The sequence below is a fragment of the Heteronotia binoei genome, chromosome 6 (genome assembly GCF_032191835.1).
Source record: "Heteronotia binoei isolate CCM8104 ecotype False Entrance Well chromosome 6, APGP_CSIRO_Hbin_v1, whole genome shotgun sequence".
Taxonomy (NCBI): domain Eukaryota; kingdom Metazoa; phylum Chordata; class Lepidosauria; order Squamata; family Gekkonidae; genus Heteronotia; species Heteronotia binoei.
This window is the reverse complement of record NC_083228.1, coordinates 89,469,849-89,706,973: the sequence shown is the minus strand read 5'-3', so window position 1 is coordinate 89,706,973 and position 237,125 is coordinate 89,469,849. Positions and strand designations below refer to the sequence as shown.

Below are 237,125 nucleotides of genomic sequence, written 5' to 3'. Positions count from 1 at the left end.
AGCTGCCTTATACTGAATCAGACCCTCGGTCCATCAAAGTCAGTATTGTCTACTCAGACTGGCAGCGGCTCTCCAGGGTCTCAAGCTGAGGTTTTTCACACCTTTTTGCCTGGACCCTTTTTTGGAGATGCCAGGGATTGAACCTGGGACCTTCTGCTTACCAAGCAGATGCTCTACCACTAAGCCACCGTCCCTCCCCGAAGTTGGCCCTGTAAGAAAGGAGGTAAAGGAATTCCTGCTACAAAAAAGCCCTGATTCTTAGGGCTGCAGCCTGTTAGCCGCCCTGAGTCCTTTGGAATGGGCGGGATATAAATCGAAAGTAAATAAATAAATAGAAGACTAATGTGTAATCGATGGGCAGAACATTAATCTTACTGCACACATTGTGGGATTTATTACTACCGCTTGAGTGCCAAAATCCATCTTTCCGCAAAAAAAAAAAGAGCAGAAAAAGCGAACGTTAGTGTGATGTCGCATCTATAATCCCAGTGAAGGTGACTCCGGAGCTTCCTAGACTCCTTGCCTACTTTGACGGGGAGAGAAATCCTCCCGCTTCCTCCTCAGTCAGGCCCGGTGCAATAGTTTGGCTTGCCTTGTCTCCACGGAAACCCCGGGTCCGCCTTGCATCCCCACGGCAACTGCTGTAGCTCAGCGTCCCCGTCGCCTCGGCAACCACCGCCGGGCCCCGCCACGCGCCTCTGCTACTTTCGAAGGCAGTCGAGGAGGATCCGGAGCGGTGCACGGGGACGCTCCAGGCCTGGGATTTCCTTGCCTCGGGAGGGTCGCTCGTGGGCTTCAGATAGAAGCCTGCAATCTGGCCGCGTGTGCAGGCACTCGAGAGAGAAAGAGGCTCCGTTTGCGCTGGGTTTTCTTTGCCCCGGCTTTTGAGCGATGAGCGAGGGGAGTGAGGAGAAGCCGAGACTGAGACTGGAGGCCGCAATCCAGGTCAGTCTGCAGATGTCATAGTATGCGGAGTCACTCCAGTATAAAAAAGCATTTTGAGTTCAATGACGTGGCTCTGTAGAATGGGTGGTGCCGTGCGTAGCTTTCTTTCCCAGTTTCAGAGTAAGTGATGAACACCCCCCCCCCCCCCCCAAGATTTTGTGCTGTAGAGCGTGGGATGACAAATGTTTAAATGCATACTAATAACGGCGAGCGTTGTGAAAGTGTTACGTTTCCCTCAACACAGCGGAGCCGAGGTTTAGGGATGCTAAAAGAAAGAAATCTCTTTCGTGGCCGTTTCCCCTTTCCTGCGTTAGATCACGGTTCGATTTCCTAGAAAAATGTGCAAATTTGGAGACGTACTAATATATTTGGCGACAGGACGTGTCAATGAGAAAAGTTGATAAATTAAAGCGGTCTGGTAAGTTTGTGATGTTGTGCTAAACCTGTGGCCAGCTGATTAGACTGATCTTTTTCTCTTCCTTCCTATCCTTTGCAATCCTGGAAGACCAGATGTCAGTTGTGTGTATAGGCATTCTACTGTGACTAAGGATCCCACGGGAAAATTGGCAAGAGATGGCCTGTTAAACTCCATATTTCGAGCCTTTTTTGTGTCCATTGGTTGGTTTCTGCGCTATTTGTGGTCCTCAGAACAAACTCAAGATGCTGTGAATGGCGTGCAACGTCTGAGTAGTAGTGAGTAGCTATTACCGGGGGTGGGGGGGGGGGGGGTGAGTATAAGAAGTTTTCCTTCTGGAGGTTTTGGCATTTTTAGATGACGCTAGAGGGCAGTAAAGTGTCAGAAATGGACGTGTGGGACAAAAGAGGCTACATAAAGGAGACCGAAGAGGGAAATAGATTTTCTGCTCTCCTCTAAACATCTTGCCTAGAAGTCCCGCTGAGTTTAATGCCTCTTACTAGCAAATCAGTGTGCATAGGCGCACAACTTTAGGATTGGATTGCCCACACTGTCAAGTCAAGTTGAATTCCAATGGGAACACACACAGAGATGTGGGGTGGAAAATTTTCAATTTCTATAAATTCATTGTTTCATAAAATTAACAATGAATACATGCTATTGACAGTACATTATTGAGTAAAGCTGGTAGTTTCAAAATTGTAAACAAATAGGGGACCTGAAAGATTTGTGGGGGCATCTCCTTTTCCCCTCCCTACTGTACCCTCTTTCCTTTTCATGAACGCCCCTAGAGCTTCTTCTCCTTTCCTGCTTCTTTTTCTCCTTCCCACCCATCTACAGCATATACAGATCCTGTCATCAGTTTTCTATCTTTGGCTCAATACATGCACACATCTTACTGTAGGTTTTCAGAGCAGTAAGCCTTTAATCTTGGCTTTGGATTCTGTGCCCACCTTACGCACCATTATTTTTCCTCCAGTGTATTTATTCTGCAGCTACAATTTTTAAACCTCCACACTTTTCTAAATTGTGGTGGAACATCCAGGGGTCGTTTTGTAGAAAAATAGGTGGTGGAGCTCATCCAGGGATTGTTATGCAGCTGCACCTACTATTCAATGGACAAGGTGGGGAGGAGGAAGGGAAACCCTCAGAAAAGTTCAGGAGCTGCGCTCCTGTGAGCTCCTACTGAATCCGAGGCCTGGAAACATCACTTGTGACATGTGGAGGTGGCATCCAAAGGTTTTTTCAAAATGTACAGTTGCCCCATTGCAGTTTGACAGTAGTGTCCAGCAAGTGTCTTCCATTAAAGCCTCAAGGCTCAGGTTTTGCACATGCATTTTAGTGTTAGTTGATTGAATTAAAGGGAACAGAAAGGAATGCAGACAAGGGAGGGGAGGAATCCACTATTGAAACTGAAACTGATCTGAAACTGACAAGCAGTTGTGAAGCCCTGTTTTCCAGATTGCTGAGCACTAGGGGATTCTCTGCAGTGTTATTGGCCACCGTGAGCAGTGGGAAAGAGTCACACAATCTCATAGAGAAAGCCTATAAAAACTACAAAGAAAAATGCTGCAAATGTCAAGACATAGATGGAACCTTCTTTCATCTGTGTTGGAATTGTGAAAAAGCAAAAAGATATTGGAAAGAAATATACCAAAAATGCAGAATATAGTAAAGTTAAATTTCCAGTGGAATTTATGCTACTAGGTGTTCTGCCTAACAAATTACCAAAATTTTTAGAAGAGCTATTCAAACATACGGAGACAGCAGCTAGAACTATTTACATAGGAAAATGCAAACTAGACATCTGTCCACATTTAGAAGAATGGGAAAATAAACGTGCTGAATATGCAGTACTGGCAAAATTAACAACCTATTTGAGAAACAGATCTTTTACAAAATCTGAGGAAAGATGGAGTGTGTTTTATGTGTATTATGCTAGCAGAAGACAAACAAATTATCTGCAGGTTTTAGACAAAAACCAACTGTTGTGAAGGAGTCTCTGAGGAAGATCCTCCTCTTGCATTGCCAGATCTGATCCAAAGATGAGTCATGTTAGAAACAGAATTGCCTAAGGTTCAGAGTCAGAAGTGGGGGAGCCGCCTTCAACTAAAGGATCCCTAGCAGCCAGCTCTGGCAAAGAGGAAGGAGATTGGTCAGGCAAGGACTCTGTTTCAAAGGACAGTTCATCCAGGCTTTATCAACCTGAGAATTACCAGCATTTACTTTAAAATGTGATATCTCCCTGAAATTACTAATTAGCTACTCCAGAGAAACCCAGATCAATGTCTTCAGCTAAGCTAGATGGCAGGGTATTTAAAATACATTCTAAAGGGGCTTTCTTTTTGCCCTTTTTCAGACTTTTCTGTTGAAGCCAGAGTAGCTTCAATGGCTGAGTAGGCTGTCCTGGGCAACAGCTCATCATTAACTAGTACAGCCAAAAAAATTATTGAGTTATGTTTTTTTAATTGAATATTATTAAGCTATTGCTGTATTTTAATTGTTTTATTCTGACTGTAATCTGCCCTGAGTGCATATGGGAAAGGGTGGAATATAAATTTACCAAATAAATAAATAAAATTATGCTCTTCTGACAGACTCTGAGGAAGACCTTAAGGTTCTACCTGTGGAAGCATTGGAAGGCAGACCCACTGTTAAAATCCAGTTTATCTGCAGAAAAGTTTTCAAGCAGACAGTTTTTTTGAGAGGGAGCAATGGATAAAGTCTTAGTGAAAACTAAGGAGAAGTTTTGTTTCCTCACAGGAGATCAGTTTGTACTTCTGCAAAGCATTATGTTAATTGGTGGGCAGTTTGTTGCTTTCCTAGCCTTTCTCACAAGTTGTCACTGTCAACTGACTTGCATGTACCTCTCCAATGTTGCTCTTTCTGCAGCTGCCCCAGCTGTGCTGACATCATCAGCTGCAGAGGGAGTAGCTATCTCCATGGGTCCTATTCACAGTCTTCATGTTACAGCTGAAACCTATTAGCCAGCCAAAGTGTTTTAGTCAATGCCTTTGCTGATAGGTGGCCCTGACTATTACAGTTACACCACTGGAATTTTTGCAGATCTTGCAGTTTTCTAGCTCACATGTGGCATCTGTTGTTTTGAAAGGGAGGGGGATATTTAAATGGTTTAAAGGGGATGGATGAGTTGTTAAAGGGATGTGATCACGTTATAAAACCACATTTCCTTCAGGATATTTTTACCCATCTACTATTAGGACCTGTTTTAATGGAAGTTTACACACACACACACACACACACACCCCTTTTGGAAATGCTATGGAAAATATGACACTAAAATTAAAAGATTGGCATGGATTTTTCAGATATTATCTTGGAGCCTCTGTGAATCTAATGTCATGCTCATACATCTTTCTTGTTATTCTTCAGAAAACATTCCAAAGCTCTCCTGTGGGATAAGAATATTACTTCAGAAACAGCTTTTCAAGGGCTAAACAATACTTTTGAATAATGAAAGATCTTGTTTTTTTCAAATTAACGGTCTAGCTTTTTAACAATAACATATTTACATATTACAACACCATAATATACTTATTTTAGAAATGGAAATAAATCTGTCAGTTGATTTTAGGGGTCTCCCTTTTTTCTGGCAGTAGCTCTGTGCTTTTTTTGTGGTGGACAGAAACTGTACAAATACGTCCTGGGATTTGCAGTGTTGAGAATGTAGCCTTATATGCAGTTGCTAGAGGCATGGTGTGTGTCAGAAAACTTAGTAGTGAACAATCTAGTTTATTCCTAAGTGTGAGATACTTCACGTGGTTTATTGCATATCAAAAATTGCTTTTGGAATTTAAAAAAATCTTATCAACTGGGGCTGCCATTGAAGACACAGAAGTGTACTGCCCCCTTGGGGGCACAGAACTAGTTTAAGTTGGCAGTGGGACATCTAAGGTTGCCAACTAGACAGGGGGAAATACTATCACTTTGTGTGTGCGTGTGTTAAGTGCTGTCAAGTCACTTTCAATTTATGAAGGCCCTGTGAACTAATGTCCTGTTGTTAACAGCCATTCTCAGGTCTTGCGTAATGAGGGCCGTGGCAACCTTCATTGAGTCAATCCATCTCATGTTAGTAGAGGTTTAATGAGTGGAAATAGGCAGTTGCAGGCCTCATTTTGGGCAGGAGCTCACAGGAGCAGAGCACTGGAACCTCTAAATTTTATTGTGCTCTTTCTTTTTTTCTTACCCTGCCTCCAAAATACTTGCTTCTTGCTCTTTCTTTCTTACTCCCCCCCCCCCCAAAAAAATTACTTGCTTCGGGGCTCCATTGTTCAAACCCTTGGTGAGAATTTTGCTGAACTCTAAGATTTGACAAACTTTCTAATATTTTTTCCCACAAAAAAACGGGAAAATAACCAAAACATATAAAGCAGGCAGATGGAAATCTTCATCATGCTACTGTGACCACATAGGAGAAAATAATTCAAAAAGTATGATGGTAGTAAGGTTTTAGGATGACCACTATAATTCAAGAAGCATTTTAAGAGAGATGCTGAGTTGATATAATTTAGTACAGCAGTCCCCACCTTTTTGGCACCAGGGACCGGTTTTGTGGAAGACAATTTTTCCAGGGACTTTGCGGAGGGCACAGTTTTGGGATGATACTTTCTATCTATTAGTTTGGCATGGTGGTTAAGTGTGCAGACTCTTTTCTGGGAGAACTGGGTTTAATTCCCCACTCCTCCACTTGCAGCTGCTGGAATGGCCTTGGGCCAGCCATAGCTCTCGCAGAGTTGTCCATGAAAGGGCAGCTTCTGGGGAGAGCTCTCTCAGCCCATCCACCTCAAAGGGTCTCTGTTGTGGAAGAGGAAGGTAAAGGAGATTGTGAGCCATTCTGAGACTCTGAGATTTGGAGTGGAGGGCAGGATATAAATCCAATGTATTATTATTATTATTATTATTATTACTACTACTACATTGTAATATATAATGAAATAATTATACAACTTAAGGCCTGGTTGCTAACAGGCCACGGACCGGTACTGGTCCATGGCCCGGGGGTTGGAGACCCCTGATTTAGTACACCTTCCGCTGATGTCAGGGGTGTGTAGCATATGCAAATGAGTTATGCTAATGAGCTCTGGCACCTCTTTTTCTACAAAATGACTCCTGGGCAGTTAGGCTTCCCAACCCTCCCACCCTGGCGGGGGACCCCAGAATTTCCAGCCTCTTCCCCCGCTCCCCAAAAAAACGGAAGCGGGGGGAGAGGGGGGAAATGGCGCCAAGCAGCGTGGCGAGCCGCCCCATCTCGCAGCGGCCATGCCGCTGCGCTGCTACCTCTTCTCTGAGGACCCCAGCTCAAGCCAGTTCTGGGGGCCCGAGAGGCCGCGCTCTTTGCTTGGTGTGGCCTGCTTGGTGTGCCCCCCTGGCTGTGGAGCGGCCGGCGGCCTTGGGTGGGGCCGGGCGAGGGCGTGGGGCGGACAGCCCACCGCAGCTGCAAGTTTTAAAAGCAGGGCTGCGCTGCCTCTTCTCCAAGGACCCCAGCTCAAGCCAGTTCTGGGGGCCTGAGAGGCCGTGCTCTTCGCCGGCCCCGGGGAACTCAAGCCGCCGCTGCCGCCCGGAGCCAGAGGAGGCGGGGGAGGAGAGCGCCTGCCCACAGAGGAGATGGTGCAGTTAAGAGCCCTTCGGGCGCGCAGCTCGTCCTGGGAGAGCCTGCTTGGTGTGCCCCCCCTTGGGTGGGTCCGGGCGAGGGCGTGGGGCAGACAGCCCGCTGCAGCTGCAAGTTTTAGAAGCAGGGCAGGTAAGAGGATCCCCCGGGGAAAGGACGCGTGGCTGCACCCAGGGCGCAAGGTTGGGTGATCCTGGGCGCATTTTCGGGGTTTCCTCCCAGTGGGGTGTCCCTCCCAAGCCGCACAACCTGGGGGGGGGGGTTGAAGCGGAGGCGCCGGTCCTCACGTGCGCTTGGCAACCCAGTACTGAATTGCAAAACCACTCAAAATTCTGTTCATTTTGAATTGTGAAAAAACAATCAATGTGAACATACAGGATGCTTGAAAGAAAGCAGACATTGAGTGAATGGTAAGCTTCACTCCCAAACATGTTCTTTGCAAAAACAGGAGCATAATTAGTGGTTGGCTAGTTAGTTAACTATGGGCCTATATACTAGTCAATTTGCCCACTTCTTACCCAAATAGGGCTCCTGTGCTGTAAACTATCACTTTCATTGAATAATCCCTCAATCCAGTAATAGGGGGGGGGGGAGAAATAAATCACATTATTTGCTCTCTAACCATCATTCATAATGTTAATAATATTTCTCATCTTTTTCTTCCTAAGTTAAAAAGCACCAGCCTTTTTAGCTTTTCCTTGCATGAAAAAAAACACACAAACACATCTCTCTCTCTCTCTCTCTCTCTCTCTCTCTCTCTCTCTCTCTCTCTCTCTCTCTTGCATTCAAATTTATATTCCATTCTCCCCACTAGCAGGTTTAGGGTGGATCACTGTACCTTTTCTAATAAAAACACTGACTCCGTCCTTTTCAGTGTCAAGATGATATTTTTTTTTTAGTTTTGTACTATGACCCCAAGATCTCTTTTTTGGATAGTCAAAGCTAATTTACTCTCCTTGACCTCAATGTACAGTATTTCACCCCTTGGGGACCCTATTTTGGGTGGAAAGATAGCATAGAAATGTTTTAAAAATAAAATAAATCAAATTTACAGATTAAATTCAAAGTATCATCATTCCAAAACCTCCTTAAATCTAATCTCAATTTAGGAAAGACGGAATTGAAAAGGTGTGCTGTCCCTTTAAATGTGATGGCCAGAACTCCCTTTGGAGTTCAGTTATGCTTGTCACACCCTTGTTCCTGGCTCCGCCCCTAATGTCTCCTGGCTCCACCCCCCAAAGTCTCCTGGCTCCACCCCCAAAGTCCCCAGATATTTCTTAAATTGGACTTGGCAACCCTATGGGCAGTTGACACTTTTTATGACATGAAGGCAAATAACATTACCTGCTAATTACTGCAGATCAGACTGATAGTAAAATGACAGAGGGATCAGTGTAAAAACAGGCAATCTTAGAGACACCCAGGGATATATTAGGGTGTTGGAAATGTTGGGCTGGATTTTAAATTAAAATTAGTTTATTAGAGAAAGGAAGTACCATCTTTACTTTTTTAAAATCAAGTTTGTAACTTGGCCTTTTTAGATTTGCAAGTCTGAGTGATGTTTTTGAGCAGCGGTAACTATCAGGGTTATCATGCTGTTACCAAGATCAGTTAGTATTCATCGGGTATGATTGTAAATATACTCTAAAGGAACCCAGGTGTCAGTTTTTAGATCTTTCTGTACAATTTCTCCTGGGTTTTGTTGGACTAATGCCATGCACAACCGTTACAATTATTTGCATTTTACTCGGAGAGAGGGCAGCACAATGAGTTAAACAAAATAAGGAAATTGTGACAGTAAGTTTGCTTGGGAACCTCAGACAAAAATACAGTGGTATTTTTTAAAACTGAGTTGATCTTTAAAAATTATCATAGTATCCTCATGCTTGAGAATATTTTAGTATACCCATGGCATACCCTGGGATGAGTATTTAAAAAGCAGGATAACCATAATCTCTCCTTAAGGTTGGATGTATTGCTTCAGATGTGTGAAAACTGAAAATTTAAATATTAATGCAAGATATTTCCTTTTATGTTTCCCTTCCTCTCACTATAATTTTATTTTTTAAAAGTATATTGTTCTACTCCTCCCCTGAGGCTCAAAGTACTGAACGGAATGAGTACAGGTACTACTTAACCAACATGGTTTAAAAAATGACAGTCTTGATGGTATGCAATAATAAAAGTCAGTTAATCAGTAAAACTGTGTATGCTGCCATTCATTTCCATCAAATATTCCTCTAAACAATTTACTGATGACACCAAGCTCTATCTGTTAATGGACGGCAGACCGTATTCCGCCCCTGATTAGCTGTCCAAGGCATTTGGAGCCGTGGCTGGATGGCTACAGCAGAGCCGACTAAAGTTAAATCCAACCAAGGCAGAAGTCCTATACCTGAGTTGAGGGGGGATGGGTTCATGCATCCAGCTCCCAGTCTTGGATGGTGCTGTTTTGGTGCCGGCCCAACAGGTGAAGAGTCTGGGAGTGATTCTGGATGCCTCCTTTTCTGTGGAGGCCCAGGTCACAGCGGCTGCTGGGTCTGCCTTCTACCATCTACGGCAGATCAGGCAACTAGCACCATATCTGTCCCTCCAAGACCTGGCTACAGTGACCCATGCAGTGATTACTTCCAGGTTGGACTACTGTAACTTGCTTTGTGCTGGCTTGCCCTTGAAACTGATCTGGAAACTGCAACAGGTGCAGAATGTGGCAGCTTACCTGCTGACTGCATCACCAGTACAGGTGAGCATATGGCCGGTGCACCACGGCCTGCACTGACTGCCGAGACAGTACCGGGTCCAGTTCAAGATGTTAGTTCTGACTTTCAAAGCCTTACGCGGTCTGGGACCAACATACCTGTGGGACCATCTCTTCCCATATATGCCCTGGAGGTCGCTTCGTTGGGCCTCCCAGGATCTTCTGACAGTCCCCGGCCCAAGAGATGCCTGTCTTGCCTATACTAGGGCCAGGACTGGTAGAATCAGCTCCTTATGGAGATCCGGGCCCTGCCTGGCTTGTTAGAATCTCTTAGCACCTGTAAAATTAAGCTGTTCTGACAGGTTTTTGGGTAAGGCAACGGGTATCCATCTATTAGATCGGTTGTCCTCCCCTACTATACTGTGCTGCTGTACGGCTCTGCTACTCTTTTGTGCTATTAGTGCCATCCTGCTATGGTATTCTGTTATGTCATCTTGCTGGACTATCCTGTTGTACTTTACTAAAGGTTGTAACTGGTTTTTTATTATGATTGTAATATGATTGTGATTTTATTGCTATCTATGTTGTATTCCGCTCTGAGCCCCCAAATGGGGGAATGGGCAGAATATAAATAAACTAATAGTAATAATAATAGTCATAATAAAAACAACAACAACCCAGTTCCTATGAGACGATTCACTGTAATGATTCGTATAGGCTATAATGGAGAATGGGAAAACATCGAAAATTTGCCCCCATCAAGAGTATACCTTTCAGTATAGATATGTCTTACCCAAAAGATTCTTCTTACCCAAACCTAAAGATTATTCTTACCCAAACCTAAACCTAACCCTATCTGTAACCCAGTCCTAGCTGTGACTGGAACCGTAACCCTGACCTGTCGGGCATTTCACTGTAATGAATCCCATTATCTATAATGGAGAATGGAAATAGATCCAAAATTTTCCTCCCACAACAGTATACTTTTCAGTATGATAACCTTTGAAACGACAGATTTTTGGAGATTACTGGATTCCTTTGGTCGTTTGGTGCACAGGAGGGCCTTCATTCCCACAAGGGTGGGTTTGCTTTCCCAGCAGTGCCAAAAGCACGCTCAGCAGGGGATTCCAATGTTCTCCTAAAATCAAATGTTTTAAGGGTTAAGGAACCCCATCAAGAGTATACCTTTCAGTATGATATGAAAGATACATTTACCCAACCCTAAACCAAACTCTAATTTTAACCCGAACATAAGTGTGTCCCGATCCGTAACCCTAACACTATCCCCAGGGCTCTTTTTGTAGTCGGAGCTCCTCTGCATATTACGCCACGCCCCCCTGATGTAACCAATCCTCCCAAGAGCTTAGAGGGTTGTTAGTACAAGGCCTACTGTAAGCTCCAGGAGGATTGGCTACATCAGGGGGGCATGGCCTAATATGCAGAGGAGCTCCTGCTAGAAAAAGAGCCCTACCTATCCCTATGGGCCGATTCACTGTAATGATTCCCATAGGCTATAATGGAGAATGGAAAAACATCAAAGAGTATAGCTTTCAGTATGATATGAAAGATAAATTTTCTTTTTTTTTTTTTTTTTTTTTAGTCTAGATGGCGCTGTGAAGCAGGGTCTGTTCACGGAGCTCCGTTGAACACCCTGTTTTGGCAGGCTCCCTGGGGGATACCTCGTTGTATACCCCCTAATAGAAGCGTCTGGGGACGCTTCTCAGTCTGAGGAGCTGGCAGAGAATCTGGGGGGAAGCGGAGGCTTCCCTCGAGAGCTCAGCCTTTCCCGCTGACAGGAGCCTTCCAACGCCGGTGCGACTAACTGGGCCGCCGGGAAGGAGCAGACAGGACTCGGAATTCCAACTTCTCTTTTTACCCAATTGGATAACGAAACAGATATTGAAGAAGTAAGAATTTAAGCCTTTTCGTTGAATTGGAGTTTAAAACTTTCAAGTCTTGCAGCCAGTCTGAACGGAGGCGAAGAACCGAGACGCGGCGGGCGAAAAAAAAGCCGGGTGTCATCAGCGGACGGCTGCCGAGGCGGAGACAGTGAGACTTGGTACGTTTGATACAGAAGGGAGAGATCTGGCGGCTCCCCTTATTTGTTCTATAATTTCTAATAACTTTGACAGAGAAGCTTGAACAGATAAGAGGGGGTTGGAAACGAAGGTGGTAGCTTTAGTGACTGTGAGGTCGTTTGAGAAGCGAAACAGAAAGTTCCGGAGAAAACTTCTTGATTCGCCATTTCGTGGGAAACCGCGCGGCTTAGCAGGGACTTTAAGAAAAGAAGGGGGGCTAGTAAATAAAACCAAGAACAGAACTTTGCCTATAATATTGCCAAGTGTGTCAGAAACTTTAAAACAAAGTATAGGAGACTGTTAGCCGACAACTGAGCTGACAAATGGACTTTTGACACGACAGATTGGAACGGTAGAGAACCCCCCCCCCGGCACCTTCTCAGAGTTAAGATGGCGACGGTCGGCAGAGAGAGAACTATGTAAGAAGGCACTTAGAAGGGCATAGCAGACAGCGGAATACGAAAAACTGGACCAAGGCTGTATAAGTAAGAGAACTGACTGGAGAAGGTCGGCTGGAGAGTTTAGATGGAGTAAAGGGGGAAGGGACAGTTTTTAGCTGTATCCAGCGGCTGTACCTTCCCTGAAGAGTGGTTAAAGACGGTTTACACAAAAGGAAGATTTAAGGAGATCAGAAGAAAAGAAGATTTGTAGGAAGAAGGAAGAAGAAAAGGGATTGTAAAATTAGACTATTGGTGATTATCTGGACTAAGGCTGTATAAGTAAGAGAACTGACTGGAAAAGGTCGGCTGGAGAGTTTAGATGGTGTAAAGGGGGAAGGGACAGTTTTTAGCTGTATCCAGCGGCTGTACCTTCCCTGAAGAGTGGTTAAAGACGGTTTACACAAAAGAAAGATTTAAGAAGATCAGAAGAAAAGAAGATTTGTAGGAAGAAGGAAGAAGAAAGAAGAAAAGGGATTGTAAAATTAGACTATTGGTGATTATTGGCTACTGGGCATTCTATTAGGATACATATTGTAGAATATATATAATTTGTTTATTTAAGGTAATCAAGAATATAAGTTAAGAGGGGGATTGCCCATTTTATATTAAGTGTATACTGAGCAATAAGGTTGTGGGAACTGTTTGGGCTGAATAATTAGGGTTCTGTAGCTGATTAATTGGGCTAAATTAGACTAAATCAATTTACCGACTAATTAATAATTGGATGAGTTGATTGATTAATTAATTGATTGATTTACTGATTTATTGATTTATGTTATGACCAATATCTACTGATTATTGATTATTGACTACTGATTATTGCTGCTGAGACTGGTATTAGTGATATTAATTTGCTCTGTCTTAGTTGCTTGAAATTGAAGCTTGAGGAGTAACTACTGGTAATTACTGGTGTCAGAGCAGACTCAGGCGTTCAAAACCTAATAGATTCAGACTAAGTGTGCAGAAGATAGAGTCCATACCATCCTAGAGGTTTCAGGTGCTTTGTTTAGACTTATCCCTAAGTAGCTCACTGGGAGAGATATTAAGAAAGAAGACTAGAAATGGAAGCCAAAATTAAAAAACTCGGTCAAGCCACCCCCCCTGGGGGGAGTAAAGTTGGAACATTTATAGGTAACCAAGATCCAATAGAAAAGCTCCAAAATATAATGACGGCTGGATTCAAACAGAATCAAGAAGCGTTGGAAGAAGTCAGGACACAATTGTTAACCGAGATCAAGAAAACTAATGAGCAGGTTGTGGAATTTCAGAAACAGTTACTAGTTAACACCCAACAAATGCATGAACTTTCAGCTAAAGTCAGGGATCTCCAAGATCAAGAAGAAATCACCTCTGCAGACATACAAGAAAATAAGGCCAGTGTGTCCGAGTTAGAAAACAGAGTCGCCAGACTCGAAATGGAAAAATCTGCGTATATTCTAAGATTCCTAAACTTTCCTGAAGAAAAAGATGAGAATGTAGAGAACAAGATTGTTGATTTGTTAAACTCAGAAGAGGAACAAGAATTTTTGAAGCAAGGCAGATCAGAAATCGAGTGGGCCAGAAGAGTCTCTTCGGCATACACTAGAAAATTAAACATTCCCAGAGAAATTCAAGTTAAATTCATTCGTACTGCGACATGTGAAAACATTTTGAGTACAATTAAAAGAAAACCCTTGATTTGGGAGGGAAAAGAAATTAAAGTCTTAAGAGACATCCCTTGGTCCATAAGAAAAAGAAGATTTGGATATAAAAAACTGACCAGCTGGCTCATGAAACAGTCAATACAATACAAATGGTTAATTCCAGAAGGACTCTTCTTCATGTATCAATCCAATAGATATAACATATCATCAGTCGAAAAAGCGGAAGACTTCTGGAGGAAACAGATAGAGGGACAATCCCAAGACTCTGACTCAACAGAAGATAGAGAAGAAGAAGAAGAGGAGCATAAAGGACAGGAAGGAAGAGTTCAGCGGGAGAAGGAAAAAGAAAGAATAAAGACAAGATCACAAACCCAAAAAAGACACAAAAAACCGGTAGATGACTATTCAACGGTGAAATGATGACAAAACCTGGAATTCAGATTTTCTCAGTGAATATAAATGGCCTTAACGAACCCAAGAAGAGGAAAAGACTGTTCCTACAACTACAGAAGACTGGAGCTCAAATAATATGCCTACAAGAGACTCATATAAAAGAGGGCGATACAAAATATCTACAGAACAAAAAACTAGGCCAACTCTATTATTCATGTGACTCAAAGAAGAAAAGAGGAGTAGCCATTTACGTCAAAGAATCAATACCAGCTAAATTGTTATTTAAAGACGAAATCGGAAGAATTATAATGATCGAATTGGAATTAAACGGGAAAAAAATAACTTTGGTTAACATTTATGCCCCGAACAATAATCAAGAACAATTCTTTGCAAAGCTCCATGAAAGACTAATAAACTGCAATTTACAGAACTTGTGTATTGTGGGCGACTACAATGCCATATTAGACATTGATAAAGATAAGAAATATGTGAACACCAAGGGGAGGAAAACTCGAACTCAACTCCCGAAATCTTTTTTTAAGCTTGCTGATGAATATAACCTGATTGATGTATGGAGGATGAAAAATCCCCAAACAACTGACTTTACTTACTTCTCCCATGTACATAACAGTTGGTCCAGGCTGGATATGTGTTGGCTATCAGCTTCATTAGGATGGTCGGTTATCGCAGCGAACATCAATCCCAGATCTTATGCCGACCATAACCCTATACAGATTATCCTGAAAGACTCAGTAAATAAACCCCGCTGGACTCTTAATACACAAATCTTAAAAGAAGAAGCATTCTTAGAGAAAGCAAAAAAGGACATCAAAATGTTTTTTGATTGCAACTTAAAAAAGGACACCTCAATACAAATAGTCTGGGATACGTTCAAGGCCTTCTTCAGAGGGATCGCGATCAGCTATACAATCAAAAGGAAAAAAGAACGGATGAAAGCGTACAAGGATTTAGTGGCTGAGCTGGGAAATCTGGAAAAACAACAAAAAAATAAAAGTTCTAAAGAAGTATTAGTTAAAATATATAAGACCCAACATGAAATAAACTTGCTATTAATGGAGGAACTTGAGAAGAAAATAACATGGGCCAGACAAAACTATTTTGAGAACGCCAACAAACCGAGCAGATGGTTGGCATACAAATTAAGAAAAGAAAGGGAGAAGAAGGCCATAAGAGTGCTTAGAAATGAAGACAACGAAGAAGTAACCGAAAAAGACCAAATAAATGGAATTGTTCAAAGATTTTATCAAAACTTATATAAAAGACAAGAAATCGCACCTCAGACCCAGGAAGAATTTATTAGCAAGCTCCGGACCAAGAGTATATCAGAAGAACATCGTAAGGACTTGGAAAGTAATATCACAATGCATGAAATAACTGAGGCATTGAAAATGCAGAAACCGAACAAAGCCCCCGGGCCAGATGGTATACCCATTGAAGCTTTCAAAACTTTTGAAGAGAACTTACTCGTCCCCTATAAATACTTGATAGAGGAGATCCAGGAATCTGCCAAACTTCCCCCCTCATGGAATGAGGCTGTGATATCATTAATTTATAAGAGAGATCTGGACCCGATGGATATACGTAATTATAGACCCATTTCACTTTTGAACTCAGATTACAAGATTTTCGCAACAATCCTGGCTAACAGGATGAAGAAGATTGTCCACACAGTAATCAATGAAGACCAAACGGGATTTGTCCCCGACAGAGCAATACGGCAAAATACAAGATTTTTTATAGACATATTAGAATACTATCGACTACACCCAGGAAAGCAGTTTGCCGGAATTGCACTTGACGCTGAAAAAGCGTTCGATAATGTAAACTGGAACTTCATCGTAAAGTCTGCCCAGACCATCGGTTGTGGTCCGAACTTTATCAAATTAATTCGAGCTATCTATTCTAACCAAAGTGCGAGAGTTAATATTAATGGAAATTTGTCAGACTCGATCAAAATAGAACGGGGGACAAGGCAGGGATGCCCACTATCCCCCTTATTATTTATACTCACCCTGGAACCATTACTAATAAGAATAAGAGAGGAAGATGCACTCCAAGGGGCCAACATCAAGGGAGAAAGGTACAAGGTTCGGGCATACGCAGATGATTTACTCCTTACACTTGAAGAACCAATGACTTCAATTGAATTTCTGATGAAAGTTTTGGAAGAGTATGGGAAAATCTCCGGATTTAAAGTTAATTTTCATAAATCGAAATTCTTAGTACAGAACATGACCAAGGAAGAGATTGAACTGCTGGAAAAGAAGTCAGGATTTTGTTATGAGAAGAAAATTAAATATTTGGGAATCCACTTTTCTAATGACTTAAAAACCCTCCAAAGGGATAACTACGATAAAACCCTTACAGAAATCAAAACGGATTTAAATAGATGGAAAGACCTACAGATTTCATTGCTTGGGAGAATAGCCACGATTAAAATGACCATCTTACCAAAAGTTCTATACCTCTTCCAAACAATACCGATTATACTGTCGCAATCCTTTTTCGTCCAACTGAACAAGCTCATAACTGGATATATATGGCAAAATAAAAAGCCCAGAATAAAATTAAAAATACTGCAAGATAGCGTCTCCAGGGGAGGCTTCGGCCTGCCCGATTGGAATTTATATTACAAGGCATGTTGCCTGACATGGATAGTAGATTGGTTTACATTAGAAAACAAGAGATTATTAATATTAGAGGGCACCGGACTAAGCAGAGGCTGGCACCATTATTTGTGGTATACTCCTCCCAATAGAGAGAATATATTCCATAGACATGAAATCAGAAAATCATTATATAAAGTCTGGATAGAGTATAAAAACATGATTTATCCTAAGACGCCTTTATGGCTATCCCCAGTAGAGGCCTCTTCTCATCCAAACTTATATGACTGGGGTGCCAGTTCCAACTACAGAAACTTACTAGATGTGGACTGTAATTTGATATTGAATGAAAATGTCAAACTGGACTGGTGGCTCGAAAACCAAACTAAATCGAAATATGGGCGAGACAAAGAAAAGGGTTTTATTAAAACAAACACAGAATTCGATAACATAATAGAGGACAGACAAAAGCTCATCTCCAGACTATATAAGTGGCTATTAGAAATTAAACTAATGGGAGAAGTGGTAAAGGAAAGTTGGATCAAGTGGCTGCGAGACTTTGGATATAGTGTTGAATTGGAATATTGGGAGAAAATTTGGTCTCAAAACTTAAAGTTGACAAGATCGGCCCTCTTTAAAGAAAACATCTATAAGATGGCACATAGGTGGTATTTAACACCAGAAAGACTAAGCAAGATATATCCCAATTACTCTAATGCTTGTTGGAAATGTAAAAAGGTCAAGGGATCGTTATACCACATATGGTGGAACTGTGAAATAGCAAAAAAATACTGGGCTTTAGTAAATACCTGGGCACAGAAAATATTAAAAGTTAACATTTGCCATACACCAGAGTTGTACCTACTAAATGTATGTAAAGGAAATTTAACCAAATATGATAAAAAACTTCTACTACATATAATCACTACCGCCAGAATTCTTTACGCTAAGTACTGGAAAAATTCCCAAATACCAACCAGGGATGAATTTGTACAGAGGATGTTAGAGGCTGCAGAAATGGATAACCTTACGGTTAGATTAAGAGGAGGCAATATGCAAGAATTAAGAAAGACTTGGAATAAGTTATACCAATGGATAAATATATTAGAAAGATAAGGAATAAAAATTTTGTTAGATATTACCTAGACGCTCCTTGGGGGTGGGGGTGGGGGGATAGGGGGAAGAAATGGCAGGACAAGAATCTGCTGTGTGAATTATCTGTAAATGGAACTATGAAATGTCTAATAAAACCTGTTTTTAAAAAAAAAAAAGAAAGATAAATTTTCAAACCCTAAACCATACGCTAATTTTAACCCAAACATAAGTGTGTCTCATTCCGTAACCCTAACCCTATCCCTATGGGTTCATTCACTGTAATGATTCCCATAGACTATGATGGAGAATGGAAAAAATCGAATTTTTTCCTCCATCAAGAGTATACCTTTCAGTATGATATGAAAGATACTTCTTACCCAAACCTAAACCTAACCCTTCAGGATTACTTAACCCTTAAAATAACAGATTTTTGGAGACTGTTGGATTGCTTCAGCACAGGAGAGCCTCCATCCCCACAGGGGTAGGCTGCCATTCACTGTAATGATTCCCATTCACTGTAATGATTCCCATTGGCTATAATGGAGAATGGGGAAACATTGAAGTATTTTCCCCATCAAGAGTATACCTTTCAGTATTATATGAAAGATACATTTACCCAACCCTAAACCAAACCCTAATTTTATCTCAAACATAAGGGTGTCTTGATCTGTAACCCTAACCCTATGAAGATGGACTCATCTTCAGCTTGCTGGCCCCCCAGTGAGACTTCCAGCATTCTGGAATATTCAGGGTATATCTAAACTGCCATCCTGAGTTGCATGGTTTTTTGTGTCATTTTGTACCCCCATGATCTCATCACTGATGTTCATGTGTTTGCCAAACGTATAAACTACCTTATCATGTGATTGTGATCTTGGGTACTTAAAAGCAAAATAAGTTGCTGTTTCATTCATGCAGCTTTGCATATACAAAACAGTTTAGATGTAATATGAGGCTGTTTTGTGTGGAAGCCCTTTCCTTCAAAAGTTATTGCTTTGTCTGTCAATGCAGTTCAGTGGCAACATAGCTTTAAGAAAGTGCATTTCCCTAGATTTTTGTCTCCCCAGCCATTTCCCCTTCCTGCAATATAGAAATATGACTTTTTTTAAAAAAGATTTTTTTAAAAAAGCAGTATGTGAAATACTGATATACTACTACATCGATATGCCAATTGGCAATTTTTTAAAAAAAACTCAGGAAGCCCAGCATCCTGCATGAAAATCCAGAGTTTCCCACCCACATGGCAATGAGCCTGGCTTTGCTGCAAACTTTTCTAAAACATCACAGCCAGGCAGGTTTGGGAAAGACTGCAGAAAAGTTAAGGAAAACCTGGGTGATGCACAAAAACACCACAATGCTGTGTTTCCCAAATTGTACTTGTGGCAAATAAACCTGTGTGAAAACAGCATGCAATAAGAGGCTGAAAGACTATGATGTCTGTTGGACCATGAGGTACTAGGTCAGAATCATTCAGTGGAGTAAATTACTGAGATTTGTACATTGAATAGCTTTTTAAAACGTATAGGAAAAGGCTTCCGTAATGATCATGTGATAAATGACATTGTGAGAAAATTGCCCAAACATTAACAATATATTTTGGATGAAGACATCTTTTTAGTGGTCTTAATAACTTTCATAGTGGATAAATAGGAAGTAGAAGGTGATTCAGAGAATATCAGAAATAGGACCAGAGAAGAGTAGCATGCTGCATCAGTCTCTTGTAGCATTTTGAGTGAGAGATTATTCCCTTTCTTACCCCATAAAACGGGCAGGGAACCTTTTTTCTGCCAAGGGCCACTTAGAAACTTATAGCATCATTCACGGGCGAGCAGGCACTCGTTAGCACTTTAGGCCACACTCCCTTATCTTAGCATATTAGGCCCAACCATCTGGGATAATCAAGTGGAAGTTGAATTGGTGGAAACTGGCTCCCACCCCCCACCCCTGCTACCTCTCCTTCCCTCCCTTCATGCAGAAACTGCAGCTGCTCTCACCAGACCCAAGGCACCCAAATACCCCACCAACCGTCCTTCACAACACCCACCACTCAGGCTCCAGAGACAGAGAGAGAGACAGAGAGAGAGGAATAAAGGGAGATAAAGAAATGAGAGGGAAGAAAAGAAAATAAAGAAAGGGGGAGGAAGAAATGGAAATAAAGGGAAATAAAGAATTGGGGGGGGAGAAAAGAAAATAAAGAAAGAGAAAGAAGAAAGGAAAACAGAAACAGGGAACAAAAGCATGAAAAGGAAACTAAAACATGACCATCACCACCACCACCACCACCCCCCCGCCAGCCAACCACCCTGGGGAGGCTGCTATGCAGCGTGGTCCACCCAGCTCAGTGACCCCCGGGAAGGGTAGACCAGCACGCAGCTTGGAGGTCACCACCAGCTGGGCGGGGAGGTCAGCGTGCAGCCCAGCCTGGAGATCACCACCAGCTGGGCAGGGAGGCTAGCGTGTAGCTTGGAAATCGCTGCCGGCTGGGCAGGGAGGCTGGCGCGCAGCCCAGAAATCGCCGCTGGTTGGGCAGGGAAGCTGGCGCGCAGACTGGCTCAGAGATCGCCACCGGCCAGTTGGGAATGGGGAGGCTGGTGCACAGCCCCATGATTGCCGGCAGCCACCTGGGCCCGGGAGGCCGGTGCACAGCACGGCCTAGAGATCCCCGCAGGCCAGCTGGGCCTGGGGAGGCCGCTGGGGGCCAGTCTGTGGAGTCTCACGGGCCATAAACAGCCCGTGGACCAGAGGTTCCCCACCCCTGCCATAAAAGGTAGCCCATGAGCTTCTAGGCCCAAAGACTGAAATCACATATGTAAGAAAATGTAAAATGTAAGAAAAAATCATAAATCAGCATTCCTACATGAACATAGTTTGAGTACGTGTTAAGAACTGCCTTTCTTCTTTTTTTCACTCATGCACACTAACTGCTGGAAAGGAATGAAAAAGTACTTTATTCCGGAAATTGTGTGCATGTCTCCCAAAACTTCCTTGAGGCAGTTCACAGTCAAAACAATAAAAAACCAACACAGCAATAAAAGCATCACACATCAATAAAGCATCAAATTAGCATAAAAGAAACACAGCAGTCTAAAATGAAATTGATAAGACAGTCTTCAGGATGGGAGATGACCATAAAACAGGTTAAAAAGATGAATTTTCACCTTTCAGTGGTCTCTGAATTCCATTGCAGGCCTTTGTTCCCTGCAGCCAAAGCATCCAGAAATCTATAGAGGGCAGTCTTGCTGCATTGTAACTCATGTACCTTTAGTTCTGTCAGTATGGCAGCAACTGCTTTTTCCTTTGTCATTATGCGTAGCATTATAGCAGCAAAATGCATCTTTCATTTTCTGCCTCTTGCTCTAAAAGCCTGAGAGAGCTACAGTGAAATGCATCAAATCCCTATCAACAAAAATACTGAAAAAAAGTCAAAAGCCAAACAAATTAGACACCTGTTTGAGTTTGAAAACTGGATATGGATACCCCAGAAGTAAACACTCGCCTGCTATAGTAAACTTAAAAACAAACTTCATCTAACCATGAGATAGGACTGAGTTTTAAAAACAAACATGCCAGAATCTGAAGGATAAACCCAGTTATAAAGTCCATAAACTAACAGAAGCTGTGGGGATTATCTAATGTTTTATAATGAATACCCCTATGCATGACAGGAGAAGTGTAGGGATGTGCTCAGTGTATTGAACACCTGGATTTCAGAGAGCAAATTCATCTGAAGAGGCCAAGGAAGCTGAGTTGGTAAAGCTAAATAAAACAGAGTTACTTATTTTACTGCAAGTATTTATCTACTGTTCTTTCCAGAACTTTTGCTTGAGAAGATTTACAATAAACTCACAGAATATGCTGAAACTTGTAATACAGTAAAGCAAGATGGAACAATAAAACTAGGAAAACAACCTGAAAAGCTAAAAAGGAATAAAACAGCACAGCACCACCAAAACTGTAAAAAAAAGTCTGAACCAGTATTAAGCAGCATCAAACACATGTACCTTAAAATAGCGTGAAACACAGTCAAAACAGCAAATGCAAGTCAGCATAAATTAAAACAGATTTTTAAAGTCCACCAACAAAAGTTAAGTAAGCAAGTGACATAAGACCTCAACATCAAAAATTGACAAAAGTCCTGGAGAATAGTGAAGTGTTTGTTCGATGCTAGGTGATTAACAGGTTTGATGCCAAGACAACATTGGAACAGTGGCTAGTCACACACTTTCAAAAGGCTTATAACTTTCTCTAATATTATGGAGAATAGTGGTCTTGGGGTAGAACCATATCAGGCAGGGAAAGGGGCGTAATTTATTGTCATATTGTACATTCCAGCATTAAGCCTTGGCATTGGAAGCTTGCAGGGGCTGAGTCCTCATGAATTCCTGACACAGCCCTGTTCTTTGACTCTCCCATAATTTTTACTGAACTTTGTACATGCAAGCAGTATTTTTAAAAGGACCAATGACCAAATTTGGGAAAGGTGGTACCCCTTCTCAGTTTTTCTCACTAGTGGTACTACATTAAAGTGATGCTAGCAGTCCAAATCATAGGCAGCAACAACATAAACAAAAGTCCAGGGAATACCAAGAGAGACAGTGGGAATGGAAACTCTTTGAAGGGGGATATGAATTCCTGATTTGTTTTGTTTGTTTAAAGGTTGACTGCACCCTACCTTTTTGCCTACCTTGAAGCTTTCAGAACAACCTTATGAATAACTCTTTATTTCTACCCATACTGAATTTCCTGCTTCAGTGCTAGAGTTACATGGTTTTAAAGTGACAGATTACTTTAAAATAGTATCATGGATTCTTCTATACCAGGACAGTATAGAATTTTATTTCTCATGATAGTTTTTACATGGCTTTTGAGGAAATGTCTTAAACTTGAAAATGTGGGTAAAATTGTTATTACACCACAGATTTGTTTTCTGTTAAGTTGAATTAGCAATCCCTGGTTTCCCAATGGTGCCTCCTCTATTTGCTGTGGCTAAAGAGGGAGGGCCAGCCTGATGCAGATCCATAAATGTCCCATCCTTAGGCCAGCCAAACAGCCTTTTTCAGACCACTGTTGTGAGTATTGGTTCACTCTCCCTTCCACCACTGGCCAATGACCCTGGCCAATGACCACCTCCTCCTCATTTTGTTCAAAGGGCAAGGGGATGGAGTAGCTTTGCATGGAAAAAAATGTAATATCTTATTTGTGCCCAAAGATACCAAATACAGCTTTAACACTACAGCCCTGTTGAAGGCCTACTTTGTGATTGGCTTTAGACTTTGCTATTTAGCTCAGTTGACATTTTTAGCATGTATTTGTGACAATTATACATAGCATAACAATATACAAGTCTTATCTTGTGCAGCTATGAACCCAACCTGACACACTGGTGGGTTAGGGGCACCTTTAAAATTGGGCTGACAACTTCATATTTATAGGGAGCCCTGAATATTCCAGAAATCTGTCAGCAATCAGCAATAACTAAACTGGTCTTTCAATTAGGCTGTGATTTCTGGCTTTGTTTCAGAAACTGGAGGATACAGTGCTGCATCCGAGAGCTAGCAGGGACGACAAAGCGTTGACTGTGCGAGGTGAAGGAGAAAGAGCTACACCCACTACTGTTCCAGCCAGGATTCGGCAGATCATCACACAGAGCTTGTCTGAACCATCATCCCAAGGTACTGTCTTTGCTGGAGGGAAAAAGGAATTTTAAAAGTGCCATCAAGTCATAGCAAACTTATGGCAACCCCTTTTCAAGGCAAGAGATGTTCAGAGGTGGTTTGCCATTGCTTGCCTCTGCACAGTGACCTTGGTATTCCTTGGTGGTCTCCCATCCAAATACTAACTAGGACCAACCCTGCTTGGCTTCTGAGATCTGATGAGACTGGAAGGGTGTGGGCCACCCAGAGAGGCACTTCCCTGGGGACAGAGCAAGAAGACAAGAATGAATGCAAAGAAACAAAGAAATATCCTAAGCTGCCAACATGTACTTGGTTTTATGCCTCCTCCTGTTTGGGCAATGAGTGGATTTATGCTCACCTATGGAGCCAACTAGACCCTGAGTGGCTTTGGGAAGCTCTGTGGGATCTGATGCCCCTCAGGTCACTAGATGAGCAAGTGGAGGACTGATATTCCCAGCTCACTATAGCCATTGACATTGCTCCCTGGTGCCCTCTTCACTGCCATGCCAAAGCAGCTCCATAGTATACCCTGGAGCTACAGAGGATGAAGCAGCAACTTAGACGACTAGAGCTAGTGCGGCGGTGTTCTTATGACGAGGAGTCAAGAACTTCTTATAGAAAGTTTATGAAGGTCTATGAGAAGGCAGTGAAGTTTGCTAAGAGGAAATTCTATACAGCCTCCATTGCATCTGTGAAATTGAGCCCAGCCCAATTATTTAGAATAATTTGATCGTTAACTATTGTGCCGACAGGCAACCAAAAGATAAGGGAATTGGACATTGTCTGCAAGGCTTTTGCAACTTATTTCTCAGATAAAGTCCTGACTCTCCGTCAGGATCTCCCATCCACAATTGATACAGGATGAGAACTGGAAGCCTGTTGTCTGTCTTCTGGCCCTTTTTTTGACCACTTCAGTCAACTTTCTCTGGAAGATGTGGACAGGATCTTGGCTGCAGTGAAGCCTACCACCTGTCCTCTGGACCCCTGCCCATCTTGGCTTGTTAAAGCAGGTGGTGCTGATGTCTGGAGCCCTCTGGTTGACATTATTAATATGTCCCTGTCATCAGGGACTTTCCCAGTTAGGCTCAAAGAGGCAGTGGTGCATCCACTTTTAAAGAAGTCATCTCTGAACCTTATGGTCCTAGCCAATTACTGCCCAGTCTCAAATCTTCCGTTTCTGGGCAAGGTAATTGAGAAAGTGGTGGCAGAGCAGTTTCAAGCTTTCCTGGAGAATACTTCAATCCTTGACCCTTTCCAGTCCAGCTTTTGCCCTGGTCATGGGTTGGAAACTGTTTTGGTTGCCCTCACAGATGACCTCAGAAGGCATCTGGATCAAGGCAGGTCAGTGCTGCTGTTACTGTTAGATTTTTCAGCAGCATCTGACATGGTCGATTATGATGTAATGACCCACCACCTTACTGACATTGGAGTTCAGGGGGTTGCCTTACAGTGATTTTCCTCCTTTCTCCGTGGGTGGGACAAAGGGTGGCTCTTGGTGAGCAGATCTCCATGCACCACCAGCTTGAATGTAGTGTACTGCATGGCCCAATTTCATGGCCCAATTGGTGCGGCTGACTGACACTCTACCGTAGAGAGAAAAAAGAGAAAGCTGATCCCCACCAATAGTTTTCAAGAACACAGAATCTCACAAACACACTTCAGAAGGATTTTTCAGGGTCTTTTCTCTAAGTCTGTAAATTTAGGTTCTGAGGCTTGGCTCACAGCTCCCAAAAGTACAGGACATGCCCGCATTCTCCACCACTCCTGTTACACCTCAAACATCTTTTTATTGGGGAATATTAATATTTCTTAGCTCAAAATGGTAGGCCTACAAGAGGTGAGGTGAATGGGATCTATGTCTGTGTCTACGGAGATAGACCACTGAAAATCCTTTGGTTAATAATGGATTTTATTATAGCATAAGTTTTCAAATATTACATCCCAATCAAACAATTTCAAGTATACAAGAGGAATACAAGAGTTTAGCTGAATAAGCAGGATGGGGGAAGGTGATACAATACCTATATCTTGCAGGGTACACTCAGAGGAAATGCAAGGCCTCTGGAGGGAGATTTCTCTTGAGAGGAAGGGGGGTGAGGGTAGGAAGCGGGTGGAGGAAGGAGAGGATGAAGGGATTCCCTTTTTCCTTTTTTTCTTCTGCTCTCAGGACCCTCTGAACCTGCTCCTAAACCTGACAGGTTGGGTTGTCTGTTTTCTAGGGTAAATTACGTCACATCACTCAATTAACCTACCCAATGAGGGGGCATAGTGTCACACCAATGGAAAATTGGGGTGTCATATATGTAATATCCAATCAGAGACCATTTGTATCATAGATCCATACCCCAACATAGGAATTTTAGTTACACTGGCCAAATGACTTTATGGCCTTGTTTTCCCCAAAACTGGTTCCTTTGAAGCTCCCCAAAAGTGATAGATTTCTCTCTTAGTGTCAAACATGGATAGGCATCCATCAAGTGGTCAGGGGACTGGTTGACTTTGATGGCCTTAGCAATTAATTAAAGAAAAATAGAAACTCTGTTAAAAGTCAAAATTGCGATATCAGTTTACAGGTTATACCACACATTCACAACAAGAGGAGTGCTTAGCCTCTAACCTTTGTGTTCCTGCTGTCTTGCCCTGAAGAATACCAAACACAAGCCATTTATTTGTGTTGGAGGTTTCTTGGGTCATTCTTATTTCCTTATGCTTTGATAACAGGACTTTTAAAGGTTGCCAAAAGAGTGAAGAAATTTTTATGGCACTGCCCACCAGTCTCTCTGGGCCCGGAACATTTTCATTCCCAGGAGCAAGATGGATGCTTCTCAACCTTTCAGCTGGCATCATGTTTGTCTGGTTTGTGGACCAGAACCACATTACAGACCTGCTTTGGGTCAAGAAGGAACTGGATTTGTCTCCCTTATGTGCAAGAAAGACCATTCCAATTCAAATGGGCATTGCTGTATCCAATTAATATTCTAGGGTTACATTGCAATATCACATTCCAGGGGTGTATGGCTTGGGAATAAGTACAGGGGTGTCTTCCTGGATATCACACTGGCTACCAATTGAGTACCGGATCCACTTCAAGGTTTTGGTACTGATGTTTAAAGCCTTACACATCCTGGGTCCGACATACTTGAGGGACTGCCTTTCCTCATACACTCCCCAGAGGTCATTGCTGTCTGCTACACAACACAGCCTGACCACCCCTGGCCCAAATGACGTCCATTTTGCCTTGACCAGGGTCAGCTCTGGCTCCTGCCTGGTGGAATCAGCTCCCTATGAAGATCCAGGCCCTACCTGAATTACTGTCATTTCGTAGGGCCTGTAAGATGGAGCTGTTCTGCCAGGCCTTTGGTTGAGGCAGCAGGTGTCCTATTCCAGCAACTATTCCATCAGTTGGCCTCCCTTATTGGAACATCATCCTTTACAGACTATGGTGCTATCCTATTTATTATCACCATCATTTCATCTTGGGCCAAAACCTGCTGTATCCTGTGAAATGTGCCTCTCCTGCTTAACAATGCACCTTATTTGTTTTATTGTTCTATTGTTTTGATTTGCTAATTTTATTGTATTTTTTAAAAAAAATAAATGGTAGTTTTTTAATTGTTGTTCAGTTCATGTTGTGATCCGCCCTGAACCCATTATAATACAGTTAGCATATAAAATTATATTAATTGGTATATTCATGGAATTGAAAATTATAAATGCCTTAGTCTTCTACAAGCAAAATTGAAAATGTGCCCAATGCTATAATAGGAGAGACTTGCAGACTGCTGCATCCTATATTATTTTAGCATTTTTCTCATCTCCAAAGAGAAAAATCTATTCCACAGAATTTTTTTTCCATCACCCTCCAAAATTTCCCAGTTTTTCCAGTGGAGAATTAGATTACTGCAATGTGTTCTAGATAGGGTTGCCAAGTCCAACTCAATAAATATCTGGAGACTTTGGGGTGGAGCCAGGAGATTGTAGGGGTGGAACCAGGATACTTTAGGGGTGGAGCCAGGGGCAAAAATGTGACAAGCATGACTGAACACTGAAGAGAATTCTGGCAATCACATTTAAAGGGGCCACATGCTTTTTAAATGCCTTCCCTCCATTTGGAAATAATGAAGGATAGGGGCACCTTCTTTGGGGGTTCATAGAGTTGGACTCCCTGGTCCAATCTTTTTGAAACTTGGTGGGTGTTTTGAGGAGAGGCATCAGATGCTATACTGAAAATTTGGTGCCTCTACATAAATAAAAACCAGCCCCTCCAGAGCCCCATATACTCACAGATCAATTCTCCATTATACCCTATGGGAATCAGTCTCCATAGGGAATAATTGAGTGCCCAGCAGATATCCCCCCCCCTGCTTTCTGGTAACTTTGAAGCAGGGGGAAGACCTCCAAACTGGGGGATCCCCCGCCCCCAGCTGGGGATTGGCAACTCTAGAAGGAAATTAAAAGGGAGAAATAGGATATTCATATCCCTCCACTACGCTTGGAAACAATTTAAAACTATATTAATTGAGGCTCAGATAGAAAGCATGTCTCAAGTCAAGAGGCATACCTAAAAGGATGCCTGCATGGTTAACACCCCAAGTCAAGGAAGTCAAGGTTCTTTTAAATGTAGAAGGTTTGTTCAAATGAGAAGAATGGAAAGGACCACAGGTCCTTGGGAAACAAATGTAAGTTGACAGTAAGGCAAACAAAAAGAGAATTTTATCAGCAAAATTTGAGTAGCAAATTGCTGAAAACATTAAGATAAACAATAAGTATTTGCATATTAGGTCACACTCCCTGGCACGAAGGAACTCATTTGCATATTAGGTCACACTCCCTGGCACAAAGCCAGCTAGAACTATGTTCCTGTGTGTTCCTGCTCAAAATAAGCCCTGACAAGGTTTTTTTTTTAAGAAAAGGCCCAGCAAGAACTCATTTACATATTAGGCCACACCCCCTGATGCCAGGCCAGTCGGAACTGTGTTTCTGTGTGCTCCTGCTCAAAAAAGGCCCTGCTTACGGAATTATGTGACATTTTTGTTCTACTAACCAATATATGTTAGTTATTGCTAAAATAACTCTGTATCTGAACACTGGAAACTGGTGGATTTTATACTAATTTTTAAAAAAGGGGTTCAGATGGGATCTAGGGAATTACAGGCAGTTAGCTTAACATCTGTTCCATGTAATTTAGTAGCAATGGTAATTAGACTATTAAGCATACAGAAGAACAACACCTGTATGAGAAAATCAGCATGGTGTCTGCAAAGGGAACTCTTGTAACCCACTTCTGCATTGGGGTATGTCATGTCTTGAGGGGTTTTTTACATTATTCTTTAAGCATAGTCCTATTGCATTGTTTATTGGAGGTCTTTGTTGAATTGCTTCTGCAGTCTGAGTCCCATTAAATGATAGCTATCATCACATAGCTCTATACCAGAATAAATAGTAGAATCTGTTTCCTACAAACTGATGCATTGCTGCTGTCATGCCCAGAATCTGGGTCTGCCAAATATCTTATTAGCTGAGATCATTTGTCCAAACCTAGAAATTTTTTGAAGGGGAGAGTGTCTCCACACATGTACAAGCTTGCATCTCCTTGACTAGAGAGTTAGTATAGTACAGGTGCTCGCTTTTAGTCAAACTGGAGCATTGGCACATCCATTCTGACCATTTCACTACTGATGTTTTGGAGTCACATTCAGTTATATTTAAACCTGATGGGATAGAAGGATAATCCATGTGTCTGGTTTATACAAAGGACAAATCAGTCGCTAGTTTGAATTGGTTCACTCAACTAACCTATCCCTTTTCCCCTCTTCTCAGGTTTGTCAGAAATAACCTTTCCAGTGAACATGCAAGAAGAAAACTGCCTGCTGCAAAAGGAACTCTCACGTCTTGAAGACCTGCTGGCACAAACCCGTGCTGAGAAAGATGAGCTAGCTAGCAAATACCAGGCCATTAATAATAGGGTAAGATCAAGGTTAGAAATCCATCAAAATATTTCTTTTGTGCATTAACCATATTAGACAATGCTTTTCTTTTTTAAAGTGAAGGGCATACTGATGAATTAGCCCTATACTAGTTTCCCTGTGCTTGGAATTTGACAAGTCAATATGGACATGCGTTCAGTTTTATATAATGTGGGTCTTCTGTCACAAGGCCTAGTCTTGGCAGCTCTTGAACATCATAAATGTCTTCTGCCATCTAGTAAAAGCTGTTTTAAAGGAGAAAAGGCATTTAGGATCAGTGGTACAACTTTCAAAAATCAAGTTTTCTATAAGGTTGTCACAGCACCAGACTGCATTCTTTCAAAGTGGCAGTCAGCCTTGCTCCATTCAAAGACTGCATCAAACAGGAATACTTTCTCAAATAAAAATAAAACAAACAGAACATACTTATATATTCTCAGCTACCACCACTTTAACTTTAATTCTAAGTGAATAATTTTTTTTTGGGGGGGGGGACCAACAGCTGGGAATAATGTGGGATGATGGGCTTTGTACCTCTTTTCCACTTTAATGCAGCAATGGGCCCATGGCTTGAAGCGCATGTGTTAATCTCTCTCTTAGCCACAGATGCATTGGTCTTCATCATGGATCACACTGCATAATTGGGTTGCACCCCACCTGAAGGTGGGTCAAACCATTGTTTTGGGGTTTTGTACATTTTAAGGGGAGGAGAAAAGGAGAAAGAGAGATGTAAAGAGAGAAGAAGAAAGAGTAAAGCAGACAAAAAACTGAATACATTTACCGTAATATAGTAGCCTATAGCTTTGTGGGGGTTTGGGCATGTGTAAAGTTAGGATCACCTAGGCAGAGTGAATATTATAACTGAAGCAGGAGAAACCTGCCCTGAAAGACCTCTGATATCACTGGAATTTTGCAGATTTGGATGGCTATATGTCATCCTGGGAAGAAAGGGAGTAATCCTAGGCAGGTATACTCAGACGTAAGTCCGATTTTATTTCGTAAGGCTTACTACCAATGACAAATTCTTAGGAGTGCAGCTGAAAGGTGTTTGGTATTTTTGACTGGCTTCTCAGCATGGGAGCAGGGAACAGTAAGGACTAGAAGGAATGAACTATTTGGCCTTGTTCATTAACTATGAACTATGTTAAACTATGTTGGGTTTGTAGAGTCTTTCGGGATCAAGTGCCGTGTTCTACTGGAGAAAGTTTTCCTTCCAGACGTTTCGTTCTCAGCTGCGGAGAACATCCTCAGTGGCGTTGCAGCCGGAGCAGGCGCTCAGACCTTCTTGGCTGCTGTGCATTGAGTGGGGCCAGGGCTGCTGGAGAGCTGCTATTTCTAGGCTGGAGAGTGTGTGATGAAAGGGCAATTGGTTTGTGGATGTGCCCATTGTGTGGATGTGCTATTGAGATTTACAAACACCAGCACAATTTTAACAGAAAGGAAGAAGGCATTTTCATCCACCAATCTTGGTACCCAGCTCTGCAAAACACCCTACAGACTATAAATTGCAGAAAGTCTCAGAACAACCAGCAAATTCCACAGAACAATCAGCACAGTCAACAACCATCTTCCTTATCTTCAAACCCCTTCCAACCCTCCCAGCAATTAACACAGAACAATGGTCACATTCAACAGCCAGTTTCCTTATCACTACCCTTCCAGGAAACCCCACCAAACAATGGGCACATCCACAAACCAATTGCCCTTTCATCACACACCCTCCAGCCTAGAAATAGCAGCTCTCCAGCAGCCCTGGCCCCACTCAATGCACAGCAGCCAAGAAGGTCTGAGCGCCTGCTCCGGCTGCAACACCACTGAGGATGTTCTCCGCAGCTGAGAACGAAACGTCTGGAAGGAAAACTTTCTCCAGTAGAACACGGCACTTGATCCCGAAAGACTCTACAAACCCTAATGATGTTACCAGCCGTGAAAACCTGAAATCTTTGTTAAACTATGTTGGCCTTTGCTTGGCAGAAAGATTTTTTTTCAATAACAGAAAACAAATGATATTCAGTCAAAATGGTCCCTGAAACTGCTACTGGCAGAGGACAAAACAATTTTTTAAAGAAGCATTTCTGATAGAAGTAACCTTGGAAATAGAATGGTTAGAGCAGCTGCATTTTAAACCCAACCAGCTTTCTGGCATTGTGCTGCAGCAATGACCCTTTGATGGGGAACTGCCAGGAATCACATTCTGATGTACAAATGTTGGGAGATTATGGTGTGCAAACATAGCCCATTGATAACTTCTCAGGCGTGCTCAAGCAGACAGGAAGTTAGCTCCTGTTTTCACACACTGCTACTTTTTGGAGCCTGCAGATACAGCTGGTCATGGTGTTTAACTCTGTTGCTCCCTTCCTCAGGAGAAGCATGCTTGATTTGATGCCTGGAGAGTACAAGGATGCAGCACATTCTTGGCCCAACAAAGATTCCCATCCAGAGAAGCATAAATAATTACAAATCCAAACAATCCCTCACTCCAGCCCTCATGACAGGCACAAAGTTCCAGGCCTGACTCAGCACCAAACCTTCCCAAAAGCCAATAGGCCTGGGACCGCTGCCCTACTCCCAGCTGCTTATGTTAGGGTGTTGTTGTTACTGTTGAATGGAATGTGCACTGAATGGGAATGCAGAAGCGGAAAGAATGAATGGGAGACTTCTTGATGCAATGTTTAAATCAGATTTCCTTTTATCTGTTGTAAGATGCCACTAGTACTAGTAAGAACAAGTCTGTCTTTATCCTTTTGCTGTCCCGTCCTGAAACAGCCTCAAGGATGTTTGCTCTATTGGGGAAACCTCTGGGTACCCCATTGGGACAAAGGGAGTCCCCAAAAGGGCAAAGAGTGCCCCTAGGACTGTTTAATGTCAGGAAAATGGTGAAGGGAAGAAGCATGCTGTGGATCCTGATCCTGCACATGGGAATTGAATGCACAATGGGGAACTCACAAAAACATGTCGTATGGCAAGTCCTTCTGGTGAACCCAAGGACTTGCTAAAAAGTACCTAGTTAGGCCCTCAGAGGGGGAATTTGAGCCAAGGTCTCCCAGATCCCAATGTTCTAAACATTACGCCATACACTAGGAACAATCCTGAACAGGTTTACTTAAAAGTGGGGCTTGTTCCCAGGAAAAAATTTGCAGGATTGCAGCCTGCCTCCCTTTACTGGCATAGAATATTTTAGTTGTATATATTTTAATATATTATATTTAATTATGCCATTTTTATGCAAGTTTCTGCGGTTGGATATATTGCAGTGTCTAAGTATCATTTGCAACTCAGGTTTCATATTGTTATAGCCCTTGCAGCTGTTGTATTAGAAAATAAGCAGGCAGTGTCAGGGGAAGACCCACACTCCACACAGTACTAGTTTTCCTTTTAGTTATGTTCTGTTGAGTGTACTAATCTAGTCTTTTTCACTTGTCCATAACTCACCTCTCTTTCCTGCCTAAATTGTATGTTTTGAACAAAACATTATGTGCCCTGTGCTTTTGTGGATTTCAGAGAAGGCGGCGTTACAAATCTGAAAGAAAAAAAATGCAAATCTAGCTCATACAAAATGAGTAGTTCTGCATTAATTTAGCACGCATGTAGATTTTGAGTGTTTGAGATTTTGCATACTGATTTCAAAGCCTTCAGTATGGAAGAGCTAGAAGAAAAACTGAATTTATGAACTGTTAGCGGCTGCTTTGGGAGCTTTGGAGTTCACTGGAGTTGTAGTTCGTTTGTTCACTTGCATAGCTGTATCTTGCTTTGTTGGGCTTGCCTTGTATTTCAGGAGCTAGCCCTGGGGCTCCTGGCTATTGCTTTGCCATTTGGATATGGGAGGGTCTTTGCTTTTGTAGCTGGAACAAGCACTGCAAGGAGAGGAGGAAGAAAACACACTTTTCCTGCAGATGAGGCAGCAGTTCAAAGAGGATGAGAAGACATACAAGCACAAGCTGCAGGCCTATCAGGACGGGCAGCAGCGCCAAGCTCAGCTAGTTCAGAAGATGCAGAACAAGGTGGGTGGTGGCACCTTGGCCAGATTTCTTGAGCAGGAAATGGATGAGGTCTCTTTAGGAGGATCCTATGTAGGAATTCCTCAAGAGGATTCAGGAGGACAGGTCACTTGAACTTTGTACAGAAGTTCTCTGAGAATTAATGGATTTATCTCATGGATTCAGAAAAAATGCAGCCTTTTTCTGTTTCGCTGTTCATCTGATGACTATGTGTGGCTGGTCATTTTTTGTTCTGTACAGATTGTTCCCCATATGTAGCACATGGGTTGTCCAAATTATTTTTCTTGGCTACGAGCTACAATTTTCCATGACCTTGAGGCATGCCCTTTGGGGCAGGTTGGGTTGTACCATTTGGCCTGACTATAATAAAGTCCTGTTTGTGGGCAGGGGGAGGGGAGAGTATCCTTAATGGTGCCATAGACTGGTGCTAAGAGCTGTGTGAGAGCCACCCCCTCGTGTGGCACTTTTGATTAGATTATAGACTGAAACATGGAGGCGGGATCACAGGGGAAACTGGGAGGGAATGAAAGAAAAAGAAAGACCTACCAATCAGCAAGTTGCAGCAATTCCCATTAAAGCTGCAGGAATCAACACAGCCTTTTGTATTGTCTTTAGGATCCATTAACTACCTGGCAAACCATGTCAGATAATTTTCTAGATTCCTGAGAAATCCCTCTATCTACATCTTTCCTGGAGGAACTGAGAAGCTTTTGGGTTGTTTAAAGTGGATGATGGTCCTCATACTAAGAAGGACATGTTACATTCTTTGTAAAAGTCTAAGAGAGCCCTTCCATTATCTCTCATCTGATGCTTCTCATTCCCAACTGCATTGGCAGCAACAGTTTCTCTTGGTTTCTGATTAATCAGCCGGAACTTTCCTTTGCTTTGGCTTCTATTCACCAGTGCTAGTAGCCAGGACTGCATCAAGTTAATTTCTTCATGACAATTACTTTAATATTGTCATTCTCCACCTCTTGCAGTTTTTTTGCAGGTTTATATTCTCACTGGATGCTGCAGGGAAGGCAGCTTCCATTTCCTCAGCTATCATTCTCTCCAAACATAACATAATACTTGGTATGTTTATATGGCCCAACCCAAAAACTCCAGTTTTAGCAGCTGCATGGGCTTCCCTTCTCTCTGGCTTCTGGGATAGTAATGGATTTAAACTTATGATAGCTTCAACTCCCCAGTAGTTCTGGCTGTAGGCTTGGCCTAGCATATCACAAATTAAAACATCAGCCACTCTGGCAATTGTTCCTCCATCTTTGACAAGCAGGATTCAGGCAGGGTGAATATGATTAATTAGTTACTCCAATGTATGACACTCATCCGAACAAATTGAGGAGAATCAGCATGTTCTAGGACAGCCACCTGTTGGCTTCACTTTGCATAAGGAACATGTGCCAAAGAAGTTTATTGCAATATACAAACAATTGTAGTGTATCACCAGGACAAGATCATAATGAGAAATAGAAGACAAGCTGGCTGGAACTGGGTGTGGGGACAGGAAGTGAAGCACATGGAACATCCTAAATTAAACTACACCCTCAAAGAACAGACAGTTCCTGATTTCCTTTTGTCTTTACATGTATGAATTTTACATTTTCTGGGGCTAAAGGGCTTGGATTAGGAAAAGTTTCTGGCAGATGGTATATTCACTGTAGGTACCAGTTTCAGCCTTGGTAAAATATATATGGAAAATCCCTGAATTTTCAAGGAAGTGGTCTACCTATAACATTTAATGTTCTGTGATATGAAATTTGCATGGGATGAGGTGGACATTAGGATATAAATTGACTCTAGATTTGGCAGTACATTTCCAATTCTGTTCATCTGATTCCCATTCCTAGTTTATTTTTATTACATTGTGACCACCCACATCCCATCCAATATCTTGGTAGTAATCCAAGGACTCTCTCATGCTTCTCTTTAGCATTGATTGAAAACCCTTTGAAACGACTGGTCTAGATTTCAGTTCTTGGGAGGACTAAAGATCAAACTTAATCTGGGTCCCTCTTACCTGGACTACTTATTCTTGTTCTCTCTTTTCATTCTCTCTGCCTGAACCCTTTGTCCTTTCTGCTCCTTGGTCTAGATGCTGCAATACAAGAAAAGATGTGGGGAGCTGGAGCAGCACCTGCTGGAGAAAACCTCTGAGTGCGAGCATCAGAAACAGATGGTCTGTGTGGCTTTTTTCATGCTGTAAATGATAATGATGAAGCATGTGACTGTTTGACTCTTAACACCATGGGCAATTTGTATATCACTATCCCATCATGCCATGCACATTTAATTGGAACGAGTGCTTGGCAGACAGCCTGGCCTAATGGCATATCTGGTACAAACACTCCTTTGTATAGTCCATATCATTTAAAGGCTTCCCCCAGGTTTTAGACATGTCCAGTGTTTTACTAATACATGGGTCACATAGCCAGCCAGTGAGGAACTTTATTTTATGAAAGGGTTATTGAGCACAAGAGCCTTTTTCACAGTAGGATACAAACTATCTCTGACAAATATGTAAAGCACTTGAGTTCAATTTACAGACTGCGCAAGGTTTAGAGGTAGGATTGTCATTCCTAAAGAGAAGCCTGTACAGGAGTATAATATACATGTGAATCCTAAGCACATGACTGTTGTGGTCATTCAGTACCACTATTAATTAAGCTAGTGACTGAAACTGTAAGGTCTTGTTGATAGGCATTAAGATCAAGGGAGCCAGAGTGGGAAGAACCATCTTATAATGTGGTGGCAGTACTGGCAATACTCTTTTATATATTTAAGGGCTGAGGCCCAGAAAAACCAAGTTAATATCCATGTCTGGGACATTGCAGTCCTATGGTAACTGGCTAAGGGTGGTTGTCTACTATCAAAAGACCTGCTGAAATTTTGGGGAACCAGTAATTTTGCAATGGCTCTAGGGCCTTTGGTCACTCACCACCAGATCTGTACACTATATGAGGCTATCAACTAGCCTGCCTCCCATCCAACTCTATCCACCTGTGACTGATTCTTCACTAGCAGTTGCTCCACCTCCAGGCTTCTGCTTTCCCCGGCTCGAGCAATCGATTCCCTACCAGTTGCTGCATGGGTGCATTTTGACCCGTGGCTCCCTTCAATTTCCCCACAGCTCCCTCCAATTTCCCCACAGCTTCCTGGTCTTGAAACCAGGAAGTCATACATTGAGTCATACATTGAAATGAAGTTGTATGAAATAAGTACTGATTGTTCTTTCTTCTGGATTCTCTCTTAACCTTCTGCAGCCAGCTAGTCAGGTGTTGCTGTTGGAGTCAAAAGATCACAAAGGAAAAGACATTATCATGTCAGTTCAGTGGTGATGATGTAAATGAAGGTTTTTTACTTCTTGGCCACTATTGTATTTGTTGCAAAAGGCAATGTTCAAAGAAGAGAAGATGACCCTGCAGGGGGCAGCAAGAAGACATTTAGATAGGATAGTGAGGTCAGCACCTTCTCTCCTGTTAAGTGTCATTCCTTGTCTATCTCCAGATTGCAACTTTCAGGGCAATTTCCCTCTCAGAAGTATCACACAATTGCCCTGTCTCTGAGATAGAGCTGTAGTAGCAACCTATCTCTGTCTTTCCTATTTCCTATCAAGTATATTAATTCCTAAATAAACCTTTATCTATTCTTTAATCAGGTTGTGCACTGTTGCTGTGTTAACTACTCTGCCAACAGTATTGCAGGTAGCCATCCAACTGAGCTGTTCTGAATAGTGAGAGGCTTCTGAGTGTCATCCAAAGATAATGTTCCCTTGGAAGAGTCAGTAACTCATTATGGCAAGCTTGTGAGGCTTTTTGCAGATAAAATTACTTGCTCTGCAGTTGTGACAACCAAATCTCAGGAGGTTTCTAGATTTGATCACATTTTGTTGGATGCCTTTCTGTTATTGCAGCTCAAGGATATTGGCAAGCTGTCTGGAGAAGTGTGACCTACCACTTCCTCACTTGATCTTTGCTATTCATGGTTTATTACAAAATGTTAGAGTATCTCCAGGTGGATCCTGGAAGTGATCAATGCCTCCTGGAAAGAGAAAGTGGTGCTTAAATAAGATAATGTTTCAGACTGAATTGAAAAAAAGCCTGTTTAGGTCCCAAGAATCAAAATAATTTGAGGCTTACTGCTGACCTTCTCCAAGAATGGGACAGGGGAGTGCATCTCTATTAGTTTTGTTGGTCTGCTCCACAGTTATTGATACTATAAACCAATGTATCTTTATGGAGCTGGAATGGGAATTGGGGACACAATGGAATGGGAATTGGGGACACAATGCTCCAGTTGTCTGAGTTATACACGACTCCATATTTTCAGTAAGTGCAGCTGGGTAAATTTTGTTCAACACCTGTAGAATCTGACTTCTTTCCTCTTCCCTAGCTCCAAACACGTTTAGACTCAACAGAGTTGCGTTTACGTCATTTTGAGCATGACCACAATATGGAGTTGGAGAGCTCCCTCATCCGCTTGGAGGAGGAACGACAGAGGTAAGGGTACAGTTTGCTGAGACTAATTAATGCCCAAGGTGAAATATATGGGAGAAAGCATTTCTTTAGGTTCCGAAGGCTGAGGTCATATATAGTTTTAAAGACAAGCTCCTTCAGTTGGGCCTGGATACCACATAGGTAGATGTTTCATGACTGAGTAGTACAGTCTTTGCAGCCTGTATGAGGTAGAAAGGTACCCAGAATGGTGGGCACTGTATTTTATGCAAACTGCTGTTTTTGAACTTTTTTCAAGGGCAGTTCCCATCTAGATCCATTCTATTTAACAAATGCTCTCTAAAGGGTGAAAGGTTGATCAAGGTCATGGCATGAGTTATAATAAATGACTCAGTGTTCTAGATCATGTTGTAGTGTAGATTAACAAAGCATGGATCATTCAGGTGAGATTGCAGTAATCAAAGAGAGGGTCAGCTGAGGTGCCAGGCACACTGAAATAGGTGCTTCTGGTCACAGCTGTTACTGAGGATCTGGGAACAAAACAATGCCATGATGCGTTCTAAACAGAGGTGTTCTATCTAGTCTGTTGTTTGAGTGATTATACTTCAGAGAAGATTGAATCTAGATAATACAGGAGAAATTTGGAGCATAGAAATGTTAACTTGGCAAGTATAGTCAAATAACGTTCTTGTGCTCCCTCTATTCATGAATAAATGTTTTGGTAGTGATGAGATTAAGCCTGGTTTGATCTATGGCTCATGCAGCCCCTCCTCTCTTGGTGTGTGGGGGCAAGAATACTTACTTATTTGAGAAGGTGTTAATATAGACCGTTTTCGCACACAGCTTACCTTGCAGTCACAATCCTGTTCCCTCCGCAGCGTCTGTCGGATTTCCCACCATCTGCGCTGGAGTTACAGGAAGTGCCGCAGCTTTTGCATAGCAAACATAAACTGGGTTTTAGCGGTTTACGTTTGCTACGCAAAAGCTGCGGCACTTCCTGTAACTTCGGCGCAGATGGAGGGAAATCCGACCAGACACTGCGAAGGGAACAGGATTGTGACTGCGAGGTGAGCTGAGTGCGAAAATGGTCCTTGTCTCTTTTTATTGTGAAGCACAAATTGGAACAATTTAACAAATTTCAGTTTGTTTCCTCTTTCCAAATCCGGGGGGGAAACCCAGTTTGTTAAAATGTCCAGTTCAGATTTTACAACAAATTTTCTTTAGACTGAGAAATTCCTAAACTAGGAAGTCTTCATTCTTGGCTCTGTATGTGAGGGGAAAGGTGGAGACTGAGTAGGCAGTAAACCAGCCTCTATCTTGACACAGGGATGGAAGCCAGGATGGTGTAGTCTAATCTCATTAGATCTCAGAAGCTAAATAGGGTCAGTGCTTGGAAGGGAGACCACAAAGGAGGGCTCTTTGGTGAAAGGAAATGGCAGATCAACTCTGCATGTCATTTGCCTTGAAAGCCCCTTGCTGGGGTTGCCATGTCAGCTGTGATTTATACACACAACTTGTCAAACTCAGCTTGTTCGTGATGTCTGAATGCAGTCACTGTTATAAAGTGTGGATGGCATACTAGCAATTATGGCTCATGCAGAGCCTTAATGCAGTGGGAACCTTGACTTTACAACAAGGAGTTGGTATGAATAATGCAGGCAGAAGCCCCCAACACTTTGCCCATTATGTCAGTAGTGCTGGCCAGATCAATGAAGTGCCCATTGAGAATGACCTCAGAACCTTGGATCTATTTTGTTCCATAAACAAATTATTTGGCAGTGTTGGTGAGTTGGCAAGGTAGTATATGCCAAGAGGATGAGTACCTTTTCCAAATTTCCCTGTAAAAGAAAATGTTCCATCTGGATAATTACTGAAATGTTTTTCTGAATGGGCATGGAGATGTACAGGAATTCAAGAATATAATAGAACTCTACTACCCTGTGATGGTCAGGAAGGAAATTATTGTCTGTAGTTTGCTTTTATTGTAGAAGTACCAACCTTTCCCAGATGAATACTCTGCTGCGGGAACAACTGGATCAAATGAAGTCTTCAAATCAGAGACTAGCAGGAGAGCTTGAGAAGGCAACTATGGATTTGCAAATTCTGAGAAGAGAAATGGAACAGAAAGAATCACAGTTGCACAAGGGCAGAGAGGTAAATCCTATTAACTTCATAACTGCCTTGCAAAAGCACACTTAATCATACATTCATTCTTCAGTTACCACAGAGTATCCTGTGGGATAAGGCAAGGGAATATGGGGAAGGAGTTGTTTGACCTTGATTTCAGAGAGCATGAAAAGCAACCCACTGAAAGGATCTGCACTCCAGGACCAGGGCATTCCATGAACATGAGCTATCCCTGCTCCATCGTTTTTCCTTTCCTGGATCAGTTCAATATGGATTTAAAAAAACAAAACAAAAAACTTTTAGATCCAGATGAAGACATTGCCAGGTTCAGTGCTAGCTGGTAAAAAGTTGGAACTCTCTACCATTTTCCTCCCCCCTCCTTCTTCCTGCTATTGGTACAGTTGGAAAGGAGACAATGGAATAAACTATTTGGTTCTCTCTCAGCCTTCCTGGTGTCCCTGAAATCAGCAGAAATCATGTAGGACTTTTTTTTAGTGTCGCTATATCCAGGGATACAAATGTGGAGGCAATTTCCAGCTGGTGTCAGAATTAAATATTAAATTGCTGTTTTTTCCAGATTCAATCTTTTGAGAATGCCATAGCTCATAAGTTTCTTTTTGTTGTTGTTACAGTTTTATGACCCTATTATCTCCCCTTTTCTTTTGTATGGGTGACTTGGGGTCTATTTCCTTGAAGTCTCTTTTTTTAAATTCATTATGGAAGGGAAAAACCCAAATTGGAGTTAACTTTCTGGAAAATTAATGTAGGTATGAGTGCTATAGTCTGAAATCAGTACAAATCCAATTTATTTGAGATTGATTTTTATTTTGAACAATTAATACACAATCACAAAACATAAGGGTTGCTATTTAGAAAGTATAGGGTGTACACAGTTTAACTCTATGAACCATTATTTTTGAATCAGTAAAATCAGGCGTACAATTCCCAATTAATATGGATTTGTTTCTATGTGCATAGAATTCAGGCATTGTAGCCCTGCACCATTGTTTACTACCTGTGGTCCATCCTACTTATTAAGTGTTTTCAGCAGTTTATCCAATGGATATTATTTATTTGTATTTATTATTTATTTATATACTACTGTATAGCCATAAGACTCTTAGGTACACCTGTTGGATAAAAAAGATGGGAATGCTGTCCGTAAAGATAACCATTATATATAATTTTTTTCCTATGTCAGTCCTCTGTTATCTTTGTCCTCACATATTTTACTCTGTTATATCAATGGCTAATTGATTAATAGCCCTATTAATGTTATTGATTAATAGCCCTATCCCAGCCCACACCAGGTTCTGGGTGATGTACAGCAAACTTTAGAAACAACAATCAAAGAGTCAGATACACAGTAAATGAAGAATACAAAACAAAAACTGTGCACAGTATTATACAACCAATACAGTATAAATAGGATTCTTTACTCCAAAATAGGTAACTACAGGGAGAAATAGCAATGACTTAAAGTTCGAACATTTAATACATAACAATCACCAAGAGTCTAATGTCCCAAATCAGCAGTTCACCAAATTCTAATCCATTCATAAAGGGACACAAGTCCATATACCATATCATATAAAGTTCAATATCTTTATAGATGCTTAAGTCAGCTTCACCATATAGTTGAGGATGGGCTTGTTAGCTTTAATAAAGCCACATTTCTCTGAAGGCTTGATCACCAGACCAAATCTCTCATGTGAATTTTGTTGTGCTTCTAGCCTTGAATAAACATTTCTATGAGGACACACTGTCACACATTTTTACTAACAAGAAATGCAGTTGTTGATGGTAAACAAGGTGTGACAGTTTGTCCTCAGAGAAATGTTTGTTCAGGGCTAGCAGACTTAAATGAGCATAACTTAATGAGAGATTTAGATGCATAGGTTTCAGGTGGGGAGCCATGTTGGTCTGATTTCTTAACGTAGCATTGCATAGGCTTGTTAGTTATTGCTAGCTTTCAGAATATTCTAGTTTCACTTAGTTTTTGACATTTTTGTAATACTTTAACTCAGATGTATCATCAACATGATATATTAGGTGAACCATGGAAAATGAGTTCAAATCTCCACCTAGTCATCAAAACTTCCTACTAGGGGATCTCAAGGAACTAATTTTATATCAGCCTAACCTATCACATGGCAGTTATAATGATAAAATGAGATAACTTGATGTATGCTATGATGAGATCCTTGGAGGAAGGGTGGGATACAAAAGTTAATAATAATGCCATTTTTGTCATTGCTATAGCATTTCCAACTGCTACTAACCTGCTGTAGTAGTGCCTCATTTAAAACTAAAAGTTGTATTATACTTCCACAGATCTTAAGACCATCAAGGTACTACTGGAACTCTAAAAATCATTGTAAATGACTCCTCTGTGAGAAGGAACCTAGATCCAATGAGAAACTTTGAAACCTTCTGCTCTAAACTGGAAAGTTTATATTTGTTTATTTATTGTGCTGCATAAGAATAATCTATACATATGGATTTACAAGCACTGAGACATGCTCATTTATGCAGTGAAATATTAGCTCATTCTGTATCCTGGCCAAGTTCTGAGCTCAGAATTTTATTTGCTTAGCCAGAGTTGATGCCAGCCGCAGTACAATGTTGGAAGGGGATGCATTTCTTTGAGTCCCTGGTTTGTATTTTGGCTGTGCAGTGTTGTTGTGTGTATTTGGGGATGGCGCAATGTCCCTGCCTGCTTGGAAAGTACAGTGTATTGGAAACTAAAGATTAGTTTATATGTTATTTATTCATTTTAGAATGTTCTTTCCTATTTTAAGAAAAATCATTACAGCTTGCAGAACAACAAATGTCCTAAAATCAATTCAGTTATATGAGAATAAGGTTTTCTGTAATCTTTCTGCTTCCCTGTGCCAGTGGTACTAAGGGCTTTACATAATGTCCTGTTACTCATACAGGAGACTTTGGAAGATGCTTTTGAACAGTAAGTATTACAAATGCAAGAGAATGCTTTCTGCAACTGCCTTCAACAAAGTTATGATGTGTCAGAACTGCATTGTGCCAATCATGCTCTTGTGATTGTTCTTCCCAGAGTTATGGTTCGTATTTAAGCAGCGAGCACAGTGGAATCCTCTTGCTATGGCGGCAAGCTGCAACGCTTCGTGGCACCTTTGCAGAGCTCCGCACCACAGTGGAGAGGTGGGTGCAACATAAAGGTGATCGAAGCAGTGTTGGATTTCTGAGCTGTCAATTATTATGGAGAGAAATATGCTAAAGATCTGACAATCCTGCCACTGCCAGGCCTTGATTTTTCAGAAGCATTCAGCCCCATCAGCTTCAAAACTAGTCAGGGCTAGTCAATGAAATTTCTATAGCCTCCAAGAATGTTAGGTTCAATAACCATTCAGTTTAGATAACATTAATTTTAATTAGTACTGTTTTGGCCTGCCTTCCTCCAAGGAACTAGGGTGACATACATGGTTCTCTATTTCTTCATTTTATTTCTTGAAACAATCCTTTGACATGGGTCAGACTGAAAGATCATGACTGGTCCCAAGTCAGTCATTAAGTTTCATGGCAAGCAGGAATTTAAAGAACCTGGGTCTCCCTAGGCATACACCAAAACTACACCAAATGACTGCTGTACTACACTGTTGAAAATATAAAGGAAGATCAGAGGACAGGGATTTTTGCATTATTGTGATTCAGATATATGCTGACAGAAATAAAATCCCACTTGCAGGGAAAGGCTTTTTTTAAATTTTGGCTCCTAAATTGCAAGCAGCCATGAGAAAAATGACACTCTGGTCTCTGCTACAAAGGCTACACTGTAGTTTTTGTTTGGGGTTGTGTGAGATTTATATTGAATTTAACCTATTGTTTGTAAGCCCCCCTGAGAACTAGTTGCTCAAAAGGCAGGGTATATGTCTTTAAAATCAATAAACATGAATATCTGAAAGGTACCAGCACAATTTTGGACACAACAATAGGGGGGAACCATAAGGGGGAAAACAGCCAAGATATTTTTTACTATGGTATACCTGATCTTTGATTTTTTTGTGCATGCACGCAAACAGTCAGACAATGGAGCTAGTGTCATCCATGGCGACACTAGGACTCTCTCAGTTTGTTACATCCCCCACTCACCAGGCAGGGCACATGTTAGACTTGATCTTTGCGGCCGGGGTTATGGTGGACGATATAACTGCAGAAGCGGTGCCATGGTCAGACCACTTTGCCCTCAAGGCTCGTGTGGATGCTCCACTCCAAACCCGTTTAGGCGACGAGCTGCTTATGGCTCGCCCGTGGAGTCAGATGGATCCGGAGCAGTTCCAAATGGCTCTACGGGATCCCTGGCCCCCTGGCAATTCTCTCGATGATCTGGTTGATACCTGGCATGGCCGGCTCTCCAGAGCCATCAACGAGATCGCACCTCGACGCCCTCTGCGCCCCCGTGTTAAGCTGGCCCCGTGGTACACCCTGGAGCTGCGCCAGCTGAAGCGAGGACTCAGACGGCTGGATAGGCAATGGCAGCGTACTCGGGACGAAGCGACTAGAACATCAACGTACTGGTGGCAACCCAGCCCATATCTCCGGGCAATCTGCGTTCGATACGGTCGACCACCAGTTACTGACCTGCTACCTTGCCAATGCAGGGATCCAGGGGCTGGCCTTGCAGTGGCTTTCCTCTTTCCTTGATGGTCGGGAACAAAGGGTGGCGATTGGGGGAGAACATTCCCAGAGACACCTACTTAATTGTAGGGGTGCCTCAGGGGGCAGTCCTCTCCCTGATGTTGTTTAACATCTATATGCGCCCCCTTGCCCAGATTGCCCGGAGATATGGGCTGGGTTGCCACCAGTACGTTGATGACACCCAGCTCTATCTATTGATGGACGGCCGGACTAACGATGTTCCTGAAAATCTGGACCTGGTGTTGCAAGCCATGGCAGGTTGGCTTAGGCTGAGTGGGTTGAAATTGAATCCAGCGAAGACAGAGGTCCTTTGCCTGGGCCATGGCGGTCTGGGAGGGAAAATTCCCCTACCGGTTTTTGATGGTGCGCCACAGAAAGCAGTGCGCAGGGTCAAGAGTCTGGGGGTGCTACTGGAGTCTTCTTTGACAATGGAAGACTTTTTTCATCTTAGCTGGCTCCCTTCCTGGAGTGTGATGATCTGGCAACAGTGATCTATGCAATGGTCACCTCGAGGTTAGACTACTGTAATGCCCTCTACACGGGGCTGCCCCTGTGCCGAACCCAGAAACTGCAACTAGTGCAGAACACAGCAGCCAGGCTGTTAATGGGACTCCCTAGGTGGGAACATATACAGCTTAGGCTGCGGGAACTGCCAATTGTGTACCGAGTTCATTACAAGTTGCTGGTTATTACCTTTAAAGCCCTATATGGCTGAGGACCTGCCTACCTTAGGGACCGGCTCTCCCCATATGTTCCCCAGAGAGTACTGAGATCTAGCTCACAAAATCTGCTGAAAATACCTGAGCCAAAGGAGGCCAAACTAAAAGCGACAAGGGAGTGGGCCTTCTCAATTACAGCACCCCACTGGTGGAATCAGCTACCAGAAGAGGTGTGGGCCCTGCGGAGCCTTAATCAGTTCCACCGGGCCTGCAAGACTATGCTCTTCCAGCTGGCCTTTTAAGGTGGAACCATTGTATCATCGCCATGAAAACTATGTTTATATGCATATACCAAGACTGTAGCACCATATCATACTGTGGTTTTAAATTATTAGTTTAAATGCTGTTTTAAATGTAATTGTACTTTTAATTGCTATCAATTTTATTGCTGTACTACTGTAATAATGTATTTATGTCATGTGAGCCGCCCTGTGCCTGCTTCGGCGAGGAGGGTGGGATATAAATTAAAAATTATTATTATATAAACACAAATAGAGCAGTAATATATGTTCCTAGTGGTTGCTGATGTCCTAGTTATATGACAGCATGGTGGATAACAGTACATGTTAGGCTTGGAGATGTGAGATCACAATATGCAGATTCTGATTTTATTTTATTTTTAGAAAAAGCTTTTAACCCTTTCATTACAGAGGTTTTGCTGAAACAGGAACTGACATGGCAAGAGTGGCCCGCCGCCTCCAGACTGCCTGTCTCAATTTGGATTCCAACCTGCGTCTCTCTGAAAGCAGCTCTGTTTGTTTGCTGGAGAAGCAGCTCCATGATAAAGTTCGGGAGATGATGCAGCAGCAGAGTCTCTGGGATGGAGAAAAAGCTGATCTAAACTCCAGGTGAGAAAAGTGCCTGTGAATCAGAACATTAGAGTGCCTTAAAGGGCGTACAGACCGACTCCTTGTTTGTTTTGTTACCATAGAGAAACAGCCCTCCATCCACATCAGCAGATCCCAGGTAATAAAGAATAATAAAACAAAAGGCCCTTTCAAAGAAGGGGATCACTTCTAAGAACATAAAAGAAGCCATGTTGGATCAGGCCAATGGCCCATTCAGTCCAACACTCTGTGTCACACAGTGGCAAAAAAACCCAAGTGCCATCAGGAGGTCCACCAGTGAGGCTAGAAGCCCTCCCACTGCCCCCCCCCCCCAAGCACCAAGAATACAAAGCATCACTGCCGCAGACTGAGAGCTCCAACAATAGGCTGTGGCTAATAGCCACTGATGGACCTCTGCTCTATATGGTTATCCAATCCCCTTTTGAAGCTGTCTATGCTTGTAGCTGCCACCACCTACTGTGGCAGTGAATTCCTTGTGTTAATCACCCTTTGGGTGAAGAAGTACTTTCTTTTATCAGTTCTAACCCGACTGCTCAATAATTTCATTGAATGCCCACAAATTCTCATATTGTGAGAGAACTTCTTTCTCTACCTTCTCTACCCCATGCATAATCTTGTAAACCTCTATCATGTCACCCCGCAGTCAACGTTTCTCCAAGCTAAAGAGCCCCAAGCGTCTTAACCTTCCTTCATAGGGAAAGTGTTTCAACCGCTTAATCATTCTAGTTGCCCTTTTCTTCACTTTTCCAATGCTATAATATCTTTTTTGAGGTGCGGTGAGCAGAATTGTACACAGTACTCCAAATAAGGCTGCACCATTGATTTATACAGGGGCATTATGATACTGGCTGATTTGTTTTCAATTCCCTTCCTACTACTTCTAGTAGTTCGAACATTTATCCCACTGGTATTTGTCATCAGCAGGTTTTGCAAGTTTTTATGTTCATTCTGTTTGACTAGAGGCAGCGTGTGTACTATAGAAGTGAGGTCATTTTCACCTCCCTGAAAAATCTTTCTGTAGTCCTATGGTTTCAAGATGATGTGTGAATTTGTATTTTCTCTGTCCTTTAATGGACCCAAGAAAATTGAACTCTTTGAATTACTTTTTCTCCCTTGTGATCAGTTCACCTATGTCTGGTTGTGTCTTCCAGGATTATAGAACTAGCAGCTTTAGGAGATAAACTTAAAGAACAGAACACAAAGAAGGAGAAGACCATCTCTGCCTTAAAAATGGACATTCAGAAATTGGTACACATATCCACAAATCCCTCTTTCTGTTGCTTTCATACAACATAGATACCCTTACCAACACTCATGTTCTCACAGAGACACACGCTCACTCATAAACATGTGTTCATACTGCCACACATACATGCCTTCTCATACTTTCTTTAATCTTCCCCCCATGCCCATATCTGAGAGACTGCTTATCTTTGAACACTAGGAGGCCGGTAAGGTTGGAGATCTAGAGGAGATGAAGAACCTAAAGGAAGAAATTGACTTTTTGCAGCGTACCTTGAGCAGCATCACACAGGTTTGTGCAATTTCACCCTATGTCCATCCAATTAAAGGAGAAGGGAATTACAGAAGGCCCATTTTACAAGGTCCATTTATAGTACAGCTATCATTTGATGATAGTAATCTAAATCATAATTTTTAAGAAACAATGGGACACAATTCCTCAGGAAGTAATCAGTTGCTTAAGGCTCTTTCATGGGTACTGCTGAGTTCTGAATTTAGATGGGTGGTTACTGGAGAAACAACCTTTTCTGTTGTGGCACTCCAGTTTTGGAACTTTCTCCTTGGTGAAATTGTTTGACATCATCATTACTATCCAAATTAAGTCTGATTCTGTCCACTGAAGCTTTTACTTCAGTGTCTTCTACTGCTACTAATTTTTAAGATGTAGTATTTTTATTGCTGATAGCATTTAATTTTTTATTGATGTGTTTTAAAGAGTTCTAGACCACCTTGATAATTCTGCAATGATTGTGTTTAAATAAATAGAAATAAATCCCAGTAGTAGACAAGTGCACCTTTAAGACCAGCTAAGTTTTATTTAGAATGCAAGCTTTCTAAATATGAAAGCTTACATTCTAAATAAAACTTAGTTGTTCTTAAAGGTGCATTTGTCTACTGCTTTGTTAATTAGAAATAAGTTCACCTGTACAAGACCCATTTGAAATGAACCACATTGTGCAAGAGCATTATCAGCTGGCCTAGCTTCCATTTATTCCAGTGGGGCTTAAAATGGAGGCTACTTAGTAGGTTGTGTCCTGATCTTATACTTGTTTATGTGTTAGTGTGTAGGAAGCATTAGGCTTCTCTTGAGCACAGTTTACTGGTTTCTTGTTGGATCATAAGACTTAAATTGGCATTATTATTGACAGCAAGTAAAAAAAAAAAACTATGCAAATACAGATAGAAATCCTGAAAGGATCTTTGCTATGCCCTGTGGGTATGGATTTTACATTGCGCTTTGTCCAGCTCTTTATGTGTGGAGACATTACTTGCCTGTGATTAAACAGTCTTAAGGAGAGGTGTTCCTCCTCAGAGCCTACTCTACCTTTAGGCATTTTTAATACATAATTAATAATAACTAACATTTTAAAGATTTCCATGGCTGCAAAGGTGAGGGCTACTTGCCTCTTGCAAGGAACCATTCAGTGAAGGTATGGTATCAACATTTTCTTTTGAGGAAATGAATATTGTTCCATATCTTCACAAAGGACATTTGTTTGCAGATGGACCTTTTTACTTGTGTAGCATGCATTTGGCAACAGAAAGACAGCTCAGATAAATCTTGTATCCAAACAGCTATTTTTAATGTAAAGGACAGGACCCACACCTCCTCAGTATTGAGCTGATATTTCAACTATGCTCATAAGAGTCAATCAAGATGTGAATCTATAAAGCAAGCAACCCAAGTAACTAAATACAACTTTAAAGGACTATTCTTGTTGCTGCTATTTTATTCTAATGATAGAAAACTAAAGCAGTCATTTGAAATACCGAAAAATATACCAATATTACCAAATTATATTGTTTAAAGTGTTGTGCTGACCTTGTTCACAACCACAAATCACTTTTATTAGGTATGGCACCATTTCTGTTCTCAGTAAAGCCATGTGAAATTGGCATCTGAACTAACAAATGAGATGTTTAGAATCTCAGTTTCAAGCCCCACTTTTAAAATCTTTGCCTAACAGATCAGCTTTAGTAGGATTCACTTCCCCTCTTTTCTCATTATAGTTGGCTCTTGCAGAATCTAAGAGCACAGGACTCACCTCCTTGGAAACTGCAAAGGCTACAGCAGAGGAGGAGACTCTATGGCATACCTCCCCTCTGCGCTCCAGCTCTCCTCATCGTCGGTGGACATCGCCATCCCGAACACGTTCTCCCGGTCCAAATGTAGCATTGCAGTCAGTGCAGGCGGTTATCCAGCATTCACAGCAGCGTGAACAGGTTGGCTTGATTTTAATGTACACTGCATTTGTGGTTAAAATAAATATAACATGTAATATATAATGAAGAATGTTGCTTACAATGTTATTTTAAAATAGTTTTACAAGTTGTACACTTCTTAGTCCTAAAAATAGACTGTATATAATGTTATTAGTTTGAATGTCCTGATTACAGTTAATGTTCTGTAACTGTGGTTTTATGTGAAGGTTCTTGCTGATAATTGGTTTAATTGGTGAAAATTTGACAAAATACAATTTGGAAATAGCTATAGTTTCATATTTGAAGATGGAAAAAACTGTGAGTTGGCTGAAGGTACAAGGGTATAAGCTGTATTACAGATTTGCTGTCTGCTGAAGAAGTGCCTACTTGCTTCAAGTATGCTCTTCTTGTATCAGACAAATATTGGAAAGACACCATAAGTCTTCAGGGCTTTTTCATCCAAAGGACATATAACTTTGTCAAACTCCCTTTGGACTTTGGACACTGATATATATAATCTATGATTTTATTACTGTTATTTTTCACATGTGAATCTAATTAGTTACAGCTATAACACAAGATCCCACCCACCCCTCATTTCACTGTTGATATGAATTATAATCTATCTCTGTGCAAAGTCTACCTCCATTCTGTATAGTTTCTTGCACACTGATATGTCTATACCTACATTAAATAATAAAAGTAGTCATTTCTTTAACATTATGTGTTTATTTTGTCACTAGCACAATACAAATCATTATGGGAAAGGAAAGACTGTGAATTGTAGAGAACTTTGTGGGAGGGACTGGAAATACATCCAAAGGCAAGGCTTCACTAAAAGGCACCCTTAAGAACAGGGCATTGAGACAATCTCCATGGAAGGTGGGGGCAGGCTTTCCATCTTCATCAGAGAGCCAGTTTGGTGTAGTGGTTAAGTGTGTGGACTCTTATCTGGGAGACTCGGGTTTGATTCCCCACTCCTCCACTTGCACCTGCTGGAATGGCCTTGGGTTAGCCATAGCTATCGCAGGAGCTGTCCTTGAAAGGGCAGCTGCTGTGAGAGCCCTCTCAGCCCCACCCACCTCACAGGGTGTCTGTTGTGGGGGGAGAAGACATAGAAAACTGTAAGCTGCTCTGAGTCTCTGATTCAGGGAGAAGGGCAGGGTATAAATCTGCAGTTCTTCATCTTCTTCCTCTTCATCACCATTTTCACATGATAGGCCAGTTGCTTCCATGACATCTTGTGCTGGCTCTTGCAGTGTGTTCATTTCTTAGATCACAGGAAGATGGACAGGCAGTCCTCATCAATAGGGTACCATGACTAAACACTGAAAACTACAGGAAGGTGCATAGAGTGTTTACTTCAAAAGGTTCCAGAATGAATTCTCAGCATCTCCAATGTAGGTGATGTGAAGGACCACTGCCTGAAAACTTGGATAGCCATTGTCAATAACAGTAGACAGCACTAAACCTTGATAGACCAATGGTCTAACTCAGTATAAAGTATCTTCAGGGGTGGAATTCCAGCAGGAGCTCCTTTGCATATTAGGCCACACACCCCTGATGTAGCCAATCCTCCAAGAGCTTACAAGGCTCTTTTTTGTAAGCTCTTGGAGGATTGGCTACATCAGGGATGTGTGGTTTAATATGCAAAGGAGCTCCTGCTAGAATTCCACCCCTATCTTCATGTATTCCTCTGACCTAGTTTTTATTTGTTTATATTTGCTACCTCTTCCATGCAGTTTTAGATTTATCCCAAACATGTATTTTGATGTTTATCATTTAAAATTTAGCTTTCTTTGCTATAAGGCTTTCATAGTGGAGGGAAGTGATAATCACAGCACTTGGTCCATCTGTTAAATGGGGTGTCTGATCCCCTGTGTATATTATGTTATATGACAGAAGGAGCCTCATGTTTGATCCCTCTTTTTTATGAAAAGGAGTTGCATGTGCAGCTGGAGTCTTGCCAGGATGCACTGGGATCTGTCAAGAAGCAGCTTTCTGACTACCAGCAGGAAACACAGGCAGCAAACAGGCGGCTGCAGGAACAGAGAGAGGAATGTGAAGCACTTACTGGGGCCTTAGAAGACTGCAGGCAGGAACTGCAACGCTGGAAAGCCTCCATGGAAAATCTAGGAAGGTGAAGGCAGACAGGAGAAAAGGGAGGTTCAAGATCTGTTTGTGTTCTCATATGATATGGCTGCAACTTTTGAATCTGAATTCCAGAAAGGAAGCTGTGTTATATATCTGTGAGACTGCAAAATCTCCATGTGGTGCACCATTCTTTTACACACCTTTTTCAGTTGTTACGATTTTGGTTCTCCTACCACTTGTGCCAGGAAAGTGCATGATCCTCTCAATGCGTATTTGCCATTTAGTATAAGTAGGGCCAACATGCATGTTTTCCAGTTTCAGTACATGTGACTGAAAACCAGATTATTGACAATACAGTACATTTGTGTTTATTGAAGCTGGAAAATACATGTTCTAGTCACAGAAAATGGCAAGTGCATTTATTGAAAGGATCATATGTAACATTCTCTCCAGATACAATTGAATACCAAGTAAGTTCAAGGTGTTAGATTTATGCTCTTTGTGGGACCAACATATCTTCAGGACCATCTCTCCTAGTATTTCCCCCAAAGAGCATTATGCTCTACAGACCAACATCTACTAGTGATCCCCAGCCTGAAAGAAGTCTGCCCAGCCTTGACCAGGACCACAGCCTTTTCAGCTCTGGCCCTGGTCTGGTAGAACTGTCTCCCGAGTGAGATCTGGGCCTCATGGGACTTAATGCCATTCTGCAGGGCCTGTAAAGTGAAGATGTTCCGCCAGACTGTGGTTGAGGTGATAGGAACCCAAACTGTATTGGTCTCCCTCTGCTCTGCTCTGTTCCATCTGGCACTGATCTCATCTGTCCTCCCCCTCTCAGTAAATGAATGAATGAAAATAACAGCATTTGGCACTGGCAAGTGGATAGGGGAAAATAGAGCACAATTCTCTTTGAGGCTGGGAAAGATTTTTTTTTTAACTGGGTTAAATTGATTCGAAAATCTTAAGGTTGTTTTACCTTGTGCTTGTTTCTTTTTGCTTGAATAATCTGGAGGTACTTATGTTGCAAATATCCTTAGGAATTTGATTTATTCTACAATGGCACGCTTGGGCCTGAGCTGCATGTGGTGGTTCTTCCTTGATTGTTTGACTGGATGGCTTCTTAGCACTTCCTTCTAGGATACCATCCCATGTTGTCAAAATAGGTTTTGCACTTTCTGTCCAAGAATTTTCTGCCTTTGATATGAGTACCAATTTCATTTTTTGAAAACCAACTCTAAAGAAGAAGGCATTAATATTGGCAACTCAAAAACAAGCCAAATTGGTATACTCACTTTTGGACAAAAAATATTCAGCAGCTGCTTACATGCCTTGTTCAGATAAAAAATATTCTACCTGCTATGAGAGGGAAGCAAGCTCATGTGTATATCCCATTGTGCTCCCTACATAAAATGTAATGGATGGATCATTGAAGTAGTGGGTTCATCTCTATCTGGTCTGCTCCTGTGATGAACTCTCTGTCTGTATCCTTCTTTCTGCTGGGAGACAGAGAGCAGGTGCAGAGAGATCCAACATACAGGTAAACCATTTATGTTGTACCACTTGTATATTACTTTCTACCCATGGAAGGCTGAGTGACAGCAAGGTGTGTTCATGAATCTGATACCTATTCTTTAGCATGGCTTTTAAGCAGGAAAGCACAGGAATGCACTTCCCGCTGGCGCGGCATCAGGGGCTGTGGGTTAATATGCAAATGAGTTCCTGCTGGGCTTTTTCTGCAATAAAATCCCTGCTCTTTAGATAACTTTTTTTCTCAAATAAAAGGCCATCGTTTTGCTAGCATGCCACTGCAAATTATTCCTCTCAAGTTTTTTTGGTCAGCTAGCTGGATTTCTTTCTTTCTACCCCAAGTCCTTCTCACACGAGACTTTCCATGCATCCAACATCCTGCTAGTATTCTTAAAGGTCGTGCTCAAACTCCACTCCCTTCTTTCTCTCCCCCCAGATAATAAATACTGGAAGGACTGGGAACAGGACTACTTATTTCTCCAAGAAGTCATGAAAGCCCACTCACCCCTTCTCCTTTGCAAAACAGAACCAGGAGGGTTCAGTTTTCAGTGGAGAAGGTGCCTAACCTTATTTATTTATTGAATTATTTATATCCAGCTTTACTGAATAACTTATATCCAGTGGAGACACAAAGTGGCTTGTAATAGGAAGACTATATGACAAGCAAACAAATAAAGCAGGGGAAGGGCTTCTGAATATAGAGCAGATCTTCCTCTTCTCTTTCTCCCTAGCACATCCTCCTCCCTGCTCTAAGCTTTCACACTAAGAGCCCTTTTTCTGACTCTCACTCAGGCCCATAGCCAGAAAATTTTAGGTGGGGGGGGGGGGCCCTGCCTGCCTGCCATCCATTAGCCATGACCATGGCAAAGTGTCTGTCCAGGATGGTCTGCGAGGGCTCCTGCGACTCAAAATGGGCGCAGAAGGGGGGGGCTCCATCCGTCCATCTCTCAGCTGCATCAGGGCTGCTGGGGGAGTGGCAGGGGCGGGCAGGAGCAACCAAGCGAGGGCAGGAGGGAGTGACTGAGCAATCTGTGGAGCATACGAGCCTGCCTGCCTCCCCCTCCTCTCTCCAGCTAGTCCAACCATAAGGCCCCTGGCTCCTGCCCACCTCCTCCTTCTGCCCCGCTACCACCAGGCAAGTCTCGCCACTGCCAGGCAAGCCTCACTGCCACTGCGGGGCAATTGCGTATGTGGTCGCCAGGAGAGGGGGGACTGATGGGGGGGCCTTAAAGCTCATGAAGGGGTTTGATTTGAGGGGCCTGGTCCCCCAGGCCTCTCTCTCTGTAGCTACAGGCCTGCTCTCACTGCTTTTTACCTTCTGCTCTCCCTCATATATACAGGTGTCACTCCCCCACCCCAGGATTCCAGACCAGTGATTCCTTTGTTGTTAAAAAATGTGGGCCTTTGGATTAAGAAGCAGAGCAGGGAGAAAGAAAATGTTAAGAACCGCTTGGTGCTTCCTTGTTGGAAGCCAAGCTGTCCTGATCTTAGTTTACAAAACAGAAGCAATAGCCAATTTTTGAAGACATATGGAGGACACAAAACATATAGTTCTGTCCTGAGATAAGCCAGGGCTGAGCCTATTTCCAAGGGCTGCGTTCTCTCACCGACCGACCCACCCACCAGTTCTTATAATTTTGTTTCTCATCCCCTCAGGGAGAAGCAAACCTTGGAGTTGACCATGGAAAGCCTGACTCAGCAGCTTGATTCCTCCCAATTGGAGGGGGAGAGGCTGAAGATTGCGAATGGAGATCTGCAGAGACAGAGGAAACTCCTGCAGGAGCAGAAGGAGGATGTGATTAAGGAAAGGGAAAGAACAAGGAAGGAACTAGAGCGGGGGTGAGGTGCTGCAGCTGTCCCCAAAGCATTGTGATGCACAAGGCAGTCCTGCTCTCTACATCATGCTGGTGATGGACAGTAATATTCTTGGTTAAGGAGACAGTCTGACCAGTACAAGGTTTCAGTGAATGTGGCGCATCCATGCACAGTGGCCAGTCAGACATGTTATACAGTGTAACTAAAGCACTGGCAGTGCTTTCTTGTGTGCATGATGGAAAATTGGCATTTTAAGGGCAGATCAGCACCATAGTCCATAGTAAATCAAAAACCCAAAATTCTGCAACCAGGGCCCCCTAGGTCTGCCAGTAAAGTATGCAAAGTGAATTGGTATCTAATCAAGTGCATTTGATCATTGCTCACAAATTGTAAAGACAGCAGCAACAAAAAAACCCAGCTGTGAAGGGGGAGGAAGGAATAGGATCTATGTACAGTTGGCAGAAGCAGGCGACCTGCCCTCCAGTGCAAGAGCAAAGCAGCCAGGAGACTCATTAGAACACTCCAACACTTTAGCAGCAAGTATTGCTCAATTGTCATGATGCACCTCACCTCTTCAAAGGTAGTCTCACTGCCCAAATGTGTTCAGTGCTATTGTTATTCTTGCAGTCGCATGGATTAAGAATGCCCCATATGAAAACAGTTGTGAACTGCAAATAAAATTAACATTCTGTCTTGTTCAGTGCATGTGAAAATATGGAGTTTGACTCATTTGTATTAATAATACTTACTAGCTATATAGCATTTCTTAGTTTTCAGAGTGCTTCACATACAATGTCCTTGCATCCTCCCTATCGAGTATTAAGTAGATGAAAAACTGTGAGAGAATGTTGCCTTTGGCTCAGTCTTTTACAGCATCCTCCTAAGAAGCATTATATTTACATTGACAGTCTCAGAGCCAAACTAGAAGTTTTAAAGCATAGGGTCTAGGTTCCCTGAACCCAACTTGTGTTCCTTGCAGCCACACAGCAGCTGCGCGGAATGGGTGTTAAAAAAATAAAGGAGAGCCCTATTGGGCTGAAAATGCTGCCATGGGGGAGCCTCCTGCCTCCCCCCCACAACTCTATGCCAAAGTGGCACTGAAGGAAGTTATTTCCTCATTTTTGCTGGTCCATGTGGTGTATTCTGTGCATGGACCCAACTCTTTAAAATTTCACACATCTAGTTTGGTCCTTAGAAGAGTGTGACACTGTTTAGGATGGAACTATTATACTCTCTGCCCTACTGCAGTAGTGGGCGGGGTTGTGGCATGCAGAAGGTCCTAGCTTCAATCCCCAGCATCGCAAGTTACAAGGATCTAGCAGCAGGTGGTGTGAAAAACCATTGCCTGAGACCCTGGAGAACCACTGCTAGTCTGAGTAGATAATACTGACTGTGATGGACCAATGGTCTGATTCAGTATAAGGCAGCTTCATGTGTATGTGTGTTCCATAATAATAGATGGATTTAGCAGAACAGCAGATGGGTTTGCTTTGTTATCCACTCTGGTTTTCTGAAAAGTAGTCTTAAAATTAGATCTTGTCCCTTTTTTGGTAAGCAACCCTCCCAACTAAATTAGTTGTAGTAGTGTGGTGGGGAGGACTGAACATGAGGCACATTAACTGATTATAGTCACAAGAAGCTGTGAAAACCATTTAAGTCAGAAATGTGGTAAATGTAATGTGCCCTGGTTAAATAAGGTGTAGAGGTGCTAGATTTTGGTCTTTCTCCTCAGGCAAAGGTCCCTGGAACAGCTTGAAGAAAAGATGTCAACCCTGAAGAAGGAGCTGGTGACCATCAAGGAGTCTTTGAACCAGGCCAGGTTGGAAAAGGATGTGCTAGAGAGCGCTAAGGAAGGCTTGAGTGGAGCACTTTCAAAAGTAAGGATAGTAACGGGAGTAATTTTCTTTCCAAAGGGTTCTGCACTCCTTTCTGTTGTCGTTACTGCAGGTGTTCTAATCTTGCACCTCTACAGCATCCATTTGTTTGAAGTGGGAGGCAATAGGCTGTCTTATTCAGTAAAGCTTTTAATGGAGTATAGGTTGCAGAGTATTTGATTAGATGTTATTAGGTTATATTAAGATGAGGGGGAAGTTGGGGTTTTATTGTTGTTTGAGGGTAGATAGGTAGAGGGTAGATATAAATGTTTTAACAAATAAATAAAATGTATTCAAGCTTTTTCATCTCTATAGGAGTTTTGAAGTTATGAAGGAATTTTATCTGACATACTGCTGGTGCTTGGTCTGACTCATAACATTACTTGCCCATGCCAGTGATGGAACATAATATCCTGTTCCATTCCATTGGGGGAAAATAAAACAGGTGAAAGCCTTAAGAAACAAGTGCAGAAATGGGAAGAGATCAGAACTAAGTGATTATAAAAGACCGAAACTGGACCTGTGGCAGGTGGAGGAAAGCAGGCATCCTAAGCAAAGACATACTGGAGGGTAGCAGTGAAATGTGGTGGTTTATGTTGCATTCCTAGATAATGGGATCAGATGAGAGTGATGATAAAATTCCTGGGAGCAACCATTTATTCCAGCACTCTAATTGTTACACTACATTGGTTCTGTTTTGAAATCCCAATGGGAAGCCAGATATACATCCCTAGACCATTACTGGGAAATCAACTGTTTGCCTGTAATAGTGCCAGATTAGTAGAGAAGGTGAAGTTATTGGCAAAGTGATGTTTTCCACCTCCTTTGTAAGGAAGGATTGTGACTAGCTTTCCAGTATTGGCTTAGGCCAGGCGCAGATCGGGGGTTTTGATTTCAAACAATTTTTATTAGTAACATATGGCAATATATTAAATTTCTTATATCATTAATAACTACTTTTTTTCTCTATCCCATATATTACTTTCTACCTACCCCTCCCCCCATTACTTGACCCCCGCCAGTGTACTATATTCAAAACATCATTATAAAAGGTACCCCTAATTAATAAGAACCAAAATTCATATCCTCCTCCCACTTATACTTAATCATTATCAAAAACTGTCAATGTCCTTTTCTACATATCTTCTGAACTTCTTCCACTTCATCTTAAATAATTCTAAATCATAGTCTCTTAAAGTTCTTGTTAACTTATCAATTTCACTCCATGTCATAACTTATCCAATCCCATTTCTCTGGTATTTTTTCTTGTTTCCGCAACTGCGCATACAATGTCCTAGCAGCTGAGAGCAAGTACCAGATTAAAGTTCTATCTTCTTTTGGAAATTTTTCCATTTGTAATCCCAACAGAAAAGTCTCTGCAACTTTGTTAAAGTCATATCTTTCACAAGTCCACCACATATGGTAGAAAGAACCTTCATGCTTTTTGCATTTTCAACACCTGTCCGGCATCTTATTATTCATCTTTGACAACTTTTTAGGAGTCATATACCATCTATACATCATCTTAAAACAGTTTTCTTTAATACTCTGACATGTTGAAAGTTTCATGGAGTTCTTCCACAAATATCCCCAAATTTCAATCTGTATTTCTTTATTTACATTAATTGCCCATTTAATCATTTGAGATTTCACTACTTCATCTTCTGTAGACCATTGTAGAAGTAATTTATATACTTTTGAAATTAATTTATCATTGTCTCCAAGCAGAACTTTTTCCATTTCTGTTTGCTCTTTTCTTATTCCTTCAGTTTTAATATCATTCTCCACCAAGCTCTTTATTTGCTGCATTTGAAACCAATCATATTTATTATTCAACTCTTCAGCAGTTTTCAGTTCTGTCTTGCCACTTTGTATTTTTAATAGTTGATTATATGACAACCACTTTTCTTCACCTATCTCAGCTGTTGTTTTTATTACTTCAGCTGGTACTATCCATAACGGTCTTCTCTCATCTCCATATTTCTTATATTTCATCCACGTACTTAACAAATTATTTCTTATGTAATGGTGAGAGAAAAAACCATCCATCTTCTTTTTCCCGTAATACAAATACGCGTGCCAGCCACATTTATTTCCATGACCTTCCAGCACTAAAAGTTTTTTGTTTAACAGCATAATCCATTTTTTTTATCCACACTAAACAAACTGCTTCATGATATAGTTTTAAATCTGGTAATTGGAATCCTCCTCTCTCTTTTGCATCTGTCAAAATTTTCATTTTAATCCTTGGTTTCTTCCCAGCCCACACAAATTCCGAATTTTTTTTTCACCATTTATCAAATTGTTTACTATCCTTCACAATAGGAATAGTTTGAAAAAAATACATTATTCTTGGTAAGATATTCATTTTAATTGCAGCTATTCTACCCAACAATGACAAATTAAGCTTGTTCCATTTTAGCATGTCTTCATCCATTTTACGCCATAACTTCTCATAATTATTTTTAAACAGATCAATATTCTTCATTGTTATCTCCACCCCCAGATATTTTACCTTGGAGGTGACTTCACAGCCCGTTAGTCTCTGTAATTCTTGTTGCTTGTTTATCTGCATATTTTTACACAGAATTTTTGATTTTTCTCTATTAATACAAAGTCCCGCCAACTCCCCATATGCTTGTATTTTAGCTAACAGCAAAGGTGTAACTTGTTTGGGGTTTTCATTTATAAACATTATATCATCAGCAAAAGCTCTGTATTTGTAAGTAAATCCTTTTATTCTTAATCCTTCTATATCTTTTTCTTCTTGGATCTGCATCAATAATATTTCAAGAGTCATTATAAACAACAATGGTGAAAGCGGACAACCTTGTCTAATACCTTTGCTAATTTTCATATCTTCTATAAGATCTGCATTTATACATAACCTTGCACTTTGTTCAGAGTATATTGCTTTTATCATTCTTATAAAGCTTTCTCCCAGCTCCATTTTTTCCATTACTGAAAACATAAAGTCCCAGTATAAATTGTCAAATGCTTTCTCTACATATGCAAAGAATAATGCTACTTCTTTTTCTGGATGTCTTTCATAATATTCTACAATATTTACAACAGTTCTAATATTGTCTCTTATTTGCCTTTTGGGAAGAAACCCTGCTTGATCTTCCTTTATAAAATTTATCAAATGTTGTTTAAGCCGTTCTGCCAAGATTCTTGTATATATTTTATAGTAATTATTTAATAGTGAAATTGGTCTATAATTTTTTTACATTCGTGACATCTCTATCTTCCTTAGGCATCAACGAAATAACAGCTTCCTTCCATGTGTTTGGTATTTTCCCTTTTATTCTTATCGTATTCATCAACTTCTGCAATTTTGGTATTAACTCGTCTTTAAAGGTTTTAAAATATATAGTTGTATATCCATCTGGCCGAGGTGCTTTTCCATTTTTCATTGCATTGATTGCTGCTTCAACTTCTATTTTTTCAATTGGATCATTCAAAACTTTTCACATATTTTCAGTTAAGGGCTCTATTTTTAACTTTTGTAAATACTCATCCATCTTCTCTTTCTTTACTTTAACACCTTTAAACAATTTGGCATAATACTTTAAAAAATTCTCTTTTTATTCCCTCTTGGGTAACCACTTCTCTGCCATCGACCACAATTTTGTTAATAATTTTATTTTCCCTCTTTTTCTTCAATTGCCAAGCCAAATACTTTCCCGGTTTATTTGCTCCCTCAAAGGATTTCTGCTGCAGTCTTTTCAAACTCCATTCCAATTCTTTATTTAACAAATGTCTCATTTGAGTTTGCAATATTGTAATTTCCCTTATAATTTTCTTTTTCCCTGGTGTTTTTCTCAACTCTCCTTTTTTCTTTATTTCATTTTGAATGTCCAACAACTGCTTTCTTTTACTCTCTTATCCTTGTTATTAAAAGTAATCAACATTCCTCTCATTACTGCTTTATAAGCAGCCCAGACCATCTGAAAATCTATATCCTCTTTGTCATTCATTTGGAAGAAAGCTTTAATTTCATTTTTTAGGTATGTCACTGTTTCTTTATTCTGTAGCAAATCTTCATTCAATCTCCATCTTCTCAACTTCTTAGACAATTTTGTAATCCACATTATTGGTTATGATCAGCCCCAATTTTAGGTAAAATTTCTATTTTCCTTGTTATAAGACCTAAATCTTTAGTTCCCCAGAACATGGCAATTCTAAAAAAAGTTTTGTGTCTTACTGAAAAAAAGTATAGTCCCGAACTTCAGGGTTAAATTTCTTCCATATATCTTCCAAGTTTTCTTGTTTGACCAATTCAAAAAAAGACTTTGGCAATTTTCCTTCTTTGCTATTGTTTTTTTTCCCTCCAGACCTGTCCAATGAGTTCTTAACTGTTCCATTAAAATCTCCCATTATCAACACTTGGTCATAAGTCAGTTCATCAAGCTGTTGTATAATGTCTTTTTAAAAAGCATCCTTTGCACCATTAGGCGCATACAATCCCAATAACAACTTTTTTTCCCATTTAATATTGTTTCTACTGCTACAAATCTTCCATCTTTATCTTTAAACACTAACTTTGGCTCCAATTCTTCTTTAATATAAAAAATCACTCCCCTTTTCTTCTGTTCAGCCAATGAAAAAAATTCTACTCCCAATTGTTTATTCCATAAAAATTTATAACCCTTATGTTTAATATGCACTTCTTGTAAACAAATTATAGTACAGTTTTGTTTCTTAATCCAATGAAATGTTGCCCTTCTTTTTTGTGGTGAATTTAGTCCATTTACATTCCAAGACAATAATTTGTAATCCATCATGGTGCAAATTCTTTATTTTCCTCATAAAATCTACGCATTTGTAATTGTGATTCTTTTCCCCTGAAGTTCAAAACTCAAACCTTCAGGTATTATCCATCTAAACCTCATTCCATTGTTCCTTAATTTTTCTGTCAATTTTTTATATGTTCTTCTATCATTTATCACTTGCCTTGGCAACTCCTTCATGATTCTTACTCTGCTGCCTCCCACTATCAATGTCTTTTCAAAGTTTTTATTCATGATCCTTCCCACCATTTCCTTTGTCATATATCTTATGACAACATCTCTTGGTAAGTTATTTTTCTTGGCATAGAGTGAGTTCACTCTATACATATAGTCATACATGTTTTTAGTCTCTTCAGGATCTTCCTCTAAAAATTCTGCATTTATATATTCTTTTAAATCACTATCTTCCTTTTCAGGTACTCCTCTCAGACGTATCTGAGTCTCCATCAATTTGCAGTCATGGATTGTCACTTTTTCTTGCATTTTCAACAAGGTGGAATCATATGCTTTCATTCTCCCTTCTACCTCCTGCACTTTCTTAGATGTTTCCTCTGTTTCCTTTCTGAGATCTTCCATATCTTTTTTAATCTCTTCAATAATTTCTTTTTTTGATGCAGTTATCATCTCTCTCATGCCTTTCATCATTCTGGCCTCCATTGCCTCTAATTGGTCCTGCATTTTTTCCAATGAAGTAGCCCTTGTACGGGGTTGCTTGTGTTCTGACATTTAAAAACACCAAAAATTTGCACCTCACCAATTTCAAATTCAACTATCAGATTCAAAAGAATAAAACTTGCCTTTTATAACAAGCCTAATTTCGCCGTCCTCAGAGCTCCCAAAGTCAAGATATTAATTGTTAAAGTTTTTAAATATTTCAAAATGGCGGTCACAACTTTTTGCTGCTCTTTGCAATTTTTCCCCTTTTAAAAACTTCTGAAATCCACACAAATAATATGTCCAATAGTACTTATCTTCTTATCCTCTTCTCAATTAATTTCAACAGTTTTTAATGTCCCCAATACTCTAAAAACATTATTTTAATTTTGACCTCCCAGCAATGGCCACCGATGTTTCTCAGTGGTGTTATATTCCTAGAGTAGGTTTTCCATCCGCTGCTTCCTGCTTTACTTGCCACCAAGTCTCATTCTCACTGGTAAGGCGATCTCACGATACTTGACGTACTTCCTGCATTGCTTAAATGTGCTGCAGGCCTGTGACGATGGTGCTCTTTTTTCAAAACCGCAAGTAGACCAAATAATAAATTCCTTTCCACTTTTTAGCACTGTCCTTTATATTTACAAAGTCCAAATTTCACCTCTTCCTCCCTTCTTCTTCCAAACTTTCTAGATTTTCAATTCCCACCTTTTAAATTTATTCAATTAAGCTGTAAATAGTCCTGGAATGAAAGATAGTAATCTGTACCTTCTCTTCCAATTCCCACCGGTCTTGCTTTAGATGTTTAGCATTGTCCAAGAAGGTTAGGATTCTGTCGAGCTTATGTCAAATAAATGACTCTGAGAACTTCTGCAGATGATGAAAATGCAACTCTTCCCGGAGACCCCTCAAAGGAGCCCCCCCCCCCCCCAGAATCCTTTTTAGCCAAGGTAAATCTCAAAGTTTCTTGTGCATATCTTGGACTAATCTCTGACTGAGAAAAGTAAGCAGTAGGCATTAATTTTCCTTCCACTACCCGGAACAGAACTTCCAGCCTGCTCCCATTATGAAAAGCAGCTTAGCTCGACATTTTCCTCCCCCAGAAGTCCCCCCAGGCACAGATCAGGGTTTTTGATTAACTCAGTTCTAGACTTGCAGGGCCCCACAGAAATGCATTACTGGCTAAATATTCTGGAAGAAAACTCCTCAGCAAAGGACTTCAGCAACATGCTTTACTGCAAAACTATGCCAGACTGAATGGCAGAATGCCCTTCTACTCTAGAAAACATCACTAAATGTTTGCTTTCTGTGTGGGTCACCCTGTTTGGGGTGGGCTAGGGCAGAGAGAGAATGTAAGATCCTAAAAGTCAGTGCTAAGCATTAATTTCAGCTCTGACTATAAATGGAGAGATGTAGCCAGGAGGTCAGAGTAACAGTGTTTGAGACATCTTGACACTTTAGAATCTCTGAATTCTTTCCTAACAGCTTTCAGCCCTGATGTATAAATATCAGGAGGGGGAAAGAAACTATGGGTGAGGTACCACCACTTGCTATAACATCATCAGCGTTTGATATTTCCAAACAGTAACTGTGTGCTAAATTAATCTCTTTTCTGGGAAATAATATGCCCACCAAGGCCTTGATCCAACAGGGTGTTTGGGAAGGTCCTGAATGAGTAAGTATTTTGGTAAAACATTCCTCTGAAAACTGCACAAGTGTTCAGATTGGCTCTGCTGAAATGAGTAGCAGATCTCTTTGCCACCCACACTTTGGCCAGGATGAAAATGCCAGCAAACTATATTTTCCTCACATAATGTTACTTGCCTGATACATAATGAATTTATCTTTTTTTTAAAATGTGGGTTTTTTAAAACATTTGCCTATTATGTTCACATCTGCAAACATGAATGGTTTCTTCCCTTCCTTGCTTCTATAATTAAATACGAGGAGTGACCTGGGATTGAGTTGAGTGGAATGAGAAAATAATGTTGTTAGTTTGTTTTTAGAACCTATTATTTAAATCCCAGCCCTTGGTAATTCATATGTGCAATACCATTGTAGAACTTCTATTTGTTTATTTTTATTTTAAAAATTCTTACCTCATCTTTCCACTATAAAAACTCTCAAAGTGGCTGGCAAAAACAATGTCAAATACAAAAAAAATTGAAATACACAAAAACAAAGCAAAAAGCTATATAAACCAATAATACAGAGCTTTAAAACTGAATGTTGTTAAAAGCTCAGGCCAACAGAATGTATTTAGCCTAACAGAACATAAAAGGGCTTATGGTCTTTAAAAATAGTTACAAAAAACTATGACCATTTGAATAATCTAAGTGCAAAATCGAATCCCTCTTCTTCAATGTGAACATATCCCCCTTCTTTCCATTTCAGGTTGAAGCCACTAATGCTGAGCTTCAGCTTTCCATCCACAAGATGAAATCAGAGGATGCTGAACTGAGAGACTCACTGGCCAAGATGGGAGCTCTGAATGAAGGGTTGGCTCAGGACAAAATCAACCTCAGTCACATAATCCTGCAGGTAACAAGACACTAGGATAGCTTGCTAGAGCAGAGCTCAGTGTATACAGCCAACAAACATGTAGTTTTGTAAGCCTGGAGGGACCAGGCATGACAAAATAACCATCTCAACCAGTGTATTTTGAGCACCTTGAAATGTTAAGGAGTAGGAGATGCATGTCTGACACAAGGGCACAATCGCCTTAAAGACTACATGTGGCAGAGAAGTTGATACAGCTGATGTTGTTCAAAACTGTCATTTTAAATTGTTCCTAGAAGGCAATATGTAGCCAGTACTAATCAACTCTGGTTTATAACTGTAATGTTCTCTCTGACAGCCTCATCACTGAATGACCAGAAATGAAAACTAAACGTGGTTCTCCTGAGTCTTAATCTAGTATTTTAGCCTTCTCTAATCTAGTGTTTTAGCCTTCTAGAGCCATGATAGCCATGCATTGCAAGCGTATGCCCTGGATTCTGGGTCTCCTGCCAGCTGCTGAGTGTCCACTGCTGAGAGCAAACAGAGCTCTCATCAGTAGTTTCTACAGCTGCCAAATCACACATTTTCCTTGAGCCTCTTTACACCCATGATGTGCCAAAAAGCTTTCAGCCTCACGAGCACCATCCCTGCAGGGCTCGTAACTGCCAAGAGCTTGTAACTTGCAGTGAGGCCTGAAATGGGGGGGACTTATAATGCTCACACACTCCACAGCTTATGCCAACAGCAGTTATAACTTCCGGAAGTCTTCAAGCTTGGTCTTACTGCCTAATGGAACCTTGTAACCTGCCTACATAGTACATGGGAAAATCTACTCAGACCCTACTGACATAGCCTTTAGGACTGGTTCTAAATGAAGCAGCTGCTGGGTGATGAAATGCAGATTTGGGGGGGTGACTCTCTTCAGCTAGCATGGAAAATAAGCCAAAGGAACACAGAAGCTCAGAATTATATGAAATCTCAGCCATGAATGAGATTGGATATTACAAACTGATATGATGCAAGGATGTCTCCCTATCTAAATACGCCCACTAGATATCAGTATGTTGGCAAAACCAGGCATTTTACTCTAGCAGAGGGAGACAGAATAAAAAGACATCAGAGGCTTCTGTTTCATGACTACTAGATTTTTGCACACAAGTTTTAAGCTGACTAAATCATGTTTTTAAAGGGGATTGGAAAGCCTGCACTGTCCATTTGAACAACAAATGCAGTACACTGGACAACATGGGGGGCACATAAAGGCAATTTAAATCACATACAACTAAGTTCTATGCTGCTGAGGGCTCAGCAGTGATCCACCAACCACCCCCCTTCAGGTGGCAGAACTCCAGGGTTTCTCTGCCTTCCACATTCCTGTACCATCCTACCGATCTAGACCTTGTAAGCCCAAATGTCGCTCTCTTGCGTTGTAGCTTGAAGAGGAGAAGAGCCGACTGCTGAGCAGGAAGCGGGAACTAGAACAAGAGCAAGGCAGTTGGCATGACCAGCTGGCCCACTTAGAACAGGAGCTGCTGCGCACAAGGGCAGAGAAGCAAAGTCTGCAGCACAGCTGCCAGGCCTCAGAAGAGAAGCAGGAGAGACTGGATGAGGAGATATCCTTGTTGCGTAGGGAGAGAATCCAACTTCAGGACCAAATAATGCAGGTAGGGGAAAGACATCGGAAGAGAACACAAGCCTTCCTTTTTCACAAAATACCACTAAGGATATGTATAAGAACAACAAAAAAAACTGGTTTAGATCTCATGCCCTTTTGTTTAGTGCTTGGCCTCCATCTGGATGCCTCTGGAAGCTGATGCTAGACCAGTAAAATTCCACATTCTGCAACCAGGAAAAACTGCAATTTGGAATGAAATATACAAACGGTTTTATTTCTTCCTAGTTGTGGGGGGGGGGGAGCTAGAAGAGGGTCTGCATAACTTACCTCGGAATAATTTCTCCAACTTTTTGCTTAGATCTTGGCAAAGCAGGTTTGACTTCATTTACAATGCAGTCCTGTGCAGTTACATCCTCCTAAGCCCACTGGGTTCAGTGGACTTGGACTTAGAAGAATGTAACTCTGTTTACGATTGCACTGTTAAACTTGGGATGAGAGGTATATGGACCATGAAGAAGACTGTGACAAGGAATTTTCAAGTTATAAGGAACCACAGAAAGCATAACTTGGATTTTGTTTGTTTGGTTGATTGATTGATTGATTGATTGATTCTATTTATAGCTCACTCTTCTCGTGAACGGGCTCAGGGTGGGGTACAACATAGCCATAACAATAAAACGAGATTAAAACTATCCACATTAAAACCACAATCTAATATACAAAGATGATGACCAAAATATATTTCATATGTTCAGTCCAGTGAAGCATAATTTACCAGCAACTCTTGAGGGGCCAAGTCTACATCCGCTCAATTGCGGAAGGAGCAACAGAGAGCAACAGGAGGGGCCTGATGAATAGATGGGAAGGTGATGCCCACTGCCTCATATAAAAGCCTAAAACAGAAACTATTCCAAGGGGAAAATATGAGAATTCTTGGAAAGATATCTAAAGCTATATTAGAGGACCAACAGTGCCATCCTAAGCAGAGTTAGACACCTCTAAGTACACTGAAGTCAATGAGCTTAGAAAGCTGTAGCTCTGCATAGGATGGCACTGCTACACTATCATTTGTCCATGCAAATTTGCTGAACAGAGTAGGACTGAATGCTCACATTTGGGAGGGTTATGGCATTTAAAGATTCTTGGCATCTTAGAAATGCAACTAGGCAAGGCCAGCCCTAGACTATTTGGCACCCTAGGCAAGGCTAACTTCTGGCACCCCTCCCTGCACTGATAATGTTACCGAGTCACATGGGGGGCACCCAATTCAGTGCCCCCAGAAGGCTAGCATCCTAGGCAATTACCTAGTTTGCCTACTGGCAGGGCCAGCTCTGCAACTAGGAAATGTTGAAGCCACTGCACTGAGTGCAGTATACCCAGAGTGGACAGAGCACAGTTCTATACAACAGGATTTATAACATTATATCTCTTTCATACTTTTGGTGCTGAAACATAGTGTGGACTCTTGTTTCTCTGTGAAGAGTAGTGACTTATCCCAAATCTCTTATTGGCCCCAGAAAGATTTGGGTCACAGCACTGAGTTACCTAATCCAGTATATTCTGCTAAGATTGACATAGTACTTCAACATTTCAGGCAAAATCTGAACATGTGTGTCCTGTAATGGAGCTCTCTACATATATTTTGCTAAGAGGATCCACTACTGATATATTCCCATTTGTTGATTGTATAAAGATACAACTTTACCTGATTCAGCTCTGAGATGGAGGCATAGTTTGCCCACACATGTTTTCAACATGGAGTGTTTACAGTGTTGTGTAGCCATAATCGGGAGCTTCTGTACCTGCCCTTGCCTCTGTTTCCACTATTTTTCTCTGCTTTGTACCAGCTGAGCAGCCAGAAACAAACTCTTAGTGAGCAACTGACACACAGCCACCAAGAGATGAAATTGCAAGCAGACTCCTTGTTCAGCGCTCTACAGGAAAAAGAAAAGATGGCTAAAGAGAAAGCACAACTGGCTGTGGAGCTCACTGCACTGGAGAGACAGAAGAAATTGCTAACAGAAGAGGCAGATACTCTTAGGTACTCTTCACCTTCTAGAAAGAAAGCACTTGGACTAACAGGTGGTCCTCTGCATATTTGACTGTGTATTGAATTGAGGGTATCATCTGTTGAATATGGTGATCTGCGAAGAGATGGTCTTTACTGGATGTCCCTTTCCTCTTCCCTTTTTAAATGAAAGATAAGTGACAAAACTAGAAAGAACCAGGAAGATTCTCCAAAAAAGGAAAGGCTCTTGTAAGGGTTATTGTGCAGTTATTCTATTTTTAAGGACTCACCAGTTTAGTTCTTGTTGATTTATAACCTGTGACCCAGCACAGAAGCCCCCTTGGCCTTTAGCTCTCTCTGTGTTGCCATTTTTAAAAGCTGCTTGGGACATACTCTCAAAATATCCAGTAATTTCATCTTGTAGAGTTCTAGTAAATCTTCGATTGAACTCTAGTTCTATAAGCATCTACCACTTGGGGCATGTACAGTCAGTGAAAAAAACAAAAATGGAACCACATGGTACACCATGTCCTCTAGCATTCTGCACTAGACTTTTAATCCTGTCCCCAAACTGAAATTCTACCCTTGAATCATGGAATCATAGAAACCAACTCTATGAGTTTATGATTCTGTGATTCTAGTGTAGAAAATCAGTCTGGGGACAGGACTGCATCAGGATTAAAGGTCTGGTGCTGAATTAGCGAACAGTGTATGATGTGGTAAAAATGCTATGCAGTTCATAGGCAGCTCAGTTTAGAGGCTGCATTCAATCATAGAATATTAGAGTTTGCTCATGATTTAACATGAATCTTGTTAACTGTCAGACTGGTACACTTCCTTTCTCCTCCCCTTTTGGGTGACAAAAAAACTAGAGAGAGAACTTTTCAGTAAACTTCAGTTTGTTGAAATGTCTAAATGTGATTTGAGACTTCTTTCTTTCCCAGTCACCAAGATTCTTAATTGCAGTTTAATCATGGTTAAGAATTCCATTTACTAGGAAAGAAACAAACTTCAAATTGCTCAAGTGCCAGAATTTAGATGCCACAGCAAACTGAAGTTAGTTGAAAACTTCAATCTTCATTCTCCAGTGCAGCACTTGAGAAGAAGAGTGAGAGAGAAATGAGTGTAGATGCTCAGCAAATAGCCAGGCTTGTGCGTATCTTGAAGGTACTTGTTTGTTCTTGACATATCTTGGTTTCTGTGTATTCATTTTAATCAAAGATTGTTTCTCCTTCTCCTCTTTTGGCCTGTCCAGATGGCAACTTCCTGTACTTGTATTTCAGTATTTTTGAGCTAGACTAGACTGGAAAATTAGCCAAGAGCGCACTTTCAAAGATGTACCTTTTCTGACAAGCTCATTGCACAAAGTTCTACAAAGTCGCTGGGCCTGGGTTAGACTTGCATTCACTACCAACCCATACTGTGGACAAGAAAGGATAAGCAGTGGCTCAATGGTATATGGGCTCACCAGTGAACTGAGTCCCTATTCAAAACCACCTCTAAAACCAGGGAAATAAAAGCTTAGTTGATAAGCCTGGGTTATTTGCTGATATGCTTTAGAGTGGAGAAGGAATCCTTGGAAACCAGCCTTTTTGAGGCACAAGAACTGATAGCTCAGCTGGAGGCCCGCAAGGAACAACTAGAAGGAAAGAAACAAGGCATTGAAGCTATGAAGCAGACTCTCCAAGGTACAGTATGTACAGTATTGACCCCAATTAAGAATTTGTAGGCTTGACTTCTGCATTGAACTGCTACTCTTCCACCCAAATTGTAAATAAACAGTTTAGAATAAGATACATCGTATGTGCCCTGATTGGCATAGCCCAAGCTAACCCAATCATGGAATCTAAGCAGGGTCAGTCCTGGCCTGTATTTGAGTGGGAGACCACCAAGGAAAACGAGGGTCCTTGTACATTGGCAAGCAATGACAAACTACCTCTGAATTTTTTCTTGCCTCAAAAATCCTACAGAGTTACCATAAGTCAGCTATGACTTGATGGCCAAAAAACCCCAAAACCCTGTAGTGCCAAACTCACCAAAATCAAAGGTGCATGGTAAAGTGCAAGAAATCACTCTTACTGAATAGCCAACAATTAAGAAACACAGCACATTTAAAAGTGCTGTTCTATTTTTCAGACTTCAGAAAGTTGATATACTTGCATTTAAAATTATTTCTGTTTGTCACACATACAAATCAATAGCAGGAGGAGGACCGAAAACCAGATTGTGGCATGTGTGAATTTAGCCTGCTTGTGTTGGGGGAGGGGCTGTTTTTAAAGAATGTACATTTGAGCTTGGCTATAATAAGTATACATTTGCTGACTTGCTGTTGGTGGCATGTACTTAAATTACTATTAACACCATCTTACAACAAGGTCAACACAGTGAGAGGTGACCAAATTGTAGTGGCTTACATAATTTTGTTGAAAACATTTTTATCTCACCTTTCGTTTTGTTAACAAGCCATGCTGCATAGTCACATATCAACCATACATGCAAAACCAGCTTTAATTTAAAAAAACAAACACAAAAACACAAATACCATGGTTTCAATCCAGCTTTTTAATTAAAACTTGCCCACCTATTGTCCTCACTATATTATTTATTTATTTGTTTAGTGTATTAATATTCTGCTTTTCTTCCCGGTGGGGACCCAAAGCAGCTAACAATACACAGATAAAAAAACAACAGAACAAACAAGAAAGGGAGGGGAGGCTTCTGACTGACAAGCAGGTCTCCTCCCACCCACCCCGCTCACTGATCTTCTGCCCAACTCTAGGTTCTCACTCTCAGACTAAGAGCTAGAGGACAAGAGCCACTCAACTTCTGCCTCTGGGCACACTCAGGTCTTAAATGTTTGTACAAAGAGGAGAGTAAATTTGTGAGATGTTACTTAGCTGCCATTACCTAGCAAGATCTTCCCCAGCTCCTTCCCTGCCGAAAGGTGGGATAATATTCTGTAGCCCCCATCTCTCATGGCTTTTCTACATGCATATCCCATCACCACCAGCATAGCCTTTTTCTGTGGTCAAAGGGGGCCCCTCCTTTCTTTTTCACCGGCAGAAAAGCTGGTTGGATCCAATTCCATGTTTTAAAACATTTTTTTGCTTCCCTTATTTAAAGATGGCAGTCATGAAACTGAAACATCAATAGTCATGCTAGAACCACTCCTTTCCTCTATTGAACTTGGTATTACTATAAACTGTTGTTCCACTGGTTCTATTAGAGGGCATGCAAAGATGATATGTCCAGAATGAAGCCTTGTATTCTTTCCCAGCGGAATTGGAGAAAGCTCAGCATGAGCTTGAGCTCCAGGAAACCACACTGAAAAGAGAGAGAGAGAGGTTGAAACAGCAGCTAACTGAGGTGGAACAAGAGTGCCAGCTGGCCATAAAGAACCAGAAGCTGACTTTTGAAAAGGAACTTGGGTGCCTCAGAAAAGAGAAGGTAAGAGCTACAGGCCTTCAACCCTATGCAGACAATAATGCTAGAACAGTTCACAGTGGCAATTATACAGGAACTATTCCACATACATGCATTGTTTCACCTACAAAAAGTATCTATTTGTATAAACCATAGATATTCCCTTAAAATACACATTAAAATGGACTTGGTTCTATCCTAGTATAATTTTTTAAATTCCGTTTTAAAAATTTTCTCGGCTGTACTCTCAGCCAGGGGCTGCTGTGGCAGCATACTTAAAATATTTAAAAACAGTTGTAGTATATTGGCCTTCCTAGCTTGAGTAGTAGGCTTTTTCTGCCTACTGAGGACACCCATGCAGTCTCCTATGATTTTTGGGAACTAGGCTTGTTTTAAATAGGGTTGCCAGGTCCAACTCAGGAACTGTCTGAGGACTTTGGCAGTGGAGCCAGGAGCAAAGTTGTGACAAGCATGATTAAACTCTGGAGGGTGTTCTGGCCATCACATTTAAGGAGACTGCGTTCCTTTTAAATGCCTTCCTTCCACTGAAATTAATGGAGGATGGGAGCACCTTCTTTTGGGGCTCACAGAGTTGGACCCCTTGGTCCAATGTTTTTGAAACGTGAAGGGGAGGGGTTAGGAGATACTATGCTGAAAATTTGGTGCCACTACCTCAAAAAAAAACAGTCCCTGGGGGGTTCTCTGTTATAATTTATAGCAGGGGTGGCCAACAGTAGCTCTCCAGATGTTTTTTGTCTACAACTTCCATCAACCCCAGCCATTGGCCATGCTGGCTGGGACTGATGGGAGTTGTAGGCAAAAAAACATCTGGAGAGCTACCGTTGGCCACCCCTGATCTATAAGGACCAGTCTCCATAGGGTATAATGGAGTGCTCAACAGACATCCTTCCCCCATCATTTTCTGATAACCCTGAAGCAGGGAGAGGGCCTCCAGAGGATTACTTGCTTCCAGCTGGGGATTGGCAACCCTAGTTTTAAACTGTTCCCCTCAGTTACCAGATGTTCTTCAAGTAGCAAGTGTAAAGGTGTTGGGTTCTCTACCATGAGGTAAGCTTTGTGGGGAGCAAGTAGAACATGGTGATTGCTGAGGCAAGAGTTGTATATAAATAACAAAGAAGATTTATTTATTTTCAGGTTTGTTTCAAGGAACAGATCAGCAGCAGAGGTCTCCAGATAGTCAGAGGGGAAACCTGGCTGATGCATATAAATTTAAGCTAGTTATGGCTCCGGAGCATGGTTTGAATTTTCTTTAATGCTTTTGGCACAAACAGGCTTTTACTGAGTAGCCACTAGGTTGGATCCTCTCACACAGGATTCCACTCACACCAGCCTACCCTTTCCCAAGAGTCAGACTAAATGGTACAAGGTCTGCGCTCATCACCAGAGACTGGCCAACAACTGGGTACTTTGTGTTCTCTCAGAGGTAGAACTAAATCACTCTCCTACCTACTCTTTTCCTGAGCCAGAACTGAGCTTTCACTGCCCTCTCCCTGAGACAGAACTGAACTGAATTCCTACTGTGTTTTCCTCCAACATTCCATCCCCCTCCTGAAAGGTGATTAGATGCTGGAACAGCACTCTTGTAGGCTCAGCTGAATGGCTGTTTTCCCCTTCAGGGGCAGGGAAGCTTGCTGTCTGTCACACCTGCTGTTCTAAGAAGTGCTATATAAATGTGGTTTTATGTTCCATTTCCATTTGGTTCTTGCCTACAGACAGCTACTTTCCCGGTTTCTGCTTGATGTACCTTTGTGGTTACAGTACTTACCTGTTGTTTGTATACCTTCTGTGTGCCCTCATGATATTTAAGGATATAGTAGTAGTGTCAGTAATAATTAATAATAACCCTGTGTGGTATGGTGGCCAGAGTAAGACTGGGGAGACCTGGTTAATCTAGGCTAGCAGTCCTCAACCTTTTTGGCACCAGGGGCCGGTTTTGTTGAAGATAATTTTTCCACGGACCAGGGGGGAGGGTGATGGTTTCGGGATGATACAACTGTGCATTTTAATTTTGTTATTACATTGTAATATATAATGAAATAATTATACAACTCATGGCCCGGTTGTTAACAGGCCGTGGACTGGGACCGGTCCATGGCCCGGGGGTTTGGGACCCCTCTAGGCGAGTCACCTCTTTCAGTCTAAACTATGACACAGGATTTCTTGACCCCATCCATGCTGCCCTGAGGACCTCAGAGGAAGAATGAGATAAAATGTGATTTATAACAATACTTAGCGTCTGTGAAGTGCACATTTTGTGTGTTACAAAGCTGTGGTTGGTACACAAATATGTCTTTTGTATATGTGCTCAATACTTAGAAATTTGGTTTCTGAATATAGATTGTATAACGCAAAGTGGTACTGTACAGTTTGAATGTTCGCTTTCTCTTTGTCATGGCTTTTCCATAGTTCTCTGTAGTTCTTCTCAGCCAAATATAGGAGTCAGAAATTGTCACTGAAATCTTGCTTATGTTGTCTACTAGCTTACTTGGTAATATCCTGCTGCATTGTCTCCAGGAGACACTGCGTCAAATATTGACAGAGGAAAAGGATGAGATTGTGCATCAACTTCAGCAGGAGAAAGAAGAACTAGTGTCCAAAAATGAGGCCGAGAAGAGGGAACTCATGGAGGAAATCCTAACTTTGCAGCAGAACCAGGAAGAAAGCCTCCTCCTGTTAGAGAATGAAAAACAGAAGGTGAGGAAAGAGGCATGAAGGGACTTTAGCAGGAAAGAAGCCTCCCACTTTAGTGCCATTTCCTCCCAGGTTGTTTGTGGGTTTTGGTATTTTTACAGTGAGCATCTGTTAGGTCGTTCCTGAACCATATAGATCAGGCCTGTATAACTTGTGATCCACCAAAGTGTAACCCACCAGCCATGTGTGGTAGCCCAGCTGTGACTCAATGGCGTGAATCCAGCAACCCATATCATATGGTTAGTGGGTTGCTGAAATTCATAGTTAACTACTTTGTAATACAAGCTTGCCTAGTTATAATGCTTGGATGTATCATGAATCAAACAGTATTCACCTGAGTAGTTTTTCTACAGCTCAGAATGTAAAACAAGGTTCTATACAAGTGAAGAATGTGCTTTCACTTCAAGCACAAACCTGTCCTTTAATGATTTTTGAGGTGCCAGCCTGTGGGGACACCCAGGGAGTTCCAGAGCATTAAGGGACTGTGTAATCTCTTACTTGACATAGCTCCAGGAAGCTTCCCAACCCAACTAGCCTGTAGCTTTGCAGAGGCTTCTTAATTTATTTCCACTCTTTCCTCCCCCAGTCTTTATTGTCTTGACCTTTTAAACTTAATGGTGAAGGGGGAATTCCTTCCAGTGCCTCAGTATTAAATGCAAAACTAACTGATTTGCCTAAATAGTAAGCTAAATAATTTGTTTCCTTCTGAATCTTTCAGATATATGTAAATGTAATATTTAGGCCTCCCTCCCCTTACATGTGGGTTTGCCCTTTCATTGTGTCCAGGCTTTGTCCCAGAAGGAAGTAGAGAAGAATCTTCTTTTGGAAAAGCTGAGTGATGCTCAACGGGAACTCACAGTTGCCAGGGCAGAAACTGACCGGGTGATGCTGGAAGCTCGGAATCGGCATGAGCAGGATAAGGTGAGCATAATTCTTGATTATATTTTCATGTTCAGGACAGGAATGCAATGGCAGAATAGCTTAAAAAACTGGGGAGTCCAGGCTTGTGTGGTTTAAAATGGACAAAATTTTATTCTCATATTCATTACAAGTACAGGAAAGGGGGTGAAAGGTCATTTTATCTCCTTTGCACCATGCTTAGAGAACTTCCTTGCCATGGAAGGCTACCAGTTTCAATCCTTGAGGACCTTTAGAAAACTGATGAAAACTTTTGTTTTGTTGTGTTCTGCCAGGCATGTGGAAAGGAGTTGGTGTTAATTCTTGCCGTTTAACTGTACTGTCAATTTTACACTGTGTTTTTGACTATTCAATGATGTATTGGTATTTGAATGGCTATAACCTGCCTTGAGTGCTTGCTTTAGAAAGGAAGCTTGAACATAGATTTTAAAATAAAAAACTTGTTACCACTCTGAGAAACACTCAGAGGCTTATTGGAGCTGAGTGTTAATTTGATATTTCACTTTCTGAAAGTAAGAGGGGCATTTACTGGTCTTGAAACAATAACCCAGTATTAACAGTTGTTCAGCTGTCTTTTGGTAAATTTCGGTTTATAAATGGACAATAAATACTGCTTTTAATTATATTCCATGTTTAAGGTGTTTCCTCTTTCAAAAGCTGAACATGTTTCATATGTGTGAGCAGAGGTGCAGCAGAATACTAGCATATTCATTTTCTTTCCTTCCATTTTGTCCAATTAATTACTTTGGTGAATGAGCTTTGCTCATGGCTAACGGCCTAGTACTGCTATTGGAGCTGGAAAGCCAGATTTGCTAGTGGTCCACTATACTAAAGGAAGGGGTTGTGTATATTCCTGCATAATATGTGGGTTAGCTCACTTGATCTTTCCTTTGCACAGGTGCCTTTCCTGGAGTGTGCCTGCTTTCTGCCTCTGATGGCAGGATGAGAGCATAGATTTGAAACTGGGAGGTTGGATGGTCCTCCTATATAATTGTAGCAAGCCACTTGTGGTACAAGATTAGAAGGAGAAGATATTGGATTTATATCCCGCACTCCACTCTGAATCTCAGAGTCTCAGAACGGCTCACAATCTCCTTTAACTTCCTCCCCCACAACAGATACCCTGTGAGGTGAGTGGGGCTGAGAGGACTCTCACAGCAGCTGCCCTTTCAAGGACAACCTCTGTGAGAGCTATGGCTGACTCCAGGCCATTCCAGCAGGTGCAAGTGGAGGAGTGGGGAATAAAATCAGGTTCTCCCAGATAAGAGTCCACACACTTAACCACTACACCAAACTGAATATAGAACTAAATGGGTTCAGATCCTCACTCATTCATGAAGCTCACTGGATGATCTAGGGTCAGCCATTCTCTTTCTCTCCTTATAGCGAATGTTCCCTCTAAGCTGCAGAGTCTTGTGAGCAAAAATTCTACTTTGTGAGCTACTGGCATTAAAGTTGTGAACTGCTGCATAAATTTTTGCACTCTGGGGTCATCCTTCCTGAGCTAAAACAAAAATGTGTGAGCTGGAGGCTAAAAATCTGTGAGCTAGTTCATGCTAACTCAGCTTAGAGGGAACACTGCTTACAGCACAGGATTGTTTTGAGGATCAAATGAAGGGAAGGGAAAATCAAGTGACACTTAGCTCCGTGCAAGAAGGGTGGGATAGAAATGTGATAAACAGATCACAGTAGTTCAGTGATGTTTTACTTCTTTCCGATAGTATAATCCTTTTGTTTGCACCAGGAAGAGAAATGGGAAACACAGAGCTTTAGCCTTATTTGCTCTTATACATCCTAAAGTGACAACAGGAATTTTTCCTTAGTAACTGTTTGGAGAGAACAGCTGTGTTTTGCCCTCCTTGTGGCATATTGGAGCTGATTTGCAGCTGCCATTTGGAATCCTTCCCTGTTTGAGGACAGTGTGAGAATGTGTATTCCAGGCTGTGCATATCACAGGAGAAAACACAGCCTTCCTGTAGTCCTCCAGATCAGGTAGTTATAGTTACTATTATTCCTTGCGATGTCTGCCTTTCTTTGTCAGATCATCATGGCAAACACTGGAGGCAAATGAGTACCTTTTAAATGAAGAACCCACGTTCTACAAATAAAAATCTGTAAGAAGAGTATGGCTGGGACTGGAGAAAGCCCTGCCATCCAGTATGCCCAGCACCAACCTACCTGCAGATTTGGCAGCACCCTTATTCCATTTGAGATTAGAAGGGCAGAACAGCCATAAGCTTCCTTAGGATACTTCATTTGATTGTTTAACTTAATATTACAGATTCATTAATGCATTTATTCAACATACTTAATTTTCATTGATCCCATAACAGACTGAGCCATCAGTAAATTCATCTAATTAACAGAACAAAGTTTAAGTCCAATGGCACCCTTAAGACTAACAAAGTTTAATTCTAATAAACTTTATTAACATACTCTATTTTTATTTACTGACAAACTGAATCTCTGATTAATTTTCTTCCTTATTTAAACTCTCTTGGACTTATTAATAGAGGAAACTGTGTTTACGAAGATATTTACGAAGGATATATTGAATATATTTAAAAGTAACATAGGAGTGGAATCAATTTTGAGGCTAGCCGCATTAGATCTCAAAAGTCTAAGTAGGGTCAGTACTTGAATGCGAGACCACCAAGAAAGTCCAGGGTTGCTATACAAAGGCAGGCAATGGCAAACCTGTTCTGTTCATCTCTCGCCTTGAAAACCCTAGGAGGTTGCCATAAATAGGCTGCAACTTGAAGGCACTTTACACACATATACATATATTTGTATTGAATTGATAAGATGGTTCAGTATTATTTATTTATCATATGGCAGAGTTAGAAGAAGAGTTGGTTTTTATACCCCGCTCATCACTACCCAAAGGAGTCTCAGAGTGGCTTGCAATTGCCTTCCCTTCCTCTCCCCAAAGCAGACACCCTGTGAGGTAGGTAGGGCTGAGAGAGCTCTGAGAGAACTGTGATTGACCCAAACCCAGCTGGCTTCATACGGAGGAGTGGGAAATCAAACCCAGTTCTCCAGAGTAGAGTCCTTCTCTCTAAACCACTCCACCATGCTCTAAATCATCCCACCATGCTTCCTCGTACACACGGGAAGCCTATAATTAGCATCAAATTGTGTAAACTGTTTTAAATTGTTTATTTTGATGTTTAATTTAACTGTCTTTATTGTTATTCTGTTATGTTTTGTGAGCCATCCTGAGCCTGCCTCAGTGGGGAGGGTGGGCTATAAATCAAATCAAATAAACTCAACTAAACTAATAATATAAAATACAGTCCCAAGTTGATACAATAGCTATGCAGACTTGACTGAGCATTCCGTCTAAATTTTCAATCCACTCAATTGCCTCTGGGGAGGGTTCAAAGAGCCCCATCACATCTCTCTGAAAAGCACAATGCTCATGTTCCTGTGACAGTTAGAAAATAGTTTGGCAGGCTGCACCACAATTGCATTCAGGTCCTGGTATTTTGCCCCATTTAAACAACAGGTATGCACAGCTGCTAAAGGTGGTTCAGTGGGATCTTATTACTTAATCATTGGAGGGTTAGATTAACAGAATGTTGGGGAGACAAAATAGTACTTACTATTTGGTGCATTAAGTGATAGATCCATTACTGATCCTCTTCGATTAAATTCTTTTGAAATAGCAAGTTGGAAAAATATTTTTCCTACAGAAAACCCATATTGGAAAAGGAGATGGAAAATATTTAATATTTCATATTGGGTGGAGTTTGTGCTTCATCTAATATAAGCAAACTTTACCTTCCAGAATGTGTTTAAAGAAAAAACAAGAGGATGTAGTGTGTTTAAACAGCCAAGACATAACTTGTTTTGTATATATGCCCCACACAATAAACAAAAGCCATTTTCAAAATGATTTTGTGGAACGGCTATGAAATATTTCATTAGGCAGTATTATTATTGGTAATTAACTACCTGGGATTCCAGAATGGCTTATATGAGAGGAATCTTTTTACAAACATCAGTTGAACTCAGTAGAAGAAATAATGTGCAGGAGCTGCAGCTTCTACACTTCTAGTGCCATCCTAAGCAGATTTTTATCCTTCTAAGTCCATTGCAGTCAGTGGGCTTAGAAGCATGTAACTCTGGGACACTTGAACAGCAAAGAGCAAGAGATAACAAAATGGATGAACTACTAGAAAGCTGTAAAAATATTAATAAGGCCTAAAAATGAATTAATGAACAATGCAACTGGATGCAGCCTACCAGTGCATCCTAAAGTAGTATTCCTGAGATAGCAAGGGCAAATAAATAGATAAAGAAATTGTCTTTATGGCTGCCTGAATGTGTATCTCCTCTTGGTAGAAGACAATTCAATTTTTTCTTTCATTTTTAAGGATTTGGGATATTGAATTGTCTTCTAATTTAACAAGTATGGCTTGGATCCCATGATAACTTTTCACTAAAGTTTGTTCCTGAAGTTCCCTGTGGGCAGCACTTAGAACTCCAGTGGGAGAGGGAAGGCAAGTATACAAGTATACAATCAAATACATATGGAAATGGGGGTGGGGAGAGAGCATTCTTAAGATAAAGAAAGAAATCTAAGCTATCAAATTACAGTTTCTTGAAACTTCAAAAATAGACAACAGTGACTGGAGGGTGTATTGTATAAGAAAACTCTGCTGGCCATGGGCATGCTTGAATCAGGCTTATGTTAACTCTCTCCACTAGTTGCTTCCCAAAATGTACCATAAACTTTCTCTGTGTGTGTGTAAATAGTTCATTATTGGATGGTTTGGTTCTGCCTTTAAATACAAAACACTTTGGCAATATCAGCTGGGGCCCTATTGTATCTCCAGAGAGGTCAGTTCACAGGCACACAAGGCAGAGCCTCCTAAGACAAACCAAACAAACAGCACAACAAGGGTGAGAAATCCCCACCAGAACAAATCTGAAAAGCATTTCAGCTGGAAAGACTGACTGGGAACCAAAGGGAAGCCAGCTTTAAAACAAATAATTCCTCCAAAGGACTGTAAACAACAGTCCCACCCCAAACTCTTAGAACAGTGGAATGACAGAAATGGATGCGACTTGCTATCAAGGGGATTTCCTGGCAACCTCTGGCTGATAAAAGTTGTTGTAGCCTTCTAAGCTTAAAAACAGTAAGCCCCTCTGCCTTTTTGCTCAGTGGAATGGCTTGATCTACGCAGTTGACTGTGATCCATCAAAACAGAGAGAAAACCAGTACAGCGTGCCATTTTCTGTAAGGTCACATATGACAGGGAGGACTCTTCCAGGCTGGGACCGAGCAGGGCGAGGCAGTGAATCCAAGCCAAGGACTCCTCCCCAGGGCTAGGGAAATGTTGCAATTCATCGCTGGAAGCTGCATGGCTGTGTTCCATGGATGGTCCGGTCTCTCTCTCCCCCTTGGAGAAGCTTGTGTGTGGCTTGCAGTTCTGTGAGCAAGTTCCTGGCATCAGAAGAAAAGATCTTGCCCAAGAGCTTCTCATTTCCTGGAGATCCCCCTCCCTGAATCCCCAGAGGAGCTCCCTTCAGCCTAGATGGCTAAACAGAGCCTCTCAAGTTCAGCAACGAAACATGTGTCTCCCTTTTTCACTCTGGAAATGAGAATCCCAAACAGTCATTCTCCTTCTCCCCTGCATTTCCCATTATAATTATTATTACACTTCTTCCCTATCACCTATACCTCATTTTTAAAGGAACAATCACGTTTTGATTAGATTATGATGTGTCTGCATCATAATCAATGGGGCTGTATCCTCACTTAATTGAAATCATAATAGCAAAGCACTTTATAGCACCTTGTTTCTGCTGTGTTTATATTTGTACAATGCGCTCTGAAGCACCTTGTTGCACATATATTAGGGTTGTAATGGTTATTGCCTCAGACTCAGGGACTTGTGCGCTCAAAGGAGAACTAACTACTGAATTTACTTCCTGTGCTTTTAAGAGCTCCATAGATGAGCTCCACAGATGAAAATTTTCTCAGCAATCTGGCCAGCTGAATTTGTGTGTATCACACAATTTTTAAATATTCAGGAACCTGACAGAGAAAAGTTTATTCATTTCATTTTGTTGGTAACCCACCCTCCTTTCTTTCCAGTGGGACCCAAAGCAGCTTACATCACCACAACAACCATGTGAGGTAGGTTAGATTTAGAGAGTGTGACTGGCCCAAGGTCACCCAGCAAGCTTCCATAGCATGTAGGGAGTCGAACCTGGGTCTTCCAGACACTAATCTGACACTCTTAATTGCTACTGTCTTAGGTAGCAGTCTCACAGGCTCTGACCAAGGTAATGCTGTGGTATCTTTATTGTCAGAAAGCCACAGTGTACTGTCTTTCTGGGGAGCAATCATACACAAAGCAGGGGTTCAGCTGGATTCTGTATTTCAAACTGGAAGGTCACAGGCTGTACCTGCCTCCTCCCTCCCTTGGAGTTAATAGTAGCTTGGGGAGGAGAGGGTGATATAGGGCCAAACTACATGTTTGAGTTTTTAAATAGTTCCCCAATGCCACACAGCAGCTGCAGAAAATGGCTTTTTAAAAAATAAAGGAGAATCCAAATTGTGTGGGAACTCCACGGGGGGGGGGGGGGGGTTCAGTGCCTCCTCCTCATGCAGAAACAGTGCTCGGTGGGGGGAGTTTCCCCCCCTTTCTTGCTGCTCCACTTACACAGAATGCTTCCATGCAGAATAGCAAAAATAGGAAAATAATCCCCATACTGTTTTGCTGTGGGAAAAATGGCTTGGGGAACAAGTTTCCTATCCCCATAGTATGGGAAGAAAGGGTTAAGGAGTCTAATACTACATTCCAGGTGCTGTTAAGCATTATGAGGAATTTTAAAGTAAAAAGGAGAACCTTCTCATGGATCTCCCACATCATGTTTAGTTTGGCCTCTGATTCTACAACTTCTAGTGTCTTGGCCCCACTGATGGACCTCCTGATTGCACCTGGCTCCTGATGGCCACTGTGTGACACAGAGTGTTGGACTGGATGGGTCATTGGCCTGGTCCAACATGGTTTCTCTTATGATTTTATATTCTACCACAAACAGTAATTTATTTCACTATGGATACCATCAGGGATGTAATAGAATCAAATAGTTACTTGCAATACATGATTTGCATTATTTGAAAACATCCAGTTACCTGTAGGCCATAAGAATGATGATAATTGACACCCGTTAACCTAAAATTAAAAATCCCTAAGGGAGCAAGCCTAAGACAGTCTTATCAAAAGTAAGTCCCTAATGATATACCCTGGTCAGGTCATGGCTCAGTTGGAATTTGAACTTCCATATGTCCAAAGGCCATACCAAGTATCTTTAACTGCCCTGTACACATTGCAGAGCTTTAGAAATGGCTTAGCTGGAGAGCCTAGTGTGGGCTATTGTCCCATGGGCAGATTTGGGCCAAAATGTTTTGAAAGCTGCTGGTTTGATAGCACTAGGGGGCACTCCTTATCCACTAGTGAATTCTGTACATAGTCCAAAAGTATTTCTGCTATGAGAACAGATGTGAAACTAGGAAATGAAATGTTAACTAACCCAAACACTATATAGGACAGCACTGTGAGAATTCAGATGGCCAAAGAAAGAGAGCAATGGATTAACTGGGGTATGAGACATTCTGAAGATCACAAGCTGATCAGTTCTTATCTGGAACTGCTCATATCAGGATAATGAAGAGAAATGGAGAAAATTTGAGGTGGTAGAGGAAATGGAATAGTAGAATGAGAAGCAGGGTGAAGTTGAAAAACTACTTCAAATACTGTAATTTAACAGTTGCTAATGTGCAGTTTGCCCTGACCTGGATGTTTAGGCTAGCCTGATCCCGTCAGAAGCTAAGCAGGGTAGGCTCTGGTTAGTACTTGGATGGGGGACCACCAAGGAGATTCAAGGTTGCTATGTAGAGGCAAGCAATGGAAAACCACCTCTGAACATCTATTGCCTTGAAAAACCTATGGGGTTGCCATAAGCCAGTTGTGACTTCACAGCACTTTGCACAGACACACAGAGTGTGCAGCCTAATTACATTTAGAAAAGTAATTCAATGTGAACAATGGTTGCAATAGAAGTTTCTTACCTGTGGAATGCATGATGCCACTGACCATGGAGCAACAGAAGGCCATCCTTCAGGTCAGCCATCCGACAGCTTCTCTCTGTTCAGGGAATGGCATTTTTGGTGTGACAGCCTCCAGATTGGGTGGTTCACACACACCCTACTTCTTAGCTGTTTTGTAGCAGCAATGCTTTCTGGGACATCTGTCTAGATACCCTCTCAGGAATGACTGAGCATCTCTTCTGACACACCTAAAGGTTGTTCCTGCATGGGACTATGGTCATGAACCAGCTAACAGGCAGTATTTGCATGGTCTTAGCAAAACTTGATTGGAGAACAGGCACTGGAGACCAAGAGAGGTGTGACATTTTAATTGACAAGCAGGTTCCAAACGTTTAGATATTTCTAGATACTACCTTGTTCAAAAGGGTTTTCATGTAGGCATCACCTTTGCTTCCTTAGAAAGATTTGAACTAGAGTTTAGCTGAAATGAGGATCAATCCACAAACATATAATTCAAACACAAGTGCATGATTCTCCTACAGAAACTATGTTGTTTGTCATCCATGAATGCTCAGAGTACATTCTGTGAGGAGTCCAGTTCAAAACTTCTGTGATGTCAGCAGCAAAGACAGAGAGGAGCCTTGTAGTACCTTAAAGGATTTTACTTGTATTTATTTGTTAGGCAAATCCCCTAAAAGCTGTTTATTTTTTGCCATCAGGCTCCAACAGCAAAATTATATATATATATTACAAATCTGTCTCTTAGTGCTATTTCCCAACTTCCATGGATTTTTTGGCTCCCTTTTCCTGTGTCTTCACTCTCTTATTTGCCAAGTGGGTCATTTCCCATAAAGGAGACTCATGATCCAATCAACAGTTGGATGACTGATTTGCATGTCACAATTCTTTTGGTTTAAATCAGCCTGTGACCTTGGGGAGAGAACACACAAGCCATGGGTTATAAGAGGCTCAGTGTTTGTGAATTCTTATTTCTCCCTCTGTGACCCACTCCATATCACAACACCTTAAATTTGTCAAAGTAATTCTGCTCATTAATGTCCTGAATGCCTGTTGCCTCTTTTGGTTTTCTCTTCAGCTGATGGGAGGTGGGGGTGACAGACAGGGCTGACTACAGGACATTGCTTGTTCTTTAAAGAGGGATTAGGAGCATTTCACACAATCCCAGAGTTTATGTTAACACTGAACAAACCCTGCATATTTTCATTCTGAAATCAAAATATGCTCATGGCCTACACAGTGAAACCCAAAGCAACTGCCGGCGTCCTAATTATGTCCTGGGAGTTACTGCATTAAGACAGGGTGGCCTGGATGATCTAATAGGTCACTTTCCATCTTGGCATGTTGTGATTCTATAAAATGTAGTTCCACTTGTAGAATCATTGACTGATTTTTATAGAGAGGAAAAAAATAAATGAAGCTCATATTAAATCTATGGAAGGCATCCTACACTGTCTTGTAACTTTTTAATGATAAAGGTTATTGGCAGGCTTTTAGGTCTATAGTGAGAAATTCAAGATCACACTAGTTCCTTTCTTAGTTCTGAGAAAGAACCAATGGTCTATTCTAGTGATGGGCAGTGGGTAATTTGATAGTGGGACTAAAGATTCACCCAAGCTTATGGAAATAAAGGCAGCTCATCTTTCTTGTTACAGTGCAGATGACAGGGGGCCACATTCCTGCTCTATCAGGCTGACTTTCACTACTTAGCTACAAGGGATGAGGGCTGGTGCTGTGTGTCTCTTCTCAGACACATTTCTACAATCTTATTCCTATCTCCACTGTGCCCTCTTTACTAAACCAGTGCTGCTACATCTTTTCATCTTTTACCTACTCCAGATAGGGTCACTGACTCTAGATTAGAAACTCCTGGAGATTTGGGCAGTAAAATGTGGGGAGGGCATGGCTGGGGAGGAGAGGGACTCAGTGGGGTATAATGCTGTAAGAGTCCACTCTCCAAAGCAAGTACTTTGTCCAAGGGAACTGATTTCTGAAGTCTGGAGATTAGTTGTAATACCAGAAGATTCCCAGACCCCACTTGGAGACTGGCAGCCATAGCTCTGAAGTTGCTCCTGTGCTCTGCCATGCTGCTTGCTGGTAGCAGTGATCCAGTACCATCTGTGGTCTAGCTGAAACTGTGCTATGGCTGGAGGTAATGCCACTGAAGCAGGCCTCTCAAGACTGCCTCCTGGGACAAATATTGTTCTGGGTGGGCTGCTTAAGTTCTTAAGAACTTAAGGAGAGTGCAAGGCCTAAGTGAACTCTTGAGAGTAAAACTTGAAGGACCTTCCTTGCTCAGAAGGAGCAGAGGTTCACTGCCATGCCAACACCAGCAGATGGATAAGCTCTATGATATAAGAGAAGCTTGCTTATCCTGAGGCGATTACATAGACTGAAGCACAGGTCACCTGTAGTATGCGTGACCCAAGCTGTGCATCTTAGTGGGGCTTTTGGTACCCACAGGCAGGAATATGTTAGCAGCTCCTGGGCAGTGCTGCTGCCTATTCCTTGTCTCAGAGCCATTAATGCACCAAAAGTGGGGGGAGGGGGCTCCAAATGAGGATAAAGTATTTTTCTGAGTGTTTGCCTACCCAGAGAGCGGACTTGTCTTTGTATGGCCATAAAGCCTTAGGTTAAGAGACTCAGCTCGAATAAATCTTGGTTTGCACCATTTTGAACTTTTCCCTTTTGTCATTAAGTTGCATATGTACAACGATGCACCCTGAAGTGACACAATGTCAAACTTTGGATTTTCACTTGCATCACCCTTGCGAAAAACATGTTGGCAAGCCATGAACTGAAGCTGCTTTCAATTCACTCTGTCAGGGGCAGTATCCTTGATGAAATGTCAAGGAGCCCAAAATGTTAGCAACCCAAGAGTTCTTATATTGTAGCTGCCTTGTAGTTTCACAGCATGGGTAAGGTGACCTGGCAACATTTGCCAGATCTATGCTTGTCTAAATGAGGGAAGTCTTGCTGTGTATGATTACTGGTGTTTATAGTCCCTTAATGCTAGAGTAACTGCCCCACAGGTCTTCAGAAAATGTTCATTGAAGCCATTCAATAGACCAGGGACCAGCACATGTTACAGTGAAATTTGCAAGGATTTGTACCTCTGGGCATTGCTACATGTTATGGTCCTTGTGTGCGTGAGGACTTCATATCAGATGTGTGGTGGGAATTTTGTGCCTCCAAAATATATTCTGGACTTTTCTGACCACAGTGTGTGAGAATGAGCTTCCCTTCCTGTGTTGTTTTTGCATCCTGAGGCTGCCCCATGGAACTGTAACTGACTCCAGTGGAACCAATAGTGGTTCCACAGTACAGTTTGAGAATGTAAAGATGGTGCAGAAGGCTGAAGCCACGTTCTCCTATGCACTGTGTTCATGAGCAGAAAAGGGCCAAAATGCATCAGGGAGGAACAAAACTCTCATAACACATCTAAGTCATCTTGTCACCCACTAGCACACACAAGGACTTGGTAACACACGTAACACAGCTGCCTTAGTGTTATCCTAAAAGGTCATCTGCCTTGTCCCCCAGCCAACCCATTTCAAATTGTTCTGCTCTAGAATTGAGCTCTATATGTAAAGGTTTATGTGTGGTGGGAGGAGGAAGTGTTCCAGGTGTGAAAGGAGCTATAGCCTTGATGATGAGTCCCCATATTTCAGATCTTGTCATGTCTCTTCCTGCATCTTACTTTTATGCAGAACACAATTGCCAGCATGACTGATGAGCTACGGACCTTCCAGGCACAGTTTGAAGATGCAGTGGCTGCTCACCAGAAAGAGCTCAAACGCCTGAATGATCACATAAAGGAGCTGGCAAGAGAAAAGGAGCTCATGGGGAGGGAGGTATGTATGTCCCTTTGGCGCTGCTTTTCTTGCAGTGGACTAGTTCTTGGTTCCTATGACCTGAATATCCCATGGTCAGCAGAGAAATATTTGACCCACCTCATGAAACTGTGAATGTAGTTGGCAGCAGACACCCTTTCCAAAGGCATCCAATCTCCAACTGTATAGAGCAGGGGTGGTCATGCTGGCTGGGGCTGATGGGAGTTGTAGGCAAAAAACATCTGGAGAGCTACCATTGGCCACCCCTGGTATAGAGAGTAGATAAGAAATCTGAGGTTTTCTGTTCTTATTAAAGAATGCTAAAGGATGGCAGGCAAAACAAGGTCAAGTGGAGCATGTTGGAAGTTGGATACTTGGACAAGTGAAACTGCTTTACATTGGTCTATCAAGATCTACCCTTGACTGGCAGCAGCTCTCCAGAGTCTCAGGCAGAGGTCTTTCACATCACCCATTGCCTGACCCTATTAACTAGAGAGGCCAGGAAATTAAACCTTGGATCTTTTCCATGCAAAGCATATATACCACTGAGCCTTAGCTCCTCCACAGGTTCTGTGTCAGAGGGTGGTGATAGTTTTTTCAGACTCAGATTGTAAGATAGAATCAGATTTGCCAGTAAATGTTCATACCACTGTCTCCACTAGACTGTTAGTTTTGTAGGTTTTTGTAGTGCTTCACAAATGTGCAAAACCTCCAGCCAGGGACAGCAGAGGAGCAAAGCAGAGGAGTGTGTGTGCACAACACAGAGCACACCATACTGCTTTCCAGCTCTGAAAAAATATTGTCTGTACATAGCCCAGAGTTAGACTGATGGAAAGTGGCTTCATACAAACCTTTGGTAGCCAGTGTATCCCTCTGTGGGTTTCCTTTAGACTTACTGGCAGTGCTCCCAGCCAGTCAGTGCCTTATATTTCCAGAATGCCCTGCTATTAGCTAAACTGGAAAGAGGAATGGCTACCCATCCTGTCATGTTCCCTCTTTTAAAGATCCATCTCTAGAGGATGGTAACTCTTGGAGTAGTGGGGGAGGGGGACTGCAGCTCTGAAAAACATCCCCAGGTGGTAACCCTCACCCACTGCCAGATGCTTCCAGGGCTCTGGTTCTCTACAAACACAGAAACAGCAGAACAAGAGAATGACCCCAGCCTGAAAAGACTGGGGTGGGGTGAGGGGGAAATAGAAAATTAAAGGACATAAAAGAGGAAGAGAGAGTAATTTAACATGACAGGCTGTTTATTTTGGCAAAAAATGGCCTCCTTTCAACAGATTTCAAAGTCCGGCCCCAGGAGGGACCACACAAGCAAACTGAAGAGGGCTGTTCCAAAGGGTGGGGAGGGCAAAAGGAATAGGGATGGGGCAAAGGGGTACATATATTAGAGGATAGGTACCAAATGGGCAGAGAAAGACTAACTCAGCTTGGAAAGGGAGTGTGGAGACAACAGCAGATAGAAAGAGAGGGGGGGGAGTGGGAGAGGACAGTTGTGGGACTAATATAACAAGCTGAGGGCAAAGAAACACAGAGCAAAATCCTCACCGGCGCCAGCATTGACCTACTTATCGCCATGGGAACCATAACATTTTCACAGCCTTTTAACTTGAGGAAGTAAGGCTCGTTGAGCAGCCCTGCCTTTCCATACATGCAAGCACACTCACAGACTTTCATGTAAATGCACATACAACACATCCGTGTTCAAACAAGGCACCTCTACCACTCTCTTGCTTTCTCTTTCTTACACACACACACACACTTATTCCCCCTCTTCGACAAGCAAGCAGCAGTACAGATTCTACACACATTCCCACCACAAAAGCTGGGGTGCCCATGCACGCAAGACACATGTTCTTCTACAGAAACAGTTGCATGCATTTGCAGGCACTCCCAGACGTGCTGGCACATCTGTATAGTTCAAATACTTCAATGGAGAGTCACATTTTTTCCTCTCTCACACACACGCACATATACTGTAATATCTTCTTTCTCTCCCACCCTGAAATATCCTCTTCCATGTGTCCAGGACTCAGCTGGAGACTTGGCTGTCCAGGCATGATTTCAAAAGAGGCTGTTAATAAAAAAAAATTCTAGTCAAGAAATAATTATAATAATCACATTAAGAGCTTTGCTGCAATGTTCCTGTAAATGAGGAAAGCTGCCCTTACTGGGGGAGAGGGACAGGAAGGAGGTTGTGTGTGTGAGGGAGAGAGAAAGCGAGGAGGGGGTGGGCGTTTGTGTGCAATGTTTTCTTTTGAGTCCCACCCCCTGCTAACCTTCCCCCCACCACCTTATCCTGGGGAATAAAAACAGTTTATTTTATGATGGATCGTCCCTCTCTTTGGTCACTGACCTTTCTTAGTGAATTTCTGCTGAGCTCAGCAGAAAGTGTTGAGTGCATTTGTGGATCCCATATGTGGGTGGGGGCTGGAAGAGAAGGGGGCTCACCCTAATCCTTCTCAAAAACAGAACAACAATAACACAGAGCCGGGTGGAATGAACCAGGCCAACAGGGAGGATCTGGACAATGTTAGAGCTTTTCAAAGTAAAGAGTTAGGAGGAAAGAAAACAGGGAAAGGGGGAAAAAAGGAAATGGTGATTGGGGGCTCATATAGGATTTGCCCACCCATACCCTGTCCCCATTCTGTAATAGATGGGGTAGAGAGCAAAAGTAATATAATGGATTCTGATTTTTCAGAAAAGTGAAATTAAAAAAAAAAAAACAACCTTGAGCTTTTTTTTCTTTCACATATAAGGCACCACAGTAATACTGTACTAACTCAGGAAATAGCTGTATTATCCTCAGGAATCCTCTGTGCAGTATCTGAACTATAGTACACTGTACTGGGATGCAGGCTATTTGGCCTTGGCTGGCATTGACCAGGGTATGTGTTCTGTACTATGGCTATGTGGACAAATCACTGCCCATCTCTGGGGCTTTCATCAACACATTCAAACTTGATACTTCTGGGGATCTAACCATCTAGGCTCTATTGTTTCTCTCACCCTGTAGTTGCTAAGGGGATTCTTCTTGTCTGAGTCTACTCCAAACTGCAAATTAGCTGAAAAAATTATTTCCATTGTTCACAATATCCCTTCAGTCGTTATTACAATGTTGGCACTTCTGTCTTGCTTACTAGGAGAGCACACAATGCAAGGATAACACTTGTATTTTCTAGCTTTGGTAAACAGAAACAAATATTTTGAGCTTATGCACCTATGCATGCCAAAGCTGGAAAATACATACATTGCCCTAGTCACACAAAATGGCAAACATGTGTATTCAAGAATTGTATTGACAAAAAAAGTCCCCATTAATCAGGCAGCACAGTTTGTTTGTTTGTTTTTTAAAGTGTCTCTTCAGGATAGACAATTTTGAGTCACAATTAAGTCAAATTGGCTTACTTATGAGTAAGTCATGCACTGTACACTAAAATTTCCAGACTCAGTAGAGTGTGGTTTTTTTCCTCTTAAAAGGCAGAACAGTTGAGGGCACAACTGCGGCTGGCAGACGATACCCATGCAGGAGTTCGTAAAGAAGTGGCTGAACTTCATTGCAGGTTGCAGGAAACTGAAGAGGTCCATGGTCATCAACAGAAGGAGCTTCTGGAAATCCAGAGGGCTCTGACAGATGAAAGCAGGGAAAAAGAAGCACTGCAAAAGTCCAACTCTGAACTCAGAGTAGCCATCAAGAAATCAGAAAATGAGAGGCTTAGGTAGGTACAAAGGAAATTAGAAGAATTTCCAGTAGGAAAAAGCCCATGCATTTTGCTGCCATAGATGCTTCCACTATGCCATGCTTTGAGAGACTCCAACAATGATAACAGCATGTGCATCTACTTTAGTTTGCAGAGATCAAAGGATGAAAAAGAGCAGAAGGTTGCCATCCTGGAGGAAGCAAAAGGAGCGATTGAGAGAGAGTTGGGAGAGCTCCGAGCAAATCTGCGGGAAGTGGAGAAGTCTCGCATTGAAGCCCGAAGGGAACTTCAAGAACTGCGCAGACAGGTCTGTGCATCCCACATCATTTAATAACATGAAGATGTAATGTTGCAGTCAAAATTCTTCATGAGTAGAAGATACCTGAGATAACTAGATATGAGGTTCAGTCAAAGAACTCTCCAGCAGCTGATGCCTCTATGGTGCCTGAGCAGAGTGAACTGTAACAGAAGCAGCACTGCTGTCCCAAATATAACTTTTGTTTGTTTGGTGTGTCCTTGAAAACCTTTCTGATAAAGCTCCAAGTCCTTTATTCCTCCATCATAAATACTTACTAACATCTGCCCCATTTCTGATTGTCAGTACTACATTTCTCCATCTGAAGCTTCCTCAGATCTGTTGCCCTCAATAAATTATAGCATGTGAATACAGCAGGTTTTCTACATTTGCAATGAATACGTAGCAGCCAAATCTTCTTATTGCAGAAATCAGCATTTATTTTATTTTGCTTTTATCAGCTTTTATCAATCATGAGATTAATTTTTTGATGAGACAAACCCAGCCAAGTTCCAGTTTTAGATGTTGCACTCTTTTTGCAGAAGAAAACACAATATGTGTGAGTTGGACTACTGAGCACTGACTTGTGTGCTAGAATATGCCTTGTTTTCCTCTTGTCATTTTGCAGGTGAAAACCTTAGAGAGTGAGAACAGCAAGCAAACCCAAGAAGTCATTGAGTTGCAGCATCGATTGCTGCAAGAAGAGCAGCAAGAACAGCAGAGCAGCAAAGAGGCCTTGGAACTGAAACAGAAGATAAGCGATCTGGAGATAGGCCGTGAATCTTCTCACAAGGAGGTAACACTGGGGAAGAATAGAGTGATCTGGGAAAACTGAGAAGGTAATAGAGAAAAGTTTGAAGGAATTGGTATACATAAAGGAACAGAGGAGGTATTTGTGTGGTGTAGATGTATATTACTTTTATTTCCTAACATTTATGTAGTAGCAACAGTGTGCTAGGTGTCATATAAGTATATAGCAGGCATCTGTGTTCACAGAAGATATATAGGACCATGTATGCTAATCTAAATGGCTGCCTGTGTTTTATGTGGGTCATATATGCATAGACAGCAGAGCATTCTGTTTGGAATGGGCGGGATATAAATCTAACGTAGATAAATAAATAAATAAATTTTAGAAATTTATGGCTGAGTAGAGGAAGTGCCTTTGTATATACTTACAGTACATGCTAAACAGAGTAATACCTTTCTAAGCCCATTGACTTAAGTGAACTTAGAAGAGTGTTGCTGTAATTACGACTGCACCATTAGCTTGTAGACATGTCCTCACTGCTGTTTGGCTAACTGATCAACAGGGGTAGGTGGATGGGTATGAAGCACTGGATTAACACAAGTATGGGTGGGACTGTCTGTGCATGTACATGTACTGATATGGTATGAATTTCTTCTATCAGTTCCCCTGGGCCATGGTCTTCAGAACTTGTTCTCTTTCAGATATTGAGTTTGCAGAAAAAGTTGTCTGCCACAGAGGTGGAGGCTCAACTGCGAGAGCAGGATCTCACAAAGAGCCTTGCAGAGAGCCATAGCAGAGAGAAGAAGCTGAAGGATGATCTCCATAACCTGGAGATGAAGCTGCAGGAGGCTAACAGGACAGGCGAGAGCCTCCAGATGTGCCTCAGCACCTGTGAGGGACGCACCCATGGCTTAGATATAGAGCTGGCCAAAGCTGAGGCAGCTAAGAGGGAGGTTGAGCGGAAGCTGGTGGCACTGCATTCCACTCTGCGCCGAACACTTGGGCTGGGCAGTCGGAGTCCATCACCACAACGATCCAGCTCCCCAGTCAAAGGTCAGAATATTCCTATGATACAGTTGTGGGCTAAGCTTCAGCAAAGGGAAAAATAATTAACAGTCATCATCCTTGGATTCTGAAAAGGAAACATGCCCCACTGATAGGACATCATTGAATATCTGTAAGGGGGTGCAAAGTGGATTCTGAGGATGAAGAGAGAGGAAGGAGATGAATAATGTTTCAGAAGTTAAAGTGGCTTGCTACTAGTTAAGTAATGCCTTAGTGAGACATTTGGTTGGGGATGGGCATAGCTCAATAGCCGAGCACTTGCTTTGTGTTCAGCAGTCTACAGGATCATTCACCTTTCTTCAGGTAAAGGATCCAGTAGCAAGACTGTAGAAGACCTCTAGAAAACTACTGCCAGGTAACATGGACAATACTGGTCCAGAGGGATCTTTGGTTGGTATAACACAACTTCATGTGTCCACTTCTGTCCTCAGCACTCTATTTTCAATACATGTGGAGTGTTGTAGAAAGCCAAACCTGGCTGAAGCTGCCTTCTGATTGCACATGACAACTGCAGTTAAGTCCCTCCCTCCTACTACTAAAATCCAGTTCATTCTCCCAGTTTGGCTTCTGAGACTTCATAAGCTACTGTCCACATATGTTCAAGACTATTGTTGCAACTTAAGGTCTAGAAAGTTAAGGCAGAGATTCTTAAAAAGTTGGATTCTCATGGCTTGGCACTAAATCCATTGCTTTTATAGTATAATCACAGAATGCCTGTAGCATTGCTGTCCTGCTGCTATTATACATTGATCTGGATCCTGATTTATGGTTATGTTTTAAGTTTAGGCTTAAAGATGGAGATGCTGTATTTTCACAGGAACAAGTGGCCGACAGACACCTGCCTCCCACACTGGATCTCCTGAGAGGAGCCGCTCACGTTCCCCATGTAAGCAGGCATCTCCTCTCAGAGGTGAGCATAGCACGAGTGAAATTGACCCAGAAGTAGTCCGAGATGCTTTGAAGGGCTTCCTTCAAGAGCTGCGAGACACTCAGAGAGAGAGGGTGAGTAACAGAACCTCTTTTGGCTCTTTCCACTGTTTATTCTTTTCCCTTTTTTTGCAAAATTAGCAACAAAAGTTCTGTATATAGTTCCTTTGAAAGTCCTGTTGAACAAAGTGGACTTTCTAAGCAAACTTGTATCAAATTGGGCTGAAGGTCTTTCAGAAATCCATAGCACTTAAGTGCTTCTGGGCATAACTTGTGATACGTTTTACAGATTTTGGTAACTTTTTGCAGTGTAGCCTCTGGGACTGCAATTTGTGCAGGGACAGAGGCCATTTGCCGAAGTGGGTGGAAGAGAGGAAGAGGAAAGGTTTTCCCTCTTGCTTTATTGTCCCAGTGAAAATTACTATTCCCAAACTTCTTTTATCCCCGATGGGGAAAACTTGCTTGTGACTGTAATTCTTCCACCAGAAAAAAACAAAAAACACCATGCAAACCATGTACAAATTCAATAGCAACATTTAATCATAATTCAATAAATGCAATATAGTGCAATATATGAACTGGTTATTCATAAAAGAGTTGACACTGTATAATATTGCATTATATATTGTATTTATTGCATTATGATTACATTTTCTTATTGAATTTGACATGGCTTGCACAGTGTTTTGGGGGCGGTGGGGGGGGGTCTAATTGATTTGCTTGCTTGACATGGTGGCCCCCTCCTCTTTTTCTTGTAATTCTTCTACAGCAAAGCTGAAATTAACATAGAGACACTGATTTTTCAGTATGAAAATGAACTAAAAAGAAAGGGCAAAATAACACCTTTTCATCCTGCAATAGTTTCCCCCATTCAGACTGCAGCTTTGAAACACACCCCCCCAAAAAAAACAACTGAAAAGTTGGTTACAAGGATTACAGACCTAAACGTAATGTGTAATCTGTCCCGAGGCTATTGAATTTTAAAGGATTTAGGGCACAATTAGATGTATCATGATATAATCTCTGATCACACCTCCCAACATTTTATTGAAAGGCAATTGCAGTTGGACACAGTTTGGATCTAGACCACAGCACTGGGACATAGTAGCATTAACCCTTTCTCTCTGGATCATTTTCCTGATAGAGGTGTCCCCCATTTTACATTGCTATTAGCCTTGGTATGGCAAAGAAAACAGGGTGGCTTCAGAAAATAATTTACTTGCAACACAGTCTGTTCTGTCCTTCTCTGTGCACGTGCAAGCACTTCTGAGGCTTGTGTTTCCAGGCACTTCATTTAAGATAACATGCCATGCTGCTTTTCCAGTGCCATGTTAGCTTTGAGGGTGTTACCAGGAACTATCAGCATCTCTGGATATGTGCTTGGATGCCTGGGGAGTTCTGCATGTAAAAATCTATCTAATCGTCTCTTGATCTTATTCAATTACTTTTAAGTGGTTATAGGGAATAGGTTGGTTCTGCCATGTTAGATCCCAAAGGCAATGCACCAGTTAATTCAGTAAAAGTTATTCATTTTATACCATAGAGCAGAGCAGAATCTTGGCAGAATTATAAACAAGATGTGAATTTTTGTTTATATATTTATCATGGTGCAAGCTGTGGAATATATGACACTGAATGTAATGTGCAAGCTTTTAAAAGACAGGTGTACTTAAAAGCACATTGGCTGGGTGTATTTGAGTGCAGGTTACATTTAAGTCTTGCCTTAGTTTGTGCATATTGTGAGAGTTTGGGCAAAACACTCTCTTCTCAGCCTCTCAGTTATCTAAACACTCTCTTCTCAGCCTCTTAGTTATCTGTAAAATAGATACATTTCTCTATGGGTGCAAGAAAAAGAAAAAAATATATAGAGATCCAGTCTGGAAAGATTGTAATGTAAATGTTCAACAATATAGCTGGGGAACTGAATGTGAAATCTAACTTTTGTAGATTGTTCTTACAGTCTCTTTTTGTGGCCAGCTCTCGATGCTGCCAGTATTTTGATCTAAAGGTCCCAAGCTCCCCCCCCCCCCCCAGTTCACATCCTGGCTCTCTGACAAAAACTGTATGTGGGGGAGGGGGGGAGAAAATCCAAATTTCTGCAAAAGATGTTTGCAACATGACCAACGTATGCAAATTAAGTAAATATGTGCAAAGATATCAAATTTATGACAGGCACAGAATTATTTGTTATCACAGATCTTTAGACTTTATGAAGGAAAGTGTCCATGCAGGACTTAGCACAGAACCCCTAGTATGCGGAGGCTCTTTCAGGGATCCAGTTCATGTACCTGGTTCTGCAGCCCATCAGGCTATCCCAGCTCTGCTCTGCTGGATCACATAAGCCAACCAAGCTCAGTTTGACCCCAAGTTGACTTCCAAGACATATGTTTAGCAATATTCAAGGGCAGTTCAGCCTTTCTCTGTCATGTGCTATTTATTGCTCAAAAGCATGCCTCTTGTAAAAATGCATAAATATTTATACTGTACCAGAATAATTTAAAAAACATGGGCTGTCATAATAATTGTAGCACCAGATCATCCAACGGCCTTTCTGACAAATAGAGAAATCAGTTAATTCCTTCTGGGTTGTATAAAATCTAAGACATTCCTTCCTTCTCTGCTTTGTCCACTGAGATGCTGTAGTTGATTGTTAGTTTGGAGTAACCAAAACAGCTACAGTCAATAGCATTGCTGAGTTAACACTTTTGTAACTCCATCAGAGGTAAATCTCACTGAGTGCAATGGACCTTACTTCCAAGTAAATGTACACAGGGATTGTAGACTAGCAAGAAATATAGAATATAAATTTTTTAAGGCTAAAAGGAAAGGAGGCAAATGCTTTGGCAATGTCTTTTAAATTATTAGACTTGAGGTTTCAAGGAGAGACTTAATTGATAAATTGAAAAGTCTCAGGTTCAAGTTTGCCATTAAGCTTTATTTTCTGCTTTAGAAAACTGGAGATCAGTCACAGATATTACATGTTTTAGTTGACTACATTTGTTGAATGCTAAAGATAAGGCTATCTGCACTTTCTCAAAGTCATTTTTCCATATTCAAAGGTGGTGTCCTAGCATTTAAAATGGGTTCAGAGGAAGTGTAAACTATCAATTCAGCGAAATCTAGTAATAGGCTGTCCACTCCCTTTGAGTAGGAATGTGTATTATCACACTTGCTGAAGAATACTGTCTGCCACTGATTTATAAATCAAGTGGTGTATTTGTGCTCTTAAGAACAGATTAAAGTAGTAATATTTTAAAATATTTCTGAAAACGTATTATCCATTTCTAGCACAATAAGCAGTTTAATAGTGGGTTTTCAGTCTAAACTACTAAAACTGGCTTTGTCAGTTGAGGAAAAAAATCTTTTGGGTTACATTTTATATAACCTCCCTGTACATTAATATCAACAGATAAGGCTTTGCTCAGAGGCTCTTCATTTTCTGAATCTTGGGACAAGGCCTCTTTGGTGGTAGCATCACTGTGTGGATTCTCACCCCAGAGAAATTCATCAGGATAGCTCTTTATCATTTTTATTTTTTAAAACTGGCAGGTACTTGGGGATACCTCCTGATTTTTATTATGTCAGCTACTGAAAATTGACATTTTAAGGCTGTTTTAAAATTAATGTTATACTTAGTGATTTCAGTGTTAGAATAATGGGTTATATTCTTGTTAGGTTTATGTTTGACAGTGTTGTGAATCATATTGAGCCATATGACAGGCTAGAAATTGCAAAATAATTTTTAAAAAAACATTAACATGCAGTATCCTACATGGCATTTCTCTATCTTCCTTGTTCACAAAATATATGGATACTAACAATATAGGGTTGCCAATCCTCAGGTAGGGCAGGGGATCCCCCAGTTTGGAGGTGGGGGGAAGGTCTGCTGAGCACTCCATTGTTCCCTAGGGAGACCTGTTCCCATAGGGCATAATGGAGAATTGATCTGCAGGTATCATGGGCTCTGGGGGGCTGTTGTTTGAGATAGAGCCACCAAATTTTCAGCATAGCATCCAGTGCCACTTACCCAAAATATCCACCAAGTTTCAAAAGGATTGGACCAGGGGGTCCAATTCTGTGAGTCCCCAAAGAAGGTGCCCATATTCATTATTTCCAATGGAGGGAAGACATTTAAAAGGAGCCCTGCCCTGTAAATGTGATTGCCAGAACTCCCTTTGGAGTTCAATTATGCTTGTCACAACCTTGCTCCTGGCTCCACCCCCAGTGTCTCCTGGCTCCACCCCCAAAGTCCCCAGATATTTCTTGAATTAGACTTGGCAACCCTATAACAATATGATTTGCATAGTGGTTAAGTGCTTGGACACTTATCCTGGAGAACTGGGTTTGATTCCCCACTTCTCCGCTTTCACCTGCTGGAATGGCCTTAGGTTAGCCATAGCTATCACAGAGGTTGTCCTTGAAAGGGCAGCTGCTGTGAGAGCCCTCGCAGCCCCACCTATCTCACAGGGTGTCTGTTGTGGGGGGAGAAGATGTAGGAGACTGTAAGCCACTCTGAGTCTCTGATTCAAAGAGAAGGGCGGGGTATAAATCTGCAGTCTTCTTCTTATTTTTCCCAGGATGACCTGAGGATTCAGGTGATGAACATGAGCCGTCAGATAAATGAAATGGAGTCTGACCGTGACCAGACAAAGAATCGTATCTTGCAGCTTCAGAAATTCTTAGCAGACTGTGAAGAAGGTATGTTCTAATTTTTTTTTATTCTTAGTTCATCCTTTTCTCTTTCTCTTTGGAGATCAGAGGGTGCTTTCCTTGCTTTTCTTATGAATGTGGCATTCTTGCTTGCTGGCCAGGGAAGAGTTTATAGGTGTGATTGTAATGAAAACCCTCAACTTGGTTTTAAGTGAAAAGCAACCGTCAGAGGCTGTCAGCTTGAGCAAAGGAACAGCAGGATCAGAAGAGGGATGCTTAACTCTTCCATGTTTTTCTGTTCGAAATCAGTCTTTCCCAAGATACTTTTCAACCAATGGATCTCCAGATGTCTGTTTACTCATGGGGAGAGGAACAGCTTTGGAAAGGCAATTTTAGGTGGAATAATAGCTGGAAGAAAAGGGTAAACATCCCCATGCAACTTGACTTCTACTTTATCCCCATTCCTGTTCTTGCTGCTTCTTGGTTCAAAATGGAAACACTTCAAGGTTTCATTAAAATAAAAACTAGGATTTTGTTACCTGCAGCAAGTGCAGGCAACAAGTGCCTTGCCCCTGTGAAATCAATGTGGTGATTAACAACAAGTGGTTTTGTCCCATCTTACTCTGAGAATAATATCACATAAATAATATCACTGGAAGTGTGTGTGAAAGGACAAGAGATAGCAAAACATGCAGTGTAAACATAATTATTTAGATTTAGACCAGGCAAGGACAAAATGAATACAATAGGAGAAATACTGGAGCTTAGACTGTACCTTCCATCTCAGTAGTCATTGCCACCAACTAGTTAACTAAGTTGTGTGGGAACTTGGAGAGTAAACTGCTTTGGATTAGAAACAAGAAACCCAAAGTGTCGTACTAGAATCTCGGAGTCCCATGTTTGACTCACAGATCTGTGGTGAAAATGTATTGGGTCCTTTAATTTTTTAATATGTAAACTGCCTCAAGGGCTTCTTATAGAAAATACATATTGCTGCCATGTGCTTATTTGAAGCAGGGAGACTGTTTTTTAGGTTCTGGACAAAATTCAGAAGTTGTCTAGTCCAGGGGGGAGGGAGCGTTTGCTTTGCCAAGCTCTTTCAGTTGCACAGCAGAGCTACTAAGCCTGGTCTCTCTCCCTTCTATTGGCTGAGGCTTCTCCCTCTCTTGGCCCCCTGGGGAAGGAAGGAAAGAAAGAGCCAGTTGCTAACTGCTTGATTCCCACCCCCAGCTCCCTTTTAAAACAGGTAGGGATCTACCACTGCTGGCTTCAAAAGTTTATATTAAAAACAAATATGCTTACAGGCATACTTTTAGCACAGCACTAGACTGAGCAAAGGATGTGAAGGACTGAGAAAGAGGCAGAAAGTATATAGACTGGCTATTTTCAGCATTTCAGGTGCTGCCTGGCATAGCTCTTTCCTTCTTAATTTAATAATACCTCTTTTACTGGTTGTTAGCCGCCCTGAGCCCGCTACAGGGAGGGCAGGATATAAATCTAATAAAATAGAATAGAAATAAAATTAACTGTGAGTTAAGCCTGTCATTATCAGAACATGAATTCAAGTTGGAAGAAGATAAATCAATATCATTATTAAGAACAGTGCATGAATAAATCCTTCTTCTGCACAAAACCCAATTTACAATGAATTTGTTTCCTTAAAAAAACACTTTTATTTCATCTCCAGGCAAACGGGGAACAGATGGACGTCTGAGTAGCGCTCAGGCAGCACTGATGCTGCAAGAGGAGACAATTCAGGCAGCAGAGAGGGAGCGACAGGCATGTGCAGAGCAGGTGGTCAACCTAGAGCACAATTTACACATTTGTCAGGCAAAAAACAGGGATCTGCAGGTGAGTGCAGGTTTTGTTGTTGTTGCTTTTTGAAAAAGAAAAAATAATCTAAGGGCATGTCACCAGATTGCTTCTAAAGCATTTCCATCATTATGAATAACATAGAATATTTTAAAAAGGATAGTAGGTCAGTTTTCCATTTTTTAGAGAAATCAGTGAAATTAAATCCAACTTGTTGCAATATACACAGAATACACATTCTGGTTCCTAAAACAAGCAAATTAATATTAGAAAATGTCAGTGCTTTCATTTTTTGGAAAGATTTGCTCAACATTTTAAAGGGCTGGGATTTTTTTAAAGTCAATTGTTACCTCAAGCAGTACTCCAGCTGTTTCACTGCACTGAGTTATCATGAAATGATAATGGCACCAGATGACATTTCACTCAGTCTCTATGAAAATAATGATCCTTTCCATTTCTCTTCCTGATGCTGCCTAGAGGTCGTGGTGTGGTAAGTTTCCATGTAAATAGTTTCTGTAATTCACATTGTAATTTTGGCAGTGTGGTGAGAGGTGGTGTCTGTACCTGGCTGATGGTGCATGAGGTAGGTGTCAAAGTTGGGGCCATTTTGAATTTTCTAACTTGCCCAAGTCATAAAATGATAAACCAGTGGGCACAGATGTGCCCATATTTCACCAGCTTGTATTTCAGCACTCAACATATGTACAGAATCCCTCCCCCTCCCAGTAATGACAGGATATGGCATTTCCAGGTTGTCATTTCATTACTATTTCCCAACACTCTGATCAGGATTCAAGACTGCAAGTTGAATTGGCCTGTACAATTTGGTTGTATGACAGCCATGGTTCCCTGTTGGATAGTACCTGAGACGTCACTGTTGACAAGGAATATATTGCTCCAACTGATGGATGGAGGGACAGACAGACAAAAAATTTGGCATATAGGGTTTTTATTGTTGCTGCTGCTTTTATTGCATTCTTGATTTAATCTCCAAGTGCTGATCCAAATGGTAACTTTCTATGCTTCTTGCAGAAGTATCCCCCAATTCAGGTGCCCCTGCTGAGATCAAAAGCACTGATAAATGCCTTTCTTCCAGGAACTGCTATCTATAAGCTCTCTGTTACCAAATTATTGTTGCATTTAATCTGTTTCTATCCTTCTTTCGCTTCACCCATGCTGAATCTTCATTGATAAGTACATGTGTGCTGATACAACTTGTGTCCGATAAAAGAGCAATTCCAAGTGTTCTTTCTTGATCTGGGATGTATGCAATATGGCTCCAGCAACATCTAGTCTCCTCATTTTCCTGTCCCCCTCTGATGTATGAGAAATATACAAACAGAACATGTGGTCCTGAAGTTCTTTTTCTGTTTAGGAAAAAGTCAGTAAGTTGAAAGCCAAGGAGGCCAAGCTTGAGACAGAAAAATGGAAGTTAAAGGAAGTCCTGGAAGCTGCAGAAAGCAGGGCTACCAAGCTGGAGCTGAGCCGCAGAGCTATGGAAGGAGAGCTACAGCGTGCCCACCTCAGCCTAATAGAGCGGGATGCAGAGATCCAGTCCCTGCAGGAGCAGACCCAGGTGCTTCGCTGTCAGCTTGGAGACAAGGAGAGTAAAACTGCACTTCTGCAGCAAGAGCTAGACCATCTGACTCACTCACTGGCCAGGACAGAGAGTGCTGAAAGCCACCTAAAGGGTAGAGTGCAAAGTTTATCCCAAGCACTGTCAGATGCTACTGCTGGCTCCTCCTCCCTGCAGGAGAACATCTCCCAACTGCAGAAGGCCCTGACTGCAGCTGAGCAAGACCGTCGGCTGCTCCAGGTAGTAGATCCCAGATGTTCCAAATATTAAAAAACTGCCTGTTGATAGATGTGATCCTGAGCCAGACAATATATGAGTGATAAAAATAGTGTTGTGCAGGCCATAATATCTTGCCTTGAGTCCCACACCAGTACCGTTTCCAGTACTTACCAGATCCCCTTCTGAAAGAACTCATCAATAATTAAGACTCTAGCACTGTGCACCCTCTTTCTCGAGAGAGGGATGTGTTAAGTCCTCCTGCTCCTTTATCTTAGATTGTAAAGGATTAGCCCACTTCTGAATTTTTTTTCCAGTACTCTAAATAATAGACAGTAATTGTGAGGCATTTGTACACCTCTGAGTGCTTTCCAGCTTTTCTGTGATTTTTCTCAAATGTGTTTTGCTCTGAAGTTTTGGGAAATATTGGATTAAAGCCTGGACGGCTGCTGTGAGAGTGGGAAAATTTGGATTTTTCGGCCCACATGTCAGTCATTTTCTCTGACCCTGCCACCATAGGAGCCATTTCCTTCCCATGCCAGCTTGAAGCTTGTTGTTTTTGTAAAAATTGGCACTAGAATATTGTTCTATTGATGTATTTTTGTTACAATAGGCAGGGCTTTTATGAGCAGGAGCACACAGAAATGCAATTCCGGCTGGCTTGGCCAGGGCTCTGGCTCAAAAAGAAGTCTCCAGCAGAGGGAAGGCCACTAGGCAGCCACGCTCTCCCAGACCACGCACTCTGTCCTCTCTGCCACCTCTAGCCTCCAGTGGGCTTGCAAAGAGAGCAAAGCCACCCATGAGCGCTCCCTCCCAGGAGAAGGTGGGCATGCTGCTGCTCGCTCAATTGCACGTGGCTCTTTCTCTCTGGCTGTATTGGTCTGGGAGCTAAACAAGGTCTTTCACTGGTCTGTGTGAGCACACACATTCATGAACTTCAGCTGATGGCACTGTACTGTTCTGTGTCAATACACCAAAAGTAACCTACTGAATGGGTGATGTCACTTCCAGTGATGTAAAGGGGTGTGGCCTACCATGCAAATGAGTTCCTGCTGAGCTTTTACTACAAAAAAGCTCTGACAATAAGTATAACAGGTTCTCTGAATTTTCAGTTTTTAAAAAAGTAAGTTTCTAGCTTCTTCCCGTGCAGAGATATAAGGGAAAAGGCAAGGGAAAAAGCTAGAGACTTAATTCTATAAAAAATAAAGCTGGAAGTTTAGAAACCCTGCTGCACCTTTTGGTACAACACTATATTGATATAATAATAACTTGGTGCCATTTTTTTTAAAATTTGCAAAAGCCCTGTTGGCTCAGAGCAGAGCTAGATTAAACCCTGTGGAGGCCATAGGCAGTCAAAATCTTGGCGGGGTGGGGAGGGCTTGCAAATTATCTCAACCCTTCACTGCAGCCTGCAGGCACCTTCTCAAAAGCTCCTTTGACAAAGCTGCGAGGGAGAGATAAACTTGGCAACAAGGCCAGCAGCAGCCACACCAGGCAAGTTGGGCAAAGAGCAGCTCAGTTGCTGGCTGCGCATGCAGGCTGGGAGGGCTGCAAGCAGGGGGGAAGCTGAGGGCGAAAGCTGGCCCGGGGCCCCTAAAAGCAGGGGGGCCCATAGGCCAGTGCCTACTTTGCCTAATTGTTAATCCAGCCCTGGCTCAGGGGAGGGAAGGTAGCCACTTCCAGGGGATTGGGGAAGGGAAGCTGCAAGCAAATGTACCACGTGGAAGCACCATTGCTGTTAAGCTTTATCTGTGGCTTCACCAGCAACCACAAAATCTCATCTCCGCATGGAAGACACCCTGGTCAGCAAGCAGGCTCTTTTGAAACTCCTTTCACTAAGCAGAATATTGCCCTTTTTGCTGTCCTAGAAAATTCTAAAATTCAGATTCCTTTCCCAGCTTCGCAGTGTCATCTCCATGGTTGGCCCTTTAAATAGCAAATAGTTCCTTCTTGAACAATGGTCTGTATAAAGGGAGGAACACAGTTGCAGTGCAGGTTCTCTCTCTGCTGCGCTGAATTGGAAGCATTTTGTTGAAGGGCCATATTGAGTTGCTATGTAGGTCTAGTGAACCACACAGCAAGAATTATCAATTTTGCATTAGTTACCACTGTTAATTCAGAGCCATACACAGTGGCAATGGAGCTTTCACACAGAAATTTTCTGTGCACTTTTCTCCATCAGTGGCCCTTTTTCTTTTATCCCCACTGCACCATTGAAAGGCTTTTTGAGGGTGGCAAACAAAAAGTCCCCCAAAAAGCTTACCAGTGGCATGGCAGGGAAAATGGTGGCTTTGAGGGGCTGACAGAAGGAAAATGTCCAGGGCCGTAGCCAGGATTTGGAAGACTGGGAGGCATTTACATTATTCAGAGAGCATTGATGCCCCCCAGCACCCCACATGACCTTCCCTCTATTTGTTCTCCCTCTTTGACACTCTCCCCTCCCCCCCCAAGGAAGGGAGGGTGGTGATGAGAGTGACAGACAGAAGAATGGGCAACGATTGGGGGCTGGGAGAGAGGGGAAGGAGGCAAGAAGGTGGCAATCAGGGTTGGGAAGGAGGGGAAGTGGCCAGGAGAAGTCGGATTGAGGCTGGGACCGGGAGGGAGGGGAAGGAGGCAGGGAGAAGGCAGCGATTGGGGCTTGGAAGGGAGGGAGGGAAAGAGGCCAGGAGAAGCCGGCGATCGGGGCCTGGGGCTGGGAGGGAGGGGAAGGAGGCATGGAGAAGGCAGCATCAGGGCTTGGAAGGAAAGGAGGAAAACTGGGGAAGAGGCCAGGAGAAGTCGCCGATCTGGGCAGAAGCAGCCCCCCACCTCCCCACCAGTTAAAAGCCCCAATGATCAGCTGTTTCACGGGCCCTTTAACTAGTACGGGGGATGGGGCTGCTTCTGCCTCCAGCCCCGCAGTGCTATTTTAATGGCGGGGAAGGGAGGGTGGTGATGAGGAGCAGGCAAGGAAGACCTTCCCTTCCCTCCTCTCCTCTCCTCTCCCTGCTGCTTTCCCCACCACCACTCTCCCTTCCTTCCCCACCATTAAAATAGTGCACAGGGCTGGAGGCGGCAGCAGCCCCAGCCCCTGTACTAGTTAAAGGGTCTGCAAAACAGCTGATCGGGGGCCCTTTAACTCCAGCAGGAGGCTGGAACTGCTTCTGCCCTCGCCTGCCAAATGCTCACGGGGCCAGTGGCAGCCACCAGAACCATGGCAGAGGCCCCGGGAGCTGCTTGGGGCCTCCAGTCAGGGGGCCTTGCCAGAAGTCAGGGAGCTGTTTCCCCACAGGCCCCCTCGTAGCTATGGGCCTGAAAATGTCACTGGGGTGGGCAGGATCTTTGAAAATGTGCACCTTTCCACCCAGATGGCATTACAATATATTTGACTGCATTATGTTGAACAAGACTGGTAAAAAAAATGGTATAGAATCATAGAGTTGGAAGGGACCTCCAGGATCATCTAGCCCAACCCCCTGTACATTGCAGGAAATTCACAAAAACCACCCCCCTCTAAATTCACAGGATCCACATTGGTGTCAGATGGCCATCCAGCCTGTTTTAAAACCTCCAAAGAAGGAGAGCTCACCATCTCCTGAGGAAGCCTGTTTCACTGCGGAACCGCTCTAACTTTCAGGAAGTTCTTCCTAATGTTGAGCCAGAAACTCTTTTGATTTAATTTCAACCCGGTGGTTCTATTCCTACCTTCTGGGGTCACAGAAAACAATTCTGCACCATCCTCTATATGACAGCCCTTCAGGTACTTGAAGTTGGTGATATCACCTCTCAGCTGCCTCCTCTCCAGGCTAAACATGCCCAACTTTTTCAACCTTTCCTCATAGGACTTGGTCTCCAGACCCCTCGCCATCTTTGTTGCCCTCCTCTGGACCCATTCCAGATACTTGTCTGTATCCTTCTTAAAATGTAGTGCCCAAAACTGAACACAATACTCCAGGTGAGGTCTTACCAGAGCAGAGTAAAGCTATACCATCACTTCACGTGATCTGGACACTATACTTCTGTTGATACAGCCCAAAATTGCATTTGCCTTTTTAGCCACCACACACTGTTGACTCATGTTCAGCGTATGATCCACTAAGACCCCTAGATCCTTTTTGCACATACTACTGCTAAGACAAGTCTCCCCCATCCTATAACCGTGCACTGGATTTTTCCTATCTAAATGTAGAACTTTACATTTATCCCTGTTAAAATTCATTTTATTGGTTTCAGACCAGTTTTCCAGCCTGTCAAGATTATCCTGGATCCTATTTCTGTCTTCTACTCTGTATTTGCAACCCCTCCCAATTTAGTATCCTCTGCAAATTTAATAAGCATTCCCTCTATTCCTTCATCCAAATCATTTATAAAGATGTTGAACAAAACAGGCCCCAGGACAGATCCTTGAGGCACTCCACTTGTCACTCTTCTCCAAGAGGATGAGGAACCATTCACAAGAATCTGTCAACCAGTTACAGATCCACCTAACGGTAACAGGATCCAAACCACATTTTACCAACTTGTCAATAAGTATAGTATGTGGAACCTTATCAAAAGCCTTACTGAAATCAAGATAAACTATGTCTACAGCATTCCCCCTTATCCAGCAAGACAGTAACTTCCTCCAAAAAAGAGATCAGGTTAGTCTGACATGACTTGTTCTTGAGAAACCCGTGCTGGCTCTTAGTAATCACAGCCATCCTTTCTATATATTCCAGGACTGACTGTTTGATGATTTGTTCTAAAACTTTCCCATGTATAGATATCAAGCTGACGGGACGGTAGTTACCCAGATCCTCCTTTTTCCCCTTCTTGAAGATGGGGACAACATTTGCTCACCTCCAATCTTCTGGCACCTCATCTGTTCTCCAAGAATTCTCAAAAATAATGGCCAGAGGCTCAGAAATTACATCTGCAAGCTCTTTTAGTACTCTTGGATGCAGTTCATCTGGCCCTGAGGACTTGGTTTCATTTAAAGAAACTAGGTGTTTATGTACTACCCCTATGCTGATCCTAGGTTGGAACTCCATACCCTCATTATATGTTCTGTTTTTGCCATGTTGAACACTGTTTCCCTCAGAAGAGAAGACTGAGGAAAAGTAGGAATTAAGCAATTCTGCCCTCTCTTCATCACCCGTTACAATTTCAATTTCCTGCCCTCGCAACAGGCCTACCATGTCCTTGGTCGTTTTTTTTTACTCTGAACATAAGAAAATAACCTTTTTTGTTGTTTTTAGCATCTTTGGCTAGGCTAAGCTCATACTGAGCTTCCACACAGTATAGGAAGAGCATACCAAGCTGGAGAGAGAGGCCAATTGCAGCATAATTAGACAACGTCATGTAGATGCTTCAAACAAAGGAGGATGCTCCAGTTTTGTAGTTCAAGCAGAAAAGAACCTCTATGTGGAATTATTTTGTTTCATTTTCTTTCTTCTGTCTCCCAGGACCGCTTGGATTCCACAAGACAGGCCTTGTCAGATAGCAAGAGGCAGAATCATAACTTAACAGAAACAGTACACTTATTGCAAGATCAACTGGGTGAGGTTGAACAGCAGTGTAGAAACCTGGAGAGACAGATAGAACATCTTCAGGAGGTAAGGAGTGATGGGCCAGGTGGTTACTGTAAGAAGCAATGTTCTTGTGACTGCGTTTCTCTTGTATCTACCTCAAACCTGCATAGGATTCCAGCTCATAATTGAGGGAGAATATTTTGTCACTTGGTGAAGACAAATCAGTTTTCTTCAAACTTACTCTATCAGACTATGTGTTATGGTTTTAACAGATGGATGTCAATTGCATACCTGTATACTGTCTTCACAGCATATGCAAGGGGTCTCTTCTCTTCCAGTGCCAAAGTCTACTGCTCTGTTAATCAGAGTTCTGCAAGTTGTTTTCAAGGCTACAGTTGTCACCATTCATTGAATCTGAATCTGAACTGTTTGGGAGCCATTCCAGCTGGAAAAAAATGTATAAATATAGTAAATATATAAATACAGTTGCCTTTAAAACAGATGTGTAAATGCAGGTGATATTCAATACATACAGATTGCATATGCAGTATGTAAGGCACAGACTTTCCATTTTGCTATCAATAGCTTCATGAAGGAAACAGAGATGAAACAGGAATCACACAGAAGCACAAAGCTTCAGTTTCTTTCAGCAAGTGCATCTATAAAGTGTTCAAGTCACTTTTGGTTTGTGGTCCCATCCCATGGCTTCCCAGTCTGTGCATGATTACTGCTCTTGCATATATTGAATGCAATCCGAATAATGCATTCAGAGCTCTCCCTTAATATAAAACCTCAGTTCTCACATATACAGTTTTCATTTCATATCTGTCCCTGGGCTACCTGCTTTCCTGTCCTGTTCAGAGAAGCAACTAACATATAGCTCCAAGGCACTGGTTCAAGTTCGTAGAAATAATTTGTCACACATGTGTTTGGTATCAGCAGGGGCATTCTTGGATCAGCCCAATTAGCTCTAGTGATGGGGGAGCAAAATCCAAACCATGTGGCAGATCTTTCTCCTAAACTTAATGGAAGACTCTTTGAGCTGACCTCTGTGCCTTACATGAGTACCCCTTCCAAAAATTTATACATATAAAATGGTCCACATCTTTAATAATAATAATAATAATAATAAGTTTTTATTTATACCCCGCCCTCCCCACCAAGGCAGGCTCAGGGCGGCTTACAAAACATGATACAGTATCATGGTATAACAGTAACAGATAAAATCAATCAACAGTATAAATACATCTCTGTTTCCTTTAGTAAGCCCTTGTCCCTTTCTCCAACTCTGTTAACAGACTTGCATCTTTTAAAATGCCTATTTAATTTTTGTTGCTTCCAACCAGTTTTACATGATTGGACCATATAGATAGCTGCTTCCAGAAGTAATCCCAAGAGCTTGGGAAGAGTGAGAAATCTAGGCTCTAGGTACTTGGATATCCAACACCTGTAGTGTCAACTCCTGAGCAAATAAAGATTCTGAGTTGCCATTTCTTGCATCACAAAGGTGTATGATTACTAAGGCTGGAGTTCAAAACATTCTTCAGCTCTGCATCCACTTCTTGGTGCAATGGAAAACCATTTTCTGGTATCTGTCTCTGCTTGAAACATGGAAGAACTCTGCCAGCCTCCAAATCAGGATTTAAAGGTGTAAAAATTTGCTTCCCCCAACCTGCAATTAGGATGTAGATCAGAAGAAGAAGAATAGCAGATTTATACCCTGCCCTTCTCTCTGAATCAGAGAGAGCGGCTTACAATCTCCTATATCTTCTCCCCCCACAACAGACACTCTGTGAGGTAGGTGGGACTGAGGGGGCTCTCACAGCAGCTGCCCTTTCAAGGACAACCTCTGCCAGAGCTATGGATAACCCAAGGCCATTCCAGCAAATGCAAGTGGAGGAGTGGGGAATCAAACCCAGTTCTCCCAGATAAGAGTCCATGCACTTAACCACTGCACCAAACTGGCTCTTGAGATCAGGAGTCCCCAACCCCCAGACCATGGCCAGTACCGGTCTGTGGCCTATTAGCTACTGGGCCACGGAGCAAGGCAGAGGCACCGCACTGCCCCTTTCACCCGCTCGAGACCTGGGTGGATGAAAGAGGCAGTATGGCCTTGCTCCAAGGCTGTTTCCCCTTGCAGTGAGGCCACACCACCTCTTTTGTCCACCCTGGTCCCAGGCGGGTGGAAGGGGCAGCGCAGCAGCAACCTTTGCCTCCCCCTTATTTAAAGACCCTCACTAATCAGTGGGGGGTCTTTAAATGAGAGGGGGAGGCAGATGGTCTGCTTCTGCTGCCTGGCTGCCTAGCGGGGAAGCAGAAGAAGCAGCCCCAGTCCCTCCCACCATTTAAACACCCCCATAGGGGCAGGGACGAGCATGGATGGGGGGCAGCCTGGGGTGGAAAAACTCCCAGCACCGCCCACCCACCCCAGCCCATGGAAAAATTGCCTTCCATGAAACCAGTCCCTAGTGCCAAAAAGGTTGGGAGCCACTGATGTAGATTACACAGTATCTACCCAGTACTTAGATCTTATTTTAAGCTGCTATGTTAACAGCTTTTGATCGGTTGGTGAGGCTTACTCATTGAATAGTATACTTCTAAACCTGGACATCTTGTAGCCCTCAATCATGCAAATGGCCCTCCCATGTGGTGAAGTGAGGTGATCACCTCAAGCTATTGCTTTGGAGCTCCACTAAATGGTACTGGTATTTTAGGGAGGTCATGTAGATTTTCTGCTGAGACACCAAAGCATACAATGGTTTCCAAATTTTCAAATAAGGGTTCCCACCATTGGCACTTTCCTTTATTCAAGACTTATTTTCATCATACTACTACTCACTGAAACCTGATAGTCATTCCCATTTCCCTCAGCTCCGTGTGTAGCATTGTCCAAGAATAGCTGAGAGCCTGGTTCCTGCTGTGCTTTGACAGTACTTTCAGCAAGCATGACCATATCGACATTTACTCAATTTGGAAGCCAGTGTGCTCCAACAGAACAAAGGGGTTAGCCTTGGGTCCTGCAGACATACTCGAGTCGTAAGTCCTGTAGTGAATATGCTGTAAGGCCTTGAGCAAGTTTAGCCTTGAGTTATCTCTAATACAGTGTTCCATATTTGTATTTCTAGCTGCCAGTATTAACCATTGTTAGTTAGCTTTATTGAACTAACTATAGTTACTGTAGTGATAATGGACACTAAACTGCATCTGCGTGGAAATCCCAGATTGCTGTCAGTAAGAATAAATTTCTGTGGGAGCAGTTTGATCACTTTGTAGTTGTGACAATGTACTGTAGGAGCGGTAACAGGTTGAGATTAACTGAGATTCCTGCATTTAGATGTAACAAACAGATTTATTGGAATGTAGAAGCTAGGATGTAACTCTGGTTAAGAATTCTAACAACCATAGCAAGATGGGCAGTATCAGGTTGCCACACTAAGCGACATTTGATAAAACCACGGTTTAGCATGACATTTTAATGGAACCTTAGCTCCTGTACCATTTTTCTATCTTCTTGGATTGAACAATACAAAACACAAATTAGTTGTGGCTAGTGTGGGATATTTTACTGAAAATAACCATCTTTTTTTTAGAAGCAGTATATTTGCAACATTTTAATGCCTTGTAAAGTTGCCCTGAACCCCAGAAAAAGTGGTCTATATATGTTTTAATTATATAAATAAAATTCCATTCAAAAACACAATGTGTATTCTGTTGCCATATTTTGATAAAATCTGGCAAATTTCCCTTTTTTCACACATTATACCCATAAAGCTTTCTTTCTTTCTTTCTTTCTTTCTTTCTTTCTTTCTTTCTTTCTTTCTTTCTTTCTTTCTTTCTTTCTTTCTTTCTTTCTTTCTTTCTTTCTTTCTTTCTTCTCCTCCCTTCCCCCCTCCCTCCCCCCCTCTCTTTCTGATTTTGATCTATTATTCTGAGATACATTTCTGGTTATCTGATTCTTACAGATATTTTATTCGTTCTATTGGACATCCTTGGAAATGTTCTTTGTGCAAAATCTATGTTAAAATGATGTGTCAGCTGGTGTGTGGACATGCCATCTCTAGCAGATGTGGGCCTCATTAGGAAGGGTTAAAGAATGTTCTTGCCAGGCCCCTCAAGGAGTGGTAGGAAGGGTCAAGCTTGGCATCTGCTAGAACTTATTTATTATCCATCTTAATGGATTTTTCTAGCTACAAAATGAGGAGGGTGACAAACATGATATTTTCCTGTTATGCTAAAAAAAATTGCAAGCTGTATCTCTGCAAGCATAAAACAGCCTTGTGTACAGTGCCCCTGAATTCCCCCATGAACAACCCCTTTCCCTGGGCTGAAGGAAGGGGAGAAGCTAGTTAATGAGTTCCAGAAGATCAGCTGTAAATGGCCAGGGAGGGTAATTCATATCAAGCTCATAAAACTCTTTATTGATGTCTCCAGAGGGGAAATCCGGATGTGGCCGTTTATTTATTCTGGATTTTGCCTCTCTCTCTCTTCTCCTTTTAACGTTTTCCTCTAGCATTTCGCATGGAGTTTTAAAGGGACAGAATGCTCCACAACCCTGACTGAATTTCAGAGTCTGTCTTAATCTGAAAAGCAAAATGCTACTAATCACCCTTAATTTTCTTCTCTTCCTGAACTCTCTCCTTCCCTACTACTCTGTGATTCTTGTCCCTCGAGCAACCTGGTACTAGGTTTGCCATCCTCCAGGTGGACTCTGGAGATCTCTCAGAATTACATTGGATCTCCAGAAAACAGGTTGACTCTTTTCAAGAAAGGGACTGATTTCCCACTCGCCTTACACCACTCTCACGTTCCTCTTCTCAGCAGGGCTTCCTTCCGATTTCTGCCCCGGGGCTGCAAGTAACATCGGCATTTTCACGCAGCAAACAGAAACTGGTTTTTAGAGGTTTCTGTTTGCTGCACAAAAATGCCAATGCTCGTTGCAGCCCCAGGGCAGATAGTGTGAAATTGGAAGGAAGCCCCACTGAGAAGAGAAACGTAAGAGCGGTGTAAGGTGAGTGGGAAATCAGTCAGAGAGTCCTCATTCTGATATTGTGGTGGCAAATTTAAGGCCAGTTCATATAGTACCAAAGAAGAAGGCAAAGAAGTGACACATGGCTGCTCCTTGCCCATATTTCCACTGCAGCGTGCAAAATGCAGTCTCATGAGGTCTCTCAAGGTCTGTTGCTTCGGTGGCTTTATAAAGGATTAGGCAAATTCATAAAAGATGTATAGCTATACTGTTCAGAGGCATTAAATACCTAGTGTGCTAGGGCAAGCCTCCATCTTGTTCTGCTTATGGGTTTTTCCAGAGGCATATAGCTGGCTATAGAGGGAAACAGCTGCTAGACTATCCAGTGCTGTAGAAACCAGTGGAGACCTGGGTTCAGTTACCCATTCATGAAACTCTCTGTATGACCTTGGTGCTCTCCCTCTCTCTGACACTAGAAACATGTCTGCTCTTCTGAGCTCCACAGAAGATGGGTGGGATAAAAATGTGACAGATAGACTGGATAGATATTATTTATTTAATTATATATATATATACTAACTTTTCTCTCCAAAGAAACCCAAAGCAACTTACAACAGAACAGACACAATATAAATAAGCCAATAAACCAAGGAAATAATGGTAGACATTTCCTGTCCTGAGACAGTTCTGAGTTCAGCTGCTGTGAGCTGCAGGATAAAGCCAAAGCATCATTTGGCTTTTGCCTCTGGCCATACCTAGCCCTTAAGCCTGCAGACATGAAGGAAACAGAAACAACTGATATGATGTGTAGCTGACAAGATGGTCTCTAACAACAGTTCCCTTCCCGCCCGGTCTTTTGATCCTGCATGGGTGGAAGGGTTGTCCTTGAAGAACCACAGAGTAAAGGACTGAAACTTGGTTCTCATGTGATTTCTGCCTTTTTCTAGATAATACTACACCCTCAACCATGTTACAGAGGAAAACAACACAAACACCAGCCACTCCCTCTAAGATGAGTTAATGTGAGCTAGTTCACAGTGTTTTAGCCTCTGGTTCACACATTTTTGTCTTAGCTCAAGGAGGATGGCCCCAGAGCAAATTTATTTATCTAGTAGCCAAATCACTCACTCACAGCTTTAATGTCAGTAGCTCACAAAGTAGAATTTTTGCTCATAAGACTCCACAGCTTAGAGGGAGCATTGCCCAGTACCTTTGCTTTACCTTAAGGAAACAAGGGGTTCATACTGCAGGACAGTGAAATATTTCCAGGGGTTCTAGTACCATGACTTTCCAAGAAACCATTGAAATGTTAGCCACAAAATGGCAAGCTGTTAAATCCTGGAATTCTGTGCAATTCGAGTGCCAGTGTTCAGAAAGCAGGTTATGGTCACACAGCCCAACTCCGAAATATTTAGGATTCAGGATAGCCAAGTTTGTGAAACTTAGTTCTTGGGTTAGTTGACCAGTATTGTGCCAGCATTGTGCCAACATTAAAAACATAAACAACCTCAGATATTCAGATGATACCACTCTAATGACAGAAAGTGAGGAAGACCTAAAGAACCTCTTGTTGAGGGTGAAGGAGGAGAGCACAAAAGTAGGCTTGAAACTCAACATCAAAAAAACTAAGATCATGGCATCCGGCCCCATCACACCTTGGCAAATAGAAGGGGAAGACATGGAAGTAGTGACAGACTTCACATTTCTGGGTTCCAAGATCACTGCAGATGGTGACAGTAGCCATGAAATTAAAAGACGTTTGCTCCTTGGGAGGACAGCCATGGTGAACCTGGGCAGTATAATAAAAAGTAGAGACATCACCCTGCCAACAAAAGTCCATATAGTCAAAGCAATGGTATTCCCAGTAGTAATGTATGGCTGTGAGAGCTGGACCATAAGGAACGCCGAGCACAGAAGAATAGATGCTTTTGAGATGTGGTGCTGGAGAAGAATCTTGAGAGTCCCTTGGACTGCAAGAAAATCAAATCAATCAGTCCTAAGGGAAATGAACCCTGACTGTTCCCTGGAAGGTCAGATGCTGAAGCTGAAGCTCAAATACTTTGGCCACCAAATGAGAAGGGAGCACTCACTGGAGAAGATCCTGATGCTGGGAAAGACAGAAGGCAAAAGAAGAAGGGGATGGCAAAAGATTAGATGGCTGGACAGCGTTACTGATATAACAAACATGAATTTGAGCAGACTTCGGAGGATGGTGGAAGACAGGAGGGGCTGGCAGGACTTTGTCCATGGGGTTGCAAAGAGTTGGACTTGACTGTGCGACTGAACAACAACAAATTGTGCCAGCAAAACAGAGAAGCTTACCAATAAGCCTCTGGTTATAGGAACTTGACAGCTGCCATATCTCATTCACACACCATCAGCATTCACTTTTGCACATGTCATTTCTTTCCTGTACTTCTGTTCACTGCTCATTCACTCATCTGGTATCTTCCCTGTCCCTTCAGCAAATCAGCTCTTGCTTTAAACTAGTCATCAGATGCCCATCTCCTTTTCTCCATGTGTTCTGTGAGACTCACATCCAGGCAAATGTGCACAGAATTGCTGCTGGATGGCATTCTTTGTTCTTCCTACTTGCAGTTGCTCTTTCCCATCTCTCTTTGGCCCATAATATCCATGACTGGCTCTTAGCCAAACCCATGCTTGATTTATTAATTGCCTTTCACTGAAAGACTCTTTTCCATATCTTTACCTAAATGTGACCTTATTAGCCTCTTCCTCAAGAATTTGGTGTTCTCCTCATTCTCTTTTCTGGCTACTCCTTCCACATTTTCCTGGGAAGTCATTCTTCCCAGGCCATAATTAACTTTATCTGGAAGTGCCTGCCGGGTAATCTCCACATTGTCTCCAAATTTGCAGTGTTGGAGGGATTAGATGGCAGAGCCAATTGTGTTTTCTGAGTGCAGTAGAGGCAAGTTCACATGCGTTGCATATTGGAGACTAAACTGAGGGGGGGGGGGAGGAAAAAGTAAATAACATTTGATTGTGCAGTGCTTGTCTATAGGCTGTGGAGTTAACTCCTTGTCTGCCGGACTCTGCTGGTATGAAACCAAGACTTGCCTGCTATTTCTAATGAATACTAGAATGGTATGCTGACATTTTGCCAGTAATTTAAAGGTGTTGTGCCTTTGCTTATTTGCAAAATCTTTTCTGATTCTAAACTTTGACTGGAAGAACTGATAGGCCTTTGCAAAAAAAAATGTAAAGAATACAAAAAAGAGATTCTGTTGTCTTCTACAGGTTGAGCATGAGAAATTTAAAAAGGAAGATGAAACCTTTAGGTTGAGTCAGATGAGGGGGCAACTGGACCGGTCTCTGAGCAGCCTACAACAGGAAATGGAGGACACCCTGAGGCAGAATGAACACTTACAGGTCAGCTGGTTTTCCTACATCACTTTGGAAGGTTACAGGGTGTTGCCCTATATGCCTTGAGAATACATCTCCCTGAAAGTCATCTGAACACGTTGTGCTTTGCAATGCTTGCTAGTAACCTGTGTCCAAGGTGAGGATTCATTGTCAGCAAACTAGTGTCTCCTCAGAAACCACACAAATGACAACAAGTGAGTGGGAAGCTGTAGTGGCAGTAGCTTCTGCTGATAGATAGTGGTGGTGTATGAATGTGGAGCCATATCCTGCAACTGTCAGGCTCAGCTGAGAGGTGGTGATTGGAGAGGGTGGAGCAAGTCAACAGCAAATATGAGTCTTGCTAAAACTGACCTGCACTGGCCAAGTTACACTTTTATAGGTTACAAAAGCCGTTAATTACGCAGGCCTATAGGCACCCAAATTCTGGCAGGCTTGATATTCAAAGAAAGATACTTTTCCTCTCTCCCCACAGTTCACACAGCTTTCTTAAAAGAGAAGGTTAAGGTTCTCTAGCCATGTAGATAATCAGTGACCTTCACAACTCGTAAAAGGAATGTATGTAGCCAACTAGGGCAGAATGGTTACACAGCTATAAAGAGTATAGACAGGACCAAAGCAAAGCATGTAGATACATTAGGCATTATAACATGACAAACAAAGATCAAAGCAGGAGTACATGCATTCCCACTATCATGCCAAGATCCCGTTCTTGACACTAACATGCCCACTGTTCCACAGGAAGGGAAGGCCTTGCAAGAGCCAGGGAGGTTCGTGGGGTATACAATGAGCTGCATGACCCTATTTAAAGAGGCAGGGAGGGTGTCTGTTGAGAACACTCACTAGGCAGTTCCCCTGCTGAAGGAATTAGAGGGAAAGGAAGGTATAGGAGCAGAGTAGTGTATATGCTCTCCCTTTCCAGTCTGAGAGCTACAGGGCAGGCCAAGCAGTTTGGTAGAGAGGAGGGGGAGCAGAATCTTTCCAGGGCAGATAGATGCAGCAATCCACATCTGGGGCCAAGCCCCCTCCCCCATTCCCAACACCCTGCAAATTCATCCTTAGAATTAACAGCTTTCCACTTACCCTTGCCATTTTATACAATGATGATAGGGCAAAATCTGCACTTCTTTGCCTCAACTCATTTGTATCAAGCACACTACCTGGAAGAGAAAGCTGTAGACTCTCATCCTTAGCATCTTCAGTATTCTTAAAGCTACTGTTCTAGTCCTGTTGCTCAAAAAAAATGCTGACTCATTTTTAGCCTAAAGCTGTGTACAAGGCAAGGTGAAATGAGAAATAAGAGGGAACAGGTGTTTTGAAGCTGTCTGGTGGATGGTACGTATATTATGTGAAATAAAAGCATAAAATAGTTATTTTTAATGGGGGTCATACGAATTTTGGGTGGCATTCAGAACTTTTGCGAGCAAGTTGGGGTTATTCGAGGACTTAGGTAGCCCCTTCTTCCACATGGCTTCTGATAGCAAGCAGACAAAAGTTGTTTTATATGGCTAATCCCATGTGTAGCATATGGACTGAAACTGCAATGCTGGAGAAATCGAGTTTCATTGTTTACACCTTCCCAGTGCTTTTGCAATGCAGACACCGATTTCCCACTAACCTTAAGCTGCTCTCATGTTCCTCTTCTCAGCTGGGCTTCCTTCTGATTTCACACTATCAGCCCAAAGCTGCAAGTAACATCAACGTTTTTGCGTGGCAAACAGAAACTGGTTTTTAGAGGCTTATGCATCCTGCTCAAAAATGCCGATGTTACTTGCAGCCCCGGGGCAGATAGTGTGAAATTGGAAGGAAGCCCCACTGAGGAGAGGAACGTGAAAGCGGCATAAGGTGAGTGGGAAATCGGTGAAAATATTTTTGGTACTTGTAAGGAAAAAAGACAGACACAGTGCGTTTGCCTGTCTTTTTGCTCTTCTAGAAATAAAAGCAACCTTTGCATGAGGCATTTTTGATCAAGGAAATATCAGGCTCAAGGCAGCTGGTGCTTAGAGCCAAAGGGCACTTCCATGGATCTCCACTATTGTGTGTAGTTTGATGCTATCCTCAGAGAACACAAGTTGCAATACTGTCATCTGTTCAAGGATCTGCAGAAAATTTACAAAAACTAGGTGGATTATCATCATCTACATTTGCACAGGATGGAGAAAAGAAATGGCATATTATGTGCAGTCAGCTGATATCCAATACAAAGCAGACCTCAGAAGTATTCAGGCTACCAGACTCACAGTTTAATAGAGCTGGTCCATATTCTCATTCTAGACCCAGATTGCAGAGCTGGAACGAACACATGCCCAGCGACTAATGGAGCTCACATCTAGGCATCAGCTGGACATAGAGCTGGAGACAGAGCGGCTGCACAATGCTCAACTCCAAGCTGAACGCATGCTTGAATCCCAGGAGAGAAACCACCGGCAGAGGGTGAAGGCCCTGGAGGAGCAGGTACAGTAGAGGAATGGTCTGGATGGCTCTTCAAATCCCACAGTGATTCCCAGGTCTGGTGACTAGAATGTATTGTGCAGTTAAATTTCCTGTATCAGGTTGTGGTGGTTATGAACCTGACATGAAATGTGTGATTTTAGGACAAAAAACTGGAGTGATGGCTAGTAAGTTGGGGTGAGCTCCTCTGCTGTCTACTAGAAATAGACCACAGGAGTAAATGATCCATAATGTAACCCATTGTATTTGTACTTTTGCTGTATTCCTCCAGGTGAATGCTTTGAAAGATCAACTGGACCAAGAAGTGAGGAGAAGACAAGCCTACATAAACCAGATGCTACATACAGTCAAATGATTCAAAACACTGACATCGTGCTCTGGTTTTGTGTGACCAGATGGATTGAGGGTCATAGATCAGAACCAGCCTTCAGCAGGATTTGTTTAGCTCAGGCACTGGACTCATCCATCTCCTTCATGAGGGCACTCAGCTGAATAACAGAGAAACACACCCTGTACTCTTGGAAGGAGTGACAAAAAAAAATAATTGGCAGCATACAGCCAAGAGGAAACCCTGCTGTGGGGGCAGCTGTTGTCTCTTAAGATGCTTGAAACCCAGGGCACTGATGCTTAACTAATTAATTTAGGACATTTAACAAGGAGGGGATTCTCTGTTGTTTGGGTTTCTGTGTAGTGTATCCCCGTATGATCTCCATGGGGCTATGGATGCAAGTTGTACAAATTAAAACAATCTGTGAGGCAGATAGGAGCACCTATTATTGAAATAACCTCTGCATGTCCATCGTTTATTGGGTTCCTTTATTACTCTGTCAGGGTTTGGAGAGCTTCTGTCAACTAGCCTCTGATGCACTTTAGCATATTGTGCAGTATCATGTGGTATCCTGATTAAGTGAACACATATTGTGGCTATCTGGTTGTAGCCATACAGCTCCAATGTCTCACAGATCACAATGAACGAGTTGTTCTGAAAACAGGACATGGCAGGTAATTTCCACTGGCATCAAAATTGTACTGTGTGCTATAAAGAGAATTTAGGAAGCACAATGTCACCACACCCTCAGGAGGGATAAAATCCTTTGCTGTGTCTAAGTACCTCAAGCCATTTTCATGGTGGCAGGTGGCTGAGCTTAACTCAAAGCCAAATCATCTTATGACTTGCTGGCCTCAAGATATATCAGAGTGTTAACATTCAACATTCCACCCACTCTGCCGGCTGAGAGGCTCCAAGGAAATCCCTTTAGGAATCAAACTTTGGTTTCCTTGGTGACAACAGGAAACCATATTGGAGTTACTGTGAACATCACCTGTTAGTATTGTTCCACATTTTTTCCTCATGAATGTTTGTTTTTCCTGAAGTGTACTGCAAATTATTGAAATAAAGAACATTTCTTAAAGATACTGAGAAAAAAACAACTTCCTTTGCTTTTAATATGAATGTCCCACATTTCCCCACTAATTCACTTAGTATTTTGTATGTAGCCTTGAACCCTGTACCACCAAGCATTGTAAGCTACCTTTCTTCTTGGGCAAACATAGGATAAAGATACACAACCAGAAAGTGGCCCTGTATAGTATAAGCCACACTATTTTACTCTACAAATTGAAATCAGCTTAGAAGTGAAAGTAACAACTTTGTTACCTGTACTGTCTAGGGGGGGACTCTAAGCAGAAAATCTGTGGTACTGCTTCAGACACAATCTCACTGATACTCAGTGCTGGCACTTATCAGCTTACTTTCACACATTATTGTTCATAGTTTCCAGCCAAGGAAACCAGAGAAGTGCGATTCTGTAAAGGGAGCTAATATTTGCTAAGGAACTCACCACTGTCATAAAACTAAGGTTGCTAGGTCCAATTCAGAAAATATCTGGTGACTTTAGGGGTGGAGCCAAGAGACTTTCCCATTCCCTAAAATATATAAAAAATACAACAGTGCATTTCCCCTGAATAAAGCCTTCATTTCCTCATCCCTAGCAGCCAAACTTACACTAAATGAAAGTGAACACACACAAACTCACGAAGCAGCCAAAATAAAACACAAGAACAAAATAGGAGTCAATTTCACCTTTAAGACCAACTTAGTTTTATTCAGAACGTAAGCTTTTGTGTGCATGTACACTTCTTGGAGAGCCAGTTTAGTGTAGTGGTTAAGTGTGCGGACTCTTATCTTGGAGAACCGGGTTGGATTCCCCACTCCTCCACTTGCACCTGCTAGCATGGCCTTGGGTCAGCCATAGCTCTGGCAGAGGTTGTCCTTGAAAGGGCAGCTGCTGTGAGAGCCCTCTCCAGCCCCACCCACCTCACAGGGTGTCTGTTGTGGGGGAGGAAGGTAAAGGAGATTGTGAGCTGCTCTGAGACTCTTCGGAGTGAAGGGCGGGATATAAATCCAATATCTTCTTCAGATGAGGAATGAGGCACTGTACCTCATTCCTCATCTGAAGAAGTAATAGAAAAAGCCTAGGGGGTGGAGTTTTCCTCCAAACAGAGGGACTGAGAGTAATGTGGCTCTCTTCTCACCCCGCCCCCCTGCAGCTTTCTTGCTGAGATTTCAAGGCGCACAAACATTCAGAAACACAAACAATTGCAAGCCTTTTCTAGACCTGCAGAGGTTTGAAGGCACATGGTGGCTGTTGGGGCGGGGCTGGCAGGCTGGCAGTGGGGAGGAGCCTGAAAAACTTGGGGATCCCTCACTGGGACCTGGGAACTGCCAAGCCTAGATAAAACTGTTTATAGACTTATTTGAAGAAAGCCACAATAGTTTAAGTCTGCTTCAGGATGGTTTACATTTATAAGAATGTATGTATTCACATCAAGATGGAACACATTTTGTAACCAGTGATGTTTAGCAATGATTGGGTGAGTTGCTGTAGCTGCTGAATCTGCTGTACCTTAATGTAGCTCCATGCTTGGTTTGAGATACACCAAGTTACCATAAGTGGTATTAAACCACACTTCCACTGATGTTGGTTGGGAAACATGACAATACACATCGGCAAGATGGCTGGTTCAGTTCTTTAAACAAGTGCAAAATTAGAATTCGTTTAATTGGGTTCATTCAATGTCTGCTCAGGCTCTGCACAGAAGCAGTAGCAGATGTTTTCCCGTTTAAGCGGTGAGCAAGTTTTGGCTTGCCCGCGTAGCCAGATGGACCCTTTGTGGATTCAAATGGCCATGCGGGATCCCTGGCCCTCTGGTGACTCACTAGATGAGCTAGTGGAGATTTGGAACAACCAACCCTCCACGGCCATTGACGAGATCGCTCCCCGACGTCCTCTTCATCCTCGTTCACAATCTGCTCCATGGTATACCATGGAGTTGCAATCAATGAAACAGCGATTAAGATGACTAGAGAGACGATGGCGACATACTCGCAACGAATCTACGAAACATCCTATAGGTCATTTATGCGAACCTATGAGATGGCAGTTCAGGCTGCAAAAAAGACCTATTTTGCATCCAGAATTGCATCTGTGACCTTGCGCCCAACACAATTGTTTAGTATAATTCGGTCACTAACCACTCTATTACAGGGTAAACAAAATATTAGAGAATTGGAAATAGGCTTTGAGGCTTTTGCGAGTTTTTTCGCAGATAAGGTCTCGTCGCTCCGACGCGACCTTCCCGCCATAGTTGATACAGTAAAAGAACTTGGGGCACCGAGCACATCTTCTGGTCCAATTTTGGATTCTTTCAGCCCACTCAGTCTGGAGGAAATCGACAGGATCCTTTTGGCTGTACGCCCTACGACTTGTAGGTTGGATCCGTGCCCATCCTGGCTTATAAAAGCTAGCCAGACGTGGCTACATGACCCACTACAAGGTATTGTCAACAGATCCCTGGTAGAAGGGATCTTTCCCACACCTCTTAAAGAGGCAGTGGTCCGTCCCCTCTTTAAAAAACCATCTGCAGATCCAGCCATATTGGCAAATTATCGGCCAGTATCAAACCTTCCCTTTTTGGGTAAGGTTATAGAGCGGGCGGTGGCAACTCAGCTACAGGGATTCCTGGAGGACACTTCCGCACTGGATCCATTCCAGTCCGGCTTTCGACCAGGTCACAGGACGGAGACGATTCTGGTCACTCTCATAGATGACCTCATGCGACATCTGGATCGGGAAGGCTCAGCAGTGCTGTTGTTATTAGATCTGTCAGCTGCTTTTGATATGGTTGACCATCAGCTACTGACTAGCCGCCTTGCTGATGTGGGGATTCAGGGGTCCGTCTTACAGTGGTTGACCTCCTTTCTCCAAGATCGGGGACAAAGGATGGTGATAGGGGAGGAAGCATCCCAGAGGCACTCTCTCAGTTGTGGGGTGCCACAGGGAGCAGTCCTATCCCCGATGCTATTTAATATCTATATGCGCCCCCTTGCCCAGATTGTCAGGAGGTATGGACTGGGTTGTCATCAATATGCAGATGACACCCAGCTCCATCTATTGATGGGCGGCCAGTCCGAATGTACCCCAGAAAATCTAGACCTGGCCCTTCAAGCTGTGGCTTCGTGGCTCAGGTTGATACGACTGAAATTGAATCCGACGAAGACGGAGGTTCTCTATCTGAGCTGGGGTGGTCCGGGGGGAGGGGTTCATCTGCTGGCTCTTGACGGGGTGCCATTAATACCATCCCCTAAAGACAGGAGCTTGGGCATGCTCCTTGAGTCCTCCCTTACAATGGAGGCCCAGGTAGCGGCCACAGTTAGATCCGCCTTTTTCCACCTTCGGCGGGCACGGCAGCTGGCCCCATTCCTGGAGCACAACGAGTTAGCAATGGTGATCCATGCTACGGTCACCTCAAGAATAGATCACTGTAATGCTCTCTACATGGGGCTACCCTTGACGCTAACCTGGAGACTACAGCTAGTGCAGAACGCCGTGGCGCGACTGTTAATGAGACTCCCTCGATGGGAGCACATTCCGCCAGTGCTGAAAGAGCTCCACTGGCTTCCTGTTGTGTTCCGAGTTCGTTTCAAGGTGTTGGTGTTGACCTTTAAAGCCATTTATGGTCAGGGACCTGTCTATCTGTAGGACCGCCTTTCTCCGCATATTCCCCAGAGAGCACTGTTTTCAGGGACGAAAAATCTATTGTCCATCCCTGGACCAAAAGAAGCCAGGTGGCATACGACACGAGCCAGGGCCTTCTCGGTGGCAGCACCAGAACTCTGGAATGCTCTCCTGGAGGCCATAAGGGTCCTGCGGGATTTGTCTACATTCCGCAGGGCCTGTAAGACCGAATTGTTCCGACAGGCCTTCGACATTTAACCGAGAGAGAGCTGCCACTGGACATCATATAGAGCACCATGCAGAGTACCGATGCTCACCATTGAACTTTCAGACCCGCTATACTGTACTGTATTAATACAGCACCTGAAATGTTTTAAATAATTTAAATATGTAATTATGTTTTGTATGTTTTATTGGTTTTTAATGGAAGTGATGTGATGTTGTGAGCTGCCCTGAGTCCACTTGTGGAGAGGGCGGGATATAAGCTTAACGTAATAGATAGATAGATAGATAGATAGATAGATAGATAGATAGATAGATAGATAGATAGATAGATAGATAGATAGATAGATAGATAGATAGATAGATAGATAGATAGATAGATAGATAGATAGATAGATAGATAGATATAGATAGATAAATAAATAAATGTTTTGTTTTAACTTTTTAATGCCTAGAAGAAAATTAAGCAGATTGGAAGAAAGATGCCTCACCAGTCCTGTTTGCCTATACGTAATAAATAAATAAATAAATAGATAGATAAATAGATAAATAAATAAATAAATAAATAAATAAATAAATAAATAAATGTTTTGTTTTAACTTTTTAATGCCTAGAAGAAAATTAAGCAGATTGGAAGAAAGATGCCTCACCAGTCCTGTTTGTCTATGTATTAGAAGCGGGCAATTGCCCAGTTTCTACTACCAGGTATTGAGTTGTGTGTGGGCACTGGCAGAGACCTGTGAATCCCAGCAAATGTCTATGCATTGCTGGCACAGTTCAGCTTCAGTGAAGGAAACTTTCCATGGGGGAATTTAGCTAATCTGCTGCTGTTCCTTCTGAGCCCTGCTGTTCTTTTCTGCTTTCAGGCCTTATGTAGGAATCTGTTCCTTGGCTTCCTTTCAGCATTGAAACAGTTCTACAGTACTTATTATGGCTGATATTTCTATTGCCTTTTTATTGAATTCAAGCAGAATGTCAAAGCATATTCCCAGCGGGGAAATACTTTCATCTTCTAAACTTGACATTGCAGTTACCAAAAAATCATGAGGATTCCTTTTCTTGCAAATATTTGACAATTGTGAGGGCTTTAAGAAGAAGAATGCAAAGCAATTAAAGTATATCAGTTTTGCTATGCCACTTCCCACATCATATCATGAGCTTTGCAGAAGTCTTCACAGACCAAGATAGTAGCACTGAAGCAGACCACACTAGAGCCCTTGCACCGAAATCCAACCCACAATGCATGGACCATAGTGCCATTAGAGATAAATGGGAAAGTAGTTTAGAGTGTGGTCCACGGTACAGCAAGCACACAACTGCTTCACCATTTGCTGAACTCTTCATAGGTCTGCTAGTTCATAACTACTAGTTCAATCCCTAATTGCTGTATATCAGCACAATACTACAGCATCAGTGAAACTGATCTGATTATAAATCCAGATGGGCAGCTGTGTTGGTCTGAAGCAGAAGAACAAAACTGAAGTCAAGTAGCACCTTTAAGACTAACAAACTTTTATTCAGAATGTAAAGCTTACATTCTGAATAAAAGTTTGTTGTTCTTAAAGGTACTACTTGACTTCTGATTTGATCTGGTTATATCTGTTAAGAATCTTTTCTAAATAGGGTAACTAATTTAGATAACAAGAAAGAGAGGGTCCAGGCATCCTAAATATAGTTTGCAAAAACCAGCAGTGAGAAAAAGAAAGCAGGCAGGAAAGAAACACAATAAAGAATGAACAGTACAATCCTAAACAGCGTTACACCCTTTTAAGTCCACTGAAGGGTGTAACTGCATTTAGGATTGTGCTGTAAAAGATTAGAGATTAGTCAAATCTTTGGAAGTAAAGCATGTACTTAAGGGCTCAGTGTACATAGAGTTTATTCTCATGTAACTTTTCCAGTTATTTTCTACCTTCATTTTCTTTTTCTCCAAGTGGACCGGACATTAAATAAGACTCTGTATTCCGAAACATTTATCCAGGTCAAGCTTCACTAAGGGTTGAATCCCTTCTTTCTCATGTGCTTTGGCTACTATCCAGACTGAGGCCCTGTAGAGCTGCACTTTTTAAAAAATCGAAGGGAAGATCTGATCACAGATCTCCTAGCATCTTGTCTGTTTTGACCCTCAGAGAGAGCCAAACAGCAAACATTTGGGCCCAATATGAAAAAGTTCCAAAACTGAAAGAATGAAGGGAGAAACAGATGGTACCAGAGCTGTATACCAGGAATACATATACATAGGAAATTAAATGACTTCACAGTTGACTATTTGAGCTTCCACTTTCCCTGGGGGATAAAGCCACAAAAGAGAATGTCAGGATTTGCCTTTCAGTGTTGACTTCAACAACACCATATGTTTGAAAGTGATTGTGTTGCTTCAGTTAACCAGATTCCAAATTACTAATGAGAAAAATTTTGTTTGTTAAGTGTAACCACAACAAAAGTTCTCTGATGTATTTGTGGAAATACTTTTCTCACCTCCTGAAGATATTCATGATCATTGCTCCCCACTTCCTTGAACAGTAAGGAATCCATTTGCTTACAAATACATAAACAAGAGTATGGTGGAAATAAACATGTTCCTCTACAACAAGAAACATAACAATTGTCCTATACCAGATTATCATAAAGCAACTCTATGGATTTCTGGAGCTTTAAAGATGTTTCCAGACAGTTCAGTGAAATGCAGCTTCTGTCTAGCTCTCTCAGTTTCCAATCTGAACAGCAAATTGGCTATTAAGGAAAGCATCCCCAGTCATTTCCCCTAATTGGGGAAATATCACCTAATGATCCCTAACTATTAGCATGTACTGCTGAACACAATTGTCTTCCAATGCAAGATAGCTTAAAAGGCTTGTGGTTTTCACTCTTCCCGAGAAAAAATCAACTGATGCACCATGTTTCTATTTGTCCTGAGTCTGTGGAGAAGGACTAAATTTCCATTGGTTGGCAAAGAATCTTTTAAACTTTTCTGTGATGACCACATGAAAGTCCCAATTAAACTGCCCCTCAGCAGAATGATCCTTTGCTGCAATCTACTGATAAGTTTCATGGATATCTCAGTATGGCCAACTCCATATGAGTATGTCCCTATGTCAAGCCTGAAGAGTGTCCCCTATATTTGAAGAACCAGAATTTGAGTCCGGGGTGGGGGGGAAGAGAGCTTTTAATCTGCTGTATACATGGCTTTCAGTTTGGCACAGTAAATCATTGAAAGATGGAAGGGAGAAGCACTTAACCAGCAAATAACTTTATTGCCCTATCAAGAAAATAAATTAGTGAACTGGAGACAAAGAACAACTGCAATTACCTTTTAGTTAGTTAAATATGTAATTCTAAATTATTTCAAATTATGTTCCTCCCACATGACTAGTTCAGAGCAAACCAACCAAGAGAGAAGAGATAGGTGGTTGCCTAGAATGGGACCAAAAGGTGCAGTGAGATAAATGATGAAGAAAAGTCAGAAGTAACAATTTGATTAACAATTAAGCAGTCCCTAGCCAGGTGAGGGAACTATTGGGAATGATTGGCCAAGAACAGAAGGTGGAACAGCTAGGGAACCCTAAAAAAGATGTAAAGCACTGTTAAACTTGTAAAGCTGAGCAAAATAGGAGAGAAGAAATTATACTCCACCTCTCTTGAAGAGGAAGGCTCAAGTGGTTGGTTTGTACCTGTGACAATGGAAGAAGTTTCTAGAAAGGAACTAGCCACAAAGATGAAAGTCTTAAGATGCCCTTCTTAAGCACCTGGATTTACCTTGGGTCCCAGTGGAAGGGGCCTGCTATTGGCCTAAATCAGAGTAGAACTAAGATCTATGATGGTATTGAGCCAAAGCTTCAGACCCTGGCTGCCCACCTGGACTTTGGGTTCTATTCTAAGGACCTAAGACCTCATTGATGGAGGGGCTGGAGGAGATACCTGAGATGGTTCTGGTTGTAGGTGACAATTAGTATGGGGGAAAACTTCAGTTAGATCTTCTGACAAGAGTCAAGAGATAAACTGATATGATATTCCTTGAATCATCTGCGAGCTGCACTGTGAGGTAGTGAGGACTTTGGTTATTGTCCCACAAACCTAGGACACTGATTATGGTGAAAAGGTGTGTGTGTTAAGTGCAATCATGCACTTTCAATTTATGGTGACCTTGTGAATTACTAACCTCCAAAATGTCCTATCTTTAACTGCCTTGTTCAAGTCTTGCAAACTAAAGGCTTCCTTTGATTAAATCTATCCAACTCAACAATTTCAATATCTTCATTGTAAACCTTACAAATGTGTAATAACTCAGTAGTCATAACTTTTGTCTTCCTGATGTCCTGCTTTAGCACTTTCTGCTTTAACCTCCATCTGTAGTAATTTCTGACTACTATTTTCTGCCGGTCATGAGATGCCATCTACATATCTCAAATAGTTAATGTTTCTTCCACCAGTTTTCACTCCACCTTCATCTAAATCGAATCCAGTGTTCCTTTTCATAAATTCTGCACAAAGACTGAACAGATAGGGAGATAAAACACATATTGTCTGACACCTTTGGCAACTGGAAACCATCCTGTTTCTCCATATTCTGTCCTAACAGTAGCCTCTTGTCCAGGGTACAGGTTGTGCATCAAAATACTCAGTTGTTGTAGCACTTTCATTACTTTAAAACCAACTATAACTTTTCAAGATCCACCAGATTTTGAGCATCACTTTGCTCACATGAGAAATTAAGTAATGCGGAGGTCTTTGGTCTCTCTCTCTTTGTAATTGGAATGTAAATTGATCATTTCCCTGGGCCAAAAGAAGCCCGCTTGAAATCCACCAGAGAAAAGGCCTTCTCTGTTATGGCCCCTACATGGTGGAATCAGCTGCCGGAGGAGGTGAGGGCCCTGCGGGACCTTGTTCAGTTCCACAGGGCCTGTAAGACGACCCTCTTCCGGCTAGCTTACACCTAGCTAAGATGAGAACTCAATGTAGCTTGCCAGATTTTTTCTTATATATATTTGGAATATTTATTAATTTTTAAGGTTTTATCTGTTTTAAATGTTTAATTGTTTACATGTTTAAAATTGTTTAATTTTTATGTCTGATCAATTGTTGGAAGCCGCCCTGAGCCACTTGTGGGAAGGGCGGGATATAAATTCTAAATAAATAAAAAAAATTCTAATCTGTGTGCCATTGTTTTGTTTTCCATATTTCATAGAATCATGGAATCACAGCGTTAAAAGGGAACTCCAGGGTCATCTAATCCTGCACAACGTCTGGCATGTTGCTGCTAATGTTTCTATGAACTTGTTTTTTTGTTTCACTTCACTTTCTAAAATTGCAGGTTTTTCAAAAGATTATTTTTTGAAGGAATCTGTCATCCTTTCAATGTTTTTGTATAATTCTTCCGTGTATTGTTCCCATCTTTTATTTGTCCTGTTCAATTAATACATTTCCAGATTGTTCTTTCAGCATACCTGTGCTTTAAATTCCCTTTGATTTCTTGGATCTTGTGGAACATATCTCTTGCTCTTCCTTTTTTTGTTGTTCCTTTCTATTTCTTTACACTGTTTATAATAGATCTCTTTGTCTGTACATGCCAGTAACTGGAACATTGCATTTAGACTTCTGATTCTATTTCTGTCACCTTTTGCTTTTGCTTCTTTAGCAATTTTAAGAGTATAACTGGTCATTCATCAAGGATTTTCATTTCTGTTAGCTACATTTCTGTTAGCCTTTGCACATTCTTCCTTGATATATGGAATCAACCCAAAGTTCTTCTGATTCCTGTTCCTTTGGACATAGTAATGCAAATCTACTCTTTACATGGTCTTTAAATTCTTCAGGAATGTTATTTAGATTGTATTTTGACACTATTAATGTTTTGTAGTTTTTCTTCAGCTTTATTTTAATTTTCAATGTTAACAATTTGTGGTCTGTCTGTACCACAATCAGTTCCTGGTATTTTTTTAACAGAGAGAATAGAGCTTCTCCATCTTCTGCTTCCAATTAAGTCATCTATTTGATTTCTGTTATTGGCAATCCAGTGATGTCCACATATACAATAGTCCATTCAGTTGCTTGAAACATGTTCCTTATCATTACCCTTCCAGGAAGCCCCACCAACAATGGGCACATCCACAAACCTATTGCCCTTTCACCACACCCCCACCAGCCTAGAAATAGCAGCTCTCCAGCAGCCCTGGCCCCACTCAATGCACAGCAGCCAAGAAGGTCAGAGCGCCTGCTCCGGCTGCAACGCCACTGAGGATGTTCTCCGCAGCCGAGAACGAAACGTCTGGAAGAAAAACTTTCTCCAGTAGAACACGGCACTTGAGCCCAAAAGATTCTACAAACCCTAATAAATTTCTTCTGTTTGTTGTTTCCAAAGCAAAACACTTCATTAATTTTGGCTGAAAATGCCCTAATCCAGTCTGCTTTAATCAACTCACTCCCAGAATTGCAGTGTTTTAAGTGTTCAATTTCTCATTTTATCATTTCAAGCTTATGTTTATTTATATTTCTCATATTCTATGTTCCCATTATATGCATTAAACAGCAATGCATCCATTCATGTCAACAACTGAATATCCTTTTGGCTTTAGTCCAGTTGTATTGTTAAGAATAGCACTATTTGTAGCTGTCCTCAACTCTTCCCCAGTAGCTGACTGAGCGCCATCCAACCTGGGAGTTCCATCTTCCAGCTATGTATTTTTTCATTTTGGATTGTCTCATCATAGGGTATTCAAGGTAAGAGATGATCTCACAAGTGGTTTACTGTTGCCTTCTTCTTTGTGGTACTAACCAGGATTAGCTGAAGTGGCACTGCTTTTGTCTATGAAAGATCCTCCACCAGTGTCATCTTCCACTATTGCAACTCCCCAGTAGCTATCCTTCAAAGATTCCTTGCCTTGATTGAACTGTCTGTTATCTTCTGCTGATGTGGCTACTGATTCCTGAAAGTGATGGATGCATTTTCTATGGTATTTAAGCAAGAGTTTAAACTACGGTATTTAGACAAAAATCTAAACTCCTACAACTCAGGGGTGTACATTTTTTCCCCTCAGTATTTTTCAGTGTGAGTCTATTGGACCCAAAAAAAATTCGGGATTCATGGGAGGGGGGAACCCAGATCCCAATACTGGTAAAGTATTTGTATCTAGGATTTTGTCAAGCTCAATAGACCCAAACTAAAAAAAAAGCAGCAGCAGCAAAGTCATAAAAAGCAGCTGGGAGACAGCTTAGCTGGGGCTCTTTGGGGTGGTCCCTTTAAAATGAGCTGCCAGCAGAGTTCACCAAGCAGCCAGTTCTCCCTGCAGGCTTGGCTGGGGCTCTGCTCTCCACAAGCTGTGCTGGGGCTCTCTTCAGCAGATTGGTTGAACATCCCAAAAGAGCCCTGGCTGAGTTGGCAGGGAGAGTGTTCCCCACTCAGCTGTTTTGCAGGTATTCTTCTGCAGTCCCTTTAAACACCCCATTTAAAGGGATTGCAGAAGAAAGCCCAGAAACAGCTGAGTGGTGGGAACTATCTGCTCCAGCCCCTCAGCTGTTGTTCAGGTTTGCTGGTAAATACCAAATATTTTTTTTTGGGGGGGGGGATGTTTCAGTTTTCCCAAGAACATCCTGGATACATTTAGGATGCCAAAATATACCCAAAAATACTTATAAAGTGTTTTTCATGTATATTTTCAGTTTGAGTAAACCCAAATGCGCACACCTACTTGTCAGGTTTGCTGACACACACGAACTCCCTCACCATGTTAAAGTGGGTGTCCATAAGCAGGGGGGGTAGGTGAGGGGTGCTCTGAAAATTCAAACAAAGGAGTTCTGATTGATATACTCTTGGAGTAATTAGGCAGTTAGACACTTCATCCTGAAAGCATCTGGGAGGATTTGCTGCCTTCATGAAGGAAGCTTTTCCCTGCACATGTGGCAATTGAGGATCAAATATTCTTGGGGTACAAAACAGATCTTAGTGGGGGTAGGAGCCATGGAACATATGGTTCTCAAACATTGTACCAGTTGTACAAAAGGTAGAGTTGCTAGGTCCAATTTAAAAAATAGCTGGGGACTTTAGGGGTGGAGGCAGGAGACTTTGGGGTGGAGCTAGGAAACATTGGGGTGGAGCCAAGAACAAGGGTGTGATGAGCATAATTGAACTCCAAAGGGAATTCTGGTCATCACATTTAAAGGGACCACACACCTGTTAAATGCCTTCTCTTCACTGGAAATAATGAAGGATAAGGGTACCTTCTTTTGGGACTCATAGAATTGGACCTCCTGGTCAATTTTTTAAAAAAAAACTTGGTGTTTTGAGAAGTTCCGGATGCTAAGCTGATAATTTGGTTCCTGTATCTCAAAAAAACTGCTCCCCAGAGCCTCAGAAACCCATGGATCAATTCTCCATTATACGCTATGAGGAAAGATTCTGCAAATATCCCTGTAAAGAACCCGACTCTGTTCAGCATATCCTCTTAAAGTGCCCACTGTTTACTCAGCTATGTTCACACCTGATTAGCCCTCTTTTGCAACTCTCTAAGGCTGGAGGTATTGAATTCTTGCTAGGAGACAAAAACCCTGAAGTTACTGAGCAGGTGGCTGAGTTCCTAGCAAAGGTACTCAGGAGCCAAGAAAAAGAGGGAAGAAAAGAGGGACAGGGAAGAATGAATGAGTGAGATAAGGGGCATTTTCGCACTGACCTTAATCGGCAGCGACGTCCCTCTTCACCACGCAGGATCTGTGCGGATTTCGCACCAATTGCTGCGGAGCACCCGGAAGAGCCGCAAAGTCCCGCGGCTTTTGCGGTGCGAATGGAAACCGCCAAAAACCGGTTTCCATTTGCACCGCAAAAGCCACGGGACTTTGCGGCTCTTCCGGGTGCTCCGCAGCAATTGGTGCGAAATCCGCGCAGATCCTGCGCGGTGAAGAGGGACGTCGCTGCCGATTAAGGTCAGTGCGAAAACGCCCAAGGTGTATCTATGTTTTTACTGCAACCATTTCAGTTACTGCAATACTTGTGATACTGTTCCAAACTTTTATCACTTTGCCCTGTTATTATTATTATATTTTTGTTCAGTCGCACAGTTGATTCCGACTCTTTGCTACCCCATGGACAAAGTCACACCAGGCCCTCCTGTCTTCCACCATTCTCCGAAGTCTGCTCAAATTTGTGTTTGTTATATCAGTAACACTGTCCAGCCATCTCACCTTTCGCCGTCCCCTTCTTCTTTTGCCTTCTGTCTTTCCTAGCATCGGGATCTTCTCCAGGGAGTGCTCCCTTCTCATTTGGTGGCCAAAGTATTTGAGCTTCAGCTTCAGCACCTGATCCTCCAGGGAACAGTCTGAGTTCATTTCCCTTAGGACTGACTGATTTGATCTTCTTGCTGTCCAAGGGACTCTCAAGAGTCTTCTCTAACACCACATCTCAAAAGTATTTTTTTCTTCTGCACTCAGCCTTCCTTATGGTCTAGCTCTCACAGCCATACATTACTACTGGGAATACCATCGCTTTGACTATATGGACTTTTGTTGGCAGGGTGATGTCTCTACTTTTTATTATACTGCCCAGGTTCGCCATAGCTGTCCTCTCAAGGAGCAAATCTCTTTTGATTTCACGGCTACAGTCACCATCTGCAGTAATCTTGGATCCCAGAAATGTGAAGTCTGTCACTATTTCTATGTCTTCCCCTTCTATTTGCGAAGATGTGATGGGCCAGATGCCATGATCTTAGTTTTTTTGATGTTGAGTTTCAAGCCTACTTTCACCCTCAACAAGAGGTTCTTTAGGTCCTCCTCACTTTCTGCCATTAGAGTAGTGTCATCTGCATATCTGAGGTTGTTGATGTTTTTCCCAGCAATCTTAATCTTATTATTATAAACAATGTTACAAATAGTTGTATTTTGTTTCTCCTTGTTGGCACATTGGTCGATTTGTTCTGCTATCTCTCTTTATATAGTTTTTTTTTAGTTATTGTTATGCCAATAAAGGTTTTTTGAATTGGAATTGGAATAATGGAGTGCCCAGAACATTTCCTTCCCCACCCCTTGCTTTCTGGTGACCCTGAAGCGGGGGGAGGGCCTCCAAACTGGGAGATCCCCTGCCTCCAACGGGGGATTGGCAACCCTAACAAAAGTCCCTTCTTCTAAGTCTTGCCATTTCCCAATTTATCCATAGTGGTGGGGAAACTGGTTTGTAGAAGGCATTCTTGATGGTGTACCTTCTCTGTAGCTCCCTAACCCCCAGTGACCCTGAAGTCTCTGAAACTATGCTTCTCCAACTTCTCCCCTCACAAGTACAGACACATACTATCCAGGCCTTGAACAGAAACCACTTGTTTCTTTTTATCCCTAGTGCCCTGGTAGGTGAGGGCTGATACCTGAGTGCTGCTCTTCTTTGCCAAAATTCACAAGTGCATTCACATGTGTAGTTCTTAATCCCTGCCAGTTTGGGAGCGGGGCAGTCTAGGGCACGTTTTTCTTTGAAAGCTGTATTTTCCAGAAATCCTGGGTGTCCGTCTTATTGACAGAGACCCCTCCAGCCCTGTTTCTTCTTCTCTCTTCTTTGTTGCTAAGTGCATTTGTTCATGGGTGCTCCTTGTTTATGTATTTATTTCATTTATAACCCACCTTTTTCCCTGATGGGGACTCAAAGTTGCTCCTATTCGTCTCTTCGTCATTTTATCCTCACAACAACCCTGTAAGGTAGGTCAAAGCTAAGAGCATGTGACTGGCCCAAGGTCACTAATCAAATTTCCATGGCAGAGTGGGGATTTGAACCTGGTTCTCCCAGATCCTAGTCCGACACTCTAATCACCACATCACACAGGCTGTCCTTCACTAACCTGGGAAATTGTTATTTGTAGAACAGTCTTCTGAGTAAGTTGCAAGTCTTTTTTTTTAGAGATATGCACATGATTATTTGTAGGATATGGCTGCAAAACCAAGAAGAAAATTAAAAATATTGTGGCACATATTCTAAAGATAATTGATTTTATTAGGTACAGATGAATAAATTTTTATAACATCATAAATCTGACAATGTAATTTCAAAGAAACTGTTTCTTTTTTGTTTCATATTTAAGGTCATATTTAGAAATCAATTCAGGCAGGGCTTTTTTTTAGAACTCATTTGCATATTAGGCCACATACCCCCCAATACTACCATTGTTCCACACAGTGCTTTTTTGTAGAAAAAGCCTAGCAGGAACTCATTTGCATATTAGGCCACACACCCTGATGCCAAGTCAGCTGGAACTGCGTTCCTATGCGTTCCTGCTTTGAAAAAAAAAAGCCCTGCAGTCAGGTCATATTTAAAAATCAATAAACAGAATGACTGCATTTAACAGAAAATCAATGCTCCATTTGAGGTTTCAACTGAACTTGCATTTAAATTTATTTGTATTATAATGGACAGTGGCATGGGGCTTTCATAGCTCTCTGAGGGAGCTTTGTGCTGACTTTGCAAAGATAATTTGAGCCTGCCTGATAAAAAGATTTCTTTAAGATAAATGCCGATTTTTTGTACTAGCTGAGACAAAGGGCTACTTGAGTTTGACATGTAACTTAAAACACTGCACTGCTAAAAAGAATTTCCTGGTCATATTTTTAGCACCTTGAGAAAATTAAAAAACTGGCCTGTACATTTTTTTTAAATAAAAAAGAAACAAAATTCCAGTACGATCCTTGCTGCATAACTGTTATGTACCCAGACTTGGCAATGGCAGTTTTTAAAACACACACTGGCATGAAGCAAAAATAAGAGTGATTAGATCACCCAACATTTTGCTTAAGTAAAAAAGAAGTGGTGTGAGGCAGCAGGGATTGGAGCAGTAGGCTGGGACAGGCTGTGGGTTAACTCTTTCTTCATGCTGTTTCACCTATAAATATACACCTTGAAGTTGCTATTAGTTGCACAAGAGGGAAAAATTGTATTCAGAGGTCATGACAAAATATAGTTAAATGCCAATTGTGCACAAGCAAAATATGTTACTGCACTCAGATGTGCCTTTTGGTCCTCCCACCTCCTTTTATACATATGCAGTCCGATGCTACATTTGCTCAAGGTCCAATTTGTCAGAACCTGGGACTGCAGATGCCTTGCTTAATTCCACACAAACTGAGATTTTAAACGGGGGTTCCAGTTAGTTTGGGTTTCCAGTTAATGTGAAGCAGGGCTTTTTTTGACCAGGAATGCACAGGAACACAGTTCCAGCAGGCTTGGCATGAGGGGGGTGAGGTCTAATATGCAAATGAGTTGCTGCTGGGCTTTTTCTACAAACAAGCCCTGTGTGGAACAATGGGGGCATCAGGGGGTGTGGCCTAATATGCAAATGAGTTCCAACTGGGCTTTTTCTGCCAAAAAAGCCCTGGTGTGGAGTCAACAAATTCCAAATTATCAAAGCATTTGGACATCAAAATGAACTGTAGCTTGATCAAAACAAGAAGTTTCACACCAAAGTTACACAAAAGAGGAAGACGAGAGGAATGGAAGGAGTTTGCTGTGCTTGTGCATAGCTGGAATATTATTGCAACTTCTTGTGATGTCTCAATACAGCCACAGTCAGGTGCCTGTCTTTTTATTTACTGAGGTTCATAGTAGCTTTGGGGGAGGGGGTGTCTAGTGGGAAAAGAGCATGGAGGAAGAGCTAAATTCCTCTCATAGTGCCATGTAGTTATTCCAATCCCAACTGCTTTTTAACATTAAAAAATTACTGGGAGGTCTAATCACACATCAAAATGAAACATGTGATTAAGATGAGCATTTTAACCTCAGGGATCCTGCCAGAAAAAAAAATGAAGTATGTCCTTGGAGAACTATGCTAACTTTTCATTTTGTTTCATTTGTATGCTATCCTTCTTCTTGAGGTATACACAGGATTCCCCAGTGGACTCCCTGTCCAGTGATTACTGCTAGCTGATGAATTCATCTTTGTAAACCAGAAATATGAAGATATGCAGTGGGTAAGGCTTGCCTAAGCCTGTAGAAATCCCGGTTTTCCTAAAGGGTATAGCTATATTGTAGACTTAAACCAGTTTAACAACCATTCCTCTGTCCAGGGATCCTTGCAATCTCTATGAGTGAGGCTGAAAATCAGAGAATTCTCAGCATCCTTACCAAGCAATAATTCCCAAGGTTTTTTGAAGGAAGTCATTGTAGTGGTAACTATTGCTTCATTTAACTTTTTCTTGCTGATTTTGCATGTTAACCAAGAGTTCATGCACTCTTCAGTTGTCAATTAACTCTGTTTGCTTAAAGTTACTTTGATGTTTGACAGTTAATCAAAACAGTTACAGAAAAGTTAGATTAATTGCTTTTTGATAGAGGTTAAGAGTTGAGATTCGCCTTCTTATCTTGCTATATTAGATGTAATTTATATGCACCTGCTGATTGGCTCATTTGCACTGGTGTTAATTGTCTCATATTTCATTAAGAACCAATCACTTACCTAGATAATAGTCAGATAATTAAAATAGAAGAGATTTAGAGGAAAATAAGATTGATTATTTTTCTATAAATATGCACTACTGTAATAAGCAAATCAGATTTCTTTGGATGGAAGTCTCAGAAGATTGGGTGAGATTTCTGGGTATGTGTGACTTGGGCTTTTAGAAAATTCCTAAAAACAGTGAGACAAAAACCTGAAACCTGGTTTACTCTTTAAAATATTACTCCCTATATTATGATTAAGCAATATTAGGAAATTTAATAACTTTAGCACTTATTTTACTGATCAGGTGGGTAGCCATGTTGGTCTAAAACAGCAGAACAATGTTTGAGTCCAGTGGTACCTTTAAGACCAACAAAGTTTTATTCAAGGTACTATATACTTTCATGTGCAAGCACCTGAAGAAGTGTGTGTGCACATGAAAACCCTTTAATAAAATTTTGTTGGTCTTAAAGATACCATTGGACTCAAACTTTGTTTTACAGTAGTTGTAGGGTTAATTTTCACACACTTGTACTTCTTAAATATCGTTCATAATAAAAAGAACTGGTTTTTTTTAATAAATAGTAAACATCTCTACATGTTTTTTGATTTGGTTTGCTGGTTATAACTCGAAGAACCAACCTCATACTGTACTTTTATTCAAAGTGTGGGCTTTTATGCGCATGCACACCTCCTCAGACATAGTGCACAAGCACACAAAAGCTCACACCAAAACTGTGTTGGTCTTAAAGGTGCCACTGGACTCCCATATTGTTCTACTGCTTCAGACCAACATGGCTGCCCACTTGGATCTACTGAACCTTACTTATTTGTATTATCCAATTTAAAGGTTGTTATCCTTTAATAGATAAATCCTAGAAAATTCTGCCACTGAATAGGCAAATTGTTTTAAAATTGTTTAATTTAGATTCTCAAATTGGATCTGGGAGTGAGGCTTCTCATTACATCATGACAGTTAAACTAGTATAATACTGATTAGGTCTTGTACAGACAGGCCCGTTGAGCTTCTTATCTCCATCCAGGCCCATAGCCATGGGAACTTGTGGGGGCACTATCCCCTGACTTCCAGGCAGGGCCCCCCAACTTCCAGTCAGCCCTCCAAGAGGCAGCTTGCTTTCTTGTTTCTTCTTCTTTTTGCCATGGTTGAGCCAGAAAAGCATCATCAGTGACAGCTGGAGCTGGGAGAGCTGAGCAGGACACAGTGCACTGCAGCAGCAAAAGCAACAGGCAAAGGAAGCCATGTAGAATCGGCTGGGAAGGGGCGGATGAATGGAACTGCTGGCTACAAGGTGCCAGGGTGGGGGAGAGGGAAGGAACCCCCCCCCCCCGCCCCGCTTGCATGCAACATGTAGTCCCTTCTTGACTTCAAAGTTTTAGAGTTGGCTGCCTTGACTTGGCCACTTTCAGAGCATTCAGCTTTTGCCCCTACCCCAGAAAGCTTCTGAGAAGTTGCAAGCCCTGCAGTGGATGGAAAAGGGTGCCCCCCACCCCACTTTTTAAAAAACCTCCTGGCTACACTCCTGTCTCCATCTGCCCTTTGAGGGTGTATGAAGCAAAAAGGATACTGTTTCTTACATCTGAAAGCCAAATATAAACTTGACAAGAGTATTTCTTTAACATGGAAGAGGAAATAAAACATAGCATTGAATAACAGAAAGCACAAAATACTTAGCACTCTGCTATTACGCCACATTGCCTTATGTGGGCCAGAGTGCTTTAAGTCATCATAGAAATTCATTGGCATTTTATAGTCTTCTCTACAGAGATAAGACAAAGTCTGTTTTTAGAAGAAATGGAAGACAACTCCAAGGCAAAGGCTCTGTTCAGACATACAACAAACCATAATTTGCTGTATAAGTACACATCACTGGGCTTTCGCATTCCTCTGTCACTTCCCTTCATGTGCAGCCTGAAGATTTCTGCATTCCCATGTTGTCCAATTTGGGTACAATGACAAACTATGGTTTGATCTATTGCCAGAAATCAGGACTCTATTAATATTAATTAGTTTGTGAATATTTTATAATTATGAAGTTTAATATATAAGTTTTTCAAACAGGACATTTAAATTAGGCATCTACCTATATAAAACTGGTAATTAACAATAGGCTACCATCAGATTATTGCTCAGATAAACACCTTAAATTGCTCAGTAAGAGAAAAAAAGTCCATGCCATGAGCCACCACAACCCCACTCACCTATGTTTGTTTCTGTCTCCCCAGACAGTGCTGTAGATATGGGAAATTGGCCGTGTTCTGCAAACAGCAAGCTTTTTAGGATTAATTCATAAATATTTATTCTGTGGCAAGTTTTAAGAGTGTGGTGGGAAGAAAATGATAGGGAGACAACTGACCAAGGGAACAAAGCATAGGTGTTTGAGAAGAGATGCCAGGAAAACACATATACACACACATTGTACTCATGTATTCCTCATGTAGTTTCCTTAACATGTATTTCTCTCAGGACTAAATTACATGTTACATTTGTATGCGTGCAGCGTGGTACTATATATGATATATGCTGAGTAATGCTGGGTAGTAGTGATTTTCAGTGTATTCATGTCCAGGTTCAGTTAGGCCACCATGGTTTTTTTGCATATCTGCTGCATTTAGACATTTTACTATCACTTTCTGGCATTCTCCTACATTTGGCTTATTAAATAGTCCTTTAGAGGTTTCAGCAGATGGCAGTGCCAATAGGAAAAAGGTAGTTTTGCAAGAATATCGCCAAGTCTTGCTTCTAAAACTATCGGTATCCTTTTCATTACAAAGCAGGGTTAAACCCATGCATGTGGTAATGTAAAACTTTCTCTGCTGTTCATTGCAGCACTTAAAGGCACTACCCAAGAGGTGAGGGATGAGACCAAGTTGATCTTATCTTATGGACACCTTCAATAACTATTCCCAGCCACAGGGAGTGCTTGAGCTGAGCCTTTGTGCATGAAAATCATTCAATTACCTAATTAATCCTTAGGGCCAGATTTCCACAACCCATGTGATAATTCCAGTGGTTACATGATGGTTGCGTTGGGTGCAGAATGAAAGCTCACCCTGGAGCAGATGCAAAATATGAGAAGGATGATATGAATGTATTTGGATGGTTCAGGTTATACACGTATAAAGAATACTTATAAAGTATAAAGAATATAAAAGATTAACCAGGATGGCAACCCAAAGCTCAAATTCAGCCCACGTATAACTGCTGGTTGGTCTGCCACAGGTCTATGGCTCTAACAGGAGCCACCCAGGGAAGGGAAATGGTCAGAAAAGCTTCAGGCATTATCTCCATGTTTCTTCTCTGGGGCTTTCATTTCTGATGATAGCAGAGGAAAAAGTGCAAGAGCAAACAGGCCTCCCTCATCCAGGTGTTGTGCCTCAATCAGTCTGTTGAACAAATTTCTACTGAATGTCCCCTGGAATAAAATTAATCTACCCTTCCAATTATATGATTCACCCAGCAAAACATAATGGATCTTCCCATCAGTTTTATGTGTCAGAATATTGTCACAGCTGGAACCCTAGAATAGTCAGTTTTGTTTTGTAACCAAACCTAAGAATGATTTCAAAGTGAGCATTTAGCTGTGGCAATTAAGGTATGTATCTGTACAATGGCTTTCCATACTATGCATTTATTGAGCTAGTGGCAACATAGAATTATTGGCATTTTAAAAAAATTGTATCCTGCCTTTTCTCTTAGGAACCCAAGGCAGCTAATAAAACATTAAATTAAAAACATATTACATAAATTACTGTTGAATACATCAAAAATTTTCACAAAAAGCGGATTAAAAAGTCATCTGAAATAAAGATGGTGGGTCTTAACAGACCACCTCAGATCAAAGTCTGTAGCAACAGAATCTTATGACTTTCCAGAGGATGCATGTGAGAAATTTGTGGCCAACCAAGGCACTCTGAATGAATGTACCACTAACAGGTTTTGATCTGCAGAACATGGATGCCTCACTAGCTCATACTAAAGAATATGGTCTGTCAAATATGTGAGTCCCAGATCCCAAAGGACTTTAAAGATAAGAATCAAAACCTTTAACTGGCTCTGGAAGCAAATAGGAAGCCAGCAGAGCTGCTTTTAAAACTTACTAACAGATGGGCCTCTTGTTGAGAGTGAAAGAGGAGAGCACAAAAGTAGGCTTGAAACTCAACATCAAAAAAACTAAGATCATGGCATCCAGCCCCATCACACCATGGCAAATAGAAGGGGAAGACATGGAAGTAGTTACAGACTTCACATTTCTGGGATCCAAGCTCACTGCAGGTGGTGACTGTAGCCATAAAATTAAATTACTGCAGCAGTAGCAGACACGCGGTTAGAACATGCATCCTTGAACACAAGTCTCGGGTGAAGAATTTGGTTTCTGAAGCTCCTCTTGTAGATCATTTCCGAGAATTAAAACATGACAAAAAACATGATTTTTTGTTTTGGAAAAATTTCTGGTATGGCTCCAGGGGAAAACAGATATGAACAAACGGCTACTAAGACAAGAAATGCACTGGATCTTTAAAGTCAACTCCCTGACGCCAAACGGACTTAATGACTAGGACGTTTCTTCTTTTCTTTAGAATTTAGTGTTTTGCAGTGTTTAGGGTGTGTCACTGTGGATGTATTGTCTGTAACTTTAAGAGTTGGAGTGATTGTTAACACCTATGTGTGCATGTATAATCATGCTTTGTATGGCTATGCGTTGCCGTCACTAATCTGCAGAATATTTGAGCTATTTGCTATGTATGAATGATTTAAACGACTCTGAAAATATGTAATTTTTTAACATTGTTCTTACTAGTGTTGTGTTTAAGGATTGCTGGTGATTGTCAATATTGTATTTATGCAGCTTGTAGAAGCCTCGTGTGAAACAGGGCAATATGTGCATCCCTGTTGCGGTCATGTGCCTTGCTGTTATTCTACTCAACACTGGCTACTGCTGAAAGAAGTTATTATTCTACTCTACTGCTGTTATTCTACTCTACACTGGCTACTACTGAAAGAAGTTCTGGAGCGTTGGAGTCTGTTAAGAAACCTAAAAGGTTAATATGCAATTAAAGGACCGAACATTAAAAACAAAGTGTAAAAAAATCATAAATCAACATACATGTATTTATTGTAGAAAGCTAAAACCATTTAAGGGCCCATCATAAGCTTCTATTCTATGTAAAATCTTAAAACCTCAATGGAAACCCACTCAACTTGACCTGACACGTTTCGACTTAGATTGGTCTTCTTCAGAGGTCAGAAAGGTAAGTACACATATTGGCTCATAATACAGAACAGAATAAAACAACAGAACAATGCTGGACCACAAGGAAATTTAGTGGAGTGACAAAGGCTTAGAGATATTCTTGAGGCCTCTTGTTCTATAGCCTTACGTCTTAATCAAGGGCATACCTATAGCATTCAGTGGGTTTTTTTGTATGCCACGTGGTCCAGAATTGATCAAGTAAAGTCAGAGCCTATCTGCCAAGAGTTGTGTGTTTCTTTCCCTTGTTTTTCTTTGTGTTGGACTCTGTTGTCACGGCCTGCCTTACCACACCTCGGACCCACCACTTTAAAGAATAAGAACACTGGTTGTAAATGGAAGGACGTTGGATTCGGGTGTGATATGCACTGCACTTTTGTAAACGTTTTCTATACTGCATTTATAAATCTATGAATTTTTGTATTTGAGGCTGGTTCATCGTGGATGCCTTAGTGCTTCTTACCTGCTTCCTTTTTCCACATTACTCTTTTGGTTGCTGTAACCTCCAGGCATAGGTGTAAAGTATGTGGGAGCTGGGGGGTTCCAGCCCCCCCCCCCGGATTTTCTCATCCGGGGTTAAGCCCCCGCTGGGCAATCAACACAGGACCTGGGGCTTCAAAAGGCATGAATGGATTTTTCTCTCTGAGCTTCAAAGTCATTGAATGACTTTAAGAATGACTTAATGACTTTACAACCCAAGCTTAGCTCCTTAGAAATGCTAATTGAGCTTCTGTTTCTCTTGCCTTGAAAGTCTGATGAGGTGAAAAAGAGGATGAACCAATCAGCCTTGGATAGGAAAGCAATTGTCAAGATAATTGTCAAGATACAGCAGCAATTGTCAAGATAATAGTGACACTCCTTCCCCCTCCACTTTTAATGTACCAACAGTCAGACTGCAGGCTCTCTTTGGTGGACAGTGTTCCTCTAAGCTGAGTTAGCGTGGGCTAGCTCAGAGATTTTTAGCCTCCAGCTCACACATTTTTGTCTTAGCTCAGTAAAAATGGCCCTAAAGCACAATAATTTATGCAGTAGCTCACAACTTTAATGCCAGTAGCTCACAAAGTAGAGTTTTTGCTCACAAGACTCTGCAGTTTAGAGGGAACGTTGTTGGTGGATTAAAAATACTTGCTTGGTTCCAATTTATATTTGGGGAGAAAGTGAGTTTGAGTGTGGCCATGAAGATCAGAGGGCTTTAAGAACAAAATCTTAGGCCAGTGGCACCTTTAAGAACCAACCAAGTATTATTCTGGGCATCAGCTTTTGTGTGCATGTACACTGTTTCATTTAGATTGCACACACACTTATTTTTTCTGACATGAGCCTCTTTTTTGCTATTAATTATTGATCTTATTTATTGTTTTGCTGCTGTTGGTTTTATGACGTGAGCCATCCTGAGTCCATTTTGTGGGTAGGGCAGGATATGCTGAATACATGAAATGAAATGAAAGTTTGATTTCTGAGTATAAGTGAAAACTGAATGATTTAGGTGTCAAGCCCTGGTATCAGCAGCAGCTGTAAACTGTAGCATATACTGAACCCAACATATAGTCGGTGACAGCCACTTTGGTGCAGTAGTTAAGTGCGCAGACTCTCATCTGGGAGAACTGGGTTTGATTTCCCACTCCTCCACTTGCAGCTGCTAGAATGGCCTTGGGTCAATCATCACTTTTGTAGGAGTTGTCCTTGAAAGGGCAGCTGCTATAAGAGCTCACTTAGCCCAACCTACCTCACAGGGTGTCTGTTGGGGTGGGGGGGAAGGTAAAGGAGATTGTGCTTCAGGGTCATCAGAAAACAGCAGGGAGAAGGGAAATGTTCCCCTAAAGCTCTTCTGTATTGCTTTTTACTGTCAAATTTGTGACCATTAGTTTGTCCTGTGCACATGATATGTATATTTGCAGATCTTAAAAGTGAGTATTCTAAAAGTGAATTTCAAAAACAGGACACAGCACAAGACCTCTGAGATACCACTATAACCACTGGCCAACTCCCACCTTTTTCTGGTTTTGACCTGGTCCATGGGCATTGTTGGGGGGCTGCTCCCTAAATTTATGGGGAGGGAGCTTCTCCATAAATTCATAGGTAGTGATTATGGAGGCCCCTCCCTGTGATGTCACTGGCTCCCCCCTATGATGTCACTGGATCAAATGTCTTTGGCTGGGCCACAGCCCCTCCCCCCGGGAAACTGAAAAGTCTATGTCCCTGCCTCCAGGTAGTGGCTGGAGATATCCTGGGATTACAACTGATCTCCAGGCAACAAAGACCAATTCAACTGGAGAAAACAACTGCTTTGGAAGTTAGACTCTATGGCATTATACTCTACTGAGTTCTGCCCCCCCCCAACCCTGCCCTCCTCAGGCTCCACCTCCAAAATCTCTAGGTATTTCCCAACCTGGAGCTGGCAAGCCTACAAATGTAAAGCTCTGGATGATCTCATTCAATGGGTGAACATAAATACTGAAAATGTATAGCAGACAAAAGAGATTTCTACAGTATTCCACATTCTAAATCCCAAGCAGAAGACTACAGATCTCCAATAATGACCAGTAGTTCCCAGTAGACGATCTGAATTTGGTTAGATTTTTTTTCTAAAAAGACTGTGAGGATCCATTTCTTTTATCAGTCTCGTCATTGATTGTAACAGAACAACATGATCTCCTGTATCAAAAGCACCAGACAGATGTAATAAGATCAGCCATCATGATCAGCCTTTATTCAGTTGTACATGGAGATCAGCCATCAGAACTAAAGCAATTTCCATTTTAAGTCAGAGAAATGTCCAGGGTACATGTTCATCTGGGTATGTCACCACTGAATCAGTCATCTTGCCTAAAGGGTGGAGAGTCAAACCAGGCCTATGAATAGCCAGACCACCTTTGTCCAGTCATGGTTTGTTCAATAAAGACCTGACCACAGCTTCCTTTAAAACTGAAGGGTGTTCCCCTCTAGGGTAGGGGAATTTCCCAGTAGTTTCCTCTAGTTTCTCCAGGTGAAATGGCTTACCCAGCCATAAGGGATAAGGATCTGTTTTGCCCTCATAGCCTCAAGCACTCTGTCTACCACATTAAGGGAGATCAAACCCAAAAAATCCCTAGGGGGCCAAACTAGATGCTATTGCTATACCTAAGACAGCGCACCTCCTTTCATTCTTTACAGAGTTCCTTTCCTTCCACTCAGCTAAACCCGAACATATCTTGGATCGGGGTTATGGTTTGAACAAATCTAACAACCATTCCTAATTTAAGCGCTGCTGTCGCTTTATAGCAGGAGTGGTCAAACTGTGGCTCTTTCACACTTATTGTGTGGCTCTGGAAGCCCCCACCACATTAGTCTCTTTAAATCACTTCTCCAAGCTAAGCTGTCAGTGGCTTGGAGAATGCATTTGAAGATAAAGTTGCCTTCTTCTCACCTCTCCCTCCCTCCTCCATTTATTTGTCTGCCTGCCTGCCTTCCATCCTGTCTTGTGGTTCTCAAACATCTAACTTTATTTTGCGTGGCTCTTACGTTAAGCAAGTTTGGCCGCCCCTGCTCTATAGCAACCGTCCACAACTGGAAGAGGCCAATACAGCTGCGAAGTGACCGCTACAGCATTACAGCATTACATGCAACTGCGCGTGGCTGCAGCTCATCCCACGATGCCTGCAGCCCAATTGCCCGCTGTTTGCTCGGAAAGCAGGAAGGCCCAATGAGTACCCTGGGATTTTCTGCACGGCCAACGTGCGCCACACAGCAGGAGCGCGCGGCTCCCTTCGCTTGCCGCCCAGCACGGCGCTCTGCCCAGGCGCGCTTCTTAGCGCTTTAAGAGAGGGTTGCTCCTTCTAAGCCCGCCTCTAACCTCCACGGCCGCCTCCTTCAGGACCCCTCCTAATTGGCTGACCAGGGCATGAATATGTATATCCTGACCTGTGGGGCGAGGTTTGCAGTGTGAATGAGCCGCTGGTCCCCTCCCTCGCTTCGGCACAGAGGGCTCGGTGTGCGTGCGGGTCCCTCAGCCGCAGGCTTCGCCCCCAGCAGCCTCCTCTGGCTTCCCGGGAGCCGGCGTGGAGTGGTGCTGCCGCCCGTAGGCAGCAGGGCTCTCGGTCCCTTTAGGGCCGGCTCCTTCCCGCCTGCCCGGCCAGTCCTGTTGCCTGCCCCGCTCCCTTCCCTCGCGCCACGCGTGTCACTCCCCGGTGGTGGTTCGGCGCCCGCAGGCAGGGGAGATGCGGGGCCTGTCCGGCGGGGTGGCGGTGGTGCTGCTGGCGCTCGGCAGTTGGCTGCAGCTGCGGGCGAAGGGCGCCGTGCCTCTGGCTGACTTCTACCCCTTCGGGCCGGCGCAGGGGGACGCGGCCACCCAGCTGCAGGACGACGGCGGCTCTGGGCTCCGTCCCGTCGCCGTGAAGTTCCCTTTCTTCGGCGCGACTCACACGGCGCTCTACGTGAGTAGTTGCCCCCTTCGGGCTAGAGGGAAGCGAGGACACGCCGAGTCCGCGGCGCGCAGGGCTGCTTAACGCGGAGTAGTTACCCCGGAACACTCTGCGCGCATCTCCTCCCCCCAGCCCCGTGCCCAGTGCTGGAATGGCACGCTTGCGTAGCAGTCAGCGGGGAGACTTATTTGACCACCCGAGCTTGCGTGCATTGCTGCCACGAAGCGGCGCCTGTCAACCTGGTTGTACCGGGTCAGATGTTACTTCCTCCGTATGACTGGAAAGGGAACGCTCCACGGTTAAGCGCTTTGAAGGGACATCCTGAGCATGTTCGCTCAGCAGTTCAGTGGACTGGGATTGCAACCCCAAGAGTGTCTGAACTGTCCCAAAGGCAGCCTACACCTTATTAGCTTTGTGACTCCCTAGCTATAATATAGCTTCTGCATTGCACATATTAGGCAAAACAGGAGATGCTTGAGGATGAGTTCTTTCCCTTTGGCTGTATTAACACGAGCAGAGACTCATCATAAATCTTAGATCATACTGGTAGCTTATGTCGATGAACCAAGGAGTTCTCTGCAGCTGCTGCAGAAGGAATTGGTTTGTTTCACAAGCATGCATGCACATGAACAGATTTCTCAGTGTTCCTCTGCTGAAGGAGTGTTTGTCTTCAGTCTTTAAACATCATGCAGAGATCCTGGCTGTAGGGTTATATAGTAAATTTAATACAATGAGGAAGCATGATAGTGCTGTCTTCTAGCCAGTTGAGTATCCCAGCCAGCAACAGTCACCAAAAGAGTCAGGGTGTTACTAGCCACAAGTGATCAATCTCCGGATGAGTCTACAGAATCACAAGATGGGTTTAAAAACAAGATCTGGAAAGACAATGTGTTTACCAGCTGTTTTATGGTCCTTTCAAACATGTTGACATGTTTTTCCACCCCCTGCAGTCATGGAAAACCTTTTTCTTTCTCCCTCCATAGCATATTCTAATGTGCAAATATATCATTTAGCTGTTTTGGAAATAGCACAAAGTGAACAGACCAAAGTTGTGAAACCGAAATACAATTTTTATTAGCCTAAGCACATTTGAATTATCAAATTTTCTTGGCTATATCTAAACTTCTGGGCCTAATAGGAATATAATATCAGAAGCCTGAGCCCTAAGAAGGTGGAAAATATTTTCCTGTTTTTCTTCAGATCATTTAGTATGGTTGGAATCAAGTCCCTGGGGTAAATAGCCTTTGATCTAATCATGATGTTAATACATTTTAAAATACAGCAATTTTGACCGTTCAGACTGTTTCATATACAACGGCTCTGTAAGGTAAGCCAGTTATTCCCATCTTGCAGGCAGGGGCTGAGGCTGCAAGGGAATGGTTTGTTTAATAAATTCACAGTAGAGGAAAGAATTGAAATAGGGTCCGTTTAAATTCATGCCTTTTAGCCACTATGTTGCATAGTGGCAAAAGACATGAATTTAAAAAGCAGATGCCTTTTAGCCACTATGGTGCATATGTTCCAGTGAAGATTTATTCACAAGCTTCCACTGATTCTTGATCTTTAAAACCAACAATTCTTGCCATGCCAAATAATTATATTGGCTGCTGTGATCCGATTAACAGCCCTGGCAAACTGCAGGAACCCGCTCCACCACTCCTAGTCATGATCTCTGTGCTCTTCCAAACTAGAAATAGATTACTTTAAACTAGCTAATTTTTGCCTAAATTTTTTTGCTTGTGGTCTTATTTTTTTTAATCACTTCCAAAGCCATCTGGATTTACTTGGGGACAGTCAAACAGTCTAATTCAATTTAAGGCATCAAAGCAGTAACAGGATGTTGAGAATCTGTGTGTCTTTGCTATATGAGGCAATTATGTTCTGTGGCCAAGGCGGTACAGTGGCCTGGAAGTTCTGAGTTCAAGGACAGTCCTCTCCTTAATCAGGTTCCCCCATTTTATTTACTATCTAGATCTGTGGGGTGATCTAGCTGTAGAAGCTGGGTATTTGGATGGTACTCTGGAGACTGCCATAATTTACAAATAGGCTGGTGGTTTTAGGTTTGGGTGACATTCTCACTGAAAACAAAACACATTTTAAAAGCGTTAAGTGTAAAGAAAAATGTTGTTTAAAAAGTCTTCTTACTAGCCATGATAGAAGGCAGGAAATTGCTTACAAGATGACAAAAAAAAAACTCATTTCCTGGACGGAGCAGTGGATGTAGAAGTTGCCTCTAGAGAGTTTTCAACAACAAAACAGTGACATAGCCTTGAGAGATGCTTTTTGTTCTATTAACAGGTTGGCAAAGAGGGAGATTTATGACGAGCCAAAAATATCACCTCTTAAGTAGATGGTAATTAATTATGATGGTGTCAGCTCATGCCAGAAATACTGCCTAGATGGATATAACTTCCTTATGGTCACTTATGGGCACCATGTAAAAGGATACACCCAGAATACTGACCCTCCTGCAAGATAGTACCTGTAGCAAAAGAGACACACACTTATTGAACCCGATGGTGTACATGCATTATCTGGTGTGGACATGATATCTGTATGGGTAGTTTGTCTTTTGTGAAGCTGCCACTAGATTTGCACTTGTATCTTGGAAAGCTGAGAACCTGTGCTTCTACTTCTACTAGAAAAGTGTTCAAGTTTAGGATGCAGAATACATACAGACAAGTATGTATTCATACTCATGGATCTATTTCATATTTGACTACACACTGGCAGGTACAGCTTACCTGTTGGCTGGCATTCAGCTTATGGAGCAGATTTTAAAGAGATCAATCTTGTGAGCAACTAAAGGACAACTTGGTGATCTGGGGAAGTCAGCATGGATTTGTCCCCAACAGGCCAACCTAATTTCCTTCTTTTATCGAGTGACAAGCTTACTGGATAGAAGGAATATCATTGATATCATTTACCTGGATTTCAGTAAAGCTTTTGACAGGGTTCTCCATGATGTTCTGATGGGTAAACTAGAGGACTGTGGACTGAACTTTGGGATAGTTAGGTGAATAGGGAACCGGTTGGAGAACCACATTCGTCTATGGCATTTCATCTGAATGGAGGGAGGTGTCCAGTGAGGTGCCACAGAGCTCAGTTCTGGGCCCAGCATTTTTCAATATTTTTATCAGTGATCTGGATGAGGGTGTGGAGGGGCTACTTATTACATTTGCAGATGACATCAAATTGGAAGGAGCAGCAAACACACTAGAAGGTAGAGATAGACTTCAGTGATATCTGAGCATACTGGAAAAGTGGGTGAAAGTAAATAAGATGTAATTTAACAAGGATAAGTGCCAGATTCTACATCTGGTAATGAAAATGATGAACATGTATACTGGATGGGGGATACACTTCTGGGTGTGTGTGAAAAAGATCATAGGGTACAGTGGAAGGTGATGCAGTGACAAAAAAGGCTAATGCGATCTTGGGATGTATCAACGGAGGCAAAATGTCCAAACTGCAAGATATAGTCCCTCTGTACACTGCATTGGTCAGGTCACCCCTGGAGTATTGTGTGCAGTTCTGAAGGTCTCACTTCAAAAAGGATGTGGACAGAATGGAGCAGGTGCAGTGGAGAGCTATGAGGATGATCGGGGCCTGGAGACCAAGCCCTGTGAGGAAAGCCTGAAAGACTTGGGAATGTTCAGTCTGGAGAAGAGGACATTGAGGGAGGACATAATTGACCTTTAAATTTTGAAGGGCTGAGAGGAGAGCAGGGAGCTGTTCTCATTGGTAGTAGAGGAGAGGACTTGCAATAATGGGTTTAAATTAAGGGAGGGACTGGGAAGGTAGATTTTACTTGCTAGGCAATCGTAATATGTTTGGTTTCATGAGAACATTTGTAATATGTTATCAGTTCAGAGAGGCTTAGCGCACCCAAGCATGGTGCTCGGAGCCTAGTTAAGCCAGTATTTTGTTCATGGGATCTTTGCCACTTCCGATACTATAAGTGTTAACGTTGTGATGCAAATGCAACAAATGGCTGAAGTACAATGATCTTAAGCAAGAGTTTGGCTAAGATGTCAAAAAGAGAATGCAATATTCAGTACAGCAGTCAGGGATGCACACAGTGAATGAGATATCACAATCCTACATAGCCAATCAGATTTGTCCTTGTGCCAATGTCACTGATGGCAAATGAAGTGACAATAGCATTTCTTCAGGAGGTAAACATTCAAAACTGTTGGGAGGGGGCTGTGTTGCTCCTGTAAAAAGATTTCAAAAAAACCAGTATGTAGTTCTGGATCAGCCTAAAGGTTTGCAGAAAGCACTGCAAGTCCTTTAACTTGGCACATTTATAGTGCAAAATGGACAGAAAAGGGTGTAGTTCTGCTTAAGTCTACAGTGTTGAAGTAATAAAGGGTTATGTAAGAGAAGTAATGTTAACTTTTTTCATCCTGTTAATGTACAAGGGGAAGCAAATACGATTTAATATAAACAGTTGTTCTGCTTGACCCACTTGCAGTAGTGTCAGAAGGGCTCCAAGGATGGGAAGCAAAAGAAGAGTGAGAGAAAAAACAGGCCCCTTCATCCTTAGGAGACTACGTGAAGGAATGAGTAGGATGACTGAATTGGCAATGCAATAGCAGTGGTGGACAGTAAGACCTGATGACCTGTGCATAGATTCAAGTTGAAGAGCAATTTAAGGAGTTCCAAATGCAGAAATGAGAGGGCAGTATAACAAATAACAATAGCCAACTGAGGAAGAACACCTCCTGCCTGGAATGCACAGATTCCACAGTCCACATATTTGGCTTAAAAAGGTAAAAGTAATCCCCTGTGCAAGGATTTTCCAGCTCTGGGGTGATATAACTTTCCCAGCGTTTTCATGGCAGACTTTTAATGGGGTGGTTTGCTGTTGCCTTTTCCAGTCATTTACACTTTACCCCCAGCAAGCTGGGTACTCATTTTACCAACTTCGGAAGGATGGAAGGCTGAGTCAACCATGAGCCAGCTACCTGAACCCAGCTTCCACCAGGATCAAACTCAGGTTGTGAGCAGAGCTTGGACTGCAATATTGCAGCTTACCACTCTGAGCTACAGGGCACTTACCACACAGTATATAATGCATTAAAAAAGGTAAAGATGGTCCCCTGTGCAAGCACTAGTCATTTCCGACTCGGGGGTGACGTCGCATCACGAAGTTTTCATGGCAGACATTTTTATTGGGTGGTTTGCCATTGCCTTCCCCAGTCATCTACACTTTCCCCCCCAGCAAGCTGGGTACTCATTTTACCGACCTTGGAAGGATGGAAGACTGAGTCAACCTTGAGCCAGCTACCTGAACCCAGCTTCCGCCGGGATCTAACTCAGGTCGTGAGCAGATCTTAGGACTGCAGTACTGCAGCTTTACCACTTTGTGGCATGTTATAAATAGGCATCATTTGAGGTAGTTTATCATTTGCGTTCCTTATACATGTTTGCCTCAGATTTGTTCCCTACAATTTAGTCAGCAGGCTGAACTCCTCACGCGAGGTAATATCTAGGTTCTTGGTAGCATTCTGGAATAGGGCCTTCCAAGATCTGAATGGTAATTAAACATGATAAATCCCATGCTGATGACCTTGTGGCAAATCAGATATATCTCAAAATCTGACACAGTGGAGATGTCTGCCTATGCAACTTGAGATATTTGCCCAGCATTGTGGTGTAGGGTAGTTTGTTAATTACTTAATGTGTTAACAACTGTTTGGGCTTGTATGAGTGGTACAAGGGGTGTGTGTCAAATGCCTTTTGAGCCTAGTAATTTTATAGCTGGGTGTTGAACATGGCTCCCCTAGAGAGTTTGGGCCTGAGGCAGTGCATTATTATTGGTCCATGTATACTGGGTTGCAAACCAGTTGCAGTGTTTCTGAATACTTAAGTCCACATGGATCATTGCAAAAATGTTTTCTCACTATTTGTCTCTGTGATCTGTTGGTCAGAGTCCTTCTCTGCACCAGTATAATTGAGATCATCAACATCCTGTCCTGTGGCTACTTCAAGTACTTTGGCTTGAATCTTGACTGCTGCTGCCTCCCTTTCCAGATGGTGAGCTTCCTGGTTATATTTTCAGCTTGGCTTTCTTGCAGCTGCAAGGACAGCAGCTTCTGACTTCATGGTTTCTCCTTTGCCATTAAGTAGCATGGTCTGATTTACCATCTCAGTCTGACCTTGTTCTGCTTCAAGTGGTGATATAGATATTTCCCATGGAAGGACTTGTGAAATCAACAGGAATGTCACAGAAGCCTGGCATTCTGGTTCATACTTGAAATCCTCAGGTTATAGAAAGCTCTGTCATTGCTGTGTATCTCAAATTACCTCACTACCAGGAAAGTGATGGGTGAGTCCTTATTCACTGTGGAAAACATAATATTCTGAGAGTGGTGATAAATTTCCAAAGGATCAGAGCAAGTTTGGTGTGCTCCATTTCTAGGTGACTGCATTGTAATAAGAACTTTAGCATTATCGCAGAATAACATTAGGTGTTAAAAACTCAAATGTTCACACAAGCCCAATGAACATTGGGTGACTCTGCACTGGACACTTTGTCTCTGTTGAACATGCCAAGTTTGCGGATGACACTAAATTGTTCAGGGTGGTGAGAACCAGAGAGGATTGTGAGGAACTCCAAAGGGATCTGTTGAGGCTGGGTGAGTGGGCGTCAACGTGGCAGATGCGGTTCAATGTGGCCAAGTGCAAAGTAATGCACATTGGGGCTAAGAATCCCAGCTACAAATACAAGTTGATGGGGTGTGAACTGGCAGAGACTGATCAAGAGAGAGATCTTGGGGTCATGATAGATAACTCACTGAAAGTGTCAAGACAGTGTGCGTTTGCAATAAAAAAGGCCAATGCCATGCTGGGAATTATTAGGAAGGGAATTGAAAACAAATCAGCCAGTATCATAATGCCCCTGTATAAATCGATGGTGCGGTCTCATTTGGAGTACTGTGTGCAGTTCTGGTCGCCGCACCTCAAAAAGGATATTATAGCTTTAGAGAAGGTGCAGAGAAGGGCAACTAGAATGATTAAAGGGCTGGAGCACTTTCCCTATGAAGAAAGGTTGAAACACTTGGGACTCTTTAGCTTGGAGAAACGTCGACTGCGGGGTGACATGATAGAGGTTTACAAGATAATGCATGGAATGGAGAAAGTAGAGAAAGAAGTACTTTTCTCCCTTTCTCACAATACAAGAACTCGTGGGCATTCGATGAAATTGCTGAGCAGACAGGTTAAGACGGATAAAAGGAAGTACTTCTTCACCCAAAGGGTGATTAACATGTGGAATTCACTGCCACAGGAGGTGGTGGCGGCCACAAGTATAGCCACCTTCAAGAGGGGTTTAGATAAAAATATGGAGCACAGGTCCATCAGTGGCTATTAGCCACAGTGTATGGAGCACAGGTCCATCAGTGGCTATTAGCCACAGTGTATGGAGCACAGGTCCATCAGTGGCTATTAGCCACAGTGTATGTGTGTATATAACATTTTTTGCCACTGTGTGACACAGAGTGTTGGACTTGATGGGCCGTTGGCCTGATCCAACATGGCTTCTCTTATGTTCTTATGTTCTTATATTTCATAGGATTGTTGTAAGAAGATAAAATGGGATAATTATCTCTTGATGTATTGTTGGTTTTTAACTGTTTGATATGTTGACATCTGCCCTGAGCCCTTATGGGAAAGAGAGAGAGAGAGAGAGAGAGCTATCCTGAGCTCCTTGGAGGAAGGGTGAAATATGTATACAGTAAACAGAGATGTCCTTATCTCATCACTATCCAGGGGGGAGGTAATAAATGTTTATTTTGATGGACATCTGGAGATACTTAAGGTGCCACAGCTGTCTGAAACCGAAATGGTGGAAATTGTTCTTTTGTAGACCTTACACATGAATCAAGAAAGGAGATTAGCTCACCAGAGCCAAATTAGGGCAGTTAACTTTTTTTTTTTCGAAGTCTCTCTGGTTTTGGTCTTCTGCCTGTTGTGCCTTGCAAACAATGGTGATTACATTAAACAATGGACACAGGGAGAGAGAAGGTTAAGCCAGGACACTACAAATTATCTGTAGAAAAAATCCAGAGGCATTGGAGGATATTAGATGTGGGCATTCTGTATAAATGTGCCTTTGGCTTGCTGTGAGAATACAAAAATGGGTTCAGTGCTGGAAAAAATAGATGTAATGTGGATAGAACATTGTATTGTTCATTAGATCCAAAGCGTGTGTGGAGGGGACTTATTAGTCACACAAGGCTACACTGGAAATATATAATTAAGCAAGTGGGCTGCATTTGATTTGCACATTTGAATATAATTAATGAACAACTCGGCTTTGGTAGAACTTCCTCTGGAATATGATGTTCAGTTCCTGAGCTCTAATATGTGGAAAGCCATTGACAAGTTGGAAAGAATGTTAAGAAGGGCAATGAGAAAGAATCTTCAAGACAGCATGAAGGAAGATAGAATGGCTAGCCTATACTTTCCCTCACAGTTACAAAAGAGATTAAATGGAAGATGAATGGATGATTGAAGGATGGATTGGATTCGGTTGACAAGAAAATTAAATAGTCACAATGGTGAAAAGGGAATGATGGCATGGTGAAAGGTCAAGGGGTATAAAGCAGGGACATTGAGCTCATGAGGGCCAGATCTGATATAGAATCATAGAGTTGGAAGGCACCTCCAAGGTCATCTAGTCCAACCCCCTGCACAATGCAGGAAATTCACAATTACTGCCCCCTAAATTCACAGGATCTTCATTGCTGTCAGATGGCTCTGTTTAAAAACCTCCAAGGAAGAAGAGCCCACCACCTCCCGAGGAAGCCTGTTCCACTGAGGAATCGCTCTAACGGTCAGGAAATTCTTGCTAATGTTGAGCCAGAAACTCTTTTGTTTTAATTTCAACCCATTGGTTCTGGTCCTACCTTCTGGGGCCACAGAAAACAATTCCACACCATCCTCTATATGACAGCCCTTCAAGGACTTGAAGATGGTGATCATATGGTAATCTCGGCCGCCTCCTCTCCAGACTAAACATGCCCACCTCCTTCAACCTTTCTTCATAGGACTTGTAGTCTCCAAACCCCTCACCATTTTCATCACCCTCCCCTGGATCCGTTCCAACTTGTCTGTACCCTACTTAAAATGTGGCGCCCAAAACTGAACACAATACTCCAGGTGAGGTCTTACCAGAGCAGAGTAAAGCAATACCATCACTTCATTTGATCTGGACACTATGCTTCTGTTGATACAACCCAAAATTGCATTTGCCTTTTTAGCCACCACATCACACTGTTGACTCATGTTCAGCATATGGTCCACTAAGACCCCTAGATCCTTTCGCACATACTACTGCTAAGACAAGACTCCTCTATCCTATAACTGTGTATTGGATTTTTCCTACCTAAATGCAGAACTTTATATTTATCCCTGTTAAAATTCATTTTATTGGTTTTAGCCAAGTTATCCAGCCTGCCAAGATCATCCTGTATCCTTTGTCTTCTACTGTATTTGCAACCCCTTCCTATTTAGTAATATCTGCAAATTTAATAAGCATTCCCTCTATTCCTTCATCCAAATCATTTATAAAGATGTTGAACAAAACAGGTCCAGGACAGATCCTTGAGGCACCCCACTTGTTACTCCTCTCCAAGAGAATGAAGAACCATTCATAAGCACTCTTTGGGTGTGATCTGTCACCAGTTACAGATCCACCTAACGGTAACAGGATCCAAACCACATTTTACCAACTTGTCAACAAGGATAGTATGTGGAACCTTATCAAAAGTCTTACTGAAATCAAGATAAACAATCTCTACAGTGTTCTTCTGATCCAGCAAGGTAGTCACTTTCTCAAAAAAAGAGATCAGGTTGGTCTGACATGACTTGTTCTTGAGAAACCCATGCTGGCTGTTAGTAATCACAGCCATCTTTTCTAAATGTTCCAGGACTGACTGTTTGATGATTAGTTCTAAAACTTTTCCAGGTATAGATGTAAAGTTGACAGGTCAGTAGTTACCCGGATCCTCCTTTTTCCCCTTCTTGACGATGGGGACAACATTTGCTTGCCTCCAATCTTCCAATACCTCTCCTGTTCTCCAATAATTCTCAAAAATAATAGCCAGAGACTCAGAAATTACATTTGTAAGCTCTTTTAGTACCCTTGGATGCAGTTTATCTGTCCCTGAGGCTCTGCTCTGGGGCTCCTGTGCAATTGAGCAAGACTGGCAAAGCAAGCCGTGATGCAGAAGGAAGCAAAAGAGGGAGAAGGAAGCAGATGGCAGAGGGTTGTTTGCAGGCTTGATAGGAGCTCTTCAGGCCCCATGTTTCACACTCCTGGTATAAAGCCTTTATACAAAGGCAGGCTGTGGGTAAACCTTAAATAAGACATAACCAGTTAAACACTGGGGAAAGCTCCTTTTAGAATCCTCTTACTTTATAATTTGTTTTTAAAAGGTGATCAGGCATCCACTGGGGAATTTTTGTCACATTTAAATCCCACTCTACCACTTCTGGATCTCAAAAGTGACATAGGTGGACTTTTCATTTTATCTCTGAAGTATCCCTCGGCTAAGACAGCCAAAGGCAACCAGGGAACTGAGTGGGAATCCAAGCTTGTACTTCCCACATTCAAATCTGCTGCTGTAGGGTTTGGGGGGGGGGGGTTGGTGTCAAGTCACAGCTCACTTATGGTGACCCTGTAGGGTTTTCCAGGCAGGAGATATTCTGTTGAGGCCTAGCTTTCGCAGTCAACAGGTGTACTGATAAAACTGAACCAAACTAGATGTTCATTTCTTTAAAAAGTTGGTTCCAGGTTCCTTACAGCCACACAACAGCTGTGGAGAATGGTTATTAATTTTTATTTTATTTAGTAATACATTTATATCCCATCTTTCATCTTGGAATATAAAGCAGAGCCTTTTGGGACTTGTCAAATTGCCATAGGATGAAGAAGAGTTGCTGCTTCCCCCTCCACAGCCATTTTACTGTGCTGAAACAGTGCTGGGGGGAGTGATTACCCTGTTTTTGCAGTTCCACATGGACAGAATACTCCATGTGGAACAGCGAAAATGGAGAAATACCCCACTCCCATGCTGTTTTGTCATGGAAAAGGTGGCGGGGAGCAGGAGCCCTTCCTTCTCCCACATCAGTGTTCCAAGCCCAAATGGGCTCTGCTTTACTCTCTAATAGCCTGCAGCTGCTATATGGCTGTTGGGAACACAGGCTCACCCAACTGTTAAAAAAGAGAAGGTCTGTTAGTTTGACCCCCTGTTTCTTAACCACTTTTAACTGCAGGTGGGCAAGGGCTTTATGACTGAATTCCCTTCCAGTTTCTTTTAAAAAGTGTTTATGTAGGAAACTAGCAGATACGGCTAAGATAGAACCATTTCCCCTAGCACCTAGTTTTCTAAAGTCAGGGAATCCTCCGCTCTTTTGCTTTTTGCTTCTGCCTAATAAACCCGTCTGATCTATAGAAAGCTGTTGGAGAGGGTACTTATGATGGCAACAGAATTTGCAAGCAGGTAGAATTTCACTCAGAAGTCCAGTTATTTCCCCCTCTATTTAAATGAGAAGGGGAACAAACCAATGGTTCACTGAACTATGAAGGTACTTGCTTTTACTAAGAAGTGAAGCCAGTTAGATTTTATTTCTTAACATATGCACGAACATGGCAGTTCTTCAGGAAAAAAAGGTTACTGCTTTGAATGAGGCCAATATAATATACAGTGAATTAAAACCAATTGAGTATTTCTGCTTAGTGGAAAATAGGGTTGCCAAGTCCAATTTAAGAACTATCTGGGGACTTTGGGGGTGGAGCCAGGAGACATTAGGGGTGGAGCCAAGATCAAGACTGTGACAAGCATAATTGAACTCCAAAGGGAGTTCTGGCCATCACATTTAAAGGGATGGCACACCTTTTCAATGCCTTCCTTCCATAGGAAATAATGAAGGATGGGGCACCTTCTTTGGGGGCTCATAGAATTGGACCCCCTGGTCCAAACCTTTTGAAACTTGGTGGGTATTTTGGGGAGAGGCACTAGATGCTATACTGAAAATTTGGTGTCTCTACCTCAAAAAACAGCCCCCCAGAGCCCCAGATACCCGCGGATCAATTATCCACTATTTCCTATGGGAATAAATCTCCCTAGGAAATAATAGAGTTCCCAGCAGACATTTCCCTCCCCTCCCCCTACTTTCTGATGACCCTGAAGTGGGGGGAGGGTCTCCAAACCAGGGGATCCCCTGCCCCCACCTGGGGATTGGCAACCCTAGTGGAAAATAACACTGAAAATACTTTGCTGGTCCATAGAAAAAGGGATATGAACTCTTATGCTACGTTCTTTGGGAAAGTTACAGAGCCTGTATGAACATTTGTATTTTGCCACCAAAAACACATAGCAAATTTCTGGGAAATGCCTATCATTCTCATAATGCCTGATGCATGCCTGGGGCTCTCCCACAATCAGCCTTCTGACTGCTGCTTCTAGTTGCTGTTGTCAACCACTACTCCTCTATGTCTCTGTTAACATTATGCAATGGTTTCTTCTCACTTGCATCTCTAGGTATCTTCTTCCCTCTGGCAATTTTGACCACAAGGATTGTCTGCACCACAATCCTTGTCTCTTTCTATACAGTTGATTCACACAACCTGTGGATTGTTCAGTGACCTTTTTTTCTTACTGAAGCACTGTGTCCCATTGAATCCTAGTTTGGTTCTACACTGTACGTATTTATTAGGATCCCAGCTGTACATTCAAAATGAGCACATTGTTGAAAATATCGTAGTATTGGGCTCAGATAGTCAAAGATCAGTATGACAATCATAGAATAGAATCATAGAGTTAGAAGGGATCTCCAAGATCATCTAGTCCAACCTCCTGCACAGTGCAGGAAACACACAAATACCTTCCCCTGAATTCACAGGATCATTATCGCTGTCAGATGGGCATCTAGCCTCTGTTTAAAAACCTCCAAGGAAGGAGAGCCCACCACCTCCCAAGGAAGCCTGTTCCACTGAGGAATCGCTCTAACTGTCAGGAAGTTCTTCCTAATGTTGAGCTGGAAACTCTTTTGATTTAATTTCAACCCATTGGTTCTGGTCCTACCTTCTGGGGCCACAGAAAACAATTCCACACAATCCTCTATATGACAGCCCTTCAAATACTTGAGTTACCTATGCTTACCTTCCAATATCAGAGATACATTCTTTCTTGGATTGCCAACTTCCTGGTTTTAGCTGGATATATCCTGCTGTAACAACTGATCTCCAGGTGACAGAGATCAGTTCACCTGAAGAAAATGGCCACTTTGGAAGCTGAACTGTATGACATTATACCCCATTGAAGTCCCTCCCTTCCCCAAACCCTAGCCTCCTGAGACTCCATGCCCAAATCTCCATGCATTTCCCAACCTGGAGTTGGCAACCCTATTTCTTTCATATTTGGCATGAAGTGTCCATGTTTTTAAAGCTCTGCTTTTCTAACATGCAGCCTGATTTGTGCAAGTTTACTTAAAAGTAAATTACGGATTCTATGTTAGAATTGCAGCCCCAGAGTACTGAGAACTAGGCTCCAAGGTTTTTGTCTTTATAGTAACCAACACGATACAAAATATATAGGAAACATTGAAGAGTAAAGGTTTTTATGCAGCTAAATACCTAGCAGTTAGTATATTTTTGTTAGGTAGGCCTGAAATAATCATCTACCTACCATGTTTAAAACAGCCCAAGTACTGTTGGGGGCTAGAAGGAGGGGAAGGGTATATCACATCCATTCAACAGTCACTCCATTGATTTCCAATCAGTTACTGGAACAAAGTAGGAGTCTAGTAGCATCTTTAAAACCGACAAAGTTTTATTTAGAATGTAAGATTTTGTATGCATGCATACTTCATCAGACAATGGAATGGGGTACAGTGAGCAGTGGTGCATATAGCTGGTGGGCAGTGGGTAAGAATGCAAAGTGATATAAAGCTATAATCCAATGGCAAAACAGTGAAATTAACAAATTGAAAGAACGTTTGGTCTGGATAGCATTAGCTATCAGTTACTGGATTCAAGTCAAGGTACTGCTTATCACCTACAATGTCCTTAATTACCATGGATTAGGTTGCCAGTTTCCAGGAGGTACCTGGAGAAGTTCCCAGAATTAAAACTCATCTCCAGACTTCAGAAATCCATTCTGGAGAAAATGGCTGCTTTAAAGGACAGACTGCATAGTATTATACCTCAGTGAAGTTCCTTCTATTCCCTCCCCAGCCTCTGCCTCTAAATCTCCAGGAATTTCTTCATCCAGAGTTATAAGCCCTTCCTTGGGCCCATAAGCCTGAAGGATCCACCTGCTTTGAAGCCAGTTTGGCTTGCTGGTTAAGAGCTGTGGACTCTAATCTGAAGAACCATGTTTGATTCCCCACTCTTCCACATGCAGGTGCTGGGTGACCTTGGATCAGTCACAGTTCTCTCAAGAGCAGTTCTCTCAGAGCTCTCTCAGCCCCACCACCTCACAGGGTGTCTATTGTCAGAGAGGAAAGGAAGGAGATTGTAAGCCACTCTGAGTAAAGGACAGGGTATAAATCTAATATCCTCCTTTCTAACACATACCTGCAAACTTTTCTTATCCAGAGCTGTTAACTGTACCACTTCTATACGGAAATGAAGTCACTGGATGCACTAGAATTTTCAAAAACACTATTCTAGCATGCTCCACAATCCCCACCCATCTCTTTTATGAACACCCTATAGATGTACTATTGGTTTTAAATTTATGTATTGTTTTATATTGTTGATGTACATGATTCAGAGCCCAGCACTAGGTGGGATGGAGTGATTAATAAAATAAAATAAATAATAATAATAATTAAATTGTACATTATTCATTCATTTCTCCCCAATGAGACCCAACACAGTTCTTTTTCCCTCAGTTTGATCTTCACAATCCTGTGGGGTAGATTATGTTTGAGAATATGTGACTGGCTCAAGGTTACCCAGTAAGTTTCCATGACAGAGAAGTTATTCGAACCCGCATCTCCTAGATTCTAGATGCTCTGAACCACTATACTACACATACACATATTTTGTTATTTAAAGGTAATAATAATAATAATAATAATAATAATAATAATAATAATAATAATAATAATAATAATAATATTTTAACAAATGTTATTTGTACATGTGCAGAAGATGGCTATGGGTGTAGGGGTAGCAAATAATATGTCTTGTTCCAGGGCCCCAAAATCTTATCTGTTTCATGGCAATAGCAGGCATGACCCTCCCCCTACTCCATCTCCTGGAGAGCCAGTTTGGTGTAGTGGTTAAGTGTGTGGACTCTTATCTGGGAGAACCGGGTTTGATTCCCCACTCCTCCACTTGCACCTGCTAGCATGGCCTTGGGTCAGCCATAGCTCTGGCAGAGGTTGTCCTTGAAAGGGCAGCTGCTGTGAGAGCCCTCTCCAGCCCCACCCACCTCAGAGGGTGTCTGTTGTGGGGGAGGAAGGTAAGGGAGATTGTGAGCTGCTCTGAGACTCTTCGGAGTGGAGGGCAGGATATAAATCCAATATCATCATCTTCTTCCTTCTTAAAAGTGATTCTGATGGAACTTGCTGGTACTTTAAGACATATCCCCTTTCTGAATGTTCTCAGTGTTGGAAGAGGGGTGTGTCAAATTTTCCTGCCCTTTTAACTTAGTAAGGGACTGAACAACTTTTAAATTTTGTCCAGTACCTAAAAATACCCTTTCAGTATCAGATAAGCACATAACAACAATATATATATTTAAGAATCCTTCTACAGTGCTTTTCAATAAGAAGTTCTTGAGGCACTTTACATATAGTGCAATCCGAAACATAGTAAAACAAAATGAATAGTATTGTTACTCTAGAACAAACTTTGTTTTGAAAGGGCATCTAACAAACCCCACAACATGTTCTGTTAAACAAAGCATGTAAAAATACAGTGATTCTGGTAAGAGTGGCAAGTCCCTGAAATCAACTGTATGTTAGCTATTTTTTAATCACTGCAGTTACTAAAGAAGTTTTGCAGGGGCTCAGTGGTGCTAGGTGGAAGGAGAAACACCTCCCATCTTGTCCTCTGCCCCAGATATTCTTGCCAGCTCTGGTAGGGTGTACTTGAACTTTAAAATTTGAACATACTCAGGGTTATCCACCCATTCACTTCTCTCATCTTATTTCTTTGCTTTTCGAATGTAATCCTTCCCTTTGTTACCCAAATGTGTTGATGTCAAATTTGGGGTGTAGTTCTGTAGCTTTAATAGTATTATGTAATAATTTTATAATCCACCTGAGATCCTGCTCAACATATGGTTTTGGAGAACATACATGAGTTGCATTCTGTTTTCCTTTCATTGCTTCTTGTCAGTGAGTATTATGTTTTTATATCAATAAAAATCACACATCCCACTTGTGTACTTAAGTCTTTCCCCTACCCCCACCCAGACCACACTGGCTCAGCTCCAATTTGTATTAAATGGCTGTAAAAAGGCTCCTATCCTTTGTAATGGAGCCAAGCTTTTAGAGGGTTGCCTTTGGCAGTACTGTAAATGGCAATACCAAGTCCAAGGCAAAGATGAGTCAGGCTCAGAACCTCAACAAGATACACTTTCTTGGGGTGATACATATTCACAAAGCATGAAATGTGCTGTCAAAAGGGGTTTGGAGCCCTGAAATCCTACCTAGGAAATTGTGCCTTGTTCCTTAGACTTGCAGGCTACACAGTTGGCTCATTCGCTGACAGGGTCTTATTCCCTGGCCAGGGCATTGCCAATTCATGGTGAGCCTGTAATTCAAGGCAAGAGACATTCAGTGGTGGTTTACCATTGACTACCTTTGTGTAGCAACCGTGGACTTCCTTGGTGGTCACCCATCCAAGTTAAAAACTGGGCTGACACTTCTTAGCTTCTGAGATCAGGCTGCCTGGACCAGGGCATAAATGTTTTAATAAGAATATATTATTGGGCTGCTTTCTTGGGGGAGGGGTAGTCATTTTCAACCAGCTACTTGCAAATTTATTACTTTAAATTTTTATTTATTACTTTAAATTTCTATCCCGCCCTCTCCGCAAGCGGACTCAGGACAGCTAACAACATACATTTTTACAATTTAACCAATAAAACTACAATTTAAGATTATTTAAAATGGTGGAAGAAATTAGCTTGTTAGAAACCCAAATAGTACAAATACTGCTATAATCTTAAAACAGGCAACAGGCAGTACAATACCCTGCATGGCTCCAGATTGCTGCTGAGTGGGGCTTCCTGTGTTAATTGAATGGCTTCTCACACATATGGCTTAGAGAAAACTCTGGTCCAGACCATAGGCAAAGTTTGTAAAAGATTATCTTTTCTTGGTTTGTTGTTGGGTCTGGTTGCTGTGCCTTATCCACATATAGTTTTCCTAGAAGATGGCTCATAAATTATTTAAATATGGCACTGCTGAGGAAAACATGCTCAGCTGCTTGACTTTGTAATTGTGCTGATTCTTGTTCAAATTGGAATGCCACCTGTGCAAAACTGCTAGCTGGTGGTGAAAATTCATCAACTCACAGCCAACTTATGCAACCCTGTAGGATTTACAAGAAAAGAGACATTCAGAGGTGGTTTGCCATTGCTTGCCCCTGCATTGCAACCCTGGATTTCCTTAGTGGTCTCTTATCCAACCTTAAACTAGGGCTGATCCTGCTTGGCTTCTGAGATCTGATAAGATCAGGCTATCTATGGATACTTAATTGGCACAGCAGTTCAATACCTACTGGAGACTGCCAGTCTCTGGCATGTCTCTGAACACATGTAGCTACTTTGAATGATGTGTGAGTGCAGAATGGGCACACTGCTTAGAAGTGTTTGGTGACATACCATGTCAGGCTCGACCTGTCTTGCCTTTTATGGCTAATAGCCCGTAACTGGGTCAGTTTGTTGAGTGGGCCCAGGGGACAAAAGGCACTTTTCTGTGGGTATAGTTCTGACCACTTTGAAAGAAGAGTCATGATACCTCCCATGAAGAAGGCATCCCAGGACCTGAATGGTCTAAGGAATTACTGCTGAATGGCCAACGTGTCATTCTTGGGCAAGGTGCTCAACCAGCTGGTGGTTAGGAAGTTTTGGAGAACATTGTTTACCTAAACCTATTTCAGACTGGATTCAGACCTGGATTTGGGATTGAAATGACTTTGGTTACTCTGACTGACCATCTTTGATGGGAGAGTAACAGGAGGAATGCTTCCCTCTCAATTCTCTGAGACCTCTGGACACCATGCATCAGTGGTTCTGCTCTGCTGCATTCTAGACGATGGTCTCAGCCCTGTGGCAAGTATGATGTGGAGTCTTGCAGGGGTCAGTTTTGTCCCCTATGCTGTTTAACATATACATGAAACCATTGAGAGATCACCTAGGGATTTAAAGTGAGGTGCCGCCAATTAAAAATAATAATACATTTATTTTTAATTGTAACCCTCAAGCAGAAAAGAAATGAAAAAATATTACAATGGTGGCAAGTCTACATATATGCATCTATAAAAGTTTTCTAAATATCTAAAAATGTGCAGATGCTTATTTTTCCTTAAGAGCTGACTTTACTAGCTTGTCACTGCATCCTAATGATGCCATTATGATGGGGGAGGCTTCAATTTTTGATACATGGGAAATGTACTCTGATCCTTTTGCAGAGTGGCTCAAGGAAAACTAGTCTGGGGAAATAAAGGGTAGCAAAGACCATTATCAGGGAAGGAAAGATTTTTGCAGTCCACATTTGTATAATGAAGTTAAATAAAATTTTAATCCCCGTTACAGGAACATAAACATAACTGAAAGCTAAGGGAGCAAAAGGGTTAGGGAGATAATTTGATGGGTATGCTTTTTGTTTCTAAAGTTTGCAACCCTAAACTTTTAGCACTTGTAATTTATGATTTCTCATTGGTTCAGTTGGATGGCACATGTGAAAATGTTGATCAGCTTTTTATCCAGCCTTGGGGGGTTCTTGTGTCGTTATGCTACACACAAGCTCTGGGTTGGAAAATACCAAGAGATTTTGGGGAGGGGAGCGACCTCTGTGGGGTATAATGCCATAGAGTCCATCCTCCAAAATAGCCATTTTATCCAGGGGAACTTATCACGGTTGCCTAAAGATCGGTTATAATTCCAGGAGAACTCCAGGCCTCACCTGGAGGTTGGCAACTGTATTTGTTATTCCTAGTTACTATGAAGTAAAACTCCAAGGAAAAAAGGCAAAAATAAGTTTGTTCCTTTCTTAACCTTGGCTTGCATAACTAACCTCTAGCTAGGTATTTCAGATAACATGTAGATATCTAGGATGAGCAGCATTGCCCCAGAAGTATGAGGTAATGAATAATGCATCTCTCACTGCTACAGGAGTGCTCCCATTTTCACAGGTACTAACGACAGAAGGCTTGAACTTCAGTTTCCATTGGTGTGTGATTTCATAGCTGACCCCAGCATATTGCATTGCATATGTTCTTCTTAGCAATGTTTTATTTGGCAATAATTGCATGAGGGATGACTCGGAGGAACTTAGGATGTACTAAAAATGAAATAGTTTGATGCATGGGTCCTTTAGGAGGAGAGAGGTAACTTGAAAGGAGGTTTTATCTCATTAGCATACTGAACTTTGGTTTCCACTGTTGGCTGTAAGGGGGAGTTGTTCTGGGAAAGGCCTACTGGACTAAAATGCTCTTTCCCCAGGCGTTTCAGAACTGAATGTGCCTGTCAGTTTTGCCTCCTTACAGCTGCAATAGAATTCCATGGCAAAGAATGCAGAGGACTGAAAGTGTTCTGAAGATTGTCAATCCCACCCCCAAAGCTAACAACTTAGTCTAGAGTTGCCAACTTCACATTGGGAAATGCCTGCAGATTTGGGGGGAGGGGGTTGGGGATGACTCCTGCGGCATATAATGTGTAGAATCCAACCTCCAAAGAGGTCATTTTTTTCCAGGGAAACTGATCTCTGTGGTCTGCAGATCAGTTGTAATTCCAGGAGATCTACAGGTCCCACCTTGAGGTTGGCGTTGGCGATCATACCGATATCCTATAGCAGTGCTTAGTATGCTGTGAGAACTAAAAATGAAATCATATCCAAGTATGTCAGGTTGCCCTGAGCAACACCCTTGATTTGCAATGAGCACCAGGTAAGTTCGGTTTATTGAATCCTTCAGAGTGGCAGAAAAAGATTGATCTTAAACTCAGTCCTAAACATAATATTAATAATAATAATAACATAATGGAAGCTGTCGGTTGTCATGGTTGAAGTTAAACAGATACTCACCAAGCCTCCTTGTTATCTGTTTTAAAGGGTAAAGGCAAGCCATTTTGCTTGGCAATATGCACCAACCTCAACGACCTGGTTGCAGGGTTATGCTGTCATATTTGAGCTCTGGGTGAGATTTTTTTTTTTTTACATAAACATAACCATGAGGTATTGTGGGTTGATAGATCATCAACAGCTCAAGCTTACTGGTCCTTGAATTCAATGTTTGGTCTTCAGTTGCAAGAGAAGATCAGTATATTCTTATGAGTTTAGAAGGTGATCCTATATCACTAACAGCTTGAACTATTCAAACAACTTCATTTTGGTGTATGTGTTTTTGTTTTGCTTAAATGTCAGACATTAGAAAAGGCACCACATGTTTCCCAGCACATTAAACTGATGTTTACTCTTTGTTTCCCTTGTCTCCCCCCACCCCCTTGAGTATTTAATAGGATGCAGGGTTCAACCAGGAGACTGTGCTGTTCTTTACACTACTAGATGAAATTTGGGAATGTTCTATTTTTATCTTTAAAGGCATTGGCTGGGATGTGACAAGGGCTCATCTGGAATAAGTAAAGAAGTATGCTCAATTGTGGGGCTGTGACTTTTCCAGATAAAGAGAGGGGGCTGGTGGTGCCATATGAGCACTAACTGCCATTTTGCTAAAATGGGTTGTTTCGTGAATGAGGTTTGTGGGTGGTGTGACATCAGCTTTGGCAAGTGTGTGTTACTTTGTTGGATCTCTTCTCTAGGGGCTTGGGAGCATTTCCCCCCTCTGTGTTGTTTCTGGGTTTAATTTAGATTTTTTCCTAATTGTTCTGGTTTCATATGTTGTGTTTATCGTTTTCCTAGTTACTTTCTTTTTATAGATTATGAAAGCAGTTTCTGCATGAATGCATCATCCATGACACATGTAATCAGAAAGTGGCTCTTTGACAAATAACAATTAACAATGGGGCATTCCCTGTGAGAGCCTCTGAGCCTCTTCCCTGATATGACTTCCTGGAATATCTGATAAATAGGAATAGCAGGATCTATATATTTCCATTCTGTGTATGGATGGAATACATGTGCATTTAATTTGACGGTGCATTTTCAAACAATCTGGATGAAACAACTTTCAAAAATAGTTCTTATGAATAGGAAGCCACATCTTAAGCCATTTTTAAAATGTAGATTTGGTGTATGGCCAACTGTAGTAAAATATATATGTCAAAAGCACCCGCTGAGCATCTCCAGCTGAGCACCAATGTACAGCAGACTACGTACCGGCCTAGAACATATATGTTGCTGGCTCAGTGGGGAGTGTAAATTGCATTCCCCAAAAGAAAGGTAGGTGGTGGTGGTGGAAAGTGTTATCAAGTTACAGTCAACTTATTGTGATCCTGTAAGGTTTTCAAGGCAGCAAAAGTTCACAGATGGTTTGTGATTATGTGCCTCTGCAAAGAGACCCTAAACTTCCTTAGTGCTCTTCCATCCATGTACTAACCAGGGCCAACCCTACTTAGCTTCCAAGATTTGACAAGATTGGGCTAGCCTTTGTCCAGGTCAGGGCAAAGAAAGGTATACACTAGCCAAATGAGGAACAATGAAGAGGACACACCTAGTACCACATATCATGGGAAAGGCTAATAGTCTAATTGAGAAAGGAGGTAGTTTGTGCTTGTAGTCTTAAGATCAAAATTAACACACAGGCTTGCTCAGAATTAGAAGTACCAGTAAAGGATGGAGGTGAGAGCTGTGAAGAATGAAGAGGTGCCTTTGATGTCACTTTGGCATTATGATTTCACTTAATTGGAGTGCTCTCTACAGTTCTCTAAGAGCCCCATGGTGCAGAGTGTTAAAGCTGCAGTACTGCAGTCCTAAGCTCTGCTCACGACCTGAGTTCGATCTCCGGTGGAAGCTGGGTTTTCAGGTAGCCGGCTCAAGGTTGACTCAGCCGTCCATCCTTCCGAGGTTGGTAAAATTAGTACTTAGCTTGCTGGGGGGAAAGTGTAGATGACTGGGGAAGGCAATGGCAAACCAACCTGTAAAAAGTCTGCCGTGAAAATGCTGTGAAAGCAACATCACCCCAGAGTCAGAAACGACTGGTGCTTGCACAGGGGACCTTTCCTTTTCCTACAGTTCTCTGATATATGAAAATGGGGGATTTCTGCTGATGAGAAATATGTGAGAAAATCCATAGGTAATGCAGTGTTGACAAAGGAATATTAAATCCTTCATATTTTAGACAGGGAAACAAGGCTTGCAAGGACATTTCTATACCTATAAAGTGCAAAGCAGTCATTGCTCTCTGTCTTAAGAGTGGCATCTGAATTCCCTTGTTAAAAAAACAGAGTACATGAACAATGGCTATTGGAGAATAAGGAGCTTGTCTGATTAGTCTTTATATTTTCTCAGAAATAAGTATTGTTGAATCCATTTACTTTCATGTAAATATGCTTAGATTTGCAGTGGCTGTTGGTTGTGACCTTCTGTTTGTTCTCTGGATGTGCTTCTGGCATCTAAATAACCTAGGCTGCTTTGAAAATCCCAACTAGCTTTAGGCAGCTCTTTCTGAAAATCTTGGCCTCTGCTTCATCCCATATTGCTTTAATAATAGGAAGAATGTTCCCATGTGGACATTAAAAGGTTACTAAGAATTTATGAAACAGTAATCTTATTCCCCTTAGTCATGGCAATAACTCAACATGTGTTTACACAGAAGGGGTTGCCTCATACAAAATGCTGACCTGAGGGGTTCCTATACCAAATTCTTCAGCAATATGTGCGTGTAAGCTGTAGCCTTGTTGTCCAGAATACAGTTTTTAAAAAAAAACAAAAACAAAAACAAGCTGGGGGCAACTTTATACTGTAACATGTGAAAAGCTTTTTGTACTTTCTGGGCATTGTCAGAAAGAATACATTTAGATCCATTTAGGTAGGATTTTCAAAAATGTCAGAAGGAGACACAAGCAGCATGAGCTTTCAAACTCTGAGGCAATTTTACAGTCCCAGTTTTTGATAGTTTGGGGAGTATATAGAGTAGAACCTCTGCTATCCAGTCAGAATTGTAGTTATATGAATTCAGGGCCTGTTCATTTAACCTTTTGAACTTGTGGAAACTGTAGTCTTCAGTCAGCACAGGCTGCAGATACTCTGGGCTCAGAACGTTGTGTGAATAGATTGGTTGCTGTATGTGTGCTTTCCATATAACCTTGCCTCAGAATAACCCTGCATAAATCAAATTTGTTTATTCAGCCTTCTGACAAATATTTCAGATGTAGGCCATTTGGCATAGTGTACTACTTTGCCCTCTGCTCTCTCCTTGAATGTTTCCTCAGTGCATAGATCCTTCTTTTTACGTAGGACACTTAATCTATATAGGGCTGGCATTCTGTTTTTTAAAAATGATTAATTGAGTGGTCAGCCATTTAAAACTTTAATTTTTAAGGGAAGTCTGCACCCCAAAATAATGATAATTACAAAAAGGACTCCAGAGCCCAGTCATTCCCAGCAGCTTTACTGAGCACCATGCAGAGCATATGGTGGTTTCTCCTCCCACAGCAAATGCAGCAGGTAGTCCTGATTCTTTTGTTTTTCACATTCTATATTGGGTCTTCAACTTTGTTTATAAAAATCTTGGCACCTAAAGCTGAACATTTCTTGGCATGTGCAGAGTGCCCCTGTAAAGTATATGTTTCCTAGCCTGTGTGGAGAATATGGTATCTTTATACCTGCCCCCCCCCCAATTTACCCATTGAGGGTAATAGTGGCCCCACAGTCGCTGTGTCTCCTCAAAAGAAGTCTAGGTTAAGATGGCAGGCAGTCATTTGGACTGAGTTGGAGAAGTTTAGCTTCTGTTTCATGATGGCTTATCTGTACAGCACCTGAGACATAAAAATGCTTGCATGCTGTCTCAACAAATATATGCTGCAAAACGGTGCCAGTCTTCCATTACCTTCTTAAAAGGTGGAGCATAGTGTGTACATGTATGTAGTGTGTACAGCATGGTGTGTACATGTACAAATACAACTACACCCTTGTAGCTGCATGTAAAATTCTGGCTAATGGGTAATACTAGGCTTGTGCTGTTGTGATGACTTTGTGTCTGGCTTCTATGCAGAGATGCTAGCAGTCAAGCAAATGACACAAAAGGAGAAATCAGACCCATGTGAAAAGGGAGGACAGATATTCTTGGGAGAGTATTGTAGGACAGAGGTGTCCTAAATGAGGGTTGTTCTGCATACTTATATAGTTTCCACTTTTAAAAACCTCTATCCAGCAGTTAACAAAATAAATTTAAAACAATACAAATACACAAAATAGAAATTAGTATAAATTAAAAATACAAAGCAACAAACCCCTCATAAGATCACGTAATTTCCCTTCTTTTTCAAAAGTGTGTTTGGCATACTCTTACTTGCTTTTTAAAGAAAGGGAGAGAGGGGCCAAGCACATTCCTCTGGCAGGATATTCCTACACCTAGGCACATCTGTAGAAGAAACTTTGTCCCTGGTCACTACCCATCTCATCTCACTTCTGATAAAGTCCTTGTCTGTTCTGAGTGTCCTACTCTTGATTATTTCAGTTTACACACCAAGGCAGTAAGGAATCCTTCAGATATCCTGGTCATAGACTGTTGTGCTCTTTAAAGTTCAGCACTAGCACTTTGAACTGTGCCCAGAAGTAAGTACATGTCTATAATGTATGCAGCATGCTGTCCCATTTAATGACCAGGTGTACCTTCTGGATGCTTTTCAAAAGGAGCCCCATGTGAACACATAGAAGCAGTCTAGTCTGGAAATTGCTGAGGCATAAATGAATTGTGGCAAGTGCAAAGCTGGCTCACAAACCAAAACTGATGAAGTGTACTTCTGGATGCCACCTGAGCATTTGGGAACAGAGTTGCATGCATGAACAATTCCAATTTGAATTAGATTGATTGAATAAATTGAATTAATAAATAATAATAATAAATTGAATTCATAATTGAATGACTAATAATTGAATTATTATTAATAATAATAATTAATAATGAACTTAGTGGAACCCTCTGTGGTTACTGCCATGGAAGCAATAATTTTCCCAGCACATTATTTATTTATTGTTCATATTTATATCCCGCCCTCCCCGTCGGAGCTTTCCTTGCCAGGAAGCAATAGAACCATCACTTTGTGATGCCTCTGATTCAATGTTTAAACAGGTAGTGGGAAACTCCCCCGCCCACAAGAAATCAGGATAATTGACAAAATATATTTTTCATGTACCAAGGCACCTACCAGGGCCATCTAGCCAGTTTTGCCTCCAAACATAGGTTGGAAGCCAGAATAGAATGAATCCATACAACTGGCATCACCCCAGAGCATCTGGAACTAGACTGCCACTACATACTTGAGCACTTTGCCCCAAAAGTAAGTCTGGACACAGGTAGATCTGCTACAAAAAATGGGGTTTTCCCCACTTTGGAGAAGGAAGAATCATCTACTCATAAATTAGTATTCATTGCATCCTGGATCCATTCAATCAGACCCTTCTTTGAACAAGGGATTTTGACAGATTTGTGGACAGGTCCATCAAGACTATTAACCATGGAGACTAAATAAACCTCTCTATTCTGAATACCAGTGCTAGGAGTCATCGTCAGGGGATGTCCTGTTCATTGGCTGTTCAGAGCAACTGGTTGGCCATAGTGTGGGGAAGGATGGTGTACTAGATGGAAGAAATAGAGAAGATATTGGATTTATACTCCACCCTTCACTCAGAGTCTCAGAGTGGCTTTGCAATCTCCTTCCCTTCCTCTCCCCAAAATAGACGCCCTGTGAGATAGGTGGGACTGAGAGAGGTCTGAGAGGACTGTTCTTGAGAGAACAGGTCTGAGAGAACTGTGACTGAGTCAAAGTCACCCAGCCAGGGGTGGTGCATGGGTGTAGGCAAAGCAGGCAGTGACCCAGCCTAGAGGGCACCACTGGGCGCCCCCTCCCTGACGCATGACTCTGGCTCCTGACCACTGTCACCTTGTCCTCTCCCATCACCAAGCTGCCCTCAACAAAGCCAAGCCACCCCGCTCTTCCCGATGTGTGACTTGGCCTCCCACCTCATCCTGTCCTGCCACCCTCCTTCCTGACATGGCCGGCAAGCACTTGTTCTCACATTTTTTTTTATCACATTTTTTTGAAAAAATTAAAATTAAAAATCAGTAAACAAGAGAAAAGTTTCAAGTTTGGCGCTTTTCAATTTCCCTATATTTTTTAATAATGGGGTGCTAGTGGATGATTTGCCTAGGGCATCAGAAAGCCTAGCACCAGCCCTGCATCCAGCAGTGGGAAATCAAACCCGGTTTCTCCAGATTAGAGCTCTTAACCACTACCCCAAACTGGCTCACTACACCACTGTTCTGATCCACTGAGGCTCTTATGTTTTTGTGACAGAAATTCTTAGCCATGATAAGCAAGGATCAAGCTGGGAGGTGGTAGGCCACAATATTCTAAGCACTGTATCTACATTCTTGAGTTACAAACCTTAGAACTCATCCAAGCAGTGGTAATGAAACAGAGCTGAGGAAACAATTAAAAACTGGACTACATGCAGTGTGGCATCCAAGTTCAAGTGAATGCAAGCAATTTTGCCTTCAAAGTATTTTGCATACAAGATACAGTGGAGCAGTAAGGATTCTTCTAGAATGCTTTGGGCTCTGAATAAGCCCCTCACTGGCTGGATAAACTCTGTGAATGCAACTATGGTGGGGAAGCAAGATTTCTTCATTGCAAACACCACTGTTGACTAAACCCTTAAATGGCCTCTATCCCACGTTCATTTAGATTCATCTGATGTCTGAATCCACTTTTCCCTATCTCTCCAGTTACCTAATCTTCTTACTGTACAAGGGAGTAAAACAGACCCTTTTCATGTAGGAGAGCATGTGCAGGAGCTGTTTATCAACTGTATAAGTCACTGCCATATTAGGGTCTCAGAACGACAGAGTCCAATTAGGGTCTTGGAACACCAGCCAACCATATCAACTAGAAACGTTGCTTTCACATTTGCTTTGGCTCTTACATTGCAAAATGTGGAGATGCATAGCTGGTATGGGTAGTAATCATGTTTGAGTAAAGAAACCAAGCTGCAATAGGGCGTTGTTGGGTCATTTAAACAAATTATTGATATGTGAGATAATGAGGACTCAAAAGCTTTGCTTTCCTTCTAAATGGATCTCATTCCTTTAGATGCATTCTTGCCCATTGTTCACCCTCCACCCTTATACCTACCATGAAGTCTATCTAATACAAACCTGAAAGCTCATTAAATTCCAATTGTGGGATTTCCAAATACTGGATTGGGTTGAAATATGCTGTTCTAAATCTGTTGAATTAATGTTCATATGTATTGCCAGAGGTGACAAAGGCTCATGGAAATTCCGTAGTTATTTTGGGCAACATATTCCCCAACATGTGTGTTGAGTTCTGTGAAGTCACTTATGTCTTATTGTTCACAGACTTCCTCTGTAGCTTCCTTGATTGAGTCAATGTATCTCATGTCAGTCTTCCTCTTTTGCTGCTGCTTTCAACTTTTCCTAGCATTATATTGTCTTTATTCTTCCTAAAATCAACTCTATGACCTGCAATATAGATTTCTGTAAGCATTCCAGACAACACTGTAAATATGGCAGATTGCAAATAAAGCAATTAATTTGTTTTTATATATTTGTACATTCAAAGTGAAGAACAGTTAGAATTAAGAAAGGGTGACTTTAAGAAACCAGTACAATGTGAGAATGCTTTAGGCATCTTTTTCATCCCCCCCCCCCCCCGTCTTAGAATTAGTTAGTGTTGGTAGCCTTTGGTTGTAATGGTAGCCTTTGATTGTACCTTTCTGGGATTAATCAGAATTGTAACAAGCCAGTCCACAGCTGAATGTCTCTGAGCAAAGAACTATATTAAGTAAGACCAGGCCTTGGATTCAGTGGGAGCTCACAGGAACGCAGCTCCTGAACCTTTCTGAGAGTTCCACCTCCTTCTGAGAGTTCCACCTTCTTGTCCATTGAATAGTATGTGCCACTGCATAACAATCCCTAGATGAGCTCCACCACCTATTTTTCTGCAAAATGACCCCTGAGTAGGATGTTTTGCTGGATCCAGGCTAGGGAAATATGCTTTGAGCAGCAGAAAATGGGGAGGTAAGGTTGGGGGAAGGGTCCTTTCCAGTGCTCCAAGCTGTGGAGTCTTGTGAGCAAAAATTCTGCTTTGTGAGCTACTAGCATTAAAGTTGTGAGGCAGCAATTTGGCTACTGCATAAATTAGTTCACTCTGAGGCCATCCTTCCTGAGCTAGGACAAAAATGTGTGAGCCAGGGGTTAAAAAACTGTGAGCCAGGTCATGCTAACTCAGCTTAGAGGGAACACTGGTCCTTTTGCCTCACCCGCAAACTCCTTTAGGTATTGATATTAACCATCTTCCACTTTATATGTAAATACAGCAGAACAAAAAACAAGGCTGCCCTTATTGCATCTCATTTGACTCCTAGCACTTCCTGCATTGAGTATGTATTCAATGATCACAGACTATCTTTAACCCTAGAACAGAAATGTAATATTGGAACGGGCCCTTACTATGTCTGCTTCTGTTGGACAATAGCTGTTCCTCTTTCAGCTGTGGTCTTCCAAAGCAGAATGCCAGCAAGCCCTGTGCACTCCCAGCTATGATGCCTAGGTTAATCTTTCTTCAATCTGCTTTACATCAGCAGAGGCACTGGACCCTACCTTCACTTTGTGCTGCTCGGCTGCACAATGATGCTGTGATTCTCAGGCTGTGCTGAGATTCCAAGCCCATGACCAGCCAGTTGTGGACACACACAAAGCATTATTTGAGCTCTCCGTTTGCTCACCAGGGTGAAACAACCCTTCCCCCACCCCGATGTCACACCTGCATCTCAGACCGCATTCCATCCACAAACAAGGGCTAGGCTTCTTTCCCCAGCAGAATTTTCCTGCTGCTTTCTGTTCAGGCCACAGATCAGAAGGTTTGTGGTTTCTGCTAATTCCAGAGAAGTGAGTGATCTTTGTGTGCACATGGAACACGCGGGAGTCACTAAGTCAGAGAGGCTTCCTGGGGGGCAAGAGACTAAGCTGAACTGGGCTTCCTTGCAAAATGTTCCCTTTGGTAGCAAGCAGGGGACTGATGGTGTATCAGACATGAGGCTCACTTACTAACACCATGTCTTTGAAAAAGAATGCCATGGTAGAGGGAAAACAATTCACAAAGGCTTTGCATTACATCCTACACAAATTCTACAGGGCTTGCAGTTTACCTGAGGGACCCATTTACTTCTTTTCTAAGAAATGCTGTTGCCAGCCTTGGAGCCTGTTGTTCTTGTTTGACCAAAAGAACAACTACCTGCACCATAAATGTATTAAATTACTAAAATATTAACCAAATTATCAGTGTATAAGATGCTATAAAAGCAAATCCAAACTAGCAACAAATGGGGCTATGTTTGATGATAGAGTAGGAAGGGATAATAAGAACATAACCTAGTCCATTCCCTGCTGTGAGCGGGGGATGGGACTGCCAAACTCCAGTGGTGCCTGGAGATCTCCCATTCTACAACTGCTTTCTGGACTAGAGAGAACACTTCCCCAAGAGAAAATGACAACTTTGGAGGGTTGGATCCATGGCATTTTATCCTGCTGAGGTCCCTTCCCACTCCAAATCTTGCCCTCCCCAGGTTCTACCCCCAAATCTCCAGGATTTTTCTTAACCCAGAGCTGGCAGCCCTAAGGATGAGCATTCCCACATGCAGATGAGCGTTCCCGTATGTTCTCATGTTAAAAGCAAGCAAGCAAACAAGCCAGTGAAGAGGGCTTGAACCACTTTCCTACTACAATCTTTTTCTGCATGCAGGGAGTTTCTAATTCAGGAGACATTCTAATTTGCAAACACCCACCCTTCCCTTGCTGCATTCTAAAATATATAGTCTAAGCATGGCTGTACCCTTAAGGTCAGGAGCCCTTTAGCTATTAGCAAACCCCTCCCAGTGGTCCTGGTATGATTTTGGAAAGCTGGCAATCTTTAACTATTGTAAAGCTACAAGACATGAAATAAAATAGGAGAGATCAGGTGAATTTCTGCAAAAGCCCACCAGTGCCTGATACTAGTGAATCTGAGTTAGCCTTTGGTTCCTGGTATTGTTCCAGAACAGGGGTGGTCAAACTGTGTCTTAGGAGCCACATGTGGCTCTTGAAGCCCACACTGCCCTGTTGGCTGGCTTGGAGAAGGCATTTGTCTCTTTGAATTACCGGTACTTGGCCAAGCAAAACCAGCTGGCGGCTTGGAGGATGCATTTAAAGTTAAAGTTGCTTTCTTTCTACCTCTCTCTCCCTCTTTTCTCCTCCCATCTGTTTGCTTCCTTCCATCTCTCAATCATCTGATGTTCATGTCCTGCGGCTGTCTAACAACTGATGTTCATGTCCTGCGGTTCTGAAACATCTGAAGTTTATTCTGTGTGACTTTTACATTAAGCAAGTTTGGCCGCCCGGTTCCAGAACCTGAAACATTAGGGGAGGGGAAGGGAATGGCCAGTGTGTTGTCTGCTTCTCCCCCAACATGTTAGGAAGCATCTTACATTCCTTCACCTTAATCCTGTTTTTGGTGACACCATTGCTTTGTCTTCACCATACTAAAGGGGAAAGTGCTTTCCAGACAACTTCAGGGTGATGTCCTAGAAAAGACACTCTGAAAAGCTGATCTATAGCTTTGGTGGTATGGACAAAACGAAGATCACATGCAATTCAGGTCTTTTCCTAAAATGCAGCTTGAAGCCTCAGTTTGCCTCAGGGGCTGTATAGGGAAGGCTGGAGGGTTAACCCTTCAGTGGCCACTCAGCTTTGCTATTTTAAACCAGTTTTTCTTGCCAAGAATTTTAAAATAGAAACAGTATGTCTGTTTGAGTCCTTACTTGCAGAGATTTCACAAGATGGGTCGGGAGCATAAAACACTGTAATCCTACTGGGGTTCTTGCAAATACAAGCAACTCTTCTTTTGTTCTCGTTATGGGTGCAATTAACAGCAACGCTTACCCAAATTCTGAAGGTAATAATTGTCCAAAGAATGGTCAAGCCAGAGGTGCCTGAGGTCAAGCTAATGTATCTGGTTATGGCACAAGTCTAGAAGGTCATTACTAGTGCAGTCTAGTGTGTGATTAGAATCAACAACATTATGTGAATGGGATGATATTCTACAGAGCAGAAAGGAATGAAAATGTTTCCCTTCAGAATGGAGGAAGTTTGGCTCCTGCTCCAGCAGACCTGTTTGGGTGTACATCACAGCAATCATCCTGAGATCAAAGAGGGAGCAAAATACGCTCTCCTTCTACTGATACATTCAAAATGAACCCTTTGCCTATTGAAAACAAGAAAAGTGACTGCTAAGTTCTACTGCCTTCTAAGACGAGAGTGACCCAAATGAACTGCACCTTGTTTGTTTAAATCTCTGTGGCTGCTGCAGTTTTCTCAGCTGTTCCTCTTTCCTTTGGCCCATCTCCGGCAGGAGAACAGGGTATGGCTTGTTCTGCTTTCCTTCCCAGACCCCTGGGCTATGGCTTTCTAGCCCTCAGATTCAGCAAGCCAGTGGCAGGGGAAGAGAGAGTGGGAAGGAAGATAACTGAAGGGGAAAGGCAGTTCCCTGGCTATTTTTTGGCAACTAGTTTTTTGTCTGTAGCCACTGGCACTTGGGAAAGTGGCATTTCTGCACTTCAGAGTCCAGGAAGTGGAACACATTTTTTATTTTTAAAAATATCATTCTAAAATAAGTATCAGACCTCTGTTGTGGGGTGTGTCCCTGAAATTTCATGTGATCTGCCAGCTCTTTAATTATCAATGGAAGGCATATAAGAGAACAGCCCTAGGACATAGTCGTTTTCTGTCACCTTTTGTAAAAAGTCAGTGCGGAGGAAATTTGATTTTATTCCATCTCCTGATTGTTGACCTTGTTTTTTTATTGTTCTTCCTTCTAGGTAAACAACAATGGAATCATCTCCTTTCTGAGAGAGGTGTCCCAATTTACACCAGTAGCTTTTCCCATCTCAAATGACCGGCGTGTAGTTGCAGCTTTCTGGGCTGATGTAGATAATCGGCGTGCAGGAAAAGTATACTACCGGGAAACCAGGGACCAAGCCATCTTGGAGAAAGCCACTAAGGACATCTGGCAATATTTCCCAGAATTTCCAGAGTTCTCTGCCCAGTGGGTATTTATAGCCACTTGGTATCAGGTCACCTTCTTTGGAGGAAATTCACATTCCCCGGTATGTGGATTGGTTTGATGCCTATACACAAATACACACACATCTTATAGGGGGCTTTGTGTGTGTATGTATGATTGAGGTAGGATGGGCTACAAAGAGAACAAGAATGTGAATCTCATATGAAAAAGTGTAGTGTGCCAGCACCCTTGCTGAAAACCACTCTGATGCTAAAACTCTAGACTTCCATTCAACTGCTGTGCTCTGAAAATAGTAGCAGCTGAATTCTGAATGGCATAAAAGAGTCTGTGATTCAGGTCTTCACAACAGTTTTTCACTAATGCTGCAGTTCGTTCTGATATCCATTTTGTGTTTGTGTGTCCTTTTTTAAGGTAAATACTTTCCAAATAGTCCTCATTACTGATGGGATGCTGTCCTTCACTATCTTCAACTATGAGTCAGTTACCTGGACCACTGGCATGCATGCCAGCAGCGGGGGAAATTCAGCAGGCCTGGGAGGCATTGCGGCCCAGGTAGACTCCATGATCACATCTTTCAAGCAAGTCTTCTTTCTAATACACAGTCACATTCTTCTAGACTGGCTTATTTTAGTGTTATTTTATTTTTAATCATTATTTCATATTAGGATCATGAAACAACAAGGTGCCCTGACCTCTCAACTCCTAGCATTAGTAATAATGAGTTACATTCCCTTGCATTTCAATGCCAAAATCATATAGGGAGCTTTGTTATAGTAAAGTCACAGTGCTTTGCATTTGCCCATGCCTTGTAGTTCCTTCCCCTCCTAGCCTCAGATTTTTAAGATCCATCCAGCATGTAGTTGTAGCAAGTACAGCTTTCCCTTGCTTTTCTCATTTTAATTTTATATGTGTGTTTTCCCTTCTTTTAACTGGTGGCTGTTTGAATGTGCAAACTTACCACTCATTGATCTATGCTTGGCTGGCTGCCGCCTCTGGATCTGAGAGTCTCCAGTAAGCAGGAAATCACAGGTGTAAAGGAAACAGACATAGTTTCAACCCTAGAAATTCAGAAGTGCAGACTTTTATGACTGTAAACAGAGCAGTAACCACATGCTTTGGATACTGTACAGTGCTTCAGGAACACCCTGACCCATCCCCAGCCAGGGAGGGAGGGAGGGAGAGGAAGTTGAAAAGTTTTCACCAGGCAGTGGCTTGTGACCAAGATTGCAAGAACGTGCTGCTGTAATGCGCAGTGGGATGGAGTGGCTCGGCACGAGCACCTCGCAGCTCAGCATGGCAAAGGCTGCTGCTTGGCTTGAGCTAGCAGAGTTTTGCTCGTTTTTCATGGAAAGGAGTGAGAGAGTCCAAGAGTCTTTTGGATTCACCCTGTGCAGATGAATGGGGATGAAAATAGGCTCAGCATTCTGTGTGCTTTCCAGCAAGTGAGTCATGAATGTGTAGGGATTGCTAAAGCTTTATTATGCCAAGAGCCATTTGGGAGAAGGGTTGCAATAAGTGGACCATCTGATCTCCCCCTCTCCTTTTTTCTTTTAATGCTGACAGTTCAGCACATGTCATAGTCAAGATCTTTAATCATAACTGACATGCAAAACAGTATGGGATACTATTTAGGATGCTGGCCTGTTTAGTTTTTTAATCTGTGTGATCGCAGAAGCTAAAATCAGGGTTCTTTCGCAATGGGTGCTATAGAAAGAGAATGCTTGCTTCAAACCAGCCTTAGAAATAGACCTACAAAAGATACTTGTCCATAAGAACAGTATCTAACCTGTCCAGCCTGCATCCTTGGAAAGAAATAAAGATCCAACTTCTGCAAAGCTTTTCTGACTGGTTGTATAGAGATGCTTCTCTTCAGCAGTGACCAGGCAAGGTGCCCTGACCTGGATAGCCAGGCAAGCCTGATCTTGTGAGATCTCAGAAGCTAAGCAGGGCTGATCTTGGCAAGTGCATGGATGGGAGATCTCCAAGGAATACCAGAGCTGAAACACAGAGGCAGGCAATAGCAAGCCACCTCCCTGAACATTCAAGCCCCACTAGGGGTCGCCAGAAGTCAGCCATGATTTCCAGGCATGCACACATGCGCGCGCACACATCTGCACACATAAACACTCACCAAAAAACAAACAAAAGTGGTGACCAGGCAAGGGACTATATACAGGGCTGGCCTCAAAGAAACTGTGTTCTGAACAGAAAACATCTGGAGCCTAAACTGAATCTGTCTAGGCAGAACATCCAGAAGGGCAAAGAGGAAATAATTGTAGTCTCAGTCCTACAAACATCTACCCGCTTTTCAGATCAAACTTGCTGTAGTGCTAGATGCTGTACTCTGCATTCAATTCAAAAGGATAAATTTCAGATGGGAAAGTGGTTGTAAAATTAGCCTGTGCAGGGAAACCTGATGCTTCCCTTCCTTATGTTCTTGCAGTCCATTCCTCTGCATGGCACTGGGGCATGGTGGAAGAGAGAAGCCCCTTGTCTTTTCCCACAGCTGGCCTGCTTTCACCAGTGAGAGGTTTCACTCTCTGCCCTTGTCTTCCTAGGCAGGTTTCAATGCCGGTGATGGAAAACGGTATTTTAACATCCCCGGATCCCGCACTGATGACATTGTTGACGTGGAGATGACGACAAATGTGGGTATCCCCGGGCGCTGGGTGTTCAGAATCGATGATGCCCAGGTGCAAGTGGGGGGCTGCAACAACACAAGTAAGAGGACAGCAGTTAGGTTTATTTAACCAAACCAATTCTTCCAGCCCTTCTACTTGTTCTGTGAGAATCTTAGTGCCAATGAAAGGCGGCAGCAGCTATGCAGTTTGGGTGTGGAAAGGGGGGGGGGGAACTGAATACTACCCCCCTGGGTATGAAAACAGTGGAATGATATGGCCAACAAGACATGGGATGCATGGATGCAGAGTCCATGTGCAAATTGCAAATCATGGGAGCATTATTCTGTTATTGGATGAAACTTAGAGTATATCTTTGACTGGGGACCAGTGATTTTTTTTTCTGCCAGTGACAGTGAAGGTTTCTTTAGTTATTCTCAAAGGTGAAACAAAATAGAACAATGAAGAGATTAATGAGACAGAAGGCCAGGCTGAATAGGCACAAATGAGCCCCTTGAGCCTTCATTTAATCAACTAAATCTTTAATTGATAAGTGGTAGTCAAGTTTAATTAGTGAGAATGAATTTGAATTGGTGGCACTGAGTTAAGGGCATTCTTTATTTTTTTAGGCTATTTTGGTTATGCTGTGTTATAGTTACTATAATAAGGGGTAGAAAAGAAAATTAAAAGATAGTATGGGGTGGGGGAATATGAAAGGATAGATTTATTTAATTAAACTGCAAGTTGTCTCATATTTTCATAAATAATTCAAAAATGCCCCTATATTGAGGCTTTATTATTTGCAAATTTAAATAAATGTAATGGATTAATTACTCAGTCTAAAAGATTATGAATCAATTAACAAGTAATCAGTTAGCAGTTCCTATTTAAAATACATTTTTCCATAAGTAGTTTTGCTTACTTACAGTCAGGGCTTTAAAAAAAAAAAATACAGGTGCCCAAACTCTCAAGAGAGAAATGGAGAAACACACATGTGCCCCTCATAAAGTTTTAAACTTTTTTTTCCTGAGAAGTTTGTTTCCACAAAGAGGTTCTGGAACTCCATTCCACTGTGTTCCCACAGGAAAAAAGCCCTGCTTACAGTGATGTAAAGTTGTGAAATGGCACCCTTTGAAAGGCTCATTTAAAACATCCATGTACCTTTAGTAGCTCAGGCTAGGGCTGTGAAGGGGAGTCTGTACTTCCCTAAGATTTCTCAGTTTGGCCTTCCCTTATATTTTGAGGGTAGCAGTAATCCTGACTTCCCTCCTTATCAGGACTGGATCTACATGTTGTTGGGGGGGGGCAAAATTAAAAAATGATGCCCCCTTATGGGCCATTCCATCTTATGGTCCCATAGAACACAATGGACTCTATATCCAATTTGGCACCCCCCCTCCGTTGGCGCCCGGGGCAAGCACCCCCCTCTGCCCCCCCCCCTAGATCCGGCCTTGCTCCTTATCTTCAGCTATCAACCCCCAGCACCATGGCTCACTAAATCCCCCAAAATGCTGCTTCTGAGAGATAGAGGATGCTAAAGAATGGCATGACAGGCCACTTAGGGATCCTCAAAGGGAGGAGGTAACTGGTAAAAGCATGCCACCCCATGCTTTCCACTGGTGGAAATATATTGCTGGATCTAGGCTAAGGATCCAGAGCTGCCAAGAAGAACAAAACTTCATATTCAGAGGCAGTAATCCTCTGAAACCAGTGCTAGGAGGCAGCATCAAGGGAGGGCTTTGGCCTCTATGCATGTTTGCTGGCTCTCCAGTACAGCTGTTTGGCCACTGTATGGAACAGGATGCTGGGCTACATAGACCACTGCTCTGATCCAGCAGGGCACATGGTCTTCAGTTAAATTAAAAGTTTTGCCCTGTTTTATAAGAAACTAGACATTTGTGGTTGGGGATATGGTTTTTAAAGTCAGTGTCACTCAGTCAACAATTTTTACTCAATCAGCAGTTCCTTAGTTTGGGATCGTCTCTTATCTGGTTCTGTGACTATCTGCCTCTCTGCATATCTCCCCCTCCCCCCCCCCACCAATTTATCTAAAATATGTATATACTGCTTTTCTGGTAGCTTTGAAAGTGCTTGAGGTTTTTTTCAAAAAGCCTTTTTCCCTCTTGGAAATGTCATCGATTTGTTTACTTATTTATTTTGTTCAATTTGACTCTCAGGGCAAGTTACAACATATTATAACAACAACCGTAATTTAATTAAAACAATTCTTAAGAACTAATCATATTCATGATATAAATTGTTGTTGGTTCTAAGGTGCTCCACAACATGAGACATTGAGAATCCCATGAACAGTTCCCAGTGTTGTTGTTTAAATTACTCATGCAGGGACCAGATTCATTCTAGGAGATTCAGTCTGCAGGGGACCAGATTCAGTCTGGGAGGTTGTGGGTGTGTATCAATATATGAATTTTTGCCACAACAGAGCAAATAGCAGCTTGCTAGGGCTGTCCCAGGTTATGAAAACATTATTTCGAGGGGGGTGGGGCGCCTTGATTTCATATAGTCCTGGGCTGAATGAGCTCTCCCCACATGTGGTTTTTCAGTCACCTTTGTGATGGAATTCCCAGCATATTGAATGGTTGAGTCCCAAGAACTGTTTTGACTGTTTTATCATTTTTCTTGAAGACTTTAAACTTCTGGAATAATTTTAATGTTGTCAAAAACATAATAGCGTGGAATTTTGATGGCCTTTATACTGATGCTTAATCTTGATTCTTGTGGTTTGTCTTAAAAAATTTATAACAAAGAGTACAACCATACAAAATGGGGTGAGCCTAAGGATATAAAACTGGCTGAAACTGTTTTGTGTATGAATGTCTTTCAGAAACTCAGGATTTAAAAGGAGAGAAGGTCATTCTTATTAAAATTTTACTTGATGAAAGAAAGTTGTTTTAAGATGAATATTAGATTTGGGATTAAAAATTCATCATTTTGATCTTCATCATTTAGGGCAAGTCATTCATTGACTGATCAAATAAAAATATTCCCTTGATTCCTTAGCTTTGTTTCTGCTTCCATAGTGCTCTGCTGTGAAGAGCATTCATCTCGCAGTGCGCATTTCCACTCACAGAAGACCAGTGTCATACAGTGAGGCAAAAAGTTCCTGGGAATAGATGAACATGGTCCATTGCAGAGGACCATCTTTACAATGGATGAAGAAGGGCATAAACAGAAACAAGGTTTAGAATTTAAGCAGTTGTTATAAGCAGCTGAAAGTCAACAAGACAGAGAGATAAGTTTCTATAGGTAATTTAAAAAATTTTTTTTATTAAACTTCAATCCAGTTTACATGTAGATGGTCTGAGTTGAGATGAATCATTTAAAATAAATATAACTCTTCCATTCATGAGGCCAGTCAGTTTGTTAGCTACAAACCAAATAGGATACATGATAATAGGCTCAGTCCAGTATTATTGTTGCTGCAACATATTCTGGTGATGTCAACATCTGATGAATTGTGAACTCCTTTGTTCTTGCAGCTTCTGTGTGTCTGACACTCCGTCCTTGTCAGAATGGAGGAAAGTGTATTGAGGACTGCGTCACAGGGAATCCCTCCTATTCCTGTTCTTGTCTGGCTGGTTTCACTGGAAAGCGATGCCATATTGGTGAGTCTTGCTCACAGTTTTGAGGGGAGGAGGCCATACCATAACTCAGAAGTAGAGCATCTCTCCTTCATCCAGAAAATCTCAGGTTCAACCCCTAGCATCTCCAGTTAAAAGGGAAACACTACTTCCTCGGAGAGCTACTGCCATTCAGAATTAATAGTATTGGGACAGGAGAACCTGTGGTCTGACTCAGCATTGTTTTAAAAGTAGGAACTATGCTTTGGTTTTAACTAGCTTGCCCTTCCTGCTTTCGTGGCTTTTTTAGCCTAATGAAACTGATATTTGACTGCTTGACTGTACATGCTTTTGTTAGCCAGATGAAGGCAGAGCAAGATTCCCAATCAATATTTGTGGCGGTTTCATGACAATTCAGAATCTACCTCGACTGAAAATTTTAGTGAATTTCTTAATTATGCTAAAAAAGGTAAAGGTAGTCCCCTGTGCAAGCACCAGTCATTTCAGACTCTAGGGTGACGTCGCATCACGATGTTTTCACAGCAGACTTTTTACGGGGTAGTTTGCCATTGCCTTCCCCAGTCATCTACATTTTCCCCTCAGCAAGCTGGGTGCTCATTTTACCAACCTCAGAAGGATGAAAGGCTGAGTCAACCTTGAGCCGGCTACCTGAACCCAGCTTCCATCGGGATCGAACTTGGGTTGTGAACAGAGAGCTCAGACTGCAGTACTGCAGCTTTACCACTCTGCACCATGGGGCTTCTTGTCAACTATGCTAGTGTTATTGAAAATAAACAGAATATTGAATGCATTTGATGTAATGGGACAGCTATTTTACCAGCAATTTTGAAATATTATTGGGTATTGTTTTTAAAGCTCTATTCAGACTACAATATCCTCTTTCTCTCTCCCTCTCTCTGTGAGTGTGTGCATGTGCTTGTATGTATAGTCACATTCTTTGACAGAGAAGTATGTTGAACTGCTGTTTGGAGATAATTGACCACTAGTAAAAATTTGGTTGAAACATGTTCAGTCTTTTGCTTTATTCTGTCATGAGTGTTTTATATATTTTACCTTAAAAGGGCTAGATTAGCTGTCACAGAGTTATGGATGCCTCATTTAAAAGCTGAACACATTTAAACAAAATACCTTTATTGAAAGGTGAGGGGAAACAATAAGGTCAGCATGGGAACTTTAACAAACAGTATGAATAAATTTATATATGACAGTCCCAAATTTAGGGCATAAACAGAAGACAGCCTTCTAGTCACTCTTCCTCATAGTCACTGAGAAGTCACTTTTTTCACACAGTCATCAAGAAGTCACTTTTCCTAACAATCATTGAGAAGGCACCTCTCACTCCAGAAGAGATCTATTCCTCTGCTGTTTTCCCCCAGGAACTTCTTTAGAAATTCTCCACTCCAGCAGGAGGAAAAAACACCTCAACATCTTCTCTGGCTCCTTCTCCCTCTTGGAGTACACCCTCTCCTTCTTGTGCCCTGTTGCCTGGCAGCCACTCACCCAGACTTCCTGTAGGAAGCACCTCCTCTAAAGAGCAGTATTTTTAGGCAGGGCCCACTATGCAGGTGAAAACATGTAACACATTTTTAAATAATAAATATTTTAACAAGGCTTACATATATTTATTGACTTTGTGATATTACTGTCTGTTTATTGCATCCATGTGTATATATGTTGCCCTGTGAGTTTGGCCCTTGGTTGGAATTTGGGAGGAAAATATGTTTTGTCTCTGAGAGCAAGCCATAGGTGAGTCCTGAGGAAAAAGAGATGGTTCTGAGGAGGCATTCATACTGTTGCCATTGGAATGGGTGTTATCCAGAATTCCAGATCAACATATTACTGTGGGGGAAAATTAAAGGCAGATAGTTTGTCTTATCAATTATTTTCTAGATGTGGATGAGTGTGCTTCTAATCCATGTCGGAACGAAGGCTCCTGTATCGATGGCATCAGCAGCTTCAGGTGTTTGTGTCCACAAGGATTCAAAGGGGCCACATGTGAAATTGGTGAGCAGCATTGTGTAATGGCAAGTATGATGACATCAGGTTTATGGGTAGGACTAGGTGGGCAAAGCATATACCTGTCCTAGTGCCTCTTTGTTACAGAATTTTAAGACAGTACAATGTCATGTATAAGTATACAGATACAGTGTAAGTGTTGTGTGTAAGTATACAGGCTACAACCAGTATTTTCAGGAGGGATTGCAAAAACTGGGTTAATTGATTTTATTATTGATCTTCAAATGAAATGGGCTAGTTGTGGTAGTCATGGTGTTATCACCTTGTCTGCTTGTGTAGTGTTGTTCAGAGTACAAGAAGATTCTACCCCCAAATAGGTTAAGCCTTAAAGTATAACATTTGAGATGATGAAGATAACAGAGTAAGGAGAAGAAAGTAGAAGGGATAAATAGAAATAAAGTGTGTACATAACTGAAATGAACATAAATTCTGGCCTCGTTTTTGAAGAGGGTGGGGACTAGGGGAGTTGTACCAAAAGAACTGTTGAAAAGATAAATTCTGAGCAGCAACTGGAGGGGAGAATGGTATCACCATGCAAGTATTCTGGGAGCCAGTTTACAAAATTCATATCCTGCCTTTTAGTCCCGTAAGGGCAACCAAGGTGGCTAACAAAAACAGAACAATATAAAAATATTTTAGTAAACCAGTTTTAAACCAAAACCAAAATCCATTTGTAAAAACACAGAAACAACTATTAAAACCTAGGGTAATATGGCGGGATCATTGACAAAACACCGGATGAAACAAAAATGTCTTCACTCACTGGCAGAAGACAGTGATAGATGGAGACAGATTAATATCCCTGGGGAAGGAATTCATTATCTTGGTGCTATGACTAAAAAGGCTGTATCTCAGGTTGCCACCCATCTAACCTCAGATGGGAGCCTCAGAAAATGACTATAGCAGTTGGGTATAGGCAGTCCTTAAAATATGCTGGCCACTAACCATATAGGGATTGCTGGTTCAATGCCAGCACTCTGAATTGGCACAGAAACCAATTGGGAGCCAATGTGGCTGAACCAAGACGCAAGGAAATGGTTCCTATAACTCTCTCTAGCTCCAGCATTCTGTACCTAGTAACATTTCCATATTCTTTTCAAAGACAGCCCTGCATAGAGAGCATTGCAGTAATCTAATCTAGATGTTAGCAGGGCATGCATTACAGTGTCCAAAGTTTGTTTGTTTTTTTGCCCAGGAAAGGTGGCAGCTGGCTGACCAATTGAATCTTATAAAAGACACTCCTAGTTAACAACAACCACCTGCTTGTCCAGCAGTAGACCTGGGTACAGGAGCACCCCCAAGCTAGAGACCTGCTCTTTCAGGGGGAGTGCAATCCCATTGTTAGGGAAATTGCTGTGGAACTCCTCTTTAGATGGGGGGATTAGTGTACCCTAGGAGAGCTTAGGAGAGATCTTTTGCCAATATACGGAGGTGCAGTTTTTCAGGAAGGGAACTCCAACAGTAAAATAGTTTTTAAAATAAAAGTTTACTTAGAAAATATATAAAAACACAAACACATAAACAATCAAACATTCATACAAACAAGAACTAGGAAACAGAAATGCAACATTTAGGGAAATTTATGAAATTGCAGAAGGGGGGGATGATATGACCTGGTCCATGGATCCTTGTAGCAGAAGACATAAAGGTGGATAGTTGCCCAACAGAGTTGGGGGTGCAAGTCTGTGGTAAGGTAAGACAACACACACTGAACTTGCCATGTGCTGGCCTAGATATAACCTGATTTGTGCCCTCAGGTAATGCGGTCATGTGGTGCGTGACAAATAGATCAGCTGACCTGTGATACTGTAGTGATGCCAGTACATGTGACTCCTATGTCACCAAAAAGGGGTGAACAGGGAGAGGCTGCTAGAGTTTTATAGGATTAGTGGGTCTTGATGGGTTCACCTTTTGAAAAACTACCTTAAACAAAGAAAAGGAATTGGTCAGTTTAGAGCCACATATTGTAATTTACTGTAACACCAGAGCAAACACATTGGAGTTGTTCTGCATGATGGGCTTAAGTCCTTAGCAGCAGTTACTTCCTTGGGCCTTTCTTTGTGTCCAGCAATCTTCTCAGTGGCTGGCAGGAACAGTCTTTTTGTTATGTGCAGGCATCACAGCAAGCTCTATTGTCCAAATACTGGCGCTTCACATTTGCATCTGCATTGGCACACCTGGAGTGTTGTCTTAGCTCTGTCCTCATAACTGCTTGTGCAGCAACAAGATGGAGTCAGGATTCCTTCATGGCTTCTGGTGAAAGGTGCTATTAAGGCTGTCTTCCTTGGACAAGAGTGCAATTGTGTTCTGCATGCCTTGGCAGCTCCTTGGGGAAGCCTGATCTGAAATCCTTCTATGCAGGAGGAATGCACAGTTACAGCAATGGCATGAACAAGCAGGGAGGCCTCTTAGCTAATCTGGGGTGCTTTCTGTTTGGCCCCACAGAGTAAAATGTCCATATTGAAACTGGCGCAGTTGCTTAAATGCTTAAGATCACACAGGATCCACTGCCTATAAACAGTAGGCAAAGTGGGTATTTGTTATTAATGTCCATGTTGAGTTAGTTCTTATACCAAATGTTTTCTGCTTATCATGTCTATAGAAGCAGTTTGCCTGTGTTCACATAATAAAAGTTCATAACAATAAGAGTCCTGCATCTCTGACACTAGGCCAGAGTAAACTCAGTCCATAAATGGTGACACAAAAAGGGAGTCTGAGACCAGCATCAGAGTGAACACAGTCCATTTAAAGATGGAGGAGGGAGGTTGGCCCTAACCTCATCTACATCCAGAGACATTTTAAATCCTGTGTCGGTCCTTCCACACACCAGTAGCACTTCCAATTTGTCAGGATTAAGCTTCAGTTTATTAGCCTGCATACATCCCAACACTGCCTCAAGGCACTGGTTCAGCGTTACTGCAGCCTTGCTGAGATTTTTAGAAGTATTTGGTAAAGCTGAGGGTCATCCACATGATAATGACAACCTAGCCAAAATGTCCAGATGACCTCATCCAGCAGTTTCATGTAGATGTTAAAGGGCACTGGGGGGAGGGGGGGAGATGGAATCTTGCAGGATCCTATAGGCCAGATGCCAATGGCAGAGCAACAATCTCCCAGCATCATCTTCTGAATCCTACTTTTTAGGAAGGATTGAAACCACCACAAAATGGTGTCTCTCTCCCATTCCCAACCTCAAAAGGCAGTTCAGAAGGATACTGCAGTCAATGATATCAAAACCCACTGAGAAGTCCATCTCTCAGTGCAGGTCATACACCAGCATGGTCAAGGCTGTTTCAGTCTCATAATATATGAAAGATTTTTTAAAAAGAATCAACAAACAGGCCTGAGACCAGGTTGGCAGGGAACCAGACAATCTGCTTCATCCAGAGATCCTTGATATTCATACAAAATGCAGGTTATTTTAAGAGATATCTAATACAACTAATTTTTTAAAATATGAAGTTTAAATAATATTTTTAATCTACCGTGTACTTTATCTACATTGCTGATGAAGATGTAGCCTGTGGCAGTGCATAATTAAAGGGCAGGGGAGGCTGTCTTGTAGTTTTGAAATATTCTGGATCAGGAAATTTTACATCCCGCAGATTTCAAAATTGTACATCCTTTGCCTTTGATATCTTTGCATCAAAGTACAGGCGATGGCAGCCTCCTGCTGTCAGCAGTGACCCTTACAGTGACTTCCAGGCCAGAGCTCATTCACAAGGGTTCCTTAACCAGGTCTTGAGACAGGATATCTTGCTGTGAAAAATATGGGTTTCATTCTGTGACTCTGCCTTATACAATATTTCCTAGATAAAAACAGGGAATATTTCTAGAGCTTGTGGAGCATATAAATATGCTATGGATGAGAATAAGACTGGATAGAGGAGAGAAGTGGAAGTGACCCAATTTTGCAGGTGAAAGATTTTTAGCGGTGTCTGGTGTGGTTAACAACTATGAGCCAAAGAGTAAATTTGGGATATCTTGACTATCTTCAAATTGAATGCTCTGGTTAGGGTAGCCCACCTGTTGATAGTTACATTATCATATAACATACTTCATAAATAGACCTGATGTCAAGAGGTAAGTGGCCAATATAAGGCATCTTCATGATTGTTTACAGCCCTTAGCGTAATTATATTATGACTGGTTTTTTTCTTGTAAGTTGCCTTGAACCATGAGGAAAGGTGGGGTATAAATGTTTTCATAAATAAATAAAGCACCAATGGTAAATACATGTAGTTTCTAAATTGCCATTGCCTTTTCCTAGTATTACAAGTAGGGATGGGCACGAACAGGGAAAATGCAGTTTGTGATGGTTCATGGTGTGCCCAGCTTGTGAGCCATGAACCATCACAAACTTTTAGGGACTAAATCAGTGGTGTCAAACTCATTTGTTAGCATGGCTGGATCTGACACAAATGGGACTTTGTGGGGCTGGGCCATGTGTGAGGTAGCAGAGAGATAAACATTATAAAGGACACAGACAAACACAATTTAAAGATATAATGTTTTAACTTAAAATACAAACATGCTTGAAACTCTTGCAATATTTTGCAAGTAATCATTTGCAAATCCATAAAGCAAATAGGTCCTGCTTAACTTCATCTAGCTTTTTGTGGTGAAATTTTGTATCATACGTAGAAGCTGCAAATTGTTGAAATGGAAGCCTATCCTCTCCAGAATCCTGGTGGACAGGTGGACCTAGAAAAGCTATAGAATCCTCTACCTTTCTTTTTCCACACTCCGCATAGCTTTTCATTGCCCACCTATGATGGTTTAGACAAGACATACTACTAAAGAGGTGTGCATGCAAACAAAACAGTCTGTCTGGAATACACATTCAGCAGCTGTGGTATAAATATTATGCGTATTTAGGTTTGTATCAGTAGAACTGCAAATTCTTCATGTCTTAATTTGGTGTTTGTTTCATTTGCTGAAACATCACAGAGGAATCTCCATGTGAAGCCAAAGAATGCCTGAATGGTGGGGAATGCCAGGCAGCAAACAGAACAGCTATGTGCCTGTGCCAGCCAGGCTATACTGGAGAAGCTTGTGAGACAGGTGAGCAAACGAAAGTAGTGCTAGCTCCTTCAGCCAGGGAAGGCCTTCAATCAGGCATTGGAAAGGAGGATTTCAGAAGGTGTGCAAGGGATACTGGTATCAGTCTTCTCACAAAAGTTGGACAATGCAGAACCCAGGTTTCCATGGCCTCAATCTGACAGTTCCAGTGCACGTCTATAGTTCTGCTTCCTCATTCTTTGATGAGTAGGGGAATGCCTAGTGATGCAAGGTGGAAATTGAATGTTTGCAATTCCCAGTTCGGTTTTTGTTATATAGGAGGACCCTTAAAATGTACATTCGCAGACACCTAGAGTATTTGTGCCTGTGACTAAGTTTGCAGCTGATTTTCATACATCACCCATCTTAGTGTTGTTTTTTTCCCCCCTTTTACAGAGATAAATGAATGCGAGTTCAACCCATGCCTGAATGGTGGGCAATGTATGGACCTGGTGGACAATTACACCTGTTTGTGTGTGGCGCCATTCACAGGACAACGCTGTGAAACAGGTGCCCTGATTTCATAACTGCATGGCAGCAGTCTCCTCCCCACAATGCCAGACTCTCTCAGTGGCGGAAGTCTTCACTCTGTACTCTTTCTCCACTCTGATGTTCCTGTCAGGTTTTCTACTTAAACCCAGCCCCATACTTGTTCTGTTTAGTTGCTCGGCTGCGTTGGGCTGTACTGAGGCTCCCTACTCTTCTCCGCTCTAGATCGTTCAGCCTGTGAGGGCGGGAACTGCTGGAATCGGCAGACATGCAACTACATCCTTCCAGGGCGCTACATCTGCACATGCTCTCCAGGCTACTATGGGAACAACTGTCAGTTTGGTGAGCAGGATCATTCTGCACCCACTGTCATCACCAAAAAAAATGAAGAAAAAAAGACCAGTTATGAGACCAGATGCCGTCTCTGACATCCAGGAAATTAGCTTCTCTTTTACCAAGTGGGATTATTATCTAGCCCTTTGCTGCCAGTGGGGACAGGGATGGTAGAGAAGGAGAGGAGAAGGAGTGTTAAATTTAAGGAAAAATTTGCCTCCATGTCATTAAAGAGGTCCATCATCATGCTTGAATATTCATAATTGTCTTTCCACTGGCGTAACTGGGGAAGTGTTTTATGCATGTGTCTAAGATGCTGTGTTGTGTTTGGCTTTTGTTGCTGTCATCAGAACTAGAGTTGCCAAGTCCCCACTGACTGCCAGTGGGGAACTTTTTTTGCATGCGGCGCAGTGACATCACTCAGAAGTGACATATTGCACCAGGCACATAATGCAGGGACGCTCTAGGAAATTGTGAAAAACTCTAGAGCACCCTCTCATGAAACCGTAGAGTTTTCTGTGATTTCCTAGAGTGTCCCCGCATGATGTTGCTTCCAGGTGACATCATCACACCTTGTGTGTCGTGTGGTGGTGGGACTCTTTGAGACGGGATCCCCATGGTGGCCTCCCTGCCATTGGGTTGGGGGCTGCCAAACTGGGGTATCCCCCACCCCCGGCGGAATCTTGGCAGCCCTAGTAGAAGCTATTTAAGATTTGCATGGTGAGAGGAAGATTCTTGATATTGAAACAAATTTAGTGCTTCAAAAATAATTGGAGATATCATTTAATGTCCCTGATATTTCAACTTAACTCTCTGAATTACCTTGGCCTGGAAGACCCAGAACTCTGTTGATGGCAAAAGTCCTTCATAAAATATCCTTGTTGTGCGGGGGGAACTGTCTGCCCTTATCCCCAGTAATGGGCATCCTTCAATGCATAATAAAGCTTTTTTGGTACTCATAGATAAATTCCAACCAAAACACTCCATTCCAATGTTTGCTCAATATGTTCTTACAGAGTTTCAGTGTAGACTATTCCAAAAACCCCTAGCAAGCTTCTGCTTTGGATCTCAGTTTACACTGTCTATCTTGTCCGCAATAAACATGGCGAACAACTGAATCACCCTCCTTCCTAAGGCTACTTTCATGCATTGGAGGCTGTAAATAAGTGCCTTTGCAATCTTCCTTTCTCCATAATACACAAACCTAGCTCTTTTCTTATGTCAGTAATCATTCACAAATGTTTTGTAGGTGGGCCCCGAATGCCCAGTGCATGTGTCTCCAATCCATGCCAGAATGAGGGTACTTGTCTTGAAACCAGTCAAGGCTATGTGTGTGACTGTCTTGAGGGATATTCAGGTCCTGATTGCAGAGACAGTAAGTACTGGAATTTCAATATCAAACTGCACATAATGCTCGGTTACATCAATATTTTATCAGAGGATTTCTAAAATTATTATTACAGAAAGCCTCTATAGGAAGTTGTGATCAGGATGGGATTTTTTTTAGAATGAAGACAACTATTTCTTTCTGTCGGAAAGCATCTATTGAGATGCTTTCTGCCTCATGGAGAAAATGGAGAGGCAAAAAAATGTTTTACAGACTTCAGTTATTTAAGAACGCTGATGCAGAGGTTTGCACTTGTGCAGAAATTGTCTCAGTTGCTCAGGTGAAGAATCAATCCTGTGTACCAAGCAAAGTGTCTGGTGTTTTCTACTCGTGCTAAATCATTCCCAAAACTAAATGAACAGAGATCTGCATTTTTGTGACATCAGAATAGATGTGCAAATTGTCCCCTAAGCATGAGCACAATTCAAAACCAAGCTGGGGTTCCCAGTGTGTTGGTTTGCCAATCTCTCGTTTGGAAATTCATAGCTCCTCTTACTATACAGAGAATGGAAGCTTGCTGACTGCCCACTTCTGCCTTCCATTTCTTTGCTGCTTGCCACATTAATAGACCCAGGCTGATTAGGAGGTTCTTGTTGTTATGGAAGGATTCCTGTGCCAGAGTTCTCCCATGGTACAGCGGAAGCTGCAGTTTTCTCCATTCTCTCACTGCATCTCACATTCTCCCTACCTTCAGTTGGACTTTTTGCAGTCTGCTGTTTGGATGCAGCTACCCCATGCTAGGAAACACTGGCACATGTCATCTGCAGAAGGGAAGGGGGAATGGGGTTGAGTGCAGGGGTACTTATTTTAAAAGAAGCGGCAAGACTCATTAGAGCTGAACAGAGCACTGATATGACCACAAGGGAGCCTTTGATAGGTGGAGTTCGATGACTCCAGTGGGGAGCAGCAGCTGGTTTGTAATTTTCAGTCTCCTGGGTGTTAATTAAGGTAAATATCTGAGGTCATGAGAAAGGGAGTAAAGGTTCTGTCAGCACAAAGTTTGAAGCCAAACCTAATCCAGATCCCTCCCCAAAGCAAGCCTGAACAACGGAGAGTTGGTTAATGGTGAGGGGGGGTCTTGAAGGCCTCAAGAGCTCAGCTTTTGCTGGCACAGATGAGCCTAATTAGTCTCTCTTTTTCACTGGCTTTTTTGCAGAGCTTTCAGAGGACTGCGAGTGTCGGAATGGGGGGAAATGCCTAGATGGAAACAGCACTGTATGCCAGTGCCCACTAGGATATTTTGGTCTTCTCTGTGAATTGGGTAGGAATAAAGTTCTCTTGATTTCTGTTTTACATTTTCATTGTGTTCTTAGAGAGCCAATTTGGTGTAGTGGTTAAGTGTGCGGACTCTTATCTGGGAGAACTGGGTTTGATTCCCCACTCCTCCACTTGCACCTGCTGGAATGGCCATGGGTCAGCCATAGCTATTGCAGAGTTGTCCTTGAAAGGACAGCTGCTGTGAGAGCCCGCTCAGCCCCAACCACCTTACAGGGTGTCTGTTGTGGGGCAGGAAGATAGAGATTGTGAGCCATTCTGAGATTCGGAGTGGAGGGCGGGATATAAATCCAATCTCTTCTTATTAATATTTTACTTTCTAAAAACCCAATAGTGCATTATTACAGCTGTTGTTGACAAGTTGCTCTATTTACTTTCTGAATATTGATCTCTAAAGAAAGATAATGCCCTTCACTGATTAACTCTGTCTGGAGATGGATGTCAGCTTTTTAGAGAAGGGAAGGTAGTTTAAAACAGAAATTGCTCTTGTGGTGTAGATGTTGCTAGTAAATGGGGTTTGTATGAGTTTTTGTTTGTTCAGAAAACCTGTTAGATAAGGAGTGTGTATGTACCTATCATAGGAAGTGATGCCTCTCCAGACTACTTTACCACTGTCCATAACATGAAAATGCAATTTTCACAGCATTTATCCTGGGAAAAATCCTGTTCTAATCCTGTTCTAATCTTTACAACAACCCCATTAAGATAGGCTAGGCCAGGGGTCATTTTGTAGAAAAAGAGGTACCAGAGCTCATTAGCACAACTCATTTGCATAACACATTTGCATATGCTTTACACCCCTGACATAACCGGAAGGTGAACTCAATTATATCAGCTCAGCATCTAGCTTAAAATGCTTCTTTAATTATAATTGTCATAATAAAACCTTACTCCCATCATACTTTTAAAATTACTTTCTCCGATGTGGCCACAGTGGCATGATGAAGATTTCCATCTGTCTACATTATATGTTTTGGTTATTTCCCCATTTTTTGTAGGGAAAAATATTAGAAAGTTTGAAAAATTTTGGAGTTCAGAAGATTTGGAGCCCAGAAGCAATTATTTGAGGGGGTGAGAAAGAAAGGGGTAAGAAAGAAAGAGCACAATAAAATTTAGAGGTTCTGGAGCTCCACTCCTGTGAGCATCTGCCCAAAATGAGGCCTGGACTAGGCCAATATTGTTTGTATATTGCAGATAGGGAGAACTGAAGTTGAGAGGGAAAGAATAGTTTGCCTAAAGTCACACTGCAGATACAAGATTTGAATTGGAAACCATAACTAAAATACAATAGTGACTGAAGCAGGAGTACAGCTTTCATCTTTGTGAAAAGCAGGAGACAGAACATGTGCTCCAACAAGAATCTGTAGCATGTACCCATGGCACTTCTTTATCTCACTCACAAATCTTGCATCACTTTATCGTGTACAAGTGTCTGCTAAAGATTGGTCCTTATGTGACCTAACTTTGCTTGTCTCTTTAAAGCAAACCTGTATTGCTTTGAGTTTTGTGATGGGGAATTGCATTTTCTTTCCTTCACAGAAGTGACTGCTACACCTTGCAGTATGAACACCCAGTGCCCAGATGGAGGTTATTGTATGGAGTATGGAGGTAGTTACCTGTGTGTATGCCATACAGATTATGGCACTAACCACAGTAAGTAGGACAGGTCATCTGGAAATACAGTGGCTTGCACTCAGTGCAGGAATCCAAGTAGTGGGAGGGTGCCCAGTACTACATACACTTTCATCGATCCAGAGCCTATGCAGACTGGCGGTAAAAATTGCCATCAAGTCACAGCTGATTTATGGCAACTCCATAGAGTCTTCAAGGCAAGAGACTTTCACAGGTGGTTTTCCATTGCCGCCCTCCGCATTACAATCCTGGCATTCCTTGGAGGTCTCACATCCAAATACTAGCCAGGGCCATCCCTGATTAGCTTCTAAGATCTGACAAGATCGGGCTAGCCTGGGCCATCCAGACTAAATGGGACCGTATCTTTGTGTCTGAGAAGAGAGTATTGGTGGAGCATTAAGGGGAATGGAGTACAAACCTGGGAATTATGGTACAATTGATGGAACATTAACTTTGAGGGTGAGGGTGACATTTCTTGTGATGTGAAAGTGATACATGAGTGATTTATGGATTCTATTTTGCTATTTAAGCTTTACATGGAAATTGGTTCTGAAGGACCTAAGCAAATCACTATGTTGCATGTAAAGGTGATTAGTAAATTTCTTTATTTGCAGGAGTGCTGTAGGAATGATTTTATCTATAATAAAAGAGATTGTGTAGCTTCAATGCATTAGTGATTGACAACCTACTTTGTGAATCTTGTAGCTGCACATAAGAACATTAGAAGAGTCTGCTGGATCACAGCAGTGTTCCATCCAGTCCAGTATCCTATTTCCTACAGTCACTAAGCAGATACCCCTGTAAGTCCTAGAAGAAGGACATGGATCCCCATGTTGTCCCCAGTAACTGATTTTTAGAGATACTCTCTCTGAATGTGAAGCTATCATTTAGCCATCATGGCTGATAAATCCATTGGTAGCTTTCTTTCATGAATGTCCCTTTTAAAGCCATCCACCTGATGGCCATCTTGTAGCAGTAACTTCCATATGTTAATTGTGCACTATTAAGTGTGTTAATTCAATATTTAATCTTTAAGTGGTGGGATATAGTAGACACCACCAAGATTTAAATAGATTCCCTAAGAGCTAAAGAAATAGGAGTTGGAAGATCTCTGGGCTTCTCAAGTCACAAATATGTGTTCTTTTTCCATGTCATTTAATTGAGCTCCTTGCTGTGGGGCAGATTGTGTTTTCATTTAGCATCATCCCATATAAGACTATGTCTACTTTTGCAGCTGTGCCACCATCCCCCTGTGACTCAGATCCTTGCCTGAATGGTGGATCATGTGAAGCTCAGGATGACTCCTACATCTGTGAATGCACCCGAGGGTTCATTGGCAGACACTGTGAGAAAGGTACTCCTAAGATCTTGGTGAAAGGGCAGGAGATTCATCCCAGATCATTCTGTGATGCTATGAACAAGAGAAATGGGCATTTTTTCCCAGAGGAGGGAGAAAGAAATATTTGCAGGCAACATCTCTCCATCACCCTCCTTTTCACTTCCATGGTGGTGTAAAAGCCAAAATACACAATATGTGTGATCTGAGTTAGGACACAGGTGCCTAAACTATTATCACACATAGGTTCATGTAATTTTCGTCAGCTGTGGAGGAAGGGGTAAACAGCCCACCCTGCAGCTGTTTCCAAGTGGTGAAAATGGCAAAAGAAGGAAGCCTGAAGCTCATCCTCCCCTTAGCTGGGACCTGGCAGCCAGCAGGGGATGAGGGGGACATACCAGGAGAACGAGGAAGACCCAGGCCATGTTGCTGACATTGCACCGGAAGTGACATCATCACGCTGTGCCATCACTGCAATGCTCTAATATTTGGGTAGAAACAGCTCCTACCATAGAGTTGTTGCCCAAATACCAGAGCATAGCCCAGACATTGCTATTGTAATGATGTCACTTCCTGTGTAACACCAGCAATGTGGCTTAGGCTTTCATCTTTCTCCTGGTAAGTCCCCCACCAGCCAGCTGATCAGCAGGAGGCTGGGCCTGGTGGCAGGGACCCCCGCCTCCACCAGCAGGCTGTGGCAACCCTACCCTTAGCAGTGTTTTGATCCATGTCTAAACACTACTAGGAAGAAGGGGTTTCAGGCTTTCCTCTGCCATTTTCACCAGTGGAAATGGCTGGGGGGGGGCGCTGTTAACCCCTTCCTCGGGAACCCAAGGAAGTCATTTCTAAGCAGTAATGGCTTGGAAAAAGAGTAGCACTTTAACCAGTCAAAAAAGAAAATAGTGGGAAAATTGACTGAAAAACTAGTTTGTTGAATCTGACAAGTGTTCCAGTTATTACAGCAGAATTCTTGGGCATTTTTCTCTATAAACAGGCACTGAGCTGTAGATCAAGGGGTCTAAAAGCAAGCACATAGATAAATGGCTTTGGGCATGTATAAATAGCTGAAATGTTTCCCAAACAAAATGGAGGAAAGATCAGTGAAGGGATAGGGAGTTCTAGACTAGTGAGAAAACTGGAAAATAGTTGAAGTGGAGTTCTGGCATCTGTCTCTGCAGTATGAATGATCTTTTTAAATGGGCCTGCAATCACTATTGACACTTTTCTGTTACCAGCAAGGCCAAAGCTTTGCAGTTCTGGACCATGCCGCAATGGAGGGACATGTAAGGAATCAGATGGTGAATACCACTGCACCTGCCCGTACCGCTTCACGGGAAAGCACTGTGAGATAGGTACCCCCACTTAAATGTGTTGCAGCAATTGTTGTAGATGAGCAAAGTCCATGAAACATCTTGGGACCTCTTCTAATATAACCTGTTTCTTCCTTCTCTTACAGGTAAACCTGATCCCTGTGCTTCTGGCCCTTGTCAGAATGGGGGCACTTGCTTCCACTATATTGGCAAGTACAAATGTGACTGCCTCCCTGGATATTCAGGACGACACTGCGAAATAAGTATGAAATGGGAGGGCTGTTTGTCTGGCATTTATTTTATTGAAACAGTAGCTGTGAACCAAAAGGCTTGGTCTGTAGCTCCCTAGGCATCAGTAACAAATCTTATGGTTTTCTCCTGACCTTACCAGTTCATCAAGTAGCAGGCACAGATTCTTAGGTTTTCCAGCTTGAGTGATCAAAGGGGTCACATTTTAGAGAAGTATTTATAGGTGTTGTTGCTGGCTAGTCCTCAGAAAGCGTGTTGCTTAAAAAGAAGAACCTTTACTATACGTTTGAGAGAAATGAAAGTCCCTGCTGATATCTTATCCCAAACAAATCCCCACAATTCAAGGAGAAGGAAAAAAGAGACTGTGATGTCTTTTACTTTTCAGCAGATCTCTATAGACCAAGTATAATATAGAGGGTGCTAAACTAGGTCCCGAGAAACTGGTTCAGTTCCCCCTGAGCCATGTATCTCATTGGATGACCTTTGGTGAGTACATATGAACATATGAAGCTACCTTATACTGAATCAAACACTTGGTTCATCAAATCTCTTCAAGACTAACCAACTTCACAGGTTTGTTCTGAGGAAAAAATTGAGAAAAACATGTATATTGAACTCCTTAGAGGAAAGGTAGGATAGCAAAAAGTTTTAGCAGGCACTCACCTTTTATATTAAACACACTCACTTGATGCTAACTTGCTCAACTCACTGGACTGTTGCTTAGTAACCAAGTTGGGTTATGATTTGTGGGCATCATTGTAGAAGAATTTCCTACTAAGACAACATATTATGTCCATTTCCTGTACTATATCCATCTGGGGATCTGTAACAATGCAAGAAGTTGTTAAATATATGACTGGTATCAAAAGTACCACATTTGCTTTTAAAAGGGGATTATAGTTTTGTGACACCAGAATAAGTCATTACTGAATCTCTAGGTATTACCAGTTATCTAATTTTTTATTTAGAAATGTCGGTTTGGATTGCAATAAATTCTATTTTTTGTTTTATATAAGGTTAGATGCTGAATTTATTTTGGACACCAACCAGAAATGCTAGTTTAGGTTCAACAGCAGCCAGATGCTCTGCGCATAGCTGTTATTAGTTCTGAGTTACCAAAATTAACCTGCAGTGGACTGCATTACTAGAAGTTATGCATTACTAGGATTAGAAGTTAATGGTGTTAAGTAGGGACAGCCAAACTTCCCTTGGTTCGATTTGGAATCAGCTCAGTATTTCTAAGTTTCTCAGCAAGCATTTGGAAAGTTTGTTTTTTCTGCCTGTTTTCTGTGAATCTCTCCCAGCTTGTAATGTTGATGCATGCTTGCTGATGGTACCACACCCATGCACATTATTATTGTATTGCCTCCTGAGAATTGGAGTTTGGTTTCACCTGCTCTGTATTCTCCCCCAACATCAGCTGTAGCAGAGAATACTTGGAAATTTAAACCCTGCTCTCACCACAAACACAGGAACAATAGAGAGTTTCAGTTCTGGATGGGAGATCACATAAAATGTTTGCAAAAACACAAGGATTTACCACCAATCTGCTTGATTAGATTATCTGGTCACATAGCTTGTATTGCCCTCAAGAGTAAAGGGTTAACAAGAATATAAGAACCCTGCTGAATGAGACCAGTGGTCCATCTGTTCCAGCATCCTGTCTCATGCAGTGGCCAAGCAATTATTCTGGAGGTTCAAAAACAGGGCACAGAGGCTGAGGCCTTCCCTTAAGGTTACCTCCTGACTGGTATTCAGAGGTTTACTGCCTCTGAATGTGGAGGCTCCCTTTAAATCACCTTGACTAGAAGCCACTGATAGACTTATCTTCCATGAGATAATGAAAATACATGTATACACCTGTAGAAGGCTTGCTGTGTAGGTCATCTAGTTTGGTATCACAACCAATCAGAGTAAGGGCTGACCCTAGAGAACTAATGTATGTGCATCTATAAAGCAGCTGTCTTTTGGTATCTGGCCTGCTGTATTATACATATGCAAAATATTGTTTAATATTCTAAGCCAGACCTTTGGAGGGAAATGATGTTCAATTAATATGATAATTAATTAATACAGCCAGTATTTTTAAGTTAGACAAATTTGTGTACTGACTCAGATTATTATGAATTTTGGGACCATTCTTAATACTAAGCTCCTATGGTACTGCTATTATTGGGACTGCTTCTGTCTTGCAGCCCCTTCTCCTTGCCTCTTGAATCCATGTGAACATGGAGCCACTTGTAAGGATCTTGGCAACAGCTATATCTGCTCATGCCCAGCTGGTTACACAGGAAGACACTGTCAGGCAGGTAAAGAATACAGAAAGTTTCAATCCAATCCAATCACACCTTTATTGGCATAACGAAAAGAGATATACAGAGACTTGTCAACCAAACAACAATCAAATGTGTCTGTTCAAAGCATAAAAGGTGAAACAAAGATAAAAATCACAATAAAACCTGCTTAGAATAATTTTTAACAATTTCAGCCAAGAATTTGGCAACAGCTTTTGTGATATCGATTATGTTGTCATTTTATAGGAAACCGCAATCAATCCTATTTTCTTGAATGTAGGACAGTAAGGTGAGACTATATAACAGAAACTTCCAGAGATTAGTATACAGTTGACAGTTCAATAAAATATGCTGGATGGAATTTGACAAGCTTGACCCACATAGACAATGTCTCTCGCTAAAGGGGATTTGAAGAAATCTCCCATAGAGAACATTGGAGGGTAATGCATTCATCCTAGCCAGCATAAAAGCTCTCCGATGTTGCGGATTATCTAGTTCAGATAAATATTTGGCCATTTTCCTGGCCATCTGATCAAGTCCAAGTGAGGCAGAACAAGTATAAAATTGGACAGGACACAGTTTATGAGATTCTAGATCTAAGATTCTCTGTTTGATAAATCTAAAATTATAAGATTCATCAGATAAAAATTGCAATTCCCATGTGTTTGAGCTTTGACATGATTCCACCTTGCCAAGCAGCATTATAAAGGTCTCTTTTTAGATAGTTGAGCAAGCTAGCTGGTTCAGTCTTATAAAATATCCGTAACCATTATTTAAAAGTTAGAGTCCAAGCTTTTGTTTCAATCAGAGATTGGCCTGTTTCTGAACAGATTACAAAATAAGGAACACAGTTGGAGATTCCTAAAAGTTGTCACAGAAATGCAGCCTGGATATTTGCTATTTTTTGGTTCAGAGCATTAATCCACAGAGGGATACCATACAAAATTTGTGATAGTGTTTTAGCATTAAAAGCTCTGATTGCGACAGGCAAACATTGGTTACCTTTTTTATAAGAAAACTGTTTAATTTGAGATGAAGAACAACTAGCTATATTTATTATTCTGTCACGGTGAACTTTCTGTTTGAGATTGTAATTAAAGGTTATGCCCAAATATTTTAAAGTTCCGGTTCCAGGCGTTGGCTGCAGATGGCTGTATTCATGACTTTGATAAATGCTAAGTAGTTTTAAATACTTCCTACAGAAAGTTGTAACCATCAGAACTTTCCCCTGTCACTGGGAAAAAAGGAACTGGGTCTCTGTGAGATTTTCCTGAAAGCTGCAACATCTCTCCTTTACCAAGGTGAAAATGCATTAAGACACACATGGAGAACTTTGTTTCCAACCTTGCTAGTGACCTCATCAATACAAACCCTTTAATTAAGTAAATGGTATTCACCATGCAGCATATAAACTGTAATAAATGAATTGCTGTATAACCTTTCTCCTTCCCTTTATCTCATTTTTTCCTTCTAGAGGTAGACTGTGGTATCCCCAATCAGATAAAGCATGCCCAGGTGTCATTTAACTCTACAAAAATGGGATCTCTGGCAGAGTACCAGTGTGATCTGGGGTACATGCTGAGTTCCCACAGCAACCCCAGGATTTGCAGAGCACAAGGCGCCTGGAGTGATCCTCCAGAGTGTAATGGTAAATGGATTTATGGCTGTGTGAGAATGTATGTTTGTGTGTGAGAAAGAGAGGAAAGAAAATAATAAGTTTAATTTTTGAACTGTAATTGCTACAGAACTTCAAGTAATCATCCCTGCTGACTTTGAAAATTCAACGGAACTTACAGTGGCAATACCACCCAAGTTCCTGGGAAAGACTGAACAGAACTAGCCTTTCTCTTGCTTTTAAAAAATTATTCTTAGGTTTTCTGGGATTTATGCCACACAGGATTGACAAATGATTAGTATTGAAGGAGGAGGAAAAAGGAGAGCATAAACTGGTCTCCTTGGCTCCAGTACCAAGCTGATCACATGGTGGAGCTGTGCAAACGTGCAGCCTGCTCCTAAATTAACTGCGCTTTCTCCCCCTGGGAAATCCATGTGTTGGCACACTCTGTTTAAGTGGGCATCAAGAGAGGGGTCAGTCTTCCTTTGTTTATATCTCACCTTCCCTTCTGAGATTAAAGCTTTTTGTTCCCATTTTCTGATAAAATGTATCATAGTTGTATGGTGTACAGAGCAAGCTTGCTATAAATAAGGGGGGGAAGCTATTCTTGCTGTGCTGCATACTGAAGGTGCTAGCAGCCTGGGCGGTATGTTCTGCCCTGGAAACCATGGTGTTTTTAGAGTTCAATAAAATTATTCTGCTGATAAGCTTTTATAAATGATTAAAACCAGCAATATTAAGCAAGACAATGCTGACATATGAGTAGAATTAATTTACTATGCTGTGAAAAAGAAGCAAACTCTACAGACCGGTATGAGACTAATGGACAACTTATTGGCATCTAATTGTGGTACCTAGTATATGTTTGGTTTAACACTGACATTTCTCTTAACAACACTTCTGTGGCTATCTCTGGCAGTTAAATGGTCTCTCTGCTTGAACTGAATCTTGTGTCTGTGTGAGTTTTCTTCAGATTTTCCATTTTCTGTACTACTGCTCAAGAGGTTTGCTTCTAAAATGCACCAATTCTTGTGTGTCAGCTGTTTTATATATATTTTTGTACATAACATTTTTTTGAGAGGAAGATAACTTTTTTAAAGGGAGGGGTGCTTTCCTCAAACCTTCCGTTCTAGATAGATGATAGGTGCCCTTCTGCCATCTCTTGTAGAAATTGATGAATGCAGATCTCAGCCATGCCTGAATGGGGGCTCTTGTAAAGATCGAATCGCTGCTTTCCTGTGCTTATGCAAAGCTGGCTACACAGGACACCACTGTGAGTTGGGTAAGAGAATGTGGAAATATATTTGCCAGGGCATCTCATTGTGATGTTGCTAACATAGGCCATCATTGTTAACAATATGCTTACAATGACATAACCAAAAAGAAATATCCCTGTTGCAAGAAGTTTAAAACGTAAACTTTGACCTGGGGTATGTGTGTGAGGGAGTGGAACAAAGAAAGAGGAAACAGAGATGCAAAGGAAGAACATGAGCATGCGCAGTCATATAAACTTTTCCAATTACACATACTTAGGCCTTGTTTCAATTGTGGATGGGGCCTGGGGAGGGGAGTTGTGAATATGGTATAGAATTTGGGGAGATTATAGAGACCTCTTTCTAGGTGGCAGCTTTCCCAGCTTGCCTAGCCTTGGCTCCCATTGCTGTTCAAGTGGGGACCATGGAAACTTCAATGAGGGGCCATCCTCATTTTATGGTGGTTGTTTAACTACAGCTGTTTGAAAAGTAGGGTCCCCTGAAAAGCATAGAGGTTTCATTAAACCAGCTGCAGTGCAAAGCAGAGTTCTCACGGCAATCTGTCCTTCCATTTGGTGGTGAAGACATAGATTCTAATTTGTGATCTCCCTGGAGTTGGGAAAGAAAGAATGAGAACATAGTGGGAAGGGCAAAAGAAGTGGTGATGCTGATATAAATGACTATGAGAAATGGAATAGTTTTTATTGGATGAATGTACAGCTAAAGGTCAGTAGATGGAGTTGGATCCTGTTCACATCTGGAAGAGAATTTTGCGCAGGTTTCTTTAATTACAAAAGTAAAAAGGTCTAAGCAAGAAATGCCTTATCTTTGGAACTCCAACGATATGTGAACCAAAGATTTTAACTTTTATAAAAAGCCAGGCATTTGTAATGGGTAGTTTTCATTGTACTTTATAAGCAAGGGGGACATCTACAATATCTGTTCAGTTTGGAATTGCCATGTTCATTCACTCAGTTTTAAAGGACATTCTTGGCAACCCACTGTCCTCCTGACCTGATTTTTTAAAACATAAAATGCAGTTGTAGCACCATGCTGGCCCAGCATGGACAGTCAATATGCTAAGGTTTCTCTAGGCTGTAGCCCCTTTTAATTTCTTTCCCTTTCTTTTTGCTTCCCATTTACTTTTTCTATTCTCTCCTGCAGTTAACTGCAACATTAATGAAGAGTTATCAATTTAGGAGCAGAGAGATCAAGTTCTTGCTTCTGGCAAAATCGCTGTTATTTTTTATTTGTGTGTGTGATTGTTACAGTGCTATAATGAAAGTACAACAATATTATAAATACTAGGTTACAATCATGCAAATTAATCATCAGATGGTACCTAACACCTTCAAGACAGCATCACATAAATCAAGAAAAAAATCCAAAGTACTGGAAGAATTGTGGACATCTAGAAAACTTTATTTATTGCTGGTAGAAGTGCATTTGTATCAGTCAGTTTTGGCAAGATGTAGTGTTGCACATATATGAAATAACAGGCTGCAAATTGATTTTTATCCCAGAATTGTTGCTTTTGAATTTTTAGAAATATCTCCCATCCACACAAACACAAAAGCAGCTGATTACAACTCTATTAGTAGCACTTAAATTGGTTAAAATGGAAAGACGGAATGGCACCTTCACTTTCCCTATGGTATGACAAGATATGGGGATATTTTATTATAGCAAAAATAACAGACAATCTGTTACAAACAAATTCTAGTACTAACTGTTCTAAATTTAGTGAAACATGATATCCAGTATTAGGATACATGGCAAACCATAATATGCATCCTAGGTAACTATAGAGTTAATAAATTACTATGTTTCTAAGTCTGAACATCGAAGTAAAGGCTACTAATACTTGTTAATTCATTTTATTGAGATGGAAATAAACTGTAATTAGTAATGTTTAATTTTCTAGAATGGATTGTTGTGTTGTTCTAATAAGCTGATGTAGTTGTAATAAGATTTTATTATGTATCTGATTATTCTATGTTAAATATCCAACTGTACTTTACAGAACTTAATTAAAAAGTTGTGGGGAATGAAAGTACAAATATAACATGAGCAGCAGATTCACTCTGCAAAGTGGAAATAGTTATTCTTCCTCCTCCTCCCCCCAGAAATCTCCCAGGAACAAATAATTAACAACTAATTCATGAATACTGTAACCCAGGGGTCCTCAAACTTTTTAAATAGGGGGCCAGTTCACTGTCCCTCAGACTGTTGGAGGGCCGGACTGCCGTTACTGTACAAGGTGTGGGTCGTCAGTTCTCCGTCTTCTGCATCTCTCTACCTTCCCCACACCACACACCCCGGCCTGGGAACTCACCTCACCTCGGTATCACCTCACACTCTGTCTCTGCCGCCTCAGCCCAGTGCCGGAAGTGTGCGTTGCTAACGTGAGTTTAGGTCGAACGTCACTTCCGGTCTGATTTTGCCATAACCCGGCGGGCCGCATAAACGTCCTCAGCGGGCCGCATCTGGCCCGCGGGCCATAGTTTGAGGACCCCTGCTGTAACCAATCACTATGCAACAAAAGGTCAAGTGGAAACTTGCTGAATGGAACATATTTGCTGAATTATTTTTTCCAACTAAAGGTAGAGGGTGTCCTTTGGCTACTCCCTCTCTCTTATATAAGGTGCCAACCTCCAGGTGAAGGAGATTAGTTCAGCTGGAGAAAATGGCTGCTTTGGAAGGTGGACTCTATGACATTATATATCATTGAAGTCCCTCCCCTCCCCAAGCCTCACCCTCCTCAGGTTCCACCTCCTAAATCTCCAGGTATTTTCCAGTCCAGAGCTGGGAACCCCACTTTTACAACTTTAAACAAATTGATCTTCTATAACAAAAAGAGTGCTGCTGGGTGGCTCAATTAAACATCATTGTCCAGTGTACTCCAAAACAAACTGAAAACAAAAAAATGTCACTTGTAGTGACAGTGAATAAATTATCAAGTTGGATCCAAACTAATGTTTTCACAAAGATTTCTGCCTGCAGAATGTGATTTTTTTCCACCTCTCAAAATGCCCCCCTGAAATCCTATTCTCAAGGTCCCCTCTTTCTCAGAGACAAGATTTGGTGAGGCATTTCATGCTGCTGCAGGAGTGTGGAAGGCAAGAAAATCATGTTTTGTAGACAGAAATTCTTGTGTCTGCAGAAATATTGTCTGGATTCAGCCCATAATGTGACCAACATGCCCAAGTTGCTTTCAAGAGATGCAGTGCTTGCGTCCCAATGTTTTATTCTTGAAAATCTGGTGGAAATATTTAAAAGAGAAAATGGTTTATTTTTTAATGATTTCAGTTGCACGGCTTGATAGCATTACTTTGTTTCTCTATAGCCGGCCTTTATAAGCAGGAGGGGAAACTGGCAAAGGCTGGCGCTGGATGATCAGTAATTTCTTTCATGAGAGTGTTTTCTTTAAACTCTCTGAACAGAGCAACAGGGAAGGACTGCATAACTTGCCATTGTATTTTCACACAGAAAAATACAATTTTCTCAAATAAAAGAAATAAAGAAATACAACCCTTAATACAATTGACATAGAAAACCTTGCATTCTGAAAGGAATGGAAAGAACTGCTTATTAAACAATAAAATAATGCAGATTTAAGGTAGTGCCTTTCTCTGTTAAAAGCAGCAGATCAGTTAACTGAAAGGGAAATTTTTAGAGTACATTTATAATAAGTAGATGAGTTGGACGCAGACTAGTGTTTCCACAGACACAAAGATTTCTGCTCACAAAGTGTGATTTTCCCATGACTCCCTCACATGGCAACCTGAAATGCTTCCTCAAGATCTTGTTTCTGGGGACCCTTTTCCCCCACACCCATCCTCCAATAACAGGTTTTTTTAGAAGAACAGATTTCAGACTGCTGTGGGAATGGGGAGGCAGAAAAATCATTCCCTGTGTGTGGAAATCCTTGCACCTATGGAACTGTCTGGATCTAACTCAGTAGTTGTTACTAATGCCTACAGTACTTTCTATTTGAAAAATACAAATTCTTCTCATTTATCCTCATAACAGCTTTGTGAGGTTACTCTTTTATTTAATAATCTGTATGCTGCTCCAGAGACCCACTCAAGATGATTAACAAATACAAAATAATAATTGGAACAAGCTGATAAAATGGTTTTAAAAGGAACTAACCACACTAGCAAGGACTAAATTAATCTGCTTCTGGTTGCTCCTTTTCATTATGACATTGTGCTAATAAAGTCATTATAGCTTCCCCCCTTCTCTTTTTCCATTCACAGAGATTGATGAGTGTCAGTCAGACCCATGCAAAAACAGTGGAATTTGTAAAGATATGCCAGGATCATTTATCTGTCGTTGTCCTGAAGGCTTCATTGGAACCCAGTGTGAAACGGGTAAAAAGAGGGACTGATAAAGGCCCTTATTGGGATTTTCAGTACTATTTTAACTGAATATCCAGGACATCCTGAGATTCCATTGTCCTCACTGCTGTAGATAATTTTATTTTCTCTTACTATTGATTTCTGGGTGATGTTTATCTTTAGAATTTACAGCCATATAAGCCACTGTTCCTTCCCACCTCTCCTTTAATTTGGAACTTGTTTCCTACAACAGTTCAGCTATATTTTAGCTGTATGGGCCTCATAAGTCCATGTGGACCAGCAGTGGCAAAATGAAATTTGTCACAATTCTGTGACCTAAAGAATGCTATCTAAAGACTTGCAACACTGACATTTTCCAATCAGATATATTTCAGGACACAGTGCATGTGTTGGCCAACTTAAAAGCTCACTGTGATTCTCTGGGGTGACTGACCACACAATGAAGTCAATTCTGATCTGTTATTATTCTCCTTCTATTTCTGTATGTTAGTGTGGGTCCTGGATATGCTATGAGGCTAGTCACTGGAGAAAATTGCTTCCTGACCCACTACTTATAATTGTGTGAGAATCCATGTATCCAAGAGAGAATATGTATACTTGGATACATGGATTCTCACACAATTATAAGTAGTGGGTCAGGAAGCAATTTTCTCCAGGCCAGTTATATATATTAACTGTATCTGGAGCATTCTACCGATGCTGTATTGCTGAGCCAAGATCACTTTGCACACCCTAATACCTTCTTCCCTCTAAATGTTAGCTTCTAGTTATATAAACAGGAAATAAATGCAAAATTCTTTACAGACTAAATTATGCAAATTAATGTATCTTCAAAATTGCTTAAACTAACAGGAGCTGTGTTAGTTGTTTGAATTTCAGTTTACAAATTGTGAGCCCATGGGATTGTGCAGAGGGACACAAAGTCTGTAGGTGGGGATAGGGAAGTGGTGGTAGTAGTGGGAGACAGTTCTGCCTCCTTCGTCATGCTTTCTCAGTAGTTCTGAATCTGGAAGCTATAAGGGTGTAGAATGGGGTGGTTTAGAGGTTGGCTGTGCAGCAAAGCTGGTCTTCAGCCTGAAACATTGTGACAGACAGACAGATATTTCCACAGTTCACAGCAAGACGGATAGCAGTACAGCCTGCACATAACCTCAGCACTACACAGTGTCATTACACTCTTCTAAGCCCATTGACATCAATGGACTTGGATTATAACTCCACTTGGTATTGATAACACTGACAGTGATATAGATTGGGGGAGGAGTGTGTTGTGACTAGTTCCACAGTAGCCATGAACCTGAACATTACAGCATGCAGAAGGACATTTTCTGGCCTCATCCTATGTTTTCTTGGAAAATTCCTGAATTATAAAATCATAGAGTTGAAAGAGATCTCCAGGATCATTTAGTCCAATCCTCTGCATGATGCAGGAAATGCACAACTACCTCCCTCCCCATGTCCCTAGTGACTCCTTCTCCATGCTGAGAAGATGGCAAAACTGACCTGGAGAAAATTGCTTCTTGATCCCAAAGTGGTGATTGGTATTTCTCTGGGTGTGCAAGAAAGGGTCAGGAGAACTAAGAACTGATACAATCATTCCTGCCCTCCCTCTCATAAACTGTCTAAGTTCACAGAATCAGTATTGCTGTCAGGTGGCCATCTAGCCTCTGTTTAAAAACCTCCAAAGAAAGAGAACCCACCACCTTGCAAGGAAACCTGTTCCACTGAGGAACTGCTCTAAGGTTCTTCCTAATGTTTAACTGAAAACTCTTTTGATTTCATTTCAACTCATTGGTTCTGGTCTGATCTTCTGAGGCAACAGAAAACAACTCAGCAAGATCCTCCATATGACAGCCCTTCAAGTACTTGAAAGATGGCTATCATATCACAACTCAGTCATTCCTCTCTATTCTAAATATACCAAGCTTCTTCAACCTTTCCTCATAGGATTTGATCTCCAGACCCCTCACCATCTTCATTGTCCTCCTCTGGATACATTCCAACTGGTCTGTATCCTTCTGGCTGGTCTGAGAGCCAATTTGGTGTGGTGGTTAAGTGTGCTGACTCTTATCTGGGAGAACTGGGTTTGATTCCCCACTCCTCCACTTGCAGCTGCTGGAATGGCCTTGGGTCAGCCATAGCTCTCATAGGAGTTGTCCTTGAAAAGGCAGCTGATGTAAGAGCTCTCTCAGCCACACCTACCTCACAAGGTGTTTGTTGTGTGTGTGGGGGGTGGGGAAGGTAAAGGAGATTGTGACCGCTCTGAGACTCTGAGATTCAGATTATAAAGTAGGATATAAACCCAATATCATCATCATGATATTCTCCTCCTCCTCTTCCCAGAACTGAACACAGTACTCTAGGTGAGGTCTAATCAAAGCAATACCATCAGTTCACTTGATCTGGACACTATACTGTTGATACAGCCCAAAATCGCATTTCCCTTTCTACCTAATCAATTGTATATTACTAGCTGGTCAGAGGTTACATACTGTTTTCACTTTATAGTCTGCCAAAACCATTGTTAATTTAAAAAAAACCTGTAAGGTTATTACCCATAATAAAAACAAGAAGAGTTATATTTGTCATAATTTTATTATTATGAAATAGTTACTTTATTAATGTAAAAGAAGCAGGATTTAATTAATTAAGCTGAAAGCCAAGGAACAAAAGGAAAATTGCAGGGAGGTACAGAAAGGGGATTTATTTTGGAGTAAATGTATAATGAGAAAAATAGTAAATCCAGAAAATTGCAGAAGATCAATCCTTCAATGCAGAACAATGTGTAGCTCCAACGTTAAAAGTTTAAATAAGTGTGCTACTGGGGAGAGAAATGAATGGTTTGGTGGCCCTGGGGAGGTTTTCACTGGAAGTTTATGCACTGCACTACAACAGGCATCTTTACAAGGGATATTCTCTACCAGATGCAGTCATCCTCTTAATTCCATGTGACACCTCCTACAGATATCTGAGTGAGTGTATTTATGCCCTCCAGAAGTGGATGCCTGTGAATCAAACCCTTGTCGGAATGGAGGAGAATGTGAAAATTACAGTGGTTCCTACCTGTGTGTCTGCCCAGAGGGCTTCTTTGGCTACCATTGTGAAATAGGTAAGCCTAGAACAGAAAACAATTGCTACCTGTGTGGGTCCCAGAAAATGGTAGATGCAAAACAGGAAACCTAACACTAAAAAAAAACCCCTGAGAAGTAACTTTTTAGTTTCTTCAAAATTTCTCATTAGCATTTTGCTTCCAGACAAATTAGGAAACAAGCAAATAAGCATTCTCATGGAGGCATTTGAGCCACCTCTGACAAATTTCCATGCCTTCTTAGGGAAGCCTGCATTGATTTTAAAAGCTGCCATTCTGAAGTGTTAATTTTAACCCTCCTCCCCAGCTAGTGACCCTTGTTTCTCCAACCCATGTGGGAGCAGAGGCTACTGTCTTCCCAGCAACGGATCTCATAACTGCACCTGCAAAGCGGGCTACACTGGCAAGAACTGTGAGAAAGGTAAACAGATCCAAAGGACATTCCCATGATTGTTTGTGATAGTTGTTGTTAACCATGTTGACCTAAGGAAATGGTAGATGCCAAATAAGCAGTGTGGGGATTTTATTTTATAGATCTTAAATGGGACAGACAGCAACTTGAGGTTGTATTCTCAGTGCACAAGCTGCCATTGCTGGATATCCATAGTCACACAAAAATCCAAACTGTGATGCTTCCTTTTTTAAAAAATTGAGAGATATCAGCAGAGTATGCTGTTTGATAGGCAAGAACATGCCCACCTTCTGCTTCACCATGGCAAGAATAGCCTGGATAAGCACCTGACCTGGCCTAACTGACCCATGGAGTTCTATCTTTTCAAATTTTTTTTAATTGAAGAGCAGAAATAGTATTAGCAATAATATTATTGTAAAATATGAGATTATTTAACACTTTGTTGCATCTGACTTGCATTAAACTGTAGGGGTGTGCAATTCCCCCCCCCCCCCCCCAGTTCAGGTCGATTGTTGTTGTTCAGTTGCAAAGTTGAGTCCGACTTTTTGCGACCCCATGAATAAAGTCATGCCAGGCCCTCCTGTCTTCCACCATCCTCCAAAGTCTGCTCAAATTCGTGTTTGTTACATCAGTAATGCTGTCCAGCCATCTCATCTTTTGCCGTCCCCTTCTTCTTTTGCCTTCTGTCTTTCCCAGCATCAGGATCTTCTCCAGTGAGTGCTCCCTTCTCATTTGGTGGCCAAAGCTTCAGCTTCAGCATCTGACCTTCCAGGGAACAGTCAGGGTTCATTTCCCTTAGGACTGACTGATTTGATCTTCTTGCAGTCCAAGGGACTTGTAAGAGTCTTCTCCAGCACAACATCTCAAAAGCATCTATTCTTCTGCGCTCGGCCTTCCTTATGGTCCAGCTCTCACAGCCATACATTACTACTGGGAATACCATCGCTTTGACTATATGACTATACGACTTTTGTGGGCAGGGTGATGTCTGCTTATAGCCAGTTTGGTGTAGTGGTTAAGTGCACAGAGTCTTATCTGGGAGAACCGGGTTTGATTCCCCACTCCTCCACTTGCACCTGCTGAGATGGCCTTGGATCAGCCATAGCTTTCATAGAATCTGTCCTTGAAAGGGCAGCTGCTGTAAAAGCACTCTCAGCCCCACCTACCTCACAAGGTGTTTGTTGGGGGGGGGAGGTAGAGGAGATTGTGACCACTCTTGAGATTCAGAGTATAGGGCGGGATATAAATCCAAAATCATCATCTTCTTCTTACTGCCCAGGTTTGCCATAGCTGTCCTCCCAAGGAGCAAATGTCTCTTAATTTCATGACTACAGTCACCATCTGCAGTGATCTTGGATCCCAGAAATGTGAAGTCTGTCACTGCTTCCCTGTCTTCCCCTTCTTTTTGCCAAGGTGTGATGGGGCCAGATGCCATGATTTTAGTTTTTTTGATGTTGAGTTTCAAGCCTACTTTTGTGTTCTCCTCTTTCACCCTCAACAAGAGGTTCTTTAGGTCCTCTTCACTTTCTGCCATTAGAGTGGTATCATCTGCATATCTGAGTTTGTTGATGTTTTTCCTGGCAATCTTAATTCTGGCTTCATCTTCATCCAGGCCAGCATTCTGCATGATGTACTCTGCATATAAATTAAATAAGCAGTTTACAATATACATCCTTGTCGAACTCCTTTTCCTGTTCTAAACCAATCAGTTGTTCCATATCCTGTTCTGACAATTGCTTCTTGACCCTTATACAAGTTTCTCAGGAGACATTCAGTTGGGTGAATTTTTCTTTTTCACCTTTGTCTTTCACTTTCCTTCTTTCCTCAGCTATTTGTAAAGCCTCATCAGACAGCCACTTTCTTGCATTTCTTTTTCTTTGGAATGGTGCTGATTGCTACCTTCTGTACAATGTCACGAACCTCCGTCCATAGTTCTTCAGGCAATCTGTCTATCAACTCTAGTTCCTTAAACCTATTCTTCACCTCTACTGTATATTCATAAGGGATGTGATCAAGGTCAAACTTGAATGGCCTAATGGCTTCCCCAGTTTTCTTCTGTTTAAGCCTGAATTTTGCAATGAGTAGCTCATGATCTGAGCTGCAGTCGGCTCCAAGTCTTGTTTTTGCTGACTGTAAGAAGCTTCTCCATCTTTGACTGCAGAGTATATAATCAATCTGATTTCTGTGTTGCCCATCAGGTGATGTCCATGTGTAGAGTTGCCTTTTAGGTTGTTGGAAAAGGGTGTTCACTATGACCAGTTTGTTCTCTTGACAAAACTCTATTAGCCTTTGCTTGGCTTCATTTTGTTTTCCAAGGCCAAACTTGTCAGTTGTTCTGGTTACCTGTTGACTTCCTACTTTGGCATTCCAGTCCCCTATGATGAGGAGGACATCTTTTTTTGGTGTTAATTTTAGAAGGTGTTGTAGATCTTCATAGAACTGGTCCACTTCAGCTTCTTCTGCATCAGTGGTTGGGGCATAGATTTGGATTACCGTGATACTGAATGGTTTGCCTTGGATACAGACCGAGATCATCCTGTCATTTTTGAGATTGTATCCCATTACTGCCTTCCTCACTCTCTTGTTAACTATAAAGGCCACACCATTTCTTCTACAGGTCTCTTGCTCACAATAATAGATATAGTGATCCACTGAATTAAATTCACCTATTCCCATCCATTTTAGTTCACTAATTCCCAAGATGTTGATGTTCAGCCTTGCCGTCTCTTGTTTGACTACATCCAACTTTGATTCATAGATCTTACATTCCACGTTCCAATGCAGTATTGTTCTTTGCAGTATCAGACTTTCCTTTCACCATCAGACACATCCACAGCTGAGCGTCCTTTTGGCTTTGGCCCAGCCACTTCACTCTTTCTGTGGTTACTTGGACTTGCCCTTCGCTCTTCCCCAGTAACATATTGGACACCTTCTGACCTGAGGGGCTCATCTTCCAGCACAATATTTTTTAGCCTTTTGTTACTGTCCATGGGGTTTTCTGGAGTGGTTTGCCATTTCCTTCTCTGGTGGATCACATTTTGTCTGCGTTCTCAGCTGTGGCCTGTCCATCTTGGGTGGCCCTGCATGGCATGGCCCACAGCCTCGCTGAAATGCACAAGCGCTCTTGCCACGTCAAGGCAGCAATCCATTAGATTGGATCCCCCCCCCCCAAAAAATTAGAGATTTCCAAAAAATCCCAGATCCCAATACTGGCAAAGTATTTTGATCCAGGATTTTTCAGAAATCCCATATTTTTTAGTATATTTTTTGCTTGGTACGATCGGAACGCACACTCTTATTAAACTGTGCTTTCTTGCTTCCTCTTCTAGGAATGTTTTAATAGTGGAATAAGCAAACTGTGTTTCTCAGAGTTTAATTATGTCCATTCTGTTTTGTTTTACCTAACACCTGGAAGAGCTGCTGCCACCAACTTCACTAAAGGTGGAAAGAGTGGAGGAGACTGGGCTGTCAATCTCTTGGCGCCCTCCCAAGGACCAAACCGCCAAGAATATGATTGATGGCTACGCCGTGACGTACGTATCCTTCGACGGCTCTTACCGCAGGACTGATTATGTGGACCGAAGTCGTGCTGCCCACCAATTGCGGGCACTAGCCTCCGGCAAAGTCTACAATATTTCTGTCTTTTCAGTCAAACGCAACTTGAACAACAAGAATGATATCAGCAAGCCTGTCATGCTCGTCACTCGTACTAGTGAGTAGTTCCTTCAAGGAAATAGAGTTGTAGGTGCAGAAATGCTTGGCTGAAGCAATGAGGGCTATATTAGCAGGAGTCTTTCCAGGGTTCCTCACATTAATAGAAAACAACAGAATACCTTTTTATGGCAGAAACATCCTTCAGGCTTATCCAGGGTTGTTATTGTCATATAGCAAAAAAAAAAAATTTTCAAGAACATTGGCCTGCAACAGTTAAGCAATAGGTGAGGTAATATAGGAACAAAAAATAGCCACAAGGAGAATGGCTGCATAAATATCATCTTGCTTTCCTTATACTGATAATCTTGAAGCAACCAATTATAAGAGTCATTGTTTCCTGCAAAGAATTTGTAAGTGGAAACTGTATCTACTTAACAAAAAAAAAATAGCCACAGCACACAAAATAATCACTCAAGTGTTTGTAAAAGAAACTCTTGCTTTATATTTTATTTATTCATTGAGGATTAAGTACAAAAGCTTTTATTGAAAGCTGTTGTATTCAGTGTATAAATTCACTCCTTAAGGCATTTCTAGGTAGATGTCTGTCTTTTCATGCATCATATTCACCACATGGGGTCTGTGCCAGTTCATATGTTGGATGCTGCTAGTCCAAACTACAGACTAGGAATGAGTAGGAAAGTGACACAGATCAGACCAGACTGTTTTAAGCAGAGCACAGGTTGGTTTATTTACAGTGACACAAAGTCCACTTTGGGAGGATATGGGTAAATTTTTACCAAGCTGTTCTCTGCCACTGCAACTCTATTCCATTGGGTCCCTTGGACTCTGGGGGCAGAGTTTCAAAAGTGTGTAGGGGTTACAGTGAAATAGTGAGGCAGGAAACTTTCAATCCATAGATTAGCCTGCATGAGGATCATAGGATCTAGTCTCATGCTTCATGGGAACATTGTGAGTTGTATCCTACTTCTCCTCTTAGCTATGTGCACAGCCTTCCACTAGAGGAAGAGCATCTTCCATTATCTGAGTGGAATGGTACGGTATAGTCCCTTGCTGTCTTCTGTTAGGAACTAATTCCATACAGTGTTTGGTTCATAGCAATCACCTTCTCTTTGGCACTGTGATGAGACTGCATAAGGGTAGTAAATAGTCATAAGAAGCATGATCTAGTGTCTCCTGCCCGTTTTCTTTGGAGGATCGGATTTTTATTTTTTTTCTATGAACTGTGATCACATTCTGCCTACTAATCTTCTCTCTTCTGTGATGTGATAGTGAATAGGCGGTTAACAGACAAGTTTAGCCTTGTTTTTTTAAGCTATGTTGTACTGCACTGAATGGAGAAGAGTGGTTTTTAAAAATTTGTGTGGTTCATCCCTGAACAGGTTTGCTATAAAACCGGGACTAACAGCTGTCACTTGGTGTCTCTTGGGAGATTCTGACTGTAGAATAAAATGCTTTCCAGGAACAGAAAAGTCTGGTGAGGTTACAAGGTGCCACATACAGTACTCCCCATAAGGGAAGGAGCCATCTGTTGTAATAGTCCTGTCAAAAGCCCAGGCTGACATTTTTCTTCTGTAGGAAACAATTGAGATGGGAAGGAGGCTTCCAGGGGAGCAGTGCTTGTCCAAGAAGATAAAATGAATGTGTCACTGTCAAATGGAGTGAGTTGTAACCATCTCCTGCATTTCCCCTCTCTCATCCTATCAGGGCCTCGCACGGTGGAGGGATTTGAGGTTGCCAATGTGACTGCCACAACCATTACTGTGCAATGGGCTCTCCACAGGCTCAAACATTCTACAGTGAGCAGGGTGCGTTTGTCCATACGCCAGCCAGAAGATGCAGAGGATCATGCTGCAGAAGTAAATAATACTGTGACCAAGTACACATTTTGGTGAGTAAGAAGCAAGAGCTTCCTGGGGATTAGGGAAGGGGAGGCAGTTATGAGTATGCCTATGACAAAGTAGGTCCAGTTGCAGCCTGTGGTCAGCCATAATATGGGTGGAAAGGGAGAACCATCAGCCAAAGAGAACAGCCAAATTTCTGAGCTTTTGGACCACTTCTCCATGCTCAAGAGATTAGAGCAGAAGACTTTCAAAACGTGTTTTTCTTGATACGAATGTGCTCTCCAAAGACAAACTCCAGACATCCTCAATAGAAGACTGGCAGTCCAAAGGATAAGCTGAGCCAGTGAAACAGGCAGGAAACAATTTCAGAAAGCTCCAGATTGTCACTTCTGTCATAACAATAGGCTAATTGGTCTCCTTCAATTTTCATTAAAAATAACTTGTTTTTTCTAGCTTGAAAGGGTTATTATGGAGTCTGGATCTGCCATTGCTTTCAGATATTTGTGTCATGTACTCAACTGCTCTCTGCTCACAGTAAATATTTGTTCACATATTTTTTCTGAGTAGAAGTTTGATGTGAGTCTCTGACTCAGCAGGCATCAATAAGAAATAGCTTGTTCTTTCTTCCAAAATCACAGCATGTAATTATGATTCGGATTTCCTCTTTGCAATAGGGACCTTCAGCCAGGGCAGAAGTATGTTATCCATGTTTGGACCTTGAGTGGCCTGAGTCCTGAAGACCATCCTGCTGAGAGCTTTACTACAGCACCCATCTACATATGGACTCGTGAGTCTGAAAGAAAATTCTTTGACCTGCTTCCCCATCTTTATAGTCTATAAACCCAATGTAACAGCATCTTCTTACTTATTATAGCTGCTTGACATGAGCATTTATTCAATGTTGGCAGTTAAAAGAAAAAGCCTAGGGTCAAGCTGAAATGCTGAGGGGAGACCTCTGTTAGTGCTGAGTGCAAGAAGATGCCCCATGATGTCATAAGAAGCAGACATTTTTAAGGCCTACCGTGCTCTACTTCAGAGTAGTGGTAGAAATATGCCATAGGAGAAAATGTAGATTACTCATTAAATGCTCAGGAAAATAAAACTATAGTCATCTAGCACTGGGAAACTGACAAAGAAAATGCCAGCTAAGTATCTTTGGGGAGAATGTACCACAACTGGGACACCATCACCAAGAGAACCAGTCACCATCCATCGAACCTTTGAAGGTGGGGACACTTGGAGTAATGCCTCTGATGTAGATCTTATGCAAGCAGGTTGATATGGAAGCAGATGGTCTTATAAATACCCAGTAATATCATTGCCTGTGCAGGAAAGGCCCTGAGTTGGAGACAGAATGATTCCCTGCGTAACTAGCCTTGCAATCTTATTTTATATCACATCATTGGGTCAAGCTGCACAGATCTACTATGTGATCTGACCTGTTCAGACATTACTGGGCCTTAGGAATCCTATCCAGCATGAGAGCACGAAAAGGCCCCAGGCTCAAACTCTCCCTTCATTGTTCTTCCTTTAACCTCCTGCAAGGAGTAGTTAAAAAGTGAATAAAGAAACACCATTATCAAATAAATAATGGAATTTCCCAGGGCACCTATTGTCAGCTCCTTCCACAGCAAAAATATTAGTTGTTTTGTCCTAAGAATTCATGTTGTACAACAGTTTGGAGGGGCAGATTAAAAAATCTATGCTGCATTTCCTTCTTCTCCCTGAACAGGACCTCTTCCTCCTAGGAACCTGACTGCATCTAGAATCACTGCAACATCTGTCCATATGACATGGGAACAGCCCCTGGTTGGTTCAGGAGAAGGGTATATAATCAATGAAACCACCAGTCAAAGTGTGAAGAGCCGCTATGTACCTAATGGAAAGCTGACCTCCTACACTGTGCGTGATCTGAAACCAGGGCAAAGATATCGCTTATCTGTGACGGCTGTTCAGAACACGGATCAAGGTCAAGTGACTAGTGAACCTGCCCATCTCTACATTACAGCCTGTAAGTGTAGACTCCACTCTCCATATCCATAGTAGGATTGACTGATCCACCCCCCCTCCCCCGGCTAACAGCAGGGGATGGAGGGTTAAGAGTGCCAGATCCAGGTTGGGAAACTGGAGATTGGGGATGGGGCCTGGGAAGGACAAGAACCTCAGTGGGGTACAATGCCATAGAGTCTACCCTCCAAAGCAGTCCTTTTCTCCAGTCCTTTTCTCTCTTTGTCATGTGGACATGAGCTGTAATTCCGGGGGATCCCCAGGTCCCACCTGGAAGCTGACATCCCTAATCCATAGCTACCTGCAAGCCCTTTGTTTCCTTTGCAGCTTGAGAGGATGTAGGGAAGGGCACATGAATATTTAACACTTGCCTTGGGTTGTAGCACTGGTGCTATCTGCAATGGCAAAAGATGAAATTCTCTGTGCATGTGTTGAGAATACCAGTCTGTAGCTGTTGTGCTGGATGTGTCCAAGAAACAAGCAGTTATAAAACTGAAAAGCCTTCCTTCTGCCATCAGCCTTGCCCTGCACTTGCAGATGTTAATTTTATCTCATTTTTAAAGGGAAGTTTAAAGTCTGTGTCATTCCTTGGTAATTGATATCTCTTCCTAATTACTCTTTTAGTTTTTTAAAAAAGCATATTGACAGTTTAGCCTAAATCCTCTTTACTTTAGTGACCATGTGATTTTGGAATTTACAGTCTTAGGGAAGGGAAAAGCTGTACGTAGTCAGACTTATAGATTGGACTTCAGAAAGGCAAACTTTGATAAACTTAGAACTATGCTGGGTAAAATCCCAAGGTCAGAAATACTTAGGAGGAAGGGGGTTCAGGAGGGGAGGGAGTTTCTTAAAAGCGAAATACTGAAAGCTCAATCACAGACGATTCCTATGAGAAGAAAAAATGGGAAAAGCCTAAAGAAGCCGAAGTGGCTCCATAAACATCTCTCTAAAGACTTGAGAAATAAAAAACCCTCCTTAAGGAACTGGAACAAGAGCTTTATAACAAATTACCAGTGCTTGTAGAGAAAAAGTTAGGAAAGCTAAAGCTCGGTATGAGCTTAGGCTGGCCAAAGATGCTAAAAACAACAAAAAAGGTTATTTTCTTATGTTCAGAGTAAGAAAACGAGCAAGGACATAGTAGGCCCATTGCGAGGCCAAGAAAGTTAAATTGTAACAGGTAATGTAGAGAGGGCGGAACTGCTCAATTTCTACTTTTCCTCAGTCTTCTTCTGAGGGAAACAGTGCTCAACATGGCAAAAACAGAACATATAAGGAGGGTATAAAGTTCCAACCTAGGATCAGCATAGGGGTAGTACATAAACACCTGATTTCTTTAAATGAAACGAAGTCCTCAAGGCCAGATGAATTGCATCCAAGGGTTCTAAAAGAGCTTGCGGATGTAATTTCTGAGCCTCTGGCTATTATTTTTGAGAATTCTTGGAGAACAGGAGAAGTACTGGAAGATTGGAGGCAGGCGAATGTTGTCCCCATCTTCAAGAAGGGGAAAAAAAGACGATCCGGGTAACTTCCGACCTGTCAGCTTGACGTCTGTAGCTGGAAAAGTTTTAGAACAAATCATCAAACAGTCGGTCCTGGAACATTTAGAAATAATGGATGTGATTACTAAGAGCCAGCATGGGTTTCTCAAAAACAAGTCATGTCAGACTAACCTGATCTCTTTTTTTGAGAAAGTGACTACCTTGCTGGATCAGGGGAATGCTCTAGACATCGTTTATCTTGATTTCAGTAAGCCTTTTGATAAGGTTCCACATACTGTACTTGTTGACAAGTTGGTAAAATGTGGTTTGGATCCTGTTACCATTAGGTGGATCTGTAACTGGTTGACAGATCCCTCCCAAAGAGTGCTTGTGAATGGTTCCTCATTCTCTTGGAGAGGAGTGACAAGTGGAGTGCCTCAAGGATCTGTCCTGGGACCTGTTTTGTTCAACATCTTTATCAATGATTTGGATGAAGGAATAGAGGGAATGCTTATTAAATTTGCAGATGATACTAAATTGGGAGGGGTTGCAAACACAGAAGATGACAGAAACAGGATACAGGATGACCTTGACAGGCTGGAAAACTTGGCTAAAACCAGTAAAATGAATTTTAACAGGGATAAATGTAAAGTTCTGCATTTAGGTAGGAAAAATCCAATGCACGGTTATAGGATGGGGGAGACTTGTCTTAGCAGTAGTATGTGCGAAAAGGATCTAGGAGTCTTAGTGGATCATAGGCTGAACATGAGCCAACAGTGTGATGCGGTGGCTAAAAAGGCAAATGCAATTTTGGGCTGTATCAACAGAAGTATAGTGTCCAGATCTCATGATGTGATGGTATCGCTTTACTCTGCTCACCTGGAGTATTGTGTTCAGTTTTGGGCACCACTTTTTAAGGATATAGACAATTTAAATTTGGCTTCAAACAGTAGTGTTTACTGGACAACATTCGTTTTTGTTAGTGTTTGTTTCCTGGTTCAATTTATTTTTGAAAACTTCTTAGGATTGCATAGGATATGAACATATGAAAGCCTATATTATATTTCACACAGTAGCTAAATGATCTGAAGGGGTAACAAACAGGCCATAGAGGCCAAGGCTTGTCTCTTAAATTGTGTATTCAAAGGTTTCTGGATATGGAAGTTCTCTTTAGATATAATGGCTGTGAATCATTGATGGACTTTATCCCCCATTTGTTGCATTGTTATGCCCAATTTGGAGAGATCTTCCTGGAGCTCTTCACAATCCACCTTGGCTTTTACCACCCTGAATAATTTGGTGGTATCTGCAAATTTGGCCACTATACTGTTCACCCCCAAATTCAAATACTTTATGAAACAGTAACACAGGTCCTAGTATCAATACTTGTGGAACCCCACTGCTTATTTCCCTTCATTGTGAGAACTTTCTGTTTATTCTTGCTGTCTGCTTCCTATTTAACTGACTTTTTAATCTATAAGAGGACCAGTGTTCCCTCTAAGCTGAGTTAGTGTGAGCTAGCTCACAGATTTTTAGCCTCCAGCTCACACATTTTTGTCTTAGCTCAGGAAGGATGACTCCAGAGCACAATAATTAATGCAGCAGTTCACAACTTTAATGCCAATAGCTCACAACTTTAATGCCAGTGGCTCACAAAGTAGAATTTTTGCTCACAAGACTCTGCAGCTTAGGACCATGTCGTCATCTTATCTTATGACTGCTAAGTTCATTCCAGAGTCCTTGGTGAAGGACGTTGTCAAAAGTCTTTTGGAAGTCCCTCATTAGCTGCAGCTTGCTAATGCTCTGGGATACATGCATTCAGACATGCAATTATACTGTGGACATACAAAAGATACAGTTGACTGAGGCAGGGAAGACAGGGATCTATGTTTTGCTGTGCTACAGGAAACAGCAATCTGAAATACTTGGGTGTGAAGAAATCATCACTTTGTGCCTGATGAAGTAGTAATGTAGTAAATTAGCCCATGCCAAATAAAACCTTTGTTCTGTGAATACTTATTTAGTGAATGCAGCTTGGTATTGCACATCTCTGTGGCTAACCTTCCCCAGTCCATCCCTTTATCTGATTAGTAAAATTGCATATGCTTGGGATACTTGTGATTTTGAGGGACTATAAGGAAAATTGTCTGGTCTAATATTTTCCACAGTAAGGTAAGCATTGTGCTACGCAACTTGAGCTTCTTACATGACTTCCTGATAAATTTGTCCTTCTGGCTGACTATTTCCATATGGCTGAATTTATTATTCTGGTTTATAGTGCAGAAGGATGGTACTCCAGAAAGGCACTGGAGCCAAACAGGACATCCTCGAGTGCTAAGAAATCGGGTCCCCCCAGCATACTTGCCAGACCTGCGCCTGCTCGCAGATCATAATATCCCAGAGGAACCTTCACAAGCACCTAGGTAAAGAATTTGGTCATCAGGAGCTCACTTATCAAACAAAATAAACATGAATTGGTTTACAAGACCCTGAAGTTTGAGTGCATCAGTTCCACTGAAGGTGTTTTGTGAGTAGTAATGCTCTGGTCTTTTTTTTTTCCTTTCGAAGGTTTACAGAGTTGGTGGATGGCAGGGGAAGGATCACCACTAAATTTAGCAGCTCACCAAGTAGACATGTCACTGTGAGAACACGTAGGTGTCCTCCATCCTCTCTTCTTTCTTTATTGCACAAGTATTGTACAAGTTCTTGTGCTTAAAGTATTGCTGGATTCTTTTTCTAGAACCTGATGCTCCAAAGAAAGTGGAAGAAAACACTGAGGAATCCATGAATCAAGCCAGCCTGGCACTGCAGCTATCAGAACCTGAGAACAGCAAAAAAGAAAGTAAGTCTGAAGAGGGGTTAGAAAACTAGAGATAGCACAGTACCAGACTCTGACCTCAGTCCCAGTCAGCTTTGGTTTTTAAAACCAAATCTATTCACATCATGAGTGCCCAGCTGCAAAGGAGGAGGGGACTGTTGCATAAATAGTACAGAATTTTAGCAGGAACTACTTTTCTCATATAACTTTCTTTGCATCTCATCACCCTTGTGGTGTATGAAGGATGGCTAAGTTTCATTGTACATAGCTTGCTTTAGAAAACAGAGAAACTAGAATCCCTGTGGTCCACTGACAAGTTAAATTTACAAAGCAAGAGTACACCTCTCCAGTTTCTTAGCAAATATGACATAACTAAATTATTATTAGGTGTTTCTAAGTGTGCAGTTTTGCTTAAGAGCTTGCCTTGTAGGATGTTATGATAGTGGTTAGCATTTAGGCTTTTACAGAGCTTTATGCTAGGAAGATCAGAATAGCTCTCACTAGAAATCTGAAAGGTAACTGAACCAGCTGTAGTGGTGAAACCTCTTCCAGTTTTTTATCAGTTATTCTTTCTCACATGTTCATTGAATTATATAACCCACGTATGACATAGGGTCAGAATTAAAAAAGAAGCCCAGTAGGACCAGAAAGACTAACAAAACTTATTTCAGCATAAGCTTTTGTGAGACAGAGCTGACTTCATCAGACACATCCAATTAAGAGAGTTTCAACTCATGAAAGCTTAGTCTGGGATAAATGTTGGTAGTCTTTACAATGCCATTACATTGTTGTTCCATTTTGCTGCTACAACCAAATGCAGATGCCTATCTGGAATTAAGTTGAAATCAGTCCATCTAGTCCAGCATTTTTGCTAGGGAATCACCGGTCAGCAAGTATTATATTGTTACTGGAAACTGCAGTTTTCATGGTTATAGAAAGATGGATTTCACCCACCTGTCTCCGGTTTGACAGTTTTCGCCCCTTCCTTATCCAGTCACAACAGTCTTCATTCTGCTTTGCTCCATATGCATGAAGTACCGGCTTCCACAGTTGCCCTTAGCACTCTGCCAGTTTGCAATACTGATGCCATTAAATGTGGAACTTTAAGCCGGCAGACAGGGAAGCTAGAGTATAGAGGGCTGGCTCAGGTAGGGAAAGGAAGCAAAGTATCTTGAGATTCTCTCCCCAAATCTGAGGAGCTAGGCTAATCCCAGCACTTTCAGACTTCCATTAAACTCTCAGGAACTGAGCACTGGTTGGTGGACTCAGAAGCCAAAGAGCTACAAACTTAAGAAACTGACAGGACTCCTCTTGTTTGTGGGTGTGTAGAGAGAGCCAGGGCCGGTGCTAGGCTTTCTGGCACCCTAGGTAAATCACCCACTAGCCCCACTCCCCCATTATTAAAAAATGAAAAGTGCCAAACTTGAAATGTTTCACATTTTTAATTTACTGATTTTTAATTTTTTTAAAAATGTGATAAGTTATTTAAAAAATTGTGAGAACAAGTGCTTGCCAGCCATGCCAGGAAGGAGGGTGGCGGGATAGGATGAGGTGGGAGGCCAAGTCACACATCGGGGAGAGGAAGGTGGCTTGGCTTTGTTGAGGGCAGCTTGGTGATGTGAAAGGACAAGGTGACAGTGGGCAGGAGCCAGAGTCATGCGTCAGGGAGGGGGCGCCCAGTGGTGCCCCCTAGGCGACTGCCTACTTTGCCTACTCCCACGCACCGGCCCTGGAGAAAGCAGGACCTGCAGAAAAAATATCTCAACTTAAAAGTTTACATCATCATTTGTATTTTAAAAAATAGTCAAGTAGGCTTACAAAAATAAAATCCTTACAAAACCACTGAAATAGCAGCTATTAAAACTTATTAACATGAGGTACAGATTTAAATTAAAAAGGCTTTCATGAATAAAATATTTGCAGTGGATGCTGAAATATCTCAAGAGAAAGAGATGTGTGTAGTACAAGGATGAATCAGTAGGACAGCTGTTGAAAAAGCCTCATGCAGGTTCCCACTGGCAGATTTTTCTTATGGGGATTCCTGCAGTAAGGTGTCCATAGCTGACTTCAGCATGCAAGCTCATATGTACAGGCTGAGGGTGCCCCCCCAGTTACCATGGACCCACTGGGCACAGAGGTATACTGGCAGCCAGTGTAATTGGCACAAGATGCAGCCTGTCTTCTGAACAATGCTTTCAGATGTTAAGGCAATTTAAAAAGGGATTTGCTGCTTGTGGCGCATACACTTATTTCTCTGTATTTGTTTATTAAAATGTTTATATCCTGCCTTTCCCTGTGCGGCTCAAGGTGGCTTACATGTCAGTGAAAACATCATAATTTAAAACCAGTAATATAAAATCTCAGATTCCCACCCCATCCCCAAAAGGATGCTTGCAGTTTGTACCCTATGAAAAGGTCTGGCAAGTAAGATAGGTTTGCAGCATCTCCAGACGATTTCTGGTGGTGCTCTCCTCACATTCTCAAGGACCCTGTTCCAGGGAGTGCCAGCCACCATGGGAAAGGCATGGGCTCTGGTTGCTGCCAGGCAGGCCTCCCAAACTGGAGGAATAACCAGTAGGTGGCAGCCTGAAGACTGTAATTGGTATGACAGGACATATGGAAGGAAATTATTCTTTACTTGAGTGTGTCATAGGCTATAAATGGCTTTAAAGATCATAACCAACACTTAGAATTGTGCTCAGAAACAAATTAGCAGCCAATGTAGTTGTTTTAAGGTGGGCAATATATGTCCTATCTCTTTTTGCCTCTGGCAAACAGGTTTTGCAGGGGGGTTTTATATTTGCCATAGGCAACAGTAAGAGAAAACACTTTCAGCTTTTAAATATTATTGTCTGCACCCAGCTATCTTCCAGACAGGCAAATCTGTATTAATTAGCTCTGTATAAGGTTGTGCAGAGCTAATTAATGATCATAGCACAATCACTTGCTGTATGCATTGGTACTGTAACATGATTAGCAACTGGCAAACTTCACCTCACCTCACATGGAGATGAACTGTCAACAGCAAATTTCCTATTTTCTAGCAGGAACTCACAGCCTCAATCCTGCATGCAGACCTAAAACATTTCTTGGTAACAGTCATGAAAGATAAAGAATTTTGCTTGAATGTGATGCACCTACTTTAAAGTCTGAAAGTTGCCCTCCATACCTTCTCAGAGGAGCAGAGAAATTGTCTTGTTATGTTGGGGTGTGCTGTGCAGAATATCTCATTTCACCCTTTGCATCTGCAGATGACAAGCAGAACTGTTCCATAAACTTTTGCAAGAATGGGGGGACCTGTGTCACTAGCTCAGAGTCCTACCACTGTGATTGTAATCCTGGATACAAAGGCAGACACTGTGAACTAGGTAAGTTAAGGAATGTGTAGCTAGCAGAATTATTCCAGCTGCCCTGTCTTTGTGGTTCAGAAGCAAATAGTTTGAGAGAAGCCATACCACAATCAACTTGTACAAAGCCCTACTCTTTAAAGATGTAGCCTCTCAGCCACTGGTTTCCAGAGTTACAGTATCATGGAGATAAACAATTTTGAACTACTGCAGAACTTAGCAAGTGGGGCTGCAAAAGCAATGTGAGAACTTTTTATATACCTGCATGATAGGAATAAAGCAATTATAACATTTGCTTTCTCTGCTTTGTGGCTCTGGGCAGTGGCACACTAAGGAAATAAAGTCTGAAGCTATCCCTATTGTATGTTGTAGGATAGTGAATTAATTCAGCTGCTGTGTTAGTTGGTTGCACTAGTGCAGGGTTTCCCAAACTCCCCCCATCCCCTCTGTGGCCTGGTTATTTTTACATGTCTGCTTCGTGGCCCACTAAAATTTGGGGGTGGAGCCGGGAGACAGGAAACACTGACCAGGAGCTTCCCCTGCCCCTCTCTGATGTTTCTGAACATCAGAGAGGGCGCGGGAGCGTGTCTGGCTGGCGTGCGGTCTCAGTATTGTGCCGAGTGTCCTCCAGGCAGAGAATGCTCAGGGACCAATATTGAGGCTGTGTGCTGGCCAGGAGCTTTCCCCCACCCCTCTCTGATGTTTGGAAACATCAGAGAGGGGCGGAGGAGCATGCCTGGCTGGAGCGCAGTTTCAGTATTGCGCCCTGAGTGTCCTCCAGGCAGAGGACGTTCAGAGAGTGATACTGAGGCTATGTGCTGGTCAGGAGCTTTCCCCGCCCCTCTCTGATGTTTCTGTAGCGCTCTCTGAATGTCCTCCAGGGGCTGGAGCGCAAGAGGGGAGGGGGCAGTCAGGCTGCCCCTGGCAACCCAGCATTGAGACTTGCATGGCCCAGTGCCGTGTCACAACCCTACCAATGGGAAACGCCACACTACTGTGTCTCACAGTTATTGTCCATTATGTCCCTAGCTATCATATGAACATATGAAGCTGCCTTATACTGAATCAGACCCTTGGTCCATCAAAGTCAGTATTGTCTTCTCAGACTGGCAGCGGCTCTCCAGGGTCTCAAGCGGAGGTTTTCCATGCCTCTTTGCCCGGACCCTTTTTGGAGATGCCAGGGATTGAACCTGGGACCTTCTGCTTACCAAGCAGATGCTCTACCACTGAGCCACCGTCCCTCCCCAATCAAAGTACCTAAGCATTAGCCTCGTAATTGTGAACTCAGGCATGATGTTCTACTGCCTGAGGAAAAGCATATCCATCTATTGCAAAGATCCAGTACAACACAAACACACCCAAAAAATGTGGGCTGCATGCATTCTCTCCTTCCAGTTTGTAGGTTTAAGGAGCCTCTACTTCTCCCCCCACTTTAAATTTGCAATGTCAGGTGTATTCCTTGTGTTTAGATAACAGGGCTATTAATACGAAGAAGTTGAAGCTGAAAGGGCAATCTGCATTAACTATTTTTTAACACTAAAACATCTCTTGTCCCTACCTTCCCAATTTCTCTCTTCAGCCTGCAAGAAGGTGCCTCACTCTTGTACTCGGCTCTATTCAGAAACCAAGTCCTTTCCAGTCTGGGAAGGTGGCATCTGCCATTACTTGTAAGCATCATTTCACTCTGATCACTCTTACCTTTCTTCCAGCTACAGAATTAAAGAGCAAGCCTCTCTTCAGTTGTTCCCATCAGTAGTCTAAGAATGGGAGAGACTGTGGGTCAGTAGCACAGGCTTCTTCGGGGGGTATGATGGACTCTCCTTCTTTGGAAGTTCTTAAATAGAGGCTAGATGGCCATATGACAGCAATGCTGATTCTGTGAACTTACTCAAACAATGTAATCTATCAGACAACAGTTGTCATAACTTGAGAGTTACAATTAGAAAAATTATATCCTAGTGATCCTTAATAGACAATAAATAATACATATAGAAGTTCTACAAGTCAGTGGCAGCTACTAGGACACTGGAGGGCACACACAGACACACAACAACTAATTGAAGCACACGTTTTCTGGCTGATTATATTGTTTGAGTATCTCCTATGTCAGAAATTCCATTGTGGTTTTGGATTCTGTGAATTTAGGCAGAACTTAGGAAGGAGGTATTTGTGAGCTTCCTGCACTGTGCAACGTGTTGGAGTAGATGACCCTGGAGGTCACTTCCAACCAGTGTTCCTTCTAAGCTGAGTTAGTGTGAGCTAGCTCACAAATTTTTATCCTCCAGCTCACACATTTTTTTCTCAGCTCAGAAAAAAAATGGCCCTAGAGCAAACTAATTTATGCAGTAGCTCACAACTTTAATGCCAGTAGTTCACGAAGTAGAATTTTTGCTCACTCCTTAGAGAGAACATTGCTTCCAACTTTATGATTCTATGATCAGCTTGACATGCAGATGGATTACTTTAATCCCTAGTTTAAGATCATCTGGTAGGTATGTGAGATACCTCTGCCTGGTTGGTCTGCAGTAGAACAACTAGATTCAAGTCCAGTAGCACTGGAGAGACCAAGATTTTGGGGGTATAAGCTTTTAAAAATCAAAGCTCCTTCTCAAAAAGTTAGTCCCTCTAAAAAGGTCATACCTAGAAAAACATGTTCTCTAAGGTGCTATTGAATTTTAATCTAGCTGTAATACTGACAAGCAGCGTCATGTGTTCAGCCTGTGCATCTTTTTCAAATAGTGCAATAAATTGATTGTGTATGTAAATAAACATAAACCTCAGAAGGCAACTTTGGGACATTTAGGCTACACATTGCATCAAAATTACCTTTTGGTTTACCTCATAACTTGCATGGTTGAAATCTGTGTCACCCTGAGGAGAAAATGTATCCTGCATGTACAAAAATGGAATAATTTCAAGGGGACTATGCCAAATCAGACCCACCATCACAGTGCCTCTCCCAAAATCCCTTTTCCTGCATCATAAATACAGGTCTGAAGCTAGTGCTAATGCATGTGGAACTGCATCCTAATGAAGTTTGATATGATTTTAGGATGGTTTCTCTCACTCAGTTCACATAGAAGACCCACTTTTTGCCGCATAAGGGTGCATGATTGAAACATTTTCTTTTGTGTATAGGTTTCTCTCACATCCTTATGCCTTAATCTGTAAAATGTGCCCACCCAGCCTGTGTCTATTTTACTGAGCTGTGTTCTTCTAATTGTATATTATTAATTTATTGTTGTATTTTAACTGTTTTATTATGACTGTAATCTGCCCCAAGGCCGTATGGGAAAGGGTAGAATATAAATCTGCTAAATAAAATAAAACAAACAAATCCTCTTAAATCAAAGACCAAACTACTTTTTAGCCCTGCCCCCCTCCCCATCTTCGGTAGACATGGCTACAGCTAAGTTAGCCATAGAAAATGGCCTGTTAGGCTGCACCCAGCCATATGTTTTGAAACTGAAGTTATGGAATTCCTTTGCATCTGTCAGGACTTATCTTCAGGGCCCATTGCAATGCCTGCGTTCTCTGACATGCTGTTTGCTGTTGTGACAGATACAAGCGGGTCTACAAAGTCCACCAGGATGTCTGCTACAAGGAGAGCTGTGAGAGTACTGTTCCAAATAAAGCAGTCAGCAGGTACGCAGATGTAAAGAAGCTTCAGTGGCTTTATGCCAGAACACAGCAATGAGGAAAAGCCAAAGGAATTTAGTGCCCAGCTTACAATTTTTCACAGTAACAACAGTTCAAGATAGTTCCAAACTTAATTAACTCTTGCAGAAGTTAAGTCGCTTGCTTAAACTTCTGACCATGTTTAGTATTGTTATTTATTATGTGCACCTAGCTTTCTCCCCTCCTCCATTTTATTCTCACAACCAAGCCTGTGAGATAGGTTAGCCTAAGTGTGTGACTAAGTTAACCCAGCAAGCTTCCATGGCAGAGTGGGAGTTCGAACCTAGGTCTCTCAGATCCTTGTCTGTCACACTCACCATTATACTACACTGGCTCAGTACTGCTCCTTTTTTGAGTTCTGCAATAGTTAGCATGCTGGTAAAATTTAGCAGTATTCAGAACAATGAAGTTTCTTGCAGTTAAAGATTTGTTCAGTGATGTGTGCCAAACAAAGAATGCTAGAATGTTTAATATATTCTCATTATTTCAGAAAACAAAGTAACAGACACTGAAGAAACCATATAGTAAGTATATTTTGTCTCTGCTGAGAGGTGGGTGGGACGGGGACCATACTGACCACCACTATAGTTAATAAGGCCCTTGCTGTGAAGAAGCTGTCTTTATGGGGAGTGCATACCTTAATCTCTGGAGTAGATTCCTTTAAAGGTCCCTATGGGATGGTGGTCATTTACACATTGCATCACTGGAGTTCAAATGGTTAAGAGGACATTTTTAAGCACTGGTATCTACATTCATTTACCATCTGAGAAAACTACATAAATTGGATTATCAGGACAGAAAAAGAAAAGCACTCTGATCGCAGATAGAAACTGTACATTTCTAATATCAAGAGTCAGATATGATAACAAAACCATTATTTCACAGAATTCCACTTTTGCTAGTTTTTACATACATCTGACCATTCTAACATTAAAATATCTTCAGCTATTTTTCTGGCTTATTCAGTATTCACTTTAAAAAGGAAGAATAGAGAAATTCAGATGCAGCCCTAGGGCAAGCCTCATTTTGGGCAGGAGCTCACAGGAGTAGAGCTCCAGAACCTCTAAATTTTATTGTGCTTTCTTTCCTCCCCCTCCCCCCCCAAAAAAAATACTTGCTTCTGGGCTCCATTGTTCAAACCCCCTGTGAGAATTTTGCTGAACACTAAGATTTGACAAACTTTCTAATATTTTTCCCCACAAAAATGGGAAAATAACCAAAACATAAAGCAGATAGACGGAAATCTTCATCATGCCACTAGGAGAAAGTAATTTAAAAAGTATGATGGGAGTAAGGTTTTATTATGACAGTTATAATTTAAGAAGCATTTTAAGGTAGATGCTGAGCTGATATAATTTAGTACACCGTCCAGTGATGTCAGGGGTGGGTGGCATATGCAAATGAGTTGTGCAAATGAGCTCCAACATCTCTTTTTCTTTGAAATGACCCTGCCTAGGATATTTTAGATCTTGTTTCTGGAATCAGTTCATCTTAGTTTTGGTCCTTACAGAGAGTTTCCCTGCCCTCCAGTTGTACTGATAGACCCCCACCCCTCACCCCAATCTACATTAGTGGAACTAGTCTTGAAGAATCTCCTGTGCTGAGGACATTCAGTTCCAAGCGCCATTTTTATGCAGCTGTATTACTTCAACTCTATAGACAAACAGGGGAATAAAATTACTTGCTGACTCTTAATCAAAATGACAAGTTAAATATCTAAACTTTTCAGTGTGTTTGTGTACAATTGTCACATCTTTCTTTATTTCTTTTATAGGATCCAAAACCATCAGTATTTCTGCTCACTGGATGCAAAAAAAAAGGGGGGGGCGACCCCTCTTGCCAAAGCGATGGCCCGTTCTTCCTTTGTCTGATTCAGGTGTTCACCAAATAGCCATATTCCCAACTCTGGCAGATTATAAAAGCATTCTTGCCTTTTCAGATGCCTTTTCTTCATAGCGCCTGAATTTTTCTACAGATGATTGGCATGTTAGAAAAACCTCTCAAGACTTTCATGGGCCATTTGCAGCAAAGGTAGGGCTGAGCCTATAAACATTCACCAGTGGTGGATATAACTGATTATAAGAGGCTAAGAGGCAGTCTTAGAAGAGACACTAGTTGTGAACTGTGTGGTGTTCTGAGTTATGAACCAAATAAGAATCTCAGTGCCATAAAATGATGTTCAAAGCATACAAGTGTAAAACATTTCCAGACAAAATGGCTTTTAAAGCTATCTAGGACTCCTCCCCCCCATGCGCCCCTCCCCATCTAAGGGTTCAGTGTTGGTTTTTTGTTCACTATTGTCAATAATTGTGTTTTTTAATTGAAGACCAGCTCCCTCCAGTGCCTGTTTCAGCCAAACTATTAGTATTTCAAAGGTTAGATATGTGATGCCACCTGAGAAAAGGTAATTTTACAGAAATGTATTTCTTTCTGTATCCCCCTGCTTACTTGGAGCAAGTGTTTTATGTTTGCTACAATACGTAAGCTTGACCAGCCATGCTAGGGGGACTGTTTTTTAAGCTTTTGGGAGTTTATATGACCAATTAAATATAAGATTGTGTTAATTAACATATATTGTATATTTTATAAATTAATAAAACAGATAGTTAGTTTTAAACTATTATTCCATGCACAGAATTTAAAACCATCTTTAACAGGTCATTGGGGGGGGGGGTTGTGTGTGTTTTTAAAGAAGCAGCCCAGTAAGGTGTATTAATTTTTGTAAGCAGAGTCCTTTTCCCTGGAACTCTAAATCCTGGCAGCCTGAGAGTTGTAAATATAATTTCTTCAGTAGAGAAGATCATGCTGCAAGTGAAATGCTAGTCTCAGCAGGAAAAGCAGCACAAAACAAAGTATTTCTATAATTCTTACTATTAAAGGCCATCAAAAATGTTTAGGCCTATTTCTTTGTGCTAATTAAAGTTATTACAATTGAAAGTAGGATGTGACAGCTACTGGACTCATATTTCTGAGGCAGCACACTATTTTTCACTGTAGTCAGCCTAAGCCTGAGCTACTTGCAAAAAAATGAGAGTAAAACACAATGCTGAAGAGAGGGACAGACTAAATACAGGGCCTCTCTGTCAGTTACTACTTATGGCATTTAACAGGACACTGTCATTTGGTGTTTTATGTTTGGATTTCTCGGGTTGGGGGTGTGGTTTCTTAAACTAGAAAAGGAAATAAATGGCTTATCATTCAAACTGGATTAGGGGTATACCACACATATAACAACTGATAACCATGGATTTCATTAGACAGTTTAAAACAAGTACATTTTAAATCTACTTCTGGCATTTAAAATTATTTCTCTTATGAGTCATATATTTCCTAAAGCTATGTTGTCAATAAGAATAGAAGCCAGGTATCAGAAGAAAGTTTAGTGTTTCATATCCTGTTAACAGGAAGGGCTGATAAGCACGTAAATCCAACTGGTCCAGTTTTATTGGTTTTGGGGTCTAATTAAGATCACCTATTATACATGCAGCATCCACACTACAAAGAGGGTAGAAGTGAGTGGTAACCTCACAGTAAAAATGTTTCTGTAAGCACAGTGAGCTTTTTGAAAGCAGATGCAACTGACTGAGACAGTGAGAAGTTTTAATTGTTTGTCACACAGTGACACTGGATTTTCCCTAGCCACAGTCTAAGCTAGAACAGTCTGTATCAAGCCAGTATTCTATAGGCAGATTGAGGCATATGTAATGCAGCAATAAACTTTTTAAAAATTTTATTCTGTGAAAGTTGTTTATTTTAAATAAATTGTATTTTAATCTAAAATGCTGTCTCGTTTCTCTTAAGAGCAAGGAAAGACTTTAGTAGGTTAGCCATAAAAATCCCTATCTACTCTGCACCTCGCAAAAATCTTAACATCTGCTTGCTGGCACACTACATAGCTCCCTTTCCTTGGCACCAAACTCATGCTTATCTGTTCAAAAAACAGTACACCATCCCCTACCCTCCAAGGGAAAAGATTCTTGCAATGGAGAAACAGCATTTAGAAGAGCAAATGAGGGCACACTACCTAGTTCAAGTATGGAGGTGAGGAGGAAAGGGTGCCATCAGGTCGCAGCCAACTCTATATTTTATTTTGCTTTTAGCCCACCCTCCCTGGGCTCAGGGCAGATTTTAAGACATGCACAACATATTACCAACCAATTAAAACATAATAAACAATTTAAAATTCAG

The 237,125-nt window shown here is 41.9% G+C and overlaps 2 protein-coding genes across 3 annotated transcripts; both read left to right on the top strand.

The window, feature by feature from the left end:
* The first annotated feature begins 865 nt into the window (after positions 1-865).
* On the top strand, positions 866-119,863 carry CROCC2 (ciliary rootlet coiled-coil, rootletin family member 2). The gene is made up of 35 exons (XM_060242145.1): positions 866-945; positions 23,485-23,635; positions 29,459-29,604; positions 33,447-33,605; positions 35,698-35,781; positions 37,995-38,101; positions 40,045-40,210; positions 43,257-43,363; positions 46,227-46,424; positions 47,576-47,672; positions 47,869-47,958; positions 49,677-49,889; positions 51,809-52,008; positions 55,146-55,328; positions 57,037-57,181; positions 65,020-65,166; positions 66,558-66,788; positions 68,587-68,780; positions 70,308-70,435; positions 72,025-72,194; positions 74,706-74,885; positions 75,669-75,803; positions 87,597-87,740; positions 91,203-91,441; positions 91,571-91,730; positions 92,347-92,514; positions 93,171-93,522; positions 94,352-94,536; positions 99,039-99,159; positions 100,799-100,962; positions 102,299-102,739; positions 108,139-108,288; positions 116,429-116,560; positions 118,826-119,005; positions 119,274-119,863. Exons 1-35 carry the CDS (start codon positions 892-894, stop codon positions 119,355-119,357), a joined length of 5,805 nt encoding a protein of 1,934 aa, XP_060098128.1. The 5' UTR covers positions 866-891; the 3' UTR covers positions 119,358-119,863.
* A 27,228-nt stretch (positions 119,864-147,091) lies between these two features.
* On the top strand, positions 147,092-236,717 carry SNED1 (sushi, nidogen and EGF like domains 1). Of its 2 annotated transcripts, XM_060242100.1 has the most exons (33): positions 147,092-147,315; positions 179,554-179,841; positions 180,171-180,311; positions 182,318-182,480; positions 185,878-186,003; positions 187,870-187,983; positions 192,946-193,059; positions 193,453-193,566; positions 193,771-193,887; positions 195,128-195,253; positions 196,422-196,526; positions 198,080-198,193; positions 199,407-199,526; positions 200,744-200,860; positions 200,965-201,081; positions 203,263-203,376; positions 204,836-205,009; positions 206,145-206,258; positions 210,492-210,605; positions 213,589-213,702; positions 213,989-214,102; positions 217,509-217,805; positions 219,473-219,656; positions 220,284-220,396; positions 221,342-221,620; positions 225,373-225,517; positions 225,663-225,745; positions 225,835-225,936; positions 229,164-229,280; positions 230,839-230,926; positions 232,821-232,904; positions 233,428-233,461; positions 234,712-236,717. In XM_060242100.1, exons 1-32 carry the CDS (start codon positions 147,100-147,102, stop codon positions 233,447-233,449), a joined length of 4,350 nt encoding a protein of 1,449 aa, XP_060098083.1. In that variant the 5' UTR covers positions 147,092-147,099; the 3' UTR covers positions 233,450-233,461; positions 234,712-236,717. The 2 variants fall into 2 exon arrangements, with proteins under 2 accessions (XP_060098083.1, XP_060098084.1); XM_060242101.1 differs by lacking the exons at positions 147,092-147,315; positions 179,554-179,841 and having other exon boundaries at positions 180,171-180,341; positions 182,322-182,480.
* The last annotated feature ends 408 nt before the right edge of the window (positions 236,718-237,125 follow it).

Excerpts from the sequence above, each read along its gene's own strand:
- CROCC2 (XM_060242145.1), top strand. The coding sequence starts at position 892 with ATGAGCGAGGGGAGTGAGGAGAAGCCGAGACTGAGACTGGAGGCCGCA. Across the intron at positions 68,781-70,307 it reads GAAGAGGCAGATACTCTTAG|AGTGGAGAAGGAATCCTTGG; the intron begins GTACTCTTCACC and ends GATATGCTTTAG. Across the intron at positions 92,515-93,170 it reads GTGAATCTTCTCACAAGGAG|ATATTGAGTTTGCAGAAAAA; the intron begins GTAACACTGGGG and ends GTTCTCTTTCAG.
- SNED1 (XM_060242100.1), top strand. The coding sequence starts at position 147,100 with ATGCGGGGCCTGTCCGGCGGGGTGGCGGTGGTGCTGCTGGCGCTCGGC. Across the intron at positions 193,060-193,452 it reads TGGAGAAGCTTGTGAGACAG|AGATAAATGAATGCGAGTTC; the intron begins GTGAGCAAACGA and ends CCCCTTTTACAG. Across the intron at positions 203,377-204,835 it reads AGGAAGACACTGTCAGGCAG|AGGTAGACTGTGGTATCCCC; the intron begins GTAAAGAATACA and ends TTTTCCTTCTAG.